Below are 243,793 nucleotides of genomic sequence, written 5' to 3'. Positions count from 1 at the left end.
CATAGAGATAATCTCTCACACACATCAGCACACATCCATGGATGGTAGGCAGGTCTAAGATATTTTTTTCCTTGTTTATTGCATGGATTTGGATTTATATACTAATCATAATTTAATCTTTTTGCAATGGTAGGTGAGACACTTGATGGTGATGTTCTGTCTATACTCTCTCTAGATTCATGGGAGCAACCCATTTTCCATCACGATGTTGCCGACACTTTCTTCTCTACAAGGAAGAATAAAGAAAGATACAGATGGTAAATACAGCACGGCATACAGATGGTCAGATTTGGAGGGAAGCCTAACTGCAATAATTCGGGTTCATGTAGAGCTGTATCAGTATGACTAAATCAGCAAGTCAGAAACTAAGCTGCTTGGGAGAAAATTTTAAATACGAGTACTTTCCTTGTCTTCTTTAGCGGTTATGAAAGAGAGCTGGCCAAAAAATTGACAAAAAGGACATGACAATTGATCCTAAAATCAAATTTTATGCTGATGCTTTCCCAACTTCCCAAGCAGGACATGTTTTTCTACAAATGAATGAATTAACTCTTATAAAGTTAAAAAATAGATTTAAAATATTTTCTAAGAAATTCATATACATAGAAAGTTTATATCAAAATCGCACCGTTTAGGAGCCCACGCAGCACGCCACTGAATGGAATGGTTCCATTTCTTAGAAAATAAGGCAGATCCCATTGTCTTTTCCTATTTGCTTGCTCCTGTTATGCTCCATTTTACTGAAGATTTGAGAGTCAATATAATGGATGGTCATGGTCTCATGGAAGAAAAGAGATCCCAGTAGGTATTTTATCCGTCCATTGTCAGTACTGATGAGTAGAGTACAGCAAGTGGACTGAAGGAGCAATTGGTACAGCTCAATTGCTCAAATACTATCTTTTTTTTTTCTTCTACCACTACTATCTTCATTTGATCATTTCCTTGTCACAGCCATTACTGCTGCTGCAAGTGGTCTCCTATTTTTTATATATTCTTGTGAACTTTCTTAAGGAATATATTCCAGGTTTCCAGCAAAAGAAAAAGGTCAATTGGGACGAAGAAAAGGCAGAAAAAAAATGCCATGATCCTTTTTGCACGTAGCTTGCATGGGACGCCATCGTTGAAGATGATATCTTTGCTTGCAATGGCAAGCTCGGACCACTATAAACGATCAGGGTCCCATGCATCATACCTCCTCCAATCCCCCAAACTCAGACGAAGATGACGATGACGAGGCCATTTTTGCGAAAGAATCAGTCGAATTGGCTAAAATACAAATGCCAGGAGACAAATTAGTCCAAATCCAAATTCAAAATGATGGGGGTTTGTGTCTGGTTGTTAGAATTTGTCTTGTGTTCTTGATTCTTCAGCACAAAAGGTTGTGTGATTCTGTGAATGGGACACATCATTTTCATGAGGTGCAAGGTAGGTGTGATCTGGTTCAGGCGGCTCCTGGTTCTTTTGGTGCCTTATCTTTTTCAGGCCATTGGAGAGCACAAAATTTCCCATGGTTGTGACTTGAGTGTGACCAGTTGTGTGAAGGTATGTAGTGAGACTCTGAGAGTATGCATGGATTGTACTCTAGTGGAACATGTCCCATCTGGTGGCCACATGCTACTAGCCTAGTATGCTACACAAGTGTCAAATTAAGCAGGATTTCAATCAAATAATTGGTTTCCAGCTTTCTTTCGGCTTAAAATCTGGCAAGAGTTGTAGTATAGACAGATACGTAGACATGTTAATCAAGTGAAGAGCAAGCAAGCAATTTGAGTCACCTGCATATGGACATGGCCTAATGTTTATCAAGTCGAGAGTACATCATAACGTCATGTGACTAATAGCAGGTCAACATCAAGTATGAGTATAGCTATAGTTGATTCAACAAGGCGTGAAATATACGAACATCCAAAATTCAACACACTTAACTCAGTCTGGGCTATAATAATTCAATAATGCATCGCTACTTCAGTTAGATTCAGAAGGTTCTACCCCCACAAACCTATTACATCTTAAAGTACAATAAAAATGGAGAAAGAGTTTCCACCTTGTGCTAGGGAAAGATTCTATTCAAGTGTGGTGTTCAGTACTGCTCTTCATCCCATCATAAACTTAACTTAAACCATGCAGTATCCCCGTGTAGTATGTCTAGCTGTTTGCTCTTGCTAATAGGCCAGAGAAGGATGGAACAGGGGAGTTCCTCATTTGTTCTTGAGCTTGCTTTATCTCCTCGGGATCTTCAAGTGTAAAACAGAGACAGTCAGGTAGAATACATACATAATATCAACAAGTATTATAAGGTAACATTTATTAAAAATATATACATCATTCATATCACCAAATAACATAAGCTCTTTCAGCCCTTTCATGTCAGCAGTACATAAATATTTTGTAAAATGCGAAGCTGATTAAAGAAACAAACAGCTAACCCACAAATGTTTTGCTCAAGGAGCTCAAGAAAGGAACCACTGTAAAAACATATCATAGAATGAAGCAACGAACTGTAAATAAAAAACTGAGAAGGTACATAACAGGAGTAGACAATGGCAACTAAAAATATACACAAATACAAGCTAATTTAAAAACAAAAAGGCACTTTTACCAAATATATGCTTTTTACCATTATCTTGCATCCTAACTACAGTGATGGTGTGGGTATTAATTATATCGCCTTGCTACTTTGTCTTTGCATGGCTGATTTGTTCTTGATTAGATACAGAAAAGCAACGTAATTAGGTAACTATAATATGTCATGCTTGTATGCTGCATGCGGTGGAGCCCCGGCACCAGACTAGGTTCGCTGGGCCTTGGCTCCACAGCTGCGTGGAGCAAATAATATGCGACAATAATCTGATGAGTAAGCAGAAAAGAACGGGGCCTAAATTTACAACCAATGGAACAGAATGAGAGATGTGGAATGAACAACACAATTAAATGTAATATCTTTCTGCAAAAGTATGATACGAGCTACATGGTGCAAAATGTCTATTGGGCTTGAATCCTGTTCTGCATAGCTGCTACTTGTGGGCACAAAATATAGTGTAATAACTATTACATTATAACTCAAATTTGGACATAAAAGGCTAAAAGTGTGCAGCATACCTATGTTCTCCATCATTTTGGGCATAACGAAGACCATTATGACCATAAAACCAAGCATCATACCCATAGGGCTCTTCAAAAGTGACATAATGGAGAAAGGCTCCCTTTTCTAGGAAAAAGAAGGGGGGAAATTGACTGCTTATTAAATATTATACAATAGAAAGTACTGAAGAAATAAGAAACATGAGGTTAGTATTAGTCACCTCGTAGTATTGCTCTTCTCTGAGAGGTTCCAACACAAGCTCATTTAGAACTCTTCTGTTTTCAGTCAATGCTGCTTGAATGTGCCCAGGATTCCTGGCACTGATGTCTACCCGAACCTATCACCCAGCATAATAGAGAATGAATCTTGATGCCCATTTAACCCATGTTACAGAAAAAAAAATGACTAATGAACACTTACTGGTGAAAATAAGTAGCCCAATGAGGAGACCTCAATTAAATGAGTACCAGCTGGCACATTGTGGCTTAAGCATATCATGTCAAGGAGGAACAAAAAGCAACATAGTATGCTCTTCTAACATTGTGGCATTGCTGCCCACAAGGAAACATTGGAAAAAAAATAACAAACAAGAATACTACAACAACAGAGCTAGATTTATTTCTATTAGCAACCCAGAGGCTATATCTAATTTTCAGGAATAAGGCTACCCATAACAGATAGGAAATGTAAGATATGAGACATCCAACAATAGAGCAGGCTAATTAAATTTAATGAAAAATGACTAATTTCCCTAATCCGGGAACTCAAAATGGAGCTGAAAGGTTGTAAACATATGGTTTTGCAGATTTTGCAGGATACAATGCAAAGTAGCCATCTGGCCTGGCAAATGTAACCCTCTGACCACCGTTAAGTATCACTTTTGTGTTTGATGTCTTGGCTGGAAGACCAAAGCCCTTTGCAATTGCACTTGCAGCTATAAGCACATAAAACAGAAAAAAAAAACGACATCAACTGGTTATCATTATAATAATTAGTACAATTTGGCTTCACGGGTATGGAAACTTAATTCCAGATAAGGAGCAAATGCAAGATCCCTGAGTGCAAAGAAAACTAAGACTTGCCTTGACAATCTGAGTTCACATGAAATATCCAGCACTGAAAAACCCATGGTTCTATCCACAAGCTAACAATGTTTTCAGCAAGAGAAAATGTAAAAGTTAAAAGCGGTCTGAAACACTATACAGCAGCCATTTATTATTGTGGTCTGAATTATTTCAATAAGCATGGTTGGGAAACGTGGGCTTCAATGCTCATGCCAAGTTGCCAACATATCTATCGAACATGTTGTAACGCAGGTAGAGACTCGTCCTAGAAACAAAAAGTGCCGGATAAACTATGATGGCAATCACAACAGTACAACACACGGTTTTTGCAATTCAAAATTCCACGAAAGCTCACTTTCAAACTCTTGTAAAACATAGCTAAAATCATCAGATATTCATAATCAAATACCCCCTGACCAATGAAAGCTCAGCTAAAATCAGTCAATACGAATACCAACTGTCATCTAAGCAAACCCCATGAGACTAAGTAACCAAAACCAGGGGCTCATCGAACTGTATCAGTGCATGATCTGAAAAACAGCTTGCACAAATGCAATGAATTCCACGAGTGCCTGAAAAATCACTAACTAAATTAACAAACCCTCAAAGCTGCTAAGTAGTCGATAGCTAACAAAGTTGGCTAGCGCTGGCTTGCGCTAAGACGGAACTAGATGAGCTCGATAAATAGTGTATCAAATCTCGTTAGTCACTACCTTAAGTACAAAGTTAGGGACACTTTAATCGGCAGATCTCGAAAATAATTCCAGCAAATTGACCATAGCCAACTATGAAATCGAATGTTAAAAAAGGCTTTTATCCCCAAACAACCCTGACACACAAAGATATCTGATGCACCTAAGCTACACGAGTACGATCCCCAACGATCCGAGCACAACAACAACCTCAATGCACGCATCTGGCACAAAAGCTCCACGGAATTCACTCGAGCCATAGGGTGAGAATAGCCGGAGACTAACCATCGATCTTGATGCGGCCCGCGATCGTGTGCCCCTCAGCAGATCTGGAGAACCACCAAAGCGAGAGCCGTGGTCAACTCGCGGTCGATTTGGATTGGATCACGGAGCAAAACGAGATTGGGGGTGGCGCGGCGAGGGGGGGACATACCCGGGCTGATAGGCCGCCGCTGCGCCTACGCGCGCTGCCACGACGGCGAAAAGTACGAGGAGGAGGAGGCGCGCGGCCATCGTCGCGGCGGAGGTCGTCGTCGCCGCCGTGCTCGTCGCGGCTGCTCAACTAGACGAGGCGAGGCGAGGCGAGGCGAGAGAGAGATCCCCTTGGACTTGGTGGATTTGGTTTGGTATTCTCGTCGCGGGCTTTCCTGCGGCTTGTGGGCTTCGCGAGCTTCCATTTTGTGGGGTTTATTACTTGGAATAAGTCCACCTAGACTCCCCGATATATAGGTTAAATCTAATTCACGCCCCTCAACCGTAATACGGATATCTTGATCCTTAACTGTTAAAACCAATGTAATTGACTCACAAGATAGTATTTATAATGGTATTTGCTAACGCAGCTCGTATTCACATCAATACCACTATGAATACTATCTTTAGAGTCAAATTATAACGGTTTTAATAATTGAGATGTCAAGATATATATGTAGCATATCTTAATACTAGCAAAGTCCTACTACTTAAAAAATAATTAGCCATGAAAGTCTAAGATTTGAGTTCAAGTAAATAAGTCTCATTACGAAGAATCTAGCTAGATAAGTTACGCTGACTTTAGAAAATCAAAGTTGTTTATTGCCGAACGAAAATTAGATTTTACGCCGTTTTCTCCTTAGATTGTTAAAAGAACAGCTCCATATGATAAAAGGATAAATAAATCGATTTTGATGGAGGCATATGAAGCTGGCCTGATTTCCACCCATGCCGATGACGGTAGGGGAGCGGTATGGCAGTGACTTCAAAGTTTGTTAGGTTTAACGGACAAAATATATTGCATCATCTTGCCATGTCATAAGCTACTTTCTCAAATATAAAAATACTAAATCTATTTGGTTGGACGTGACTACACAGCTAATGGTAGCTGGTTTGTTTAAATCAGCTACCACTCCATCTATGAGAGATCATATTCCACCTATACTTCAAATAAAATTTTCTCTTAAACTACTCATCCAATCTACGATCCGATTACACCGTTATGTTCGTAACAATTAAATCTTTATAACAAGAGCTCACATGATTATATTTTGATGAAAAATTATAAATTACTTTTATAATATATCTAAATTACTTTTAGATTTCACTAAATTACTTCTTCGACATATAAAAGTAAATTCAATAAAGCTTAAGTAATTTACATATATTATAAAAGTAACTTATAACAAAAATAAAGTAACTTTAATGCATTCATTTTTTTTTCATTGGACGTGACTACACAACTAGTGGTAGCTGGTTTGTACTCCATCTAGTGTTTCCTTTCAACTTGAAAAAAATGCAATAGTATGTTTCCATTTTGTTTTAAGATACTTTTATAATATATGTAAATTACTTTTAGACTTTATTGAATTTACTTTTATATGTCTAAGAAGTAACTTAGTCAAATCTAAAAGTAACTTATATATATGATAAAAGTAACTTATGTATATAACAAAAGTAATTTACAAATATAAATATTTTTTCATCGTAATATAATCATGTAAGATCTTGTTGTGAAGATTTAATTGTAACGAATACAATGGTGTAATCGGATTGTAGATCGGATAAGTAATTTGAGAGAAAACTTTATAAGAAGGAAGGAAAAGACATGCATGTCTAAGAGGAAAAACAAGCATGCACGCCAGCACATGTAGCAGTTCTTCTCACAAATTGGTTTGTCGCTGGTTAACGCTAAACCGATAGGCTTCTCGGTTTAGATTTTGCCTATTTGGTTTATCTTTTTAAATCTAGATTCCATGATTGGCTCAAACAAGTGCGATGTGATTGGCCTTTGGTAGCCAAAACATAACCTCAATATGCCAATCAATGAATCAAACAATCCTCCAGATTTGGTATCGTGGTGTGTCGAGATCCATATACTTCCAATACTTAGTAGGAGTAACTAATAACCATAAATTTTGTTAAAATATATTGAAAGCCTTGTTTATTCAAAGTTAATACACATCTTGTGAGCTGTTCGCACGAGAAAGCATTCGTGTGGTTTTATCATGATACTAACAACACATCGAGGCTGATGCACATGCCATCGATATAAACAATACTAGGTGAAACCCCGCGCATTGCTGCGGGAATTTAGTATGATAAAAAAAATAACGTGCAAGATAACTAGATAACATCAGATTAAGTAAATTAATGTGGTTTATGATAATTTAAACTTAAATAGTAGAATGGTGATTCAAACGTAAAAAGTAAGGTGGTATGACTTTATGGAAGAAGAAAAGTAGGGAGATAGTTTGGACCGTAGATTAATCATCTAAAGGCTAAAAACAATTAATGTGATACGACTTAATTAGAGGAAAAAGGAGAAAGATAATTTGGACCATAGATTAATCATTTAAGCACTAACTAAATGAGGACTTATATAGGATATCATAAAACATAATAAAGATATACATTGAAACATTATGTGAATTATGTTGTATGATAATTTAACATGTTTGTATTTGAAAAGCTCCTAAATTATAAAAACTATAAAGATATAGCATGTTTGCACGATGTTTAAACATGATGATTGTTAGTGGATGATGATGTGGCGTCTTGTTAATTAGTGAATGATGATGTGGCATCTTGTTAGTGGATGATGATGTGGCATCTTTGCATGTTAAGCTTAAGGAGTTAGTGGGGAATAACTTTATAGTAAAATAGGATATGTGACAAATAATTTGACAATAGAAAATTTTAAACTGTAATTAATTATATGTTAGGCAATTCTTGAATTGATTACTTTTAAAATTATATCATTAATTGCTACCAAATACTCCATCCATCCCAAAAAGACTCAATTCTTGGGTTTCCGTGTCCAACGTTTAACCGTCCGTCTTATATAATTTTTTTTTATGATTGGTGTTATTATTATTGTTAAATGATAAAACATGAATAATATTTTATGCATGACTTATGTTTTTAATTTTTTTCAAATAAGATGGACGGTCAAACATTAGACGCGGAAACCTAAGTTTTTTTTTTTTTTGGATGGAGAGGGTATTTCAGTAAAAAAAACCATCAACAACCACAAAAGCAAACCGTCCATCCAACCTGTATTGCAAACGGAGGAAAACTGGAGGAGCAGGCTGAAAAAAGGAAAGGAAAAATACTCCACAATACCCTACCATCACTTGAAAGGAGCGGTATGGCGGTGACTTAAGGTTTGTTAGGTTGAAGCAAATTCCATCATCTTGCCATATCATAAGTATAACTAGAGCGGTAGCACAATTCATCCTATAGATTCCAATTCCATCATGACTCAAACAAGCGCGTGTGTGATTGCCTTTTGCTAGCCAAATTGTGGTTTTATTTCATTGGCCAAAACTGTAGATAAGTTAAGGCATACAATTATTATAAATATTGACAACCTCAGTATACCAACCAAACAACAGTAACTAATGCCTGCCATAATTTTATAAATATCTATTGAAATCTTAAGTTAATACACTGCTACAAGTTGATTACATAGGAAAACTATTCGAGTGATTTCGTAAAGAAATTAGTAATACATCAAAGCTTTAAAGATAAGAGATTGACACACAACCGATAAAATAATATGATTATAGAAATTTAATTCTAAAATTATAAATTAGACATCTTTTGAGCTAAATGATTTTAAAACGATCATTAATTGCTACTACTTCCATGGACGGAAGTAGTAACAGATATTTAGATATTTCAGTGTGTCCGGTACAAAACCATCAACAACCACGGAAACAAAACCATCCATCCAACCCATCTCGCAAACGAGGAAAACTAGCAACTCGAACTGAAAAATGAAGATACTACCAATCACACTACTATGTTATTTATTTTCCAACCCATCTCTCTTCTTTCTGCGCACACGTTTTTCAAACTGTTAAGCGATATATTTTTTAAAAAATATATAAGAAAGTTGTTTCATAAAATTTATATTAATCTATTTTTTCTAAAAAATAACTAATATTTAATTAATTATGCGCTAAGTAGGAAAGGTCCCAACTAACAGCCGTCTCGTAACACCAAACATGATCCTCTCTCTCTGTCTCCGTCCCCAACCCAGCGCGAGACGATCCCCTCCCCTGCACGGTAAGCGAATCCTCCCACCCTTTTTCCAGCTTCGCTTCGAATCATCCTCCTCCTCGTCTCGACTTCGAATCAGTAGATCCTCTGCGATCCTACGCTTTCTCCTCCATTTTCTCGCCACCACCGTAGTAGACGAGCCGTGCGGTATACTTGTACTACAGAGTTTGCTTCCGTGAGGTGTCAGCTTTGCTACGCCGCCTTCACTCCTCGCCTCCGCTGGTGGGTGGTGGGCTTCTCTCCCGCTCGCCATCCTCTCCGTCGTCTTCGCCGGCGAGGCGGCGCGGCGGCGCGGCCCCCATTCCACCGGCGCGTCCGTCTCGGGAGGTTCGAATCAGGTATTCGTTTCTTCCTCCTCCGCGCTTCGCTTGGTGAGCGGGCGCGAGGCGTGGATTGAAGATCCATCCGAACTTGGGGTGTGCTTGGATTGGGTGCCCTCTGGTAGTACAGCGCCATAGCTGTTCGTGTTTATTCTGTACGAATCTCTGCTGGTTGTACCAGGGAGGTCCAGGACGACACACCATAGCCATGTGGCTGATTCATGTGCACAATTTTTTTATTTTTTTAAAAAAACGTTTAATCCCTCATTTCGAGTATTTTCTGTGGTCATACTCGTATGAATCTCAATATCTCATAGGTGTTTGTTTTGGTCTCAATTGAACATGTAACAGGTTCAAAACGGGGATCGGTAGTGTTCTGCATCAGTGATGGGCTGGAGATTTGCGTTGTTACTGTTACATGTTCTTCTGTGCCTTGTCAATGGCGTCTCCTGTGGCCGCACGAGCTCTTACGTGCGTACGGAGTACCCATCGACTGATATACCTCTAGAAAGCGAATGGTTTGCGGTTCCAAACGGCTACAATGCGCCACAGCAGGTATCTAAACTCTTCTGCCAGATCAGTTCATTGCAATGAATCGACGGTGTTTTAATTGATTGGTCTGCTGCCAGGTTCATATCACTCAAGGTGACTATAATGGAAAAGCTGTTATAGTATCATGGGTTACTGTAGCAGAACCTGGGACAAGTGAGGTGCTCTATGGTAAAAATGAGCACCAGTATGATCAGAGAGTGGAAGGAACAGTAACAAATTATACCTTTTACGACTATAAATCTGGATATATTCACCATTGCCTTGTTGATGGTCTTGAGGTACTAGACTTCATTTTCTTCATATCGTTTAGGCTTTGCATTTTATACTTGCATACAATTGTAGAAATATTTGTCCAACATTATGTTTACCCATGCAAAATACTAAAATAGAATAACCTACAACATCATGTTTCCTTTGTAAACAGCTTAGACATATTCTAAGTAACTATCACACAACCTTCTCACTTATAATTCCATAATGATCTACTTTAGCTGTAAACTTAGAGTTATTATGCACAAATTTGATTTGACAGAGAACTTTTCTTCGTCAAATTTCAATTGAGTAAGGTTATCATGTTGAAACACGATGCTCACCTGCACAAATTATTTTCACACACTTTCTTAGTTCTGTGGAATAGTTCTACTATTCTAGTATGATGCATTAACAAAATACTCTGTGTGCACATTATTTTGTTGTTAGTTCCAATTTAAAATTGTAAATATATAAAATTACTATATTGTTTTGCAGTATAACACCAAATATTATTATAAGATTGGAAGTGGAGATTCAGCTCGAGAATTTTGGTTTGAAACTCCTCCAGCAATTGATCCAGATGCATCATACACATTTGGCATAATTGGTTCGTCTTTTGTTTTCTCAAGTATTTTTTTGTTAACAGCATGTGTCATCGAATTACTTTGGATCTCTGCAACATCTCTTCTAGGATTTTACCTAGGTTGCATGAGTCATATAAGATAGATCTCAACAAGATTATACTATCAGAAGGACTGGAAACACATCCTCTGTTCTTGTCAAACATCCTAGCTTTAGGATAAGGGAATACATGAACGGAAAAAATGGGGATCAATGACTTCATGGAAAGAACCACTATGTCAAGATATGGTTATAGTGTCCGAGCTTGTTGATACTAAAGTCTTCTGGCTGTGCTTTGCTAGGTGATCTGGGGCAGACATTTAATTCCCTCTCAACCCTTCAACATTATGAGAAAAGCGAAGGTCAAACTGTTTTATTTGTTGGGGATTTGTCATATGCTGATAGATATCAACATAATGATGGTGTTCGTTGGGATTCTTGGGGGCGGCTTGTGGAACGTAGTACCGCTTATCAACCATGGATTTGGAGCGCTGGTAACCATGAAATTGAATACAGGCCTGATCTGGTATGTTAACATTCTTCTCATCTATACACCAGTTGTTTTTTTTTACCACATATTCCTCTGATTGGAAGTAGTGATTTCTCGACATTTTGTAAACTCCCAACTTTTTTGGATTTTTCCTTGCTTTAGCATGTTCAGAAGAGGACAATTACAGGCAAATAATACTGAAGAAAATAGATATGTGATCTATAGATCTTTGTATTAGTTTATTTTTTCTTATAGCTGGCTGTACGTGGATTTACACACTGACAAGGATCTGTGCTTATAAGCTACTCCGTCCGTCTCATTTTAAGTGCAGCCATGGTTTTCCGCGCCAACTTTGATCGTCCGTCTTATTTGAAAATTTTTTGAAAAAATTAAAAACCATAAGTCACAAGTAAAATATTATTCATGTTTTATCATCTCATAACAACAAAAATACTAATTATAAAAAAAATTCAAATAAGGCGGACGATCAAAGTTGGACGAGGAAACTCATGATTGCACTTAAAATGGGACTGAGGGAGTAATAACTTATCCATTGTTCAGAATAACACTGCAGTTCCACCTGAGCATTTTAACTAGCTGACATAGTTGTCTTTCTTTAACCCTGACCGCATTCGTATTTATGTTTTCAGGGAGAAACTTCTACATTTAAGCCATATCTGCATAGATGTCACACTCCATATTTGGCATCAAAGAGCAGTTCTCCTATGTGGTATGCAGTCAGACGTGCATCTGCTCATATCATTGTGCTTTCTAGCTATTCTCCATTCGGTAAGATAAAGATCCTTTCTCTGACTTGCTTTGTTTTGTATATGCCATTAAGTCTGTACAAACCACCAGATTTAGTGGTGGCGGCTGTGGTGGTGATAGTGACTTGGGAGTTCCAAGTGCTTCACGTAGTTCAAAATTCCAAGTCAAGGAGGGGCAAAAGTAGCACTTCTTAGACAAAAGAAATTATCGTGTTACTGTCTTCTTGTCTTCTTACTGATCCAAATGTGAGTATGACGATATTCTTTATCTCTGATGCGGATGGATAGAAACATAAAGTCTTCTCTGGTTTGATTGAAAGTTTGAAACTACTAATAATGCAAGGTTCCGCGTTCCAGCTGTTTGAAACCTGTAACATTGTGTGGGGACAGGCATGGATGCTCCCTTGAATGAGTGCAGATCTACTAGTATCTTTTTTTCATTGGCGTAATATCCTGACCATCATCTACTATATTTAGAAGTGATTATGTGATGCATGTATGATTTGATAGTTGGATGATTCTTTTCATTGAATATTTTGTTGTATGCCTTATAAGCTTATCTCTGATGTTTACCAGTAAAATACACTCCTCAATGGACCTGGTTGAAGTATGAATTGAAGCATGTGGATAGAGAGAAGACTCCTTGGCTTATTGTTCTCATGCATTCTCCCATGTACAACAGCAATGAAGCACATTACATGGAGGGTGAGAGTATGAGGGCTGCTTTTGAGAAATGGTTTGTGAAGTACAAGGTTGACTTGGTATTTGCAGGGCATGTGCATGCTTATGAGAGATCGGTAAATATTTACTTAATTCTTTGGCACAAGCTTCTTTGATATTAAAAAAAAAGAGCTGAATTTGGTCTGAATCTCGTAAAGTTATATTTTGAGAATTGACCAGAAGAAATTATGCTAGCCTGTTATTTCATTTCTAGTCGAAGAGCTCTGAACTTTGATTTTTGTTTCCTCGTAAGTACCTTTCTATATGTCTATGTTTGCAGTATCGTATCTCTAACATCAACTACAACATAACATCGGGTAATCGATATCCAGTGCCAGACAAATCTGCTCCTGTGTACATAACAGTTGGTGATGGAGGCAACCAGGAAGGGCTTGCTTCAAGGTAAAGGCAAATGAATTTATAGCGGAAAACATACTATTTGTAATATTGTTGTTTACGCACTCCTACGGTTCACTCATTGTTCAAAATCACGGTGTTGCAGGTTCAGTGATCCACAGCCAGACTACTCTGCATTCAGGGAGGCTAGTTATGGTCATTCGATCTTGCAACTGAAAAACAGGACTCATGCTATCTACCAGTGGAATAGAAACGATGATGGGAAGCATGTACCTGCGGACAATGTGGTGTTTCACAACCAGTATTGGTGAGTGCAGTGATCGATAACGCTTCAATTGTTCACAACGCTCATTGGTTGCCCCTGTTCGTAATGCTCACTGAAGCTAGTGATTTTTTTTTTTGAACTAGAGCCTGTAAAGGCCCCCATTTCTTTTACTAGAAATGATCACATTACAAAGTCTGACTGAAGCTAGTGATATGCAGACCTTCACTCTTATTTCTAGTTTTTGTTGCCTAGATAGCTGATTAAAAAGGACATTGTTTGGCAGGGCAAGCAACACTCGCCGCAGGAGGCTGAAGAAGAAGCATTTTCACTTGGATCAAATTGAGGACTTGATATCCGTGTTCTAGGAGTTGATCTTTCAGAACACTGCATCGCAGACTTTCTGAAACGGTGGCGGAATAGCTCTGTTGCCCTTTGGTCTTGAGCCTCGACCGAGTGAGGCAGAGGCTCTCGGCTCTCATGTAAAGGAACCATGCACAGGTTTGTGGGATTACTATTATTGAGCACTGTATTGTATGATGAAGACAATCCGATCAGCAGATGATTAGTGCTGTACACATGTAGCATTTCACAGCCAGCGACAGTTTCGCAATGTGACAGTATCTTCAATAAAGTTTCAAAGGGTTGTGAACCGAGATTGCAGCATTAGCTGCCCTCTGTTCGTAAAAGATCTTATTTCTAACTATGTATCTCGACATTAAATAAGGTCTTACAGGGACTGAAGGGCGCATATAGCTAGAATTTTCCATCTAAACGTCACACTATCTGTTAAACCATGGCAGCTTAACCCAGAAACGAACACAAGTTAACAAATCTCAAAAGTTAAATGGGGCGCATTTTTTTCAATTTGTGACATCATGCTATTTTCCAAGTATAGGTGATTAAGACAAGGACGGGTGACGAAAAAAAAAAAAAGAAAATTCCGTTCTCTCCTCTGAACCTGATCCTGACATGGACGTGTCCTGTGGCGATAAGAATCGTTAGGTCAACTGAACCATTCGGAGGCGCCGAGCTGGCCCAATCCCGCGAAGGCATAACCTCATCGTTGCCGTTGCCTTTATTACGAGGAATCGATAATATTTGCATGATCCTATTCCTAATCGACCTGTAGCTTTCAATTACTAAGTTTCAACGTCTCTAATTAATTCGCGATTTGCAGCTGAGCAAAAAAACATTTCTCCGTTAGTCATCTGACGGGTTGACCATCTTCCATTTCCATCGACTTGTCCAAATCATCAGGCGTTAAAAAGGACAAATCAAAATATGCCTGGCACGGTTTTGGCTTAAAATCCGAAGCTGGTTTAAATTTTAACTTTGGTCTGAGGATTATTAATGTTGGGTGTTCCTTCGCCACTTCCATTGCCTGCCTGGCTCTCTTTTGAATTATTTTTAGGAAAAATATATTCAAAATTAGCTTCAACTTTTAATCCAAAGACCTATGCCAAACCGTTGGATCGAATCTTCCCCACACTTCAAAAAAATAATTCAAAAGCACCTGACCTACTTCGTGTTTTACAAGCAATGCCACGAACAGTACGTACCACACGTTAGGAGAATCCCATCGCGAACACCCATTGGCAGAAACAAAAATTAAAGAAAGTTCTACTAAAAAAAAGAAAGTTCTACTCAAGAGCTAGCCAAAGCTCCAACTGCCGCGCACACACTTAACTAACAAATTAAGCTCGAGACGTACTAGATCACATATCTACCATCTTCCGTTCAAAAAAAACATATCTACCATCCCAAGATTAACCAACCAATCTACTATATAAGTAATCTACAAGCCCTTCCTAAGCCTAACGACTGCTGTAATATTCGGTTTAGGGGATAAGATCAGCAGTAGATTACCCATAATTAAACTAATCTGCCGCTGATGCTGTCGCTGCTGCACATGGCTAGGTCAGCGGCAAATGATACTAATTAGAGGTGGGGGGTTAGCAGATTAGCGCTAATCAACAAGCTGGCCAAACCAGCAAAACCAACCAACCAATGACGCGTCGCTTGGCACACAGGAAAAGGCGAGGAGAGAAGGGAAGGGTCGGAGACGGTGGGTGACACCGGATGGAGACCGAGCTATAGCGCTACTGGCTTTTGCAACTCCAAGTTGGCTGGTAAACAATGGCAAATTGGGGGAATATCTAAAGAGGAGGAGGAGTGGCGACGCGACGGCGACGGCGACGGCGACGGCTGGCTGTGCCTTTCCCTTTGTGTGTTGTGTCCACTGGTGTGTGGGGCTCTTGGGTTTGCCGTTTCTCTCCGCCACTTCCTTGGCGCCAAATTTTTGTTTCTTTCTCTAGAAGTTTTGTTCTCTGGGTCTCTAGGAATTGTATATTTGTTATGGTCTTATGGAAGCAGATTTGAAGTGCCTTTCTTTCTTTCCTTTCCTTTTTTTTTTGGTTCATGGTGATGATAAACTTTATTGTAAGGAAATATATATGGTTCTGGACCATATTTAGACATGTTGGTTTATTGGACCATATTCTAGAGCCTACATGGAAACATACTTTATCCGGTTCAAATAATTTTTTAAAGTCAAATTTCTTTAAATTTTAACAAATTCATATAAACATGTAGTAATATGCCAATTTTAGTTCCATTGAATCTATTTTTATGCTAGAAATATTTATTGAAGCACGTAACAATATTTGTTTCGTGTTGAAAATGCTATATTTTTCTTAAAATTTGTTCACTTCAAATAATATTAACTCATGGCAAAAATCTTACTATGTGCAACAAAAACAAATAATACAACTGACATAATTAAAAACCATCGCTATAGCATACCCACTCCACTGTGACGAGCCAGTGAGCTTACAAGGTTATCCCCTTTTATCACCAAGCCCCGTTGAGAATACACATACGGGAAACCCGCGACGAACTACGGTTGCCATTATATGTCCCACAGCTTATAAGCCGTTGCTAAAGTTTAAATTAAAAGTTAATTTTAAGATTTTTTTCATCGTAGTTTATTTTTCATCGTTATTGGCTTTTAAATCACTAAGGGTGTGTTTAGTTCACGCTAAAATTGAAAGTTTGGTTGAAATTGGAACGATGTGACGGAAAATTTGAAAGTTTATGTGTGTAGGAAAGTTTTGATGTGATGGAAAAGTTGGAAGTTTGAAGAAAAACTTTGGATCTAAACTCGGGCTAAGAAAATATGTATGAAAGTTTCGTCCTCAAAATATTTTTTTTGTGTGACTTATCATAATCAGCATTAGGCCGAACGCATTGCCCTTAGTTCAAAAATGGTGGGTGATGTGTGCAATGTTACTTTAACATCCGAAAACATTTGCTTAAAGACGTAGCTTTAAGACATTCTTAGCATCTAGACCGAATAGAATTGTGTTCTTTGAAGCCATGAAAGACCAAACTTATCGCTATCAAGCTAACAACCTCGCATTATTCCATATACTATGATATGGGAGTACTAATCCATAGTTGACCAAGACTCTTGAACAATAATATTATCTGGTCTACAAATTAGACTCTTATTTGAGCTCTTTCCCTTTTCTTAATTCAAGGCAGGGTTGCCCTAAAGGTCAAATTCAATTGCCATGGAGAAGGAAAAAATGGAACAGGTGAGAAAGTAAAAGATGCTGCTCCAACAGTCCTATAGAACAGGTGAAAAAAATGTATTATTATGTCTTACCTGGAAATCTGGAACTGGAAACTTTCCAAATCTGTCCACATAAGCTAGGAGAAAGATTCCAGTGCCATGTGGTTATAGAACTTTTAGAGCATCAGGTGAGTGAGAAGGTGGATCATGGTTAGTGTTAATTAAACACACACATATCTAGAACAAAATTAATGGTATCAAAGCAAATGCCATGGCCTATAAAGCAGGCAATAGACCATGAGGCTGTACATATAAATGAATGCTCACCTAGTCAATCAAACAAGCTGTCCAAATAACACATCATTTTTTTAGGAGAAATGATTTCAATAATTAATGCATGGCATATTATAATTGTTTTGAAATAAATGCAATGCAAAAGTTGAAAAACCAGTCAAAAACCGGACAAACACTCGCTTGTAACCATCGTGGCTAATAACATACCATATTATACTCTGACAAACGACAAAAGTTATACTAAAAACCTTTCTAATTTTATTACAATATCGTAAAAGCCATGAACTCCTACACGAGTTTTCTTTAAGGTTTTTGGATTCACTTTAAATTAGTCTGAATTTAAACAAAACATTCTCAAGGTTTTGGATCCAACCCTCACATGTAAGCAAGGAGAAAAAGACACACGAGACAGGTTCCTGACCGTTAGATCAAAATCCAACGGTTAACATCGGACAAAAACCCAAGTGGCCAACTGCGGTTGGGGGGCAATAACCACGTCCGATTTATTATTTCCATTTTCGATTCCATTTTTCGCTATTTATTTCGCATCGCCACCTGTTCCCTTTTCTTTTTTTATTTATTTATTTGCCACCACTTTGCCCCACACACACGCCCACGCCCACCCCTCGTCGCCTCGCCTCCTCTCGATTTCGCCGGCGGCGGCGGCAGCGGCAGCAACCGCCTCCGCCTCGCCGCCGGCGGGGGGGCCCCCGCGCGCGCGGGCGGGCGCGATGTACGGCAACGACAACTGGATCAACAGCTACCTGGATGCCATCCTCGACGCCGGCAAGGGCGCCGCCGCCTCGGCCTCGGCCTCGGCGGTGGGTGGGGGAGGCGGAGCGGGGGACCGCCCCTCGCTCCTCCTCCGCGAGCGCGGCCACTTCTCCCCCGCGCGGTACTTCGTCGAGGAGGTCATCACCGGCTACGACGAGACCGACCTCTACAAGACATGGCTCCGCGTACGTCCGCGCCGCGGTCCTGCCTCTCCTCTCCCTCCGCTCACGCGCGCCGCGAGCGAATCTCCCGGCTCGCCGCGCGTGAATTTGCGGATGTTTTTTTTTTGTTTTTTTTGTTTTTACCCCCGATCTGTGTGTTGAACGGGAGGCGTGGTGTCGGCGCAGGCGAACGCGATGCGGAGCCCGCAGGAGAAGAACACGAGGCTGGAGAACATGACGTGGAGGATCTGGAACCTCGCCAGGAAGAAGAAGGAGGTGTGTGTATGTGCCCTTCTTTTTTTTTTGTTTTTGTTTTTGGTTCGTTGCGTCTTCTCCGTAGCACAAGTTCTTCGGTTTTGTGATTGGGTGGGGGGAGCGTTGGTAAAATCCTGTCTGCCGTTTCCATTTGGGTTCCGGGCTTGTTCTGGTTTAGTGGAGATGTGGTTTGATTTAGTGTGATATTCCGCGTAGGAAGGACTAAGGGCTGGATTGATCTTGGTATGCGTTGCATTTGAGAGAGCACATGGATCTGTTCGAGGGAATGCGTTAACGGAATGCTTATTGATCTCTTTCCCGTCTCCTCTACGAATTTGCTGAGGAAATGGCATGAGAGTTCTGACATAAATGTAGTAGCATTACTGCGTACCTGCAATGCTAGGTAGATTCTCGGCCCCTATCAGTTTCGAATTGTGCTGGGACAACATGGCACGGCTATATATAATTGCGTGTGCTGTTGGATAATATGCTAAATTCGCTGTCACCATTCACCATTATATGGACTCCAGCTCTTTCCATCTCTCTCTGTCTGGTTACTCTCTTAGTTTGTTGGATGCTGGTACCCTGCAGAAGAAGCTAGCAGGGATTGCGACAAATAGTCATTACATATTGGTTGCATAGACACCACAGTCAAATAGGCTGCACTGAAGCTTTCTACTGGGCAATCTTTCAAATGCAGTTTAGTTTTGTTTGCTTTCTACGCGTGAAATAGATGACAAAATGCAGTGAGAGAGAAGGTTGAAGACCAGTGTTGGAGTGCCATAGATCTAGTTGGATCAATGGAGCCAAAGTATATGTTCTCCATTGTTGGAGTAGACTGTATAAGTTTCGCTGATAAGGGAACTATCTGCTTTTTTAGTGAAATCTGTAGTAATTGTGTAATGCGCACTCAAGCCAGTTACTACCTACTACAGACTGCAGAGTAGATCACGTGGTGTTCACCAATACAACTTTTTATACAAATGCTTCCTGATACTTTCATGAAAGTACCTTTGTTCCAAGCAGAGAATGACACAGAGAATCGTGTACTGAACCTCAGGGTTTGAGAGGAGTGCGATGTGAGTCATCAAAAATATCCAGAACCATGCATTTTATCAGAAGAGAAGATTTTACCATAGGTCCCCTGTTTTTTCCCTTCATTTTGCACAGCAAACACACACATTCTGATTTCTTTGCTCAGGTATGACATTTTTACTTCCATATTTAGTTCTACCACTTTGTTCCATCCTTTGAATCTTTAGAAAGCTTGAGGTAGTGTCTTATTTTGTTGAAGGTGACATAGACAAAGCCAGTCTTGATCAAAACGGTCTGCATTCAGAAACCCTCCCATTATCCTCTGCTTCTGGTCATCATTGCTATCCACATTCAAGCAAGCAAAACTGCACAGTTCTATTGACACCTCCTGCAAACCCATTATTTGGCTTCTCTTATTTTTCCTCTAATTTGCATTTTGATTGCACTGAGGCTTGGCAAAGAAAGAACACATACAAATGATAATGTTGATGACTTTATTGGATGCGTTTGTGGCAACACTGGGGCATGGGTGATCACTCAGTGTGCATGTACCTTACAACTTATGTTGATTTCTCATCCACCTCATCCATGACAGTAATCAAGTGAGCTGTTGACTCTTGCAAGTGTGGGTCTTTGATTGAATAAATTGGAATATGTAGCCAAGTAAGATTCACATTAGAACTAGAGCGGCAATAAGGTGCGTACAGTACAGTTGATCGAAACAATACCAGATTGTTTCTTATGTCAATATTTAGATGCTCAAAGGTCATACCAACGGGAGGAAAATGTGATGTGTTTCAAAAAATAAAAATAAAAATGTGATACATCACTAAAAGTCGTATGCTCACTTGTTGATCATTTACTTGTCTTTTGGTTTTCAATTTGTTTCATTCATCTAACATGCTGGATAACTTCTAACTTCGGTGGAACTATTTTTCTTACAGAAGAGCCTTCTATATCAACCATTGTACATAATGAACTAGTGACATATATCAGTAGTCTTATTGCTATTGTCTAGTCCATATGTTGTTTGCACATGGCATGCTCTCACACCACCTATTTCTTGTACTAATCAGTTGATTGATGCATTGTCCTGAGGTTTGAATTGTTCCATCATTTAAAGAAAATAAAATTGCCATTTTTAATTGTGCCATCTCAAGTTGTCAGATTTTTACATTTATTCCCAAAACTTTCACCTTTTGACACCTTTGAGGTACATTAGATATATTACATTTTATATAGGAATATTTGCACTGAGCGCTGATGTTTCTTTCACTTCTAATATGTAATCCATGTTGGTCCTCAAAAAGCAAAGTTTCCCTTTCCAATTTCAGTTCCTAAGTTTTGTACCTCTTCCGTTTTTGTGCATTTGTTTATTTCTGAATTATTTTCATGCTCAGTTGGAGAAGGAGGAAGCCAATCGCTTGTTGAAACGCCGTCTAGAGACAGAGAGGCCACGGGTTGAGACTACTTCAGATATGTCGGAAGATCTCTTTGAAGGTGAGAAGGGAGAGGATGCTGGTGATCCTTCTGTTGCCTATGGTGACAGCACAACTGGGAACACACCTAGGATCAGTTCAGTTGACAAGCTGTACATAGTGTTGATCAGGTACACAGTAGTTTCTTTAATATCATCATATTGTATCCTTTTAAGTCAATGTGCAGTGTAGGTTCTTGGTACACGTAAAACCCTGTTTGCAATCAATTCATATGCACTGAGCTGCTATTTACATAAAATGCAAACATGACATAGCTAAAAAATGACCTAGAGGAAATCAACATTGCAAATTTAGTGTACAACTGATAATCAATCCCTTAGACTCAGAATTAGTGATAATACCTCTTTCTCCTATTTTGCACTTTGATATATGATGAAATTTGCAGGTTTGTTGGTATGTATGTTCACATGTATTGGCCTTATAATTCCTTTATGATGTATTAATACTGCAGCCTTCATGGCCTGGTCCGTGGTGAGAACATGGAGCTTGGCCGTGATTCAGATACTGGCGGACAGGTATTGTTTGTTGCATGTGCTTATATGAGATATGCATTCCGTTATCCAACTTGAACAGCTATACAATCTAGCTTTATCCTGTAGTCAAGTGGTTGTTAGCTATTATCTTTATTCTGTCTTACATAAGGTCCACCAACACGAAGAATCTGTATGGAAATAATTCTTTATGCATCTGTTGTGTCATTGCATAGGTCAAGTATGTTGTGGAACTTGCTAAAGCATTGAGCTCATGTCCTGGAGTTTACCGGGTTGATCTTTTTACAAGACAGATCTTAGCGCCAAATTTTGATCGTAGCTATGGTGAACCAGTGGAACCTTTGGCATCAACAAGCTTCAAGAATTTTAAGCAGGAAAGAGGAGAGAATAGTGGTGCATATATCATCCGAATACCATTTGGACCAAAAGACAAATATCTAGCTAAGGAACATCTCTGGCCTTTCATTCAAGAATTTGTTGATGGCGCCCTCAGTCATATAGTGAAGATGTCAAGGGCCATAGGTGAAGAAATCAGCTGTGGGCATCCGGCGTGGCCTGCTGTGATTCATGGTCATTATGCTAGTGCAGGAGTTGCTGCTGCTCTACTGTCAGGAGCACTTAATGTTCCCATGGTCTTTACAGGGCATTTTCTTGGGAAAGATAAGTTGGAAGAGCTTCTCAAGCAAGGGAGACAGACAAGGGAGCAAATAAACATGACATACAAAATAATGTGTAGAATTGAGGCAGAGGAGTTGGCTCTTGATGCATCTGAAATAGTTATAGCAAGCACTAGGCAAGAGATAGAAGAGCAATGGAATTTGTATGACGGTTTTGAGGTCATACTTGCAAGGAAACTCCGTGCAAGAGTCAAGCGTGGTGCTAACTGCTATGGTCGCTATATGCCTCGTATGGTTGTGAGTATACTTATGCATCATAATCTTTTCTTTTTTCACTCCGAAAATAGTCAATGGTAACTACTGCACAATTATTTTCATAATTGGGTAATTTGCTGTTATAATCTGCTGTAGAGGTTTAATGTGCATTAGTTCCCTGTTCCTTGTTCTGCAGATCATTCCCCCAGGTGTTGAATTTGGCCATATGATTCATGACTTCGATATGGATGGTGAGGAAGACGGTCCATCCCCAGCCTCTGAAGATCCATCTATTTGGTCCGAGGTCATTTTTTCTTTTCTTTTTTAGATTCATACATGCAAGATCCCACCTACTAGTTCACCTAATATTTTCTTTAGAATAAAACTTAGTAGTTTGCACATTTAATATTTGAGAACATTTATTTGCTTATTCATGTTTATCCTGCAGTTTTAACTTTATGCACTAATAATTTGTATGGGTGGCAGATAATGCGGTTCTTTACAAACCCTAGGAAACCTATGATTCTGGCAGTTGCTCGCCCTTATCCTGAAAAGAATATTACTACTCTTGTGAAGGCGTTTGGTGAGTGCCGACCACTGAGGGAGCTTGCTAATCTAGTAAGACAAAACTGCATTTTGATGTCTTAATTTCAATATCATACTTATTATGCATTAAGTTTGATTGCTGCTATTAATCTGAAACGTCCTTATATTTAATTAGTACTAACTTATGATGTTGCGTTGCAGACATTGATAATGGGAAACCGTGAGGCTATTTCCAAGATGCATAATATGAGTGCAGCTGTTTTGACATCAGTACTTACATTGATTGATGAATATGATTTGTATGGTCAAGTGGCATACCCAAAGCGTCACAAACACTCGGAAGTTCCTGATATTTACCGTTTAGCAGTGAGAACAAAGGTGTGTTATGTCTGAACAAAAGATATTCATTGGTGATGGCATTCTTATCTTTGCTTTGAATGTCTAGCACTTGAAGTAGAAAACTTGTGACCAATAAATTAAGTTGTTCAAATGGCTGAAGGATTCAGTATCTGTTTCTTTGAAGTCAAAATCTTATAGCAAAGATTTGTAATGTTTGTAGGATTTACAGTACTTCTTTAGCAATTTCCTGTACCGGTTATATTGACGCTGATCATCCATTGAACATCTGCAGGGTGCTTTTGTAAATGTGCCTTACTTTGAACAGTTCGGTGTCACCTTGATAGAGGTCATTATCATTGTATCTAAATTCAGCTTGCTTCCATTACTGAATTTTGTATCTAATTAACACCAATCTGCTATTTTCGTGAGCAGGCTGCCATGCATGGTTTGCCTGTAATTGCAACAAAAAATGGAGCTCCTGTTGAAATTCACCAGGTATCTGAGCATATTTATTGTGCCTTTGTTAAACTTAGATATTTTTTACCTAGGAAAGTATTATCAACTACTAGCTGGGATGAAGATCACCATGTCTTTTCCATGGATGTATGCAGGTGCTGGACAATGGTCTCCTTGTTGATCCCCATGATCAGCATGCAATTGCAGATGCACTCTATAAACTCCTTTCTGAAAAACAACTTTGGTCAAAATGCCGAGAGAATGGGCTGAAAAATATACATCAGTTTTCTTGGCCTGAACATTGCAAGAATTACTTGTCAAGGATATCAACTCTTGGCCCAAGGCATCCTGCTTTTGCAAGCAATGAAGACCGGATTAAGGCACCTATTAAGGGAAGGAAGCATGTCACTGTTATTGCTGTAGATTCTGTCAGTAAGGAAGATCTGATTCGCATTGTCAGAAATTCTATCGAGGCTGCACGTAAAGAAAATTTGTCAGGATCGACAGGTTTTGTGTTGTCAACTTCCCTGACAATAGGGGAGATACATTCTCTATTAATGTCTGCTGGCATGCTTCCTACTGATTTCGATGCTTTCATATGCAATAGTGGAAGTGATTTGTATTATCCTTCATGTACTGGTGATACACCAAGCAACTCCCGTGTTACATTTGCATTAGATCGTAGTTACCAATCACATATAGAGTATCATTGGGGAGGAGAAGGTTTAAGGAAATATCTAGTGAAGTGGGCTTCTTCCGTGGTAGAAAGAAGAGGGAGGATTGAAAAACAAGTTATCTTCGAAGATCCAGAGCACTCTTCAACATACTGTCTTGCATTTAAAGTGGTCAATCCAAATCATGTAAGCCTTTTCCTTCCAGAGTTCATGATATTTGGTTGGAATTGTATTTCTTTATATATTCTATGAACTGCTCAAGTGCATCCTTTTCTAAAAAGGGTTTAGGTATATTGTTTTATAGCTTGTTAGATGCAAGGTTTTTCTTAATTGTTGTTTGTTTATGAATTGTAGTTACCTCCTTTAAAGGAGCTGCAAAAGTTGATGAGAATTCAGTCACTCCGTTGTCACGCTCTGTATAACCATGGTGCTACCAGACTATCTGTAATTCCAATCCACGCATCACGGTCTAAGGCTCTAAGGTTTGTTTGATTTTCTTATTTTCCTCATTCATTTATCTCTTCTGTTCTTAACATGTTCTGATGTACCAGTATTGTTGTGGTTAACATTTTTTCTGAACTTGGCTCAAAATGTGGGGCAGTTTTGCCTGTCTGATCTTTTTTGTGTGGGTTACGATCAATACTTTTCCATAGAAGATTAGGTATATTTCTTGGCCTCTTGGGTGAGGAAAGACTATATTCCAAGTCTTTGTTTGAGAACTCCAATTTTACAGACCACTGAAATTCAAGTTTCCATGGCTTCCTACTCCCTCCTTCCCAAAATATAAGGTATTTTGACTGGATGGGACACATTCTAGTCTGTCTATATTCATATTACTAGGATATGTTCCATCTAAGCAAAGTACCTTATATTTTGGGACGGAGGGAGTATCTTTTAGGAAAAAGGAATGTGTATGAGATGCTGTTAGACCAAATTAGCAAGCAACAGTAGTAACTTTTTGCTCATGGGCTTGTTAAATAGTTTTTTATATTCAATTCCCATTTGCACCTAGCCTAGCAGCATATATGTGTGCTCTCCATGTTGACAAAATTCTGTTCTAGGTACTTATCTGTTCGCTGGGGCATAGAGTTGCAAAATGTGGTGGTTCTTGTTGGTGAAACTGGTGATTCAGATTACGAAGAATTGTTTGGAGGTCTTCATAAGACGGTCATCCTTAAGGGTGAATTCAACACATCTGCAAATAGAATCCATTCTGTTAGGCGGTATCCTTTACAAGATGTTGTTGCACTTGATAGCCCAAACATCATTGGAATTGAGGGTTATGGCACTGATGACATGAGGTCTGCTCTGAAACAACTGGATATACGGGCACAGTGACACCAAGCCCCCATCTGTTTATCATTAATATATGAAGAAAACCAGTGGACGATACAAAGACAGCAAACAAACACTAGCATTTCCATACTTGATGGAGATGCCGATTTTGCCATGTAAGTCATGTAGTTTATGTGTGTGGTCCTTGAGCTGTGAATAGCATTCCGAAATCTCATCCCATTGAGATTTTGGTATGTGGCAATTTTGGAGTAAAAATCGATTCCATCCAGGAATACGGACAAAAGAAATTGGTTACAATGTTGATAATGAAAAACATGTTAAGGAAGCATTAATTCAGCAAGAAAAGCTTCCAAAATCACTACAATTCTTGGCCAAGCTTGCAATTTCCCTTTTTTTGAAGTGGAAGCTTATGTTGTGTGTTTACTGCTGGGTGGACCATATGGCCCTGGCAGCCCTTCTTTACTATGTTTACTCCAGGAGGGCTGCCTAGCTTTCGTGTAAGTATTGTTTGACACGATGGTTCATTCTATATATCCAAAGTTTTGTTGAGATCAATGCATTTTTGTTGTTTGTCCTTGGATGGGCAAAGATTAGTACTACCATCTAGTTGATGTTTATCTGCCATAACAGTTTCTAACTTCTTTTTTACTGAGAAACAGCGTGTCTTGTGTTTATAGCATTGATTTCCATGTCCATATGTTGCTGGTGGTTATGTAGTTATTGTGGCAACTATAACGCAGATGCCAACTCCGACTTCGTATAAAATGCCTATATTTATCCTGATTAATATCATTGGTCAATGTGAGTTGTACTCAACGCAGCTGTAGTTTGGTGTAGTAGCTGCAACAATTAAGCCATGTTTTCTTCAACTTCTTTTCACACTATCTTCCATCTTTAGTTTAAAGTCTGATCGTTTCGCATACAACTGATAAACCGTAAAATGCTTATCAGTAATTAAAGAATAATTTATGAGTAAAACTTTTATATTTGTGCTAAAATAAATTATAATAAAAACCCTTAAAATCAACTATAAAATTAAATTTTAGCCACAGTTGATAAGCCAAAAGGCGAAGATTGAAGATTTGATCTTTATGTGAACTAACCAATTAATTGAAGATTTGATCTTTATGTGAACTAACCAATTTTTAATGCTCTTAATTTTGTTTTGATTTTGCTAAAAGAAGAGTTTGTTATTGTTGATGCTAACTTATACTTGTTGCCAGAAAACTTTAGGACAGTTGGGGCGATTGGTTTTGGGTATTGGTTATCGGTTTATGGTTGGCCATCCGTATCAGCTTATCAGAAAGGCTAGTAATACAGTCGACCTGTTAGCTATAAGGTTCTGTGTAGTCTTCTCTTAGCTTACCCATATAATAGTTAGCTCTTTACAGTTAATACAGGGCAAACTTATCTCTCTCACAGAGTTTCTTGGTTCTTGTGTCAAGTCGGCTGTAAGTTTACAGCCCGCTCTCCTCTCTTCTCTCCTCCACCTCAGCATTTAGCCGGCTTGTAGCCTACTATTATACTTGCTCTCAGGGGATTGTGATACGTCTGCTCATCTTGAACAATATCTAGTCAAAGTCACATCTTTTTTGCGTAATGTCGCATCTTTTTTGCGTAATGGCTAATTTAATTTAAATCTGCGAAAAAGGTTCCTGTTCGGTCGGCGAGAGGTCAGACTTCAAAAAATTAAAATGGGGGTTGCCCCAATTGCCTTTTTCTTTTCTGGTCAGACTGCAGATTTCTGTCCAATTAATACATGGAGAACTTATAGTTTCAAAATAACTGCTATGTTTTTGCTGACACCTTCATATCAACTAGCTGACATTTACACAACATTTAGAAGAAATACTCCTTCCAGTTAAAAAATTCCATAAAAATTTTAAATGCTTGTGCTTTTTTAAAAAAAATTGGTATACTTAGATTTTCCTTGAAAAAGACTATTATAATTGTTAGAAATATAAAAAAATATTGCCCCTAAACATAAAATATTTATTATAAGAGAGAATAATTGTTTTTTAGGAAGACAAATTTTGCCACAAGACACTCAGAATTTGTGTAATTGTTTGGTGGACATCGTAAAAAAATGTCAAGGTTAGAGGACACTCCGAAAAGCTGGTAATTTGTTAGGGGATACTTTCAACCGAATTGAAGAGACAAAAATTTCAAAAAGATGATAAAGCCCTTAGAGCCAAAAGTTTCTAACTTGACGTTGGAGCAATGATGGAATATACTTCAGCTGACGCTGGAGTGATGATGGAACATACTTCGGTTTGATGGAAGATTTATGGTTGCATAATTTCCAAATTATCTTCCAACACCATGGAAGCTTGTTGCTGCGGGGGCATTCTCATCTGTTTTATGAATCTCTCTTCATTTGGATCAAAAATGTTGCGAACTACCAAATTTAGGAATATTCTTCAGCCGTGGCACATGTTTTACTATATCTATCAACAAATTATACAAACTTTAGATGTCTTATAGCAAAATTTGCGTTCAAGGAATATTTTGAAGCTATAACGCAAATCATTCAAGTATGCAACTAGGCAAGATGGGCTAGAAGAAGAAGAGATGTGCTTGCAAACCAAAGCCAGCGAACTACACCGACTGAAAAATATATTTAAGAAAATAAAACGAGAGCAATTCTCTTGCGTCAGCTTTGGTAACCCCTCCTGTTCAGTGCCACATTCATGGCTAACTCACCAATCATTCCATGCAAACCTGCACGTTTCCTCATAAGGCGCAAAAAACGGTGAAGTACTACGACGAATCGGCCAATCAGACAAGTCATCTCTCTCGGACTGCAGACTGAAAGTCTGAAACTCAGCCATTCTATACCAGTACGAGTACAGTACAAGATTGGGTTAGCTCAGGTTGGTTGTGAGCTTCCCAACTAATCTGAATCTGAACCTCCCTGAAGTTGAATTCAGAAAGCTTTCATTATCTCTAATGAAGCAATCAGAGCCTCAATTTTCAACGGTTGCCTGCACGCCACAGAGAGAAAATTAACCTGCAGCTTCTTGCTGGACTGCGAGAGTGCCCATTGCTGAAGAATTTATTGTGACAGGTGGGAAGACGGAGGGATGGATGGCCAGCTGACACCTACAACATAGACGGGTCAAAACTTCAGAAATGGACCCGGAGCAAACAACAGCTACCTAATTCTATTTCAAAGCACTTTCTTTATGCTGTCAATTTGAAGAAAAAAAAAACCCTCTACTACTCCCTCCGTCCCAAAGAAACCAACCTATAGTACTAATATTGACACATTTTAGTATGTCCATTGGTTTTATATGAGATGGAGGAAGGATATAACAACGGAAGGGAGCGTAAATATACTTTTATAATGAGAGTGTTATATCCTTGGTCTCTTTACACCGTGAATGTACACAATTATATATTCATGTAAGTGCAAATACGTGGTGTGGTTAAAGTGATAATGAGCTTGCTATACTATTTGGTGAAAGAAAATATACCGCCTCCTATCATTAATATTTGACGTCATATAATATCGACATAAGTTTGTGTGTAGCGTCAAATATAATGTTAGGGGGGGGGCATATTTTTGTAATGAAAAGGTTTTATATCTTTATTCTCTCTACATCGTAGATGCACATAGTCATACATGCATGTAAGCGTAAATATGTTGTGTGGTGAAAGTGATAATGAACTTGCTAGACTTTTTTTGACACCTAGTTATGCTCCCTTTTTATGCACTGCCGCACCATCTCTTTTCTCCTCTTCTCTGTTATCATCGTATATACTACATATTTTACATTGAACCTATTGTTGGCTACGCCATTATGGCATCCACCACTGCTGTCAAACTGTGTAAAAGATGACATACCACTATTAAGAGTGTTAACTATAAACCAATACCCTCAGGCTATATAAAAAATGATTTCAACAATATTGATGCTGAGCAATAATGCAGACACATCGAAATTCTTGAGTTAGGTGTCCAAAGGCATTTAATCAATATTTCACTGGTATTTGACATGGACTTTTATAGAAGAAAAATACATCACTGTAGTAGTAGTATCTTTTTCCAAGCCCTGTTAGCAACAGTATTGATGTGGTTGTCCTCCTACTCTACCTGTATTTGTCCTCTTCCACCTCATACCAAATAAAACCCCCCCTCTCCATTGTTCTCGCAGCGTATAATCTCACCCAAAATACACGCAATCTCACGCCATTTGCACCTACAAATCTCATCATCTCATCAATATCCATTTCTACAAAAAAAAAATCCATTTCAGTATTTCATTGCTGTAGCATCAAATTTATTGGCATTATTTGCTGATATTGCATGCTGCATTGAGAAGAAAATTAAAGAAACTGACTTGGATAGCACTGCACTCTAGCTACCATTTTCTTGGCTTGTTTGCGAAAGCTGCTCCATCTCCTGTGTCCTAGGCTCTTTCCCTTTTTAACCCCGTGCCACAGCTAGCCAGCCAAGCACTGCACAAACCTTTCCCCTGAAGAGGCCAAGAAGTTATGGGAGAGGAGGCAGCCATGGCCACCATGGAGAGCGCCTACCATGATGAGCTTGCTCCGGCGGCGGCGCCGGCGCCGGCGAAGGGAGGAGGGAGCAAGAAGAAGAGGAAGCAGCAGAAGAGGGAGGAGAAGAGGAAGGAGTGCAGGCTGGTGAGCTACCACGAGCTGCCGGACTACATGAAGGAGAACGAGTTCATCCTCGACTACTACCGCTCCGAGTGGCCCATCCTCAATGCCCTCCTCAGCCTCTTCTCCTGGCACAACGAGACCATCAACATCTGGACGTATGGATTTCAACCTGAATTTTTCTGAATTTGATTCTGGTTCAGCTTTGTGTGCTGTGTTCTTGCTGCTCATCGTGTGGGCGTTCTTGGTGTTTGTTCAGGCATCTTCTTGGGTTCGTGCTGTTCTTCGGCCTCACCGTCCTGCATCTTGGCCAGTACTTCCCCCAGGTTGCTGATCTCATCGGACACCTCTCCTGGTGAGTTTGTGAAAGCCTCAGTGGAATTTGTTTGGTTAAAATCTTGGCTAATGTGTCCTGGAATTAGTAGCACGAAATAGTTTAGTTTTTCAGTAGCTGTGAGATGAATATTTTAACGTTTTAAGGCACTGAATAGGATTCTACATCCTACTTGTTTCTTGTTAATCAAATTATGCTGAGTGATAGCATGAGAGTTTCGATAAATCTAGCTGCTTGTGTATCGACAAATTAAATCTCACCAACAAATTCACTCCAATTCCATACAACCTGGAAAATGACAAGTTGCAGTTTTTATTTCAGATGTCTATGTGCTTTGCATGCTTAATATTCTGTTCACTGTCTGTCCCTTTTTTTTTTTCTGAGAATTGTACTTCTATTTGACTGCAGGCCAATCTCAAAGGTTGCTGAAAATGTCTCCAGTAACATTGGAGATGTCCTCTCTGTGAGTAAAGCTTCTATTTCCTGAAATCATTCATTCCTGTGATAGAAGTAGAAGTTACTGATAAGAAAAAAAAATACTGGATTGCAGTAATATTATTGGGCTGGTTAGATCCACATGCTTAGGAGATTCATTGTGCAGCTTTGAGTGGCTCCACTTTTCAGTACTGTCCTGTTTCCTTCTGTTTGTTCAGATGTGCATGATTTGGACTTTTTGGATGGCAGCTGGGCCAAAGTGTTGGGTGGGGCTTCTGATTGCTTTCACCTTTACCTGATGAACCTTGCCCAATTAGGTCCCCTTTTACTGGTGCCCATTCATGACAAATCCTAGATTAAGTGTTGGCCACTTCACTTCACCACAAGATGTTAAGCTTTGGTGATGTGTTCATAGGACTTGGTTGTGACTTGGTGATTGTGATGATCAAGTCTACCCGCTACGACACGACTCCAGTGTCGCCGCGGGTTATCTTTTCTTCTTGAAATCCTTGTGCCTTGGATGTCTAGATTGACAAGATACATCATGCAACCACCAAAGGGAAGATTTTGAGACTTGAGGGGAAGATTTTGGGAGGTTAAGAGGTTAGGGGTCACTAAAATTGGCAAACATTGGGGACACATATACAAGGCGATATTTGCATGAACGTGGTAGCAGTTTATCGCGTGTGATCCTTCCCTTTGTGTTTTCATACCAAACCTTCTTCCATCCTCACATGGTAACAGTTGTCCTCTCTTTTTGTGATTGAGACTAGTTGGTAGACAATTTTGGGCAACCATAGTAAACCTTCATTTTTTTGCATAATTAATTACTTGCTAGCTAAATTCATTGCTTGTCATGGCTTCCCAACTGTTCTTGACCAAAGAACAGTGTTTGGTAACCAAATAGAAATTCTTAGATAAGGAAGATGAATTTGTTCGGAGTTCGGACACCAATATGGTTAGATGTTCTATTCAAGCGTTGAAACGAATGTCGTCGCAATAATTCGGTGTTCCCAGTCTTCTAAATTCTAATGCATATGCTTTAATTTGGAGAGTATATTGCTTTCAGATGTTTAATGACATATTATACTTCGATGTGATATGCTACAATGATGATCGGTGTCCGATCAGCTGTCCTGTCACGTCAATGGTTTGATCGAGTTTGGCGTGTGTGTCCATGCATTGGCCAGGGCGCGGCGTCGTTCATGCAGGCGAGCCCGGCGTCGAGCGCCGGCGCCATGGCGGCGGCGTGGCCGGTGACGGCGGCGGCGGCGGCGACGACGCGGTGGCCGTTCTTCGTGTTCCTCGCGGGCGCCATGTTCTGCCTGCTGAGCAGCGCGGCGTGCCACCTCCTGTCGTGCCACTCGCACCGCCTCAACCTGTTCCTCATCCGCCTCGACTACACCGGCATCGCCGTCATGATCGTCGTCTCCTTCTTCCCGCCCATCTACTACATCTTCCAGTGCGAGCCGCGGTGGCAGGTGGTGTACCTGTCGGCGATCACCGCCGCCGGGGTGGCCACCGTGTACGCGCTCATGTCGCCCAGGCTGAGCGCGGCGAGGTACCGCGCCCACCGCGCGCTGCTGTTCGTCGCCATGGGCCTCTCCGGCGTCGTCCCCGCCGCCCACGCCGTCGCCGTCAACTGGCACGAGCCCCGCCGGAACGTGACGCTGGCGTACGAGGGCGCCATGGCGGCGTCCTACCTCGCCGGCACCGCGTTCTACCTCACCCGCGTCCCGGAGCGGTGGCGCCCCGGCATGTTCGACCTGTGCGGCCACAGCCACCAGATCTTCCACGCGCTCGTCATCGCCGGCGCGCTCGCGCACTACGCCGCCGCCATCGTCTTCATCCAGGCACGCGACGAGATGGGCTGCCCGGCGCCATAGCTAAGCTAGCGATCGAACACACAAGAAAACATTTCTCTCCATGGATCGATGAACCAAATGATAATTCGATACAGCAGAGTACACAAGAAGCATATATATACAGCGGTAGACGATCGAATTAATTGATTTGAGTGGTTTTGTTTTTGTGAGGTTTTTTTTTAAAATTTTTAAGTTTGTTTAGCTTGCAGGAGTCGGTCATCAAGTGTGAGATATTACCGTGTCGTCCGGTTAATGACAAGGATTTATTGATTGTTATGATGTCGAAACTTGTACATACAAGAAGCAACTGTTGCTTATTCGTTCGTTGTAAGATGCAACAAATTAAGAAGAGAGAGAGAGATAAGGCAACAAAAGTATACATGTGTTGATTGCCATTCCTCCATCAAAAACTAATCCCGTTAAGACGTCCATGGCGTGATGACAATCAATGCTATCAGGCGGCCTCTGCGTATTAAAGAGTGTATACATGGTTTAACTGTTGGCCCTTAACTGTTAGATTCCTTATAACGGAACTAGCCCACTCGAATTTAGTTTCTAGATTTTACATGGGTACTCATATATTTACGGTTATTCTTTTTAAGTGATAGACGACGTATACGTAAATAGCGAGACACATATAATGACCTCGTTAATTTTAAGATATGCCGGCTCAGTCTCTTCTGAAGGTGTTCATAAGATATGAGTATGTGCGTTCAAGGAGTACGTGTTATAGCGTCTGTATTTATATTGCCTTTAAAAAGAGTGTATACAACTAGACACGCATATTTAATGTACGTCATACTCCCATCATCAAACATTTAGGGTGTTTTGGAGGGGTTCTCTCCGACACGCAAAATGAAGTATACATTAACGCATTATTAATTCAATATATTAGTTATTTTTAAAAAAACTAATATGATTTTTTATAAACAATTTTTTATAGAATTTTCTTAAAAAATAAATTGTTCATAGAAGTTTGGAAAGTATACGTGCGGATAAACAAGGAAGGAGAAGTTGTGAACATAGGCCCTGTTTAATTTCTAAAAATTGTCGCAAAAACATCACATCGAATCTTTGGACACATGTGTGGAGCATTAAATATAGATAAGAAGAAAAACTAATTGTACAGTTTGCATGTAAATCGCGAGATAAATCTTTTGAGCCTAATTAGTCCATGATTAACCATAAGTGCTACAGTAACCCACATGTGCTAATGACGACATGATTAGGCTCAAAAGATTCGTCTCGTTGTTTCCAGGCGAGTAATGAAATTAGTTTTTTCATTCGTGTCCGAAAACCCCTTCCGACATCTGGTCAAACGTCCTATATGACAACCAAAAATTTTTATTTCACCAATTAAACAGGCCCATAAGAACCCAACATAATGCAATTAGACACACGTATTTAATACACGTCGCCACACGTGTTTGTTCAGCGTTAGTAGTATTATTCTGATTTGAGGATATCATTTTTGAATAGTCGAATCGAATAGGGTACGGGCCGTGGGGGTTCATAAATGGCCGACCTGTGATGTGAGTCGTCCACACCCCACACCCCACCCAACCCGAGCCTCAGCCGACCGACTCGACGACGTCTCGCGCTAATCGCAACGCCGACGCCCATTTATGACCAGCCTTCGCTTGGCTGCACGTCTCCGTCCCGTATCATATTGCCGTCTCAGCGACCCAGCCGCCGCGCCCCCTACCACTGCCAACCCAATCCATCTCTCTCTCTCTCTACTGCTCTCCCCGAACGCGCTACCGTTGTTGGACCCGACGACGACACACGCGGTGGGTGCGTGCAGTGCAGCCAAGAAGCCAGGTGGTACGCGAGAGAACCAGACGAGGCCCGTGAATCTCCGCGATTTCCATCGCGCGCACCGGCCCGCGCGCGGGCAAAATCCCAGCGGCGGCCACGCGGAGGCGAACTACACCGTGCGCGCGCGCGGCGCCTCTTCCGCTTGGGCCGCGCGAAATTTACGTGCGCTCACGTACGCGAACGGGACGAAACGAAACGAGGCAAAAACAAAAAAAAGGCCACAACACTGCGGCGGGCGCTGCTTCTGCTGCCGCTTGGGTTGGGCCACGCGAGCGGCTCAGCCTAGTACACGCGGCTCAGCAAAGGGGATAAGTTTTTTGACCTCCCTTAACTCTTGCTGTTGATTGAATTGCATCCCTCAACCATAATAGCAGAGAACAGGTGAGAGAGAGGGAGAGGAGAAATAGGTGAGAAAAAAAGAGATGAGATTAGGATGATTGGCATGTGAGCTGATATTTTTATCTTTTTCCTGGCTAATATGTGAGTCCTATGAGCGTCACGTAGGATGAAACCGCTATCAAAATAGCTGAGGTACTTTTATTTACTCCGGTTTTTGAAAATGGAGAGGCCTTATACCTGGTATTATAGTTAAGGGTCAAAGATTCAATATATAGCAAGAGTTGAGGGAGGCCAAATAGACTTACTGCACAAATCAATGGTAGTGGTGGTGAACTTGAGGGGGCAGGGGAGGAGGTAGGTTTGGTTTGGGGTTTGGGGGAGGGGGAGGGGGAGGGGATGCCGGAGCTGCCGGAGGTGGAGGCGGCGAGGAGGGCGCTGGAGGCGCACTGCGTGGGGAGGAGGATCGCGCGCTGCGCGGTGGCGGATGACCCCAAGGTGGTGGTCGCCGCCGCCGGGGGGCGCGTGGCGTTCGAGCGCGCCATGGTCGGCCGGACCATCGTCGCCGCGCGGCGGAGGGGCAAGAACCTCTGGCTCCGCCTCGACGCCCCTCCATTCCCCTCCTTCCAGTTCGGTCAGTACCTGCCTCCTCCTCCTGCAGTTCGATCGATTGCTTTTTGCTACTAGTAAATTGGAGTGACAAATTGCTGTGTGTGTTGCAGGGATGGCAGGTGCGATCTACATTAAGGGAGTTCCTGTGACCAAGTACAAGAGGCATGTGTAATTTGTATGCTGGGGAATTTGTTATACAGTAATGGACTACATGCTGATTCAGAAAATTATTGCAGATCAGTTGTCAGTTCTACAGACGAGTGGCCCTCCAAGTACTCCAAATTTTTTGTTCAAGTAAGATCTCCTAGCTGTCACAGCATCTTTTTTCAGTACATTGCTGCTATGTGAGATCAAAATTAACAGTTTATAAGCAAAAGGGGATATGGAATTGTTGTTCATCAGTACTGTACTGTACTACTTTGGTTGGGTCTTATAAAGAGAGAGATGGATAGGTAGTAACTGTCATCGTTTAGCTTGGACACAAGATCGATTTGTTAGGCTATATAGCTCAGAAAACATGTTTTGGCTGAGCCTCTAGCGGACTAGCTAATCCAAAATGCGGAAGAACAAATCGCCACAAACAGTAGTGCTTTTGTGATCTCCAGAAAGCCAGAAAGGAAGACGTGCCATGTCTCAGGGTTAACATGCTATCATATAAACACGTCAATATTACTTCTGCTATATAAGGTTTATTGAATAGTAATAGAACACGCAATGCATGCCTAGGCATTGTTGTTTAGTCAAAATTTGATCTCCTCTTATTGTTTATGTCCTTTTATGATATCATAGGTTGGCTCTTTTAATGTTGGTTGTTTCTAATGCATTTAACTTGTTCCAGCTTGATGATGGCTTAGAGTTTTCCTTCACTGATAAGAGGCGGTTTGCAAGAGTTCGGTTGTTTGAAGATGTATGTGCTTTGACTAGTTGAATCTAAATCTTCAGAGTCTTCCTTTCATGTTATTTTCTAATGATGTCCCTAATCAAATAACGATTTGCAGCCCGAAACTGTACCCCCGATTTCTGAGTTAGGACCAGATGCTCTCTTTGAGCCGATGTCTTCTGACAGTTTTGCGGACTCGCTGAGCAGAAAGAAGATTGGAATAAAAGCTCTTCTACTCGATCAGGTGATTTTATTACCATAAAACCAATATGAGTTTTTAGCTCCACAAAATTGTTTCTACAATATACGGGATTAGGTCCTTGTATCTCCTATACAAACAGAAGACTTGATTTTTTTTTTATTGAACAGAGCTTCATATCAGGAATTGGTAATTGGATTGCAGATGAGGTGCTTTACCAGGTATTAATACAAATATTATTAGAGCTTGAATGAAATGCATAAATTTTAATTATGAATTCATGTTGTTTTTTCAGTCGAGAACCCATCCATTACAGATTGCTTCAAGTCTATCCAGGGAGAGTTGTGAAGCACTACACCAAAGCATCCAAGAGGTTGTGTAATTTGACATTATTTTAAATAATTTTAGTGTATTCTACTGATGTACAATCACGGAGAACTTATGCCTGAAATAAAGCATATTTCAGGTTGTGAAATATGCTGTTGAAGTTGATGCTGATTGTGACTGCTTTCCTGTGGAATGGTTATTCCATCACCGATGGGGCAAGAAGCCTGGTAAAGTCAATGGTGAGATTGTCCTCAAGTTTTATCATGAACTCGTTATTGTCTTGAATAAAATTGAGCAAAGCGTTCGCTTGTAGTTTTGCTGATATATGATGGTGTATAATCGAACATGTTAATTATTACCCACTACTTTAAATGTCTTGCAGGACAGAAAATTGAGTTCATAACAGCTGGTGGCAGGGTAAGCTCTTATCTGCTTCAGTACTACTACACTTTCTAGTGCTACGAACATTCATGCATCTACCCTCTGATTTGTACTCTCACTATTTAGACTACAGCATACGTGCCACAACTGCAGAAGCTGACTGGAATGCAATCTAGCAAAGTAGTCATTGCTAACCCAGAACAAGTGGCAGAGAACGATGATGCGAAGGAAATAGACACAGATCCAGAAGATGCTGATAATTTGAATACAAAGAAGCGAGGAGCAACTTCTAGGGTTGCCAGGGGAAAGCAAAAGAGAGATGCCATAGGTGCCCTTTCCAGAAAGACAAGGAAAAATGGTGGTGGCAAGGAGAAACCAGGTAGTGACTATAGTGAAGATGATGGTGAGACTGCTGAACCAAACAAAGTTAGCACCAGTAGCAAGGGCGAGAAGGCAGATCCGGTGAGAAGATCATCAAGGACCGCATCGAAACCCCGCCAGGTAAATAAATTAAAAGAAAGATAGCAAGAGATGAAGAGACTCGCTGATGTTCGCAAAGATCATTTTGGTGTGTGTATAGCTTTAGCTTTAGATGCTCTCCGATGGCCATATTGGTGAAATCCTTGTAGCCTTGATTAGTGAGTTCTTTTCTCTGTGTCTTGTGCGCTACTGTACCAGATTATTCAAAGATGCCCTCTTGGAAATTGGAAGGTGTAATCGTTCCATACTGGGCAAAACATATGCTTCTCCTGTGCAACATGAACAATGACATATCTAGGCTATGTTGCTCGTGTCAAACCACCACCTAGGTTATCTTTTTTTATTTTTTTTTAAGACGGAAGAAGTAAGGATGAATGTATACACACATGCTTGTCTATCATTCTTAAGATTTGAGTCTCTTGGGGACAGAGAGTAATCCATAGATTTAACTCAATTAGTCACTTGTGTCATGTCTGCACTCATAACTGTGCAGTTCCATCCTTGCCTTTCTGCAAGCAGCACACTAGTGAGTACTAGTGATCATGTGAGAAGAACCAAGTACCATTTTATATGGAAATTTAGTTGCAAAATATTTCAAGCCACTTGTATTTACACAGTTGGCTATCTTTATATATTGGCCAGTACACTCACGAGCAGCCTTTTCAAAGTCTGTTCAGTATAAAATCCAAGGTAAGATCACATATGGCCATTGCCCATTTGCCGTGTTTCATGCACAGCCCAGAGCTACTACAAACAGAAGACAACAAATGACACGGGGTTACATGTCCATCACATCAACTCAGTTACTGCTCAGTATTCGCTCACGGGCGGCATACTGCCAACGGAGTCTGCACATGCTTTGCCCTCACTTTTGCACCAATCATGCCTCTCGGTTACCCTCCAGAGAATGCAGAATATCGATCGAGCATTCCGGCTCCTATGCAGTCGTCAAAGTATTCTCTACAGTATAGTTTTCTCTCGCTATCCGACCGTACTTGACTATACTAGATCTCCTTGCTAGTAATATGTCACAGCTCACAATGTCATGCATGTGAGATTTTTTCGATCCAAGGGCTAGCTAGCTCTCCTAGCTACTCCTTCCGTTCCAAAGAAAAAAAAAACCCCAATTTTAAATTTAAAACTGGACACAACCTAATCTTGAGTTTAAACCTGAACCCAACTCATTGTGTTCAGGTTTAAACTCATGATTGTTTTTTTTACGGAGGGAGTAGCTCCGACAACTATTCTATGAGTGATACTCGTCCGTTTCATTTTAAACACAACCGTAAGTTTTCGAGTTCAATTTTGATCGTCCATCTTATTTAAAATTTTTTTTATAATTAGTATTTTTTGTTGTTATTAGATGATAAAACATGAATAGTACTCTATAAGTGACTTATGTTTTTTTTAATTTTTTTAAAGATTTTAGATTTTCTCAAATAAGACCGACGATTAAAGTTAGATACGGAAATCTATAGTTACGTTTAAAATGGGACGGAGGGAGTACGTGTGTTCTCTCCCAATATCAGTGCCAAAATCAACCACAAATAAATCTGTCTGAAGAAAACAGGTTAATTAAATTAATCTCAGACATATTATGCTTAGATCCGACACATTATTACATCAGATTGCATGCACTGTCCGCACATGGAAGTATGTAGGATTACACGCTTAAGTCAGGCTGCAGGCATTATTAATTAATTTCTTGATAGGATACGATCTTGACGGAAACAATTTCTGAACAGTTGCTGTCTTATTGATCACACCACACAATCAAGAAGAGGAAGCATGCAATTAAGCTGAAACATTGAAACAAATTAAAAAAAAAACACAGCAATACGAACATCAATCTATCGTTAGCAGATTGATCCGTTCCTCTAGCTAGCTAGCAGACGACATCCTCTCATGTTTCCACACACTAACAAATTAAAACCAACAATAAATTAATACACCTCGTACTCATCATTAACACATCAATAAGCCGAGATCGAGTAGCCAACCTGCATATTCCATCAAAAAAACACACTATATCAGTATCAAATCAAAGACAACATATATACCTCCTCTCTCAAAAAAAAAAACTTTTACACACGAATCTAGACATACCCTTTGCCATTTCAAGATTCACGTATAAAAGTTATCTGTTTTTTTTCGAGAGAGAGTAATTATTTCTGACGTTTTTTATTAAATAATGGATAGAAATCCTGCCTCTAAATCCACAAGTAGATACACATAGCAAAATTATTTCTGACGCTTATTTGCGATGGGAGAAGAGAGTAACACACTTACAAACAAGAGCTTGAGCTTGGGCGCCATCCATGGCGAGGCAGGGGAATGGCGGCTGAACTAGATGGAGCAGGTGTAGCCGGGGGGAGGGTTCTTGCCGCAGGTGAGGAGGAGCTGGAGCGCGAGGGGCAGGTAGATGTTGATGTTGAGGAGCTTGAGCCTGATGGTGGTGCAGAGGCACACGGCGGCCTCCAGCTCCACGAGCCCCTCCAGCAGCGGGCAGCACTTGTTCACCACCGGGTCGCCGATCCCCACGTGCACCAGCCCCCCCAGCAGGTCCACGCACGCCCCGATCTTCAGCGAGTCCACCGGGCACCTCTGCGTCGCCGGCGGCGGCGGCGGGCACGGCGTCGTCGTCGGCGGCGTCGGGTACGTCACCGGCGGCGTCGGGTATGTCACCGGCGGCGTCGGGTAGGTGACCGGAGGGCCGACGACGACCGGAGGGGTGGTGACCGGAGGTGTGGGGTAGGTGACCGGCGGGCCGACGACGACCGGGGGGGTGGTGACCGGAGGTGTGGGGTAGGTGACCGGCGGCGGACGGGTGACGGGGCCCTTCGGCGGGTGGGTGACGGGGACCTTGGGAGGGGCGACGAGCGGCGGCGGGCGGGTGACCGGAGACGGGTAGGTGGGGCCCTTGGGGGGGCGAGGGGTAGGGTTCTTGGGGCCCTTGGGGTGGCCGGGAGAGGGAGAAGGGTGCGAGGGCTTGGGGTGCTTGGGCTTGTCGCAGTCGCATTCCGGGTCGTACTCCGCGAGGATGGAAGCCACGGTGGTGGAGAGGAGGAGGAGCAGCGTCAGGAGGAATGGCCGCAGCTTGGTGCTGCCCGCCATGGCTGCTGCTAGCTCTGAGCTTGCTAGCAGGTTGTGGTGAGAAGGGGGGGGGGGGGGGGGGGGGAGAAGAAGAGGAGCTAGAAGTGTTTGTGCGATCGATCTAGGGTTTATGGCGGTGTGGTTATATAGAGTGGCGAGCTCGCCGTTGTGGCCCGTGAACTCTAGGGTTTGCAGCTGCTAGAGTGCTAGTAGCTCGGAAATTATGCATGTGTGTGTGGCAACGTGAGTGACCGTCACTCACAGTGCAGGATCTTCATTTGAGCCTTGGAGTACTGTACGTCTGTACCACGAAGTCTAGCTAGGGTCATAAGTCTAAAATTATTCTTTTTATAATGTAAGTGGCTCTAGGAATGGCATTGTTTTTTTTATTTCAGACCTTGCTACTATCTATTCTAGCTCTCATATTTATTTCAATTTGTGTGGAAGTACACAATTTAACAATGAATACCAGAATCTAGAAAAAAAATAAAATCCCCTCTTTCCCCTCTTCCGTCACTCTCTCGATTCTCTCCTCGACTCCTCCCACGGCAGTGACCGCATCTCAGCTCTTATCTCGTCCTCCCATGGCCCACGACTGTTCGGTGGCTCTCCTACTCTAATCGGCGCGTCGACGAGCTCGGTGATGTGGGAAGGGTGGACTACTATGAGCTCAGCGGCAGAGAGTGGGAGGTATAGTCGCTTTTTCCTTTCCTAAAATTGCTGTTGATGTCCCTCCCCCATCTCCAACAACGAGCTCCCTAGTGCCATCGCCTTGAACCGGGTGAACATCGAGGAGATTGACACGACGACGAAAAGAAGCGACGAGGAGGTCAAGGCAGCTCCGACGGAGCGGCTACGGACAGGTCGAGGCGGTCGTCGTCGAGCTGCTTCTTCATAGGTCGATCACGACGATAACATCGGTTGGTTCGAGGGGCAACAACGAGCTTGACAGTACGGAATGGGGACAACAATGAGGTCCTAAACGCTAGATCCGCCGCCTCCTCTTCGTCCACCATTTCCATCTTCCCTTCTCCTCACCCGCGCACGTCTCTCACTAGGCTATCGTCGCTGCCTCGTCGAGCTCGCTAGATCAGGCATTGGGCTTGCCTCGATCAGTGACAACCACGAGTGGAGCAACTCGGGACGACCGCCACCACCTCGAATCAGCTCATCGTCGCTGGCTCCAACGGGTTATGAGGGCATCGCATGGGGCAACACTTCTCCCAACGTACAACGCTCGCTGTTCCTCTCCCCCTCCCTGAAAAATCCCTCATGAATATTAATAAGGAACTCGTGTCTCATTTGGGATTTCCATTCTTCACTTGGTAATGGGAGAAGCAGATGTGATGTGAAATCTTTTATGTGGCAAGTTGATGTTGAATGACGTGAAATCTTTTATGTGGCAAGTTGATGTTGAATGACATCTATATGCATTGTAAAAGCCCTTACTACCATTCCTTTTGTTCCAAAGTAAATGAATTTTAATTTAGAATTTAAAATTTATACAAATATTGATTTTAATGCACGAAAATCTATATATTTTTCAGTTGTTTACGGATTGATATCTAATAATCAAAATTTCACCATTGAGACAACGGGAAAGGAATCTCTCTCTTAATCTTAATGTTTTTAGTAAACAACCTAAAAATGATTGTATTGTAAAAACAGATTGAGTACGTAGTTACTGGTTTTGTATGATTTGCCTAAAGAACATCATGATCACACTCAATTGGGACGTAGCAACTCGATCAACATGCTAATTGGGTTTTTGGGTGGAATCCTATATACTTATATAGTTATCCCCACTAAGTATAGTTAATGCTATTTCTCTCTTCTCTTATTAAGCCATATCACCTCAATTATTTCTAGCCTTTGGATGATAGATCTATGGTCCAAATTGTCTCTTTTTTCTTCTCTCTTACAAACATGCAATCTCAATTATTTTTAGGCTCAAAATTATATAAAATTGTTTAGTTTTGATAATCAAATTACATCTTATTTGTACATATTATGCAACCTAATTTTCCGCAGCAACGCGACGGGTTATTTATCTAGTAAAAAACTATTTTTCTGTACAAGGACCTCTTTAGATTGCAGACGAACCGTAACTGGTCGTGTTTATAAAAATTATCCTCCTATTTTCGCGTGCAGACCCTTAAAAGGACCACACACAAAAATCGATTTTCGCATGCGGACCTCTTAATGGTCCGCACTAAAAAAATAAGTCTATTTTTGTAGGCGGACCTCTTAAGGGGCCGTGATTTTCGCATACGGGTCTCTTAAGGATCCGCATAAAGCCTAGGTTCCCTTATCTTTCCTTCTCAACACTTCAAATATTTTCATCCATATCCTCTCATCTCCTCTCTGTCACTTTCTCACCTCTTCTTCGCACAATCTCACTATGCGTTGCTCTCCTCTCTCACTCTCCTCTCGCGGTAGGCAGTGGGCCCGGACGACGGCAGGCGGAGGGCTCGGCCGGCGGCGGAGGGCTCGGTGGCGGTCAGATCCGCCTTTGGCGGCCATGCGACGGGCGGCAGGTGGCGCGGTCAACGGCGAAGGCGGCGGCTCCCTTGGCCCTCCCGCGCGGATCTGGCGGCGGGCTTGAGTGGGAGGCCAGCGGCGGCTCTCCCCTGCCATCCCACGCGCTCATCTGGTGACGGGCTCGAGCGGAAGGCCAGCGGCAGCTCTCCCCCGCCCGTATCCGGCGGCAGGCGCGGGATCCGGCCTCCACATGCGCGGATCCGCTGGCAGCGACGACGGGAGGTGCGGATCCACCGGCGACGATGGTGGCAGCGACCGGCTAGGGTTAGGGTTAGGTTTTTGTGTTTTGGAATTTTTTTTTTCGATTTTCCATTTTCGTGAGAAAAACTTAAGCGCCCGCACTCGAAAATTCGATTTTCGTGTGCGGATGCACGTAAAATTGCGATTTTCGTAGACCCTTTAGTATGTGCAGCAGTGCGGGTAGCCAGCCATGTCGCACGCGAAAACCCCTTATGGGTCATCTGAAAAAAAATCATTTCTTACTAGTGGAAGCCAGAAGACAAATACGTATATAGGACGATACTATTACTAGTACGTCTAGGTGATCTGCATGTATCGCGTGATGAACTGACGATGGTGATGGTGATGCATGCACCATCGATCGTCGGTGTTGTTTCTTCGGCCGTTCTTGTGCGCATGCTTCACTGCATCCGGCGCACGACGATGCAGGGCGAAAGTACAGTACGTGTACTATCATGGAGTACTATACCTCGCAAGAACCGATCGACAATGGGTCGCCCGCTGCGTCAGTCGGCGTGCGCCGCAGCGCCCACAGACTAGCTAGCAGTCACGAGCCGGCGATCGATCGATCGAGCATCGCAACGGAGTGCAATGCATTATGCATGCATGTGGCAGATGTACTGTTCGACCATACCGACAGGTCTCTGTACTCAACAGCCAGCAAGTCTGCCAAGTCCCAACGTACTATACGTACTGTTCGACCACCAAAAATGGTTGTAATTTTCTTTAAAAAAATGTCATTGTAGAGTATAATGGCATCGTCTATCACTCCACCAAAAAAGAACATCCTTCGCCTCTAGCTCGCCTACCTCCGCCATAAACCTTCGCCTCATATATGAATGTCGTCATATTTTAAGAATTTTTCATAACCATTTAACGGACGAGGAGACATAGGGCTTGTTCATATTGATGTCATTTTCAACCATACCATTTTTTTTATAAAGTTGCCAAAATAATATACGTTTAGTTTGTTGCCAAAAATTTGGTAAATATGGAAGAAATCCTAGCAAAATTTTGGTATTGGCTACAATCTGAACATGCCCATATTCTTAAGAAATCAAAACATTTCTTTTCCTATATGGATGTAACACCATACACTATCACTCAACTCAATATATTCTTTTTCAATAATCAACTTTCAGTCCTCAAAGAAATAACAATCAAAATTCTCAACGTGAGATGCGTGTGGAGAGATCTGTCCAAGTCTACCATCCAGTCTCTCGCCCGCCACCGCGCGACACCATCTTACCATCATATCCAAACAACGTGCTACCCTTGTCGATCGATCAGTGATCGATGTTGAGACCGACAGATATTATCGCAGGTACATGCACGACATCGAGCACGTACGCACCCGCGCTCGCACCGCATCGGACGTACGTCGGCGCACGCGTCCGTGATGGCGTGTGGGGGCATGTACGTACGTTCAGGGTAAGTTTTATAGTGGAGGTGGATGTCAGATCTAATTTGGACCATGTCATCGTCTTCTTATTAATTAAAAGGCAACGCATACAACATATCACATCTAATACACAAACCAAAATATTAGTTTACTCTCACATCATTTTTCACTTTTCTTGGAGATTGTGTAGAGCTTGCCCCTTGTATAAGAGCAAGTTTAATAGTATAGCATACTACTAGCTTCAATTCATCCGTAGCCAATCTAATAGCTAATTCATACAATAGTTGCTTATTATACTTTTAATATATGGTCCCACATGTCATATACATATTGTGTCTTGGAGTCCGTGCTGCAGCTGGCTACAGATCTGTAGCCCGTTGTTCTTCTCTATCATCTTTTATCTTATTAAAATATGTTTATAGCTAGCTAATAGTATACTATTGTACCTGCTATGAGGGATGGCTTATTCTCTCTCTTCTTCACCTCATTATCTACCGGCAGCAGAGCCGCGCCGCGGCGGCCTATCCTCCTGCCAATTTTTGCTTCTCCAAAAAAAAAAAAAAAAAGCCTCTCTGCAAACCGCGCGGTATTGTCGCCTTGTTCAGGCTACCCCATGCTAGCTTAGCTCTACTAACTGCACATATCGCCAATCTATGGGCGCAGTTTTCCGTGAAGGCGCCGTGGGCGTGCTCTCGCGCTGATTGGGTACATGTGGTTCTCTCAAGGTAACTCTTTTTTTTAGAGGGAACTCTTGTTCAGTTTTAACTTCAGTTTACAACATTTTTTAAACAGTATTTCACCACTTTGTTTGGAGACCACATAGTTCATCACGTGGATTATTTACCTGTGGTACAGTCTGGCTGCCCGCTGTGTGTACATGCATGTGAAATTTAACATCCCCCAATTTATTTCTTGAGGTTAATTACTCCTTTTATTCTTTTTGCGAGCATTTTTTTTAAATAAAAACGAAGCCAGACTTGCTGCTGTTATATTAAATAGGAATTGAGTATATTTACATATTCACTAACGGCGCAAAGAAGAAAGGAATAAAAACAACAAAAATACATTTATATCTTTGCATAGGCACTAGATATGAACTAAGGTATAATATTCTTGCGATATCTTTGGCGCCATACATATATATATATACCTCACACCTAGATTAATTTTATCTATGATTTTAACCATTAGCTGTTGCATTGGAGTTTCTTTATTTCTGAAAGCACTTTTGTTTCTTTCACACCAAATCTTCCACACAATGCAATCAGCATAGGTAGTGACTTCATTGTCTTAGTCTTGTGTTTGCGAGGAATTAATCTTATGAATCACTCTAGCTACTCCTAGCTTGCTAGTCTTGCATTTAATTTACCATCTCTAATTGAGGGATTGGATAAGCATCCAAGATATGTCTTAGTAGCTAGAAATTAAACTAGCTAAAAAAATATTGTATATATTTATGGTCCCTAAATTAATCCATATCCTGCTACTGAGCTGTAATGTATTTGGATGTTTGCTTAGAAGTCTATGCTTGCATGAGTTGCTCTAAAAAAAAAATATCAGCTCTCTTCCTGATAATAGATTTTGGGCATGTGCTGCAGTCCATGTGCTCTCCTCTGTCTTGGCTAGGCCGCAGAAATCGTTCAGAGATGGAGTAGGTGTGAGGTGTTCTTTTGTCATGACCCAGCTGCCTGGCATTTGCCCATCACAGTAATTTGTGCGGTACACGATGCTATATAGCTCTAGTTGACAAGGACAAACTTTATTCATTGCATAGGCAGGCGTGTCATGTCACCTTGTGCCACTTGCTCGCCAACGACATACGCTCTCAAATCTTTGTGTATATATATATTCTGTTTGTTTTTGTACACGTATTTTGTCTTCACTAATTAATCTATGTTTGGTGAGGCACAAGAACACATGTTTGATTAATTACAGTGTAATAAGTCATATGGACACAGGAGCCGAGAGGCCCGAGAGTAGACTATGTCAAAACGATTGAGCAGAATTACAACCACAACTTTAATTCTACATGGGAACAAAGATGGTGCACGTATGATTTGGTTAACATATATGGTCGATTTTGCTGCAAAGCTTGAGGATAAAATACTAGCTAACAAGTCTTTTCTTTAAAAGAAAACTGAAAGGGGATGTGCTCTATGTAAAGACTAAGATATCAACACTGTAAGCAGTAAAGGTTGCACAATCCTCGCAATGTCTAACAAAATTTCTGTTTGTGTAGAATCCACAGTGTATAGACAAAGCTAGCGCGAGACAACTGATCTATTTCTGAATTCATTCTCAGTATCTGTTAGTTTAATTACAAACCAGTTTACATACTATTGCGTTTAACAATTTTTTTCTTCGATGGAGAATGGGAAAAAAAATGTGCCAAATATGGTCTTTATCAATGCGGACCATGCATGATTCATCCGAATTTTCCCAGCGTAGAGGACTTATCTGGCTAGGGAGGGTACTTCTGTTCACTATATAAACTGGGCTGGAATGTTGCTACACCATCTTTCATACCAAACCTAGCCATTGGGCCCGAGAGCACTTTTCAAATAGAAAACACAAAAAGCCACTGTGCACGCGGGGATCTCCCGTTCCACCTCATTTAGTCCCACCTCGGAAAACTAGCTCCACACATCGCAGCATAAATAGCCGGATTGCGCCCCTTGCTGTCGCCGAGCTCAGCAGCGCGAGCTTGTAACCCGAGCGGGGGCATTAAGGTGGTGTGGACGTTGCGGTACGGCTGCGGGCCTGGGTCGGCATTGCTACAGATGGCTCGCCCGTTCCAAGTTGAGTAGTGGGCCGGCGGGGCTTGTGCGAAAGCTCTGGGGCCCCACGGTTCCTAGAGTGGCAGGCATGGCGTGAGGCTGGTTTCACAGAGCAGCGAATACTGCCCGCTTCCAACGGTGGAAGGATAACGGGCCGCCGCACTGCTGGCCCGCTTGGGTCTCGCATCCTACTCCAACGGACCACCACTTTTTTATTTTTCTTAGAAAAATAAAAACTTCGTTCTGTTTTTCCAGCTAGCTAGTCCGTGCACAAAATCTTTTTTTTTTTGGTTAAAAAAGAAAAACTTCTTTCTGTTTTTGCGGATAGCAGGAGAAGTGTCCAGTTCGTGACTTGAGGTCTCTTTGGACTTGGAAGTACAAGATTCTCATAGAAAAAAGAAAATAGAGGATTGCAATTCCTTGGAATTTTTTTTATACATGCCATTTGAAAAAGGGATTTGAGCTCACCAAATTCCTATACATATGCTAATAGTATTACAAGTAGAAAGCAAATGAATTTTGTATGAAATGTTGTTTGGAACACATGGTTGTCCTGAACACAAAATTTAGATTCTATCCTACGCCAGCTAGTGAAAAAATAATGTTGAATGTTCAGAAATCCTTCCGAATTTATATGTTTTTATGGAAATCAACCAAATTCCTATGTATGATTCTCATATTCTTGTGGGATTCGGTAGCATATGACATTCTAAGGATTCCTTTGGAACAAAGAAAAAAAATAGAGGAAATCTAAAGTGTTAAAATCTTATGGAAAATAATCATACTTGATCCTCTGTAACAAAGGATAAGCATACGCAAAATCCTTTGAAACTCCCATTGAATGACTCATTTCATTCATGGGAAATTTGGAGGAAAGCTTGTAAGAAGTATAGCTTCATGTTTTCCCTTGTGTCTTAGATTCCTCTAAGTTTCAACAGAGCAAGATATTCTGTTAGTAGTTTTTTTTTTCCAAATCCTGTGTTTGAAAGGAGCTAATCCTACGTTGTTTTCTATTCCCTTGAAAGAAAGGGAAAACAGAGGAATTTCAAAGAATTTGAATTCAATGAAAAAATTTCCTATGATACCCTTTGGAATAGAGGATTAGATCTTTAAAATTTCTTTGAAATTCGTATGGAATTGCTGCTTGTAAATTTTAGAGGATTTATATCCTATGGAATAGCATGTTTCATGTGAATTTTAGAGGATTTATAGTATGGGCTCCAAAACCTCCTGGAATTTTTCCTTTGTCCACCTCTTCCAAATCCTGTGTTTGTCATGTGCTCCATCCAAACAGCTTCCTCTGTAGTTTTCCTATGTTCCTCGTTCCTTGGGATTTAATAACAGTTGTTACATGGCTAAAAGGATTGTGATTGTGATGTTTTAGTGCACTTGTTTTTTCTGTCCCAACAATCCAACATGCATGCCTGATGCCTGGTTAGCATGCATCATCAAAGCCCCATGCAGTCCAGATTTAAAACGAGGTGATCACCAACTGCGTTGGAGACTTGGAGTCTTTAAAGTGAAGAGAAAAAGCACAAAGGCCATCACAGGACACTGGTTAGCAGATACCAGCAGCCATCAGGCAAGGCAAAGTTCCTCACAAATAATGGGGCGGCTACCGAATTTGTTCATGGCATTAAAGCAAGGAAAACATCCCGTGAAAAGATGGACAACTTCAACATTTCTGTTCAAACGGGCAGGCTTAGGATACAGCGACACAGAGACGTTCTCAAGCTCACATATTATGGATTTGTATCACACAGCAAGGTTTTAATGAAGTCCACAGATCCCATATGGGATATCAACACACGCATTTTAGCATAACAGTATTTACGAATCTAACAAATATGAGTAGCCTTTGACGTGACAATGGCTCATAGCAGCTTGAGAATCATATCTGCAAAATGAGATACGGTGGAAGTTAGTTAACGGGGAAAAAGGTTTAATGAATCAATGCATATAGGCATAGGCCATTTCCCATATATGGAAAGTGCAGTGAATATGTAATATGCATGCATTAAAGAATGCATTTAGTGAACTCAAATTTGTGGCGTGCATTTACGCTTTAAGTTAGCAAGCATGTGAAAATGCGATACAGTAAAGTTTGAAGACATTTGTATACCCTTCTATGATTTTGCATGAAAATACAAATTGGCCTTGAAAGACTGCATCGCATAGAGAAAAGGTATGCGTGCAAGTCACTCTATACACACTGTCTCGATAAATGCAACAAAGTTCACTATGTCCTGATAAATGCAACAAAGTTTTAGTAACGTTCGTCCAAGTGTTAGGGCTTGTAGCCATTGTTAACCTCCTTGTCAAAATTTTGGTAAGATGGTTTGATGCCAAATTTTTTTTGGCAAAGATACTTTAACCTTTTGTCTAGCCTTCCCAAAGTATTGGCATTGTGAATTTTTGCAACAGACCAAATGAGCCTATAAAAGCTTTGCCATTACCAATATTTTGGTGTGGTTGGGTTGAGCCTTATATGGTGTTTGGAAGTAAAATCACCAGAAAATGCAGTCACTCCAAGATGTAGCACTAAGGGGGTGGTGTTTCACATAAAGGGAAGGTCGACACAACTACAAAGGGCACCACAGCAGGATGTTATGAAAGCCAGCCCTTTCAACACAAACAAGGGTAACAATAGTAATCAAATTACAAATAAATGGAGATGAGATTTCATCACTGAGGAACTCAACATAAAAAATACATCATGAAAAATGTTACTTTATATATTCGGTGAAGAGCTTGTGCTACTTACATTAACAAATGAACATTCTGTGAGTAGGATTAAATAAACAAACTGATAGTAGGATTAAATAAACATTTTGTACTACCAATATTCTGTGAGTGGCTTCCTGGCATGTAAGGTGCAGAAAACTGCTTGCGTACTGATTTAACTGTCAAATATACAATTGAGAAGGCAACATAAAAACACCAAAAACCTTTTAATCTAATAGCTAGCCCAGAGAGTTTAAACATAATTTTACATCCAAAACATGCTGAACATTCAAGAGTAAAAAGACAACTTTTATGTTTCAGCAGGTAAAACAATACAATTTACACAAAATGAATAGGTGTTATCATGATATCATCTGAGCACACCAATGATCACTGGTCTCACTTCATACATGCTGTTAAGGGTGCTCCTAAGTTAAAGCAGAATAATATTATCCTTGTTATTTGCTATCCTCCTCACTTTTTAGGTAGTACAAGAAGAGTAAATCATTATCAAAATATCAATTCCGTAGTAAGTCATAATATAGGACTACCGCATGTTAGCTGTTAAAAATCCTGAAAGTCATTTTATGTCCTATCACAATTCACAACACTACATACCTCCCAAGTAATCAGCCAACAGAAGAGATGATTTGCCGCATGTATGATGCTATTTGATATTGGAATACACAGAAATTTCCATTGGTGAAATTAAGGCTGTTTGGCTGCCTGGGCTGCATCTGCGCCACAGACAACAGCAACAGTGCTGCAAGCAGCAAGGAAACAGCGGGCAGCAGCAGCCGCAGCCACAGCCCAGGTAGCCGAATGGCCTGATTGTTAGGTCAGTGATAACAGCATGACTCATTGTTTTATTGGCATCCATGTTATGCAATGACGATGTCTTCAGCACAGGGAGCATGACATGAATATGCAACACCTCAGTAACCCTCGCCATTTGACAGGTAAGATGTGAGGTATGGTTAGTCTTATGTTTCCACAAATCTTAAACCATAGCAGCATAGCCATTATTTTTCGGTGCGCAGCTGCATTCAGAAAGGCCAAAGTAGGAGTATAACTCAAGGAAACAGCGTGGTCTTGTAGATACTAGATACACACCACATAACCACCTTCACATTCTCCATCAAATTGATAAAAACTAAAACAATATTTCACAAGTGCAACAGAAGGTAAGTATTCATGTATGATGCTAGGGGTGGCTATGTTTATCACCTGAAGTGAAATCCCTCAGCCGCGGGCCTTAAGCTCAGCCAGGCGGCGGGAGAGGTCGTCTTCATCAACAGCCTTCTCCTTCTCCTTGGCAGCTGGTATGGCGTGAGCGGCGGCCTGCGGCAACCCAACGGAGACCTCAAGGCCGTAGTCGTCGGCGACTTGCTGCATGAGGCTGTTGACCTCGGTCTCGGGCGTGGAGAGCGAGGTGGAGCCGGCCATGGCGCCCTCCATGAACTCGGCCTGGACCTCCATGTTGACGAACTGGCGCTCGAAGTTGTCCATGGTCTCGGACATCTTCTGCAGGTTCCCCGTGGCGAGCGCGGAGTCGAGCGACTTGACGATGTTGGCCATGGACTTGCCGATGACCTGCATCTTCGCCTGGGTGTCGAGGCGCGCGACGACGGCGTCGAGGCGGGAGGCGAGGCGGAGGTAGTTCATGTGCTCGGTGCGCTTGCGGATGGCGTTCTCGGCGTAGATCCGCGCGCCGTCCATGTTCCCCTTCTCGATCGCCTTCTTCACCTTGAGCTTCTGCTCCTTCTCCTCCTTCTCGCACTTGCGCGCCTGCCGCTGCAGCGACTTGGAGGTGAACTTGAGGTCGAAGATCTGGGTCATCAGCTTCTCCGGGTTCCCCATCGCCGCCGCCGACGAGCTAGCCCCGATCGTGGATTTGGCTAGGGTTTGACGAGGAGGAAGAGGAAAGGCAGATCGGATTGGGGGATTTGGGAACGCGTCGTATTTGCGAGGAGACGAGACGCGAATTGGGGATTTTTATTATTGGGGAGATGGGATTCGGTTCCGTTTGATTTGATTCGAGGAGGAGACGACCAGTCGACCACGCGGTTTGGTTTAGTGTACGCCTTAACGGCGAAGTAATCCCCGCCGTTTGTGTGTCGCTGCGTGTGGGGTCGGCGTGTCCAACTCCAACCAGTGTCGTTGGCGTCACCGACGCCGTTTGGATAAAGCGTTTTATTGTATCTCTAATTTTGGAATAATTAATTACTAGAAAATAGATGCGGCCTTGCCGCACAATGCACCAGCCAATATGAAATATTCCATCCGTTATATATTGATCATCAATTGACTAAAATCAAAAATTTCAAGTTGATTATTATGTAATGTTGGTGTAGTTACTACATCTAAGCATGAAAATTGGGTTTGCATGCATGCATATAGGTATTTGAGGTAGTAAAGCTCTCTTTTCTTGTTGGGGGGGGGGGAGTTAAAAGTGTGCATGTTTCCTTATTCTTCACCACCACTTACTTAAGTTTTTTTTTGTGAAAAAACTAATCAATATGAAATGGGAGGAATAAATAATATCTATCTACTACTACTTAAAAAATAAGAGGTGCTTCCATCGTCCGTCAAAAAAACCGGGTGAAAAAAAACCGGAACGAATCCGATTCATCAACGCGGTAAAAGAAAAATCGGGAAAAAAAAAGAATATGTCCGATTCCATAAAAATAGGAAACAAACTTCCATCTGTTATACCAAGTCCTATTCGGTTAGCATCACCAGGAGAACCGACACCATTCACAGAGAGAGAGAAAGAGACGATGCCGCCACCTCTCCCGCCCCCGTCGGACCGCAGCCGCCTCCATGCCGCCGAATCTGGCGGAGGCGAGGTCCGGCCCGCCGCCCCTCCCACCCCCGCCGGGCTGCAGCTGCCTCCACACCGCCGGATCTGGCGGAGGCGAGGCCCGACCGGCGTTCCATGACGTCCGCCACCACCACCACTGCCGCACCTCCCCACCATGCACAGAGAGAGAGAAAGAGACGACGCCGCCGCCTCTCCTGCCCTCGCCGGACCACAGCCGCTTCCATGCCGCCAGATCTGGCGGAGGCGAGGTCCGGCCTGCCGCCCCTCCCACTCCCGCCGGGCCGCAGCCGCCTCCACACCGCCGTTGTTCGGGGAGAGGGCGCCGCGCCGTTGGTTGTGGGGGAGGGCGCCGCCGCCGCCGCTCGCGGGAAGAGAGGCGCCGTCGCCGCCGCTCGGGGGCGCGGAGGGGAGGGCGGCGATGTGAGATGGGAGGGAGGGAAATGGGCTAGGGTTTCGGCGGCTGAGGAGAAGGAGGGGTTTTGTTTCCCCGATATCGACGCTCGGCCGTCCGATCAAAACCCTAAAGATCGGACGATCGGTGTCGTCCAGGCCGAAATCAGCCCAAGAGGGATCGAGAGTGAGGCCACTTTTCTGGCCCAAGCCCAGGTTGTGGCCTGGGGAGGGGAAGTGCACTTGCGCGTGCACAAAAGGCCGTGGACCGACCGGCAAGGGCCGGAAATAAGTCTATTTTAGGTCCCTCAGGCCCAAAAAAAGAGAATAAGTTCATTTTTAGTGCTCATTTTTTCAGAAGCATTACAATTATAAGTTATTGAATGTGTTTATTTCGAAGCAAACCTAAAAGGAAGGATTTTCTTTCTTTTTCCAAGTAAATAATTGTTAAATGACGTTTGTATTAATAAAATTAACAATTAAGCTCTGAAAAATTCAAATATAATTTCAAAGAGCGTAACTAATCATGGAGAATTTAAAAAAAATTAAATTTAACCATGTCATTTTATTTCTCACACTTGCTTTACTTGTAAATTTATTTAATTATACACATACCTACTTAAAAATACCAAATATTTCAACGAATTTGTATTTTAATTAATTGCATATTTTTCTAATCTGTACGCTTCACATTGTAACACACAGGCACTTTTGCTAGACCAAACAACACTTTTGGTCAATATACACACTCCGTAATCACCCGGTGCAACGCACGGGCACTTTTGCTAGTGGTCTTATAAGTACATCTATTTTCTCTATCTATTTAATGCTTGAAATTATGGAAATTTACCCTTTTATTCATATATTAATTGAAAGCAGCAAGACATTGAGATGATGGACATAAGTTGGAAGACGAATATGTGCGTACAAATTCTAAATTCCAACCAACCAATGTAATGAAACTACTTATTTTCCCTCCACATGTTCCACATGTGTATAAGAATCGAGGAAATCCTTTTTTCAAAAAAAATAATTTTATCTTCTTATTCCTTAAATATAACGTTCTAAGTGCATAACATTAAAAAGTTCAAGTTACACAGTAAAGGAAACTAATGAATTGATTATTTGTTTGAAAATTTGGTACTCAAGGAGCATAACGTTTGCATCAAGCGGGAGCAAAAGATGTCGGTAGCATTCTTTTCCCAAAATTTTACCTTAATTTTCGTTAGTACACTTTTCAAACATCGGTGTGTTTCATGTAATAAAAAATCTATGTGGAAGTTGCTTTAAAATATCAAATATATCAATTTTTCAAGTTTGTAATAATTAAAACTTAATTAATTATATGCTAATAGTTATCTCGTTTTGCATGTCCGCATTTAATCTAAATCTTCGTCAGATTCGAACACAGTAATCTCATTTGCTAGTTCATTCTATCCTGAATAAAAGATTGCAAAGAGGCCTGGCTTTTTTTTATTATTGTCCTTCCCAGTCCGCAGTCCCCACTCTTGAGTCTCGACTCCTCCGCTGCTCTCCACTCATCAATCTGCTCCTCGCTCGACCTCGGTGTCTCCGTCTTCACCGCGGTGCCGCCGTGTCGCTACTACAACGGCCTTCAGTCTATAGCCTTCTTTGCATGAAGCTCGAAGGCGCCTGTGTTTGTAAGATTGAAGTTGCGCCGGCAACATCAGTAAAGAGAAGTCTGTGATGCGCTCCCTGTCCCCCACCTCCTGCAATCCCTCCTGCTTCTCGGGCCAGCGGCCGGATCCGCAGCCCACGATACCTTCGCCCTCCGCATCCGGAAGACAACTCCCATATTCCCAAGCCGATGTGATTATCGGCGCAAAAATCTAGTAGTGAGCTTTGGTGCTGGACAAAGCACCAGTGAGTGTGAGTTGTGCGATACAGCTAGCGTTGCTTGCGTCCATTCACTTACTCTCTGCCTCTTTTGCTCATTTGCATCACCATCCAGTATCCCTTAGTATAGGCTCGGTGATTTTGGTACTCGCCTGCAGGCATGCATGCATGCATCCTACTTGGGTATTTTCCTCTCTACAAGTTCAACGAAAGATCTAAAGAGAACCAATGATCCTAGGGAAGACACTGCTTGATTTTCTTTGCTGAAAATATCTCAACACGTGCCTTAATTTAGCACCAATTGCAGGTAATTTTAACCAGTTCTTTGGTGTTCTAAATGGAAGGAGTATAAATAAAGGACACGAGAGGGTGGTTCGCCGCGGCGTCATCGGCCGTGACGCGCAGGTGGCGGAGGATCCGGCAGGCCACCACTCACTCGCACACGCCGCCTCCTCTCCTCCTCCGCTAGTTAGCGCCCCTCCCTTCTCCTGATCCGGGCCGATGGCCAGTGCCGTCCCTCTTCTTTCTCCCCGGGTTCAATGGATCTGGCAAGTCTGTATTGGCACGGGCGTTCTCGAGGGTGACTCCTGTCGGTGAGATAGAAGCGTTGAGGAAGGGCGGCAGCATGGCGGCGGGAAGCACAGGGGAGGGCGAGGTGGCCAGGCGAATGTGAAGAAGACGAGCCCAACGCCGTTGAGGGAGAACATGAAGCGGGTGGTCGGCCGCAACGCGCGGGTGGCGGAGGAGCCAGTGGATTAGGGTCGAGCAATTCTGCAAATAAAAAATACAGTAACTCCGTAGTTTTACGATGAGGTCCACCGCAACGAACTTTAGCCGTCGATACTTAATCAAACGGTGCAAAAGGAGTGCCAAGGAGACACGTGGCCAGGTGTTACTGGTTTCGGGCCCTACAATCGGTATATAAGATTTGTCACTCTTAGGAGTGATGATAAATGATTTGCCACTGGACCCATATGTCATAGATACGTGAGGGCTCACATGTTATAGACAGCGAGTGGCAGATAATTAATTGCCACATCTTAAAAGTGACGAAAAGTTAAATATCCCTCTAATTTCACAATCATATAAACTTTTTTCCAAAAAAAAAATATTACAGTTCCTTACAAGTGGTTGTTGGTTTGGACACTTTTCCAAGCTTCTACCGCTATATAAACGGTGTGTTTTCTTAAAATAAATATATAAAATTTGTTTTAAGGGTGTGTTTAGTTATTTGGGTGTAAAGTTTTTAAGTATACGGACACATGTTTGAAGTATTAAACGTAGACTAATAATAAAACAAATTATAGATTCCGCCTGTAAACTGCGAGGCGAATTTATTAAACCTAATTAATCCGTCATTAGCAAATGTTTACAGTAGCATCACATTGTCAGATCATGGCGTAATTAGGCTCAAAAGATTCGTCTCGCAATTTACATGCAAACTGCGCAATTAGTTTTTCCCCACATTTTGTCAGGGTTATGGATACCACATACCTAATACATACCTAATAGTAGTTGACTAAATCTCGGCAGGATCCACCACATACCATGTCTTATACGGAAACTGACCTCGAAGGAGTTCCAGATAAGGAAAGACAACCAGAGTTCTACATGGAAACGACAAGTACTACTCGAATTATATCCATATTGGTTTCCCTAGTTCTACTTGGACAAGGGGACACCTATGGGTATAAATACAAGCCCCCCTAGGAGGACAGGGGGACAGACATCCACCATGAAGGGATCAACACCCAACACAATCGACATAGAAGCCACAACATAGAAGCCTACATATGCCAAGACACGCCGCCGGATATCGACTTCAGGGATAAGCACGGTCTGACGCTGTCTGTTATACAATATCAATTTTTATACAATATCAATTATGCGAGTGTTTCCGATGTTAAATCGACTACGGTCTGACGCTGTCTGTTATCTTCTGTATAAATCATGCTTGTTTACGGTTTACATAATGCCTGATATTTACATCTGCTCATTATATCCTGATAATTCTAGAAGATCCATGCAGTTTTTCGAATACATACTCGATATTCTCTGCTATATATCCTGCCTTCTAGAAAATATTTTTCAGGAATAATTGAGCACTCGAGTAGGTCGTGGTCGAGTACACCGCATTATCGAGAACGATCTCGACAAATGCAGAATCGTCGCGCCCAACCTACCAACGAAGACCGACAACCTATCTCATAGCACCGGCCATCGCTGGATTACTCGAGAAAAGGTTGTTAACGGATAATTCCTCGCGAACGCCGTCGGCTTGATCACCCGACATGATTGCGAACGGACATCCGGATATGCTACAAGTTGTGTGTGAGAGTCATGCTGGCCACATGATATGCACATGTAATAAACCAACTTTAGCGCCCCTATAGGTGATTAAGAGACTCCTACTCCTGGTTCTCGAACCAGTAAGACGCAGTGATCTCTCTCGCCTCACTTTAAGTGGTCGAGTTACGACTACTGCCTGGTCCTCGACCAACGATGTAGCGTTTCTCCCACTACTTCCACGTTAAGTGGTCGAGTTACGACTACTGCCTGGTCCTCGACCAGCGATGTAGCGTTTCTCCCACTACTTCCACCTTAAGTGGTTGAGTTACGACTACTGCCTGGTCCTCGACCAGCGATGTAGCGTGTCTCCCACTACTTCCACCTTAAGTGGTCGAGTTACGACTACTGCCTGGTCCTCGACCAGCGATGTAGCGTCTCTCCCACTACTTCCACTTTAAGTGGTCGAGTTACGACTACTGCCTGGTCCTCGACCAGCGATGTAGCGTCTCTCCCACTACTTCCACTTTAAGTGGTCGAGTTACGACTACTGCCTGGTCCTCGACCAGCGGTGTAGCGAATCTCCTATTACCTCTATTTCAACAAAGTTGATAGCAGGTATACAATATCGCCAAGTGTTTTACCCAGAGATCCCTTACCACGACGACACCTAGCGTTGAAACCTATCCTATTGTCCTTTTACGCCGTCTTGACAAGGCCTCCGAGGAACCTAAGGGAACTTCGGCTGGGGACACCCAGAGCCGATAAGGCCTTGTCGGATCCTGTAGAGACAAAAGACCATGTAAGACCTGGTCGTGTAAGAGTTCTCGCCGTGCGTATTAACCAAGCCGTGTGATCGGAAATTGAGTTTTCCAACTTCACAGCTGGGGGCTAGGATCAGTGCTTGTTCAACCAAGGCAGGTGTCACACCCCGAAGTTTTCCTCCCAAGTCAAAATGGTAATTTGCAAATGACCCTAAGAAAATGCAGGTGAAATCAGGAGAAAACCCTAAAGAAAGTAATGCAAATAATAATCAGACTTGACATGCGGAATTTTTCTTGAGTTCTACATGTCAAAATTCATTAACAGGATTTTTAGTGGAATTTTCAGAGCTCTCTAGAAATAATTTTAACCAATTAAAATTGAGCAAGCAATATTTTATTCCAGGGAAAAATCCTTTTTCCTTTTCTTTTTCTTTTTTCCTTTCTTTTTCCTCCTTTTTGTCAAATGGGCCGTCGGCCCATTTCCCTTTTTCCTTCCCTCCTCCTTGCTGGGCCGGCCGCAGGCCGAGGCCCAGTCCGGCAGCCCAGGCCGCCCCGCTGCCTCCTCTCTCGGGGTCGCCGACAGGTGGGGCCCACCTGTCGGACCCGTCTCCCTCCTCCCGCCGATTCCGGCGCGCCGCCGCGCCCGCAACCGTCGCCGCGCCCACGCCTCCGCCTTCTCCGGGCCACGTCGACCACGCCCGCGCGTGCGCCGCGCTCTCCGCGCCCTTTCCCCTCTCTCTCCCGCTCGCGCCCGCGCCCGAGATGGCCGGGATTCGAAAACCGAATCCCGCCTCTCTCTCCTCCCCACTCCCCCGCGTCGGCCGGCGATTCCCGCCTCTCCCGGCCACGTCCGGTTCCCTCTTCCCCTATTTAAGCATCGCCGGCACCCCCTCTCGCTTTTTCCCCATTTCGCCGACCTCTCCCGAGCTCCCCATCGCTCCCGCGCCGTGCAACCACCCACCGCTGCTTCTTCCCGCACTCCGGCCGCCGCTAGGCTCGCCGCCGTCTTGCGCCGTCGCCGCCGTTAGATTCGCGCGGCCGAGGTCCACCTCGTCCACCCCTCCTCCGTTGAGGTTCGCCGCCGGAGACCCATCCCCGTCGTGTGCCGGTGAGTGACGCCATGGCCGCCGCCTTCGGCCGGCGCCCTCGCCCTCTCGCACTCTTCTCTCTCTCTCTAACCCCTCTCCTTTTGTTCGTTAGGAGGCTCCGGAGCTCGTTCCGCCGTCGCCATCGTCCTCCGTCGCCCGCCGTCGTCGACCGTTGTCGGTGAGGCTCTCCTCCTCGTTTTCTCTCTCCCGCACCGTTTAGCCGCCGCGCCACCGCCTAGCTGCGTAGCCGCCGCTCCTCCTCTAGCCGCCGCTCTCCGCCGCCGGTCGGTCGCCGTCGGCCGTCGCCTTGCGCCGCTGCCGCCTGCGCGCCGCCGCCGCGTGAGCGCCGCGCCGCCGGTGCCATGGTCGCCGGTTCGGCTTGCGCCGTGCCCGCGCATCCCGGCCGCGAGCTCCCGCCGCCGTCCGATTTACCCTTGGGTAGATCGGGGCCGTCGGTCCGGCCGCCACGTGGCGCCGCCGCCCCATCCTTTTCCCCGGGTCGCTGACCTGTAGGTCCCGCGTGTCGGCGCCCTCTCTCCTCCCCGTGCCGCTGACCGGTGGGCCCCGCTTGTCGGCGCCGCACTCCCCCGTGCTGACGTCAGCCCTGGTTAATATTGCGCAATAAATTGTTTAAGGTTTTTCTTTTATAGTAATAAACACAGTGAATCTTCTAAAATTCATAACTAATTCATCCGAGCTCCGTTTAATCCCATTCAAGTCTCAGTAAATCAAGAAAAATGTGTAGAATCCATTAAAAATGGTTTTGTTCCCTGTTTCAGTAGTCTTATAGCCTGTTTGCAATGTTTGCTTTGTATGTCGCTAGATTCCGATTCCTCTGACGCTCCGGTGTACTTCGAGATAGTCGCCGAGGTTCCTCCAGCAGCAGAGCAAGGCAAGTCATGCTTGTCACTTGATCATATTGATCCTATATTGCAAATGTCCTAATGTTTTCTTTCAAATACCGCATTGGTTTTGCAATATTACTATGGGATGGTTACCTATTGTTACAGCCATACTATTTTGATACCATGCTCCTTTGTTAGCTTGGGGTTATAACATGATTAGAGTTTGGACTAGGAATTGCTTAGCCATGCTTAGTTCAACTAGTTCACAATGGGGAAAATCATATTAATGTTTAGACTGTTAATTCTAATGGTAATGTTGGATTAGTACCACCGCTCTGGTGTTGGTTAATTAAAATGAATCACATGGTGGGCTGTGGGTGCATGGTTTTGCTGGTCGCACTCATGGCAGTTAAGGACCGGTTCGCGGGATGCCCTGGAAGAACTTATCGTACTTACCACAAGCCAGCGTGGGCAACGGCTGGGCTTGTAGTGTAGCTTTCCTCTAGTCGACGCATCCAGGCAAGGGTGGGCGTGATGGAGCGGGGCGGGCCCTGCGACGGCCTCTGTCGCTTCCGGATTCACCTAGGCACGAGAGGGGACTGCCCGTTGCCCGCTGGGGACGGGGGTGAAACCTGAGGTGTGGTGTGCTTGGCTAGAGGGGGTTATGCGAAGGGTCCTGTCACGGCCTCTTTCCGGTATGTCGTGGTGGCATGCCGGCGCACGGAAACGTGTCGTGGGGCTGTGTCTTGTGGGTACAGTTGTACACCTCTGATCAGAGTAAAACTATTCGAATAGCCGTGCCCGCGGTTATGGGCGGTCAACCAGATTCACCGTGATTAGTCTCACCCTAGTGTAATCTGTTGAACTTGGATAGTTTAGGTGGATGGTTGGGCCTGTCGCAACGTGGGTTAGCGTTGGACAGCGGATGTTTAATACTGCTTAATTATTACAACTGTTTTCGCATTCAATTCCTGTTTATAAATGCTAGTATTTATGCAAATGAACCACTCTAGCTCTTCTTTGTTAATTCCCTGCATCATACCCCTATTCCGGTATGACTTGCTGAGTACAGTGGGTAGTAATCAGTCTTGCTCTACTTTTCCCAACCCCAGAGGACGGGTATGTGTCAGATGAAGGTTTCCCCGAGGAGTAGGCTTCGTCCGTGCCGTCGAGGATGCCTGTGGAGTGGTGTTCCCGCTGTACCGCTGTAGTTTAGTCAAGGCTTAGCTCCAGTTTCTTTTGTTTTCCGCTGCATTTTTGTAAGACTTTTATGATGTTTGTAAGACGTGGATCTGAATGTCAACATTGTCGTTTGTGTACCCCGGCTGGTCCTGGACGGGGATTTTAATGCACATTCTGCTTGGAATTCTATTCGGGAATTTCTGGGCGTGACAGCAGGTCAAGGGTCCAAGAGCCTTATCCTCCAAGAACGATTCTCCGACGACAAGGCTGGGGGCTAGGGAGAGTGTATGACTCTACAAACTGACTGATCGAAGTCGGTAAGAGAGAAGACGCTCATACTCAAAATATTGGTCGGTAAATTTAATTCATTTTCAATTTACCATACATATTATAACATGTCACCCTTAGAGCGTTCGCTCGGGGGCTATTTCTGTCTAATATTCTTTTCTGAGTATTGATTTCAGGAAAATTCTATTTGACATTATCGAAGATCGCATGTCTCTATGGTTCTACACCAAGATCGACTAAGGCGAGTATGACAAATATTGACAAAGTTCCGTCGCAGACTCTACGCCTTCTCGATCGCTCGAGAACGGTTGCTGGATCTCGACAAGGAATACGGAATGAAGAGATGGTGTACCCGCCGAGATAAAATTTCTTGACTTCAATCCAAATTCTCGATTACAGCAAGACGGGAAACTTAGTCGTATGCTCTGTACTTTCTCGGTCGACATCAGAGATTGACTTAGACAAACCCTTTCGGTGCCCGCACAAGGCTGACAAAGGAAGTCCAACGTTATCTCTAAACTCACCGAGAAATGTCACATGAGCTCGATAACAGTTACTCCAATGTCTGCGCGCGGTTGAGAATATGAATTCGTTCATTTGCATCGAAGTCGGGGGCTACTGTCAGGGTTATGGATACCACATACCTAATAGTAGTTGACTAAATCTCGGCAGGATCCACCACATACCATGTCTTATACGGAAACTGACCTCGAGAGAGTTATGGATAAGGAAAGACAACCAGAGTTCTCCATGGAAACGATAAGGATTACTCGGATTGTATCCATATTGGTTTCCCTAGTTCTACTTGGACAAGGGGACACCTATGGGTATAAATACAAGCCCCCCTAGGAGGACAGGGGGACAGACATCCACCATGAAGGGATCAACATCCAACACAATCGACATAGAAGCCACAACATAGAAGCCTACATACGCCAAGACAAGCCGCCGGATATCGACTTCAGGGATAAGCACGGCTAATACCCTGCGGTGTCTCCGGATACTGTCAGGAGAGACAAAAGCGCTATCTCTGATCTCGCCGGGCACGGATTCGAGGTGGGAGGCTACCTTGTTGTTGACTACGAGTCAGATCGTCAGACCGCCATGTCAACAACAGTTAGATAGGCTACCCCAAACATTGTACTGGTGTGATTATCATGAATAAGAGCAATACCGGCTTCGGCCAACAGGATGTAGAGTTATTACCTGACAATTCAGGGGCCCGAACCTGTATAAAAATCCCTGTCTCCATCTCTTTTACCTCAGTCTCGCATATACCCTAGCACCGACGATCCCCATACCATGCAAATACCAGAACCACGACATCAAACATCGACACATTTAATGCCTCATGCATGCCGGTGACGACGACGACGATCTGGACCCGACGATGACGACAGTGCAGGCACCGAGAGCTGCGTCGGCGGGAGGCGGCGGCGCCTGCGGCCAGCGGGAGGAGGCGAGCTCGGCATTGAGAGAGGAGGCGAGCCGGCGACGAGAGAGGAGGCGAGCCGGCGACGACCGGATCTGGTGGGCGCCGGCGAGAGAGGGTGAGCGGCGGCGGCCGGGGAGAGAGGAGGCAAGGCGGTGGCGGGAGAGATAGGAAGTGCGGCGGTGGGGTTGCCGGCGAGAGAGGAGGCGAGGGGCTGCCGACGAAGACCTTTGGCGAGGGGCGGCCGGCGATTTCGAGAAGAATTTTTTTTCCTTTTTCTCCTTTCCCTTTTATTTATTTCTGTTTTTTTATTTCTATCTAGATTTTTTTAGTAGATTGATATTTGAATAAATTGCACCTACGGTACAATAACTTGGCAGGTGGGTGCGATATAGTATAAGAACTTGAGAATTGAACGTCCGAATGCAACAACTTGACATGTGAGTGTGTTCTAGTACAAGAACTTAACAATTTAATATTTTGATGTATCAACTTGGCTAAACATATGCTAGGTGAGCTTTTTTTTACGATGTCAGTATGTTATTGCATAGTAATCATATGGATATTACCTTATAATATTAAATTTAATCTTTAAGAATTATTATACTACACATAGTAGTACAATTTACATCCAATTACCTTTAAGATTTTTTTTGTGGTCTTCACCTTCTCAAATATCAACTGAAATATAAAAATTTCTACATCCAGTTTAGTTGACCTTCAGTTATTAGTTATTAGGATAAAAATATAAATATACTTATACAAATATGCGCTAGTATATTTTCAAAATAAGTACTTAAAAATTGAATTTATTGAAAAAATACTCCAAATAATTAAGTTGTCACATAACTTTTTAATTTATTGTATCAAAATCGTACCTATCTTGCAAGTTGTTGTATTTATACAATCACTTATAAAGTTTTTATACTAAATTGCACCTACCTGCCAAGTTATTGTGCTAGAATGCTAATTTCTTAAGTTATTATACCAAATTGCACCCACCTGCCAAGTTGATGCACCATGGATGCAATTTACTCTTGATATTTTTTGGGTGAGAATGTGGAGGGGTATACTCACCACCTCTAATGAAAGGGTGATTGCAACCACTCATCCATCCCACTCCCCCAACCAAACAAAAAAAATGGATTACCATATCCACTTTCATCCCTACAACCAAGGGTGTGTTTAGTTCACACCAAAATTGAAAGTTTGGTTGAAATTGGAACAATGTGACGGAAAAGTTAAAAATTTATGTGTGTAGGAAAGTTTTGATGTGATGAAAAAGTTAGAAGTTTGAAGAAAAAGTTTGGAACTAAACAAGGCCCAAACAAAAAACTGGATCGCCATATTCACTCAAAAAAAAAACTGGATCGCCATATCCAGCAAAATATGGACCGCCATATCCCATCCAACCTTGACCGGGAGCCAAACACACCGTCAGGATGGAAGAGGCTCCAACCTTCTCAAATAAATGCTGCCTTAGGAGTTAGGTCTGATTTATGGTTTAGTTCCCAACTTTTTCTTCAAACTTTCAACTTTTCTGTCACATCGTTTCAATTTCAATCAAATTTTCAATTTTGGCGTGAACTAAACACACCATTACAGGTCTCGAAACCACGTACAAACTGGTTAAGTGTTTAAAAAATATATTTAAAAATCGAATTCTAACAAATTTTATTGAATTTCGTGGTTAGAGTTGTATTCAACGACCAGTGGCGTCCCTGTGCCGGACCTTCTTGCTCAGCAAGAAGCCCAAGTTGGGCCTCAAAAGCCCACTGCGTGAGCTCCTCCTCCTCCGATTCTCCTCCTCGACTTCGAACCTCGACGCCTGCATCCGCATCCGCCTCCGCCTCCGCCTCCGCCTCCGCCGCGAACTCGCCGCCGCGCCGGCCATGTCGGTGAGTGCCCCCCGCCGCCCCGCTCCCTGGCCGGCCGGGCCGCCCGCCCCACGGATCTTAATTCTCCCATGCCTCGCAGATCTTCGAGTACAATGGTTCCGCCGTGGTGGCGATGGTGGGGAAGAACTGCTTCGCGATCGCCAGCGACCGGCGGCTCGGGGTGCAGCTGCAGACCGTCGCGACGGACTTCCAGAGGGTGTTCAAGATCCACGACAAGCTCTACATCGGCCTCTCCGGCCTCGCCACCGACGCGCAGACGCTGTGAGTCGCCGCGCCAGATTTGTCCCCTCCTCTTTGTGCTTTTTTGGTTTAGCATCCGGTTTGGGAGAATTAGGGTTTCGGTCGGTCGGTGGTGCAGGTACCAGCGCCTGGTGTTCAGGCACAAGCTGTATCAACTGCGGGAGGAGAGGGACATGAAGCCCCAGACCTTCGCCAGCCTCGTCTCCGCTCTCCTCTACGAGAAGAGGTAATGAACTAAAGGATGTTGCTAGCGCAGCGCGAGTTGAATTGAGTAGTATATGAAGCAGAGTTAAATTCAAATGCCAATTGGAGTATTCAATTTCGCGGAAAGATGCAGAATTTTGTAGATATGCTGACTGTTTATAGTGTTACAAAGCGCCTGTCAAGTAGTTAGATTTGTTCTTGTTGCACAATAACTTGACTATGTGAAGGTACAATTGTTAAAGGCAGCAGGTTTATGTTTCAAAGGATATGTGTGCTCTACTTGTGACAGACAGAAAACACATTACAACCACCCAAGTTATGCTTAGACATTTAAGTCTTGTATAACCATATTGCACGATGAGCATACTAAGAAGCTAAAGCCATAATGTTGTGGTTGTAGCCATGGCTGCCGCCGTTGGTTTGATAATTGTTTGTAGGCAGGGTTGCTAGCTTGCTGATTGCTCAAATGGCACATAAAGAGTAAACTCTCGATTTAGTTGATGTAGTAAGCTCTACATGGATTGATGGATATGCTTTGAACCTTTTAGATTTTCCCCTGTTTGCACCAAAAGAGTAACTCATATGCACTTAACAGACTCATATGAGTAGTGTTCCGCTTGACAACCACCAAGCCGAAATAGGTGCTCTGTGTTATAGCTGTTCACCTAGGCTGCCACTTAGGCGCTTAACCCACTTGGTTAGGCACTTGGCACCAGCCTGTTGCCAGAGCCTAGCACCAAGGGCAGCACCAGAATCGAGATTTATGTCGGTTATTGGTTTACCCTGATAAATATTTATAGGCAAATGCTTGATTTTTTTTTATGATGATGTGGAAGCTAGAAATTAGCTCAACATCAATCAGGTTGACAGATAACTTCTGGGCAGTTGGGAAATATGAGCTGAAATTCCTGATTGATAATCATTAGCCTCTCAACATTTTAACAATACAATAGCCTTTTTATGATTGGCATAGTAGTAAGTAAAGTTTGCATGCTAAGACTTGTGATTTCTCTGTGCTATTAGTAAACAGCTTTCTTCATTTTGTATTATACAATTATTGGGTTAGGGGTAAGTTTATCTAACTTTTTTCGATACATGGAAAATTCAGATTTGGACCATACTTCTGCCAGCCTGTTATCGCTGGACTTGGAGAGGACAATGAGCCATTTATTTGTACCATGGACTGCATTGGTGCAAAGTATGTATCAGTTCAATTGTGTTTTTGTTTTTATTCAAATTAATTTCTTTTGGATCTATTCATACACATCTGGATGGTTATCCATTGCTCATGTTCTGCAATTTACTGCATTGATTAATATGCCCGCCTTAGTCTTATTCCACATTTAGATGGTTAGGTGGGGAGTTATCTACATCTTTAATTTATAAATATGTTTGTCATATCTAACAAAGGTTACCTCCCAAATTTCTAAATCATCATTAACAAAAGACCCCATGTGAATGAACAACGTGATTTATGGGTTCACCATTCTTGTTTCTATCCTGAATTCCATGACACCCAAACACGATTGGCTCCGTCTCTGTCCCAGAGAAATGTGTGCATGCTTGACATTGGTAACTTGCTCTATCAGAGATTTGCTTGATTCCTTTTTTGTTCCTTTCTGAATTTGATATATTTTTTCTATCTGCTTCATCATGTACTGAAACAACTTTGATACTATTATTCCAATAGCATGCCACCTGTTTAAGTTTTTGGTCTAAGTCCGTGTGCCTGATATGTCTGATTAGGCGTTTGAACGCTTGTTTCTCATATTCTTGTGAGCTGATTGAGGATGTTTATTTCTGTGCAGGGAACTAGCTAAGGATTTCGTTGTATCGGGGACAGCATCGGAGTCTCTATATGGTGCTTGTGAGTCCATGTACAAACCAAACATGGTATGCATTTGTTTGTTTGTATGATCACATTTAGCCCGTGTAACATTCTTTATGGGATAACATCATGGGCTATAGCAATTTCGCATTTCTGTTTGGATCTGTATAATATATTATAATTCTGTTGCATTGTACTGTTTAGATTTCTACCACTATTTTGAATGATAGATGTTACATGACAACATATTATTTTTCTTGACAAAGGAACCTGAAGAACTCTTTGAGACTATCTCACAAGCTCTGCAGTCATCAGTTGATCGTGATTGCCTCAGTGGTTGGGGAGGCTTTGTTCTGCTTGTGTAAGTTCACTTCACTAATTCAAGATTGGATGAGTGGCTTCATTTTTCTTCTGTTAAACAGCTTTTGAATTAAAATACGTTATGCACCATTATTTTATCTACCGTTCTGCAATAAATTGGTAGAAGTTCATCAGTAATGATTTTTTTCCCAATCAAATATAATTGGAGCTCAAAGTCCTACCGCATTCCGCATTTTAGTTGTTTCAGCACTTCATTTGAGCATCAATACGTTTCTTTTACATAATCTTCTTTTGGGTTTTCAGGACACCAACCGAAGTAAAAGAGTGTGTGATCAAGGGCAGGATGGACTAAATTTATCATTGCGAAGAGTTCTTGGAACCATTTCTGATGCCTGCTGTTCCTGGTCTCTCAGCATTACTATCCGTGTTGTATGTGGATTCCGAGGGAACCTTGTAATATCAAAGATGTTCATTCACCCGTAGAAGAAACTGTTGTTTTCTTACTTTTCTACGCTTCCTATGAATGAAAGGACTTCTATTTGTTGCATGAGATGTGCACTTCTTGGCAGTCCTTGGCCTTGATGATGACGATTATACTGATCAGTAAGCCGGCTACTGGTTAATTAGCTAAGAATACGCGTATCGTGGTGCAATGAGCTACTCATACTCACCCTTCTCAGGCATTTGTTCGTTCACCGTTTCTATATCTTGGCAACACTTTTTCTGAAATGGATGTTAGTGCTTTGTCGAGTATGGAGCCGACGATGTGAAGTCTATTCTGAGTGCGAGTCGTTGCGACTCAGATTTTAAGTTACAGTACTAACTACAGTTCATAGCTTGTAGTGCTCAGAGTTCAATGGTCTTGGCTGCTTTACAAAAATTGGTAAAAACCGAGGACGACTTTTGGTCAATTCTATACAACTAACTAAAACTGCTTGTTTTTCACAAATTGGTCTCCAATGATTTCATGGAAATGGAGCGATTTTCGTTCAGTACTGTAAACCCTAGTATTGCAAACCCTGTTAGTGCTTCCTTCGTTATTTTTTACTCAAACTACAAAAAATACCCATGCGTTGCATTGCAACGGGTAAGTGCTATTTTAATAATAATAATAATAATATTATATATGGTTTGTGGGAACTCGCTTGGATCCGTATTTCATCTCAAGTTAGTATGCGAGTTTTTTTAAAGAGATTTCTTATACGACTCCTTTTGTATTTTCAAAATCAAACGAGCTTAAAATCCAACTCAAACACAACGAACTTAAAACCGACTCAAAACGTACCAAAATTTTTGCAAAAACAACTCTAATTTTTATAATAGTAGAGAAGAGATAGAGATATACATGTTTTTTTTGTTATTGTTTCGAGCATCAATACAATCTCAAATATGTGTTTGGTCATTGTTTCCTCCAACTATAGATGTATTGAACCCCATAATTTTTTCTACTTAGATATTGTTTAGATTCTAACTTTTTTCTTCAAACTTCGTGTGTGTTTAGTTCACGTTAAAATTAAAAGTTTGGTTGAAATTGGAACAATGTGACGGAAAAGTTGGAAGTTTATATGTGTAGAAAAAATTAGAAGTTTATATGTGTAGAAAAAATTGATGTGATGGAAAAGTTGAAAGTTTGAAGAAAAAATTTGGAACTAAACTCGGCCTTCTAACTTTTCCGTCACATTGAACTTTCGTACACACATAAACTTCTAACTCTTCCGTCACATCGTTTCAATTTCTTTGAACTTTCAATTTTAGTGTGGAACTAAACACAGCCTAGTAGTATGTACTGAACCAGTTCGTCACTAAGAAGTGCATACCATTATCTGTCGGCAGCCATGGCCACATCCAACAATTACACTTGTGTGGGCTTGCGAAAAACCCACACAACTCCCCGCCGGCCCACCACCAACTCCACCACCCCACACGGCGGTGGAAAAGCCTAGACCCGGACCGGACCGGACCGACGCCCTCGCTTGGCTGCCACCGCCGCGCGTTGACGGTTAGACGCCACCGCGGGAGGAGAGCCCCTCCCTCCCCGTCCGCGTCCGCGTCCGCCTCATCTCCGCCGCCCTCTTACTCCCCCTCCCCTTCCTCCACTCCGTCCACCTCGGAATCGTCGGCGCGACGCCTCCAAACCCCCGCATCGATTCCTCCCTCCCACCTCACCCCACCCTTCCGCCCGCTCGATCCACCGCCGAAGCGGGCGGCGATGGCGACGCCGTCGTCGTTTTCGTCGGCGAGGAAGAAGGCGCCGAGCCCGCCGAAGCACCGCCACGACGGCACCTCCGGGCTGCCGTTCGGCATGGACTGGAGCCCGCCCCCGAAGAGATGGGTAAGCGCGATCCCCCCCCCCCCTCCCCCCCGCTAATTTCGATCCGGGCTCGATTGATCGGGGGTTCGGTTGGGTTGGCTCCCTGCTTTGATCTGTGAGGGACGTGCGGTTCGGGAGTTGGAGTTGGGAGCTTGCGATCCTGTGGCGTTGCTGCTGCGTGCGTCAGATTCGGCGTTAGTTGCGAGGTGTCGGGGATTTTCTTTCTTTCTTTCTTTCTTTTAATGCTTGTCCTCTCGATCGTAACGATATCGCGAGCTGGATTTGCCCGCGGCTATGTGGTGTGTAATAGTAGTGGAATGTAAGGCTAGGAATTCATGTGTGGGTTGGGATCTGCATTGGGATTTGTTGGTTTGGAGTGCCTGCGTTGCTACTGATTCAGAGTTGTTTTAGAGCTTTCCCCTGGATAGGGTTTTGAATTCCTGTTTCTTTTGCAAGGAGTCGAGTATGGGTTTCAGGTAGGACTACTTCTGCGGGGATGGGTTTAGACAAACCGAGTGCAGTTCAGCTTCATGATATGCGGATTGATTTGGTTGTATATGTGCTGCTTATTTCAAAGACTCTGGTTTTGTCTGAGTCCATCGGACATAAGGGCTTTGGATTTCTATATTAGGCAATTAGGCATGTTCATACTGTTACGCATAAGGCCATAAGTACAATAATTGATTTCGTATACATATTTGAGCAGGCTGATGGTGATTTTATTATTCATCATTGTTCCCATTGTGAAGATTAGCTCTTTTGTTTGACCTGCCTGCCTTGTGCTAGCCTCATTCTTTGCACTTGGTGTGTTTCCCAACATCTTTACCACATTTAACATGAAATGATCCTAGAACGCAAATGAAGATTAACCTACTAGTCCTAGTCAATTCTTTTTCACCGTCAAGTAAATCACATGCCTCGTTAACAAAATTCAGTAATTTTCAAACAACTGGGAAAGTTCCTTGAAGATGTTTCCTTGTATTAAAGAAAATGTACTTCCATGAAGACCACATAACTTCTCAATCTAGGTTTCGCTGGAAAGATGATGCCATATCAATAGGATACCATGAAAAGTTCCATTGCTTGATGCTTCTTACGGCTTATGCTTATTGATCTGCAGGAGGGAAGGAACACCATATGGCCACATAACCCTCAAACCGGATGGAGTTACTGTGTGATGATTCCTTCTTGGATCGCTCAGACACCTGAAGCTAGTGCGACTGCTGACAACTTCTTGAAATCCATAGTTGTGAGTACTGCTTATATTATCATCACGTTATTTTTGTCAGTCAATTTGGATTGACGTACAGATTGGAAATGTTGTGTCTCTGGTATTACCGCTATGCTACAACATAAATGTGCTTGGAGTGGATTACAAGTGAGAAAACCTTGTTAGACCAATAAAAAGGACAAAAGAAGTTCAGCACTTATCAACGAAGAACTGAGCTTCTTTCAAAACTATCTCATATTGGGTAGTGGATGCCAACTTTCTAATGTATTACCTTTTTATTGTTCTTTCATTTTGAGTAAATCGTGTCACTTTCCAATATTCCACCATACTTATCAAACTAGTTTATTAGGCTGCTGGACTCACAAAACTGTACTTTTCTTTAGATCACTAAAGGGTCACTTTTGGTTGTTAGCACACTGTCCTGACTCTTAATGACAACATGGCGTGTTGAGGCATACCCCTGTATGGGGTGCAAATTTTGTTGTGATAACCAATCGCTGACGTGCAGTACACTAGAGGTGATTCTCCCTCTCCGCACAACTGCCTCACTTGTCTCAGTACACAGGGGGTTTGAGTTGGGGGTGAGAGAGAACTATGTAAGGCCAAAACTCATGGGGGACAAGTGCAAATCACAATAGCCATGGCTGAAGTCATTAACTCACGTGCAGCCCATGCCACAATGGTGTATGCCAACATGACATGCCATAGGAAGTATTGTGCTAATGATTCAGGGTGACCTACTGGCAGAAATATACTTTTTGGTGTTTTGGTAACTGTGGTGCATCTTACCTCTCTTTTGGCTCACTAGTTTAGTCGTGATCGACGGGCAAGAGACACTTATGTAATTCTGTTGCATATATCATGCAATTCCTGTTTGTTGTGAACTTTGATACTGTTCTGTTTATGATCTCATTTTAATGCCCATAAAGGACAGTTTTACAGGATACATGTTGGTATACAATCTCCAGAAGGCATCAGCTCTAGCCACGGAGTTCTTCGAAGGTTTAGTGACTTTCTAAAGTTATCTTCTGATGTAAGTTGAGACACCTCTTTGCTATTTTCTTCTTTCACATGCCAAGTGTCTTTAAATTGTACCGACCTTCTTTCCTGAGCTAGAAGCCCACTAACATTTTCAGTTGGAACATACCTTTCAAGAACAACCTCCAGTGATTTTTAAATAAGAATAATCCCCTATCGTATCCTGAGTGGTCTGCCAGATTAATTTATCTGGCATTAAATTTGAAAATGTAATCAAACCTTTGAATTGGACTTACATTTGCTAGTGCATTGAATGCACAATTGCTTGCTTCTCCAGTGACTTCCGTTGCAACTTAGGATTTTTGGTGCATTGCATCACACAGGTAGTCAGACTTCAGATACTTTAAAACATACTGTTATTATAAATCTTGACTTAGTGTATACGGTATGCTTACCTGGGCCAAATTAGTTTTTACAGATTTTTGCATCTTCCGCTGGTGACTTCATAATGAGGACTTCACCTTTTGCAATTTTATGGTTTCTATAATGAATGTGGACATTTTGGAAGTCTCATCTTGGATATGATTCTGAGAAAAAAAGATTATTACTTTCCATTCGACCTCTAATCCAATATCATTTCTTCATTCTAAGATTCTCCCGTACTGCAGCTTAAGCAGGAATTTCCCAGAAAAGGAATCCCCCCTGCTCCACCGAAGCATGCCTTTTCAAGAATAAATTCAAGCAGGGTGCTTCTAGAAGAGGTTAGCCGTTATGTATATTGATTAATTTTTGCTTTGTTCGATGTCAAATACTACATTCAGTTGTGCTTAGCCTTTTTGACCGGTGGTTCTTGAAATGTTTTGTTTGCAGAGAAGGAACGCTTTGGAGGAGTGGATGCAAAAGCTACTTTCTGACATTGAGTTGTCGAGAAGTGCACCTGTTGCTGCTTTTCTTGAGCTGGAAGCTGCTGCACGCTCATGTATGTTCCGCTTGACATATTCTATTGAAGACACTTTTTCCTGATTGTGCATTGATCCATTTATTAACTAAAATTTCTTAACATTTTTAGCAAATGTTTAATTACGCTATTTTTCTGAATGAAAGATTACCAAGATTGGAATCAGCGCCCTTCTGAAGTGGGTTCTTCAGCAAAAAGTAGTGCAGATTCTTCTCCGCGTCCTGATGAACATGGTTCAGGTGTTCTCTCTGAGTCCAGTCAAATGAATTCAGCCTTTGCTCATGGTAACGGTCCGACAGGAGCAACTGGTAATGGTATGCTGGGAGAGTCTATCTTAGATCAGCCCAATGAGCGGGCTAGTAGCATGTCAAATCACAGGAAAAAGAACCATGTCTTTTTGGAACATGGTGTTAGGAATGGTTCCATAGATACTTATAAGGGAGTGGTTTCCGAAGAGGATCACGATTCTAACCCTGGCCATGCCAGGAAGGACTCTGCTGAAAGTATAGGAAGTGATTTGAGTTCTTTGAGGGGCAGTGAATTATCGGTTCCTGGAGTTAGTAGTTCCCTTTGGGATGGTCCTGTGGATCTTCCAAGTGGAATTGATGGACATAGCCAAACAGAACAATTTACAGGTTTAGATATGCAGCTTTTATATGATATGGATGCACAAATCATCCTTCCTGCTGATCAAAGGCCGAAGTTGACTAGACTTTTGATCAGCATGGACAGAAGACAGGTGACAGCAAAAACTGATATGGAGGATCTCATAGCACGACTAAATCAGGAAGTGGCTGTCAAAGAATATCTTGCGACAAAGGTTACGTTTTCTACCTGACATTCATTTGTGATGCCTATGGATTATGCTTAAACACATGATATGCTTTGTTTTATATGTCACGAGTTTAAAATAAATTGATTTGTGTTTTTTTGTTCATACTTTATTGATGTACGTTGTTCTTGTGCTTCTCTGCTATTCTGTGCAGGTCAAAGATTTGGAGGTTGAGTTGGAAGCTACGAAGAAAAAAGACAAAGAGATTCTACATCAGGCTGTTTTGACCGAAAGAGAGAAAATTACCCAACTTCAATGGGATAAGGATGAGCTCTACAGGAAGTACTCTGAAATGGAGTCAAACCTGAAGATTGAACAAGTTGGTTTTCCTCTTTGTCTCCTCTTTGTCATCATGGCTTGGTTTCTTACTATCCATCTTACAAGTATTTTCTTACATTTCTTTCTACTTAATTGCAGAATGAGAAAACTCGTGTGCAGTCAGAGAAAACAACTGCTAGCGGTGAAAAAGAAATGTTACTGGAAGAGCTAGAAACTAAACGAAAAGAAGTTGAGAGTTTGCAGCAACATATTGGAGAATTCGAGGCAAAGTCTAAAGCAGATATAAAAGTTCTTGTTAAAGAGGTGAAATCTCTTCGGAACTCCCAAAAAGAGATGAAGAAAGTGCTGAATCAGTATCATGAGGAGAAGACTGAATTAGAGGTATAAATGTAAATTTAAAGCTTTTCTTTCTCGCAGAACTATGATAGTATCTATAAATTGTGTGAAATTGTTGCTATGGCTGGCCTCTCATTGCTCAAAGCCAGGAGAGCATAACCCTTTACAAGTTGCAAACTAGATTTTGGTTGTAGCTAAGAGAAAGTGGCTTGTCAAAGTCATTAGACAAGTCCCCACAAAAAAAAAAGTCATTAGACAAGAGTAAGCCTTTGAAAGCATGCAAGCCATCTTGAGTGTTTGCTTTTCCACTTCTAACTTATTACCCTGATTTCTGCATCTCCACCACCCATGCAACATGTTGTCCATTTTTGGAATATTATCATGAATTGTTGTACTTGCCTACTTGGTATCTGACAAGATGAGCTTAACAGTCTTCTTTTGATCAACAAACATATGGACCTTTTCCCTTTTTTATTATATAACCAGCACAGCCATCTATTCTTTATGTGATTCCTTTTGTCAAGGCCGGCTGAATAAAGATTTCTATCTACACAAGCTAGATTCAACAGCGATTTCTTTATCTATATATAATCACTCTTGGAGGACAATTGAATTAATTTAATGCTACCTGTTTGTACACCACTTAACTAAAGAAATTGAGAGAGAGAATGAAGGGGTGAGGTGTTCTTTTGTTGTTTTGCTTTGCACACTAATGATATGGTTGATCATAAGACCAAGGATAGTGCGATCTTCTCAGGTCGTGTGGGCTTGTCCTGGCACGGCTAGAGGCTTTGATTAGCTAGGGTTTGGGCAGAAACCTTACCTTTTATAGGGATAACTCAAGACTGCTGCTATACACACCCGTGGGTATTTTTCATGTAAATAGTAGTTTGACCCTCAAGAAGGTCATTACTCTTCCGTTCAGGAATATAAGGTGTATTTTGACTGTCCAATTTTGAAGAGCTTTGACGAACTATTAATCCAATAATATTTAGGTTTTACCATAAGAAAAGGATATTATTGGATTCATGTTTGAAATTACTTTCTTATGACTCTGATTTTGACAGTGTAAAAGTACCTTAAAAAACATCTTTAATTTTCCAGCTAAATCAGATCCTTCCTAAGTCCTAACTGATAGATAGGGTACAAAATAACCAATCCCATGCTTTGAAACTAATAATTATTTAGGCAATAGATATTCTTGGAAGGTATGTAAACCCTTCCCATATTCTGTTCTACAATATGCATTACTGTCCGTGCTTCAAGCATCAACGCTCATAACAGCTGATTTATCAACAACTTTGATCCAATCTATCCCTATTACCATTTTTTGTTTTCTTAAATTCAAGCTTCTGGTAGTTATACTTCTTGCAATCGGCATTCTCTCTAGCTACTAATTGTATTTATTATATATTACAGAGGATTGTTAACAGGGAGAAACAGCGGTCAACACGTGCAAGGTTCTCCCGTGAAAAAATTCTTCACGAATGCAGACTGCTCCGTGAGCGTCTACAGGAATGTACTGCCAAGTTTGTTGCAGATGAGCAAGACACTATGACTATTGATTTATCATCTTTGCCTGATGCTTTAGATCTTGTGACGACATCAGACAATAGAATACGTTTGCTTGTTGCTGAGGTAATGTTTTAAATATCTTTTGATTAGTTATTGTCATTCAAACTCCTTCTAGCTTCTCACGGGAAAGGCACACTTAGAAAGTTGAGCTCAAACTCCGACGGAAACATCAGACACTACCTGACACTAGATTCTTCAAAGGATCTGGAGTCAGATTTGGAACAACTCCTGGCCTAAATTGATTTGTAGTTTCCTCAGCCTCTGCTTATGTTTGAAGTTTGAGCCACCTAGTTGGGCCTTCAAAGCTGCATTCTTGATTCTATTGGAACAAGGTTTAGGTGTTAGTTTTGGTTAGCTCTGGGGAACAGTTTTCATCTTCCCAGCTGAAGAGTGATATCATTTCAGAGTCAGTAAAACTATATTTAACAAAATGAGTAAAATGATCTATATTTTCACAAACTTTTTTTCCTATTTTACAGTCATAGATGCATTTACTTTAGATTACATACTGGCGCCACTATACCTAAAAAAGAAGTCTTGCCAATGACCAATGTAATGGTCATCTTGGTACAGAAGACATTGTTTTCAGTGTTATGTACCTGTCCATTTAGAAATTGATTTTGAATATTCAAAGTTACGCTTCTGTTTTCATGAAGTTCTCACTTCCTTGTGCCCATGAAAGCGGATCTGTTAGTTACATTTACATTCACAATCTGTGTTCTATAATGATCCTCTCTCAATCTCTCAGGCTCAACTTCTGTCACGAGATGATGAACAGGGCTCTTCTGATGATGGTGATAATTCTGATGGTAAATCCTCAGTTACCATGAGCAGTGAAGATGCATATGTTACTGATGAAGAGACAACAAAAATGTTATCTGATCTGCTTATTGACAATGCACAACTGAGGTTGCGCTTGAATTCTCTCATCCGTAATGCTGTAAATACTGCTGTGAAGACGGAGAAAGAAGGTAGTGATGGAACCGTGCCAAAAAAGACGGTGCTTAATTGGTTATTGGACAGATAGAAAAACCAGTATATATTCTTGTGAATTAGCTCTTCTAGTTATGCGGCCTTCTCAAAGTTATATGATGAGTATTGTTATAATGTGGGAGTAACAGGAGTGGAGAAAAAAAAATCAAAATCTTCCTTACATGCAGATCAAGCATGTGGTGGTGTTGTATCTCTTATTTACAAAGATTGATCAAGGATAATATATTTAGGAGGCTTCTGAGCCTGGCCTCCTAGCGGGAGAACGGTAGGGCTCATATGGTTTTGGGGAGGCTTGCAACTGGAGTGGTAGAGAACATGGGTCCCCCTTTTTTGCACCATACTTCAATTTGTAATTGCCGAGCTGATGGATAGCTGCATGGTTGTATCTTTGTACAGATGTTTCAGATGGTGAGTTCCCAGCAGGAAAGCATTGTACACTATAGTTAAACTCTGGATTAATCTTCTTCACCCATAGAGTGCTCAACTGTTAAATCAGTACTTCTTACTCATGCAGTTGCACCTCTTCCAGACTGAAAACTTCTCAAAGTTCTCATGTTGCATACAGCTGGTAATAAGAGCGTAATTTACTCAGGCATGGACACCTGACCCTGCCTGATGTTTAGATCATTACGTGCGTACCTTTATACAGATGGTAGCCGCCACCTGTGTAATATTTTCCATGTCACTTTCAGTCTTTCGTTAGAGTTTTCAAGTCGCTTTCTATTTTACTTTATTAAATGTTCTTGACAAGATTAAAAGGCGTATCCTGAAATTTTTTATCCAGATGTTCTTTTTTAGATAATAGAATCTCTACTATTATAAAAATTAAAAATGTTTTTGCCGGTACTTTGGTACGTCATCCATGTGATCGTTCGCTTTTAGAAATATAGATAAGTATTTGACTCGGATTTTAAGTTCGTTTGTTTTAGGAAATATAAAACTAAGTCGTATAAAAAAATCTTTTAAAAAAACTCACATACTAACTTGAGATAAAAGTTGGACTCCTGACTGCATCTCATGATTTGTTGCAACGCACCGGTATTTTTTTTTCTAGTAAAAGAAAAATACGGATGTACTCCGTAGTATGGGTTTGTTCGGTAGCCCAAATTTTACAGCCGTCTTGCTGCATTGGACAACCAATTCGTTCGGCTGCACACAAACTATTGCTCCCTACACTTGCTAGCTTCAACATCTATAGGTTGTAGCTACTATTGGCTAGCTGCAGCCGCTGGTTGTTTGCGCTGTAGTAGGTCTTCCGAGTTCCGAATAAGAGCATCTCCAACGGTCTCTCTAAATTTGACTCTCTAAATGTCTATTTAGCCAACTCTCCATTTAATTTAGCAAATCAAACTGTATTTTACTCCAACAGCCTCTCTATTCATCCTCTCTATTCTGAGTCTATGATAATTGGGCCCACATGTCAGCTTCGACACCTCCTTCTCCCTCATTTTTCTCCCCTTCTCTCCAAACCCCACTTCCCTCTCCCATCCGCCGCCGCCGCCCCATCCCCATCCCCACCGCCGCTCGGGCTGCGTCGCCATCCGCCGCCGCTGCTCGGGCTCCGCCCGCCGGTGCCGCTCTCTTCGCCGGCGGTGGTGCGGCGACGCGAGGAGGCGGGCGGCCGCGCGCGATGGTGTGGCGATGCGGGGAGGCAGTAGGCAAGACGCCGGCGGCTCGCGACGACGACCTCGATGTCGCTCGGGGTGGAGCTCGGCGGCGGCGGCTCGCGACGACCTCGACGGCGGATCTAGAGGGGGGCAGCAGCGGAGCTCAGGGCGGAGCTCGGCGGTGGCGGTGGCGGTGCTGGCCGCGCGACGACGGGGCGGCGGTGGCCAGCCGTGGCGACGACGGGGCGGCGGGGCTGGCCGCGGCGACGACGGGGAGGCGGGGGCCGGCCGCGCGACGACGGGGCGACGGTGGCCGGCCGCGGCGACGACGAGGTGACGACGCCCTCGTCACATGTGCATGCCGCACTGCTGCATGGAGAGAGAGAGAGGGGGAAACAGGCGTGGGTCCCACATATGGCTAGCCGGTTTTGGCTGGCCAACTTTAGCTAGTCTGGTGGGGAATTTAGACAGCCGGATGGCTTGGAGAGGCATTTGGCTAGTCTGTTGGAGTAGATTTTTTTTGTGTAAGTTAGCCAAATTTTAACTTAGAGAGCCATTTGGCTAGGCTCTTGGAGATGCTCTAAGGCCTATAACTACAAGATCATTCAGAACGATTTGATCTCCATTGTTTGCACTTAAGTTTACCAGTACGTCGTTAGAAATTGAATTTTTAAGTTGCTCAAAGTATATGTATATAAAATTTACACATTATTTTTTCGCTATTAAGCGTTGCTGCTTATCCAAACATTAGCATTGTTTAGATAGGTGTTGTATTCGCTCGGTCTTATCTCTATTCTAGGTTTCGGCAATAAACCTACTAAATATACTTTAATTAAACGTATAGAGAAAACACCTCTAGAACTATGTATTTACGGTTAAAGACTTTTGTCCTACTTGCTAGCGACTCAATTACATTTATAACCTTCCTAGCCACTTTCCTCATTTTCCCCTTTTTCAACATTTCCTCTTCCTCTCCCCTGAGGGTGCGCCACCCTAACCCGATCTTCCCTATCTCCAGCGTCACCTCCATCTCCCTACCCTACGATGCCACTCAAGCTATCCTGTTAACATAGAACCATCTCGAAATTGCTTCGTAGTCATCACGCGACGTGTGATTCGTTAGAATCGCTCTTTGCAGATCTACCTCTCAGTGTCCAAATCCGATCTGTTTATTGGTGTCAAATTTTATTGTCCACTGCAACATGCAGCCTTGACTGGCCGGTGGTGGGGGCGGTTGACATCGTTCGGCCACATCGTCGTCATACCGAGCAATCTTCGCTGACCATACCACCGTTTTTCTCGTGATGTCATATCTTCAGGTTCCACTTACCTATTCTCATCTTCTCTTTTAAGACTATCCTATTGTGCTTGTCTCTTGGACCTCCTAGTCTCTTCCCGAGACAACGTTTTCTCTGTAGGACATGCTGATACCGAGACACCTCATCCCTTTCACCGCGGTATCAAACCCATGTAAAAATAAAAAGCCTATATAGGAGTTATATTGCCGGGGAAACTTTTTTTCTTAAAGAACTACACGAGTTGTGAATGTAATTATTATAGGGTCACATTGCTGGAGATGCGAGTTTTTTTTTTTTTACTTTTAGAACTTTATTACGAGTTGTGAATGTAATTTAGTTCAAGTCACATGGTCTTTTCACCATTGACACGGCACCCACATCGAACCGGAGCGCGTGGAAGATGGGAATCGCCCCTCCGCGGCACGAGTCCACGACGGCAAGAAAAAGCGCCCACCCGGCCCACGCAAAAAAAAAAACAAAAAAGGTAGCACTCCATCTGGGCCCACCTGTCGGCACCGGGCGCGTAGCGCGTTCACGCCTCATCACAGTAGTATCAGTAGAGAGAAAGAAAGAAAAGAAAGAAAAAAAAAAAGGAAAAAAGCCGACGTAATCAATGGGGGACAGCGCGATCGGTCCAAGTTACCGTCGTTAAACGATCGCGAGCTCCGCCTCCGCCTCCGCCTCCGCGATCCGCCTCCGCCTCGAGCCCAAACCCACCCACCAACCCAACCCAATCCCATCGAGAGGAGGGGACGCGGCGGCGGCGGCGGATCGGCGGCGGGGGAAGGAAGGGGATGGGCGGCGGAGGCGGGGAGTAGGACGGCGTCGGCGGCGAGCGGCAGCGCGAGGAGGACGAGGAGGAGGAGGAGGCGAGGGGCACCATGTCTGCGGTAGTCTGTGGCAAGAGGTCCTCCGCCATCTTCGCCGACGACCTCCTCCCGCCGTCCCCTCCCTCTCCTCACTCCCACCACCATCCGGCCAAGAGGTCCTGCCGCTCCCCTCACCGCCGCCGGGAGGCCCACCTCCACCACCTCTCCTCCTTGTTCCCGGGCATGGATCCCCAGGTCCGTCCTTTTCTTTTCTCCTCTTGTCGAATTTTGAAGGAGGATGTGGTAGATGGATACTGGTATCATTTTTTGAGGCGGAAACTGAGCAGTTTGTTATTGGGATCCCGTGTTTGGGGGAGGTGAGGTGAGGTGGGTGCGTGCATGTTGAGGTGTGGCGACGATGATTCATGGGTAAATTTTCCTGGTCTGCGTGTGATCACCGGTGACTAATTTGGGCGGGCTAAGATGAGGAAAAAAAATGCGTGTTCTTTATGGCTTAGATTTGTGATCCCATTTGGTCTTCACGGGTTGTTTTGTGGGGGTCGAACTTGTTGTTCTGGTGTATGGATTGCTGCAAGCTGGATCCTTTTCATCAGAAAGTGGGCATTTTCACTTCCTTTGTGGAGGTGTAAGGACGAAGGGCATGCCAATCAGAATTAGGGCTCTTGTGGCGTTTTGGTTGGATGATCTTGTGACGCTTGTGCTGCCCTGCGGTCTGGGGAGGAAAAAGGAGCGAACTTGGAGGCTTTGGGAGATGCTTTTTGCATTGGTGTTTTCTTTGATAGCATTGAATCTACTGCTTTCCTGTATGTGTTTGTTTACCACCCTTTACCTATGGATTTAGTGTTCAGATCCTTTTAGATAAGGAAAACATACCAGTTCCACCTATAGGTATCATCAAATCAATTGATGGCACAATTTATACATGCTTATCATTTCCAGTACTGGATGATGGGCACCACTATGCCGATGACTATGAGTACACCTTAGAGATTACATCTCTACATGTAATGTTTCTTGGAGTTTTGCAAAGCTACACTCTCTCATTCGAGAAAGTTGTGGTTTCCTGCCTGCAGAGACTAGGCAAGGTTGATGAGCACTGAACAGCTGTGTTTATATTCTTCTACACTATATCAAATGATTGTTGCATGGGCAAATTCATGCGTGTATCCTTTGTTAGTTCTGCGTAATGTTTATCCTTTGTAGTAATGCCAGGTATTTGTGCACAGTATTATCTCTATGCCATATAACTAACTGATCATGGTTTCTGAAAATTCATTTTAGTTGCTCGAAGGAGCTCTTGATGCTTCTGGAGATGATTTGGATTCAGCAATAAAGAGTTTAAACAATCTGCGCTTGGAGTCTACAGAGGCTATCTTATCAGCTACTGGTTGCAAATCTGAAAATGGGCTCCCCACAGCAGTTTATCCGTCTGTTGAAGGTTCAGCTTTTAACCAAAAGCTTTTTATTTCTAGGATCTGTGCATATAATTCTCATGCACTAGTACTTCTTGCTTTTGTCACACTTAAATTTTAGACACCGCAGTACCAATCTATCATAATGATCCATGTGGGTCATGATATACTCTTTCAAATTGTCTATCAATATTATTCAGAGATCTCTAGCCTTGCTGGTTTCTTTGATGTCTGTTCTTATGTTTATATTCTGCAACAGTTTCTTTGATGTCTGTCTTATGTTTATATTCTGCAACGTAATGCGCTGTTCAATTAAAGACACTGCACACGATTCAGTCAATTATGTTATATGGAGTGTGCATGATTAACTAGACATAAATTCTGATGACTGCATCCACATATCTTCTATCTTCCATTCTTTTGTATTCACCATATTTAGAATAGTTGTGTATTCCTTCTCAGTGTGTCCCCAAGCTGTCAAGTTCTCGCGTTGCATTTTCTGGCTATATACTACCCAAGTTCTTTGTATTTTTTCTACCAAAATACTGCCAGGCTTTGTCCAGCAATGTTAAACTATATTATTAAAAGAATAAAATATTTACAGAACGATTACAAGGAAAGAGAAAGGAAAACCCAAGCCAATTCTAAACTATCGTTTCCTCTCACAACACATGAATCGGTTGCATCTCACTCCCTTGTGCAAATGTAGCATACTGTATATATGACAACAGCAACTATTTTGCATATCTTGGCAGGTATTGTTAATAATGGTGGTGTGAGTACAGCTAATGAACACCCAGCTGCTGCAGATAGTTGCCAGACAGGTAATAATGGTTCTGAATGGGTTGAGCTATTTGTCAGAGAGATGACAAATGCATCTGACATGGGCGATGCGCGTGCTCGCGCCTCAAGAGCTTTAGAAGTTTTGGAGAAGTCAATCGTGGAGCGTACAGGAGCTGATGCAGCACAAAACTTGCAAAAGGTACACGTGTGTCTATCTTCTCTAGGGTGTAAAAAACATCGTAGTGTTTGGTCAGCAATTCGGCATGTAGAAAACATGCATCAATGCATGATTTAGGAGTAACAATAACATTGAATACTTTCATATTTTTCTTTCTGTACAGGAAAATATGATGCTTAAGGAGCAATTGACCGTCGTGCTGCGAGAGAACGCTGTCCTCAAGCGAGCGGTCGCCATTCAACATGAGCGCCAAAAGGAGTTCGACGAGAGGAGCCAGGAGGTTCAGAGTTTGAAGCAACTTGTTGTGCAGTACCAGGAGCAACTGAGGACCCTAGAGGTGGCAACCACAATCCTATCTCCTTTTGCAAGTTTCTTTCTTTTTCTGCCTAACATACATACTGATGAAGAATCTACTGGGGTAAAAAATGCTGCAGATAAACAACTATGCGCTGACGATGCATCTGAAGCAGGCTCAGCAGAACAACTCCATCCCCGGGCACTTCAATCCTGACGTCTTCTAACTTTTGCCGCAAGACGGTCTGTCCAGAATAATAATCTCTGAAGATGTCATGTGTTGTTGGTGGGAAATGAATAATAATCTCTGAAGATGTCATGTGTTGTGTTGTTGGTGGGAAATTGCCTACTGCCTCTGCGATAGGAGATCAAAATTGTCGTGTTATTACACCGTTGAATTTACCATCAAACTTGTTTAGACTAAATCACCAGGGGGGAGAGCTTCCCCACCTGAATTTTGTCATTGCATAGAGGATGAAAAGTTCATTACAACATATTTAGAGTTTGTAGTGGGGAGGAGAAAATTTCTTTCCAAACGGAGACTACATGTCGGTCTTCAATCTTAAGATTCTCTGCCCAGAGAGCTGCCTCGCGGATGCAACGTTGCAGGCAGGATCCAATCGAGGGGGTTTATTTCTTGAAAATGACATCATGACGATGATTCCAGATCGCCCACATACAGAGCAGATAAAATACTCCCTCCATTCCAAATTGATCTACATATAGTTTTTTTTGAGGTTATTTCTAAATGATCTACATATTTATGTTCATTCATTAAGTCTATTCGTTATTTGTGCATTGGAGTAAATGGACATTGATGTATGCATCTATGCACACAAATATTTATAACCCATATGCAATATCTTGATTTGCTATTGGCTAGAAAATAGTGGGGATGGTGCATGCATTGAGTTTGTTGCTAGAGTAAATATAGTATGAGAGAGTTATTAGTTTTTCTTGGTCTTGATGTACCTATGAAATATATGTAGATTAATTTAGAATATAGGGATTACTTGATAGTGAAGCGCTGGCACTGTGTGAGCTGGTTTCAGTTGGTGGAGGAGCTGCACATCTTGAATTTGCGGTTGTACTCTAATCTTCCCCCTGTGCAAAATCGACGTTTGCACTATCTTTTTCTTCAGCAGGTTTCCTTTTGTGGAAAGGCGATCCCCAAGCGAACATCTTTACTTTCAACGGCGCTCTGCACTGCTAGATTAAACCCCAGTTTGGTGACGATATGCCAGGGGATAACCTTGCATCATAGTATATTTTCTTCGTCGTTAGCTTGCCCAATTTTCCACTTCGTCGAATGTCCGGCTCATCTCGCAGGGAGAAGTTCGATCTGTAGCAAAACTTGCAGACACTGCATTTCCGCTCTAGCTGTTTTCAGATAGTCTTGGAACAAAATCTTCTGTTATTCCTCGTTGAAAGGCATCTTTGACCGAAACTTGACGACTAGTTGCATGGGTGTAAAGGGGCCCGAATTAAATCGCTAAAGTCTCGTTGGTTATCCATCGATCATGCAAGAAGGAAGTTCGCAACCCATCTCCAACGTCGACTTCAGTTAGGGCTTGTAGATCAGGCAGCAGTTTCTACATTGAGGTCCAGTGAGGCCCAAGTCGAAAAGATGTTAGAAGCGGAGTATCTCAGGCCCTATTTGGGGGAGCTTGTCCCAGCTGCAGCTTTTCCCAAAAGCTGCCCCAAACAGTCCACAGCTTCTGAGAATCTGTAGTTACATATTCTGAAAAATGAACTAAGAAGCCAGAAGCTGGAGAGCTGGGTTTCAGAGCTTTTCCAGATTCTTAGAAGTTGGCTACCAAACAGCTGCTTCTCAGAATCTAAAGCTCCCCAAACAGGCCCTGAGTGTTCTTTCCAGATCCATTTTGTCCATGAGATCTTTGAGTTGTACATAGGGATGAAAACGGAGCGGATAGTTTCCGTCCGCTCCGGATAAAAATGAATATGGATACCTTTCGGATCGGATACGGATACCTTTCGGATCGTATTTATAAATTATACTACATTTTATATAAAATGAGCTAATTATATATGTTGATATTTGTTTCTATTAGAAGTTGAATTGGTTTTCGTGTTCCGAGAAAAATTTGTTTCCGTATTCGTGTCCGATCATATTCGGTTCTTATTCGTATTCGAGATAGTCCGTATTCGTTTCCGTATCCGGCAAAAAAATATGAAAACGAATATAGTATGAGCATTATCCGTCCGTATCCGCTCCGTTTTCATCCCTAGTTGTACATACTGAATAGGCGTTTAAGAAGGAGCGCTTCATTCTGAATTTTTAGGTTTTTGATTTCGAGCCCTCCCTGTGCCTTTGGCTTGCATACTGAATCCTAGGCAACCAGGCATTGTGCTCCCGAGCAGACATCGTCTCCAGTCTAGAGAAAAGCCCATCTTCGTTTGTCAATTTCCTCTATGGTTTCTGGGGGTAATCTGAATGCAGACATCGCGTAGACTGGGAGACTGCTAAGAATCGCGTTTATCAGTACTAGATGTTCTGCCTGCGACAAAAGAGAGGCTTCCCATCCAGATAAGAAACCATCTAACTTGGAAACCAGAGGTTGCAGGTCAGCTGAAGATAGCTTATGGACATAAAGAGGAAGCCCGAGATAGGCTATCGACAGTTTTTCCAGTTTGCACTGTAGCAGTCCTGACAAGATCAACTCCTTGTTCTGATCGACATTCAGGGTAATCACTGTGCTTTTAACCCAGTGGCATTAGAGAACTTTAGAAGGGTATCCTTAAGGCCTTGTTTAGTTTGCGAAAAGAAAATTTCTGGGTGTCACATCGGATGTTTGACCGGATGTCGGAAGAGGTTTTCGGGCACGAATAAAAAAACTAATTTCATAACTCGCCTGGAAACCGTGGGACGAATCTTTTGAGCCTAATTAATCCGTCATTAGCACACGTGGGTTACTGTAGCACTTATGACTAATCATGGAATAATTAGACTCAAAAGATTCGTCTCACGATTTCCATCATAGCCGTGCAATTAGTTATTTTATCTATATTTAATGCTCCATGCATGTTTTCAAAGATTCGATGTGATGTTTTTAGAAAATTTTTGGGAACTAAACAAGGCCTAAGTGCTGTCAGCAAAACGGAAAGAGCAAACTCTGAAATCGCTCACACTCGCTCACTCTGAAAATTGCCGGACAACGATAGTAACCTCAAGAAGTTCGGGAAACGTCAAGAACTGAAGAACAAAGTAGAATTTTTGTGCAGCGCAACCTCTGCTGCTTTTCTGTTTTCACTCTATATTCTCCTCCACCAAAACGGAGTTTGTTACATGCACAACTGAACGGAACGAGCAACCCGGATCGGCTACTGACCGCGCCATCCCACGATCTGAAACCAGGTCATTCGGCAGCTAAACAAAACTGACAACATGCAGAAGGAAATAGCTATTCTACCGACCGGCCAAAACAACCTTCAGCCAGCCACTACGTTCATGCAAAACAGAAATATAAAATGCTCAAGATTACAAAATATCCAACAATTTCTCCCCCTAATCTTGACGCATCACACTGGAGACAAACCCAGCTTTCCCCTCAGCTCCAGAAATCGGACCTTGCCAAGAGGCTTTGTCAGTATGTCTGCAAGTTGTTCTGCTGAACTTGTGTACTCCACTTCGACCTCCTTTCTTTCAACCCTCTCACGGATGAAATGATATCTTGTATCAATGTGTTTGCTTCTATCATGAAGTACAGGATTCTTGCAGAGATTGATTGCAGATTTGTTGTCAACTTTTAACATGGCACAACAGGGCTTCTTCATTTGCAGTTCTCCCAGCAAACGTGCTAACCAAATCCCCTGACAGGCAGCAGTTGTAGCAGCAATATACTCAGCTTCACAAGATGATAATGCAACTATTTTTTGCTTCTGAGACTGCCATGTGATTAAGTTTTCTCCCAGCTTAAACAACACCCCTGTTGTACTCTTTCTATCATCCACATCCCCAGCCATATCACTATCACTATAGCCAACTAGCCGAGGAAATTTCTCTTCTCCCTTTCTGAACTTGAGACCAATATTCAGACTTCCTGCCACATAGCGCAAAATATGTTTCATGGCAGCCCAATGTTCAGCACCTGGATTCTCCATGTATCTACTAACATATCCAACAGAGTAGGATAGATCAGGCCTTGTATTAACCAAATACCTCAGGCTTCCTATAATGCTTCTAAACTGTGTTGCATCAATGCAATCTTCTACTCCTTTTTTCAGCTTCAGTCTAGCATCCATAGGAACCTGACAAGGATTGCAACCTTGCATCCCAGCCTTCTCTAAAATTCTTCCTGCATACCCAGCTTGGGACATTGTAATGCCTTCTTCAGTCTGTTTAACCTCCATTCCCAGGTAATAGGACAGTAATCCAAGATCACTCATACTAAACATACTTCTCATCTGCTCCTTGAATTTTGCTATTTCTGTCCCCAAAGCTCCTGTAATGATAAGATCATCAACATATACCCCCACCATGAGTCTGGCATTACCTTCCCCTCTAGTGTACACTGCATTCTCTGTTGCACTTCTTACAAAATCCAGATTTGCAAGTGTAGAATCCAGCTTTGCATACCAAGCTCTTGGCGCCTGCTTTAAACCATATAGGGCCTTTTTTAACTTCAGTACTTTGTTCTCCTTGTGCTCAACAACAAAACCAGGTGGTTGGACTACATACACCTCTTCCTCCAATTCACCATTGAGGAAAGCTGACTTCACATCCATGTGATGTATTTGCCAACCCTCATGTGCTGCCAAAGCAACCAGCAACCTCACAGTTTCCATCCTTGCTACTGGAGCAAATACTTCTTCATAATCTATGCCTTGTTGCTGAACATACCCCTTTGCCACCAATCTTGCTTTGTACTTCAATATCTCACCTTCGGCACTTCTCTTGATCTTGTAAACCCATTTGAGACCAATTGCCCTATGGTCAGATGGTAAGTCACAGAGGAACCAAGTATTGTTACCTTCAATGGAGCTCATCTCCTCTTCCATCGCCTTCATCCAGCACTGCTCCTTCTCAGCTTCCTTGAAACTGAAAGGCTCCTGCTCCGCTATGAGACACTCGTCGTCGTAGTCGAAATCGAGCACCGGAGTTGTGGTGGCCAGCACATTGTTCACCGTCCGAAAACGGGGAGGAGCTCCATCGCTTTCAATACTGGCATCAGATGGTGGTGTACAGAACTCAACACCGGCAGGTGAGCTTGATGTCACTGGAGACCACACGGGCGCCGCGTCGGGCGTGGCCAGCGGACTTGGTGCGGTTTCAGTTTCCCGTGCGCCTCCATGTTCCACAACCACGTCAGGAACACGATTTCCACCTAGCGGAGTGGAAAAAAACTCCACAGTGAAATCCTCCTCGCCTCCAGTTTGAGTGACCTCCGGATCACGCCATGGCCACATTGCCGCCTCATCAAAGACGACGTCGCGTGACACATAAACTCGCCGTGACACCGGATCATACATCCGATAGGCTTTTGAGCCCTGCTCATAACCAATGAACACCATTCGTGTGCCACGATCATCAAGTTTCCTCAAATTTGGCTTCACTGTCTTGACGTAGCCGACACAGCCAAACACCTTCAGGTGTTCGACCGAGGGACGTCGCCCGTGCCACGCTTCATATGGCGTCACACCATCCAGGCTCTTTGTGGGCGACCGATTCAATAGATACACAGCCGCCACGACTGCCTCTCCCCAGAAATGTGCCGGCATCCCCGCCGCCTTGAGCATAGAGCGAGCAGCAGCGACGATAGTCAGGTTTCGCCTCTTGACGACCCCATTTTGTTGCGGCGAGTATGGAGCCGTGAGCTGGCGACTCACACCCCGATCGGCACAGAACTCAGTGAACTCGACAGAGGTAAATTCTCCTCCCCGGTCGGTGCGCAGCGCCCGCAGTTTTCGGCCGCTTTCCATCTCGACGCCGGCCTTGAACTGCTTGATCGCAGCCGCTGCCTCGTGCTTGCCGGAGAGGAGCCGTATCCACATGAAACGGCTCATGTCATCAACAAGGAGCAGGAAATATTTCCTGCCGCCTGGCGTTGCCGGCGCAATCGGCCCGCACAGGTCGCCATGAACCAACTCGAGCGCATCCTGCGCCCTGAACCTGGCTTTGTCTGGGAACGGCACTCGTCGCTGCTTGCCGGCGAGGCACCCATCACACAGTTGATCGACGTGGTCAATCACGGGGAGTCCACGGACCATCTCCGCTTGCGCCAATCTCCGGAGGGCCTGGAAATTGAGGTGGCCGAAACGGGCGTGCCAACGCCACGCCGTCTCGGTGCCATTCGCCGCCAAACAGATGGGCCTCGCCATGTTCAACTTCAGAATGTACAGGAAGCTTGGGGAGCGCTTTACCTTGGCAAGCAGTAGACCATCAGGATCACGCAGCGTGCAGACACCATGGTATATGTGAGCATCGTAGTCACGCGCGTCAAGCCGGCCTCCTCCTCTTCTGCAACCTCATGATCCAGAATCACCTTTTTCTCAGTGAGATGCACCTCATGCACACCAGGTGTTCGCCCGAGTGTCTCCTCACCGGCGAGAGACACCCCCATGACGTGAGCCATGAGCAAGGTCGGCTCCTCCTCCCCCTGCGTCAGGTTTACTTCCCCTCGACGTTGGCGCCGCGGCTTGCGGCACTGCCTTGCAAAATGCCCAAACTCATCACAATTGAAACATTTTACCTTGGAGTAGTCACGGCTGGTGTTCCCACTGTTGATCGTCTCCTTCCCCTTCGGTGACCCACCGGCCTTGCCCCGACGGTTGTTCTGGGTGCCAGAGCTGCCCCTGCTCTTGCTGCTGCCGCCGGAGCCTTCCTGCTCCTGTTTCCTTGCGCGTGCCTGCCACTGTTCCTCCGTGAGGTAGAGCTTGTCGCCGCCACCTTCCTCCTCATCATCACTGTATGAGTTGACCATCGACAGCCGCCCAACGAGCTCCTCAAGGGCCATCGTTTTCACGTCGAGAAGCTGCTCGAGGGAAATCGCCACCGGCTTGTACTTCTTGGGCACAACGCGCAGCAGTTTCTTGTTGATGTGTTCGTCTTCCATGACTCCACCCATGTCGCGAATGTCCGCGACGACGGCAGTGAGTCGCATCGCGAACTCCTCCGGTGTCTCTCCATCCTTGAAGCGCATCGCCTCGAATTGGCGACGGAAGCCCTACTCCTTCGCCTCACGCACACGGTCGACGCCGACCCGCATTGTCTTGATGGCGTCCCACGCCGCCTTCGCCGTGTCATGCTTCGCCAGCCCGCGCAACATCTCGCGCGGCACCGCCTGAAGGATTGCCGAGAGAGCCGCCCGATCGTCGCGGTACTCCGCGTATCCGGGTTCAATCGCCGTCCACAACCCCTGCGCCTGTAGGTTTACACGCATCAACAATGCCCAATCCGGATAATTGGTCCTCGACAGCACCGGGAGGCGAGCAGTGTGCCCAGCATCTCTCCCCTGTGGCACGAGAGGAAGGTTCGCGCCGTCTGCGCCATCCCCCGCGCCGCTGCCACTTGCGCCTCCGCGCCCGCTGCCGCTTCCGCCGCCGCCACCGCCACCACGGCGTCCGGGCGGTGTGTATCGCCCGCCATCATCAGACATCGTCTCAGGACCGTCGTGGTACCGCTCTGATACCAATTGTCAGCAAAACGGAAAGAGCAAACTCTGAAATCGCTCACACTCGCTCACTCTGAAAATTGCCGGACAACGATAGTAACCTCAAGAAGTTCGGGAAACGTCAAGAACTGAAGAACAAAGTAGAATTTTTGTGCAGCGCAACCTCTGCTGCTTTTCTGTTTTCACTCTATATTCTCCTCCACCAAAACGGAGTTTGTTACATGCACAACTGAACGGAACGAGCAACCCGGATCGGCTACTGACCGCGCCATCCCACGATCTGAAACCAGGTCATTCGGCAGCTAAACAAAACTGACAACATGCAGAAGGAAACAGCTATTCTACCGACCGGCCAAAACAACCTTCAGCCAGCCACTACGTTCATGCAAAACAGAAATATAAAATGCTCAAGATTACAAAATATCCAACAAGTGCTTGTACATCCTCCTCTTCCACTCGGTACACAGATGATTAAGTATCATCCGTGTACCGTATAGTGGCGCAAGGGCGATCCTGGTAGACGGCGTGTCTGATTGCCTGGTTATGCTCGAGCATTCTTTGTAGCACATCGGCAACCAAAAAACAGGTATGGCGACAAAGGATCTCCTTACCGGAGCCCCTTTTTACATGAGATCCATCTCCCAGGCACTCCATTGATCAAGACAAGATTTTGAGGAGCAGAGTAAACTCTGAATCCATTGAATCCAGATTTCTGGGAATCCTGTGACAGCAAGTATTTGGAAGAGACTTGACCAAGTCAAATGCCTTTGCAAAATCAAGCTTTATAATTACAGTTGGGCACTTCCTTTTATAGCAAGCTTGAATCAATTCAGTCGTATAGATTAGATTTTCCGAGATGCATCTTCCATGGAGGAAACCAGTTTGGTCCAAGTGAATCATCTTCATTAGAGCTTTTTGGAGCCTAGTCGCAAGAACTTTGGAGATAAACTTTAGTGAGAAATTTTGCAGGGAGATAGGTCTGTAGCAATCGACAGTGTTTTCTTTTCCCGGCTTTCGTGTTAGAACAATGAAGGCTCTATAATCCTCTCAAGGTTAGCCCCAAAGTTGTAAAGATCCTAGCCAACCTCATTACATCCTCTTTGATCCAGCTCCAAGCAGCACGGTAGAAACTAGGTCCAAATCCATCTGGTCCTGGCGCACTAGTTGAATTCATACCTTTAATTGAGGTTAGGATCTCTTCTTGAGTGATCTGCAGTCCTTGTCCAGCTAGAAGGTTCGAATCACTTTCTTCGTCTGTATATAGTTGTTGTAGATCAAATTCCCAAGAAGGCTGGCCCAGAAGTTGATTGTAATAGGAGTACATAAGTTGGAATTTTCCATTATGGTCAGCTACCTCTACCCCATTATGCTTGATCGATCTTATTCTTGATTTTCTAAAATTTTTAGAGGCATATGCTTTGAAGAAAGCAATATTGTCTTGTCCCAGCTTCAGGTGTTTCACTCACTACGCCTCAGTGGCGGATCCAGAAAGAAATAGCAGTGGGGTCTAAGTAAACTAGATAGAGTTATAGTCCCTCTCCTATCTACATATGGTAAAAATTTTTAGTGTGATCTTTGTGGGGGCTCTCATAGTCTTCACGCCAGTAGTGGGGGCTCGAGACCCCACCGCCCCCATGCTGGATCCGCCCCTGACTACGCCAGATCCTCACACCTCTGACGGGATATCTATGACGAGCAAACGATTTGGTCACTGATGACCGTCACTTTTTTTTTGACCGGAATTACTGCCAGGACTTTGCCCAGCAGTGTAATTTTATAAAACTCGAAAAATATTTACAAAGTTACAGAAGAAGAAACTGAATAAAACTATAAAGCTTGTAACCAATTAAAAACAATTTGCTTTAAGGGATCCTTCATTCTGCACATATGCAAAAGAACTTCTTTCACAAAAAGAGATCTCTAGGCTTGGAAGGAGGGCTGAATGCTCTTAAAGATTAAACCATTCCTCTTCTTCTAAATGTGCCAGGCTGCCAAAAAGAAAACCTCCAGGAAGCCCCTTTGAGCAAACTTGAGTCTTGCTAGAGCAATCATCTGAAAGAACTCCAAATTATGATTCCACTCAATTCCTAGGTGTTGACCGTCACCTTTGACGGGTCATACGGGATGTCGTCATCGGTGAGGCATCTGGCTGCGGTCTGTCACAGGTATCACCTTATCTGTGATGGGCCAAAAGACAAAGCTGTCATAGGTGAGGCAGTGACGGGTTTTCCCTCCAACCCATCACTGGTATCACCTCACCTGTGACGGGCCGCGTAATTATAAGCCGTCACAGGTGATGGGCCGCCACCTGTGACGGATTTGTTTTCTGGCCAGTCACAGGTAGGTCGATACTTGTGACGGGCAACTCAATTTAAGCCCGTTTGAGGTATGAACAACACCTTTCACGGGCTTTGTGTACCTAACCCGTTTGAGGTGTGTTGGGCCTATAAATACTCCCCAAACTGCCAACTGCTTTCCATCTCGACCAGTTTACTGTGCACAAATCGGTTGGGAGGGTAGGGGGGGCGAATTTTTGCTAAATTGAAGGTAAAAAACATATTATTCTCCCTTCATTCTCAGTCGATCATCATATATTTTTCTTCCTATGTTGTTGATTTCAGATGGACCGTAGTACTTGAACATCACTACAATGAAACTCAACGACACGCATACTCGTTCTGCTGGGAGAACTTTCTGCACTGGGCTGCATAAACCATGTATGAGACCCGCATATGGGAGCGACACAACAACCACGCTCCTCGCCGTTCTCCCCCTTCTCTATGCCGCTGCTGTCTGTGGCATGTTGGATGGAGAGGTCAAGAGCCATGGCGGAGGCAGTGTAACACGCTTCAGTGGACAGAGGAGGAAGAAGATTATTGGGGGAACGATTGTGAGCCGCTAGATGAGATTGGACGGTGGATGTGCAGGAACCAATGTTTTAAATAGCGGGCTAAGCCATTTAGCGGTTAGCTTCTTAAACAGCTATAGCGGGCTAAATGGAGCTATAGCTGTTAAATTGTACATGAGAGCGAATAGTTAGAACCCTTTTCAAACAACTATAGCGGGAGATAGCGGCAGCTATAGCGGGAGATTTAAAACCCTGCGAGGAACTGCACGCCTCTGACGTTGCTCTTGCACGTCACAGGATCCGAATCCATCTCCTACTATCCACATCTCTTCCATCGTTTCTCCTTCTCTCATCTCTCCTTCATGCAGGCCTCATCGGATCGTCCTCAAAACGAGAGCGACGATGTCCTTGGTGAATAGCAGGTGTGATGGCCTCGGCATGGACGACCAGTGGGAGCGGCAGTGTCATTGGCAAGCAGCAGGAGTGGCGTCGTCGTCGGCGAGCAGCGGGTGCGGCGTCTTCGACGTCGACGAGGCATTGGAGCAGCGGGAGCGGTGGCGTTTTCGACGTCGATGTGCAACGAGCAGCGGAGCGGCGATGGCCACGGACTTAGGCCCGGCGGCAGCAGCGACCCCGACGAGCAGTGGCCTCGACCTCCGACAAGCAACAGCGGCATCGCCGCAATCTCAACATTCTGTTAGTATTGGCGATGATTTTATTGATCTCATCGATCTTTGATTTTGATCTGAGTCTTTTTTTTGGCTCATCAATTTTTTTTCATTGATGGAACCGAGTTGGACACAACGAACTATGCACACGGTTCACACAACTTGCTCGGGACATGGAAACAGACGGACGAACGGAAATTTGTTCTTTGCCTCGGCAGCCAGATTGGATGCTCGTCCTTTGAAAATTTGTGACTTTTTTTTTTGGAACCTTTAGTGCTTACCCGATTGGCTCTCCATGGCTATTATGAAGATCTTTGGGCTGATTCGATCACAACCGGATTTGCCACATCGTGAGGTGTTGCAAATTAAGGTGAAAGATTAGTTTTTTTTATGGATTTGGTATTTATTTATGTGTTTTGGCTTGCACCTTTATAATTTTTGTAGCATCAACCTTGTGTTTGCATTGTGTTATTCAACGGATTCGATTATGTTTTTTTTTTTAAAACAAAACAATGGAAAACTAATTATGGTAAGTGTTTATGTAAGATTGGATGCTTGGGATTTTTGTCCGTGTATAATAATTATAATTAATGATTGTTTGAATGGATTTAGATTGATACTTTAATTTTGTGTCTTGTAATTCGTACATAACGAAGGCTATCACCAGGGTCCTGTTTGGATCTCCTGGTAAAAATTTTCGCCCTGTCACATCGAATATTTGGATACATGCATGAAGTATTAAATATAAACGAAAAAATAACTAATTAGGCATATTGCATGTAAATTGCGAGACGAATCTTTTACGCCTAATTGCTCCATGATCTGACAATGTGGTGCTACAGTAAACATTTGCTAATGACGGATTAATTAGGCTTAATAAATTCGTCTCGCGGTTTACATGCGGATTCTGTAATTTGTTTTGTTATTAGTCTACATTTAATACTTTAAATGTGTGTCCATACATCAGATGTGACACGCCAAAACTTTACACAGCCTAGATCGGACGGACGAAAAGTGGATGTGACAGAAAAATTACTACAGGCCTGTTTAGATTCCCTGGCAAAATTTTACACCCCATCACATCGAATGTTTGGACACATGTATGGAGTATTAAATATAAACAAAAAAAACTAATTACACAGATTACATGTAAATTGCGAGACGAATCTTTTAAGCCTAATTGCGCCATGATTTGATAATGTGGTGCTACAGTAAATATTTACTAATGACGAATTAATTAGGCTTAATAAACATATGCTAATGATGGATTCATTAGGCTTAATAAATTTGTCTCGTGGTTTATAAGCGGATTATGTCATTTGTTTTGTTATTAGACTATGTTTAATATTTTAAATATATGTCCGTATATTCGATGTGATACGCCGAAGCTTTACACCCATGTCGTAAACACAACCACGTTGATTTGGCAATGCCTCTTCGGATTCTAGCGGCCTGCGCTTCGGAATCGGACTCGCACGCTCTCCGATCTCGAGTTCTGCTTCTTCTCGAGTTCCCAAGGCTTTTTCGCCTATAAAACCAAGCCATCCGTGAGGCCTCAACGCGGCAACCCCATCCAAATCACTCTCTGCCTCCGCTGCTTTGATCCGAGGAGTTCGCCGCGAGGCTCGCCGAAACCCTAGACCGGTAGACCTTTCCCCTCCGATCGCCGGTATCAATGGCAGCCACGGTCGCTGCCGCCAGCAGCCGGAAGCGTGGGTTCATGGACATCCTTGACGACCCGTGCCCCTACCGTTGCGCCACCTGGCGAAGCGCGGCCGGAGCTCGTCGTCGGCCGCCTCCGCGGCTGATTAGATCACAACCGGATTTGCCACATCGTGAGGTGCTGCAAATTAAGGTGAAAGATTAGTTTTTTTTATAGATTTGGTACTTGTTTATGTGTTTCCGCTTCCACCTTTATAATTTTTGTAGCGTCAACCTTGTGTTTGCATTGTGTTATTCAACGGATTCGATTATGTTTCCTTGTGAAGTAAAACAATGGAAAACTGATTATGTTAAGTGTTTATGTAAGATTGGATGCTTGGGATTTTTGTCCGTGTATAATACTTATAATTAATGTGTATAATACTTATAAATTTTACACACCAACACATCGAATGTTTGGACATATACATGTAGTATTAAATATAAACGAAAAAAATAACTAATTACACATATTACGTGTAAATTATGAGACGAATCTTGTAAGCCTAATTGCGCTATGATCTGACAATGTGGTGCTACAGTAAACATTTGCTAATGACATATTAGTTAGGCTTAATAAATTCATGATGGATTAATTAGGCTTAATAAATTCATCTCGTGGTTTACAGGTGGATTCTGTAATTTATTTTGTTATTAGACTACGTTTAATATTTTAAATATGTCTCCGTATATTCGATGTGACATGCCAAAGTTTTACACTTGATGTAAACACAATCACGTCACGATTTCGCGATGCCTCTTCGGATTCCGAGCCGCAGTGGCGGACGTAGGATTTTATAAATGGGGTATGATAAACTAATCTACTTATAAAACAATAAATTATGTAATTGTTGTACAATATTTTCTCTAAAGAAATATAAAAAACCCAATATATCATAAAAATTAGACTAGAAATAAACTAAATCTTATTTTTATCTCTAGATCGCATTGTAATGCATTGACATGTAACTAGTAAATATATATATAACATTATAATAATTGGATTTATAACAAGTGTCAATCTCTAATTCATCCATAAAATTTTTTATATAATTATATATTGTTCAATATTATAAATCTTTATAGCATTCTAGATTATGTTTAATAAAAATATCTTTCCACTTATTAAAAAACTAGTCAGGTACCTTATATAAATATAATAATATTAATAAAGATAATAATTATTGTTTACACATGTAAAAACATAGATAATTGTTAACGACCAAATTTGGTAAGGCCATGGGCTGGGTTCAAAGCTAGAGTCAAAGCCAGATTTGGAGGAATTCTGTTTAAGGAAGGGAGAGTGCGTATCGGCTATGAGCATCATCGGCTGCCGTATGAATCGGCTACAGGCGGCATCGCCTGTCGTATGTATCGGCTGACGCTAAATCCGATGAAGACAAGCCGATGACGCTTTTCTTTAGAGATATTTTTGGTAAGAGTCCGCCTAAGGGACTTGTTCATATTTTAAATTGTAATAGAGATAAGAGTCGTGTCCAGCAAGGACATGTTATGTACCTCGGGTATAAATATGACCCGACACCTTGTAATCATGGGACGACAGTTCAATAATACTTCGGCGCATCGCCACCTTTTTTCTATTGTTTCGACGAGTTCTTTGCTTTCGAGTTGGGCTGCATCAAGTTCGATCTCCGACGAAGAGGTAAAGCTTGTTATGGCGGTTTGCATTATCGGGATTAGTGCTTACATCTCTATAACACTCTAATCCTGTCTATGTAAATCGCCAAGTTATCATATATGCTGTATAGCCTAGATCGATCCCGTCATCTAACTTCATCGGCCAGCCTCTATCATCGAAAAGAACCGATAGATTTAGATATCGGTATTGAGCTAGATTATACAGCGTATCTACCATCTTGAATGAGTCTTCATCGATTTGTTTAGATTTTATGTTTCTTTTCACGCATAATGCTGCATCGGTTAGGTTCGATCTGTTAAGTGATGTCTTGAATCGTTTTATCTAGCTTTTCCTATGATTTCTAATAGAGATAGCATCGGGGTTTCAGCTGATCTTATCTGGTTTAGTTGTCTTGTGCCTTTTATGGTTCTCGATCTTCTAAATCTGCCCTTTATATTAAGATCTCGTTTATTTGAAGCATATCTTGCTCTTTATCAGTCTGCCAGTCCATCTTACTTGCTAGATTGATCTGCGTTTTATATATTTCATTTACCCTGTTATCTTAGTATAGAGTCGTACTGGAGTACTAGCCGATACATGCTAGGTTTGCTGTATCGGCTATGCTGCGAGCATACACAATCTTTACTTTGAGGCACATTTAGATATTAAGTGATTTATATTATCTCGGCACATCGTCCGATCTATTCCAATCACTTGGTTTAAATGTATTTCATTAGATAGACTGTGTATCGTTGACATCTTCAACCGATCGAGTAGATCTAATAATCTCTACGCTTTATCTTCCCTTGCCGATCTGATGCAAGTTACATCGACTTGGCTCCAAACGATATGTCATTGTCAATCCAGCCGATCGGCTATCGTTGACGGATTTAACTTTGTCCCTTTTTATTTCTTGTTGGTTGCAGGATCAAACCAACTGGCACACTCAGAACCCGAAGGTAATCGCTTTGGACCTGCACTAGAGTTAAGCAGATCTCTCAGGCCAGTGCGTGTTTTTCGCGTCAACAATAATATATATTACGGAGCGCACACACATGAGTTAGCTACTAATATTCATGTGCAAATAATAGTGTTGGTTGTGGCAATATTATTATAAAAGAATAAGAATGAGAAAACAAGAAGAAGATGGAACAACATAAGAATATAAGGTTAAAGTTTTAGTTTCACACCGTATTACGACGAAGAACAATTTTAATAATATTAGTATATTATCGATTAATGTGAGCATATACCATACCATGGATGTGAGTAACTTTTCCCCACGTGTGTTTGAGCTAGTGACTAACCTCCTCTTTTTCTTACCTTCTTTTGAAGTTCTCCTAACGTGTTTGATAAAAAAAATGTTTTGTTTTGAATGAGATAAACAAACAATTTGACTAGATTGTTTTTTAGAGAGAATCCATTGTGTGCCGTTGACTTTGTCCCTGTTCTATAATATGCCACTGAGTTTGTCAAGTTATACAATATGCCATTGTACTTTGCTTATCCTCTATAATATACCGTCGCCGTCCATTTAGACTCCGTTAGTTCGGTATAATTTTGTCATAATGACCGAAATATCCATGGGACGGAAATTCTAAAATTTGGCAAAAAATCCGAAATGTCATTATAAACAAGGCAGAGAATTGCGCATCTCAAACTTTGTTACAATCTGATATTTGTAATTTTTCGTCCTAGGGGTATTTCGGTCATTATGTCAAAATTGTACAATTCTAACGGAAGCTAGACGACGATGGTATGTTATAGAAGTTAAGCATAGTGCGATGGCATACTAGAACTTGGCAAACCTAGTGACATATTGTAGAACAAGGACAAAATCAGTAACACACAATGGATTCTCTATATATTTTTTTATGGTTGTTCAGTTCATTACCTATCTACTATTGTGCAAAATTTTTAGAAAAAGTTAAATAGTCCATATCTTACACATTAAATTACATGCATATAATATAATTTTCGCATTATACAATGCCCTATTCACATTTTATAGGAGAAATATAAAAAATGATTTATTATCTATTTAATTATGAGAAAAATATTAGTCCAAATTAATGTATATGTAGAAAAAAATTTAATATGATAGAATTATGGAAATGCCTACTGATATAATCATTGTATATCACGTAGTGAGAAAAGGAGACCAGAGTCGAATGCTTTATTGTTGAGCGTAATTGATGGCATTAATTTTATCTTTTTTAGCTTAATCTATCTAACCATAATTAATTAACCCGTGTTAGTAGAAGTCCATATCTTGATGCATCAACATATCATGAGATTATTAGTAATAGCTAAGTACACCGACCCAACCACACTTAGTATATCACAAGACTGTCGGGTAATGGACAACTCATCTTTAATTATGCTAAAGACTTAGTATATCACAGTAGTATCGGGCAATGGACAACTCATCTTTAATAATTGTGCTAAAGAAAAAAAGTAAATTATAGTTCGTACTATGTATTCTTAAAAGTTTTCATACTATGTCATCTTTAACCATTCTTTTCATTTACAAAAGAGCTAACTTTACATTTCAATTTGGACCACCCTATTCCATCCATATCCAAGTCCGGTGTGACGACGCTCTCTCTCGTGGCCCGATCTTCTGATGAGGGGGATAACTCTCACTTTGATCGAGTGCGACGTTTGCGATGTGGCTACCAACCAGAACAAGTCTAGGACGCTGTGCAATCGCTACACCATAAACGATGTCGTACCAACCGTGGCACACGGTTGATGATCCCTACAATGCAAACGAGAGAACACTACAAGAACAAGATAAGATGCAATCTAAATATTGCGAATAGGTAATTAAGTACAAAGGAATAGTTGCGATTGAAGTGGTAGATCTAATCGACCCGGCAAATCAACACACCAACTATTGGGGGCTCTAAATTTATAGTCACCGACTAATCGAGCGAGGACTAGAGACAAGGTGAATGGCACTTGGCAAAATTCAACTAAACAAAACCCAATTTTTCTAAAGGGTGTGCATAGACATTTATAGAGGAAAATAGATCTAGGGTTATGTTCTAATTCGTGGAGGTGGACGGAGACACTTCCGAGATGGGCCTAGTCTATTACAAGGCTGAAAGCCCAAGTTCGGTTTCAGCAACAACACTGCCTTGTTTTGATGATTCCCGTTGACTCGGAATGAATTTGGATATGAGACTGGATGCATTTGAAAGGTAATGAGATAAGCTTTCCATCAAGTCGAAGATCACCCAAATCGGAGTTGGCATGAAGATGCTAGGTCTGTTTAAAGTTAGTGTTGTCTCCGGAGACCGAACTATATTCCACAACTCATTGGACTTGAATATCTTGTAGATCCTCTATTCATCCGATACATTCTTTGACAATGTTTTATATTTCTTATGCTTGGTTACATATACTTGATGGTCACATCACAGTGACTCAGGAACCACTCCGCACACTAACTCTCTCTCTCTCTCCATTTTCTTTTTCCCTCCAACAATTGGGGAACCGCTATATTCAGCAAGAAGGAGCCCAAATCTAGTGTCTTCGCTCTTCATCGGGTCGACTCCTGCCTCCTCCTTGACTCCCTGTGTCTCTGTAAGACCGACACCACCGACCTTAATGGCGACCATAATGATAGTGTGCATGACGAGAGGGGACGAGAAAAAAGGGTGACCCATGGAGGATAACTTGAGGGTGCGATTGCACATGCAAAGGCGGAGATGAGCAACGATGGTGGCTCATGGAGAAAGAGCGGTGGTGGCGATGCGTGGAGTGATAGTTGTTGGTGGTACGAGGAGTTTGTTGTCGATACGATCGCTAATCGAGTTTGTTAATTTTTGATACGTGGGCAACTAGTCATTATAAAGAAATAGCTAATTTTAAAGTAGTAAAAATATTGAGATAAATGTGAGAGTACTCGTATTAACTTTTTGCCACTTTTAAGATATGGTAATTAAAAATTTATCACTCACAGTTTATGACACGTAGGGCCTGTTTGGTACAGCTCCAACTCCTCAATTTAACTCCAGGAGTTGGGTCTGGGTCTGTTCATTTTGTGAGAGAGCTCCACCCAGCTCCACTCCCAGTTTTGGTGGAGCTGAAACTGTTTGGCTGAGCTCCAACTTCAGGAGGGGTGGAGCCGGAGCTGGAGCTGTGCCAAACAGGCCCGTAGGTTTAATGACAAATTCTTAATTACCAGTAGTAAGGATGACAAATAATTAAATATTCTCCGAGTAGAATATCTTCCTTGGCAGCGTAAAAGAAAGAAAATCTCCCGTCTCTTTGTCTCCGCTCCCTGCGCTGCCAAGACGAGTGCCGGCTGAACAGAACAAGGGACAGGGGCGGCGATCTCCATCTGGCGAGCAGAGCAGAGCAGATTCATCTCTCTCTCTCCCATCGTGACTACTTTTGTCTGGATATTGTTTGCGTTCGTTCGTTAACCCTAGCTTCTCTTCGAGAGCTGGAAGAGGCTCTTCTTTTAATTTCAGAGCCTTAGGCCTTGTTTAGTTTGCGAAAATAAAATTTTTAGTTGTCACATTGGATATTTGACCGAATATCGGAAGATGTTTTTATACGAATGAAAAAACTAATTTTATAACTCATCTGAAAACCGCGAGACGAATTTAAGGCCTGTTCACTTTGATGCTATTTTCAACCATACCATTTTTTAATAAAGTTGTCAAAAAATATCCATGTCTAGTTTGTTGCCAAATTTAATCAATACATAAGAAATCCTGCTAAAATTTTGACAATATTGCCATCTGGTAAGGTTTATTTTGACTACAATCTGAGCAGACCCTTATTAAGTCTAATTAATCTGTCATTAGCTTATGTGGGTTACTATAGTACTTATGGCTAATCATGGACTAATTAGGCTTAAAAGATTTGCCTCGTGATTTCCATGCAAACTGTGTAGTTAGTTTTTTATTTTATCCATATTTAATGCTCTATATATTTGTCTAAAGATTTAATGTGACGTTTTTAGGAAAAAACAATTTGGGTACTAAATAAAGCCTTAACCTTAATACAAGTAACAGTTTGTTTTTTCCCCCCGAAAAGTTTGGGGCTCAACTGAACCCCCATGTCCCAAGTTGGATCTGCCCCTACCGAGCCGCTTCGGAATCGGACTCGGCTCTCCGATCTCGAATTCCCCTGGCTTTCTCGCCTATAAAAGCAAGCCACGCGGGCCGCGAGGCCGCAACGCCGGTCCATCCGAATCACTCTCCGCCTTTGATCCGAGGAGTTCGCCGCCGGTACACCCTCTCCCCTCCGATCGCCCGCACCAATGGCGGCCACGGTCGCTGCCGCCAGCAGCCGGAAGCGCGGGTTCTCAGTCGCAGACATCCTCGACGACCCGTTCCCCCTCCCGTCGCACCACCTGGCGAAGCGCGGCCGGTGCTCGTCGTCGGCCGCCTCCGCGGCTGACCTCGGGGTGAGTTTGGAGTTCGACCCGATCGAAGTGCTGCAGCTCATCTTCCCCCATGAAGATCCGCAGGTATTGCAGGATTCATCCATCGATCTTTGTTTACCTTCTGTTCTGTTTTTTCTGGTTGCTCTGTTTTTTTTAAGCTTCTTCACCATAGGATAGGAGCGCTATTCGATCACGATGTAGATGAAAGGATTGTGATTTATGAATGAATCATCAGCCGCAGAAATTAGCACGCATCTATTATTTTTGTGGGATTCATGTTTGCACTTGCACAGGCACTTAATTAGTAAGTAGAGGGTTAAGACTTAAGAATCCTGATTTTACTGATGAGACTTTAGATGTTACATCATATTGGTATTGAATACGATTCAGCATTGATCATTGTGTTTGATGTTGAATATGATTCATCATTGTTCATTGTGTTTGTATCTAATTTGATCTCTGTGCCAGTTTGTCTGATACTGTATTTTTTTTATCTCTTTTTGAATTTGTAGCTCCTGAAGAGCTTTTTTGAAGCGTCCGGTAATGTGTTGGACGCTGCAATTAGGGGATTCAAGCATCGTTTGCAATCTCATACTGATACTGAGATCACAGAGGCGGCTTCCGGTGATACAGGAAACGAGGTGGTCTCTCCTAAAGGTATGGTAACATTTGTTTTCCTTTCATTCATGATTACCCTTCCAGACCAATTAGTTAATTTTGCGGAAATCTGAAACTCTCTTTTACTGATGGTTGTTGCAGTTGAATCTGATTTGTCAGCGATGAACATCCCATCCAATGGGTCTGAATGGGCTGAGCTAGTTGTCAAGGAGATGTCCTCTGCTCTAGATTTGGTTGATGCCAAGAACCGAGCCTTTAGGTTACTTGACCTATTCGAGAAATCCACTGCAGCATGTATCAGTCCAGTTGAAATGCGGAAGATGCGCGAGGTAACAAATACTACTCCATCCAGTTATAATAATGTCGTCTTGAATTATCAATATCTTCCAGTTATGAAAGTTATGGAAGCTTGACTGATCAACTTGACTGATACTTCCAGGAACACAAGATACTGAAGCTGATGTTAGGAGGCCTTCTCGAACAGAACGGTGTCCTGAAGCGCGCATTTCTTAAACAGCACAATCGGCTCAATGATTATGAAAAGAAAATGTCGCAGGAGCGGTCGCAGATTATCGACACGTACGAAAAGGAGATAAAGGCGCTACAGGTTTGTGCGTTTATCACAACATTCATTAATTTTCAGTTCTTTTATGTTATTTCTAATGCTTGTTCTAACAAGAATCTTGGTTGTTCATCTCTTATCTTGCAGCATAGGAATTATGTCCTGTCATTACATCTTGCCCAAGCGACGCAACACGGCATTATCTCCGGCCATTGCAATCCAGACGTCTTCTAGGTGATAGTGCTGCTACAACTGCTAACTTGTCATCTACACCGCACTGAAGATACTGAGCTTGGAAGATAGCAAGATACTGAAGCTGCAAGCTGAGAAAGATCCTATTGTAATCAGATTATGGCGCATTTTGATCTTCCGAAAACTGTACTTAGACCTCGTCTATGTGAACCGAAATCGAGTGAACAAAGGACATTTTTTATCTTCTGAATTCTGCTAGCAACCTCGTGCCATGCACAGAGTCCTGTTTGTTATGGAATAAGCATGGCACAACTGTAGTGGAGAATTGTTTAATGCTGTGTAAAATGACAGAATAATATATGTATGCCCTTTGTTTTAGCTGCCACAATGCTTCTTGATCTGAATACTAATCTTCTATAGCATGATATACTATAGTCCAATCGCAATTCACATGCTCATCTTTAAATACGATATCGTCCGTAAACAATTAACAATCTGTTCCGAGCATGTACTGCATGTTTAAATACAATATCGTCCGTAAACAATTAATAATCTGTTCAAAGCATCTACTGCATGTTATAAGGTTTATGCACAAGCGAAATTGCATCCCTTTGTACAGTTTCTCCCTCTCTTATTATAAAACCAGCAAAAGCTGGCTTAGGTTTCAAAATAATTGCATCCCTAAGTAAACATGGCCTTTGCTGCAGGGCTTGACTACTTGTCTCCATATGGAGTAATATACTAATCACTCGCCATTCTCCTGCTCGTTTAATATGGCTGGTCGTGTATCCAGCTAGCTTGTGACATGGCTAGCTATTCCTGAACGAATAATGCCCAATCTCAAAGCAAATCTAGTTTGACATCCTCACATATTTTTGGATAGAGCATCCCAAGCTGGAACAGCAGTAGAGATTTATTGGATTGAAGGACACATGAGACAAGCCACCCGAAGGGGAAAAAAAAGGGCCTTAAATCAGCCTTTTTCTCATTGACTGGAAAATGGGGAAAGAAAGGAATAATGCGAGAATGTTTAGAGAAAAGGAAGCTACAAATCATCAAATAATTATTCGTTTCCAAGATGATGAGCTATGATGCTGGGGTTTGGCCAGTGCAAAACACATGGGAAAATTGTTGTCACGAGGAGTAAGGAGGATTGACGTGCAAGCATGTTACAGTTACACATGTACAGTTTTTTCCTTACTTTTAGCGTTTGGATGTATAACTAAACTTCCCTCTATTAATATAACGCCGTCAATCTGATTAGCCGTTTGAAAAAAAAACTCAATTCCTGAACAAAATATCTGAAAGTTCTGAGTTTACCGGTCGATACCCTTAATCAGCTGGAAATTTGAATTTAGAAATACAAAAACATTTGAATTGGGCGTCATTCTGATTTCAATTTTTCTTTTGGCATCTTCTCAAGCTTGCTTTCTCATTGCAAAATTATAAAGCTTGCTTTCTCATTGCAAAGTTTGCAACCACTGCAAAGCTGAAACAGAGAAACATGGAGCAGTATCTCTTCTTGGCCACTCTACTGATACTATCTCTCGCCTTCGTCAAGCTCAGGCCACGCAACAATGGCGAGAACCCGCCTCCGGGGCCATGGCAGCTGCCGGTCATCGGCAGCCTGCACCACCTCGCCGGCGCGCTTCCTCACCGCGCGCTGCGTGACCTTGCCACCCGCCACGGCGAGCTCATGCTGCTCCGGCTCGGCGAGCTCCCCGTCGTCGTGGCGTCGTCGCCCGCCGCGGCGAGGGAGGTGATGAGGACCCACGACGCCGCCTTCGCCACGCGGCCGCAGACAGCGACGCTCCGCGCGCTCACCCGCGACGGCCTCGGCGTCGCGTTCGCGCCGCAGGGGGAGCACTGGCGCTGCCTCCGCAAGCTCTGCGTCACGGAGCTCCTCGGCGCCCGCCGCGTCCGCTGCCTCCGCCGCGCCCGCGAGGCCGAGGCCGCCGCCCTCGTCGCGTCGCTGTCGACGACGACGCCCGAGCCGGTGAACGTCAGCTCCCTCGTCGCCAGGTACGTGACCGACGCCGTGGTGCGGGCGGTGGTGGGTGACCGGATCAGTGACCGCGACGCGTTCTTGGAGAGGCTGGAGGAGGGCGTCAAGGTGGCCGCCGGGTTCACCCTCGCCGACGTGTTCCCGTCGTCGCGCCTCGCCCGCGCGCTCAGCGGGACGGCGCGGCGGGCCGAGGCGCACAGCCGCGAGATGACCCGTCTCATGGACGGCGTCATCGAGGAGCACCGCCAGAGGAGGGCCGCCACCGGGTGGCGCGACGAGGAAGACGAGGACCTCCTCGACGTGCTCCTCCGGATCCAGAAGGATGGCGGCCTCCAGATCCCTCTCGACATGGGCACCATCCGTGCCATAATCATCGTAAGCTCTCCCACCCTCTCTCCCCACAAGTGTTCGACCAAATTCTTCTCCCTCCAAGGTGTTCGACGAAATTGACAAGCCGTCGCCGTCCACCATGTAGGATCTCTTCAGCGCGGGGAGCGAGACGACGGGGACGACGCTGCAATGGGCGATGGCGGAGCTGATGCGGAACCCGGCGGCGCTCCGCAAGGCGCAGGCGGAGGTGCGCGGCGTCCTCGCCGGGCACTCCCACGTCACGGAGGACGCCCTCCCGGACCTCCACTACCTCCACCTCGTCATCAAGGAGACGCTCCGCCTCCACGTCGCGGTGCCACTCCTCCTCCCGCGGGAGTGCCAGGAGCCACGCCTCCGCGTGCTCGGCTACGACGTGCCGGAGCGTGCCATGGTGCTCGTCAACGCGTGGGCGATCTGCCGCGACACCGCGGTCTGGGGCCCCGACGCCGAGGAGTTCAGGCCGGAGAGGTTCGACGGCGGCGCGGTGGACTTCAAGGGGACGGACTTCGAGTTCGTGCCGTTCGGGGCCGGCCGGAGGATGTGCCCCGGCGTGGCATTCGCCGTCGCCATCATGGAGCTCGGGCTCGCGAGCCTCCTCTTCCACTTCGACTGGGAGCTCGCCGGAGGCACCGCCGCCGGCGAGCTGGACATGGCGGAGGGGCTCGGGATCACGGCGAGGAGGAAGAGCGATCTGTGGCTGCATGCTACTGTTAGTGTTCCTGTTCCTAACACGGAGACGAGCTAGATGAGACGGTTGATTTCTTTGTCGAAATTCAATCAAATTTCTTGGCTTCGGATGTACGAACTAAGTTGAAATTTGTCCTTATTTTGACTTTCAAAAGAGCACTAGTTTTTTTTAGAAGATAAGAACACTAGCTTTTGATGATTTCATTACTTAGACCCTTGTAATTGTGTTTTCTGAGTTGTATACTCCATGAGCCTGTAAACCTGTACTATGCTACTTCTGCATCTGCATTTACTTCAAAACAGAGATTGGTTTTAGATAAAAAACAATGGGTGATTGATAGAAAATAATTAACAGAGTCAGCAGTCAGAAAAAAACAGAGTCAGCTTTTTAAGTCAACTTAGAATTTCGTTTCAAATTTTCTTCAAAATAAAAGAATCATTTTGACTCCTAAGCGGCTATTTCATCGGTGCTTAATTACGTATGCATGCACTTAACACACGAGTTTGTCTTTATTACCCAAATTTCCGTTCTTCTTGGATTGAGTATTACTTCACACAATATATAGTATAGTTCGGTGATTCACTATCAAATCACCTTTTTTTAAGTCTAAGAGTTGACCTTAATGTAGGAGATCAGCTGTTCTCATCGATCCACATGGCATTTTCTTCACGCGGTACTAGCTTGAGGCACAAATTAATTCAGGTATAAAAGACAAATTATATTGCAATGTACGTTGAGATGCAGTACTCATGTTTCAATTTTTCAAAAGGTGCATATATCTTGCAAACTTTTGTTACATTACAACTGGAAACGTACAGTACTTTTATCTTTAAAAAACACAGCTCTTGTACATGACAGCAACGCCTTATATATATTGTGTTCGTGCATGAATTTCTATACTAATGCACTCGGAGCTCTGGAATATCTGAATATCTCAGGAGTTCCTACCTCCCAAACATCTTGTAAGTATAGGTACTATAATTTGCAGAAAGTATTTTTTTTCTACTAGGTACATACACCATTCGGCTATTATCAACATTTTCCATGACAACACGCGTGTATTCATCATATTGTTTCAAGTCCCATATGGAGTGTCGGTCGTAGATAAAGATCCCTTTTCCTTGAAACGCTCATGCCGAATTCCTCCTCCATGTCCAACCCATCCGGTGTTACACCTGGAGGGAGATGCCAATCGAAGTGGTATAGAAGAGCAGTGAGGGCCATTTCGATTGTTGCATTTGCAAATGTTATTCCTGGGCACATCCTCCGTCCTGCTCCAAATGGTTTGAACTCAAAGTTTGTGCCTCTGAAATCAACTGCAACTTTCTCAAAACGCTCTGGCATAAACACTTCTGCATCGTTCCAATATCTAGGGTCTCTGCCGATAGCCCATGCATTTACGAACATGATTGTTCCCTTAGGAACATCATAGCCGAGGATTTTACACGACTCCTGACACTCTTTTGGGACAAGTAGAGGTGCTACAGGGTGTAACCGTAGTGTTTCCTTGATTATGTTCTTTGGGTACTTTAAATTAATTAAATCATCTTCAGTTACCCTAGTCCTGCCTTGCAAAGCATGTCGTATCTCTGCTTGTGCCTTTTGCATCACATGAGGGTTCCTCACAAGCTCTGACAGGGCCCATTCAAGTGTTGTTGATGTTGATTCACTTCCACCTGCAAACATGTCCTGGCCAATGCATGTCATGCATATGTTAGTGCATGTTAAAAGGAAACATGCATATTTACAGTGCTACATAAAATTTATACATTCTGTTGATGGAGGATAGGAAGGAAAGCACAAGGCGGGAAGCCATATATACATAAATATATACTCCCTCTGATAAAAGATACTTGACATTGGAGTTTTTTCCACGGTATTTAAAGTGTGACTTTGACCATAATTTTATATATTGGATAATTTTATGAAATCTAATAAATCTTTGGAGATTATGAAATTCTTTTCAAGACACAAATCTATACTTGCCACTTTATGTTGTCAATAATTTTGTCAAATTGCAAGTATATTTAGTGTACCAATAGATTCATATTGCAAACGACTCTTAGAAATTAAATAGAGATTTGCTAGATTTTAGATGCCTAAAAATTTGTATATTTTCGGTAACCTAAAATTTCATATTACTAAGCCTTATTCAATATGGAATTTAAGTTCATCTTAACTACAATTTTGGAGTTACACATGATTAATTTTACTTTATTTGCGTCTTTTTCTGAATTTTTTTGCATGCAATTTTGTAAATTTTAATGAGTTATAAGTTGGTTTGATGTAATATTGTAAAGTTTTTGTTAGAATAATTTATTAACCAACCATGGGAGAATTATAAGTAATAAATACTCCCTCCATCCTATACCATAGTAACCTAGCTAGTACTGCATGAGATATTTTAGGACTACAAATTTAGACATGAGTTATTCAGATTCGTGGTACCGGAATATGTCTTATCATATGGTACTATTTACTATATTATGGGATGGAAGTAGTGATAGATAAGTGATGAGAACCATTGGATTGTTTATCTTAGGGATGAAAAAGTAACAATTTTTTAAGAAATTTTAGGCGCCTGAAATATAGGCACTACATACAAAATAATATAGCTTCACGTCTATTAATAAAAGTATCGATGATTTTTTCAAAATAAAGCAAGTCCTATAAAAATTGATGGAGGTAGTAGCTAGTGTAGTGTAGATACTTACAAGAATGACAGCTTTGACGGTTGCCATGGTGAGTGTCATCAAGATCATCACCTTCCTTCTGAATTCTCATCAGAGTATTCAGGAAGCACTCCTTGTCGCCATGGCCATGCGCGTCGTCGTCGTCGCCGCCGTTGTCGTGAGCCGCTCTAATCTGCTCCCGATGCTGCTCGATGGCGCACTCCACCAGCTCGAACAGCTTGGCGTTCAGCAGCTTCACGTCGCGCACCGTGCTCCCGACGGCGCGGAGGAGCCGCGACGACGGGAACATGTCGGCGACGCCGAGCCCGGTCGTCTTCTTGAGCGCCTCCGCCAGCGTCTCCAGGAACTCCTCCCGCCACCGGAAGCACTCCCCCATGATTGCGCGCAGCGCCAGGTCCGTCATCGGCCCGGTGATCTGCCTGCTGATGTTCACCGCCGCCGCCTCCGCCGTGGACGACGCCGCGGCGGCGGCGATGGCGTCGACGAGGCGGGCGACCTGCTCCTCCCGGATGGGGCGGAACGAGCGCACCCGCTTCACGCTGAGCAGCTCGAGGGTGCAGATGCCGCGGAGCTGGCGCCACTTCTTGCCGTAGGGGGAGAAGAGGATGCCGACCTTGTCGCCGATGGACTCCCTCACCGTGACGCTCATGGCGCGGGTGGCGAACGCCGCGTCGTGCGTCTTGAGGACCTCGCGCGCGGCCTCCGGCGACGACGCCACCACGACGGGGAGCTCGCCGAGGCGGAGGTACATGACGGGGGCGTCGTGCCGCCGCGCCAGCTCGGCCAGCGCGCGGTGCACCACCACCCCGCGCGGCCTCATCACCGCGAGGTGGTGCAGGCTGCCGACGAACGGCAGCCGCCATGGCCCCGGAGGCAGCCTCGTGGCGCCACCATTCTCGTCGCCACGACGACGACGACGACGACGACATAGCTCGCCGCAGATCATGGCGGCGACAATGATCAATACCAGCAAGTTCAACAAGCTCCATGGGCTCCCCTGAAGCGGATTACTCTTCATCAAATCCATGGCGTTTAACAAAGCTTACAGTCACTTAATTTACCCTAATTTGACCGCCTGCAAAAACGATTTTTTGCAGTATTGAGTTGATTAACACAATCTAAGCTTGATTACGTAGGATTACTATGTGTATCAAACTCGTGATGAGTTAGCGTTGTGTGTTTTTGATGCATACGAATAACCCTTCCGGCTGAGGGTATTTATAGGAGGCAAGTAAGATAGCTAATGGTGAATTGGTGATGATATCACCTGCACAAGGCAATATGTAGTGTTAATTGCAGGCTTCGCCGCCGCAATCGTCATTGAGTGTGATAGAAATAATTGGCATGAATTTTCAACATGAGAACATGGAAGAAGCATGGCATCTGTGCCTAGGTTTCATGCTGACATCTCGCTGACGTTGGCATGATATCTACCAGAAGAAGGGGCCACCGCCGCTGCAATGAGAAGGGGACCTCCACCACTGCCTCCTTGCGGCCGCCGCCGCTGTCTCCTTGCAGCCGCCACCGCTACCGGGAGAAGGTACCGCTGCAAGGAGAAGGGGGTAGCCGCCGCTGGAGAAGGGGCCACTGCCGCTGCCTCCTTGCGATCGCTGCCGCTGTCAGCGCATCGCTGCCAGGAGAAGGAGGAGGAGGCGGGAGAGGGCGAGAGGGGAGGGGGATGCGAGTGGATGGAGTGAGGAGTGAGAGGAGCGAGTGGATGAGGTAGAGCGACCGATCAAGAGATGCGAGTGGATAAGGACGTCGACCGGTCGGTTTTTTCTAAGTAGAACCGGCACCTATATTTATATTATAGGTGTCGGTTCTTTTAAAAAAACCGGCACCTATAATATTTGTACCGGTTTTTGTGCTAGAACTGGCACTCATATTATTGTTATCGGTTTTTCTTGAGAACTGGTACTTATAATGCTTAAAGGTGTCGATTCTTTATTTTATTCATAGTGCGAAGCTAGGTTGGAAAAGGCCTATAGGTGTCGGTTTTAAATGAACCGGCACCTATAAGACCGGTCCCTATATGGGTTTTTTTTAGTAGTGGAAATAAACCATCTAAATTCCTAATCACAGAAGGACAAAAGATCTAACCACCAAAAGACCACCCCACCCTGAGCGGCTGCGCTTGCTTCGCTTCTTTCCCTTCCGATCTCTTTTTTTCTTGTTGGTTTCTATAAAATAAACAAACAATTTAAATTTCTAATTAAAAAAGGACAGTGATCTATAATAAAAAAAGACGAAAACATGTCTCACCACATCGTTCATATTTTCTTTCATCATGATCTCATTTTTTCTTTATCTTTATCTTTACATATTTAAAATATTTGTAGTGTTTAGAGATGGCAACGGGGAATTCACCGTCAGGGGTCACATCCACGTCCCCGTCCCCATGGTGATAAAATTTCACCATCCCCGCCCCGTCAACCATAACGGGGCTACATTTCTCCAGTCCCGATCACCACGTGGTGAATTTATCCCCGTGGTTACAGCGGACGACGTGGCAGCGGACGGCGTGCTGGCGAGTGGCGATGGAGGGCGTTGGTGGCTCCCGGCGGCGCGACGACAGCCGCAGGCGCTGCGCGGCGCGACACCGGCGCTCTCGGCGGTGCTCTCGGCAGCGAGTCGACGGAGGGACGGGACAACACCCGTGCCTGTGCCACGCAAGAGGAGGCGGCGGCGTGCGCGTTTCGAGCAGTGGTGCTCCTGGTGGCTAGGGAGTGGCAGTGCACGGCGGTGTGCCTGGTGGCTGGCAGAGTGGCGAACTGGCGATGCACGCAGGTGCAGCGCCGCAACCGAGAGCAGGAGGACTGGAGGAGAGACTGGATCTGAGGATTTGGATTATGGAGTTTGACCGGTTGACTTAGGGTTAGGTTTTATATATATACCTATTAAATGGGCTTCAGTATTATGGGCCAAAATGTATAAAAAGTCTAGAATTAGTCCTCTATATAGTAAAGTCGGGTCACCGCGGGGGCGGGGACAGGGAATCGTGCACCGTCCCTGCCCCCGTCATCCTCGATGGTAATAAGTTTGTAACCATTTCATCCCCCATAGTGGATACATATTAACCATCACCGTCACCTAATAGATGAATTCACCGTAGGGAAACGGTGAACGGGACCCCACTGCCATCTCTAGTAGTGTTTCTATTATTCGTGGTTGTATGGCGTACATTAACGATTTTCGTGTTTCTGCACTGGCGCCCTAGCAACACGTGCGAGTCTGATTGCTCCCAAACCAAAATTCACCGCTTCCACGTCGATGATGAAGCATCCCACGTGTCAGAATCCAATAGGATCCACACTCAGCACATCCCATTTGCCTTCCCACGCCAGGCGCACAACCATAAATCATATCCTATTTTGGTTCTGCTCCATCGGTAAGTTTACAATTTAAATGACGTCAAAGGATCGCCAACTCGTGAATTAGGAAATAACCGAGTCATTAATATAACAAAGTGTATAATAGTAACAAGCATCATAATCCATATGACATGTGGACCCATGATAACTAGAAAATATAAATTAATATTTAATTAAAGTAGGTTCACTCTTTTTAATATACACATGGATTCGATCTACATGAAGTCATGAACGAACAAACACCCAATTTAAGAAATAATACATCTGATAATTTGAATAATATATTCTTGAGGAAGCGCCTGGTGCCTGGAAGCTTGAAGTGGCCGCTGACGGTGACCCATACGCCGACAGAGGCCATGTTGGTGGTGTCGGGTAGGCCTACGCGACATTTAAGGCAGCGATGTAGAGTGTGGAGATACTCGTAATGGGAGGCAAAGTGGTCGGTGTCGCTAGGCATTAGTAAGGCCCAACAGTGGAAGCAGTTTGATGAAGATGAGGAAACAGTGTAGTTGAGGATACGATGGGAGTAGAACAGGAGCCCACGCTTTGATCGCACAAGCATGACCATTATATGTTGAATGGATTTCTCAATTATTGTGTTGTACCGCCACCACAAGGGATCAGCGTATGGTGTCCAAGCTTTTCACTCCAAGTAATTCCTATAATGCAGGAAGGGCAAAAGCAGAGTTTTGTCAATCCGTCTACTAAAAAAAAAGTTTCTGAAAAACCGGTGAACGTACACAAAAATAGAGAAAACAACCATAGAAAAAAAAGTTGAAACACACTAAGAAAAACTGAAAACATACTACTCCCTCCGTCCCATAATATAAGAGATTTTGACTTTTTGCTTGTATTGTATGACCACTCGTCTTATTAAAAAAATTTGTGCAAATATAAAAAATGAAAAGTTGTGGTTAAAATACTTTGGATAATAAAGTAAGTCACAAATAAAATAAATAATAATTCTAAAATTTTTTAAATAAGACGAATGGTCAAACAGTGCAAGCAAAAAATCAAAATCCCTTATATCATGTGACGGAGGGAGTATAATAGAGTGGAACGGAACATTTAACCCCTCTTACTAGATCCCATGCAACACACGCGCATATTTGCTAGTAGATACAATATATAAAGTACTTGAAAACAAATCTATGCCATATATACCATTTTCCCTTTTTCAATTAAACACTTGACAAACCATTGGTGGCCACTCTGTACAATTTAATAAAAATATTATCCTAAATGTTAAATATTTACAAACGAAGGGAGTATTTACTATATCATATTTAATCTGTTGTAACGGTGGTGATAGTGCCATATCATCTCATCAGCACAAAAATCGCTTTGCAGATTTTTTTTAATGATAATATGTCATCTGTGCATGTGGCTTCTATAAGATTGCATGTTACAAATTGTATATATGTAGAATAAGAAATTTGTAGTAGTAGCAGCTGGCATTTATTTTTTTCAGATAAGATCAGACTAACTACTGTAGCTGGATCTCTAATTTAATTAATGTAATAAATTAGTATTAGATTATCTATACCACTAGAGCATGGTAAAACTGTATGTTAACATAATGTATATAGCGATCTGTTCGGTCCTGGCTAAGCTGCATATGCCACTACTTGTTCAAATCAGTTGACCCAAAAATGCACATATTAATTAGTCAAAGCCCGCAAAAGCTGCAAACAAACGTGATGTGAGCTCGATCGGAAGAAATCTAGTAGAAGTCCAAGGTTCCAAACTTACGGCATGCATAAAAGAGCGACATATATACACAATAATGTTAAACAAATTCCGTCAAAGCTCACTACTTTGTCAAAAGATCACAAATTTATCGACGGGCTAGCCGGCTACTCGATCGACTGTTAAACTATATATAAGGCACTCCTGGCCGGCCGTCGTTGCTTATAGACTTAGCACTCTCATTTTCTAGGTTTAGATTTATTGGTTTAAGCTTTTAAGTCGGTCTTTTGACTTTCATGATTTATGAATTGGCGGATCTAATATCATAAGTTTAATGGTGAAATCATATTGTCATCTCACATAAGGATAAAAAGTTTTTTCAATCTAGTTTTTCTTAATCGTGTAAGAATAGCTTATGGTTTTAAAAACGCCAAATGAAAAAGCTACCTGGGCTTAAATTTTTCAGTTCACAAGTTAGCTTAGAAGCCTAAAAAAAAGGACCTTATTCACGCTGGTGCCTCTTGTTTAACAAAAGGATAAGTGAAAAGGAATAAAATAAACTAAGGGCTTCATATTTTCAACCTCTAATTCTTAGAATACAATCGCAAGATGCGAGCACGTTTGGATTCTAGGCTAGTAACTTCCTCTCCTTACAGGCTAGATTGGGCATTTGGTAAACTACTTTAAAAACTAACTTTCCTTAGCAAATTAGTCTACCTAGCCTAGAAAATCCTTGCCCCTCAGAGAGAGCAAAAATGGCTCCCCTTTGAGCAAAAGCTATCTAGACATCTAGACATGTCCGCAATTTCCAAAAAAAATTGATACCTAAATATAAAAAATCGTCAATATGTACGTTTCATGGGTGATAGTTATTGATATTATAAATATTAAGTTCTAATCATATTTTAAATATATTGATTAATATTTTTATTTATAAGTTGCTTAAATTAATAGGGAATTCACTAGTAAAAGACGATTTTTGCATATGGCCAAAAACCGATTTCCGTAGTCAGCTGGGTGGCTCGATGCACCTTGGTGTCTGCGAAAATCAAAATTTATATATGAGCAAAACAACCGCATGCAAAAATAAGATTTTCATGCGAAAATAATTTTAGCCAAAAAACAAAAATTCCAAAAATCAAATTTGAAACCCCTAGCTCCTCGATTCATCCCTGAGCCCTAGCCTGCCACCGGCAGAAACCATAGCCCGCCGCTAGCCCAATCCCTAGCTCTTTGTCGCCGCCACCAATGCTGTCGTCGTGCTCACAAGCCGTAGTCTGTCGTCGCTATAGCAGTCAACGAGCTTCGCCTCGCCACCCTACCACCAATGTCACCCTCTGTCACCGGATCCGCGCCAGGGAGGACGGTGGAGGGCCGGATCCTTGTGGGGGAGGGCGGCCGCCGTCGGATCGGTGCGGGGGAGCGCAGCCGCCGCTAGATCCGCGTGGAGGAGGGCCGCCGCTGGATCTGCCACAAACGTGCAGTTATCGCTGCCGACGTAGTAGTTCTATATGGCTCCTTAATTTTCGCATGGGCGCACCGCACGGTGGTCTCGTTGGTCCATGGAGACCAAGATTTACAGCCCAAAGTTTTTGGGCCTGCACAGGATTGGGCCAACGGGGCAGCACTGCGGCAGATTTTAGTCTCGGGGATGTAGTGAGTGATTTGAGGCATCAGAATTCAGAGACTGGGCATGACATGTCTGATCGAATTCATGTTTCAGTTCTGAAACTATGGAAGACGCCCAGATCTGTTTTTGGAGTATCTTCCAGCTTGCATCCGTAATTGGTGCATATACGCTTTCACCCAGTATTCTCGGAGAATTGTTCTGCATAGCAGAACACTTAAAAACGTGACCGTTTTTATTGCAGAATTTTGCAGGCTGCAGATTTAGATGTGACTAGTGACAGATCCAAGAAAAAATAGTGAGCTAGGGATTTGAATAAGCTAGACAATGTTAAATTTTTGGCACACTTTGGCGTTCTCAAATTTTGACTATATATGATGGATGTGTTCTTACTAAACTAGTGTTTGTATGAGAAGAAGTTTTAGGAAATGCCAAATTTTAGTAAAGTGATGATGGCAAGAGTTTGTTTAGTTTGTTACCTTACCAAATTTTAGTAACAAAAGAAATGGTAGGGCTGAAAGTGATGGTGGCAAAGTGAACAGACCCTATGATAAAAAAAAATTAGTGAGGGTTTTATGGGAGCTCTCATGGTTTTATTGCCAGTAGGAGTCTCGAGCCCCCACCGTCCCACGCTAGATCCGCTCTTGACTGATTGAAATTTGCAAATCTACCATCGATGTGGTGACTTTATTTACCAAGTTGAAATCCTACCGAAATATGGCTGTGTGTATTCTTGGTTGATGCATAGACCGAAAGTTATACTTCCATTTGTAATAATAATAATAATAATAATGATAATAATAATAATAATAATAATAATAATAATAATAATAATAATAATAATAATAATGAAAACCGTTGTTTGGGTTCTCAGTCCATTTGACTGTGGATGTATGCATGATCAATTACATTCTACCATTAAAATATGCAAACCTGAACGCTTCAAGTAATTTCTTGATGCTCCATCTACCATCCACTAGCAATCCCTCCATTTCTGCCATTCCATTCACTAACCAAAGTTTAGGGGACTCCAGAGTTCAGAGTTCCTTCAAACTTCGCGACAAAGTTTAGCGGACTTATGTCTTTTTTTTACGCGTTAAGATACAAATTTTATCTTGATTTTTTATCACTCTTTTTAAACTGATAAAACAATATATTTCATACAAAAACTTTCTATATAAATTTTTTTTTAAAATATCAGATAAATCTATTTTTAGGTTTTAAATAAAAAGCTCAATTAATCATGAGCTAATGCATTTATCGTTTTGTATGCTCGTACTTAATGTTCATTCATCGCAAGTTCGAACGGAACGTTTAGACAGATCTAAGATCTGTGGTTAGCAGCTCAACCGAACTACATGATCCCCTGCATGTATCAGCTAGCTATTTGGGCTCCGCAAATTACACACAAGGCGATAGAAACTACCACATTAATTAGAAGGAAGTATAATTATGAATTGCATATGTAGATTGATTTGTTGTATGTATTAGATAGTTTTTCGAAACATTACAACCGTATGAAAAATATAAGTGCACTCGAAAAGAGTCCCAAACCATTAGAACCGTATGGAAAAGAGACGATAATAAAACTATATATAAACAAATGATAAGGATGAATAGCAAATAGAACTATATATTCAAATACATAATGGGGCCTACACATGTAAGTTGCACAGCCAATTGAACTGGTTCCAAAAATAATTAATTGTTTGGGTTCAAACTCTTATTATATGAACAGTAGTGCCCAAAGATGTTGGGGTGCTTCACTAGGGGGAATATCCAAATATGTAGCGCAAACTCTATATACAGTGCAAACCTGAAAATTACCGTACAATAGAAAAAATGGATGTTTGGGATTTATCCATATACATCACCATGAGTAAAACTTTTACTCATGGTTAAAATTTGGAGTGAAAATTTTACTCCGTGTGATGTAGACAAATCTTAGACGTCTATTTTTGGATCCTATGCTAGTTTTTAGGTTTGCACTATATATTTTCCCCTTCAATAACTCGTAGATAGCAGCTACGTGCGTCTACACTGGTAATGGCACTCGGATGATAGGAACAAGCATAAGGTCGTGTACTCGCCGTGTTGTGACCCCACTTTGCTCCTTCATGTCAATCTCTACCCCGTCGGGTAGCTTCCAGTCAAAATGGTACAAGAGACTCGCAAGTGCGAGCTCTAACGTTGCTAGACCAAACGCCATCCCAGGACACATGCGTCGCCCTGCTCCAAATGGCATATACTCAAAGTTTGTTCCTTTGAAATTAATACCAGCATTCTCAAATCTCTCTGGAATAAACTCTTCTGCTTGGCTCCAATATTTAGGGTCCCTGTTTATAGCCCACATATTTACCAGCACCATTGTTCCTTTAGGAACGTCAAATCCTAACACTTGGCAAGTGGTTCGGCACACTCGCAATAGTAGTCGTGGTCCTGGAGGGTGCAACCGTAGCGTCTCCTTGATGACTAAGTTCATGTAACCCAGTTTGCTTAGGCTTTCCTCTGTGACTCTGTGCTGTCCAACAAGCAATTGTCGAACCTCATCTTGTACCTTTTGCATCACTTCTGGGTTTCTGATGAGTTCAGCCATAATCCATTGCAGTGTTATGGCCGGTGGCTCACTGCCCCCAATGAACATGTCCTACACGATACAAAGCCAAAATTTCATTACTTGTAAGCATATATTCATGGAAAATGCAATGGCAACAATTTTTTCAATCTATTATATTATTAAAACAGTTTTGAAGTGAGGCATCACGTCTGTTGTAAATGCTAGAAACTTCCTCATTAATAAAAAAAATGATCTTAACTACCCGATTTTGTTGGTTTCAGATTAATTATAATGGTATAGTTTGACTGATATAGTTGTATACAAAATATAATTACATCTATAGAAATATAAGTTAAGGGTTGTATATGAAATTTAAGCCTATAGAAATAGAATGTAAGAGTTGTATGGTACGCCATCCGTGTATGAGTCTGTTTTTAACTTTGTTTGCTTTTGAAAATACATATCCGCATTTGAGTCATTTTTAAGATCATTCACTTTTGATAATACAGAAGGAATCATATAAGAAATCTGTTTAAAAAAACTCACATGCTAACCTGAGACGATCGGACTCCTAACCAGGGGTGGATCCAGGAACAAAAAGTTGGGGGACTCAACATACCGTGTACACCGATATAAACACATAATCTCAGTATTAAACTATGCTAAAATGTTATTAAGAGACCTTTAGCACCTCCTATCTTATCAACCACGACGAAAAAATTTTAGGAGGAACTCAGGGGGGTATCCATGGGTCTGGTGGGTGTTGGGGGACTCAAGTCCCCCTGCACCCATGTTGGATCCTCCCCTGCTCCTACCTGCAGCTCATGATTTTCTATATATATATATATATATATATATATATATATATATATATATATATATATATATATATATATATATATATATATATATATATATATATATATATATATATATATATATATATATATATATATATATATCCAAGCAAACTCTCATAACGAATTTTATCTTAACTAAACCATATAACAATAATAAGATTAAAATAGACTTCACCCGTTACAACGCACGGGTATTTTTTCTAGTATATATAGAAATAAAATTTCAGAGCTATATATTATATCTAACTCTACGTGAATTATCTAGATTCGTGCAAACTGCAGAGCAATACCCTAGTTTAATTAATTGACATCACTGTTAAAAAAAACACATGAAGTCGCGAAATTCCATTATTTGTGTCTATTTGCAACACTTGAAATTTATATATGTTTGCAACACTTGAAATTTTCTTAAACGCTTTATTTATGGATTCAGGGTACTTACTCCGATCGTTGATCTGATGCTTTCTCTGGATACCTCCAGGTCACCTTCTCTCTGGATCCTGAGAAGCACGTCGAGCAAGTCCTCGTCGTCTTCCCGGGACGCTCTGCTCTCTTGGTGCTCCTCGATGATGGCGTCCAGGTAGGCCGTCATTCTCTCGCGGTGCCGTTTCATCCGGCGAGGCATTGTGCTGAGGAGCACGGCGAGGCGCGATGACGGGTACAGGTTCGGCAAGCTCTGCTCGCCGAACAGCTTGATCCCGCGCTCCACCATCGCCAAGAACGTGTCCCTGTCCTTGAGCCGCCGCCCGATCATGGCGCGCGCCGACGAGTCGGCGGCGTAGGCCGACATCAGCTCGCTGAGGTTCACCGTCGTCTGCGCCGCCGCCGACGCCACCGCCCGGAGCATCCGGCCAGCCTCCTCCTCGCGGACGGACCGGAAGGAATGGACGCGCCTGGCGCTGAGAAGCTCGGCGGTGCAGATCTTGCGGAGCTGCCTCCACGTCTCGCCGTAGGGCGCGAAGATGACCCCCTCGGATCCCTCCGGGAAGACCACCCGGATCATCCGGTTGACGGGGCGCGCCGCGAAGGCGACGTCGCTCGTCCTCATGACCTCGCGCGCGGCGTCCGCGGAGGAGGCGACGACGACGGGGAGCCTGCCGAGCCGGAGCAGCACGAGCGGGCCGTGGCGCCGCGCGATGTCGCGCATGGCGCGGTGCTGGAGCGCGCCCGCCAGGTGGTGGAGGTGACCGACCACCGGGAGCGCCCACGGCGACGGCGGGAGCCTGCAGCTGCCGCGGCCACGGCGGCGCCGCGGCGAACAGACGAGGAAGAGGAGGGGGACGATGAAGAACAGCATGGGTACCGAGAACAGATAGCGGAGGAGGTGAACGAGCTCCGCCGCCATGGTGTTCGATCGTGAGGAGAGAAAGAACAGAGAAGCTTTGTGTTGTTTTTATTTGCTTTGCTGCTGAACTGAAGTGTTGCACGTTACAGTGGTTGCTACAGTAGATAGCTGCAAGCTCGTCTTGTCCGTGGTTGCCTATTTATAAGCTGCTATCGACATGCGATGCTATCGACATGCAATGCAATGTCAAGACTTCCTGAACGCATCTGGTACTCTCCGTCTGAAAATATACGAAACTCCTCTGTACTAAAATATAAGTATTTTAGACTTCGATATAGTCTTAGAGATACTATTTTGATCAATATATAATATCTATAAAAATAAGATGTTTTAAATAAAAAGAGTTACATATTATGATAATTCGTTTAATGATAAATCTAGTAACATCGATTTTACATGATTAATCTTTTTTATTAATTATTAAAAGTTAAAAATGTTTGACTTAATACTATCCTACAAATGCTTATATTTTAGGACGGAGAGAGAGTATAAATTAGACATATGTTAGTAATATGAATTTGAATGGAGTAAATTACGAGGGAGAACTTGTATAATAATAGTCTCTGTTAGGGCTGTCAAAAAAGGTCGAAGCTTGCAAGTAGCTCGAGCTTGGCTAATTCTAGGCTCGATTCGAGCTCCAAACGAGCCAAACCCGAGCTTGAGCAAAAACTTGCGAGCTTTATCGAGCCGAGCTTGAGCTTCTACTGAGTTTACCGAGCTTATACATAGCGTATAGTTTATATTGTTTGTTTACCTTATTGATTTAATAAACTAATGGATATATATATATATATATATATATATATATATATATATATATATATATATATATATATATATATATATATATATATATATATATTAATTAGTATCTATTTACACAATAAATTAGCATGTGTTAGCACAATATATTTATTTTAATCATTTTTTACTCTTTTATTAATTAATTAGAAAATAATTATACTTATCAATGGATTATCACTAAAATATATCTTACACTACTTATTACTGAGCTCGGTAGCTTAGCTCGAGCTCGAACGAGCTCGAGCCGAGCTTGCCTAAAAGCTCGAAGGTGCAATAGGCTTGACTCGAGCTTGTGCTTAGGAGCCGAGCTCGCTCGTTGACAGCCCTAGTCTTTGTTGTAACAGCAGAAAGACACTATTACAACAGTGTCTTGAGTCTTTAGCCATACTAGTCTGCAGTAGATCTATACTTTCTATATAATTGGTACCCACTAACAATTATTAGAAGCTAAAGCTCAACATGCAAGCATGCCACATCATCACCCACTAGTACTATTCTAGCCCATTTAAAATTCCATGCACGCATGACACATCTTCACTCACTAGCAATTACTATTCCAGCTTATTTTAATTCCCATGCAAACATGACACGTCATATATAATATTATATCATAGAGATCAACAAGTATGTGTCAAATCATCTTCCTCGCACTATTTTCTCAACATTTCAACTTTCATCATTTCGACAATATTTAACATATACTCATCTATGAATCCGCAGCAAAGCGCGGGGTACCACCTAATTACCGTAGAAACAGTAACCCTCAGTATGACAGGTCAGATGGTGTACTGTAGCGTATTTTACTGTAGAACCTGATCTGGACCATTGGACTTTCACGGAGTTTCATCTAATGGTGTAGAGATGGGCCTAATGCAACTTCACTGTGGCTCCTCTGCAGTTTATGCCCTAATCCAAACGCATAAGAATACTAGAAGTCACACATAATAAGACTATTGTTTGACTAATTTCCACATGTTTCACAGCAGCATAGTACCACCACAGAGGCACAGCCTCTTATTAACTTTTGTTTCTAGAATAGTCGAGAATATATATTTGAATTTTCAGAGTAGGAGGAAGCACTGGTGGAGAAATGCTTTTTAGTCACGGTTCGCAACCCCATGTAGTCCCGGTTTTCAAACTGGGACTACCAATCCGGGACTAAAGATCGCTATCTTTAGTCCCAGTTCAAATACCCGGGACTAAAAATAGATCTTTAGTCCCTGTTAGTAACACCAACCGGGACTAAAGAGAGGGTTACGGCAGTGAGATGATCCCCTTTTTCTTTTTTTTTCTTTTTTATTTTCTCCCAAATCACGTGGGATACATATTCCAAATCAAACCCCCAATCCACAAATCGAAGTAACATCTCAAATCTACATCACAAATCAAAGTTACTTATACACACAAATAAATACATCACAATATCCTAAGAAATTACTCAAATACATCACAGATCCAAACAATGAATCACAAATTTGTAACTTCTCAGTCAAATACATCTCAGTGAATCATCACAAATTAAAAAAAAAGAGAATGCCACTGCCGCCGCCGGTCGCCACGAATGACGGGCGCGGCCCCACCGGCCGCCGGCCGCGGCCCTGCCGCCCGCCGCCGCACGCGGCCCCGCCGCCCGCCACGCCGGCCGCCGGGCGCAGCCTCGCCGCCCGCCACGCCTGCCGCCGCACGCGGCCCCGCCGCCCACCGCCGCGCGCGGCGCCGCCGCCCGCCGCCCTCCGCCGGGCGCGACCCCGCCGGGCGCCGCCCCGCCGCCCGCCGCCCGCCGCCGCAGCGCTCGGCCCCGCCGCCGGCCGGCCCGCCGGATGGGAAGGGGAGGCCGGCCGGGAAGGGGAGGAGGAAGGGGAGAGAAGGGGGAGGAGAGAAGGAAGGGGAGGAGTTGGAGAAGAGAGTTAGAGATGATAGATCTGAGGAGAGGGGGTGAGATTCGATCTGTTAAGTTGTAACTGTGGAGGAGAGGATAAGGGATAGGGATTATATACTACGTGTTTAATTTTAGTCCCGGTTGGTACTATCAACCTGGACTAAAGATCATCTTGATCTTTAGTCCTGGTTGGTAGTACCAACCGTGATTAAAGTGGTGAGTTACCGATCGGGACTAAAGATCCTTGGCCCCCGACATACATCTGACAGGGGATGAACCGGGAGTAAAGAACCAACCGGGACTAAAGATCATAATTTTTATAACCGGGACTAAAAACAATCTTTACTCCCGGTTCTTTTTGGATCCGGGACTATTGTGGATTTTGCCGGATCGATTAAAGATGGTTTCTCCACCAGTGAAGGGGAGGATGAACAGCAGGAGAAGCAAGATTCAAAATTCATGCATCTCAGAATATTCATGGCTGGAGGGCTAGCTTGGATCAAATCAAAGCTTCACATGCATGTATCTCAGAAATGGAGTTTAAATTAATGCTTTCATTTGGTTTGCTGTTGCAGCTCAATAGCTGGCTGATTCTTGTCAGCTCTGCGCCTCTGCACGAGCGAGTCTTTTTGAATGAGAATTAATGGCCCTAAATCCATGTGTATTCTAACCAGGTTTTATAAAACCGTTTGCCCACCGAAATCCGCTCCCTAGCGTTTTCGTGTTGGTTATCATAAACTTAGAAAAAAATTATAGAAATTTCGCACTTAAATTTGTTTTTCTTAATTTGGCAGGCTTACTAAGTGGTTTATCGATGCAAACTGGCTCAAGACAGGTGATAGTCATAGTAACTAGGTGATTGTCGATTTTTTAATATAATAAGAATAATTTCATTAAAAATATAACTACGCCCGGTCTCTACATCAACCCGAAATGCACACACAGCTAGAAAAGAAAAGGAAAACAATCTAAGCAACTATGAACGTATCATATTGTTTACATCAACTCATACAAAACACAATAATCTAGACAAGAATATAAAGTGATACACATCTACTCTGAAACAATGATTTCAAGAAGGACCTAATGCTTGTCTATCACAGCCATAAAAAAACAGGACTAGATTTTTTTTATTGGGAGCTTGAGATAACACCTTCAATAAAGAAAATAATAAACAAGCATCGACGCTGTCGAATCTAGATAAACCATATTAGGGTTTTCACCCAGAGTACTAATGACGACTCTGGGTGAGCACGATCTGCTCACAATTGATCGTAGCTGTTGAACTGATTTTAGCAACCACGAATCTTCCTTATCAAAATAGAAGTCGCTACCTGCGTACGTAGTAGCAACCAATGCCTGATCACCAACAACACAGACCAAGCAGTGATGATTTGTAGCACGTTGGGACAAAGCGCTACTAGGTAAATGGAAGAAGCCATCATTGTAATGAACTCCCGAAAATAGGAATAAAATTATCAACGAACATATCCAAGTGTCTCGCCTGGTATCATCATCGATTAGACTAGCACCACTTTATGGGAGGGCACCATCGTGGCCTTCATTAGGTAGGCATATCTCCCTTATTGGATCTTGTTCAAATCAATGCGATGACCTTCGCGGCGCTTGTTTGTTAAACTAAATAAAGCGATCTGCTGGTTGAAATAGAGGACCAACGGTGAAGGCCTGAACTATCGGTCGATCTCCCTACTAGTCCACACCATGGTTTTATCTTTCCGATCTACATCCGCCGCCCACCACTGCTGATGGCTATAGTAGAGGCGGAGCAGATCGGATGAGGAGGCGGGCTAGGGTTGGGGAGCCTCCCCACGCAAGGCAACCCAAGAGGCCGTCTTTTCTATTTTTTTTTTCTTAAATGATTCTAACTACTTGATCGCCCATTGGATCGTAGTGTTTGGGGAATCAAACAATATAATAATGGATATATCTTTCCTGAGATTATTTCATGAATTAGGCATGGTGACTTTTATACATAGCTTGTACTGGACGAGATTGGTTGACCAACCTGTTGGTAATTAAACGAATTGTAAGAACAAGTGATCAATTAACTAAGACTGTAGTTAGCCTCGATTAATGGTCAGATCTGCATCAACTAATGGATTATTTTTTGAATACTAATGTAGTCTTTGTGCATAGAACATCGTGATCACGAGTACTAAGCATCTAAGCCGCCAAAGTTAATATAAGAAGTAAGCTGCTAATATTCTCGCATCCCCCGCCAGGTGTTAACTGCCAATACCCTCATTTATACAAATCCATCTAAGCAACGTACTACACGTGACTAGCACTAGGTGCGACAAACGGTAGCAACGTTTTTCTAGTTTAAGAAAATCCGAGGAACGCTTAGGGGTTCTATAGCTAGCTCCGCAAGGTGATAGATTAGCAGGTCTAGTTTTGAAGTCTAACCCCTTTTATTTATTTGATAACTAGAAAAAATGCCTATGCGTTGCAACATGTGAAGACTATTTTAATCTTATTATTATTATATGGTTTAGTTAAGGTAAAATTCACTAAAATTCGATTGGATATATATATTTTTTTAAAATCATGAGCTATAATTAGGAATCCGATCTTCTCAAGTTAGCATGCAATTCTTTTTAAATAGATTTCTTATACAACTCCTTCTATATTTTCAAAAGCGAACAAACTTAAAAACTAACTCAAATATGAATATGTATTTCCAAAAGCGAACGAATTTAAAAACCGACTCATATACGGATGACGTACCTATCATGATTACGGATAATACATACTTCCTATCCTATGACCTATGAAATATACGGATACAACATACCTTTGTATGTACGATATACTTCTATATACAATAAGGAAATTGATAAGAGATTATGAAAATTATCCTCCGGAGCTTCGATTCTCTTATCCTTCTGGTCACTTGGAATAGCTTTGGAGGTAGCACAACGCGCGCTTATGTCTTTGACAACATCTTTTCCCCAGTCTAGGTGATTGACGATATTCCAAGAGCGGTCGAATATTGCTCTCCACTGGCAACCTTCACATAGGGGTGTATACATGGATCCACACTCCGTCCATTCTATAATATATGGTATCCTACTTTTTTTTTATATTAAGGAGAAAGGAAAAGAAACTACGTACGGTCCTTATTTGTCACACCAGTTTGAGATTTGCCATGAAAGTGTCTTTTCCACAGTCTAGGTGATTGACGATATTCCAAGAGCAGTCGAATATTGCTCTCCACTGGCAACACATAGGGGTGTATATATGGATCCACACGCTCCGTCCATTCTATAATATATGGGATCCTACTTTTTTTATATATTAAGGAGAAAGGAAAAGAAACTACGTACGGTCCTTGTTTGTCACACCAGTTTAAGATTTGCCATGAAAGTGGATCCAGAGGAAGTAGGGAAGTTGCATGTAGCTGCATGCTTCTTTTTCTTCCTATCCAGAGAAGCCGCCGGACATATGTGGTGTGTTGTATTCTACTTCTTTTCGTCTAATAAATATGACACATAAATCTGCAAATATAACAATAACAAAAGATGAATAGCACAGAGAAACTGTATATTAAAATACATATCGGAATGTACAAATGTAATTAATTGCACAGTGAGTTGAAGTAGTTTTGTAATAATTTAATTGTTAAGGTTTGAACATAGGTAAACATTAGTGAACCAATATATTTGGTCGCTTTATCAAGAAATAAAAAATCACAAGCTACTTATCTAGCACCTAGCTAGCTGCGCGAGTCTAACGGTAACGGCACTCGAATCACAGGGACAAGCAAAAGATCATGGAGTCGCCGTGTGGTGGCCCCCCTCTCCTGCGTCATGTCTAGGTCACCGACTTATTTTGTCAGATAACTTCCAGTCAAAGTGATATAAGAGACTCGCTAGTACGAGCTCTAAATTCACTAGACCAAATGCCATCCCAGGGCACATCCGTCGTCCCGCTCCAAACGGCATATACTCAAAGTTCATCCCTTTGAAATTGATATCAACATGCTCAAATCTCTCTAGTATAAACTCTTCTGATTGGTCCCAGTACTTAGGATCCCTATTTATAGCCCACATATTCACGAGCACTATTGTTCCTTTAGGCACATCGAACCCTAGCACTTGGCAAGTAGTTCGACACTCTCGTGGCAGCAGTGGTGGTCTTGGCGGGTGCAGCCGGAGCGCCTCTTTGATGACCAAGTACATGTAACTCAAATTGCTTAGGTTTTCTTCTGTGACTTTGTGCTGACCAATGAATACTCGTTGGACCTCATCTTGTGCTTTTTGCATAACTCTTGGGTTTCTCATGAGTTTAGCCATAATCCATTGTAGCGTCGTCGCTGTCGTCTCACTGCCCCCATTGAACAAGTCCTGTGTACCATGAAGCCAAATTTTCAGGTAACTACATTTTGTGGAAAAGCCATGGTAACTTTTTGCTAATTTGCTTGGTAACCCTGTAAAAAAATTATGGTGCTGAAAAATATCATTGTATCAAAAAACAAAATTATAGTATATATGTGTCATTGACGTGTAGGTTCAGTCCTCACGCGTTATTCTTACTAGCATAACACTACTAAGTTACAACGGATTTCTTTTAATAAAAATAGCTCATTGTATATATTTTTTGAAGCCCATAACAAATTATTTTTATTATCTAATATATTATATATGATTATGTTAATTTTGCTGTTACTTTTTAGGTGCCTATTGAGCTAGAGCTCTTAGGATTTGTGGGGGTTAGGAAATAAGCAAAATCTCTCGTTTGTGTGTCCTACAAAGTGGCAGGTTATTACTAGAAAAAAAATGCTCGTACGTTGCAACGGATAAAGATTATTTTTATCTTATTATTATTATATGGTTTAGTTAAGGTGAAATTCACTGTGAGAATTCGTTTCGATATATATTTTTCTAGAAAATCATAAGCTGCAATTAGAAATCTGGTCATCTCAAATTAGCATGCGAGCTTTTTAAAAAGACTTCTTATACGACTCTTTCTGTATTTCCAAAAGTGAACTAACTTAAAACCCGACTCAAATACGGATCTGTATTTTTAAAAGCGAACGAACTTGAAAACCAACTCATACACAGATGACGGACCAAAATACCGACAAAAATATCTTTAATTTTTTGTAATAGTAGAGATAGAGATTACAGAGTATAACTATAGATGGCGATGATATTTGCTATTCGCGTGAAATTACGATTGTACTTTTTTTTGAGTTATTTGTGTGTTCATGGGAGTACTTCCTCCAATTGTTGTCCTGATGGATTCGGTGGATAACAGTGGACTCCATGCAACCTTCTCTCTGGATCCTCAGGAGCACGTCGAGCAAGTCCTCCTCATCTTCCCCGGAGGCTCTGTTTTCTTGGTGCTCCGCGATAATGGCGTCCAAGAACGCGAACACCTCCTCGCGGTGCCGCCTCATCCGGCGAGGCATCCTGCTGACGACCATGGCGAGGCGCGACGACGGGTACAGGTCCGGCAAGCTCGGCGTCACGAACAGCTTGATCCCTCGCTCGAGCATCGCCAAGAACTTGTCCCGGTCCTTGCACCGCCTCCCGATCATGGCGCGCACAGACGAGTCGGCGGCGTAGGCCGACATCAGCTCGCTGAGGTTCACCGTCTTCGCCGGCGAGGTTGCCGACGCCGCGGCCGCCGCCACCGCCCGGAGCAGCCGGTTGACCTCCTCCTCGCGGACGGACCGGAAGGAATTGACGCGCCTGGCGCTGAGCAGCTCGACGGTGCAGATCTTGCGGAGCTGCCTCCACGTCTCGCCGTAGGGCGAGAAGATGATCCCCTCGGAGCCCTCGGGGAAGACGAGGCGCATCATGCGGGTGATGGGGCGCGTCGCGAAGGCGAGGTCGTGCGTCTTCATGACGTCGCGCGCGGCGTCCGCGGAGGAGGCGACGACGACGGGGAGCTCGCCGAGCCGGAGCAGCACGAGTGGGCCGTGGCGCCGCGCAATGTCGCGCATGGCGCGGTGCGGGAGCGCCCCGGCTAGGTGGTGGAGGTGGCCGATCACCGGGAGTGCCCATGGCGACGGTGGTAGCCGGCCGCAGGCGCCACGCCGGCGGCGCGACGAACGGAGGAGGAGGAAGGGGAGGATGAACAGCGGCAGAAGCAAGATGAGGTGGTGGAGCTGTACAACCTCCGCCATGGCTGGTGGGTTAGCTTGGATCAAATCAAAGCTCAAACGATTTTGTATCTAAGCAATGGAGTTTAAATGTTTGCATTTTGCTTGCTGTTGCTGCTCAATAGCTGGCTGATTGTTGGGCCCTGTTTAGGGGAGCCGCAGATTTCATATTTTACTGGTTGGTAACCAACTTTAGAAAATCGAAACTGCTAAATGACTGTCGACAAATTTTTAGGCCGTCGATTTCGCTTTAAGATTTGTGCTGAGATATTTTGCTACCGGATCTAAACCCTCTTTTCATAAGCTAGCCACATCATCACATGTATATGGTAAATTTGTTCATGTTACATCTAAATTGCATTTCAGTTATATGCTAGTTACATTGTAGTTACACTATAATTACATTGTAATTATATTGTAACTATAGTGTAACTACACTATAACTATATTGTTATCTCTATATAAATTAGATATAAAGTTGTATATATTATTTTAATACATATATGTACCAGTTATTATTATAGTATAGTTCTAGTGAAATTATATACTATAGTTAGATTTAAAAGTTTTCCCCTCAAAAAACACTCGACAGTTTTTTAAGCTAGTCCCTTAGAAAATTTAGAGATGCTGGGTTTTTCAGCTTTTGGATTCTTCATTTTCTGAATTCTAAAAAAAAAATTTGAGTAATAATATGGACTGTTTGAGGAACTGAAGATTCTGGGTGTATTTAGATCTCAAAATATTTGGCCAAAAATATTACATCAAATATTTAAACACATGCATGGAGCATTAAATGTCCGATCTACATCCGCCGCCCACCAGTGCCGATGGCTATGGTGGAGGCGGAGCAGATCGGATGAGGAGGCGGGCTAGGGCTAGGGAGCCTCCCCACGCAAGGCAACCCAAGAGGCCATCTTTTCTATTTTTTTCTTAAATGATTCTAACTACTTGATCGCCCATTGGATCGTAATGTTTGGAGAATCGAACGATATATCTTTCCCGAGATTATTTCATGAATTCAGTAGGGTGACTTTTATACCTTGTACTGGACGAGATTAGTTGACCAACTTGTTGGTAATTAAACGAATTATAAGAACAAGTGATCAATTAACTAAGACTGTAGCTAGCCTCGATTAATGGTCAGATCGATCTGCATCAACTAATGGATTATTTTTTGAATACTCCATCCAATCTGCATCAACAATCTTAGCCTCAATTAACTAAGACTGTAGCTAGTCTTTGTGCATAGAACATCGTGATCACTAAGCATCTAAGCCCCCAAAGTTAATATAAGAAGTACGCTGCTAATATTCTCGCATCCCCCGCCAGGTGTTAACTGCCAATACCCTCATTTATACAAATCCAGCTAAGCAACGTACTACACGTGACTAGCACTAGGTGCGACAACAGTACGTAGCAACGTTTTTCTAGTTTGAGAAAATCCGCGGAACGGTCAGGGGTTTTATAGCTAGCTCCATAAGATGATAGGCTAGCCGGTCTAGTTTCAAAGTCTAACTCCTTTTATTTATTTGATAACTAGAAAAAAATATTTGTGCGTTGCAACGGGTGAAGATTATTTTAATAATAATATTATTATACGGTTTAGTTAAGGTGAAATTCGCCATAGGAATTCGATTGGACATATTTTTTTTAGAAAATCATGAGCTGCAATTAGGAATCCGATCGTCTCAAGCTAGCATGTAATTTTTTTAAATAGATTTCTTATACGACTCCTTCTATATTTTAAAAAATAAACGAACTTTAAAAACTGACTCAAATACGGATATGTATTTTCAAAAGAGAACGAACTTAAAACCGACTCATATACGGATGACGTACCTGTCATAGTTACGAATAAGGCATACTTACTATCCTATGACATATGAAATATACAGATACGACATACCTTCGTATGTACGATATACTTCCATATACAACAAGGAAAATGACAAGAGACTATGAAAATTATCCTCATGGACAAGTGAATAGTAGAGCCCTACCTTGAGGATTGGGTTTATATTATATCGTGCAGGGTCCGTAGTCTCCGAGTTCTACTTGGAGACTAAGGTGATTCACGGTATAAAAGATACATCCCCTGAGGGATCCAGATCATCGAATCATAGCGCCAATACCACCACCATAGCCTACAATCCGGAGGACGTGAAGCCTACTCACCGGGAGATCTCGTCGAAATCATCTCGACGAGGGGTCTCGCCGCCAATCTTGGGATTGATTGTTCTCTATTCTAATATGTAGTTTTCCATATCAATCTCATATAAACTGGACTAGAGCTATTACCTTATGAGGGGCCTGAGCCAGTATAATACTTGTCTTCTTGTTTTCTTGATGTCGTATCGTGTAAATTCTCATACCAACTTACCACAATACCCTATTCATCCGGTTTATGAGATTTCTCGTTGACAGTGCTAAAGTACTGGCAAAAAGATATTCAATTTTTATAATAGTAGAGATAAGTTCTTTCTCTAATTTTCGCCTTTTTTAAAAAAAAATCGTTGTGTACCTCCTTTTAGGTCCTTGATATTTTTTTTGTACGTTGCCAATCCCTTTACTTTAGGTTAGGATCAAGAAGACATTATTTTAGGTTAAGAATCAAGAAGACATAAGCTTCGCTGCAAATCCTGTAACGCCCCAATTTCCGTATACCCTTAAAAACTATTTAATAAAATTCTATGTTCAAAAGTTTGGTTATTTGAGTGTATCTAGGTTTGAGTACCAAAGATCTCAATTAATTCATTCCTTTGTGAACTCAAAATCTTGACCAAAATATTCTATCCTAAATTAAATTTCTAAGATTCAAATTTCGAGGTTCGAGTCCCCTCCTAAACCATTCAAAAATTCATACAAGAACTCATATAAAGTCGTAGAATCATTAGAGTTCCAAGGTCCTAAGCAAAGTCCCTCGAAATTTCATTTCCTAAAATTCCTGGAAATTGGAAAATATTACTATTCCGGCACAACTAACGGAGGAGGAGGAGGAAGGGGAGGATGAAGAGCGGCAGAAGCAAGATGAGGTGGTAGAGCTGTACAACCTCCGCCATGGCTGGTGGGTTAGCTTGGATCAAATCAAAGCATAAAGGATTTTGTATCTAAGCAATGGAGTTTAAATGCTTGCATTTTGCTTGCTGTTTTTGCTCAATAGGTGGCTGATTGTTGGGCCTTGTTTAGGGGAGCCGCAGATTTGATATTCTTCTGCTTGGTAACCAACTTCTGAAAATTTAGAGACGCTGGGTTTTTCAGCTTTTAGATTTTTCATTTTCTGGATTCTACAACTATGGATTTTTAGAAAAATTTGGGTAACAATATGGACCGTTTGAGGAGCTGAAGATTCCGGGTGTGTTTAGATCCTAAAATATTTTGGCTAAAAATATCACATCAAATGTTTGGACACATGCATGGAGCATTAAATGTGGACGAAAAAAACCAATTGCACAGTTTGCATGTAAATTGTGAGATAAATCTTTTGAGCCTAATTACGCCATGATTTGACAATGTGATGCTACAGTAAACATTTGCTAATGATGGATTAATTAGGCTTAATAAATTTGTCTCACAGTTTACAGACGAAATCTATAATTTGTTTTGTTATTAGTCTATGTTTAATACTTCAAATGTGTGTCCGTATACTTTAAAAAAATTTGGCCAAAGAACTAAACACGGCCTCTGTGAGAAGCTATAGCTGCTAAAAGCTCTTCCAAACAATCCCTTGTTCTTAGTCAGCTCTGCATTCTGCACCCAGCTAGTTTTTTGAATTAGAAATTATTGCCAAAAGGAATTATGAAAATTAATGGAATCTTTGTGTATTCTATCCAGTGTTTCATAAAAAAAACAATTTGTTGCTAGCGTTTCGTTGGTTATCAGAAATTTAGAAACAATTTAATGAAATTTCGAATTTAATTTGTTTTAATTTATCCAGATTACTCAGCGGTTTCTTGATAGGAACCGGCTAAGATAACTGATGGCCACAGTAACCAGGTGATATTTTAACTACTTGATCATTGGATCGTTATTTTGAGGAATCTAATTATTTACTATGATAGATGGATGATACTCATTAATTCGGTATATGGTGACTTTTATATCCCTCATTGCACTAACGAGATGGTTGACTAACCTATATCGGTTCCTGATTTCCTACAATTAAACGAATTGTAAGAACAAGTGATCAATTAACTAAGGCTATAGCTATAGCCTCGATTATTGGTCAGATCTGCATCAACCTAATGAATTACTTTCAAAGAAAACTAATGTCATCTCTGTGTATAATAACAGCCTGATCACTAAGCATCTAAGCCGCCAAAGTAAATAGAAAAGGCATGCTGCTAACATTCGCATCCCACGCCATACTCGCATCCCGCTAAGCTACGAGCTCATATATGATATATACAACTAGCCAGGCAACTGCACGTACATGATAAGGATTTTCTATACATGGATGTCATGAAACCCATCATTTACGCGCGACTTAGATAGTTATAGGAAAAAGTAACATTAATTGTGATGTTATAAATCGATACACAAACGTACAAGATTAGATTGATATACAACTAGAGAAATAACACTACTACACGAATGATTTTTCATGGACGCCGGGCCCTTTTGGGCGGGCCATGAGTGGAACCGCACGGGATAATCGAGCGACCGGCATCGGGCGGACGCCCACACGGGAAAATCAATTATCCCGTGCTGGCATCTTAATCCAACCGCACGGGATAATCCTCATTATCCCGTGCGGTCAACTTAAGTGGACCACATAGAAAAATCGATTTTCGCGTGCGGGCTTTTTAAGTGGACCGCACAGGAAAATAAAATATCCCTTCCTATTTTCTCTCTCACCCACTTCAATTTTTTTTGACACCCTCTCTTCCTTTTTCCCTATTATATTCCTCTCCTCCCCTCCCCTCTCTCTCGTCTCTCTCTGCCTCTTTCCTCTCCTCCCCTCCTCTCCTCACCGAGTGCGCACGGGACGGGTGCCACCGCCGATGGCGTGGGAGGCGACGCGGAGAGCGATGGAGCCGCGGCCGCGCCCCCTCAACGACGATGACGACTGACCTTGACGATGATGACGATGGTGGCGAGCTCGCGCCAACGATGGCGGCCTCGGGGAGACATATCCATCGTCGGTGGGCTCGGGGGAGGCGGATCCATTGCCGGTGGGCTCAGGGGTGCGGCGGAGGCTGCCGACGACGATGACGACGACGAGGCAACGCGGCGGCCGTTGCCGCCGACGACGACGAGGAGGCGGTGGCCGGGAGCAGCACCGCCGCTGCCTCCACTTGACCACTCTTCCCCTCCTCCCAACGCTCGCGCAAGGCGTCCGGGAGCGGCGCCGCCCTCCCCACTCCCGGATCCGGTGGCGGCGGCTACCCCACGCCGGATCCAGTGGCGGTGGGAGCCGGCGCGGCAGTGGCGGCAGGGTGCCCCGATCTATGGTTAGGATTTCAATTTTTTGAAATTTTATTTTTTTTTCAGATTTTTATTTTTCCGTGCGGGTGACATAAGCACCCGCACGAGAAAATCACGATTTTCCCAGACAGCCCGCTCCAAACGGGCGAATCTACCGCACGCAAAAATCAAAACAACCACACGCAAAAATATCTATTGTAGTAGTGTAAAAATAATAGAAACTGATAGTAAATAGAACCTGTATAACGCAGATAAAATTTATTATTTTTTCTTCATGTGTAGATCAAATTTAGACTTCATATTTATATAGAGTCTTATATCGTCATAGTTTATCTTATCAAATTTTATGAATTTTTTATATAACTATTTGAACTACATGCATACACTTAAATGTTATGGCACCTGGGTGTAGAAAATACTTGCCCACGTAGACTAGCATCATGTGCAAACACAGTAGCAACAGTTCTTTAGCTAGCTTGAGAAAATTCATTGCAATGGCAACCTCTGGCTACACAACTGCCTCCCTAGGCTCCCATCGGATGGCCTAATAAGAAAAAAAACCAAATTTTAAATTTTCAAACTTAATTTTGAGAATGACTTTGAGATATTTTCAACGTAGATTTTTTTAGCATTGGCTTTTAAATCACAAAGAACACATATATAAAAGTTTTACCTACAAATTCAATTTTTATTTTCTAATAAGCCGTTTTGGCTTATTAGAAAAAAAGCGAAACGATGGCGCCCCTAAAGTCCCTATGGTGGAGCTTTAGCTCGTGCTTGTCGCAGGGTGACTGTGAGGCAGAGAGAAGTTGGGGAAAGAAAGAGAGTGGTGCTAACAGGTGGCACTCATATTTTGGTGGTGTTTGTATCTCCTGAAGATTAAGATAAAGATAAAGTGTTTCAGGTAAAATAAGGTGATAATAACGTATGATTAATTGAGTTTTAATTATTATAAACTTAAAAAAATAGATTAATCTATTATTTTAGAACAACTTTCGCATAGAAAGTTTTCGCACGAAACACATCGTTTAACAGTTTGAAAAGCGTGCCACGAATATTCAAAACTTTATCCACTCTTTGTGGTGGAAACGAGACCTTTATTTTATTTTACTGACAGATGGGCAGTGCAGATGTTTTCTATAATTCAGCATGAAACCAGCAGGGGCGGATCGAAATAGTGCTAAACTGAAGTTGCTGTAAAGTTTTCGTACGAAACACACCGTTTAACAGTAATATAGACAAAATAATGTAGATGAACTTGCATAATAATTCAAATATCCAGTAATTAAACATCCAGTGATCGCATAGTGCTAAACTGAAGTTACTATCCTGAAAAAACACAAACTATATACTTTATACTAGATACATATGAGCAAAATAAATAGCACCACAAGTATTTTTCTTTGCACAAACATGATATTATAAATGAATATTAAAAAGCTTAGACCAGGTGGCCGTGCAGTATCCAACCGGCTATACAGTACCAAAGAACAACACTTAACGGCTCAGAGCCTTAGAGCCCCAAAAATCTCTAGAAATAAAATACCTAAACCAAAGAAATCAATAGAAGTTTTAAACATTATTTAGGTGACATGTTATGTAAATGTAAGTGGAAAAGAAATTAGTTTGCAAACTGAATGGGAAGTTGGAGAAATTCATTGAGACATTGGGATGTGCGTAGTTGATTAGACACAATACGTTTGGCTGCTCACTGCCCAGCAGGCAATAGCTAGTCGGCTGGATAGTATTAGCTAATTTTAGCTGAAGCAATTTAAGCAAATGTGATGGGTTTTCGTGGCTGCTTCCATGGACGATTAAATTTGACAAATTGACCCTCTCATTAAACTTATTATAAGAATAGACTGTGTCAAAAACTAATTTTAAAATTGAGTCGTGATCTCAGCGCCATCGGGATTGACGCTGAGGTATAACCTCTCAGCGCCAATGTTTTTGGCGCTAAGATCACTGGTGCACAACCCATCTTTAACACCGGTTCGCAACCCCTTTAGTTCCGGTTTTACAACCAGGACACCAAATCCGGAAATAAAGATGGATATCTTTAATTCTGATTAAAATAATCGGGACTCCATCTTTAGTCCCGGTTGGTGTTATCAACCGGGACTAAATTTTTAGCCAGTTCTTTTTTTTTCTGCTCACATGATTTGGGCACAAATCATTTATAAAATCATTCATAAAATCATCCTTAAATCATTTGAGCACCACGAATCATTCCTCCATAAATCATTCGAGCACCACAAAACATTCAAAAAATGCCCAAAGCTGCATTTTCTCCATATCCCATTCACAAAATTCCCAAATACATCACAAATCATTCACAAGATAACAAAAACATCTACAAATTCTAAACCAAAATTATCCACAATTTCATCCACACATCGCACAGATCGGAAAATTCATCACACATATCGGGAAAGGAATCGCATAGATCGAGAGGAGGGCGCCGGCCATCGCCGGCCTTGCTGGCCTCGCTGGCCGCCCGTGGGAGCGGGCTCGGCCTCCTCGCCGGCCGCCCACCTGCCGCTCCGCCGCCCGCCCGTGGGAGCAAGCTCGGCCGCCTCGCTGGCCGGCCGGCCGCCGCTCCGCTGCCCGCCCGTGGGAACGGGCTTGAAGCCCTCGTCGGCCCGCCGCTCGCCCGCTAGTAGGAGAAGGAGAGGGGGAGGGGGAGGAGGAGGAGAGGGCCGGAAGGAAGATAAGAAGAGGAGAGGAGGAGAGGAGAGAAGAAGAAGATAAAAAGATTCCTCCTGTACCTCTATCCTCTCTGTTACCGTGCCTTGCGCGTCCTCCCGCGCGCATTTTTTTCAGATTCCACTCGCGTGCCTTTTTTTCATCTTTTCTACCGGTTGATATAAACAACCAAGATTAAATATATGATTTTTAGTCCTGGTTGTTGATATCAACCAGTACTAAAGATAATAGGGTCCTGACACGTCGTGATTTTCAATGAACTGGGACTAAAGATGATTTTTAGTTCTGGTTGGTGTTACCAACCGGGATTAAAAATCATTGGAATTCTAAACCAGGATAAAAAATAATTTTTAGTCCCGGTTCCTATTCAAACCGGGACTAATGTGTTTTTGGCCAATCCGGCAAAGATTACTTCACCAGCAGTGGATGTTGTCTAACGTGGCACAAAATAGCCACGTCGAGGTATCTCAGCGCCAGCTACTGACCCTTTTTCCGTATAAAAAGTGTCAGCTCGGTGGTGTAGTTCATGTAATCCGATAGCGAGGTGCAAGATTCGAATCCCCCTAGCCCATTGTTTTTCCAATTTTTTTCTTCTCCCTTGACTTGCTCTAATTGTTCTGTTATTTTCATTTTAAAATATCGTGTGTGTTTTGTTTTAACTTGAACTTTAAACGAAATAACACAAGTTTTATTTAAATTAATTTTATTTAAAAGAAATATCACATTTTAAAAATAAATTAAAAGAAATAACACGTTTAGTACATATTTTAAAAATAGAAGAATGGACTTAAAAAAATACTTGAGCTTTGAAAAAGAAAATTAAAACAGCAAGCTTGAACCCTAGTTGCTATAACGGCACGAGAAGAACCTACCACTGAGGTAACCCAAACTTACTGATTGCTTTAGCTTTCACAGCTATTTACCCAGTAGATATGTCAGCGCCAATGAAGTTGACGCTGAAGTCTCCTGACGTGGCGATTTTGTGCCACCTTGGACAATATCTTAACACCAAAAACCTTGGCGCTGAGACGTTATATCTCAGCGCCAAACGCCAAACCCGGTGGCGCTGAGGTCGCGGCTTATTTTTGGAATAGTTTTTGACACGGTCTATTCTTATAATAAGTTTGTTAAAAGGGTCAATTTGTCAAATTTTTGGTCCAGGACGTGGTGGTGTCAAAGGATAAATCTCACTGGTGTCATCCATTAAAGAACATCATAGATACTTGGGTTAAACAAGAATCCATTGGTGCCAGGTGACACCACACCTAACACGAAGAATATTATTTAAATTATATTGACAATTGTCGGTGAATAGGAACGGGGTACCTATTTATCCAGCAAAAGGATTATTATTAAATAAACAACATGCTCAGAATGTCTTTGAAAATAAAAATAAAACCCTAGGGTGGCGTCGCTAGGGGCCCTTTCCAGAGGGCCTCAGGCCCACGTAAGATTTCATATACAGCGTTCCTCCTGGATGGGGGAGAACGTTGCGTATATGGCTCAAAACTCTAAGTATTGAAGTAGCTTGCGGCCTGGTTTGGGTCACAAATAAACCGCAAACGTGCCTTAAGAATATAGCTTAGGGTCAGCCTCGGGCATGGCCATGTTCTGGGCCTCGGGCTTGCCCTAACCCTTGCAGTTTTTATGGTCCTCGGCAAGAGGGGCATGGCAACATGCAAGTCCTATATCTTAAGAAGATGAGCTAAGATCTGCCTCGGATGCGGTCTAACTCTAGGCCCTGGGCTCACCTTAGCCCATACAGGTCGCACGTTGCTCGAGGAAGAAAAGCAACGAGGCTTGCCAAACATAAATGCGTGATCCCATGTGTGCTTTGGGCCTGGCCTTGCCTCGGGCCCTAGGCTCCCCCGAGATCTTGTATAGCTCACGTCCCCTGCTTAGAGGGGCGTGAGAAGGTACAAGACGCACAATCTCAAAATATTCTTCCATCGACGACGTCTTCAAGAAGCTCATCAAGAAATAATAAACATTCTTTAAGCGCGGCAGGGCGCGACCTCAAAAACTCTCAGGAAGTGGGGCATGCTCCCCACCATAAATAAAACAGGTTTACAGGGGGATCCCCGGCCAGTCTGAATTGAAAGGACGTGGACAAGACGTTAGCGTTGAGTCACTTTGGATGGTGGCGCCTGGGACACGTGTCCCGCATGACTCGCGCCACTTGAGTTAGCCAAATGGGCGTTGTTTCAGGCAGGTCGGGCCTCGTCGGGCCCACCATGCACCACATGGTGAGCGTATTGGTGGAGGCCCAACTGTCTCGAATGGAGCTCGGGAGCCCGGGGCTGTGAACCGTATAGACTTGAAAGGTTCCTTGATGGTTGCGTTAGAAATCTGGCCGGCAGCGACAAGACGGCTCATAAGACAAGACTAAGAGTAGATTTGTAATAATGTGAGCCCCTCCTAGACTGGAAGGGGATTATATATGGATGAAGGGTTGCTTTCTGTTAGGTTAGTACTTCCGCTTTGTAGCCTGAAAAAAAGGCCTCTCTTATACTGAGCTGATCTAGAGAAGATAACGAACATCAATACAGGAGTAAAGTATTACACCTCCGGGTGGCCTGAATCCGTATAACCTCATGCCTCCTTCTCCTTGCGGGGTGGCCGGGCCCACGAAACCACCGTGATCGCAGATACCTCGCACCGCACGCGGACTAACCCCCTGGTCGAATCTCCACTCTCGGGGAGGGATCTCCACTCCCCACTGTCTGAGGGACCGCCCCCTCGACAACAATAACTGAAGGATACTTCGTACTTGGTTTTATTATTGAGGGAGGAAAAATCGGAGCGTGCCAATCCATAGTTAAGGGAGGTAGTATATATATAGGCATTTTCCTTAGGAATATGTGAATTGACAATGTGCCTATTTTTTTTTAAGAAATCGTGCGTTCTACTTATCGTAGAGAGTCAAAATACATATTGCACGAGTGATATATTTGTAGCTTCAGAGCTACGACAAGGCTATTGAGAACAGCATGATTTGCGGATGGTCCCGTCAAAGAAGTCTAAATTACATCTAGATCCAACAAATAAGAAAATAAGGACTCCGAAAGAAAATAAAAAAGCAATCCAGTCCTTGAGCTCGCTGCTTCTTCTTCTTCCAGAGTTCCAGTGTGTTCAACTCGATGCATATGGCAATGGATACAGTAGCGAGGCTAGCTACAGGAGAAGATGACAAGCCACAAACCCGATAGGGGCCTCCCAAAGTTGGATGTTAAAGCAAGCAAGGCAAGAAAAAGAAAACTCAGCTAAACCTTAGAACTTAACTTCGTTGCTGCAGACAAAGGCCCTATTCATTTCTCCAACAAATGTTAGATAAATTTTTCGATACTCGTGGCATACTTTTTAAACGGCTAAACGGTGTGTTTCGTGTGAAAACTTTATATATGAAACTTGTTCTAAAATATCAGATTAATCTATTTTTCAAGTTGTAATAATTAAAACTTAATTAATCACACGTTATTATCGTCTCGTTTTGTATGAATCACTTAATATTTATCTTTATCTTCATCTTAAGAGATACAAACACCACCAAAGAAACACTAGAGGAATAGCAGGAACCTCATCGAAGAAAGTTTGATTGGCCAGTGCAACCTCTTCGAATCCTACTTTCGCAGCAGATATGTTGCTTGCCCTTCAACAATTGTAGGTGTGAGAGCTTAACCCTACAACCGTTGGCCAGACAACGAAGCTAGTGCAAACACCAGCTATTTCGTCGATGAGCCATGGTTGCCACGATGAGGAAGACAGACACCCGCATCTTCAAACTATGCAAGAGGGAGAGGGAAGGAACAACAACAACAACAACGGAACGAGCCGAACTATGAGATAAACCCAACTGCTCACCGGCCAGACTCCCCCCACCCCGGCCACCAACCTGATAGCCAACGGCCACCAGAGACGTAGATGGAGGGGAAAGGGAGTCTCATGGGAGGAAAAGCTGGTCGCGTTTGGGATCGCCTCTCAATCTCTCATGTTAGAATAGGTGTCGAATATACTAGTCCTATATATGATCATAGTTGGACTTGGAGTTGTAATAGGTGGTAGGGGTGGAGATAAAGTTGGACTCTGTAACCCGGCAACTCTCTTAAATAGAGAGGGGGCACCACAATATAGCGTAGATACGCAGGGAGATGATGGCAGCGTAGCCATGGACTTATAGCGGCTAGGAGCTATGTTGGTTGAGGAGAAGCGTCCATAATCAGAGCCCCGGAGATGTAGCCTTCGGCTGAATTTCGTTAACAAATATAGCATATCTCGTATGATCAATGATTGAATCGATCGAGAAGGTTAGTCGTCGTTACGCTATATCGACTAACTTTTATAACATCTCATAGCCTTAGGATGGATCGAGAGAGGAGCTTAGTTTGTTTTTCTTGTGTGACATATGGTGACATAGGCTGTTACTTCACAGTTATTTTTGTTGGGTGGGGACGTGGGGTGGGGTTCATGGAGTGGTTGAACATTAGCAAACATCTTCCGAAAACGTTCGAGATCGAACATGTGATTAAAAAAGGTGATTCCGGTCATACTCAAATGCCGGCCGCCAGTTCTAAAGTAATGTCGTCGTTCTCATCAGCCATTAGCGCCTAGAATAATCCAAGGTCAACCACCCATTCATTTATCATGATGCATGCATGCTTAATACTGACACTGGATGCGTGTCAAATTGGAGTTCCAATATAATGGGCACTATGATTTGCTCTAAATATTGGTCATTACAGACTAATAATCCAAAGACTCGACACATTTTCACCATGGCTGGATTTCCAGTCTACCTGCTCTTCCTCGCTGCCCTGATCATCCTTCCCATGGCCAACCTCATCCGTTCTGCACGCCACCGGCGTCTTGCCGGCGCACGGCGGCCGCCGCCGGGGCCGTGGGCGCTCCCGGTGATCGGCCACCTCCACCACCTCCTCGCCGGAAAGCTCCCGCACCACCACAAGCTGCGTGACCTCGCCGCGCGCCACGGCCCGCTCATGCTGCTCCGCTTCGGCGAGCTCCCCGTCGTGGTGGCCTCGTCGGCGGACGCGGCGCGCGAGATCGCGAAGGCGCACGACCTCGCCTTCGCGACGCGCCCCGTCACCCGGACGGCGCGGCTGACCCTGCCGGAGGGAGGCGAGGGCGTCATCTTCGCGCCCTACGGCGACGGGTGGAGGCAGCTCCGGAAGATCTGCACCCTCGAGCTCCTCAGCGCCCGCCGCGTGCTGTCCTTCCGAGCCGTCCGCGAGCAGGAGGTCCGGTGCCTCCTCCTCGCCGTGGCGTCGCCGTCGCCGGAAGGGACGACGGCGACGGCGAGTGTCGTCAACCTGAGCAGGATGATATCGTCGTGCGTCGCCGACTCGTCGGTGCGCGCCATCATCGGAAGCGGCCGGTTCAAGGACAGGGAGACGTTCCTCCGGCTGATGGAGCGAGGGATCAAGCTGTTCTCCTGCCCGAGCTTGCCGGACCTCTTCCCGTCGTCGCGGCTGGCCATGCTCGTCAGCCGAGTTCCTGGCCGCATGAGGCGGCAGAGGAAGGAGATGATGGAGTTCATGGAGACCATCATCGAGGAGCATCAGGCGGCGCGCCAGGCCTCCATGGAGCTCGAGAAAGAGGACCTGGTAGACGTACTCCTAAGAGTTCAGAGAGATGGTAGCCTTCAGTTTTCCCTCACCACGGACAACATCAAAGCTGCCATTGCTGTGAGTTACAATCTAAAACTTACATGGATGCTTTTATTTTTTTTCCGGGTTTTCTAATTAACATTCAATACTCCATCCGTTTTATATTACAAGACTTTTTAGCATTGCCCACATTCATATAGATGTTATATGTATAGATTCATTAACATCAATCTATATAAATGTGGACAATGCTAGAAAGTCTTATAATATGAAATGGAGGAAGTAGTAAATAGGAGGAGAAATATTACATATTTTGATAAATCCGATTCACTAGAAGATTCATGCGCCACGCCTCCTCTAATTTTACTGACTCCAGCAACTCCAACGGTGAAAATTGGTGGTGGCCTGACCTGTTAGGGTTCGGGTATGTGGTCGAGGTAGGGGAGAGGGGAGAGTGGAGATAGGGGCATTCCCCACCTTAGATGGATGCTGGGGGAAGGGGGGAGGGAGGGCAGCGATAGCGAGGCGGTGGCGGCATCACCAAAGCCGTGGGGTCGACAATGGGCAATGAGCAGGGTAGGCGACAGGGCAAATTAAGGCTGTGTTTAGTTCACACTGAAGTTTGGAAGTTTGGTTGAAATTGTAACGATGTGACTGAAAAATTGTATATGTATAAAAGGTTTGATGTGATGGAAAGTTGGAAGTTTAGAAAAAAAAACTTTAGAATTAAACAGGGCCTAAAAAAATAGCTGGATCATAAGATGGTGAGCGACCATAGCTTATCCGCCTGCGATAACCACTGGAGATAGGGAGAAGGCAGAGCAGGGCAAGGGAGACGACAAAGATGTTAGGTGGTTGTCGGTGACATGGGACCGGGAGTATCATGACTTAGAGACTTGAGGCAGACACGATCACCCACGTGGCACCGGGAGTATCATGACTTAGAGACTTGAGGCAGACACGATCACCCACGTGGCCTAACCCCCTCGGGGGGGGGGGGGGTCGGGCCCGAGGGTGATACGGCCGCCCTTCTCTTTGTCTCCCCGAGGGGTCGGACCGCTCCCGTCTCGGCCCCGAGGGCCGAGGCGCCCCGACCCCTTGTGGGTTTTGCGCCGTGTATATGGGGTAGGTGAGCATAGCGGGGCTCACCTAACCACATTTATTGCGGTTTGGACGAGCGCGTCACGCCGCATGTAACGCAGTGCAGCGCGCTCGTTTATCCGGTCTGTGACCAGTCACAGACATATCAGATCGTGGGTTAGGTGGCGATAGGCGGTCTGACGCACGCCTCGCCCCATCCCGTCAGGATGAGAGCCTCCAAGCACTCGTCCCTAGCCGGAGCCGGCGTGTTAGCTCCTGGAGATGGCACGTTGGTCCCGGTCAGATATATACCAGGCTTCATCCTAACCATTACAAGCAAGACATTGTATGAAGAGGGGCGAACATGCAGATTGATAAACTGACGCGTGGTGGACAAGAATGACCGATTTGTGACCGGTCTGACACTGATCATGTCGTCAGCAGACAGCCATGTTCCCACGTCGCGCCTGCTTCCGGCGGAAGTGGAGGTAGGTATGGGCTGTCCCATCAGAAGGTCATTCAGACGGCAACCATACAAGTCTCCGTCTGTTTATGAAAAGATAGGATAAGTCCCCACAAAAAAGAGAGAGATGGTGCATGTGGTATCCCCTTGAGGTATAAAAGGAGGACCTTGCCCACTTAGAAGGGGGATGGATTTTCGGATCCAGAACGATCAGAGAGGGAGAGAGTAAGGGCTCTCTGGTTCTCCAGCTCTTTTGTAGCTTCTTCATACATAGATCCACAAAAACACAGGAGTAGGGTATTACGCTTCTCAGCGGCCCGAACCTGTATATATCGCCCGTGTCTTGTGTGTTTCCATTCTCGCGAACCTTCCACACACAGACTAGGAGCTTAGAATCTCACCCAGGGCCCCCGGCCGAACCGGCAAAGGGGGGCCTGCGCGGTCTCCCGGTGAGGAGCCCCACGCTCCGTCATCTGGCGCGCCAGGTAGGGGGCTTTGCGTGTGTTTTTCTAAGCTCTCGCATTCTTTCGTGTGCGCCAAGCTTTTCCTGTTCAGCCCAATGGCCGAACAAGCAAAGGCGCACAACCTCTCTCCGAGTGTTAGCGGTGACGACGGGGAGCCGAACCCACGCCGTCGAGCTCGTACTCCACCGCCCCCTCCACGCCAAAGTCCTAGGCGGGAGGAGACGCTCGAGAGGGTCGAAGGATCCGCGACTTCGACATCCACGGGTGATGGGGAAGGGCGGCGAGATGGGGAGCGTCGCCTCCTCGTCTACGGCGACGGCAGCACGCCCCAGGGCGCGCTCCAAGCTACGGGCGCGCTCCTACGTCACCCGCCCATTGTCCCTGACCCGGAGTCTCCAGCCCAACGTTGGCTGGACGACGTGGCCAACTTGGTCATGACGGCACGGCAGCGCCTAGGTGCTGGTGGGCGGTCCTCCGCCACCAAGACCTCTGGCGCTGCTACCACCGGCTTCGTGTCGTCAAGGCGGAGGGCGCGGCGAGCGGCGGCTGTTGCTCGCCATTCAGCCGCCACTCCTTCGTCAGCGCCTCCGACCCAGGAAGAACTGCGTGGGGGGCCGGATGCCCGCATCAGTATCGAGCGCCGGCGTAATGGCCGGCGTGCTGCCCACGCAACGGAGGGCGCCTCCTCGTCCGGAGTGTCACATCAACACGGACGCGGGGATCAGCCCTCCGTGCCCCCGGTTGGTGGTGTCGGCTGTAGAGCCTTTGTGGCAAGCCTTCGAAACGTCCGTTGGCCCCCAAGGTTCCGGCCCACCATCGCCGAAAAATATGATAGGAGTGTCAACCCCGCCGAGTTTCTCCAGGTCTACACGACCGGGATCGAGGCCGCCGGGGGTGACGACAGGGTCATGGCGAATTTCTTTCCCATGGCCCTGAAGGGACAGGCACGGGGTTGGCTAATGAACTTGCCACCCGCGTCCGTCCACTCTTGGGAGGATTTGTGCCAACAGTTCACCATGAACTTTCAAGGCACATATCCGCGCCCAGGTGAAGAAGCGGACTTACATGCAGTCCAGCGAAGGGATGATGAGTCACTTCGCTCATACATTCAGCGGTTCTGTCAAGTCCGCAACACCATACCATGCATCCCTGCACACGCGGTGATCTACGCGTTCAGGGGGGGTGTGCGGCACAACCGCATGCTTGAAAAGATCGCCTCCAAAGAGCCCCAGACTACCGCGGAGCTTTTTCAGCTCGCGGACCGAGTGGCTCGTAAGGAAGAGGCATGGACCTGGAACCCCTCCGGTTCCGGTGTGGCAGCTTCGGCCGCCCCCGGATCCGCTGCTCGGACAGGGCGGCGTGACAGGAGGAGGAAGAAGAGGTCAGCCCATTCCGACGACGAGGGTCATGTCCTCGCCGTCGAGGGCGCTTCGCGGGCCACCCGAAAGGGGAGGCCTGCGAGCAACAAAAAGAAGGAGGCCGGCGCTCCCAGTAGGGAGCGCCCAACCGGCAAGTGGTTCATCGTCCACAACACCTCCCTTCACGACCTCGCGGACTGCCGCGCAGTCAAAAGTTTGGCTGAGCGGACGAGGAAGTGGGAGGAGGAGAGGAGGCAGGAGCGCCGAGAGGGCAAGTCCTCGGCGGTTCCTTCCGGCAATCGGCGAAGTGAGGCCAAGCAGAAGGCCCCCGCCGAGGACATCGATGACGGCGATGATGACCTAGGTTTCCAAGAGCCTGGGGCCACCATTTCCACTGTCGATGGGGGAGCGTGTGCTCACGTTTCTCGCCGGAGCCTCAAGGCCATGAAGCGAGAGCTTCTGGCCGCGGCCCCTACTCATGAGGCGACGCGCCGGGCGCGGTGGTCGGAGGTTGCCCTCACCTTCGACCAGACCGACCACCCACCGTGCGTTGCCCAGGGAGGACAGATCGCAATGGTGGTTTCCCCCACTGTTTGCAACGTGAAGCTGGGGCGTGTCCTCATTGATGGGGGAGCAGCCCTCAACATCCTTTCCCCCGCAGCCTTTGACGCTATCAAGGCCCCGGGAATGGTGCTCCGGCCGTTCCAGCCGATTATCGGTGTGACGCCGGGTCACACTTGGCCGCTAGGTCATATCGACCTCCCGGTCACCTTCGGTGGATCCGCCAACTTCCGCACGGAGCGGGTGAACTTTGATGTGGCGGACCTCAGTCTGCCCTACAACGCGGTCCTAGGGAGGCCCGCGTTGGTGAAGTTCATGGCGGCAGTCCACTACGCCTACCTCCAGATGAAGATGCCGGGCCCCGGTGGCCCCATCTCTGTCCATGGCGACCTCAAAGTCGCGCTTGCTTGTATGGAGCAGCGCGCGGACCACCTCACCGCCGCGTCCAAGCCCGAGGGAGGCGATGAGAGGCTTGGCACCTCCGCCCCCGCCGCCCCGAGGCAGCGGATAGTCACATGCGACGAGGTCCCGGTCAAGGAGGTTGCCCTGGGCGACGGCCCGTCCAAGACCACACGGATCGGTGGTCTTCTGGACGGCAAATAGGAAGACGCGCTCGTCTCTTTCTTGCGGGCAAACGCTGACGTCTTCGCATGGAGACCGGCGGATATGCCCGGGGTCCCCAGGGAGGTGATTGAGCACCGTCTCGCCGTGCGGTCGGGCGCAAGGCCGGTCCGGCAGAAAGTACGGCGGCAGGCCCCGGAACGTCAAGCCTTCATCCGCGAGGAGGTGGCGCGACTTCTGGAGGCCGGATTCATCCGCGAGGTCATCCATCCGGAGTGGCTGGCGAACCCGGTGGTCGTTCCCAAGGCGAACGGCAAGCTTCGGATGTGCATCGACTACACCGACCTTAACAAGGCATGTCCTAAGGACCCTTACCCCCTGCCTCGCATAGATCAGATTGTCGACTCCACAGCAGGGTGCGATCTTTTGTGTTTTCTAGATGCATACTCTGGTTACCATCAGATTCGCATGGCTAGGGAGGATGAGGAAAAAACTGCATTCATTACCCCCATAGGAACTTATTGTTATACGACAATGCCCTTCGGGTTAAAGAATGCAGGTCCTACTTTTCAACGTACTACTCGAATTTCTTTGGGTAGCCAAATAGGACGTAATGTTGAGGCTTATGTCGATGACTTGGTTGTAAAGACGCGCAACCAAGAGACCTTACTCTCGGATCTAGCGGAAACTTTTGAGAGTCTCCGCTCCGCCCGCATAAAACTGAACCCCGATAAGTGCGTGTTCGGTGTACCTGCGGGCAAGCTTCTCGGGTTTTTGGTCTCTGCCCGAGGCATCGAGGCCAACCCCGAGAAGATACGAGCTATAGAGCGGATGCGCCCCCCCAGCAAGCTTAGGGATGTGCAATGCGTCACCGGTTGCATGGCCGCCCTAAGTCGGTTCATATCGAGGCTGGGAGAGAAGGCGCTACCCTTATTTAAGCTCCTCAAACGCTCCGGGCCGTTTACTTGGACGGAGGAAGCTGAACGTGCCCTCACTCAGTTGAAGGCGTATCTCAGCTCTCCCCCAGTTCTGGTCGCCCCGGAGCCAAATGAACCCTTGTTACTCTACTTAGCGGCGACCCCGCAAGTGGTTAGTGCGGCGTTGGTTGTGGAGCGCGATGAGGACAATCCTCATTCCGCGCACCCCCACCCTGTGCTGGCTTGGCCCGGGAGAGAGCAGGGAGGAGAGGCCCCCGAGCCGAACGGTGGCCCAAGGCCCCCGACGACCGGAGCAGGCACTCTGCCCGCTTGTCAGACGGTGCCAGGTGCCCCCGACCCCCAGTATGGCCCGAGGGCCACTGCGGGAAGGCCGCACCTATCGCCCTCTGACCCCGAGGCTAACTCTGTGACGACTCGACCCGGGAGAGAGCAGGGAGAAGAGGCCCCCGAGCCGAACGGTGGCCTAAGGCCCCTGACGACCGGAGTTGGCCCTTTGCCCGCTTGTCCAACGACGCCAGGAGCCCCCGACCCCCAGGACGGCCCCGAGGCCACTGTGGGAAGGCCGCCCCTGTCGTCCTCCGACCCCGAGGTCGTCGGCACAGAAGACGAGTGCACCCCGCGAGGCCGCTTGGACAAAGAGCACCCCAGGGATGTGGCCCCTAGCGAAGAGGATCGGCCCCACCGAAAGGTGCAGCGGCCCGTCTACTTTGTTAGTGAGGCCCTCCGGGACGCCAAGACCCGATACCCTCAGGCCCAGAAGATGCTTTACGCTATTCTGATGGCTTCGAGGAAACTGTGCCATTATTTCCAGGCGCATCGGGTCACGGTGATTACGTCTTACCCCCTCGGCCAAATCTTGCATAATCGAGAGGGTACTGGACGGGTGGTGAAATGGGCAATCGAACTTTCTGAGTTTGATTTGCACTTTGAACCACGCCACGCTATCAAGAGCCAGGCCCTCGTCGATTTTGTGGCAGAGTGGACCCCAGCTCCCGAGCCCGTCTCAGTCCCCGAGGCCAGCTCGGGCCCCTCACAGCTGCCTCACACCGCCCACTGGGTGATGCAGTTCGACGGCTCCCTGTCTCTTCAGGGCGCCGGTGCGGGGGTCACGTTGACCTCGCCGAGCGGAGACGTCCTCAGATATTTGGTTCGCCTTGACTTTCGGGCGACCAATAATATGGCAGAGTACGAGGGACTCCTTGCGGGACTCAGGGTGGCAGCTGGACTGGGGATCCGCCGCCTCCTAGTGTTAGGCGACTCCCAGCTGGTCGTTAACCAGGTCTGTAAGGAGTACCGGTGCTCTGACCCGCAGATGGACGCTTACGTGCGCCAAGTACGGCGTATGGAGCGCCATTTTGACGGGATAGAGCTTCGGCACGTGCCCAGACAGGATAACACGGTTGCCGACGAACTCTCACGGCTCGCTTCCTCGCGAGCCCAGACCCCACCGGGCGCCTTTGAAGAAAGGCTTGCCCAGCCGTCGGCGTGACCCAACCCCTTAGGGGAGACGGACGCGCCTGACAGGCCCTCGATGCCCGTCGGAGTCCAGGCCTCGGGACCCGAGGGGAGCGCTCCCAGCTCCCTTAGATTGATTGCTTGGATCGCTGAGATCCAAGCATACCTCACAGATAAGACTCTACCCGAGGACCGCGAAGGGAGTGAACGCGTCCAACGCATCTCCAAATGCTACGTGCTGGTAGAAGGGACCCTCTATCGGCGCGCGGCTAACGGAATTCTCCTGAAGTGCATTCCTCGGGAACAAGGCGTCGAACTTCTTGCCGATATCCATGAAGGCGAATGCGGATCCCACTCCGCCTCGCGCACCTTGGTTGGCAAAGCCTTTCGACAAGGTTTCTATTGGCCGACAGCTCTCAATGATGCGGTCGACCTGGTCCGGCGATGCAGAGCGTGTCAATTCCACGCCAAGCAAATCCATCAGCCGGCCCAGGCCCTGCAGATCATACCACTTTCATGGCCATTTGCTGTCTGGGGGCTCGATATCCTGGGACCGTTTAGGCGGGCCCCGGGCGGGTTTGAGTATCTGTATGTCGCGATCGACAAGTTCACTAAGTGGCCCGAGGCTTATCCGGTCGTCAAGATCGATAAGCACTCCGCACTTAAATTCATTAAGGGCATCACAGCCCGGTTTGGAGTGCCTAACCGTATTATTACGGATAACGGCACCCAATTCACTAGTGAACTTTTCGGCGACTACTGCGAAGACATGGGCATCAAGCTCTGCTTTGCCTCACCTGCCCACCCCAGAAGCAACGGCCAAGTGGAGCGCGCCAATGCGGAAATCCTCAGAGGCCTTAAAACCAAGACCTTCAACATCCTCAAGAAGCACGGCGATTCGTGGATCGAGGAGTTGCCAGCGGTGCTCTGGGCGAACCGAACCACGCCAAGCCGAGCAACCGGGGAAACGCCTTTCTTCCTCGTCTACGGCGCGGAAGCGGTTCTCCCATCCGAGCTCACCCTGAGCTCCCCTCGGGCCACCATGTACTGCGAGGCTGATGAAGATCAGCTTCGCAGAGATGACCTCGACTACTTGGAAGAGCGAAGGCGGCGCGCGGCCCTCCGAGCCGCGCGCTACCAGCAGAGCCTGCGGCGCTACCATCAGCGCCACGTCCGGGCCCGATCACTCTGCGTCGACGACCTCGTCCTACGCCGCGTCCAAACGCGTGCTGGATTGAGCAAGCTCTCACCAATGTGGGAGGGTCCGTATCGAGTGATCGGCGTCCCCCGGCCGGGCTCTGTTCGGCTGGCCACGGGCGACGGCACAGAGTTGCCTAACCCGTGGAACATCGAACACCTTCGTCGCTTCTACCCCTAAAGGGGGATCGGGTGTCAGGTTTCGGGCTCGGGCCAACCCCGCACCCCCCTCGGGCGTGCAGGGTTGGCCGGGAGCTACCACATATGCATATTCTTATTTCTCTTATATCTGTATTTCAATAAAAGTATTTTCGATTTCCTAAAGGCTGTATCTGTGCTGTTGTTTCCTTTTGAAGGATCTTGACTTGAAATAGGTCACTCGTGTTCAATCCTGCCCTCGGGGGCTCGGGTCGGCTAAAATCGCCAAACGGGGCCCAGAACCGAGCCGTGCCCCGGGGCGTGGTGAACTCCGGGGGGGAATCGGCAAAAACCCACAATCGGGTCACCCATAACCCTCGGTCATCACGCTCCCGGCCTGGCCAGTCTCGACATGTGGATCTCCCCAGGCACTAGCCCCGACCCGAGCCATTTGAGGACTAGGACCTGGGCACGAGCCCTTGTTCAAGCCAAGACACAAAAGGACCGCGGCACAGACCATCCTCGTCTCATACACACAACAAATAGAATTGACACAAAAAATTTTCCTCTTTATTTGATTGCAGATTAAATTAGTCTATACAAGAAGGGGGCCCGAAGGCCTCGGAAGAAGAAAAGAAGAAACTATTTAAAGATTGGCGGGGGCCTGGGGGCTCACTCCGATGCACCCGGGTCGCCAGCCTCGTCGCCATTGTCGCCCACTCCGCCGTCATCGTCCTCCTCGTCGGAGTTGAGGGCGAACGCGAGCCGAGGGGCCGAACCCTCGAAGTTGTGGACGATATGGTCGGCGGCGTCCCGGACCTGCGCGCGCGCGCCGTCCTCGGTCCAGGGAGGGAACTCGTCCAGCGCCGTCCATGGGGAGAAGTCGGGATCCCTGGCTTGGTAACTCGCCAGTACGAGCTCCACCGCTCCTCGGGCGAGGTCCCTCGAGGATGACTTAATCGTCCTCTCGAGCTCCTCGGGAAGCCGTTGGAGAGTCCCGGCTATCTCCGAGAGGCGCTGGGCGAGGCCCCCCTGGTTGGCGGCGTACTTCGCAGTCCGCCCGCCCCAGAGGCCCGCCTGCCGGCCGGCGCGGTCTAGACGGGAGACGGCGTCCCGAAGCATGCCGGGCCCTACCTCGCCTGCCAAGCGGAGGGCCTCGACCTCCCCGGCGGACGAGTCTAGCGCGCCCTGCAGATCGGCGATGGTGTGTTCAGTAGCTGCGAGGCGGGCGGTTAAGTCGCTTTCACCCGCGGCCGCCCCGCCACTGCGCGCCCTCGCGTCCATCTCCCTCTCCCGCGCCTCGAGCTCAGCGGCCCGCTGATTCAGCGCGGCCCTCTCGGCGCGGGCACCTTCTAGATTACGGCGCGCCTGCTCCTCCCGCACTGCCTCGCGGAGGGATAGGCTGTCCGCCAGCCGTTGCGCCGCGGCCTCGGCCTCCTTGAGAGCTCGCTCCCGCTCGGTGAGCGCGTCCTCGCGGAGGCGGAGCGCGGACTCCTCTTCGGCGCAGGCGGCCTCGTGCGCAGTCAGCGTTGCCTCCCGGATGGCAACGGCAGCCTCGCGATCCGCTAGGTCCCTCTCCACGGCACAGGCACGCTCTTCCAGCGCCATGGCACGGGCCTCAAGGGCTTCTTCGCGCCGCCGGGATGCCACCTCGGTCTCCGCCGCCCGCCGTTCTCGGGCAGCGGCAGCGTCAAGGACCCCCTGGGCGGCGTCGAGCTTCTTCCCTAGCTCCACCTCCCAGCTCCCGTATTGAAGGCGGAGGGTGTCCTGCGCCTCGTTCATCACGGTGGTGGCGATGAGGGCAGCCCCCCGCTCCTCCTCCACCTCCTTGGCGATCTCCCCCAGCACCTTCCGACGGGCTTCGAGCTCTGAGACGTGCCGGCGGTGTGCCTTGCGGCCCACCTCCACCATGGCCTCCACCGAGCGTCGCCCCTCTTCGACACGTGCCCATGCGGCGTCGAGCTCCGCCCGCTCTGCTTGCAGGGCCTCCACCTGGGCATTTAACCCGTCCAACACCGTGGTGTTTGCGACGGCCAAGGCCTGCAGAAGGGGTTCTGCGCTCAGTGGAGCAACGGAAGGTGTGGGGAAGAGCCGCCTCGAAGAGGATGCCGCGCGGCTTGGCCCGCCGATGGACGTGCCGGACTCGGGGATGTTCCCCGGACCTGGTTTGTCCTGAGCGTCGCACGAGGGAGTGGGCCCAAGCGATGCACCCGCGGCCTCGCCGCGAGTTGCCTCGGAAGTCGTTGTCGCCTCGGCCTGGCGAAGTCTAGCCTCCTCCCGAGCGGCTTCTTCAGCTTGGCGAGCTCGGACGGCCACCTGGGCAGCTTCCTCGGCTTCTCGAAGGCGATCCACGGCCTCTTGCCGGTCAGTTTCACGGGTCGCCTCGGAGGATGTCGTCGCCTCGGCCTGGCAGAGTCCGGCCTCCTCCCGAGCGGCTTCCTCGGTCTGGCGAGCCCGGGCGGCCTCCCGAGCGGCCTCCTCGGCTTCCCGAAGGCGATCCGCGGCTTCTCGCCGGTCAGATTTCCGCCTCCGGGCCTCTGTGGTCGCCGGGTCCTCGGCCTCAGACTGGCCGGACTTGGAATGGCGGGAGGGACGCGACGGGATCTCGCTGAAGCAGAAGAAAAGCCAGAAGACAAACAAGATGGGTGAATGAAAACTTGTGTTGGAAGAATGAATACAGCCACAATGGGCGTGGGACGAACCTGCGAGGGGGTCGGTTAAACGACCACCTTGGAGGGGAAATGAGGTTTCCCCGGGATGGTTCTGTCCCCCCCATCTTGCGGAGCCGTTTCTTCTTCCGCTCCCTCTCGAGCTGCGGCGTCGGCGCGGCCCCCTCCGGGCGCCTGCTGCTGACACGCGCCGCCCCGCCCCCTCGGGGAGGAGATGGGGAGGAAGTACCCTCTTGCTTTCTCTTCCCTCGGGCGTCGGCAGGGCGGCTGCCCCCCGAGCCCCCATCACGGGGCCCAGAAGCACGACCCCCTCCCGGGGTAGATTGTTCCCCCCTGCGGCTCCCGCCCGAGCCATCGTGGCCTCGAGGAGCCCGCTCCTCCGACGCCCCGACCGCCTGCATGATGGTCAGGATGTTGGCGCGATATGGATCGCTGCAGAGGGGGAGGACTCCTTGGGGGATGAGGGATGCCTCCGCGGAGCTGAGATTCAGCATCCGTTGGATCATTACCTTGAAGTCTTCGGGGACCCAGTCCCATTTGACCCCCCGGTGGGTCCTCATACAGTCCTCGGACCCGGTGTACTCCCAGGCACCCCGGGCGCGCCGCTGGAGTGGCGCGATCCGGCGACGAAGGTAGTCGCCATACACCATGGCCCCTGTGAGCCCCAGGGATCGCAGGCCCGCCAGGCGGTCGAGGACGGCGTCATAGCCATCTCCCAGATCTACCGGCGCCCGCCAGCTGGAGGCCTGCGCCGGGGGCTGGCTCGGAAGTCGGAGGCGCGCTTCGTCGGCGAGGGGGGTGTAGAACCAGTCGCTCTTCCAGTCATCCCACTTCTTGCGGAGGACGCAGGGAATATAGCGGTTCAACACCGGCCCCCGCGGCTGGAAGTAGCAGCCACCAACCACCGACGGCGGCGACACCGACTGTACGGTGAAGAACCACCGAAACAGCCGAAGGGATGGGCGCACCCCGATGAACATCTCGCACAGGTGCGCGAAGATGGCCAATGTCATTACCGCGTTGGGGGTGAGGTGCGCCATCTGGAGATCGTAAAACTCCAGAACATCCATGAAGAAAGAAGAAAATGGCGGAACCAGCCCTGCCATTGCAAAAGGGAGGAAGAAGACGGACCGCCCCGGGTAGCATGGCACCGGGCGTCCCTCGCCCAGCGTAACTATCTCCCGGCCGGTGGCAGATTCCGGCATGAAGCGGCGCGGCAGCCCGGCCTGCCTCTCGCTCACGATGCGGGAAGGCGGCAGCACGCTACCATCAAGCAAAGCGGAGCCCCGTGCCATGACGCCGGAGGAAGAGATGTTTAAGAGCGAGCGCGTGTGGCGAAGGTAGGGCACAGGAAACAAGGAGTTAGGGCGCAAGCGGCGAAGACAAGGGAAATAATGGCGAGAGGAAGGAAGCAAATCTCTTCCTCGGCGACTTTATACCCTTGCCAACGCTGTGCCCGGCTCCTCGTTTCTCGCGCCCACTATCTTGCCCCCTCGTTTCTCGCGCCCACGCTTCCACTAATCCCATTCGCCCGTTTGCGGTGCATGAGGTGGATATGCGGCTGTGGCAGTCGAGATGGAACATCTCGTGCGCGCGTTAATTACGCTCGCCGACCAAAGCGCCATCACCATATCTCCAGGAAAAACGAACCGGCTTGTCCCGATTTTTAGACCGGCCCCACCATGTCACCAGGCCTTAGGAAGTGGCGTCACGCCCGACCGCTTCCCTCGAGGAGGGCGATCGCCCTGGCATAACGCCGGGGGCTACTGTCGGTGACATGGGACCGGGAGTATCATGACTTAGAGACTTGAGGCAGACACGATCACCCACGTGGCCTAACCCCCTCGGGGGGGGTCGGGCCCGAGGGTGATACGGCCGCCCTTCTCTTTGTCTCCCCGAGGGGTCGGACCGCTCCCGTCTCGGCCCCGAGGGCCGAGGCGCCCCGACCCCTTGTGGGTTTTGCGCCGCGTATATGGGGTAGGTGAGCATAGCGGGGCTCACCTAACCACATTTATTGCGGTTTGGACGAGCGCGTCACGCCGCATGTAACGCAGTGCAGCGCGCTCCCGATCAGATCGTGGGTTAGGTGGCGACAGGCGGTCTGACGCACGCCTCGCCCCATCCCGTCAGGATGAGAGCCTCCAAGCACTCGTCCCTAGCCGGAGCCGGCGTGTTAGCTCCTGGAGATGGCACGTTGGTCCCGGTCAGATATATATACCAGGCTTCATCCTAACCATTACAAGCAAGACATTGTATGAAGAGGGGCGAACATGCAGATTGATAAACTGACGCGTGGTGGACAAGAATGACCGATTTGTGACCGGTCTGACACTGATCATGTCGTCAACAGACAGCCATGTTCCCACGTCGCGCCTGCTTCCGGCGGAAGTGGAGGTAGGTATGGGCTGTCCCATCAGAAGGTCATTCGGACGGCAACCATACAAGTCTCCGTCTGTTTATGAAAAGATAGGATAAGTCCCCACAAAAAAGAGAGAGATGGTGCATGTGGTATCCCCTTGAGGTATAAAAGGAGGACCTTGCCCACTTAGAAGGGGGATGGATTTTCGGATCCAGAACGATCAGAGAGGGAGAGAGTAAGGGCTCTCTGGTTCTCCAGCTCTTTTGTAGCTTCTTCATACATAGATCCACAAAAACACAGGAGTAGGGTATTACGCTTCTCAGCGGCCCGAACCTGTATACATCGCCCGTGTCTTGTGTGTTTCCATTCTCGCGAACCTTCCACACACAGACTAGGAGCTTAGAATCTCACCCAGGGCCCCCGGCCGAACCGGCAAAGGGGGGCCTGCGCGGTCTCCCGGTGAGGAGCCCCACGCTCCGTCAGTGGTGGTGGACAAAGAAGCCGATGGAGGATGGTAGTATAGAGGGTTCGTCGGCGAGCCTCGCTGGTGTTGGAGGTGACGTTAGCGATGTGAATAGGCAGCAGTGAGAGGGTTGGGGGGGGAGGATGGCAGCGCCGGCAACTAGGCCATTAAGGGCAATATATATATATGAGACCATGGATGTAATCTAGGTTTTTAGGTTGTGATCCAATGGTTTAATATTTGCAATATTTGTCTGCAAATTTTTCTGTCAAATTATATACTTTTTTGCAAGATTCATTTTTCTTTAGAAAATTCAGTTGAATATTTGTTTTTCTTCCGATTCATGTAGGATCTGTTTATAGGTGGCAGCGAGACGGCGGCGACGACGCTGCAATGGGCAATGTCAGAGCTGTTGAACAATCCAAAGGTGATGCAGAAGGCACAAGACGAGATACGACAAGTGCTTTATGGACAAGAAAGAATAACCGAGGAGACCATAAGTAGTCTGCATTACTTACACTTAGTCATCAAGGAGACGCTTCGGCTACACCCTCCAACGCCACTACTTCTACCAAGGGAATGTCGTGAACCATGCCAAATATTAGGATTCGACGTGTCTAAAGGGGCTATGGTACTCATCAATGCATGGTCTATTGGTAGGGACCCAAGCAACTGGCATGCACCCGAAAAATTCATGCCAGAGAGGTTCGAGCAAAACAACATTGACTTTAAGGAAACAAGCTTTGAGTACATACCTTTTGGAGCAGGACGAAGAATCTGCCCAGGCATGACGTTTAGGCTAGCAAACATCGAGCTTTTACTCGCAAGCCTTCTGTATCACTTTGACTGGGAGCTTCCATATGGGATGCAGGCAGGCGACCTCGATATGACTGAAACTCTGGCGGTTACCGCACGGCGAAAAGCCGACCTGTTGGTAGTTCCAGTTGTGCGTGTCCCCATCGTGGGTTAATTAGCCATCCACATTTCAGTTGACCGTTATTCATATCGATCAGTGTCTCGCTGTCCTTTGTCCAAATGTCAAATTAATCAGCCCCAATAATGATCATATATATGTTTTGTTTGACTTTTAGTTTGTTCGAGCAGCAGTAAGTAGATAGGCTAAGCTTTGAACAAACATTCAATGTCGTTCATGAAATGTATCTGCGAGTGATCTCCAATGGTATCTTGACAGTGATGTTTTCCAACCTGTTCAGACAATATTTTTCAACATGTTCAGACAATTTTTGTCCCTGCTTAGAAACTTATCAAGATCAGAATTCAGATTATTAGAACCAACTTACAACAATGAACAAACTGCAAATGATCTGAAGTCCAAAAAAACAACTATGCCTATGCTGAATTAGCAACGACTGAATGAGAACATGCAAAGCGAGAGCTCATCTGCTCACCTTCCTGGATACTCACACGTCGTATGCATCCATTCTCCTCCCGTTTCATCCCCCCCTCAAAAACTTCTTGTCAACATTTGGCAGAGCAGCGGTGATTTCACCGTGCCATGTTTTGGAATTTCGACATCCTGTCTCAGTGTCTCCACACAAAATGTTTTTATTTTTGTTTTTGTTTTGTTTTGCAGAGGCCAAATGAGTATCAGCTCCACAACCTCAGGGCAGTAGGACACTCTGTTTGGCTGGGCTATAACTTTTCAGATAAACAGATAATTAGTTAAGATAATATAGATGCTTAGATTTGATTTGGTCACCACATGACTAACACTAGTACATGCCGATAAAAATGCTGCTTTGCAATATGAGAACGATAAGTATCTTGATATGAAATTAAATACTCCTACTAAAATAACAAGTAATATGAAGAATAAAAAAGAAAAGTATTTTTTATGATAACGAAAAGAAATCCGGTCTCTATGTTCACACACGGCCCTTTCAGTGTAGTATGCTAAAACCTTGTCAACGGCCCAGAATTAACGTCGTCTGAATGTCAACATGAAAGAACTCATTTGCTCATGGGCTTCACCTTCCTGCACACTCACGGGTCAGATATATCCATTCTCCTCCCATTTCTTTCCACCCTCGAAAATTTTGTCAACATTTGGCACAGCTGCAGTGATTTCACTGTGCCATGTTCTGGAATGTTGGCATCCTATCTCACTGTTGTGTCTGGCTGCTTGGCTGGCCAATGAATTGTCAGATATAATAGACTAGTATTAGACAAAATAATATAGATAGTTAGATTTAATCCATTATCTAAAAGAGCTTAGATTTGATCAGGTCATCACATGGCTACCACTAGTAGATGTCAGTATCACTTTGGACATTTGGACAAACACTTTCTTATCGGCACAGCTTCTGAGCTCCTTCAGTTCAATCCACCCATTCGATAGTCCAAAGGAGCAAAAGCCATAGCCATGGCGGCGGCGGCGTCGTCTGTTCTGGCCTACCTGCTCGTCGTTGCTCTCCTTGCCATCGTGCCTCTCGTCTACTTCGGCTGGGTGGCGCGCCGGCGCGGCGAGGGCGGGCGGCTGCCGCCGTCGCCGTGGGGGCTGCCGGTGATCGGGCACCTGCACCACCTGGCGGGCGCGCTCCCGCACCACGCCATGCGCGACCTGGCGCGGCGCCACGGCCCGCTCATGCTGCTCCGCCTCGGCGAGCTCCCCGTCGTGGTGGCGTCCTCCGCGGAGGCGGCGCGCGAGGTGATGAGGACGCGCGACATCGAGTTCGCCACGCGACCCATGAGCCGGATGACGCGGCTCGTCTTCCCCGCGGGCACCGAGGGGATCATCTTCGCGCCCTACGGCGACGAGTGGCGGGAGCTCCGCAAGGTCTGCACCGTCGAGCTGCTCAGCGCGCGACGCGTCCAGTCCTTCCGCGCCGTCCGCGAGGAGGAGGTCGGCCGCCTGCTCCGCGCCGTGGCGGCGACGTCGTCGTCGCCGTCGCCGGCGCAGGCCGCCGTGAACCTGAGCGCGCTGCTGTCGGCGTACGCCGCCGACTCGGCGGTGCACGCCATCATCGGGAGCCGGTTCAAGGACAGGGACAAGTACCTGATGCTCCTGGAGCGAGGGCTCAAGCTGTTCGCCAGGCACACCTTGCCGGACCTCTACCCGTCGTCGCGCCTCGCCATGTGGCTCAGCCGCATGCCGCGGCGGATGATGCAGCACCGGCGGGAGGCGTACGCGTTCACGGACGCCATCATCCGGGAACACCAAGAGAACCGAGCCGCCGGCGCCGGCGACGGCGACGGCGACGACAAGGAGGACTTGCTCGACGTGCTCCTGAGGATCCAGAGGGAAGGTGACCTGCAGTTCCCTCTGTCCACTGAAAGAATCAAGACAACGGTTGGAGTAAGCACTTTAATTAGGCCGTGTTTTAGTGTTCTTTCTAGCTTATTTACCAAATCATACTCCATATTTTTTACAAAATATTTTATCTTGAAAAAACATTTTTTTCACTACAATAAAAACTTGTTTTAAATTATTGGTTAAGCTAATTTATTAAAATATTTAATTCATTCATATAATTAACTAGATAATCCGCGTTAACAATATGCTCAATAATCTAAGTCAAACGAGGCACCCTAAGAATTATGATATTACTTTGTCACATGTAACACTAATTAATCTAGATAGATTTATATGTTTAAATTTATTAACATCAATATGAATATGGAAAATGCTAGAACGACTTACATTGTGAAACGGAGGAAGTATGATATTACTTTGTCACATTTAACACTAATGAATTTTACTTCCTATTATTTGTACAGGACATGTTTGCGGGAGGCAGCGAGACTGCGGGGACGGCGTTGCAATGGATCATGGCCGAGCTCATAAGAAACCCAAGAGTGATGCACAAGGTACAAGATGAGGTACGACAAACACTTGCCGGTCGTGACAGAGTAACTGAAGATGCAATAAGCAACTTGAACTACATGCACCTTGTCATCAAGGAGGCGTTGCGGCTGCATCCTCCTGTGCCTCTACTACTGCCACGGGAGTGTAGAAACACCTGCCAAGTCTTAGGATTCGATGTGCCCAAAGGAGCAATGGTGCTTGTGAACGCGTGGGCGATTAGCAGGGACCCTCAGTATTGGGATGAACCCGAGGAATTTATCCCTGAGAGGTTTGAGGATAGCAACATTGATTTCAAGGGGACAAACTTTGAGTACACACCATTCGGGGCAGGACGAAGAATGTGCCCTGGCATCGCATTTGGTCTGGCAAATGTAGAGCTTATGCTCGCAAGCCTCCTATACCATTTCAACTGGCAATTGCCAGATGGGATGGATACTGCGGATCTAGACATGACGGAGGAGATGGTGGTTAGTGCCCGACGGCTCCATGACCTTTTACTTGTTCCTGTGGTCCATGTTCCATTGCCAGTAGCCTCATCATAGTGGTGTATACAACTACTAGTTGGGATAGCTCCTGTACTTGTATGGCTCGATTTAATTAAAAGTTTAAAGTCCAACGGCGAACTTCTTTGAAAAAAAGATTTGAAGTCGAAAAATAGAGTTATTTTGTGTGTGTGAGAGAGAGGGGGGATCTAGTAATATGAAAGAGAAGGCTCAACACATGGGATAGGCCAACATACCAGTACAAGAAAGTAAGAAAGTATGGGTATAGCAACCAATGAATATAAAACATTAAAAATACTTGGACTGCCTTAATTGAAAAGGTCAAACAACCAAAGTTTCATACAAGGACATCCACACATTGTCCTTAATTAGCAACTTGAGGGGATACCTCCCTGAAAAAGAAAGATGATTTTAGCAGCTTATTATGGGGTTGTGGTATTAAAAAATTTGAACAATTATTGGTATCTTGTGCCACTCTGAGACAAGATAAATGTTGGTCATCAGTTCATCACCACATGCAACTGTTCACAAATAAACGAAGGCCCATACAAGGTATATTATTGAGATAGTGTTAGCAAGTCTTTATATAACCGAACACTTTAGACTCATCATCGGACCGGACAGAAAATTAGGGGCCTGAAGTGTTCGGTTATACTGCGCCAGACCAACTTTTACTTGTTCCTGTGGTCCATGTCCCAACACTTAGCATTATTTTTCCCAACCTTGCCTCCTATTTGCACGAATCTCAAAGCAAATCCAACGATCCAAAATTTGAATGTTTTGCCCTCAAGAAAACTTCCAACAGATGAATAACGATCTATTCGTGTATAATACGACTAGTTGGATAGCTCGTGTATCTGTATGGTTCGGTTTATTTAAAAGTTTAAAGTCTAGCAGTAAACTTCTTTGAAAAGGAGATTAAAATAAAAAATAAACTTGTCTTTTTCTAAAAGAAAAGGAAAATCTAGGAATATGAAGAGAATAGAGATAAGGAAGAGAATAGAGATAGGACATTGAGCATCACCAAGAGTTTCCATATCATTCCCTATGAGAGAATTTGAGAATCCTTTTTTTTCAAAAACCAATTCCAATAGACTCCCTACCTGCACTCCCAACCGATCAAACTCCCAAATCCGGATGATTCGTTTTCCACTTCTTATAGGGAAGAGATTTTGCTCCCAATCCACCACACACCGCTTTTCTGTGAGTGCTTGGTGAAATATTCCCGTGCGGCTCATCTTCGGTAACATCGGCGTGGCGGCGCACGGCCACCGCGGCGAGTCGGGAGCCAAGCTCTTGGACGTGCAAGCAGAGGGTTTTTCTCGTGAAGGAGATCGTCACACTGCTCCCAGTCGAGAGGGGCATCGCCACGACAAGGTTCATGCGTGCTTGGACTTCGCCGCACCGACATGATCCTGCACGCTGGTGTGGCGTGGCGTGGCGCGTGCTGAGACGACGCTTGAGGACCTCCTGATCCCCAACATCGATCGGCAACTTTGTGGAGATGCTCAACAACGTGGACTGCATACATGGAGCAGATGCTGGAGCAGTTCATCGATCGACGCCGAACATGTTGGTGACTGTTCGCCGCCTCGCCGGACGCCGGAGATAAACGTCGACGAAGCCCAGCTGGTCGACGCATGCATCAAGCGAGCTCATGCAGTTAGAACAGTGGCCAAGCTCATCGACGGATACCTCTCAACCTCTAGGTTCTAAACCATCTTTGGTCGGTCTGGCAAAATCAACAATAGTCCCGGTTCCAAAAAGAAACAGAACAAAAGGTTGCTTTTAGTCCTGGTTATAAAAATTTTGATCTTTAGTCCCGGTTGGTAACACCAACCGGGAGTAAAGATGGTTCATAGCCTGTCAGAGGCATATCAGGGGGTCGAGGATCTTTAGGCCTTGTTTGTTTCAGCTTAAGATTACTGTAATCTATATTATTGAGACAAATTACTATAAGCTGAATTATAATAAGCCGACATAGAATAAGTTGTTAGCTTTTTGTTTCTCTGGATCATTAGCTGGTTGTTAGGTGTTAGCAACCCAATAATCTAAAAAAAGCACAATTAGAGTGGATTACTAGATTATAGTAATTTGGCTTATAGATTGTAATAATCTATCATAATAAGCTATATGTTTATTTCAATTTACTCCTAATAATCCAGATTATAATAATCCTAAGCTGAAACAAACAGGGCCTTAGTCCCGGTTGGTGTCACCAACCGGGACTAAAGATCACCACTTTAGTCCCACTTTACACCAACGGGAAGTAAAGATCAAAAAAATATTTACTCCCGTTTGAAAACTCCAACCGGGAGTAAATATTTCTCTCCCACATCTGATCGGTTAAGTCCCAGACCATTACTTCCTCCTCATCAGATCCTCCTCCTCCTCCTCCTCCTCCTCCTCCTCCTCAGATCTAGCTCCTTCCTCTCCTTCCCTTCCTCCTCCTCCCCCTCCTCCTCCTCCCCTCTCCTCCTCGCATCCGACGGCCGAAGAACTGGCGAGCAGCGCGGGCGGCGGGCGACGCTGCCGGCGGGGAAGCGCGCGCGGCCATGGCAAGCGGCGGCACCGGTTCTCTCCATTTTTTTAATAATTTGTGATTTGAGAGATGTATAATTTCTTTTATTACAAATTTGTGATTCATTGCATGGATCTGAGATGTATAATCGATCTGTGATGCATTTGGTTTGTGTGTAATTTGTTTAAGATTTGTGATGGTTTGTAAGATTTAGGATTTGTATTTGTGATGTGAATGATTTGGTATATTACATTGATTTGGGGATTTGGGTATATGCATGGCACTCAGATTTGGGGATTTGGTTTTTGATTTGTGTATATATATCCAACTCGATTTGGGAGAAAATAAAAAGAAAACGGACCAACCGGGACTACCTCTATCGTCTCTTTAGTCTCCAACCAGGACTAAACACCAACCGGGACTAAAGATCGATCTTTACTCCCGTTATTTCACCCGGGACTAAAGATAGCGATTTTTAGTCCTGGATTTACAAGGGGTTATAAACCAGGAGTAAAGATGATTTCTCCACCAGTGCAGGTTTCAGAGCATCGCCGAGCTCATCCCAGACTAAGCCAAGGCCACCGACGATGGCATCTACCACAGCACCATTGACATCTAACACCCACCTTAAATTTCTGTTGATACACTCTTAGATAATTTTTGTTGATAGTTTTCTAGGGGGCACCTTTTAGTTTTAGAAAGCCAATTTTAACCAATCTTTTGGAGGGATGAAAATTTTAAGACCCTAAATTCTAGTTAGGATTCCCATAACTCTTGGTTATACAGTATTACCAATGCAAGAAAGAATGGTAACAAAGGAGTAAAAAACACATTAATTGAAGGTCAAACAACCAAAGTTTCATACAAGGACATTCACACATGGTCCTTACCAACTTGAGGGGATATACCTTCATGAAAAGGAAAGGTGGCTTTAGCAGTTTCTTGAGTTTTGATAATAAAAACCTTTAACAATTATTGGGTTCTTCTAACACTCTTGCACAGTATACACGATGGTCATCATCAGTTCATGATTCATCACCACATGCAATTATTGCTCATCACCGGACTGAAAAACGAAAAAGTCTATTTTGACCCTCTCAACTATTTTCGGAATCTTATGTGTATCGTTCAACCACAACATTGGGTATATCAGACCCCAAGTATTAAAACCAATACAAAATGACTCCCTTGGTTATTTTCAGGGTGGTTTTGTCTGGCGTGACGCACTAACCTTGGTTAGACTGGCTGGTTTTAGGGCTAGTACTTGAGGAAAAAAGAGAGAGTAAAAATATAACGGGATCCACATGTCAGTGAAGTACCCCTCCTTTCTTCCTCTTATTTAGCTGCCCTCTTCCTCCTTGGCAAGCGGCAAGCGGCAAGTTGAACTTCAGGTAGAGAGAGGAAAGGCTAGGGAGAGAGAGAAAACGCGCGCAGGTGGGGGATGCTTTGGGGCTTGAGAAAGCCGTGGCTGCTCGTCATCGTCGTGGTGGATGACTGCGGAAAAGAAGCAGCAACAATAGCTCGCAATCTTTTGCCCCTACTGCCAGCTCCCCTTCTAGGATCTAGAGACTGTTGTGCCTCCATTTAGGCTCCGCCCAAAGCGCTGATAACTAACGGGCGTGGTGGGGTGCAGCATGACGACATGGGAGATCTTCATGTTGGTGGAGTCGTCGATGACGACAAAACTGTACAGAGGGGACACTGAGGTGAGCAAGACAGGCTACGCATCTGCTATAGAGGATGCTGGCATGACCGATGGACACCTCATCCGTCGCCACCGCGGAAGAGATGATAGAGGGAAGAAAGAAGATGAGATGCGGGATTTACATGTGGGTTTCATTGCTTTTTTTGCTTTCATGATACCCACGTAGGATAAAGACTAGTTCAACGTGCCACTTAAGCACCACGTGACATGATCGATGTCCAAACTGCTTGGGGAGACAAATTAAACTGGTATTAATAGTGGAGAGATGCAATTTACCTGTTTACAGTTGAGGGATACAAAACAGATTCAGCTTATAGTTGATGGAATCAAAATGGACTTCTCCTAAGAAACTATGAGTCGAAAGGCCCATACTAAGCCTTGTAATAAATGACGCAAAATGAGCCCATAAATGGCCCACCAGGGGCCCACCTATTTCCAACGTGTGCAAACGAATCCAAGCCCCATAAATGGCCTACACGACACAAGGCCGTAAACTGCGAACGCGATTACTCGACAGGATAAAGCAGAGCAACGGGAGCCATGGTTCTGCACCAACCGAACTAAAAGAGCCGTTCGTTGCTCCACTTATGATTTCGCAGATTAGTGATGAACTGATGATATTCTAATTTTTGGTTTAGGCGTGCTTTAGCCACAGAAATTAGAAGGCATGGATAAATGCTACCGGAGTATATACTCCATTTATCTCGAAATACATCTTATATCAATATTTGTGGTGATAGCTAGGTTGTGTCTAATCCAGTAGTAAGGTACTACATCCGTTTTGCTGCTGACTTTTGGGCACACGTTTGACCATTAGTTTTATTTAAAAATTTTATGTAATTACAATTTATTTTGTTGTGTTGTTTTATCACTAATAATAGTTTAAGTATGATTTATATCTTATGCATTTACATAATTTTTTTAATAAGACGAATGGTCAAACATGTGTTCAAAAGTTAATAGCGTCATCAATTAAAAAATGGAGGGAGTACTATATTTTGGGATGAAGGGTATGTTACTTTAGAATGATGTCTAATTCGCATATCTGAATTCTTTCTTTTTAAGATATTGATTTCTTAATTGTTATATGACATTGTACATTGAAGCTTTATTAATAAGGTTTTGCCTCATGGAGTGGTTTATTATTCGTTGAGCTGATGAAATAGTAAACGTCTTCTCCAAAACAAATGACAATACTGAAACTTACGTACTTGATGGCCACGTCATTCATGTCGAACTCGAACTTATAGATAATCATCAGTCATCAGATCTGCGCAAATTTACTCCAAGGTCAATATCACATTTGTAGTTCAATAGGCCTAATGTCAACTTGAAGTTACCAATAGGCGTGTCAACTAAAAAAAAAGATGGGCTCTAGAAACACAAATAGATTAAAGTAGAACACAGAAGGTTCTCAACATCACTAAACGCAAGGGTAAAAGCATCATCGGTTTCTTTTCTTACTCAGAAACTGATAAAAACCAGAGTTCAGTGGAGGGAAAATTAATTCTGATTTGGAGAAAATTAACTGCAAAGATCTGAGGTCCAAAAACACCCTAGTTAATATTCGGAGTAAAACCTGAAAACATTGGGAGTCAGCATCTCAGTGTACGATGTTCAGTTGTTTCGTGGCTTCGTGCTAAAACCCTGCGTCTGATCTTCTGAAGCAGAACAAGCGAAGTGAGAGCTCATGGCTTATTGGCTTTTAAATCTCGCACTATTTGATTCTTTTCTTGATAGTAGTTTTTATCAACATTTGGGACAACTGCAGTGATCTCACATTCCTATATATGTTAGCACATTTTCATTTGGATTGTAACTTAGGCGTCAGCTTCTAAGTATAAAAAAAAAGCTAGAAAATCCAGATTCTTAGCTTCTAGTTTATTTTCTAAATTCTATGACGATGGATTCTCCGAATATTCCAAACTATAGCGGCTACAATCTCTCTCTGTGATCCCTTCTGCAAGAAACGGCCTTGTTTTTTCAAAGGTGAAGTCAGTGCCAGTATCTCATAGCCCACAGATTCATGGTAGGTCAACGACTTGTCAGTTGTCATTTCCTAATTCTCCTAGATAATTACTCGTAGTAGATACGATGTCATCACATGATTACCACTAGTATATATCAGTATTACCTTGGAAAATTTGACACATACCAGCAGACAGGCTGCAGCTCCTTCAGTTTAAGCCATGGCGGCGTTTCTGGTCTACGTGCTCGTCCTTGTCCCTCTAGCCGTCGTGCCTTTCGTCTACTTCAACCGCGTCGCGCGCCGGCGCGGCGGCGACGTCCGGCTGCCTCCGTCGCCGTGGGGGTTGCCGGTGATCGGCCACCTCCACCACCTGGTGGGCGCGCTCCCGCACGTCGCCATGCGCGACCTGGCGCGGCGCCACGGCCCGCTCATGCTGCTCCGGCTCGGCGAGCTCCCCGTCGTCGTCGCGTCCTCCGCGGAGGCGGCGCGCGAAGTGATGAAGACGCGCGACCTCGACTTCGCCACGCGGCCCATGAGCCGGATGGCGCGGCTCGTCTTCCCGGAGGGCGGCGAGGGCATCATCTTCGCGCCGTACGGCGACCGGTGGAGGGAGCTCCGCAAGATCTGCACCGTCGAGCTGCTCAGCGGGCGGCGCGTCCAGTCCTTCCGACCAGTCCGCGAGGAGGAGGCCGGCCGCCTACTCCGGGCGGTGGCGGCGGCGTCGCCGGGGCAGGCCGTCAACCTGAGCGAGCTGCTGTCGGCGCACGCCGCCGACTCGTCGGTGCGCGCCATCATGGGCGATCGGTTCAGGGACCGCGACGCGTTCTTGGCGATGCTGGAGCGCGGCCTCAAGCTGTTCGCCAAGCCTGCACTGCCGGATCTCTACCCGTCGTCGCGCCTCGCCATGCTCCTCAGTCGAATGCCGCGTCGGATGAAGCAGCATCACCGGGACATGGTCGCGTTCCTGGACGCCATCATCCAGGAGCACCAAGAGAACAGATCAGCCGCCGCCGACGACGACAACGACTTGCTCGACGTGCTCTTGAGGATCCAGAGGGAAGGCGACCTGCAGTTTCCCCTGTCCAGTGAAAGCATCAAGGCAACAATTGGAGTAAGGACCTTTTAACTACGAAATACCACGTCACTTTCTAGGAAATGTAATACTACTTGCCTCAATATATAGCAATCTAGAACCGAATATGATACATCCTAATGTTATAAATCTGAATAGGCCTATGGTTTGAAACGGAGGTAGTAACGCTAATGAATTTGGCTTCGTGTTATGTGTGTACAGGACATGTTGGTTGGGGGCAGCGAGACCGCAGCAACGACGCTGCATTGGATCATGGCGGAGCTCGTGAGGAATCCGAAAGTGATGCAGAAGGCACAAGATGAAGTACGACGAGAGCTCATCGGGCATCGTAAAGTGACAGAAGATACCCTATGTAGACTGAATTACATGCATATGGTCATCAAGGAGGCACTCCGGCTACACCCACCGGGATCATTGCTGCTACCACGGGAATGCCGACGCACGTGCCAAGTCCTAGGATACGATATACCCAAGGGAGCAACGGTGTTTGTTAACGTATCGGCTATTGGTAGGGATCCCAAGTACTGGGACGAAGCTGAAGAGTTTATTCCAGAGAGGTTTGAGCATAGTGATGTTGACTTTAAAGGCACACATTTTGAGTACACACCATTTGGAGCAGGTCGGAGGATGTGCCCTGGCATGGCGTTTGGTCTAGCCAATGTGGAGCTCACATTAGCGAGCCTCCTGTACCATTTCAACTGGGAACTGCCGAGCGGGATACACGCTGAGAACCTAGACATGACAGAGGAGATGCGATTCACCACGCGGCGGCTCCATGACCTTGTCCTTATTCCTGTAGTCCACGTACCCTTGCCTACAATATAAGCTCATCATAGCACACTGATTTTTGTACAACACTTAAGCAATCTTTTTGACTGGCAACTCAAAGGTGCAACCACCTATGGTGAAGCTTGAGGCTATATGTGAAAAATAAATTTTCATAAGCGGCTTCTTATAAGATTTCCACCTACACTAATCGTACTTTGATATGCACCTTATCATGAAATGTATTTGGAAGCTTTGCTTGTTTGATGTGATTGTTATGTTAAACTTTTTCTTGTAATTTCTTTGTGGAAATTTTGTGACACATTTGGAATTCCTAAGAGCTCTCATGTTTTTCCTATGATATACATATATCTCAATGTCTCATGTGTAATTTCTTATGCAAACCTAATCTAATGAGAAGATACAACCTTCAAGACTATCTCTTTTGTGAAACCCATTTAGGGCTATCAACGAATCGAGCTCAAACGAGCTTGATTACCTAGGCTCAAGCTTGACAAATGCTCAAGTCAAGCCTACGTAGTTCATGCATCTTTGTACAAGTGTGCCGGAAAGATCAAACCAATAGAACTGCTCATATCACAGTAGTCATAGTATCTATTGAAGACCTCAAATAGGAAGGCCTATAAATTCCCCCATGCAGCCCAATTCCTTGGGGAGAGCCCACATATGCCTGATGCATCTGGAAAAGCTCTTGAGCACGTTGGCGTGTGAGCCCAGCTAGCTGCACGAACAGGCTCCTTTCTATTTTTGGCTATCTTTCGGATTTAGCTCGTTCCCTTCTTTGCCCACCCCCGACTTCTGTCAATTGTTTAAAGAGCATAGCCCATGAATGAACCATATGAGCACCGGCTCTATGAAGTTCGAATCAAATCTTTGGGTTCCCGTGAATAAGAATTGTTGGGTGCACAAAGCAAGTGCTTCTAGCTGTTTCACTTGCTTCTTTCTTATCGTGGCCCCAGGTTTGCCACAATTGTAGCAACCTCCTTTCTTTTTCTTCTAAGGTTATTTCTGAGTAATCTATTCAACTAGGAGCCTGCGCTATAAAATAGAGATAAAAGGATTACCATATGCTCATTCATCAAAAACTATAGAGACATGAAAAGAAAAATGATATTTTTATCAAATCAACAGAAGGAAAGATCCTTTACCAGGTTTGAATTCCACCGTCCTACTGGCTTGCTTCTCTCGTCTATCCTCCCATCGATTCTTCCTCATGTTGTGTCATGCACCACCTCTACCAATCTATGGATGCTTCTCAAAAGCTCTTACTCCTCTCAATCGAGGAACTAAATTAGAAGAACCAGAGAAGAGAAGTAAAAAGCATGCAAGTGACTACAAGCTAGGTCTACTATTGATACGCCTTGAGGAAGGAAGTGGTGAGACCCAATGACAGATCAAAGTCGAAGTAAGTGAAAAGAAAAGGGACCCTCTGCTGACCGGAGGAAGCATTTTGGAAAATAAAAACTCGATCTATACCTCTATAGGTAGCAGAGCAGAGGGAATGTCGCCCTCGTTCCCGAGGAATAATTCTCTTAATGAACTACTTCCGAATATAGAAGTGAATACCAATTCTACTAGTTGTTAGGAAGAGCTAGGGTTGTTTTGCTAGAGCTCACGTGTACGGGGGTACGCATGGAGAAAAAGGTCTAGAAGGACAATTTTCAACACAAACCCATAATCTTTTACAAATTTGAGCCCCCCCCCCCCACCTAATGTAAAATAAGCATGGAAGAATATCTTTGGTGACAATTCTTCGAGGGAAGAACAACTTGTCGAAAGATCTCAATACCTAGAGGAAAGGATGGTACAATTAGCCAAGAGAGTGAAATTTTCCGTAACCATCCTGAAATCGGTTGACCATTCTGGTTCTAATTTGAAATCGTAGTGAGAATATCTAGCATACATCTGCATAAGACAACCAGTCAATCCGGAGTTTAGTAAAACACGTTGTCTCATGGCCTATTAGTAGAATAATATATATGCTAAAGATAATCCCCTACTAAGAAAATTAGATTATAGTTAACCACATTAATGAAAGAGAAGAAAAAGAAAACGTTTAGAGTAACTCGAGACGATGCCACGTTGCTACATGTAGTTTTTTTAACCTATCGCTATATATTGGCACTTCCGTGTGATGTGGCAAGATTCATCCATTTAATGACATGTTCATTTGCTACCGCTCATAAGCTCAATACACGATTAATGACTTGTTCGGTTTGGAGCAAATTCCCTCCCTTTTGGGATTTAACCAAACAGGATCTAATGGTTCCACTACAATATATAATAGCAACTACTCCCTTTATTTTTCAATAGATGACACTGTTAACTTTTAAACACATAACAATTCATCTTATTTAAAATTTTTATGCAAATATATAATATATAAATCATGCTTAAAATACTGTGTGATAAAACAACTCACAAAATAAATTATATTTACATAATTTTCTTTAATAATACGAACCATCAAACATTTAAAAAAAATCAATGGTTTCATTTACTTTAAAAAAACGGAGGTAATATATTATAGAGAGAGTACTAACGAAAGCAAGTTGGTTGGACGTATGTCCGCTAGACGCCTGGCACAGACACAAGGAGGCATGGGCGGAGATGGAGATCGGCCTTCCGCCGTGCAGTGATGCCGAACGCTTCTGTCATGTCGAGCTTGGCCGGGTCGGCCAAGCCGGGCACCTCCCAATCAAAGTGGAAAAGCAAGCTGGCGAGAGGGAGCTCCACGTTGGCGAGCCCGAACGCCATCCCTGGGCACATTCGCCGCCCAGCACCAAACGGCAGGAACTCGAAGTCGGTTCCCCTGAAGTCCACCGCCGCCGTCGCCTCACCGTCCTCGAACCGCTCCGGCCGGAACTCCTCCGGCGAGCCGCCGGGCCAGTACCGCTCGTCGAGGCCGATCGCCCAGGCGTTGACCAGCACCTGCGTGCCGCGCGTCACGTCGTAGCCGAGCACCCGGCACGGCTCCCGGCACTCGCGTGGCAGCAGCAGCGGCAGCGGAGGGTGTAGCCGGAGCGTCTCACGGATGACGAGTTGCAGGTACCGGAGCTCGCCGAGCGCGTCCTCTGACACGGCGCCGGCCGCGGCGAAGGCACGGCGAACCTCAGCCATCACCTTGTGCATGGCCGTCGGGTTCCGGATCAGCTCCGCCATCGCCCACGCCAATGTCGTCGCCGACGTCTCGCTGCCGGCGCTGAAGATGTCCTGCGTGCACGCGACATCATCGTCAAAAATACTCTCGAGGAATACAATGATCACACCACATCACTTACAAAGATGATGGATTTGATGTCGTCCATGGCGAGCGGGAACTGGAGCCCACCCTCCTTCTGTATCCTTAGCAGAACATCGACGAGGTCCTCGCCGCCGGCGCTAGTTCTCTCTTGGTGTTCCTGGATGATGCCGTCGAGGATTTTGTACACCGAGTTGCGGCACTCCTCGGCGCGGCGTACGACACTGCTCAGCCGACCGGCGAGACGCGACGACTGTTGGAAATAAACACGTCATGGTGTATTCCTGGCGTGGTTGAGTCAGTGTGTGTGTGTCGTGCTGCTGCATGTGTGCGTCGTATGCGTTCTGTTAGTTTGGTTGAGTCGTGATCACGAGTGCATGGCTGCTGCATGGTTGTTTGCATGGCCGTTGCAGTGTTGATCGAGTCGTGGGTGTGCATGGTGTGCGTGGCGTCAGTTCTTGCGGAGGAAGCCGCGTCGTCCGGGCGAGCGTGTGGCTCACGGCGACGTCGAGCGGGTTCTGCGGAACGTGGCGCAATGGCCGGCATGGAGGCTAGCTCCCGGTGTGTCACCGGTCTATAAGAGGCCCCTGTACTCCTTCGTTGTTTCTTTGCAAGGTTCAGTGAGTAATAAAGCCAAGATACAGGAGCGATCGGCTCCGCGGCGTTCGTCGCTGTAAAATCCATTGTTCATCGTCTCCCTCACCGGCGTTTGTGTTCGTGAGTGTGAGAGTGTTCCTGGGCTGAGCCAACAACGACGGCCACAGGTCGGCCGGGTTAAACCCTCCCGCGAACTCGATGGTGCGCTCGAGCAGGACGAGAAACTCCCCGCGGTCCTTGCACCGGTTGTCGAACACGGTGCGCGCCGTGATGTCACTCACGAGCGCGGAGAGCGCGGCGCGCATCTCCACGGTGCCCGCGGCCACGGCGACCGCGCGCAGCAGGGCGGCGACCTCCTCCTCGCGGATGGAGCGGAAGGAGTGGACGCGGCGCGCGGTGAGGAGCTCGGTGACGGCGATCTTCCGGACCTGGCGCCAGTAGTCCCCGTACGGCGCGAAGACGAGGTCCCGGCCGCCGTTGGTGAGCACGCGCAGGGTGGCGCTCAGCGGCCGCATCGCGAACGCCGTGTCGTGGGTCTTCGTCACCTCGCGCGCCGCGTCCCTGGACGACACGACGAGCGTGGGCACCTCGCCGATCCGGAGCAGCATGACGGGCCCGTGGCGACGAGCCAGGTCACGCATCGCGCGGTGCGGGATCTGCCCCACGAGGTGGTGCAGGCTACCTATGATCGGCAGCGTCCATGGCCCCGGCGGCAGCCGTAGCCCGCCGTCGCCATGCGCTGCCGGCGGCGGCGAGCGCCTGCGCCTGGCGAGCAGCACGACGAACAGCGACACGAGAGCCAAGCCGACGTAGACGTAGCCATGAGACGCGTCTTCCATTTCCCTTTCCTTTCGCAAAGGATTTATGTGGCAGTGTGGGTGTACATATCGAGACGACATTTATATACTACCTCATTACTAGTAGTACTATCTAATCTTGGATAAAACAAGATTATCAAGAACAAAAACAAGATTATCTTGTATGCACGAAGGCGTCCATGGCGAGAGCTGTTCCAAGACGATTGGGTTCATTACATAGATTAGTATGGTATACTAAGTTATTGACATGCATGAAGCGCGCACGCAAGCATATATGCGACATAAAAATGCCCATTGAGGAAATCAAGTTGACTTTGTTAAATTAAATTAATAAGGATAAAATTCAGTAGGGAAAATTAAATAGGGTAAGGTTTATCGTCTTCCGTTAAGAATGAACGAATACACAATTCGATGTCGGTCCCTCGACCTCAACAGCATGCTCGTGCACCTCATGGCAACAATTAATAACAACCTTCCCGCTGACTTATCTCAGGCTACCATTAGCTCCTTCAAAGCTACTCCCCCGTCTCAAAATAACTTAATCTAAAAGAGGATATGACCAGACCACTCTAAAGACAACGAATCTCATTCCCTCTTAGGTTGAGTTTTTTTGAGACGAAGGGAGTAAGTTTCAGTTTCCCCCTAGTGAACAAGGTATCGACAAGGCTGACACATTGGCAAGGAAAGCTTCTGAATCAAGCCGGTAGATCCGCCCTTGTAAGGCCCTGTTTAGTTCATGAAATGAGAATTTTTGGATGCCACATCAAATGTTTGACCGGATGTCAAAAGAGGTTTTTGGATACGAATAAAAAAAACTAATTTCATAACTCGGCTGGAAACCGCGAGACAAATCTTTCGAACCTAATTAAGCCGTCATTAGCACATGTGGATTACTGTAGCACTTATGGCTAATCATAGACTAATTAGGCTAAAAAGATTCGTTTCACGATTTCCATGCAAACTATGCACTATTTTTGTTTTTATCTATATTTAATGCTCCATGTGTGTGTCAAAAATTCGATGTGACGTTGTTGAGAAAAAATTTTGGAAACTAAACCAGGCCTAAAGGTGGTGCTAATCTCGCAACCCATCTACCATCTCACCTCCATCAGGTTTCCAAAGCGGTGTTAGAGGCGCTAGACAAGCTCAGGAGAAAATTCCTTTGGGCTAGGGGAGAGAACTTATCAGGAGGAAAATGTGAAGTGAATTAGGAATGGCTTTATCGCTCGAAATAGCTTGGGGGACTCGGGGTCCTCGATCTATAATGCTTCGCAAACATATAAATTTAAATTCAACTTATACAGGTAGAAATAAAAATAACAAATTTAACTATGAAAAGAACATGTAATTCACTGCCAAATTTGTTTTTTTAATTATATAAATCAAATTTTAACTCGCATATTTATAAAAAGATATACCGTATATTAACCTATCTTATAAAGTATTTAAAATTTTTTGATAACATTTTGATTGTCAAGCATAAAACAAGAGAATGTACCCTTAAGGAAAAAGGAAACACTTCCATATACCTCCATAAATGTTTGACGGTGGTCAGTTGAATTTTGAGCTATCCAAACGTATGGAGAGAGTACTCTAGACTAGATGTGTGTCGTGGCAACATAGAGAAGGCCGTCGTCGTCCAGCGAAGCCAGCTAGACGCCGGGCACAGACACGCGGAGGAGTGGCCGGAGATGGAGATTCTCCTTCCGGCGTGAAGTGATACCGAACGCCTCAGTCATGTCGAGCTTGGTCGGGTCGGCCATGCCAGGCACCTCCCAGTCGAAGTGGAAGAGCAGGCTGGAGAGAGGGAGCTCCACGTTGGCAAGCCCGAACGCCATCCCGGGGCACATCCGCCGGCCGCCGCCGAACGGCAGGAGCTCGAAGTCGGCGCCCCTGAAGTCCACCGCGGCGGTCGCCTCACCGTCGTCGAACCGCTCCGGCCGGAACTCCTCCGGCGAGCCGCCGGGCCAGTACCGCTCGTCGCGACCGATCGTGCACTCGCGTGGCAGCAGCAGCGGCAGCGGAGGGTGTAGCCGGAGCGTCTCACGGATGACGAGTTGCAGGTACCGGAGCTCGCCGAGCGCGTCCTCTGACACGGCGCCGGCCGCGGCCTAAGCATGCATGAGACGGACTCGAAAAACGAAGAATCTGTATCGTTTGGCACAGTTTCAGTTCTAGATAAATTGGAGTTGGAAGCTAAAGTTGTGCTGACCGGGGCCTAAGCATGCATGAGACGGGACTCGAACCCCTGATCCTTAACGCGGAAGCAGCGACCACGCAAGCCAACACAACCACAAATCACCTTTTTTTTTCTAAATGTACTTGTTACATGTAAGTTATGTGCATTACATTATAATTACACTCTATCTATAGTATAACTTTATTTCAATTTTTTTCAAAAAAAAATTATCGAATGTTTTATAATCTCAACATACGGGCAAAAGAACACATCACAACTTTTTATTAAGAAAAAAGCCTCAACCAAATCTGTCGAGAAAGGCCACGAATTCTGACCCCCACACACGGGCTCACCCCTATAGCTATAGATTGGTCCTTGACTTGTGTTTTAAGGCCTCCACCCCTACACGAGAATAGGTCCTTCGTATATCGATTCTTAACATGTAATTTTACAAGGGACTAGCTTGTAAAATTTTAATTAGATATGAAATTCGTTCCTATAAGAAATCGAACCCATGACCAGAAGGTAGTGTAACTATTACATGCACTTTGGCTCGAAGCTATATTTATATACCTCATAACTGTCTAATCTTAGATAAAACAAGATTATCTAGAACAAAACAATATTATCTTGGATGCACGAAGGCGTCCATATCATGATCAGAGCTGTTCCAAGACGATTGGGTAGACTAATATAAATTAGTATGGATGAATCACACATGCAAGTATACGTGCCACATGAAAATGCCCTTTGATGAAATCAAATTGACTTTGTTACATTAAATCATTAAATTAATAAATGTAAAATTCAGTACGGAAAAATAAATAGGATAAAATGGAGCTTTATGATAAGAATGGACGAATATTCAACATTATTGATGGCGGCAATATATATTAAAACTGGGTCTAAAAGTATGTATTACTCCATCCAGTCATTTATATTTGAAATATGGGATTTACTAGATTTCAGGCTCATAAAAATTTATAAATTTTCAGTCATCTAAAATTACACACATTGCTAAAACTAAAATCATAGTGCTATGCAATGTGAAATTTCAACTCTAAATATTTTGTTATATGTGATTTTACTTTATTTTTATCTAAATTTGAATTTCTCTGCGATGTATTTTTTTTAAAAAAAATTGTTCAACCTTCTAAAGAAGGGACTATAATTTGTTAAATAAATAACAAAAGAGTAATGGGAACCATTATATTATAATACAATGGGTGACAAAAGTAACTAAAATTTTCGAAAAATTCTATGTGCCTCAAATCTATACACTCCCTTGAATATACATGACTTATGGGAGTAGCATACCGACCTCATCTGATGTACTATCTCATTGATTTTATATGTCCTCATCGATTTATATGTCGTATTTCGATTTTAAATTCCTCCAATTGACCTGACAAGTGAAGTAGGTTGAAGAAATAGAAAACGGCCATGATCGGTTATTGAAAGTCGCTCTATAGCTTGCACCTATATATTTTGGATGCCCGCAGCCACAGCCGCTGAAGCAAGAACAGCTGCGGAACATGCCCAAGGTCATCACCTTCAAAATATATGGGATTTTTGCAACAGTTTGTTGCAAGTTTTTGGGACAAATATTTTCAAGTGTTTCATAGCTCATTTGGAACCTTACAAATTTAACTAATCATTGCTCTCACGGATTTATAGGATGTTGAATCCTCTTGTTGTGTTAAATGATGCTCACATTATTTTGGATTCTGCAATAAAACTTTCAAATTAACATGTTGTTAATCCCTTCTGTTGCAACTCTATTTATTTTGTTTCAATACAATCTAGTACTATGGATTAGTAGTGATGTTTCACCCTCAACCTTTGCTTGATTTCTTTTTTGTGTGTTTGTGGTTTGATGTTTTTCCACTGCAGGGGTAGACAGGTCAAACGCGCTCACTATTGAATTCTCATCATTAGAATATTGTTTGAATTCTTGATATTGTTAAATTCAATTTTGGTAATTTGTTGTGAGGGTGAGGTCACAATAGTAGTGCCACCTCTATTGATTCCCATTGAGTTCCGTGCACCGCCATTGATGCCTATGGAGTTCCACGTGGCAGTGAGTCTATAGAGAAGAGACATGCAGCGCCATGACCCGCATACCCTCTCCTTATCTCTGCTTGCATCACGTATCCGCTCGAGGGTGCGAGTATTTGGTAGGAGTGCAACCCAGAAGGATTCGGGAGCGGGGACTGATTTTACCCCATTGTTCACTGGTGCCAAGGCCGAGTGAACTCGTAGGGGAGCAGGGGCAGGGTTTTTCCTGTCCAACTTGCCCCTGCCCCACCCCAGTGCCAATCTATGCTTGTTTATACTATCTTCTAATCTTTATATCTCTAGTTTGCTTACTATTGTTGAGAAACTTTGGTTTATGTCATGATGATTTATGTTAATGTCGTCATTGTTTACGCTCTTTTTTTATTAAATATTATGGTGAATTGTCAATATTTCTAACAAATATTTAAAAGTTACGATTTGTTTGGAAATCCGCAAAAGAGTTGCTACGTGTTTAATGCAAGGAGTCAAGTGCTATAACTAATTAAAGCCAAAATGGAATTGGTTTTGTGTATCTTGGTTATGCAGAGGTCGAGAGTATTCTCAGTCGGTGGTATCACTTTTATATAATTAGCTAAGTTTAATAAAGCTTCCATTATATGTTAAAGAAATTGGAATATGTCAATGACTACAGAAAAAACCACTTAGTTTAAAAATCCGAGCAATAGTCGTGTACTATTAATAGCCACAAACAGCACATTCTACTATATTAATTAGCTGAGACTATCTAGTCAGAATTCTTGTCACGCAATTGCTTGGATAACTCTCCTTAATAGTTTTAGTTTTATTGGTATCAATCCTTTCTGCTGCATAATTTGGAGAAGAATATCAGGTTCATCTGCTACTGTTCGCAAGTTCATTTGTACTGGTTCATCTCCTAAGTAACCAACTTTGTTTGATTTGTACTAGGTATGGCTCATTCGAAGTCGGATGGCACGAGCTTTTGGTGGCACGCAAAATGCCAGTAATATATGAATAATTAACTGTTATAAACTTACAAATGAATTTGTTTAATTTTAGAAAAGAAAAACTTTATATATAAAGCTATTACAAGACGTATCGTGTAATAGTTTGGGATACGCGCTAGGGAGAAGAGGAGAGTAGAGCCAAGCTCATATAAAGGACTAGATCTGTATGGTGGCAAGCATACATAATATTAATCACCGCTCCGAGCCGGCCGGCAACATCAGCTAGACGCCAGACACGAGCACGGGCACACGAAGTGTGGGGCGGAGCGGGAGGTCGGCCTTCCGGCGGGCGGTGATACCAAATCCCTCAGTCATGTCAAACTCAGCGGGGTCGGCCACGTCGGGCGCCTCCCAGTCGAAGTGGAATAGCAGGCTAGCGAGCGCGAGCTCCACGTTGGCGAGCCCGAACGCCAACCCAGGGCACATCCGCCGGCCAGCGCCAAACGGCAGGAGCTCGAAGTCGGCGCCCCTGAAATCCACCGCCGCGGCCGCCTCTCCGTCTTCGAACCGCTCTGGCCGGAACTCCTCGGGCGAGCCGCCGGGCCAGTACCGCTCGTCGCGGCCGATTGCCCAGACGTTGACCAGCACCTGCGTGCCGCGCGGCACGTCGTAGCCGAGCACCCGGCACGGCTCCCGGCACTCACGCGGCAGCAGCAGCGGCAACGGCGTGTGTAGCCGGAACGTCTCTCGGATGACGAGGTGCATGTAGTGGAGCTTGCCGAGCGCGCTCTCCAACACCACCCCGTCCGCAGCGAAGGCACGCCGCACCTCGGCCGTTGCCTTCCGCATGGCCTTCGGGTTCCGGATCAGCTCCGCCATCACCCACTCAAGTGTCGTCGCCGATGTTTCGCTGCCGGCGCCGAAGATGTCCTGCATATGGTACATTTTTGCGCGTAGGTGTGTGAAATGATTAGCACGAGACAAAAAAAATCCGACCAAAATAATTTATGGTAAAACTTTTTTTATCCACATTATTTAGTGGTAAAAGGTCAACATTGTAAAACAGGTGAAATAACTTAAAAGGAAAATGTATGAATTACCCGCTGAACTATCGTAGTTGACCGAATTATCCCTCTGAACCCAAAAATCAGACATTGCTTATCCTAAACTTTCAAACTGGACGAATTACCCCGTCGATCCAATCCAAAGTGGTTTTGTCCTACGTGGCGTATGCGCGGCAATCCAGTCAGCTCTATATTTATATAGAAAAATGTGGGACCCACCTGTCATACCGCCTCTATCTCTTTCTCTCGGGCACAAGGGCACATGGCGGCGCAGGGATGGGCAGTGGGCGGCGGCGCGCTGGGGTGCGTCATCGGTCGGCATGCACAGCAACGCGCGAAGGCGGGCGGGCGGTGCGCACATACAGTGGCGCGCGCGGGATGTGGAGGGGAGAGGGGGATTGGAGGTGGATGGGGAAGAGGAGGAGATGGAGTTGGCAGGGGGAGGTCGGCGCGCACGGCGGTGGCCATGGCGGGCGAGGCTGGAGCGTGGCGGAGAGGCGGACGGCGAGCGGAGGCGTCATCAAGGCGGGGTCATGGCAAAGAGGCATGTGACGGCCAGAGGCGTAGGCGCAGCAGGGGCCACCTTGTCTTCCCCTTAGATCTCCCTCCCATTCTCCTTCCTCCCTCGTCTTCCCATCTCCATCTCCTCCCCCTTTTGTGGCGCTGGCAGCCGCCGTCCGCGACGGCGCATCTTGTGCTTGAGAGAGAGAGGACAGGTGGGTCTCTTTTTTTTTATAAATAAAATGCTTAGGTTGAGCAATACCTGGTTTTTAGGTGCAGGGGATAATTCGGTCGACTGCGATAGTTCCGGGGAGTAATTCGTACTATTTTCTAACTTAAAATATAAACTCTGTTTTAACATTTGTATTTTGAGAAAAAAATATTTTACTCTCCTGAACTATTTCACCAGAGCACATGAAGGCCTACATTTTTTTTAGCTCATTTTATAGCCCGGATTCTGGAAACGGTTCACTTTCTTATCCCTATGTTTTTCTCTCTCTATAAGTGTCATATTTTCAAGTGAAATTTTTGGTATGATGGATACATTAAAATTTACTGTACGTCCCAATATGTTTTTTATTTTTTTTTCACTTTTCACATAGTTAGGTTGAAAACACTTCAAACTAATGATGTCAATTATTATCAAGTTTGATAGAATATATCCAATCCAATAATTTATAGTACGGAGGGAATAGCCAAATTAAAGCCATATGCAAGCGGCAATGCAAAGATCGGATCGGGTTTTTTTTATTACTTCTGGAAGCCGAAGGTACGACTCCCGTTCTCAAAAAAAAATTAAAGAAGGTACGACTCTTATTCCCTTATTGGTAACCAATCATGCATGCATGTTCCTAATTAAACTTTGCACTGTGTAGCAGCTGATGTGCACGATGCTATTTTTAGAAACCAGTCGTCCAGGGTATACACTAATACATCACTAAATGTATGAAAAGTGTCAAGTCAAAAAAAATGAAAAGTGCACATTATATAAATAGATCTAGAAGTAGAGAGGAGAATCGTACGCTTGAAGAAGAGAATGAAGGAGAAAGGTTGCCCCTCCACATATGTTGTATCTATATTTCTTTTCTTTGTAAACATTATATAACCCTTCTGACCTATACATGTAGCAAAGTAATTGTATAATACTAATATCTAGTTATTTGTACTTGCTTGTACGGTTAGAGGTGTTATTTGTCCAGATAACTCGAAGGCACCTCTATTAGGACATCATAAATTCATAATCCAAAAAAAATCTTAACTATAAAACTAAAGGGGCATTAATTTTGCAATCTTCAATATCAAAACCAGTTCAAACATCTCTCCAAGATAAATCATCCAGGTTTTATTTGTAGTCTCATGCTTTTGATATTCTAACAACACGATTTTTACTAACATTGCAAATGCTTTTAATTTTTGATATACCATTTTTTCTAACTGGGTTCTGTACTTCTGTGCAAGTATATAAAAATTGTGAACTAAAAAATAACAGTTTTCAAAAATGATTGGGTTGCCTTGGAGTGATATTTGACCGTTTCTTAGGTTAGTATATTCTAACCAGTTTTAGTAGTTCAAGGTAAAAAATGTGTCCACGTTGATCAGTTATTAGTATATTACTGATAGTTGGTGGACGATTTGCCGTTGATAAAGATTCCATTTGAAAATGAGTTCCATGATGTACCATATCTCCTATATGTAGAATTTTGTTCCCTTTTTATTATCCGCACTTGCTATTTGTCCTCGCAAACAATAAAATATTGTCCGCATTGCTATTTTTTCTATAATGCCGAAAATACTTCCAAACGTGTCTTTGTTTGCTCCAGGATAGCTCTATTAACATTTATATTAACATTTAGTAATATTACGACATTTGTGCCCCTGTTTTCTCTCCATGTCTGTCCGACTACAACTAGTTGTTGAGTTCTCTAAGCTCTAAGTGAAAAAAAAAAGTCTCAGGAGAACGGGTCGCTTTATGAAAGTAAAATGACACTCTATAGTTCTTAATACTAGCTCCATCCAAAATTCTAAGTACTATTTCTTTTTTCACCAAGACTAAGAAGTCATTAACTCATTCACCATGTGACAAAACCAATGAATATGCAACCAATTAATAAGTACTAAAATAGCTTCTTGGATTCTCATCAATAATTTAATTTAGCACATAATGACTACAAATAAGACTTAGATTTTTTGGAAAACCCAAAGAATGAAAATAGAATGAAAATAGGTCTTAAACTTTTGGAAGGAGGGAGTATATAACATTGTTGACTTTTTAGAATATATTTACCGTTCGTCTTAATTATTTAGAAATTTACGTAATTATCATTTATTTTACTGTGATTTAATTTATCATTAAAGATTTTTAAACATACTAACTTATAATTTTTTGTGTTTCCAAATTACTGTGAATAATACGAATGATATCAACTTTAAATATATCAAATTTTGAATAAGAGGCTATAGATGAATATTACTGCTGATAGTTACTTACAAAGATGACTTGTTTGATGGCGAGCATGTCGACCGGGAACTCCAGCCCGCCCTCCTTCTGTATCCTCAGCAGCACGTCCAGAAGGTCCTCGCCGTCGCCGTCGCCGTCACCGGCGCCGCAGCTGCCGCTACTCGTCCTCTCCATGTGCTCCTGGATGATGCCGTCGAGGATGCCGTACACGGTGTCGTGGCACTCCTCGGCCTCCCGCACGGCGCCGCCGAGGCGGCCGGCGAGGCGCGACGACGGCCACAGGTCCGCCGGGTTGAACCCGGCCGACAGCTCGATGGTGCGCTGCAGCTTGCGGAGGAACACGTCGCGGTCCTTGCACCGGTCGCCAATCACGGCGCGCACCGTGGTCTCGGCCACGAGCGCGGACAGCGCCGCCCGCAGCTCCACGGCGCGCCCGGCCGCGGCCGCCGCGGCCACCGCCCGCAGCATGGCGGCCACCTCCTCCTCACGGATGGCGCGGAAGGAGGCGACGCGGCGCGCGGTGAGGAGCTCCGTGACGGCGATCTTCCGGAGCTGGCGCCAGCTGCCCCCGTACGGCGCGAAGATGATGCCGCGGCCGCCGCTGGTGAGCACGCGCACGGTGGCGCTCAGCGGCCGCGACGCGAACGCCGCGTCGTGCGCCCGCATCACCTCCCGCGCCGCGTCCCGCGACGACACCACCAGCGTGGGCACCTCGCCGAGCCGGAGCATCATGACCGGCCCGTGGCGGCGCGCCAGGTCGCGCATCGCGCGGTGCGGGAGCTTGCCGGCGAGGTGGTGCAGGCTGCCGATGACCGGCAGCTGCCACGGCCCTGGCGGCAGCCGCAGCCCGCCGTCGCCATGCGCCGCCGAGCGCCTGCGCCTGGCGAACAGCACGACGAGCAACGACGCGAGAGCCAAGCCGAGGTAGAAGTAATCATCTGCCATTGCTGTGTCGCGCAGGATGCTTGGGCTGCTATTGTTTGCAACTGTAGGTGTGTACAAAATATATAATGGAGGCGACGGCTCGTGCAAAGACCCCGCGGGTTGGATGACGTCGTTTCAGTGTGGAGCTCCAAGTAATCTGGATGGCGAAGATGCGGTTTTGCAACTGGACAATCGGGTGTTTTATATCTTTGTGTTTAAGTTGGCCTTAAAACAAAAATAAGAAAAATCAAATTTAGTGTAATTGCATACTGATATTATGATTCAACTTATCAGTCTAAAAATTAATGTACTAATTGTACACCGAGCAAATTCCTACCTGAATAAAACGGAGAGAATATGTTTATTCTTTTGTTTCAAAGACACTGAATTAGAACTTTTATTATCTTCTAAACCTTTTTAATTTTTAATATATAAAATGAAATCTCTCAAATTTTATTTTTAAATCTGAAACTTTTGTCCACACCATCATGTCTGACGTGGCGAAACTCTTGCCACACCAGCTTAAGGTTTACTTTTAGAAATAACTTTGGAGATTTTATTTTTAAATTAAAACTTCAAAAGGTTCAAAACTAAAAAAAAGTAACCGAATCATAACTATAACGATTTAAAACGAAGAATCTTTTTTAGGTGTTGTTATTTGAAATAGTTTGCACTGTTAGTTAATTACATTATTTATTTATTTATATTCTATAGAGGGACATGTAGCTGTTTAATTGTAGGAAAAAGTACGAATTGCACTCGTGAACAATTGCGGTTGTCCGATTTACCACCCTAAACTTCAATACCAGTTATTTTTGACCCTAAACTTTGTAAACCGGATGAATTAGTTCCCTAGATCGATTCAGGGCGGTTTTGGTCCTACGTGGACGCATACGTGGCAGTCTAGTCAGCCAAAATAGATAAAATAAAATATGGGACCCACTTGTCAGCCCAATCCCTTTTCTTCTCCCCTTCTCTTCACCCCTTCCCCTCTCTCTCTCGCTCCTTGGCGCACTGAGGCAGGCGACAGAATAGGCGGCGGTGGCGGCGGAAGAGGCGGCGGCGGCGAGCCCACTTGTCGTGTCGGTGCGGCGGCCGAACCAAATCAAGAACGTCGTGTCGGCGCGGCGGCGCGGGGTCGGGGCGGCGCGGGGTCGGGGGCGGGGGCAGGGGGGAGCGGTGGCGAGCGCGTGCTGCTGGCCGCGCCGCGGTTGGCTTCCCGACTCGCCGGCGTGCTGTCGCGCTCGTCGTCAGGGCCCAGGCCGAGGCGACGTCGTCGTCGTTCGATCGATCTGCAGCGGACATGGAGCCGACGAAGGAGGAGACGGCCACGGCGTCGACCCCGACGGGCGGCGGTGCGGGCGGTCGGCTCGCGAGGGCCGGCGACAGACGGCGGCGCGGGCGGTCGGCTCGCGAGGTCCGGCGACGGGCGGCAGCGCGGGCGGTCGGCACGCGAGGGCCGGCAACGGGCGGCCGAGGAGGCGAGGCGAGGCGGCGGTCAGTCGCGCGCCTCGCCTCGTGCCGCCAGTCGCCACCCAGCCGCACCGCTGCCGCCGCTCAAGCCCGCCCCTGTGCCGCCCTGTCCCGCCGCCGCGCTCGCCTCTGCCTCGCCGCCGCTCTCGCCTCCAGCCCGACCCCGACCGCCGCATCACCATACCGGAGATCATGGAGCTGTACGACTCCGACACCGACACGATCTAGTCCTCGTCGTCGTCGGAATCTCCCACCCCGGTGGCCGGAACGCCTCGCGTGAGCTCACCTCTCCGCCGCCGCCGCCTCGCCTCTCCGCCGCGCTCGCCTCCGCCGCCGCCGCGCTCGCCTCTCTGCCGCCGCCGCTCTCGCCTCTCCTCCGCCGCCGCCTCGCCTCTCCGCCGCTTTCGCCTCTCCTCCGCCGCCGCCTCCTCACCTCTCCGCCGCTTTCGCCTCTCCGCCGCGCTCACCTCTGCCTCGCCGCCGCGCTCGCCTCTCCGCCGCTCTCGCCTCTCCGCCGCGCTCGCCGCTGCCTCGCCGCCGCGCTCGCCTCTCCGCATCCGCCGTCGCCTGGAGAAGTGAGAGAGAGAGAGTATTGAGAAGAGAGAGTAGTGTATGACAGGTGGGTCCCATAATTTTTTATAAAGAGAATGATGACTGGAGTAATTCGTCCGGTATTTATAGTTGGGAGTGAAGAATGTCCGATTTTATAGTTCGGGGTAATTCGGACGACCGTGATAGTTGGAGGGTAATTCGTACTTGTCCCTTAATTGTAACGCTAATAAGTACTAATAATTGAATTAATTGTTTATCAGATCCCTTCAGATCTCATGCACGTTCAGCGTGTACTATCTGGTGGTACACCTCTCGCATGGCCTGCTGTCTGTCTTGTCAGTTATCAGCCACAAGCATATATTTTAATATTAAATTTTGATTCTAGAATTGATTTTATATTTTTTTAACTTTACTTTTTAGCATTTTCTTTTAAACCACAACTATTATCCCATAAATATTTGTACGGTTTATTCTCATAGCAGTTTGTATGCTGCACAGTTTTATGGATAATTGGATATACAGTAGGACTTTCATCGTCTCATAATAAGTTTATTTTTAGTTCTTTTCATTTGTTTTAAAATAAGTTTATTTGAGCTATTGAAGTTTGTGAACTTATGATATATAAATGTACTTAGAGTAGATGAAATTTAGGAAAACAGGAGTATTATAGTCTTTTTTTTATTGGTATGTGTGGAATTATTTTAGAATTGAGAAAGTACAATGCAGTACCGCATCATCTATAGTACGAGCAACTAACAAATGAGGCCGGGCACGTATATCAATCCCTATTTCGATCCATCAGCTCCTACAAGTGTAGAGGCAATATTGTAAAGAACCATGCCTATATAAATCTGTGTTTTTTCTTTTTGTCACCATGTAATGACGCATGCAACAAGATCCTGAGGTATTCTTGTGTTCATGAGACTATCAAGGTGTCAATCGAAGTTGCCTGTCTCCTTTTGGTGAAGAACATTAAGGCTATGTTTAGATTCAAACTTTGAATTCAAACTTCAGTCCTTTTTCATCACATCAACCTATCATACACATAACTTTTCAGTCACATCATCTCCAACTTCAACTAAAATCCAAACTTTGCCATCTAACTAAACACAGCCTAATTGGAATCCTCCTCCAAAGTGATTTGGGGTCTGGACCAATCAGGTATTCAGGTGGAGTACTACATATTTTCGCTGCAAGGTTGTTGAGCTTTGTGCTTAGTGATGTGACTGACCTTGGCCGGCCGGCGGAAGCCGGCTTAAGAATTTCTTCTCGTTTTCTTTTTAGGGCATGTTGAGGTTCCAAATAAAATTTTTCACGCTGTCACATCGAATATTTAGACACATATATAGAGTATTAAATGTAGACGAAAATAAATTACACGGTTCGCTAGGAAATTACGAGACGAATCTTTTAAGCATAATTACGCCATGATTTAACAATATAATGCTACAGTAAACATTTGCTAATAACGAATTAATTAGGCTTAATAAATTTGTCTCGCAGTTTTCCGGTGGATTCTGTAATTTATTTTGTTATTAGATTACGTTTAATACTTTAAATGTGTATCAATATATCCGATGTGACATGTAGGGGAAAATTTTTTTGCCAATTAAACAAGCCCTTAGAAAGGGAAGACTCTATTACCAGAAATGATTGTGACATTACAAGCCAAAAAAATATTAATAAGTATATCAAATAACAGACTATTCTTTCTTTAGATAAGTATAACAGACTATTCTGAAGTCTACCAGGGACGGCAACTGGTAGTCTGGACAAAGCGATAGGAAACAGAAGCCGAATCTGAACGAAAGCAAGAAACGATTCCGCTGTTGCTGCTTCACACACAATCGAACGAATGGGACGTGCTATTTCACGCTGCAAATCGGACGCGGGCGGGCGAGAGGACGGGGTTCGAAGCTCTGGAAATCGGAAGTACTCTCTCCTTCACGAAAAAGGCAAACCCTAGATTTCCTTACTAACGTTTGACTGTCCGTCTTATATGAAATTTTTTTATAATTAGTATTTTTATTATTGTTAGATGATAAAACATGATTAATACTTTATGCGCGACTTATTTTTTAAATTTTTTTTATAATTTTTTTAAATAAGACGGACGGTCAAACATTGAACACGGAAACCAGGGTTTGTCTTTTTTTGAACGGAGGGAGTAGTAGGTAACTGGAGGGAGGTACCACTCGTTTGCTTTACTATACGAGTACCTGAGTTTCGATTGACGCGTGTACGTACGGTAAAAATAAATGAAGTACCAGGCAAACCCCCCCCCCCCCCCCCGCCCCTCTCCTATGTAGCTTCGCCCTTGGTAGGCAGATGACGTACCAAACGAACCGACGGAAACATTTCATATGCGCATGTACTCTCGAATGTGTCTGTCGCTTTACCGTACGATACGGCCATCTTATCTAGCAACTGACTTTTAGAACCGGTGGTGGAATTGGCTAATGGCCGGAGCTGAATGGGAGTTGGTCTTCTAGTTTTTGGTGATGTTTGTTTGAAGGGTAGGGTGAATGAGGCAGCTAAAAAGATGAAATATTCTCTCAATATTCACGATAGAGGGATTAGGCTTATTTTACCGGATTAAGACATCCACCATGTGGATGGCTAAATGGACTGTCCAGCCGGGGCATGACCAGACCCGAGCCTGAGATCAGTTGGGTCAGCACGACTTGACCTGCATGTCGGGCCGGGCCATGCCCACCCATGGGCTGCACCAACAACCCAAACACAGTCCAATAAGATTCGGGTCGTGCCGAGCTGGCTCGAAGGTACGAAAGCCCACCGTGCTCCTCCTTGGAATAAGTCTATTTTATGTCCCTCATATCTTTGGGCCGTGTCTTATATGGCTGGAATAAGTCTATTTTGCATTCTTTATCTCTTTGGGCTGTGCCTTATATGGCTAAAATAAGTCTATTTCTCTCCCTCATCTATTTTGCCTCCCTAATCATTGGAACATGTCGTATCGGGATGGTCCACCATGCTGAGGCAGAGGCCCAAGCACAGCCCAAAGGTTGGGCCAGGCCATGCCATGCCTGGGCCAGGTTGTCTAGCCTCAGGCCTTTTGGCAATCTATAATCCACCTTGTCTAGAATACTAATTAGTGTATGATTACTAAGTAGGTTAAATTATGATTAATGATATTAAACATGTTTGATATTGATTAGTAATTAGCACGATAAAACTAGTGTAAACAAGTGCTAATTTGTATTATTAATTGTATGACTTACTATTATTATAGCACTTCTATATCTGTACCTAACTAAAATATTCGTATTTTTCCTTTAGTCACACTTTTTTCGTCCGTCCGATTCCCTCCATCTCAGCACGTGCATGCGCAGATTTGAAGAGAAACAGACTCGAACTATAAAGCTAGGGTTTCTCTTCCAACATCTATACGACGTGGTTTTGTTTTGATTCTTGGGAAAACAGAAAGGGGAGAAGATAAGGATCAAAACCCCTCACTCAATTTCTAATTATCTCCATGGATGTGGACTGATTTCACGGAGGAGGCGGATTCAGGCGTCATCGGGCAGATGCGGCAATACGGACGGAGGTAGGAGACGACCCGGTAGCACTGGCCCACATGACAGTAAAAGAAGGAGCGAGGGAGGCTGATTAGACTTGTAGTGCTTTGCTGGGCCGGATGCGTACTTGCGGGCCGAGGAAGAGGGGAGGAGAAGGGAGAAAAGTGGGCCGGCTAGGCTGCAGGCCGAGGAAGGAAACGGGATGAAATTGGCGTAGAGAGAATGGAGAGTTTTTATTTAGATTTTTTTAAAATAAATTCTTAAATGATGTTTGTATTATTAAAGTTAGCAATTGAGATCTGAAAATTTCAAGAAAATTCCAGAGAGTGTAATTAATCATGGAGAACTTCATTAAAAATTAAATTTAGCTATATCATTTTATTTCCACACTTACTTTACTTTTAAATTAATTTAAACACCTACCTACTTAAAAAATCAAGTATTCCAGGAAATGTGTATTTAATTTAATTACATAATGTAAATCTTTCTCAAATTCTCCTCAATTTTCTCATCTTTTCTTCCCGTTGCAACACACGGGCATTTTTTCGAGGAAGATATTATAATTAAGTTTATTGCTTTCATCCAATCCATCCTCATCCTACCAATCAAATAAGCTTATCCCATCCTAAAAAAAACTTAGCTTCATCCTCTAAAATATAGATGGCTATATTACATCCAACCATAACCTTGAACCAAACATACCCTATCCGATTGATGAAACACTAGTGACCAAAGGCCAACTCAAGAGACTAGACCACTTGCACGACAACCTAGGACCCAGGTTGGTCGGGGGCTATCACTAACCAACCTGGAGAACATTGTCACCTGCCCTCACGTCCAACTCGCATACGGCCACACCTTACCTCATCATGAGTTCATGACTAAGATTATTTAAGTTGTGGTCTTATGATCTTCTCATCTTCTGATTTTTGCATCAATTTAGCCTAAAACTTAGGCTAGGATTTTGTTTCACTCTTATTTAATTTACTTCACAATTTTAGATGTTTATCATGTTAGTAATTGTTGGTATTTCTCAATGTCACAGCTAGAATCCGCAAGCGCACGGATATACTGATGTAGCACTTCCCCTACGGAGTATTCCAAAGGTATCAAATCCAAGAGAACGTGTATGATTATCTCCTCGTTAGGTTCATCCAAGGACACAAAGCTAATGTGGGCAGAGGGTAGAGAGGATTTCCTAATGAGAAACAGTGTTTAAGGAAAGCTTAACTTTAATCCTAACGCAATACTTCAGGCACTGGCAACCCGCTGTTACCAGATGTCGCTCTACTACGTAACCGGACAGGGAGTACTTAAGTGCTCTTGAGGGCTGTCACCACCTCTACACCTACCTCAAACGTACTATGGGATACGCAGCAACAACTGCAGATTAATTATCTAGACACCGCATCTACGCAATTAATAACTACTCTAGTGCCGATCAAACACTAAAGCAATCACTATAAATAAATAGACTATAGTAAACAATGATCCCGTATGCTAATTAGGAACTAACCAAGAAGTAATTCTCACTAAGCAAATCTTAATTACTCAGAATGATATTTCTATTAAAGCAGAGTAAATAACAAGATACAAAAGTAGGAGGAGATTATCGACAACTCCGGGATTCCTCCGATTCCTTCCACCTTACCCTCTCCCTATTCTAATATACAATAAAGTATACTAGAGCCTCTTATAATTCAGCTTATGATTTGGTGTGTGTTTACAAGTGAGGATGAGAGGGGTATTTATAGGTGAAGTGCCTTGGGAGTGTGGAGATGCTCCAAGCATCCAAAGAGCATCATCTCTCTTGTGTTGCCAAGCGTTCAAGCTAATGACGGTTTCTACCGGTGAAAACGGCCATAACTGTCATTGGGAGGCGGATTGCTACCGAACTGAACTTGGGCTGGGGCGAACGGCCTCTGCTAGGGTTCAGCCGAACTCAGGGGTTCGGCCGAACCCGGGACGGCTCCGTTCGCTCCGGTTTTCGTCCTGGACACTCATTTTGGGGCCCTCAATTCATTGGTATGAATGTTTGGCCCATATGGAGGTGTTTAATTTATGGGTCCAAAACTCCTTAAGTTCGGATACGAGTTTGATTCTCATCCTCCTTCATGTATATTTCCTCTCAACCTTGGTAGTTTGTCACCTGCATATAAATATACACCAACACTTGTGGAAATTATTATAAATAAGCCCTACCACTATGTTGGATGTTTACAATTATGGTCTTATGCTGGTATTAACGGTGTTAATTCGATACTTAACAGCCATCAACAGTAATGTTTATTTGTGTTACTTTAACTGATACATGATTTATCTCTTCTCTGTCCCTACTATTATATATTATAAAAATTGAAGATGTTTCCGCGGTCCGTCATCCGTGTTTGAGTCGATTATAAAAATTGAAGATGTTTCCGCAGTTCGTCATTCGTGTTTGAGTCAACTTTAATTTTATGTTTTAGTTTTAGTCTATATCTCTTCTCTATCTCTATCTCTATCTCTACTATTATAAAAATTAAAAATGTTTTTGCCGGTATTTTGGTACGTCATCCGTGTATGAGTCGGTTTTTAAGTTCGTTTGCTTTTAGAAATACATATTCGTATTTCAGTCGGTTTTTAAGATGGTAATATAGAAGGAATTATATGAGAAATATGTTTAAAAAAACTCGCATGCTAACTGAGACGATCGGATTCCTTAGTGCAGCTAATGATTTCCTAAAAATATATATATCCAAGTGAACTCCCACAGTGAATTTTATCCTTGTAAATATAGCGCCGGCTGGGCCGGCGACGTCGATGACCTAGACGCCCGGCACGGGCACTCTAAGGATTGGACGGAGCAGGAGGTTGGCCTTGCGGCGCGCCGTGATGCCGAACGCCTCTGTCATGTCGAACTCGGTCGGGTCAGCCACACCGGAGGCCTCCCAGTCGATGTGGAAGAGCAGGCTGGCGAGTGGGAGCTCCACGTTTGCGAACCCGAACGCCATCCCGGGGCACATCCGCCGGCCGCCGCCGAACGGCAGGAGCTCGAAGTCGGCGCCCTTGAAGTCCACCGCGGCGGCCGCCTCGCCGTCGCCGAACCGCTCCGGCCGGAACTCCTCCGGCGAGCCGCCGGGCCAGTACCGCTCGTCGCGGCCGATCGCCCAGGCGTTCACCAGCACCTGCGCGCCGCGCGGCACGTCGTAGCCGAGCACCCGGCACGGCTCCCGGCACTCGCGCGGGAGCAGCAGCGGCAGCGGCGGGTGCAGCCGGAGCGTCTCCCTGACGACGAGGCGAAGGTACGGGAGCTCGCCGACGGCGAGCGCGCTCTCTGACACGGCGCCGGCCGCCTCGAAGTCACGGCGAACCTCGGCCGTCGCCTTCTTCATCGCCGCCGGGTTCCGGATTAGCTCCGCGAACGCCCACCCCAGCGTCGTCGCCGACGTCTCGCAGCCTCCGCTGATGACATCCTGCGTGTGTTTCATCGTTTTTTTTTATGATATGAAGCTGCGTGATCGAGCATTCGAGCTGGCCATCATGGCAGAGAAAAAAGAACAGCTTGGAAAGACACCATGAAACCATTGTTCATAAGAAATGCTGCTAGTCACTCACAACGACGACGCATTTGACGGCGTCCATGTCGAGAGGGAACTCCAGCCCGCCCTCCTTATGTATCCTCAGTAGCACGTCTAGAATGTCTTCGCCGGCGCCGCCAGTCTTCTCCAGGTGCGCCTGGATGATGCCGTCGAGGACGCCGAACATCGTGTCACGACACCTCTCGGCCTGGCGCACGGCGCCGCTGAGACGGCCGGCGAGACGCGACGACGGCCACAGGTCCGCCACGTTGAGCCCAGCAGCGAGCTCGATGGCGCGGTCGAGCTGGCGGAGGAACACGTCGAGGCCCGCGCACCGCTCGCCCACCACGGCGCGCACGGTGGAGTCGGCCACGAGCGCGCACAGCGCCGCCCGCAGCTCCACGGTCCGCCCGTCCGCCGCGGCCGCGGCGACCGCGCGCAGCGTGGCGGCGACCTCCTCCTCGCGGATGGGGCGGAAGGACAGGACGCGTCGCGCCGAGAGGAGCTCCGTGACGGCGATCTTCCTCAGCTGGCGCCAGTAGTCCCCGTACGGCGCGAAGGCTATGTCCCTGCCTCCTTTGGTGGCCGCGCGCACGCTGGCGCTCAGCGGCCGCGACGCGAACGCCGCGTCGTGCGTCCGCATCACCTCCCGCGCCGCGTCCCGCGACGACACCACCAGCGTGGGCACCTCTCCGAGCCGTAGCATCATGACCGGCCCGTGGCGGCGCGCCAGGTCGCGCATCGCGCGGTGCGGGAGCTTGCCGGCGAGGTGGTGCAGGCTGCCGATGACCGGCAGCTGCCATGGCCCCGGCGGCAACCGCAGCCCGGCGTCGCCATGTGCCGCCGCCGCCGATCGCCTGCGCCTGGCGAACAGCACGACGAGCAACGACACGAGAGCTAAGCCGAGGTAGAAGTAACCATCTGCCATTGCTGTGTCGCGCAGGCAGGATGCTGGGGCGCTCGGCTAGTGTTTGCCAGTGTTGGTGCGTACAAAATGTAGTGGAGGAGACGGCTCGTGGATGAAGGGGATTTGGTTCTTAATCTGTAGTGATGTCGTTTTCAGTATGGAGCTCCATAATCCGGATGCGACGAAAATGCAGTTAATCTTCGTGAGGACAAATGAATGTTATCTTGTTTATTTCTGGTCATTTATAACGTTAATCGTAAAATGAGTATAAATTAACCGGCTAGGTTTCTGGAATCTATTTATCCGGATTTAAATTCTTAAGTGGGCATAAGCACTTGTCTTTATGACTAATTATTATTTCATTAATAGACAATGTGCCTCTCGATAGCAAGCCGTCATATCACAACTTCCTGAATATTAAGATGTGTCGGCCCACCTAATTTGAAAATCAAATTTAATGAAGAGAGTACTAAATATTAAAGTTTAATTGCATACCTAATGCCATTTATAGTGCGCGTGCTTGACGTTCGGCCCCGACCATCCACATCGGGGATTCCATGCCACGCACACATCTGCGCTCCCAACCTGAAGACCGTGGAACCAAACAAAGCCACCGGTTCTTCATCAAAATTTGGATAGACATTTGTCAAGGCGGAATGAGGCACAGGGCGAGCAGCGTGTTGGGTGAGGTGTGGCCCCGTGCGACGCCTCCACACCTCGTGCAAGGCGGCGGAGGTCGCCAGCGAGGCCACCATCACGAGCTGCGTCGTCGCCAAAGCGGTGCTCGCTAAATCCTGTGAACCCGAGGTCGGATCTGCTTAGTGGGGTGGTGGTCGAGTGAGGAGAAGGGAGGATGGTGGCGACAGAGGAAAAGGAGGTGGCAAACTAACCTTGTTTTCGTTCCCGTTCAGCGCCGCCAAGCTCGTCGTCGTCCCCGCTCCGAACCACCTCGGTCTGCAGCAGCAGCAGCTTGACGGAGAGGGAGAGGAGCTCGTCAGTATCCGGCCAAGGGAGGAAAGCCACCAGTTGGAGTAGGACATGAGTGGGGGTCTTTGAAGAGCTCCCGCCGTCCCTTGCTCCCACGCTGCCGATCTCGCCGTCTCCCGCAGTCCACGCCGCCCAAGGGAATAGGGCCGCCAGTTGGGGAAGGAGGATATATAGGAGGGGTGGTGTGCCGGTGGCGACTGTATGGTGAGGAGCGTGGGTCGCCGTTGGGGGATGGGAACGGGAGAGGCGTCGGTGGCACTGGAAGGGCAACGGGGAAAGTGAGGAAGGAGGGATTTTATATATGTTTCCGATTTTGAGGGTGTTTTGTGTAAAATTTGAAGTATTCTCTAAATTGACAAACTACGAGAACTTTAATGTAAAATGTTAGGGGCTGATATGAAAAGTTAAAGCCACAGGTATAACTCCTTTGCATTGTGGGATAAAGAGAGAGTTGAGACCCGTTGCCCCATGCTACACGAGGTTTCTCGTAACAAAGTGATGCACTGTGGAATAAAGAGAGAGTTGAGACCCATTACCCCATCCTACATGATGCTTCTCATAATAAAGTGGTTCTCTGTGAATGGCTCGATAGAATTACTGCCAACATGCCTTAGGTTTCACGATGTTTCTAGCTCCATCATAAGATCCATATAAGCAGTGAGATATATATTATGTGGGGATTCTTCGCAATCATTACTATACTACAAAAATTAGCGTGTCTATTGACGCGTTGTCCCTTTAGCATATATAGATCATTTCTTTATTTTCCATTTACCCTTCTGCGAAGATCGCACATTTAAAAGGATAATTTAGTGGGAGTATCGCGTGTTAATGACCTGTAGGTTTTTAACAGAGTGAAACAATTGAGGCTAAAGTTAGAACAAACCGATAAATTTTGATAAAAACAACTACACTTTTCATTTCAATTATATTTATTTGTGCTGCTAAAATTCTAGTATGTGTCTGAACCTGAAATTGATTATCTTTTTCTTTCTTCCTTCCTGTTTGTGCTGTCTCCTAGGCCAATTGGATCGTTTAGCACTTCAAAGTGCCACCAGGCCCATGCAGACCCAGCTGCCCAAGCTGCTGCTCGTGCGGTCGTGCCCAAGCAAGCCGTAGGTCACGCAGTGTGTGTGTGGGTGCGGCTTCCCTGTTCCTACTTCCGTATTCCCGTCCCTTTTCCTGCTACGTGGCCTACTCCTATTCGCTTCTTGTTTGCCTGGTGGCCCCACCCTTCTTCTTCCCCAAATCAAAACAGAAACGTATAATTTTTTCAGCCTTCATTACTCCATTGTTATATTGGATTAGTTCCGCTTGGACACTTCCACCTCCAATGATGCCCCGTAGCCGCAGGTGATTTCCTCTTGGCAGCTTTCTTCGCTAATCGGATGTGTGGCGCATCTCAATAGCTTTGATTATGTCTGCAAGTTTCAAGATGTGCTCAGGTAACACCAAAAACTGTTACTCGGGTGCTTCCTATCATCCATGGATGAACATGGAGACAAAGGTTTTTGGAAGTTTTGTCCTTTTATGAATGTGTAGCAGTTAATCTGCTAGGAGTTCATTTCAATTTTCATCGGTGGAAGCCTGTAAGAGAGTACATACTCACAGAGTCGCAGACTTGCACGGTTGCACCAGAATGTATGAAAAAAATAAGAAACAAAGAAAAGGATGGAAAGAGGCATCGCCCTAGTTGAAATTGTTATCAATTAATGATCTTCTATAACAGTATTGATTTTGTTCTTGCCTCAAGCTAGCTAAGGTTTCCGTTTTGTCCCTTTGATACCACACATGCCATTGATGCAAAAGCACAGTAATTTGTTCAGGATGGTTTAGGGCAGGCAACACTAGCAAGGAAGAATCCAAGAGGACCTCTCCAGGTGATGAGCATGCACCCGATAACCAGCAAATCAGCAAAAGTTGTTCAGACCTGAACGATGTGAGGATCAGTCTGGACCCTGTAGGGAGAGTGTTGGAGACTCGATTTTTGTTTTTCCGATGGATGGGAAGGAAGTAGGGCCACCGGTGAAACAAAAGCAAATGGATGTACGCCATGTAGCGGAAACAGGGACGGGAATACGGAAGTAGGAAGTACAGGGAAGCCGCATCTGGGGGAGGGGGGTGCCACCTATGTTTCCGGATACGGTTTTGGACTTTTTCTTTTCCTGGTAACTTGAATTTATCTTAGAAATCCAGCCTATTTTCATACTGGCGGACTTGAAAGCTTCTAAGGAATCCCTTGAAGTCTTGGACAAACAGAGAAGAGAAGATAGTTCTTGTGGGCGGGAAACGAAACCATCACAGGAGGGAAGTGCAAGGTGAATTGGACGTGGACTTTCCTCTCTACTGCCTCGGGAGGTCTTGGCATCCTGAGTCTCGAAAAATTCGCAAGGGCCCTTCGATTGCGATGGCTCTGGCATGAATGGAAGTCACCGGAAAAGGCTTGGGCGTGGGGTCAGAAACACCTTGTGATAAAACTGACAAGCTATTGTTTGAAACAGCAACTACAAAACAAATTGGAGATGGAGCGAAAGTGAAGTTCTGGGAGTTGGCTTGGCTCCGGGCAAAGATTGAAGGATGTCACACCACTAGTCCACGCGGCCTCTAGGAAAAAGAGCAGGACCCTCAAACATGCTGCTTTGGTAGATCAATGGCTGCACGACCTTGCTCTTCCAACAAACGAAGGATGGACAACGGATCTGATTGACCAGCTCATCACCATTTGGAGCGCCGTTCAGAATGTACACTTCACGGAACATGAAGACCAGATCACCTGGAAGCTAAACAACCATGGCGAATACACGGCCACCACAGCTTATAAGGTGCAGCTCCTGGGTACAACATCGTCAAATTTCGACACCCTAATATGGAGGCCTTGGATGCCGCACAAGTGCAAGTCCTTTGCCTAGCTGATACTCCAATACAGAGAGTGGACATCAGACAGACTAGCCACCAGAGGCTGGCCCAACGGATCCACATGCCCTTTATGTCGCCAGACTCAAGAGACGGCTTTGCACCTGCTAGCGGAATATAGATACATAAGGAGAATCTGGAATGAAATCGCGCAGTGGACAGGCAACGACCATCTAAGACCTTCTAGTTGGCAAGTAACTTTGACAGTATGAGTGGTGGGAGGCCACCGTAAGCATACGGGAAGCACACGCTAACCTTGCTTGTGAACCGGGAGATATGGAATGAAAGGAACCGAAGGACTTTCCAGCACAAGGAGTTGCCAGCGCCAACTCTGCTAGCCAAGATAAAGGAGGAAGCAAAAACGTAGGGGCTGGCGGGCGCAAAAAATCTCATCGCCTGGTTGACAATGTAATTGCCAGTAGTTAGGACCGTGGCCCTGGTTTGTTTCCTGTACATTCTCCCTTTTTATACAGTTTCTTCTCTATTCAATAAAATTGGTGGCCTAGTCGATTCGTTCAAAAAAAAAATTATCTTACAAATCGAGGTGCCACATGAACCAATCAGATGTTGACATAACAGCATTAGAAGTATTGGTTGATGGATTGATTGGTTGATTAATAAGCCCTGGGACGTTGTACGTATTTATCTTTTGTTTCAGGACGCACATGTCAGTTTCTACAGCCATTACAGAAGCAGTATTGGTATACTACTTTCTTCAATGCAGTTGTGTGTTTCTGTGTACAACGTTTAACCACTGTCTTATTTGAAAAATATATAAAAAAATAAAAAATAGTCACACATAAAGTATTATTCATGTTTTATCATCTAATAACAATAAAAATACTAATCGTAAATTTTTTTCAAATAAATCAGATGGTCAATTGTTGGATATAAACAGTGCAAAACTATGATATTTCTGGAACGGAGTTAGGACAAAGGATCATGAGGTCACAAGTCACAAGACTCACAAAAAGCACGCACATTTACTCCACTCTTACTGATACTGCTACTTTATCTCTGTCGTAAAATATAAAGAAATTTATACAAATAACAATATAGACATAATTTCTTATATTTTAATTAGAGTTAGTAGTCACTTAGTTTACAACACACAGCTCCGTACTAGTAGTATTATGGAAGAGGTCGGTGGCGCTGTCTGGCGGAGGACGACGGACACGGCGCAACGATGCGCCCGTCTGAGGTTGGTAGCGGCCGTGCGATGCAACAGCTGGAGCAGCGCTTCAGTCAGCCATGCAGCTGCGCGGCCCTGTGGCTGCAAGGCATGGACAGGGCCGGCGGCCGTGCGACGGCGGGGCGGTGCGGCAAGCAACCACGGCTACTCGTTTGTTGGTGCTTCTTTCTTTTTTTTTTCTCCATGGCTCGGTGCAATGTCTGTGGCCGATGCGGCATGGTGAAACGCTCATTGGCGGGCAACCGTTCCCAAAAAATCCCCAATCGGCATTCACCGGCGACTCCACGTCGGCGTTGGAGGATTTCTCCGAGAGCAGTATAAAGGAACAAGAATAGAGAGAGGAATCTGTTTTCGTGATTATATTAGTGAGATGCAAAATGGATTTGCGAGTTGTTACCCTTCTTCTTCCTTGATTTCTAGTAGAACGTTATGCTATCACTGGTGGAGAAACCATCTTTGGTCGGTCAGCCAAATTTCACAACAGTCCCGGTTCTAATAAAAACCGGGACTAAAAAACATCTTTAGTCCTGGTTTAAAAGTTGAGGAGTACTTTTTGATCTTTAGTCCCGGGACTAAAGATCATTTTTACTCCCGATTCAAGAAATTGTCGGGTTCAAGACATACCTCAACTATTTTTACTCCCCGTTGGTATAAACAACTGGGACTAAAGATCTATTTTTAGTCCCGGTTGTTTATACCAACCGGGAGGAAAGAGCACCTCGAGCCGTGCGCGCCATCTTTATCCGCTCTCCTCTCGATCTCCTCTCCCCTCTCATTAATATTTCCTCTCCATCCCTTCCTCTCCCCTTCATCCCCTTCCTCTCCCCTTCATTCCCTATCTGATCCTTCCTCTCCCCTTTCCCTTCCTTTCCCGTTCGCCCCTTTCCCCTCTTCGGAGCACCGGCCGGGCGGGAGCGGCGGCGGCCGAGCGGCTGGCCGGCCAGGCGAGCGCGGCGAGCGGCCAGGCGAGCGGGAGCGGCACGGCCGGGCGGGCGAGCGCCCAGGCGGGAGCGGCGGGAGGCCGGGCGGGAGCGGCGACGGCCGGGCGGCCAGGCAGCCAGGCGGCTGGGCGCGGCGGGCCGTGCTGGCGCGGAGGCGAGAGGACGGGAGGCCGGCGGCGCCCTCCCCTCTGCTGCCGGATTTTTTTTAATATGTGATTCATTGGATTTAATCTGTGATGTATGTGATATTGGATTGGATTTGATCTGTGATGTATGTGATATTGGATTTGATCTGGGATGTATTTGAGTTGTGGTGTATTTCTTTTAGGATTTGTGATGTATTTTTTGTTTGAGAATCTGTGATGCATTTCTTTCCAGATCTGTGATGTTAGTTTGGTTTGTGGATAATTTGAGGATATGATTGAGGATATTTAGGGAGCAGATCAATTTGAGAAAAAAAAAAGAATTAACCGGGACTGCTCCTACCATCTTTAGTCCCGGTTATTTTACCCGGGACTAAAGATGGGCATCTTTAGTCCCGGATTCGTAGTCCCGGTTATACAACCGGGAGTATAGGGGGGTTCCCACCCGCGAGTAAAGCCCCTTTCTCCACCAGTGTATTATGCAACCCCTGTGCTACATGTATAGTACAGAGGGGATGCATAATGTATAAAAAAGTGGAGACATAAAATATAGGGGTAGGACATACTCTTATTCATTCATCCATTGCTCAAGTGTACAATAGTGAGTTTCCAACCCTCTATTTATAAGCATAATGCATATATAAAAAGTAAGGTGAAGGGTCTTATAAGTATGTTGGGCTGGGTCTTCATGGTCCAAGCCCAAATGTTTCCTAATAAGTGAGACTTATTGCTTGGATGAGCATATATAATGGTGGTTGCGTTGGATAAGCTTATGTACTGCGCGACATATGGCTGAGGAGTTGTGACACCTGTAGTGCGCAACGAGATAATATTTAAATGTTCGACGAAACGTCGGCGACCTCGGCTAGACGCCGGGCACGGGCACGCGGAGTATGGGGCGAATGATGAGGTCAGCCTTCCGGCGAACACCGATGCCGAACGCCTCAGTCATGTCGAGCTTGGTCGGGTCGGCCATTCCGGGCACCTCCCAGTCAAAGTGGAAGAGCAAGCTGGCGAGAGGGAGCTCCACGTTGGCGAGCCCGAACGCCAACCCGGGGCACATCCGCCGGCCGGCGCCGAACGGCAGAAGCTCGTAGTCGGTGCCCTTGAAATCCAACGCGGCGGCTGGCTCGCCGTCGCCGAACCGCTCCGGCCGGAACTCCTCGGGCGAGCCGCCAGGCCAGTACCGCGGGTCGCGGCCGATCGCCCAGACGTTGACCAGCACCTGTGTGCCGCGCGGCACGTCGTAGCCGAGCACCTTGCACTGCTCCCGGCACTCGCGCGGCAGCAGCAGTGGCCCCGGTGGGTGGAGACGGAGCGTCTCCTTGATGACGAGGTGCAGGTATCGGAGCTCACTGAGCGCGGCCTCTGACACAACGCCGGCCGCTGCGAAGGCTTGCCTCACCTCGGCCGTCGCCTTCTTCATCGCCATCGGGTTCCGGATTAGCTCAGCGATCGCCCACCCCAGCGTCGTCGCCGACGTCTCGCTGCCGGCGCCAAAGACATTCTGCATGCATGTGATCCATATTTTTAGCACGTGGATTTTCATCCCTCGAGGAACATCCCCTCTTTTTTTTTTTGCATGTTATATTAAAAATTTTTTAAAAAAATTGACAATATAGATTAATACGAAATATATGACTCCACAAACATGCAAGACCAAATTCAACTACTATAAGTTGCAACAAAAATAACAAATTAAACTGAAAATAGTTATCGTACATTCGTAGCTATATTTGTTATTTTTGTTACAACTTGTAGAAGTTGAATTTAAACTTGCATGTTTGTGGAGTGATATATTTCATAATAATCTATGTTGTCAATTTTTTTCATATTTTTTATGACTATTTAGGTGATATGCACGAAACGAGGGGATATCTCCTCGATGGATGATTTTACTTTCCCATATTTTTATTGAAGCTGCGTAGCTGACCATCACGAAAGAACGAACAGATTGGACTTCATGGCTTTCAATGGCGATCAAATTCGTACCGTAGGCTCACTCTAATAAACCCGAGATACAAGATACAAAAAAATCAGACAATTAGAGGCATAGATGAGGGAGAAGCGCTGAAAAGAAGCAGAGGAATGAGATCAGATAGTAGGAATTTCCGGAAGAGGGGGACTGGGGGAGGTCTCTATTAGTTTCTACAGGTGATGTTTTTATATATATACTACCTTCGTTCTTCGTTTTCTTCAAATAGATGATGTGATTAAATTTTAAAATAACATTTAGAATAACAGTTAGATACAAGCCCTACTTAAATTTATATAATAATAAAATAAGTTAGAACAAAATAAATAATATTAATATTTTTCTTTTGAAAATAAGACAAATGGACATATGTCATATCAAAAGTTAACATCATCTATTAAAAAACGGTGCAGTGTTATCTAAAAAGTTAATTACAAATTTGATAAGATAGAACAATATATTGTATATCAGCCCACAAATATGTAAGTTCAAATTTAACGTATGTGGTATATCACTTAATAAACATGTAAGTTTAAATTTGACACCTATATAAATATATTTTTTTAGCATGTTTGTGGGGTGATGTACCATAGATCTATCTTTTATTTTTTTTAAGAAAAAAGTTTGTGACTTTATATACGATATGCACAAACCGAGAGGATGTCCACTCCATTCTACCTTGAAGACGCAGCAATGAACACGAAGAGAGCCAACTGGCCCAACTCTAAGGTTTTGTAGTGTTCTTATGATGTTCATCATGTCTTCACTCTGTACACTCCCATCGTTTAACCTTCAGCTTATAAGCTATAGCCGAAATTTGATATGAGTTACATTTCACTCTTTGTGGTTTTTTTAATTAAAGTTTAACTTTCAATATTTGATTTTAATTTACTAACAAACTCATGTATAAAAGTTTTATCATAATTATCTTTTGTTGTTCTAAGCAGTAACAGCTTATACACACTACTATAGAACTTCTTCTAATAGGGCTCGGCTCATAGTAGCCGATTCAATTGGAACCGGTACTTATTACCATTTCCCACCTCCATGGGCCAAAAAAGTATACAACCGATACCTTTGAACAACTATAAGTACTGGTTTTAGAGAAAAACTAGCAGCAATACTATTGATATTGATTTTTTAAAAGAACCAGCACCTATAATGTATTATAGTTGCTGGCTAATTAAAACACAGGTATCCGTAAAAACCAAGCTAAGTTGAGCCTCTCATTCTTATCCATTCACGCTGAGTCCTCTAACCCACTGTTCTCTCATTTTCCCCTCGCCACCAGCGAGCACTGGTGGCACCCTCTCCCTCGCGAGTAGTGGCAACATCCTCTCCTTTGCGAGCGGCAGCAACACCCTCTCCCTCGAGAGAAACGACGACATCCTCTCCCTCGCGAGTGGCAACGGTGACGGCGGTGGAACCGATGCCAAGTCCAGCAGGCCTGAGTTCGGGGTCCATCGGATTTGGCCCCCGCGCTGGTCCCCGAGCAGCATCTGTCTTCTCCTTCCTTCGACGTCAACAAGGGTGAGCGGCGGCGCCCGTTCTAGTGCTCTAGTGCTTGTTCTGGGATGTTGGATGATGAATGCTTGTTTGATTCTATTATGAGCATTCTTGTGTTATTGTGCCTTTCAATTCATTTTTTTTGTTGGATTTGGAGCATCGGTTCAACTCACTTGAGCTGAGTCTTTTCTTTTCGCAAATCGTACAATTTATAGGTGCCGGTCTATCGATAGCGCTCCTCATTAGTGCGTCTGTTAGATGCCGAGTGAAAAATCCGGCAGCTATATGGCTTTCCCATCCGACACAATTTACTTTTGTGAAGTAGTGACGTAAGCAAAGCGATGACCGTGCTTACCAGCTAAAAAGCTATGTACTGCTTTCTGGTTAAAAACCATATGTGACCAGATGCCATAGTGTCAAGCTGGAGGACAAGTTGACAGTTGGAACATGACACGGAAAATGATCTAAGGGTCTGTTTAAGAGCAGGTACTGCAAACATATTTTATGAAGATAAATAAGAAGAGAGAAAGGCAGTGAGCTACAGATTTATAGCCAGCTGTAGCACGGATCCCAAGATACAGTGTGCGTATGACATGTGGGACCAGGTATTAATAGTGTAGTATGTAACTATTGTATGAATTAGCTATTAGATTGGCTATAGATGAATTGGAGTTAGTAGTTAGTTATACTATTGAACTTGCTCTGATAGAGCTTCAATTTTTCCATTTAATGTAGGAGTTAGGTATAAAGTGGAGTTGTGGAACAGTTTAAATCCAGCTCCACCTATCGAGTTAAGAACACTCTACCTAGCTGTGCTCCTATTTTAAGATGGAGCTGAAACTATTTGGCTGCGCTCCAACTTCAGGAGAGATGAAGCTGGAGCTATGCTAAACAGTGCCCTAAGATAACTCGTGGGGGGCGTAGTCACTTACATGGATGACAGACTTGATGACGTCCATGTCAAACGGGAACTGGAGCCCACCCTCCTTCTGTATCCTTAGCAAAACATCGATGAGGTCCTCGTCGGTGGCTCCAGCGCCGCCGCCGCTGCTGCCATTCTTCTGGAGGTGCTCCTGGATGGTGCTTTCGAGGACGCTGGACATCGTGTCCCAGCATTTCTTGGCCTGGCGTATGGTGCCGGTGAGACAGCCGGCGAGGCGCGACGATGGCCACAAGTCCGCCGGGTTGAACCCGGCCGTGAGCTCGATGGAGCGGTCGAGCTCGCGGAGGAACACGTCGCGGTGGGGGAACCGGTCGCCCATCACGGCGCGCACGGTGGAGTCGGACACGAGCGCCGCCAACAGCGGCCGTATCTCGACGGCGCACCCGGCCGCCGCGTAGCCGCCCACGGCGCGCAGCATGGCGGCGACCTCCTCCTCGCGGATGGCGCGGAAGGAGGCGACGCGGCGCGCGCTGAGGAGCTCCGTCACGGTGATCTTCCGGAGCTGGCGCCAGTAGTCCCCGTACGGGGCGAACACGATGTCCCTGCCGCCGTTGCTGAACACGCGCGTGGTGGAGCTCAGCGGCCGCGTCGCGAACGACACGTCGTGGGTCTTGGTCACCTCGCGCGCCGCCTCCGGCGACGACACCACCAGCGTGGGCACCTCGCCCAGGCGGAGCATCATGACCGGCCCGTGGCGACGCGCCAGGTCGCGCATCGCTTGGTGCGGGAGCTTGCCGACGAGGTGGTGCAGGCTGCCTATGACCGGTAGCTGCCATGGCCCCGGCGGCAGCCGCAGCGCGCCAGAGCCATGCGCCGCCGACGAGCGCCTACGCCTGGCGAGTTGCACGGCGAGCAGGGAAACGAGCGCCAGGCCAAGGTACAGATAGGTGTGAAGATCTGCCATTTTTTGTGTGTGGTGTACGACGATGCTTCTGCAGCTGTGTTGGGAAGTGAGAGGCTCTATGTACTCGTATATATACGCAATTCTTGGGTGTTGGTTTTAATGGCGTCTATATGGAGCACCAAGACACAAGAGTCTTTCATAATCAGATGTGTTCTGTTTTTCACAAAGAATTAAATGTACATTGGTACAACTAAAATTAATGAGTACAAAACAGGAGGTTTGATTATGGTAACAAAAATGAAAGTACAAGTACGTATTACGAAGTACCGCTAAAGGACGAGTTACACTACTTACATGCTTTTATAATATATCACCCTAGCTCCTTCCTCCCTCTCGAGACGTTTGTAAAAAAAAAACTACTCCCCCGGACCAATAATATAAGAGATTTTAAGTTTTTGCTTGCACAGTTTAACCACTCGTCTTATTCAAAAAAATTTGAAATTATTATTTATTTTTTTACTTACTTTATTATTTAAAGTAATTTAAGCACAACTTTTCGTTTTTTATATTTGCACAAATTTTTTGAATAAGACAAGTGATCAAACAGTACAAGCAAAAACTTAAAATTCATTATATCGTGAGACGGAGGGAGTAATTGTTCATGCTAAGCCATCGGTGACTCTCTTGCCTTGGTAAATAAAATTTACCACAGTACACGTTCTAACTAAGACCTCCAGAAAAATTTAAATAGATTCCATGTAGTCATTTTTAATTTTTTTTCCATCATGATAGTATGACGATAAATTATCTCTTTATCACAAGTATTACTACAGTGAATCACCATTTTGTTTTTCAAAAAAAAACTACTTACTGAAATTCTAGAAATAAATTAAAAAAATTCTACATTGTCAATTTTCCCACTTTATTTTACACAAAAAATCAACATATAGGTTGGGCAAAGGAGAAAGGAACTCTCATCTTAGATTAAGTTTCCTATAAATAACAAATTATGGAAAATGAATCTTGATATTTTAATTTGTCAAAATTTCCTTGGAAAACCAATAGGATTTAGAGGTTGGTGGACGGGAGCGTCCATACCCTCATTTCAAATTAGGTTTCTTATAAATTGAAATAAATTAGCGGAAATGAATCATGATATTTCTAAAATTTAGCAGAAAATCAAAAAATTTTGAAGAGGGATGGGAGGAGAGAAGAAAAATACTATGAGATATGGATGCTCAGTGCCAAACCAACTGGCATAAGGGTTGGGTATTGGTATTGAGACATTTAACTTCAGTGCCAATAGCCTTAGGCGCGAGCTATGGGTCCACTTTCATAGTAAAGTTTAGAAAGGGGCCATTGTAAAATAAGTTTTTAGAAATAACCAAATTGTAAAAAAAAATCTGGTTATTTGACACTTTTTGATATGGTGTGTAGGCTCGTATTTACCACGAACAAAATAGTGTTGGAATTAATAGATGGGCTAAGGCTCATCCGAAAATTAATTCTTTAGAAAATCACAAAGGCCCACCTCATGGGATGGCATGCATGTGGAGTTTAGTACCACCTTGCTTATTCTAGGAGAGGGGGACCTTCTTAAAAGGGAGGATGCCCTCCTAGCCACTTGAAGCATGTGTGGTGGAGAGAAGAGGGGAAAAACGCGCGCACGCTCGCTCGCCTAGCCTGGGCAGGTGGCCCGCGTGCACGACGTACACGTCGAATGGTCTGCGGGAAATTTGGATTTGTTTTGTTTCTGTTTCAAAAAAATCCGGTGCGTGGAGTCCGGATAGGTTTACGCGCTTTGTTTCTTTTTCCAAAAAATGCCCGCCTAATTCGAAATTTGGATTTGTTTTGTTTCTGTTTCAAAAAAATCCGGTGCGTGGAGTCCGGATAGGTTTACGCGCTTTGTTTCTTTTTCCAAAAAATGCCCGCCTAATTCGAATGGATTTGTTTTGTTTCTGTTTCAAAAAAATCCGGTGCGTGGAGTCCGGATAGGTTTACGCGCTTTGTTTCTTTTTCCAAAAAATGCCCGCCTAATTCGAATTTGTTTTGTTTCTATTTCCAAAAAATCCGGTGCGTGAAAACGGCGTGGAGTCCGGATAGGTTACGCGCGACTTATCCGGTTCGGTTTACACGAGTGCAAAAATCCGGTGCGTGAAAACGGTGTGGAGTCCGGATAGGTTAGGCGCGACTTATCCGGTTCGGTTTACGCGAGTGCCCTGATCAGGCGACCTATCTCTATATAAACTGAGCCGCCGGTTTACACGAGTGCAAAAATCCGGTGTGTGAAAATGGCGTGGAGTCCGGATAGGTTATGCGCGACTTATCCGGTTCGGTTTACGCGAGTGCCCTGATCAGGCGACCTATCTCTATATAAACCAAGCCGCCGCCTTCACGCAACACACGCGAAATCTGTCAGGGTTACGGGTTAGGCATACCCTTTACCCTTCGATATACGTTACATATCGGTATGGTATACCCGCGCGCATACAGATACTTTCTGTATATTCTATGGAAATCCTTCACGGAATCTACGGATGGGAAGAATCCTACTCGGACAAGACTGGGTCATTGACGTATCGAATAGGGTCTGATATCTCCGAGTTCTACTTGGAGACCTCCAGATCTGTGATATAAAAAGGAACCCCCGGTGAGGGCTTAAGGCATCGAATCTCAGAGCCAACACAACCCACATAGCCTATGAAGCCGGAGCCTGCAAGGAGCCAAGCCATCGAGATCTAGTCGAACCAACTCGACTACGATCTCGCCGGATCCGACAAGTTCCATTGTTCCCTTTGTAACCTGTGTTTTCCACCATATAATCCCATATCAACTGGATTAGGGCTATTACCTACCAAGGGGCCTGAACCAGTATAATCCTCGTCTTTTGTTGCTTGATGTCGTATTACGTAGATCCTTGTACCAACGTACCCCAATACCCTCTATATCCGGTCTATGGGTACCACCCGTCGACAGTGGCGCGCCAGGTAGGGGGACTTGGTACTCAAGGTTCTACTACTATGTCATCCAGCTTCGTCGACAACGGCGTCAACACCAACCTCTGCCAAGTACACCCTGCTTCAACGATGCTGGTGTGGACTCAAGTCGGCGAAATCGTCTTCCCGGTTTACACCACAATGCTGATCTCAACCGGTCCCCCAATGACCGGAAACGAGAACGTAGTGGCTACAAACCAAGACGACTTCATGTCGAAAAATCCTCCCGCTGAGACGGAGAACAGAGCATCGACGACATCCGAGCTCGAGAAGGATTCTGATGCGGCCAAACCTTGTTCTTCCGACATGAACCGCGAGCCGACAAAGATGACTTCCGAAGCCACAAGGTCCTGGTGTTCTATCCACAAAACCAGAAAACACACTTTGCAAGCCTGCTGGGTTTTCCTCAACGTCCGCGCTGAAATTCACGCCTGCAAAGAGCGTGGAATTCAGCGTGTTTCTCCAACTCGTGATGTCTATTGTCCTATTCACAAGACAAAGAATCACGGCCTCTCAAGCTGCAAGGTCTTTCTTGGCGCCATGAAAGATCCGTCTCCTAAGTCATACGTCCCCATCAGGGATAACGACAAGGAACAAGGAGCGACTTCAATTTCAGATCGATTTGTTGGGGTAATCGATATCGATCCTCACGAACCATCAGTCTTACACCTTCTCGAAGACTATGGGTCATCGAAAACGAGTGTGTCGTGGGAGGTATTGGCTATCGATGACGTTGGCACGTCAGCGCACGCCAACGCAGAAGCAGGAGGACAATTGACTACTCCAGCCCAGCACCATAAGGGCCATTCAAGCTATACTGAGGGAAACTCCATACGATCCCATTCTGAACGATGACCTCGAGCGTTTGATAGAACGACTACGGGAATCAGTGACCAACCTCAGCAACACGTTCGAAGAAGCCGCTATCGCAGCACACCCGGAGCAGCCACCAACTGACGATGTCAATGGTGAAGACCTGGAACGGAGGGAATCACCCCAACGAGCTACCCCTCCACCTCGCGGCACCGGCGATCTCCGAGATCACATCAACGGCCGCCGAGAGGCACGACGCACACGAGACAATGTGAATCGTTCTCGGCGTCATGTCTCTTCACGGCGCCATGATAACGGAAATCAAAGAGACCGCTCAAACGAGGACCGAGACCAGGACAACCACCACGATCACAACGATCGCGAACGACGGGTGCGAGACAATACAGGTCGAGGCCGTCGCCATAACGACGATGATGACGGAGATCGGCGCCGAGACAATAGTGGGAGACGACGACAGGATTCCCGAGATCCAGGCCGACATCCTCGTAATCGTACGCTGGAAGCAAGCGACCTGTCGTCATCGTCATCATCCTCGTCCTCCTCATCGTCAGACAGACATCCACGAAGGACACACAACCGCCGACAACCCACCGCCCCCAACGCTGGGTGTAGGGCTTTCGGTCGTTCCCTACGTGATGTCCGATGGCCTGAGAGATTCCGACCTAGAGTAATAGAAAAGTATGATGGGAGCACCGACCCAGAGGAGTTCCTTCAAGTCTACTCCACAGTACTCTACGCTGCCGGAGCAGACGACAACGCGTTGGCGAATTATTTACCAACTGCGTTGAAAGGTTCTGCACGTTCATGGCTGATGCATCTTCCTCCCTACTCAATCTCTTCGTGGGCAGACCTGTGGCAACAGTTCGTCGCCAATTTCCAAGGAACATACAAGCGCCACGCGATAGAAGACGACCTACACGCGTTGACTCAGAACTCGGGTGAATCATTGAGGGAATATCTTCGGCGCTTCAATGAGTGCAGAAATACAATCCCCGAAATCACCGATGCTTCTGTAATTCGCGCCTTCAAATCCGGTGTCAGAGATCGCTACACTACACAGGAGTTGGCGACAAGACGCATCACAACCACTCGGAGATTGTTCGAGATTGTTGAGCGATGCGCCCACGCAGATGATGCGCTAAGACGCAAGAACGATAAGCCGAAGACCGGGGGAGAGAAGAAACCAGCCACGGACGGATTTGAGTCAAGCAAAAAGAAAAATCGCAAAAATGGGAAAAGGAAAGCTCAAGTGGAAGTTCTCGCAGCAGAATATGTGAACCCTCCCAAGCGCCCAGACCCACAAAGTAGCGACACAAAGAAAGCATGGTGCCCCATACACAAGACGGACAGACATTCCCTGGAAGATTGCCTTGTTTTCAAAAATTCGCTCGAGAAGCACATCGCATTTGAAAAAGCAAGCGAGTACGCGTGGTCGAGAAGAACGAGGAGGAGGTTCCTCACGAATCGGATCCAGCGTATCCAGACTCCGACCTCCACGTTTCACACATCTTTGGCGCTTCCACAACGTACTCCTCAAAGCGAGAATACAAGAAAGTGGAACGTGACGTTTGTTCGACATGGCAGGGGGCTGCACCCAAGATGAAGTGGTCTGAGCAGAAGATAGAGTTCTCGGAAGAAGACCACCCCAAGACCGCCATCATCCCAGGACGATATCCGATCGTGGTCGAACCCACTATTCGGAACATCAAGGTAGCGCGAGTCCTCATCGACGGTGGCAGCTCAATCAATCTTCTTTTCGCCAGCACTTTGGAAGCGATAGGAATTCCGCAAAGCGAATTGACACCAACCGATCAACCCTTCCACGGAATTACTCCCCAATCATCGTCCAAACCATTGGGCAAGATTACGTTACCCGTGATTTTCGGCCAAGCCAACAACTTCTGAACAGAGCAGATCACCTTTGATGTCGCTGAATTCGACACAGCTTACAATGCCATCATCGGGAGAACTGCACTTGCGAAGTTCATGGCCGCATCTCACTACGCGTATCAAGTGCTCAAGATGCCGGGACTGAATGGAACAATCACTATTCAAGGGAACGCAAAGCTAGCGGTGCAGTGCGACAAGCGGAGCCTCAACATGGTCGAGCAAACGCCCAGCCCACTCGCCACGACTACGCCACCCAAGAAAGTGAGTAAGACAAACAAGACGCCGAAACCAGACGGCACCATCAAGATCGTTCCACTCTCCAGTGCCAACCCCGACAAGACCGTCAAGATCGGGGCGACACTAAACGAGAAATAGGAACTCACGCTCATCACCTTCCTCCGCGATAATGCTGACGTGTTCGCTTGGCAGCCGTCCGACATGCCGGGGGTCCCCAGGGAGGTGATTGAGCACAAACTCATGGTGCAACCCGATGCCAAGCCAGTAAAGCAAAGACTGCGGAGATTTGCACCAGACCGAAAACAAGCCATACGAGAAGAGCTCGACAAACTTCTCAAAGTTGGCTTTATCAGAGAAGTACTTCATCCAGAGTGGCTAGCCAATCCAGTCATGGTGCGGAAGGCCAATGGAAAATGGAGAATGTGTGTTGACTTCACCGACCTCAATAAGGCATGCCCCAAGGATCACTTCCCTCTCCCTCGAATAGATCAACTGGTGGATTCAACAACCGGTTGCGAGTTGTTGAGCTTCCTCGACGCTTACTCTAGCTACCACCAAATCAACATGGCAAAAGAGGACGAAGAGAAGACAGCATTCATCATGCCGTTTGGGGTATTTTGCTACGTTAAGATGCCGTTCGGACTGATAACCGTAGGGAATACCTTCCAGCGTACGGTCCAGGGCGCACTTAGCGACCAGCTTGGCAACAATGTCGAGGCATACGTCGACGACATCGTTGTCAAAACCAAGACATGCGACTCATTGATTGCCAATCTGCGGCAAACGTTCGACAACCTCCGACGATATCGCCTCATGCTCAATCCAGAGAAGTGCACGTTCGGAGTACCGTCGGGCAAGCTACTCGGATTCCTCGTTTCTGGCAGAGGAATAGAAGCAAACCCCAAGAAGATCAAGGCAATCGAGAACATGAAGTCGCCCACAAGACTCAAGTAGGTACAAAAGCTAACCGGATGCATGGCGGCACTGAGCAGGTTCGTTGCTAGGATGGGAGAACGAGGACAACCTTTCTTCGCTCTGCTGAAGAAACAAGACAAATTTGTATGGACACAGGAAGCCGACGAGGCATTTGTTGCACTCAAGCGCTACCTATCAAACCCCCTGTACTTGTTGCTCCCCAACCTAATGAAGAATTATTCCTCTATATTGCCGCCACACCGTATTCCGTTAGCACCGTCATTGTTGTCGAGAGAGAGAAAGTACAACGACCAGTCTATTACGTTAGCGAAGCTCTCCACGACGCAAAGACAAGATACCCACAGATCCAAAAGCTGCTTTACACGGTCATCATGACATCAAGGAAGCTACGCCACTACTTTCAAGCCCACAGAGTCACAGTTGTCTCCTTTTTCCCTCTTGGCAAAGTTGTGAGAAACAAAGATGTTGTCGGCCGCATTGCGAAATGGGTAGTCGAGCTGAGCCAGTTTGATGTCCACTTTGTGCCACGAACAGCCATCAAGTCCCAGATACTCGCCGATTTCGTTGCCAATTGGACTATGCCGGATAACAAGTTAGACAACCAAGTCGATAACGAAACATGGACAATGGCGTTCGATGGCGCACTCAACAGCCAAGGAGCAGGGGCAGGATTTATCTTGACGTCTCCTTCTGAAGATCAATTCAAGCATGCAATCCACCTCAACTTCAGGGCGACCAATAACACAGCAGAATACGAAGGACTACTCGCTGGGATAAGAGCTGCAGCTGCACTTGGAGTCAAGCGACTAATCGTCAAAGGGGACTCCGAGCTAGTCGCGAACCAGGTGCACAAAGATTATAAATGCTCTAACCCCGAGTTATCCAAGTATCTTGCAGAAGTCAGGAAGCTAGAGAAAAGGTTCGATGCGATCGAGGTCCGACACGTCTACCGCAAGGACAACATTGAGCCAGACGACCTAGCACAACGTGCGTTCAGACGAGAATCGCTCGAGCCTGGCACTTTTCTCGACATCCTGACGAAGCCATCAGTGAAAGAGGTTAGCGGCGAAGTTAGCCCGGACACCCCCGACATCGAGACCACAGACGACTGGCGCATCCCACTAATCAAATTCATCAACATCGAGGAGTTGCCCGAGGACGATACAGAGGCCGAGAAAATAACCCGTAAAGCAAAGATCTACTGTATGGTCGGCAACGATCTATACAAGAAAGCGCCAAACGGGGTACTTCTCAAATGCGTCTCGTCCGACGACGGCAGACACCTCCTCCTCGGTATACATGAAGGCATATGTGGGTCACACGCCGCCGGTCGGACATTGGTTGGGAAAGCTTTTCGACAAGGCTTTTTCTGGCCAACCGCTCTTAAAGATGCATGCGACATGGTCCAGCGATGCGAAGCCTGTCAATTCCACAGTAAACACACAAAGCTACCCGCGCAAGCGCTCCAGACTATCCCTCTAACTTGGTCGTTCTCGTGCTGGGGGCTAGATATACTTGGGCCATTCCCACGAGGGCAGGGCGGCTACAGATTCCTATTCGTGGCGATCGACAAGTTCACCAAATGGATCGAAGCAGTACCCACGGGGGAAATCAAGGCCGACAACGCCATCAAATTCATCAAAGGGATATTTTGCAGATACGGACTACCGCACCGCATCATAACTGACAACGGCTCCCAGTTCATCAGCGCCGATTTCCAGGATTACTGCATCGGGCTGGGGGTCAAAATATGCTTCGCCTCGGTCTCTCACCCTCAAAGCAACAGACAAGTCGAGAGGGCAAACGGCATAGTACTACAAGGGATAAAAACCCACGTCTACGACAGACTCATGTCACACGACAAAAAATGGGTTGAAGAAATCCCATCAGTACTATGGGCCATACGCACCACACCGACAACGTCTAACAAGGAAACACCCTTCTTCCTCGTGTACGGCTCTGAGGCTATGCTCCCCGGCGAGCTACGACATCAGAGTACATGAGTACAGAAGCACTCCGACGAGGACCAGGGGGAACAGCGGGACATCGATGTAAATCTTCTCGAGGAGCATCGTGAACGGGTTGCCGTCCGAGCAGCCAGCTATCAACAGGCCCTCCGCCGTTACCACGAGAAGCACATCCGAGCACGCATACTTTCGATCGGCGACTACGTCCTCCGACGAGTTCAAAGCCAAGCAGGGCGAAACAAACCCTCACCAAAATGGGAAGGACCTTACACGATCACACAAGTCTTGCGGCTAGGCGCATTCAAAATCGCAGACGGCGACGGTCGCGAGTTAGCAAATTCTTGGAACATTGACCAACTACGTAAATTCTACGTATGAGTCAATACCATCCATACCTGTAAGACATCTTACAGTATCAATGAAGCCTATTTTTAGGCCCATATTACAACCAAAGTGTTTTCGCCCGATGATCCCTTACCCTGATGACACCTAGCGTTGAAACCTGTCCTTATGTCCCTTTACGCCGTCTTGGCAAGGCCTCCGAGGAACCTAAGGGATCTTCGGCTGGGGACGCCCAGAGCCGATAAGGTCTTGTCAGATCCTGTAGAGACGAAAGACCATGTAAGATCTGGTCGTGTAAGAGTTCTCGCCGTGCGTATTAACCAAGCCGTGAAATCGGAAATCAACTTTCCAACTTCACGGCTGGGGGCTAGGATCAGAGCTTATTTAACCAAGGCGGGTCAAAGGTCCAAGAGCCTTATCCTCCGAGAAAATTCCTTCGACGACAAGGCTGGGGGCTAGGGAGAGTGTGCGACTCAAACGGCTGACTAAAGTCGTTAACTGAGAACGCACTCTTACACACGACATCCAGAGTAAGAGACATTTGTTAAAGATAGATTTCTTTACTATTTCACACAATACTTCTTACAGTTTTTACACAAATCTTTTCTACATTACATCTTTTTCCTAAGATATTTGTCACAGGGTACGAAAACTACCAAGAAGGCCAACGCCAGTCCATAGACTGGAAGATCTTCTCGGCCAACGGCGACATCGACCTCGCCAGATGGTCTATCTCCGTCGGAGTCCTCCGAGAACGAGCAAAACCCTCATGGAGAAATTCGAGGTCCAAGCGCGGGCGATGATCTCGTAGGCAAGCCAACACGTGCCCTCCGGCGTATCGGCTTGATCGACGACACTCCTGCTTCAAGGCCTCGTCGATACGCTTGCCGATGCCATCGAGTTGGGCACAGGCCCCGTTCTGCCACGAGATGTACCCGGCCGCCGACTCCTCAGGATCTCCGCGGACCACTCGAAGTTCTGTACAGACTCTGGCCATGGATGTGCAGCAACTCTTCAAGTACGAGTTAAACCACACCTCATGACCTCGGAGCGTTTCCACAGCCTGCTCTTTCTTCATGGCCAGCATGGTTCTCTCGAGTTCCGCCACTTCAAACTTCATCTTCCAGTATTGGATACGACGATCTTGGCTAGCAAGGGCACCCTCTAGGTCGGCATAATTTGATAACCACTAAGTCAAGCTGTACGCCTCTTTCGAGAACATGGCTGATCTAGTCGGGAGGGCATCAAGGGGTGAAGGGACTACTAACCTAAGGAAGTCGTCGTTATCCCTGTCTCCGTATCAAGGGTCTGATCCACATTGTCGGGCGACACGTGTGGTTCAAACTCGAGTACCGGAATTATCGCCAGTGACTCGGGCTGCCCGCGCTGCTGGACATCCTCGTCATCAGCATCTCTACAAAGGACAAGAGTTCCCGAGGTCAACATACAAAAGTAAACTAGGATGATAATTGCCCGCACGAAGGTGGTCAGAATTCAGGTTTTACAAATTGTGCCTTGGAAGTACAAGAAGTCCTACTCTTCAAATAGGGGGAGAACAGACTCCCCCAAATCACCGACTTCTTCCATCACCTCCCTCCGCGTGTCACTAGCCGCCCCATGATCCAAGATCTCGCGCAGATCGAGTTCAGGACGCGACAGCTTTACACACGCGAGGACATGACACGCCCCGGTGTAGATCCCGTTCGACGTCTCCTCCATGATCCTGGCTGCATGCTTGGAGGGGATCTCCCCCATCGCCGTCGCCAGTTCCGCAAGGGAGGAGGTCAGCGAGAACTCGTCGGGATTCACCGGGATCGTAAACTTGATGCCGCACTCCCCGGCGAGCTGGTGCAGGCCAGTGTAGGTGACCCGCAACGAGCCCCGGATCTCCGACAGGTTGTTCCCGAGATCCGACATGCGGTCCTCGAGCCCCTTCCGTTGTCGCTCGTTGCCGGCCACCAATTCCCTCATCTTCGTGAGGTCTTCACGAGCTTCAGCCAACTCGCGCACCAGCCGATCAGCACGCGCGTTCGCCAGCGCTGCTTCCGACCTCGCCTCCACAATCTCGCAGCCGATGCCGCGAGCACCCGCTTCGAGGAGGCGCCCATCTTGACTTGGAGCTCCTCCCAGGTGAGGATGGCAGCTGGTGGATCATGACCTGCCGCGGGATCGCTGACTGGACCGCTAGGCGTCGCCTCTCGGCTCCCGGCTGCGGGCACGACATCCGTCGAGGCCGCGGCAGGCGACGCGCTGGAAGTCCCTCCGGACTTAGCTTGCGCAGCCTTTGCCCGCGCCTCCCTACGGGACGACCACGGGTCACACAACGCTTGTATAGAATCACGGAAATCTAAAAATTCATCTACTTACTTCTCGCCGATCGTCACAATATGTTGTCGTCGTGCTGGTGGGGGTGACGTGTCCGAGGCCTGAAAGACATTCAATGCAAAGTAAGGCAAAATCCTTCTGGCTGCACAATCTGACGATAGGATAAATTACCGAGGGGGTCGGCGCCTTGCGACGATGTCCGCTTACAGAGGAGAACTTCCTCCCCTTTGTCGGAACATTGCCACCACTAGTGGTGGCAGCAGCAGCATCAGACGCCTCCTTGGCGACCTTCTCTTTCAGAGACGCCGCCACCTGATGGTCCATGAGTGGCTCGATGATGTCAGTCAGAGGAAGAGCATACGCTTAATCAAGTCATAAGGTGATCTCGAAGGAAAAATCCGCGATGCTTATCGGATGCACTTATGTTGATAGCATCATCACGCTCAGCCGCCCCCTTTTCACAGAGGGGCGTGGGGATGTTGCTCGCCGTTGTCGGACCGCTGATCATCACCTGGCCGACACGGCACTCCACGGCCTCGATGTTTAGACCTGTGAATCGAGAACCAAATTTCGATGAGTCGATAGGAACGCGAACATAAGCATGTCAGGATAAATGTGAGAAAGATACCCCGAGGAGAAACCCTGGTCGCGTCCTCCGGTCCGGAATAGTTATAAGCTGGATAGGCCCGAGCCTGGAGCGACTGGATCCGCTTATTAACGAAGTCTGCAACGACTTCATACCCCGACAAGCCCCGTACTCGGAGATCATCGATGATGTCGATAAACGACTGAAGAGAGGGGGTCAAGGGGGGCTTTGCGGTCCAAGAAGAAATCTTGTCCGGTTGTTCTTTGGGAACAACAAAGACGGGGTTCGAATCTTTGATCTCAAGGTAGAACCACCTATTCCGCCATTTGCTGCGAGAAGAAGGGCACTGGAAGGGGATATAACGCGACTTCAGGCCTTCCCGAAGTCGGAACCCGACGCAACCAGATACCCTGTTGGATTCCATCCAACGCAGTTCATAGTAAGAGCGAAAGAGATCAAGAAAAGGCTCTACCCCAATGTAGGCCTCGCAAAGATGGGCAAAGATGCTAAGAAAGGCAATGGAATTGGGGTTCAAATGGAGAAGAGAAAGACCATAGAAATTCAAAACCAGGAGAAGAAACTCGGAAGGTGGAGTGAGAAGACTGCAGAGAACATAATCTTCGATCGCAACCATGCGACCCAAGATGGGCTGGGGATTAGTACCTCCTGTTTCCCTCTCCATGGTTCCATGGCCAGGAAGGGCGCCGTATTCCTGAAGCTTCTTCAGCGACGCACTGGTGGAAGATGACTTGCCGAGGTTGATTGCTGATTCAAGATCGCCGGAGAAAGGGCCTAGGTTGATGAACGCTTACAGGTGGAATGTTTTCAGGTGGAATGTTTTCAACACGGTTGGCAGACTTCAAAATGGATCTCCAAAATTCCTTTAAATAGGCGCACTACCGACGGTGCGAATTCCAAGGACAGAGAGAGATGCCCGCCGGAAATTTCTGGGTCCGTTATGCGCGGCGGTTTTTTGGACTTCAATTTAAAATTCGCTCATGACCGTTGGGCTTTGAATGGCATGCTCGGCTACGGCCTGTCTCCGCGGTCCTCGCTCCAGGAATGACAACAGTCTCGACACCCGAAGTCGTGAATGGTTACACGAGCCCATTTTTAAGCAGAAGTCGGGGGCTACTGTCAGGGTTACGGGTTAGGCATACCCTTTACCCTTCGATATATGTAACATATCGGTATGGTATACCCGCGCGCATACAGATACTTCCTGTATATTCTATGGAAATCCTTCACGGAATCTACGGATGGGAAGAATCCTACTCGGACAAGACTGGGTCATTAACGTATCGAATAGGGTCTGATATCTCCTAGTTCTACTTGGAGACCTCCAGATCTGTGATATAAAAGGGACCCCCCGGTGAGGGCTTAAGGCATCGAATCTCAGAGCCAACACAACCCACACAGCCTACGAAGCCGGAGCCTGCAAGGAGCCAAGCCATCGAGATCTAGTCGAACCAACTTGACTACGATCTCGCCGGATCCGACAAGTTCCATTGTTCCCTTTGTAACCTGTGTTTTCCACCATATAATCCCATATCAACTGGATTAGGGCTATTACCTACCAAGGGGCCTGAACCAGTATAATCCTCGTCTTTTGTTGCTTGATATCGTATTACGTAGATCCTTGTACCAACGTACCCCAATACCCTCTATATCCGGTCTACGGGTACCACCCGTCGACAAAATCAATCTAGGGTTTGCCTCCTACTTTGTGCTGCGCCGTCGCTCGTAGATTACTCTATCCCGCTCACATGCGAAATCAATCTAGGGTTTGCCTCCTACTCTGTGCTGCGCCGTCACTCGTAGACTACTCCATCCCGCTCGCCGGCGTGCACCGGCGATCGGGAGAGTAGGTCTCCGGAACCTCTGCCTTCGACGTACTGCACCGGGAGAAGGCGGCAATAAGGTTTTTGGGAAGCACTTCGCGCGACTGCTCCCTGTTCGTCCGCGTTGGCTCGCCTTCCTCTCCGCCCCCTAATTGTTCTGAAGTGGTTTTCGTCCCACGTGGTGTACATGTGGTAGTCTGATCGGTATTTTTTAAAAAAAATAATCGGTGGGACCCACATGTCAGCTTCTCTCCCCCTCACCCCCTTTCTCTCTCTCTCTCTCTCTTCCATGATTCATCCTTCTCTCTCTCTCTCATCTCTCTCGCATTTTGTGCGGCGACGACGGTGGTGGACGGCGGTGTCACGGGGAGGGCACGGCAGCCGGTGGGCCGAGCCGAGGAGAACGGTGGAGGCGACGGGCGGCACCGAGGAGGACACTGGAGGCGGCGAGCGGCAGCGCTCGTGGGGAGGGCGCGGCGGCCGATGGGCCATGCCGAGGAGGATGATGGGGGCAACGTCGGCGACAACTGGCTGGAGGAGGTGGGGTTCGAGGTAAGGGCGGCGGCCAGTGATGAGGCTTTGAATGGGGAAAGTGGCCAGTGGCGGTGGTGGAGGATTTCTAGGCCTCCTCCCGCTTCCGCCTCTCTTCCTCCTCCTCCTCCTCCTCCTCCTCCTCCCCTCTCCTTCCAGCACCGCTCTAGCCACAGCGGCCATGTCGGGCTCAGGATGGGGCAAGAAAGATGAAGAAGGGGGCGGCCGTGGGAGTGGGAACTAGTTACGTGACTGGGCGGGCTCAAGTGAGGCTGTCTTAGGCGAGGCGGGCGTCATCCACTGCCGTCCCTCTTCCTCTCCTCCCCCGGAGGTATATGGACACCGGCGAGGCGAGCCTCACCGCTCCTCATCCCTTCCTCCCGCCTCCACCCACTCCTCCTCTTTCTCCGCCTCCTCCTCGGCCGTGGCTATGGCAGCCGACGTCCAGCCTTCATGTCCTGCGCCGCAGACCACCGCCTGCCCCTGCGCCACTCACCTGCGCTCGTGCTCGCCTCCTTCTCCACCACGCTCACCTCGCCGTAGCCTCGCCTTGCAATGCCTCCCCCGCCACCGCGCTCGTGTTGCCTCGCCGCTGCCTCCGCCGTCGCCCTAAAGAAGAGAGAGAGGGAGTGAGAGATTGGGAAAGAGATAGAGGAGAGACAAACTGACAGGTGGGGCCACCTATTTTTTTATAAATGAATTGCTGACTAGACTGCCATGTAGGATCAAAACCACCGCGGATTGAGCCGGAGGGGTTATTTGTCCGGTTTACAAGATGAAGAATGTCCGATTTTGTGGATTGGGGGGTAATTCGGTAGAGCGCGATAGTTCGGGGGAGGGGTAATTCATACTTTTCCCCCACATATATGAAACATTGAGTACCAACAAGCGAAACTAGAGAAGTAATACGAGAGATACAATATACTTGAAAAAGCACAATATTGTTGAAATATTTTTTTTACATGAATATTAAGTTGTAGCTATTGAAACCCTACAAAATGCTTACCAAAACATTGCAAGAACACGGCATGCAACATTTGCAAATTAACTAGTGAAACATCATACGTATACTAGTTGAAACATTCACATAAAACATGTGCAACATTTAAAAAATACATTAACAAGCTAAATATTATTTTTATTGAAATACTACAATATGTGGTATTGTTCTAAAGATTTAATTGCAAAAAATTTAGCGGTGTAATTATATTATAGATTGAACAAGTAATTTAAGAGAAAAAATAATTTAAGGATTGCTAAAAATAGGTATACCAACCCAACTAACCATGGTTATTTTTACTAGTAGTGAATTTAGCATACATGTATCTAGTAGTGACTAATTACATATGGAGCTCCGTAGGATGTAGCTCCGCCAGGTCTCCATAACCGTTTGCTGGTTGAGCGACGGAGGCTGAGGAGTGAGGCAGGTCGCGTCATCATAATTGGTAGTGCTAACTATATATCGGACAACGGTCAGTCAAAATAGCTAGGTCCGCTTATTCAGTCCAACTATTTGTGGTAGCACCAATAGTACCCATTATTATGCCGTGTTTAGTTTCCGTCCTATTCCCAACTTTCGATCACATAATATCACATCAAAAACTTTCCTATACACATAAACTTTCAACTTGTTTTTCAAACTCCTAACTTTCTTCAAACTTTCAACTTTTTTCAGGAACTAAACACACCCTTACACTGGTAGAGAAAGTGTCTTTTCTCCCCCCTTATACTCCTGGTTTTGCAACCGGAAGTATGAATCCGGGACTAAAGATGAGTATCTTTAATCCCAGATCAAATAACCGGGTCAAAATCAATTTTTAGTCCCGGTTAGTGTTCCCAACCAGGACTAAAAATGCTAGAGCTAGAACTGGCGACGCGCAGTTTTTTTAATTGTTTTTTTTCTCATATTGATTTCACTAATCACTACATCACCTAATCATCCCCAAATAGAGAAATCCCCAAGTCATCCCCACATCACATCTCCAAAATCACAGATCAAATTCATCATAAATTCTAAAAAAATTACATCACAAATTCTGGAAAAACAATCACAAATATATCACATATTCACAACACAGATCACATCACAAATTCTCAAAAAAATACTACAAATCCTAAAAAAAAGAAAACAAATTCCGAAGAGCTCTGTGCCTCCCCAGCCACCGTTGCTCCACCGCCGCCGCCGGATCTAGTGGAAGGGAGCGCGAGGCGCCGCCGCCGACCCCGCCCGCCCGGCCAGCCGCCGCCGCTCCCGCCCGATCCAGCGCCCGCTCCCGCTCCTGCTCACCCGGCCGGCCGCCGCTGCTCCCGCCCACCGGCCTGCCGCCGCCGCTCCTGCCCGATCCAGCGCAGCAGCGCTCGCCCGCCGCCGCTCTCGACTTGCCGCCGCCGCCGACCCCAACCGGCCGCTGCTGACCATAGAGGTCGTGGTAGGAGGAGGAGGCGGGGAGGGGGAGGAGAGGGGAACGGGGAGGAAGGAGAGAGGAGAGAGGGATCAGAGAGAGACGATTGAGATGGGATCGAGGCTGGATAGTGGAGATGGTTTTAATGAGAGAGGAAGTGGAGATGGTTTTTATCGGTCTTATTGATAAGACCGAGAGAGAGAGGACTCGGCGCGCGCTCGGGAGGATTTTTGTCCTAGTTGGTATAAAGAACCGGGACTAAAGATCTATTTTTAGTCCCGGTTGTTTATACCAACCGGGACTAAAGATAATTGGGGTCCAACTCGACCTGATAACTTCTTTAAATCGGGACTAAAAATGATCTTTAGTCCCGGTTCCTATTCGAACTGGGACTATTGTGATTTTTAGGCGACCGATCAAAGATGGTTTCTCCAGTAGTGTTAATCTTCTAGCTACAACTTCCACTATTGCTGCAGAGAAGCTGCAAAGCCAGCAATCTCTCCTGAATACATCCACAAAAATACAAATACACAATTTTATGATTTGTATAATGATATTTATTGATAATTATTTAGAGCCAATAACATGACAATTAGAGTTTAGTCTACTAACCCTACACCCGCTAGAGATACATATACATTTATATGACCACACTTGATTAGGTTTATTATGGTGAAAATACATGATTTTCACATGCCTTAAACTGGTGTCCAATAAATGAAGATTAAGTAAGGACACAAAATGGAAAAAAAGTAATTAGCACAAGATTAATTGAGTTTTAATTATTATAAACTTGAAAAATAGATTTATTTAGTATTTTAGATCAACTTTTACAAGAAAAAAATCATACGAAACACACCATTCAGTAGAGCAGTTTGAAAATCGTGCCGATGAAAATCGAGAAAAAATTTGCATGTCAATGAAAAAAGAACGGGGCTTAGAGGTCGTGTAGTGTGGTTGACCCCATGCAAAAACATGCTTTGACCAACTATATAAGAATAGTTTCTACAGTAGTGCAGTACGAACTAACACATTGTACCCCATACGTGTACAAAACAATTTAGTCTCACCACACACTTATACCTTATACGTACTAAACAATTTAGTCTCATCACACATTGTACCGTACCCCATACATACTAACGTGTACAAACCCAATAGGACAGGGCTATTATTGCCTGAACCTGTATAATTTTTTTCTCATGCACATATAAGCTGGTCAATGCAGTGCAGTATCAATTGTCTTTACATAAATATGATCATATACAAACTTAAAAGCACTAGTAGTTACAAAAATAATCATCCACGGACAGGACTATGGTCCCGTTATTTTCTCCCACAAAAGTTGAATGAAGATTAAGATTTTCGTGGAACGCTTTTCAAACTTCTAAACGATGTGTTTTGTGTGAAAATTTTCTATATGAAAGTTGCTCTAAAATATCATATTAATCTATTTTTTAAGTTTGTAATAATTAAAACTCAATCAATCATACGCTAAGACCACCTCGTTTTGTGTAAAAAACTTAATCTTCATCTTCATCTTCATTTTCATTATGTAATTTAGCCCCATCTATGATGAGATCTGCTTTCGTCACAAATATTAAAAAAATTGTCACACACAAGATCATTAATTAGTGAGTAAATTTTATAAAACTGCATATATTTTGACCAAACTATCGCAAAACTACACATATTCAAGGCATTGCATCAAAAAACTACATATATTAACAGCAAGTTTATCGTAAAATTACATATTTAAGGCCTACTATCACAAGACTGCATATTTAATATTGAAGTTATCAAAAAAAATAAAGTATAGGGTTTAAATCCCTTGCAATTCCATTACCTTGGACTACAAACATTATAGCTTTGTGTTCACATCAGCACTACACCTATAGTACTCAATCTATTTATTTTTTATAACATTTTGCTAATTAATATTTATTTTTATAATACTCAATCTTAAATAAGTTGTTCTGAGAGAACTTCTGCACTAAATCTATATTTTTGTGATACAACGCCTTAAATTCGTAGTTTTGTCATAGTTTGCTCGAAGTAAATATGCTTTCGTAAAATTTACTCTTAATTGGCTGAAGTATACATATCAATGTACACAAGCCTTCCCATGTACACATCATGCACATCAACTAATAAATGTCACCGAAAAATCTAGAAAACATATACTTTCAATAGCATTATATCTATGTATAAAGTTTCATCTTTAAATTTATTTTACATAGTGCAATAAAAAGACAAAATTCTAATAATAGACTTGTAGTCTTAGAACTGCCAAATTTTTTATGGCTAAAATAAAATGAATTTAAGCTTAAGATTTTATATGTAGGTGTAATACTATTGAAAATGTATACATAATTTGTTCTAGTTTTTTTATGATATTTGTTAGTTGGTGTCCATAAAGTATGCACGTGAAGCTTGTTTACACAAAATATGTTCTCGTAATGCATATACGCAAATAACGATATAGCTAACTATGGTAGTAGATTTTTTTTATTAGTGGGATATACGTTTTCTATTTTGCACATTATTTGGTGAGTATTTGTCACATCCGGATAAATTTATCCCAAGTTAAAAACCACCTTTCTAAAAAGAATAATAGAAATAACTAAAAAATCTAAAAGAAATATCAAACACTAAAATACATCCAAGACAAATTTGAAAGTGGCTTGGAATATTTTTATTTAATTCTCCATGCTCTAAATTGGTCCCTCAATTTTTATTTGAATTTTCATAGCACAAGAAATAATTTTAAATCAACCAAAAACCAAATTCACAGTTAATTAAAATGGAAAACCAAAAATTAAATCTCTCCTTCTAAGCGCGCCCCCGCCGATAACCAGTGGCGCCGCCGCCGCCCGCCGCACCACCTCCAACCGTCTTCGGCCACGCCGCCCGTGCGCCAGCCGACTACACCGTCGTCACCCCCTAGCACCGCGTGACGTTGTTCTCCGCTCCGGCCAAGCCTCGTCTTCGCCGGCCCCATCGCAGCGCCGTCGGCCGCGCCGTCTCATCCTCGGTTCCATCGGCTGGCTATACAATTTCGAGGGCTCTACACAAACTCGGTATCATAGGCTCTTAAGACTATTCTTATTCTTGTAATATTTACACTATAACTACTTATATCCTTTACAGAGAAAGAAGTAACATTTCTAACATGATATACAATAAATCATACATAATAAATAATATCGATAGTATAATTGATAACTAAAAAACGTTGCATAAATAAAGTAGTATGAATACCTCTTAATAGGAGATCACAAATATCACTTGTCTCTTATAAAAAAACTTTTTCAGGTATTTCTTAAAGCAAAATCACTAACGACAGTTTTGAGATCAATATTGTCCAAGAAATTCTTATCAATGTTGCACATAACCAAGCCATTCATGCTTTCCTGCCTATGCGAATCAATAAACTGTTCGTCTCGTCTCCTTTTCTTTTGTATTTTTTGTGAGCACCTGACAAATGCTTTTTAGGTAGAGTATTTTTACCATCCTTGAGTAGGTACCATGAGGTTCTAGTACTGGGAGGCACCAACTCCATCCATCCGTCCGTTCACAAAGGATACGATCGGAATAGCGCGTCTGCGCGTGTGGTACCCCTCCGCTCCTACACCTAACATCGTCTCTTCTCCGTCTTCTTCTTCGTCCTCTTCCCCTCCGCTCCGCATCCTTGTCTTCACTTGCTTTGGCGCCGGCGCACATCCCTGGATGGTGCGGCCTCTCCTTTCCTCCAGGACGCCGTCGGCCGCCCATCTATAGCGCCGCCTCCACCCATCTATCTCGCCGCCGACGATCGATCCACGGCGTCGCTGCTTCATAAAGCCAGCCTCCCCGCTTCTTCTGCTAGCGTCTCTGTCCTCCCCGCGGTAGGGTGCCACTTCTCCCTCCCCTGGCCGTCTCCGATTCTTTGTCCTTTCTGCTGCAGCCACAGTGCGCCGTTGCCTTCATCTGTCGGCTATCTCCCCCTTTGCTCTTGGTCATCGTGCCCTGCCCAACTCCGCACAGCACTAGAGCTCCACACTTAGACAGTCATGTCGTGTCCATAGCATGCATAGTGGTTTGTCTTGTGCTAGTATATATGCCGTGCTTCAAAGCTCGCATGAAGTACGAGTGTTCAGTATTGTGAAAATGCCAAGTTCAGTTCCTGGAACTCTGAACCAGTGAACCTTGTGAAACTCAAATGAAGTGGAAGTGTGGAACTCTGAACCTTCTTTAGTGTTGTACGCAGTGGTTATTCAGATCTTGTCTGTGGAATATAGGATTTGTTAGGAATTTATGTCAGACATGTATTCAGAACTTTCTGATGATGACTGTTCTTCAAGCTCCTTGTTCCGTTTTAGTTGGAGTATTGTTCTTGAAAAGGCTCTTTTGTAAACCTTTCTGTAATTAGTTGTGGTTCAGCGCATAACGATGCAATTAGCTTGCAAACAAATGTCTGGTTTGCAGGACTTCTAACTTCTTGCCATGAGGCCTCTGAAATTCGTGGATTTATATTGGCTTCTCTAGATGAGCTTCTCGAGTGAAAAGCTTTGTCTGCTTCAAGTTTCCTGGTGGCCTCACCGTAGCCCTAGCTGCCAATCGCCCTGGCGCTATTTGACCTTGCAGCTGCCGGCGCCCTTGCGATGCCCGTCCTCGCTCTGGTGGAATGGGTAGGAGGGACTAGAATTAATGCGGCGCCGTCAGGATCGAACCGGGAGGAGGGAGGAAGCGGGAGCACTGACGGGAGGGAACCACGAAGTCGCCGGCGTTCCCCATCGGCCCACCTCCCCCGAGGTCACTGCCGCCCGGAAGACCACCACATTGGTTGTCTCAGGCTCGTCGCCGTGTTCGCCTATACGGTTTCTGTTCGATTTGATAGTCGATGAGTAGACGACTGCATCGGACAGATGGTGCTCCGCTCCAACTTGATTCCTGCATGCGAAAGTACAAAATTGCCCTCCCACCATCAACAACATTCCGTACCTGCTTTTGCGGGAGATGTGGTACCGCTAGGTACCAAGCCTTCCTAGGCCGTTAGATTGAGTGGAATGGATGGCTAGGATATGGTACCTCCTCCAATCAAGGACAGTAAAAAGCCTCTTTTAGGTAACATTGTAACACCTAAATTAAATTAAATAGCAAGAAAAAATCATACAAACAAGAAAAATCCTACGTTCCTAATCTTTCTTAGAACTAATCAAGGAGGAAGTAAGAAGGCTGCCTGCTATGTTGTGCCTCTGGTCCTGCACTGCTGTGCTTGCTTTGATTGCTGCGAGATGGGATCACTGGATAAACAAAGGAAAGAAGTACTCCCTTCGTACTCATAACGAAAGTCGTTTTGGACAGCGACACGGTCTCTACAACACAATTTTGACTTCTCGTTTCTATAAAAATATTTGTTGAAAAGTGATATATGTATACTTTTATGAAAGTATTTTTCAAAACAAATCTATTCCTATAACTTTTACATTTTCAAATTCAACAATTTAAAAGTTATTCAAGATTTATATTTCCAAGGTTTGACTTAAACATTATCCTGAACGACTTCCTTAACGGGTATAGAGGGAGTATTGTTATTAGTAAGGTGAGCCATTTTAATAATTTGGAATAGAAAATGAGCCGGAAAATTATTTTGGGGCTAAGTGCTCTGAAAAAATAGTTCAGAAAGTAAAATGAAATTCTTTTTTTAGAACCGTAATACTTGACACAGATTAGAGCGGCATAATTCCGCAGCTTTTTCCTTCAATTATTTCTCCACTTATTTAACAGAGAAGCTACAACATGGCTTGTTGTGTTTGACATATATAATTACGATATTAGCATTACTAGTGACTTGTATAACGGTGATTAGGAGATGTAACACAAGAAAGAAGGCTGAGCAGGTGGCTGAAATTCTGGCAACGGGCGTCGACTAGACGCCGGGCACGGGCATGCGCAGGACGGGGCGTAGCAGGAGGTCGCCCTTGCGGCGCGCTGTGATGCCTAACGCCTCGGCCATGTCCAACTTGGCAGGGTCGGCCATGCCGGGCACCTCCCAGTCGAAGTGGAAGAGCAGGCTGGCGAGCGTGAGCTCGATGTTGGCGAGCGCGAACGCCACCCCGGGGCACATCCGGCGGCCGGCGCCGAATGGCAAGAGCTCGAAGTTGTTGCCCCTCAAGTCGACCGCCTCGGCGCCATCCTCGAACCGCTCCGGCCAGAACTCCTCTGGTGAGCCGCCGCCGGCGGCGGCCGGCCAGCACCGCTCATCACGGCCTATCGCCCAGACGTTGACCAGCACCTGCGTGCCGCGCGGCACGTCGTAGCCGAGCACCTGGCACGGCTCCGAGCACTCGCGCGGGAGCAGTAGTGGCCCCGGCGGGTGCAACCGAAACGTCTCCCTGATGACGAGGTGCAGGTATCGGAGCTCGCCGAGCGCGCCCTCGCCCTCCGACACAACGCCGGGCAGTGCGAAGGCACGTCGCACCTCCGCTGTTGCCTTCTGCATGGCCATCGGGTTCCGGATCAGCTCTGCCATTGCCCATACCAGCAGCGTCGCCACCGTTTCGCCGCCGCCGCTGAAGAGGTCCTGCATATGAAGAGATGGGGGGTCATTGAATAGACTATAGGAATATGTGGAAGAAACAATAGTGAGGAAGAGTGCACAAGCATGAGCATTCTGTAGTTGCATGCTCGTGGTGTCTTAGTATCTTCACCATGCAACTTTTAGAAACAATTATGTAATTAGAATATAATGATAGTACATGTAACTATAATGTAATTTATTTGTAACTTTCACGTAATTTTGAACTGTTGGATTTTTTTCAAGATTTATGTAAGTGGGAAAGAAAAAAAGGCACAACGCACACACGTGTGAGAATATAATGATAGTACTCTCTCTATTCCATAATATAAAGCACATCTATTTTTTTTAATGTTCCATAATATAAAGCATGCATGCATGCATACAATTAACTAGGACCTATTCTCCATTAAATTATTAATTTTTTAAATCATCCACCCTCAAGATCTCTAATTCTATTGGATACATGCATTATATTTATTAGGGTGATCTAAACTAGGAGATGATAATAATGGTTTCTTGGTCTTTGGGTTGAGGGTGGTTGTGTCTTATATTTTGAAATGGAGGGAGTATCATGTTATGGAGGGCTTTTTCTAAAGTTACATACAAGTTTAATGTAGTTGTAGTTATAGTTTAATTACATTATGATTGTATATTATAATTACAACTGTCCAATTTTTGAAAAAAAAAATTGTAGACAAAAGTATAGGTGATTTCTTGTACTCCATCCATTCCATACTATAAGACATAACTACTTTTTTTTTATAATATAAGACATGCATGCATACAATTAACTTAGTATATTCCCTCCACCAAATTATTATTATTTAACTCTTTCATATTCAAGATTTCTAATTCTATTGGATCGTTGTGCCTTATATTTTAAAATGAATGGGGTAACTTTTTGCATGACATAAGGTTGGACATCTACTTAAGTGATTAATTAGAGTTCCCGTATCTTCAACCGGGCACAAAAGCGAAAAGGCTGGTGAGTGAATGTTCTACGCTTTACTTCTCTTGGCACCAAATAAACCATCGGTAGATAGCAGTGATTTACACTTTCGCTTTCATTGAAAATTTCGGTATTTCAGCGGCAACCGAAATTTCTGAAAATGGGGTTTTTTGCCGAAATTATTGGAAAATATAATATTTTTTCATAAATTTGAATAAATTTTGACCAAGTTCACAAAATATTGAAAAAAAAATCGGCAATATATGTGCTTGTCGGTGGGGGGCAAAATTACTGAAATTTTGAAAATTTCGTTCTGAAATTGCAAGCCCTCTGTCCATATGTCATAGTGTCATGCTCCGTGGCAAGTTGCAGGTTCCTGTTCTTCATAAGAAATCACATGAAGGCAGTTGATGAATAAAATTTAAAAATATACCTTTTTTTTCATAATTTGCGTTTTTATATATTGGGAGGAGGATTTACGCAAATATACCTCTCCTGCGTGCTAGGAAGGCAGGAGCGAAACGAATATGCGCCGTGGTGAGCCGGTCCCGCGCCACCGTTGCGCGCAACCGCTGCGCCTTTCGGTCACGCACTACCACGCCACGCATTCGTTTCGCTCCCGCGTTACTAACAAGCGGGAGAGGTATATTTGCGCAAATCCTCCTCCCCGTGTATATAAACGTAAATTATGAAAAAACATGGGTATATTTTCAAATTTTATTCGGCAGTTGATCACTTACAGTGATGACTAATGTGATGTCGTCCATGTCGAGCGGGACCTGGAGGCCGCCGGCACCGCCATCCTTGTGTATCCTCAGCAGCACGTCCAGAATGTCCTCGCTGGCGGCGGCGGCGCCGGCGCCGCCAATCTTCTCCTGCAGGCGCTTCTGGATGATGCGGTCGAGGATGCCCAACACCGTGTGGAGGCTCGCCTCGATCTTGCGCACGGCGCCGCTGAGACGGCCGGCGAGACGCGACGACGGCCACAGGTCCTCCGGGTTGAACCCGCTCACGAGCTCCATGGAACGATCGATCTCACGGAGGAACGCGTCGCGCTCCTGGCAACTCTCCCCCACCATGGCGCGCGCGGTGGAGTCGGCCACGACCACGCACAGCGCCGCTCGCATCTCCACGGCGCGCCCGTCCGCCGCGGCCGCGGCCACCGCGCGCAGCATGGTGGCGACCTCCTCCTCGCGGATGGCGCGGAAGGAGGCGACGCGGCGCGCGGAGAGGAGCTGCGTGGCGGCGATCTTCCGGAGCTGGCGCCAGCGGTCCCCGTACGGCGCGAACGCGATGTCCCTGCCTCCCATGGTGGCCGCTCGCACGGTGGCGCTCAGCGCACGCGTGGCGAACACCGCGTCGTGCGTCCTCATCACCTCTTGCGCCGCCTCCGGCGACGACACCACCAGCGTGGGCACCTCGCCGAGCCGGAGCATCATGACCGGCCCGTGGCGGCGCGCAAGATCGCGCATCGCGTGGTGCGGGAGCTTGCCGGCGAGGTGGTGAAGACTGCCAATGACCGGCAGCTGCCATGGCCCGGGAGGCAGCCGCTGTGCCGTCGCCTTGCGGCTGCGCTTGGTGAGCAGCACGCCGAGCAGCGCCACGACAGCCATGGCGAGGTAGACGTAACCGTGAGATGCATCCTCCATTTTTGCGTCGTGCGCCATGCTTGCTTGAGCAGCTAGCTTTCCGTTTTTTGCAGCGTGGGGATGTGTACCATATCGTTATATATGGATCGATCGAGATAGCTAGTTCACCATCAAGGGACCGGGTTGTACTTAATGGTATAACGGATAAGAATATTCATTCATTATGATAGTTATGTTTTATCTTCGCCAGTTTTACTTAAAAAAAAGCACAACTTAAGAGCATCACTAAGAGAGTACGTATTATCTCCCCTTGTTTTTTTTCCTAAATTAAAAATAGAGCTGTCTATACATCTATTAACAGAAAATCCCACCTTTCATCTTTCAAATTTTGGACCATTGGATGTGCTTTATGATTCGTGCAAATGCATTAACCCTGCCTCTCCTCCTCTCGTTCCCCTCCCATCGCGTTCGCGAGCGGCTCTGCCCAATCCCCCGCTGCCACCGCCCCACCGCACCGCCGCCAGCCTCACCGGCTGGCAGAGGGCGTCAACGGCGAAGGCGAGCCCACGCCCCCCTTCCCCCGACCAGCCTCCTCCCCCTACCCCCTCCTCCCCTCCTTTCTTCTCGAGCCGTCGACGGCGAGGTGCCCCTGTCACCGATGCTGGCCCACCACCCTCCTCCAACGCTGCGGCTCCGGTGCCGCCGAAGCCGCCTCGTCGCCCGCCTGATCCGCCTCCCACCGCCGGGCTACCGCCTCCCCCAGCCATCCCTCTAGAGCCGGCGAACTCCTCCCCTCCCCCCTCCCCCTTCCACTCCCACCCCACCCCACCCCGGGACCCTAACCCGTAGGGTCCTCGCCGGCGCCAGAGAAGAAGAGGTTTGCCGGAGTTGGAGGAGATGACATGGAGCACGAATCTCAAAGTCCATCCGATGTCCTAAAATCTGTAAGATTTGGAGATGCAAAATCTGTCCAAAAAAGTTAGCAATTCCGTTTTGTTAAACAAAAAATAAAATTCTCTTCTTTTTTTCCATCTAACGTGGTGAATCAAACCAAAATTGAAAAATAGGAAGTAAAAAAAAACTCTCCAAAAGAAAGTCTAAATTTTATTAAAAACTAAAAGTGAGCCGCTCGATTAAACTACCAACAAAATTCTCCTGTTTTTTCCATCTAACGTGCCGAATGGGATCGTGAGATCCTCCATCTAACACACGGGAAGGAGAGGAGTGACGTGGGACAGCTGGTGATGCTGTAAGACGTTGGGGCCACCAACTTGCGCGCAATTGCAAACAAAGCACTAAAAAAAATAAAAAAAACTAAGGGTGAGTTTGAGGAGAAGGTGATCGAGGAGATTGGGAAAACGCAAAACGAGATGAGCCATTAGCTCATGATTAATTGAGTATTAATTATTTTAAATTTCAAAGATAGATTAATATGATTTTTTAAAGCAACTTTTCTATAAATTTTTTTTTTGCAAAAAACACACCGTTTAGTTGTTTAGGAAGCGTGCGCGTGGAAAACGAGGTGTTATCTCCTCGATGTTACCCGAACGAACGCAGCCTAAGATTATTACCCACATTGGGCCAAAAAGTAAACACACCCAACAAACAGCAGAACTAGACATTTTCAAGACACTACTACATTGTTGTCGCAAAAACGGCACATAAGCCACTGCTATTCCACTTCCTCCTCGCCTTGAGCTAGCTTCTTCTTCACCGTCCTGACCGCCTTCATCTTGGTTCGTCCTCTCTTTCCAAGCCCCTGATTCTGGCAAGCAGCAAGTTCTTGAAAAAGTCTACCTCTCCATTGATCTTCATCGATCCAGCGGCCTCCACTGTTGCATCAAATTCACCACCTTGTCAGCAATGCTACAAATGTTCATAATGTATTTAGAGATTTACTCCGGTCCAGTAAAAAGTACCTCGAGGTACTTAGAATTTCACAGTATCCAATCTTTTTCGATGGTTGAATATAACAATACCTATCCTGCACAGTTAGATCCAACGATCGGAAACAATTTAGTACCGTGAAGTACCGGTACCTCGAGATACTTTTTATTGGACCGGAGCAAGTCTCATATATTTATCATTGAAAACTAAATCATTTCTCATAAGCCAAATGGCCCAACAAGCTGCAGAAACAAGGCAAATACAGCTAGGTTGCTCTTCTCTCCAGGGTCCTTCAAATTTCTGAGCAAGTCAGCTCTGCCCTTTGCTTCGAGGTACAGAGCTCTAGTTTAATACTCCATCCGTTTCACAATGTAAGTCATTTTAGCATTTTTCATATTCATATTAATGTTAATAAATCTAGATAGATATATATGTCTAAATTTATTAACATAAATATGAATATGGAAAATGTTAGAATAACTTACATTGTAAAACGGAGGAAGTATATCTCTCGCACAGCACCATATAAATCTTGCTGGAGCACATCTAAACATCACATGGTCTACTTCAATTTCTCCACAAAGTGTACAGAGTTGGTTTCCCAGCCAATTCATTTTCTTGAGTTGCTTAGCAGCTTGAAATCTCCCTATCAGCATTAGCCATATAAAAATTTTGATTTTCAGGGCTATTGGAGTTTTTCATATTTCTCAACCCCCCCCCCCCCCCCAAAAAAAAGTCTATTCCTTATACGTACAAGGATTTGACTGAGAATTTGCCCCATTTTTTTAGTTTCCATTTCATCTCATCTCTGTTAGTACTATAATTGAGTTGCACTTCCTGTAGCAATTCCGGGCCTTCCATTCCTCTAGTTTCTCAGCTGATATTGTTAGCACCGGTAGCAATTTTGGTCTCGGTCTGTTCTCTTGTCAGTTAGCATGATCAATGGAAAATTTTCCTAAATGTTCCTATCAATCGAGAGGAAGATCATGGGCTTATTTTTGATAATATATAATTCCTGCTGTGTTGTCTTAGAAGACATTCTTCAATAATGATCTTTCTCTCCTTTACCGAGTAAATTTAGATGAGAGAGATCTCTTCTTTCCTCTTGTTAAATATGTAGTAACTCTTTTTTAATAGTCTATTTTAATATAATTTTTTATTTACTGTGCGGCTTCCCCTACAGTATTTTTTTTAAAAAAAGTTGATCTTAACTGGTACATTAATGCGGTTCAGAAAAAGAAAACAAGTGCTTCATTAAAACACGTATGCTGGCCCATACGGTTTAGAAAAAGACATATATAATCATGTTTGCCTAGTGATTCTTGATGGAGAAGAAAGAGAAAGAATAGGACGGATGGATATGTGGCCCTCACAGTTGTCTAACTAGACCCTCTCGTTATTGAATCTCTTTTGTGGATTTAATTTTTTAGAACGTGCCAATTTCATCCAATTTTATATAGCATGAAAGTTATATGCATTTGAAATAGTTGTACAAAAATTAAAAGAAAACTAAGGTAAGAATTGTGAGAGTCGTTTTATCCCCGGTAGGTCTCAGGTTTTGGTCTCTCATTTACCTTTGCTGCGAATCAATAAATTGTTTGTCTCCTTTTCTTTTTTCTTTTGTCTTTTTTTCTGAGTACCTGACAAATGCTTTTTAGTAGCATCGTATAACATCTAAAGTAAATTAAATAGCAAGAAAAAAAATCATGCAAACAAGAAAAATCCTAAGTTAATTTCGGGCCTATTTGGCACAGCTCCAGCTCCACCCCTCCTGGAGCTGGAGCTCAGCCAAACAGTTTCAACTCCACCAAAACTGGGAGTGGAATTGGGTAGAGCTCTCTCACAAAATGTACTAGAGTTGTAGAGCTGGGTTTTGCCAGCTCCACAACTCCACTCCAGACTCAACTCCTGGAGTTATTTTTAGAGTTGGAGCTGTACCTTAGGGCCTGTTTGGTACAGCTCCAACTCCTAAATAAAACTCCAGGAGTTGAGTCTGGAGTAGAGTTGTGGAGCTGCCTAAACCCAGCTCCACAACTCTAGTATGTTTTGTGAGATAGCTCCATCCAACTCCATTCCCAGTTTTGGTGGAGCTGAAACTATTTGGCTGAGCTCCAGCTTCAGGAGGGGTGGAGTAAACGCAAGTACTATAAGCATCTTATCACTAATTACAAGATGCCATGTAGACTCAAATGATGATGTGGAGGAGAAAAAAGAAGAGAGAGAGAGGAGCAGCCACCCCTCATGTAAGGAGCAACCTCCACACAAGTTTCAAGAAATATGAGAGACAGAGAGTTGGACAAAATTAGATGTGACCACCTCCTCTGTTATAAAACTTGACCTAAGAAGGCTACCTGCTGCTGTGCTTGCTTTGATTATTGCGAGATGGGATCACTCGATCAGGGCCGGCTGGCTGCACTCAATCAGACGATCAACAGCCCTCGTCGGCTTCTTCGCTTCGAGGTCAGGAGAGAAGGCGCAGAGACGATGGGAGAGAACGGCGCGGCGCAGCAGTAGATCGATGGGATCGAAGACGAAGCGACGTGCGGTGGCCTGGGCTGAATCCTGAATGGCCGCGCGCCCACGCGCCCGGTGAGACTCGGCCTCTACTGGAGTACTGGGCCTGTACGTCGGCTGCCACGGGTGGGGGCCTGGGGGATGGAGAGTTGGTGGGTGGGGCCGTCCGCTCTAGCTCTTAGGCGATCGCACAACCGGCCTAGGCCAGAGCCATCCAAGAATGCTGCATGCATGCAGCGTTACCGGCCTAGTCTGCTTTTCTTTGTCTATAAAAGAAACATTTAATTAGTCTCCAGCAAAGAGTAATGCATTGTGAAGTAAATAAGTGAAGTTCAGACAATTGTGCTTTCCAGCTTTTCGTTGCTCTGTTCCTACAAGTCCTCTCAGTAGTGTGTATTTGTGTGATGTGAATCCACTACAAGAAGAAGTATTTTTGCAAGCTGTCAAAATATATTTTTGCAGGCGGACCCTTTCTCCGTCTAAGAAAATAAATTTCGCAGACGACCTCTCCATCTTCGCAGGAGCTAAATCCACCCGACTATGAAAATATTTTCAACAAACAAAAAAAAAATCCTCCGCCACCACCCTTACCCGTCGCCGCCCTCCTCCTCCAGCCGGATCTAGGGTTAGGATTTTGGGAGGGAGAGGGAGGGGAGGGGAGAGCCACGCCGCCGCCCCTCCCCCTCTGGCCAGACTTGAGAGGGGATGGGAGGGCCGCCATCGGCCAGATCTGGTAGGTGGAAGCTAGGAGAGGGGAGTGCCGCCACGAGCCCTCCGTGTCGCCGCCACCCTCCACCCCTCCCCCCCCACCGGCCGGATGGGAGGGAAGGGGAGGGCCACCATCGGCCGGATCTAGGATGTGGGAGCTAGGGGATTGGAGCGCCGCCATGAGCCCTCCGCACCGCCTCTGCGGCCCTCCCTCCTCCGACCGGATCTGGGAGGGGACGGGAGGGGAGGGCCGCTGTCGGCCGGACTGGGAGGTGGGAGCTAGGGAGGGGAGCGCCACCACGAGCCCTCCGTGTTGCCACCACTGTGGCATGTGGTGGTTGCTGCCGCCACACTCCCATCCTTCTGTCGAATCTAGGAGGGAGGGAGGGAGGGGAGGGGAGCCACGCCACCTGCTTTGAGAAGGGTGGAGGGTGAGGTGAAGGAGAGGGAAAGAGAGGTGGGAGAGGGAACGAATTGGTGGGAGAGCCATTTTGATAATTAGGAGTGTGAAATAAGCGGAAAATTATTTTGGGGGCTAAGTGCTCTGGAAAAATAGTTCAGAAAGTAAAATGGACTTCTTTTTTTTACACCCGTAGTCGGACAAAACATGAGAGATTTGTGCGGCATAATTCCACGGCTTTTCTCCTTCAATTCTTTCTCCACTTATTTAACAGCGAGGCTACAACATGGCTTGTTGTGTTTGACATATATAATTGCGATATTAGTGTTACTGGTGACTTGTATAACGGTGATTAGGAGATGTAACACAAGAAAGAAGGCTGAGCAGATGGCTGAAATTCTGGCAACGGCGTCTAGTAGACGCCGGGCACGGGCATGCGGAGGACGGGGCGTAGCAGGAGGTCGCCCTTGCGGCGCGCCGTGATGCCCAACGTCTCGGTCATGTCCAGCTTGGCAGGGTCGGCCATGTCGGGCACCTCCCAGTCGAAGTGGAAAAGCAGACTGGCGAGCGTGAGCTCAATGTTGGCGAGCGCAAACGCCATCCCGGGGCACATCCGCCGCCCGGCGCCGAACGGAAGGAGCTCGAAGTTGTTGCCCCTCAAGTCGACCGCCTCGGCGCCATCCTCGAACCGCTCCGGCCGGAACTCCTCCGGCGAGCTGCCGTCGCCGCTGCCGCCGGTCCAGCACCGCTCGTCGCGGCCGATCGCCCAGGCGTTGACCAGCACCTGCGTGCCGCGCGGCACGTCGTAGCCGAGCACCTGGCACGGCTCCGAGCACTCGCGCGGCAGCAGCAGCGGCGCTGGCGGGTGCAGCCGAGACGCCTCCTTGATGACAAGGTGCAGGTACCGGAGCTCGCCGAGCGCGCCCTTGCCCTCTGACACGGCGCCAGCCAGTGCGAAGGCTCGTCGCACCTCCGTTGTCGCCTTCTGCATGGCCATTGGGTTCCGGATCAGTTCTGCCATTGCCCAGACCAGCAGCGTCGCCACCGTTTCGCCGCCGCCGCTGAAGAGGTCCTGCATACGAAGAGATTGGGGTCATTGATTGAATAGATTATAGGAATATGTAGGAAGTGGATTTTTGCATCACTCAAATGATTATGAAAAAATTTGAAAAAAAAAATTAAGAAGATGTATTAACACGTGATATATCACTCCACAAACATGCAAGTAAAAATTCAACTTCTACATCTCACAACGAAAAAAACAAATTTGACTCTGAATATACATTAACTAGTTGCGGTTTAATTTGTTTTTTTCGCTGCAAGATGTAGAAATTGAATTTAAACTTGCATGTTTGTACATTATTATATGACATGTTAATACACCTCAATTTTTTTATTACCATTTGAGTGACATGCAAATAACGAGGGGATATCCCCTCAAGGGATTAAAATAGTTTTCCGAATATGTATGTGCTGTAGTCGCCCATGGTGTCTTTATCTTCCCCATGCAACTTGTTAAAATAAAAACTCAAGTTTATGGCGTGATGATATAATATTACGTGCTAGTCTTTCTTACTAATTTTAATTAATTTTTAAAATTGAAAATTTTTGCATGATATATAAGGTTGGAGTTCCACTCCACTTAAGTGTGAATGCCCCATGCTTTCCTTTTGTTGGCACCCACCAAATAAACCATAGTATATCGGTACGTAAAATCTAAACCGAGTTTAGAATAGGCAGCTACAGATCGGACGTCCGATGAAACCTATGGCATCAGACGCCCGCCTGTGATGACTCCATTCGCAGCTGCACATACAGGTTTTGTGGGCCCATGCGCTACTACCATACTACACACTACACCTCTAGAAGTATTAATTAGTGCAGCAAGCAAGGTGACATGCTACATCTATTCAACATCTTCTCTAAAACAACCTTTAACAAACCTTTAAGCATCCTTTACTTGTAAACAAATTATCTTATGTAATATTCAATTGCATCATCATATATATTATAGTTAAGTCTTTAAATCAAGATCTCACATGATTATATTTCTAATATATAAAATTATTTTTCTAATTGACACATTAGTATATAATACATGAAAGTGAAACATCACATGGTACTTATTAAAACATCCAAATTACATAACATGCAACATTTGCAATAAAATAGTGAAACATCACAAAATACTGGTGAAACATCTAAATAACATTGCATGCAACATTTTATAAATGAACTAGTGAAATATCACAAAATACATGTTGAAACATCCGAACAACACTATGTGCAACAATTAAAAAATCAATTGCAACATAACAGTTTGAAATATGCAACAATGTCGAATTCGGACTGAAACATACACTTCTCACATGTGAAACATCGAAATTTTATGGTTGAAACATATATTTATTTTAGATTAAAATACAATCATGTGTGATCTTGTTTGATAGATTTAATTGTAATGAATATAACGGTATAATCGGATTGTGGATTGGGTAAATGAAGTGAAAAAAATGTTTGAAGTTTGAAAATATAGTGTCATAGATGAAATGAATATAAATGATGTATCGATGCAAGTGTAGGTGATATAACAAAATAAAGGGTGCTGCATGCACATGCCTTTCTACGTATAAGAGAAAGGGCTCATTAGATGTTGTCTGTGTTCGATATTTTGATCTCCATCAGACGACCGAAAGTAAGCATTCTCGGCTTAACCAGTGAGGGAAGTACTACACATGCATGCCTTTTTTCTATTAGACATGCATGTCTTTTTTCCTCTTTTTATAAAGTTTTCTCTTAAATTACTTATCCGATCTACAATCCGATTACACCATTGTGTTCATTGCAATTAAATCTTCACACCAAGATCTTAGATGATTATATTACGATGAAAAAATATTTATACTTTTAAATTACTTTTATTATATGCGTAAGTTACTTTTATCATATATATAAATTACTTTTAGATTTGACTGAATTACTTCTTATACATTCATAATGCTCTAAGTTGATTATTTTGTTATTTTTTTAATCAATTTTATAATTTATGGACTTTAAATTTAATTTTAGATAGACCATATTTTTTCTCCCTACAACGAATTTACTTTTAATGTTGTAACAACTTACTTCAATTTTGTGCTTAAGTTACTTTTAGGATTGATATAAATTACTTTTAGACTTTATTAAATTTACATTCATAGATACATTTTGTCGACGAGTGATACTCGTAGACCAGATGATTAGGGTATTGGGGTACGTTGGAACGATGAACTACGTAATATGACATCAAGCAAATAGAAGACAAGGATTATACTGGTTCAGGCCCCTTATCAGGTAATAGCCCTACTTCGGTTTATATGGGATTGATGATGAAAAACCACATAATACAATGGAAGTAGACCAAATCGATGATACCGACGAGATCGTGATCGATGTATTCGACGAGATCTCCTGGCGACTTGGCTTCGCACACTCCGGCTTCGTAGGCTGTGATGGGTGTGTTGGTGATGAGATTCGATGCCTTGCACCCCTACCTGCGGGTCCCTTTTTATACCGTGTACCATCTTGATCTCCAAGTAAGACTCGGAAACATCGGATCTTGTACAACATACTAGAAACTCTATACCTTCCAAGTAGGACTTTAGAAATCACTTGACTCGTAGAGATATTTTCCATATTTTGTAATGGATTCCTACAACGTATACGGGAACAACCCGTGTACATGAAGGTATACCATATCCGTATATTCCATAAGTCGTAGAATAGGAGGTATTTCTTATTCGTAATCATGACAAATATAGTTCTATATGGAAACTATAAGGACTACTCGGATTGTATCCATATTGGTCTCCCTAGTTCTACTTGGACAAAGGGACACCTATGGGTATAAATAGACTCCTTAGGAGGAGAGTGGGACAATCAAGATAGACACAGACCAACAAGACACAACAGATCAACACACAAGACAAGACATGCCAGATATCAACATCAGAGATTAGTCTAGACATACCCCATCCGGTGCCTACAGAGGCCGGCAAGAGGGATCTAGCGTCATCTCTGATCTCGACGAGTTCATACTTGAGGAGGAAGACTACCTTGTCGTCGACTACGTGTCGGTTATCCATGCCGCCAAGTCGACGACAGCTAGATATGTTATCCCAATTATTGTACTTGCGTAATTCAGATAAATGAAGAGCAACACCGACTTTGGCCAACAGGAGTAGGGCTATTACCTATCAGATAAGGGGCCCGAACCTATATAAAAATCTTTGTCTCCATACTTCAATCTCGTATATACCCTGATACCAACGATCCCCATACTATGCAAAATACCGTAGTCAAGATCTCAAATGTTGACAAGTACAATGATGCAAATAGATCTTGAAAACAATATGTGATTTAAAAGATATAAGTTATTAAAGAGGTTAAATCTAAAAGTAATTTATATATATGATAAAAATAACTTACATATATAATAAAAGTAATTTACAAGATAAATAATTTTTTTATTAGAATATAAT

The 243,793-nt window shown here is 45.2% G+C and overlaps 24 protein-coding genes and 2 pseudogenes across 28 annotated transcripts in view; 12 read left to right on the top strand and 14 right to left on the bottom strand.

The window, feature by feature from the left end:
- Positions 1 to 1,873: 1,873 nt before the first annotated feature.
- LOC4341644 (ER membrane protein complex subunit 7 homolog) lies at positions 1,874 to 5,489 on the bottom strand. The gene is made up of 7 exons (XM_015788610.3): positions 5,272 to 5,489; positions 5,124 to 5,167; positions 3,902 to 4,016; positions 3,503 to 3,566; positions 3,303 to 3,419; positions 3,100 to 3,208; positions 1,874 to 2,234 (listed from the first exon to the last, which is right to left on the bottom strand). Exons 1-7 carry the CDS (start codon positions 5,349 to 5,351, stop codon positions 2,146 to 2,148), a joined length of 618 nt encoding a protein of 205 aa, XP_015644096.1. The 5' UTR covers positions 5,352 to 5,489; the 3' UTR covers positions 1,874 to 2,145.
- Positions 5,490 to 9,338: 3,849 nt separating this feature from the next.
- LOC4341643 (phosphoenolpyruvate phosphatase) lies at positions 9,339 to 14,374 on the top strand. Of its 2 annotated transcripts, none has more exons than XM_015788504.3 (10): positions 9,339 to 9,383; positions 10,049 to 10,252; positions 10,327 to 10,527; positions 10,997 to 11,108; positions 11,425 to 11,648; positions 12,263 to 12,401; positions 12,956 to 13,176; positions 13,380 to 13,501; positions 13,602 to 13,763; positions 14,005 to 14,374. In XM_015788504.3, the coding sequence occupies exons 2-10, from the start codon at positions 10,085 to 10,087 to the stop codon at positions 14,084 to 14,086; spliced, it is 1,431 nt and encodes a 476-aa protein (XP_015643990.1). In that variant the 5' UTR covers positions 9,339 to 9,383; positions 10,049 to 10,084; the 3' UTR covers positions 14,087 to 14,374. The 2 variants fall into 2 exon arrangements, with proteins under 2 accessions (XP_015643990.1, XP_015643989.1); XM_015788503.3 differs by having other exon boundaries at positions 9,339 to 9,715.
- A 3,807-nt stretch (positions 14,375 to 18,181) lies between these two features.
- On the top strand, positions 18,182 to 26,643 carry LOC4341642 (probable sucrose-phosphate synthase 3). Of its 3 annotated transcripts, XM_015787891.3 has the most exons (14): positions 18,195 to 18,548; positions 18,711 to 18,800; positions 19,840 to 19,980; positions 21,215 to 21,423; positions 21,765 to 21,828; positions 22,020 to 22,718; positions 22,873 to 22,980; positions 23,163 to 23,294; positions 23,424 to 23,600; positions 23,854 to 23,907; positions 23,994 to 24,056; positions 24,173 to 24,877; positions 25,046 to 25,173; positions 25,753 to 26,542. In XM_015787891.3, exons 1-14 carry the CDS (start codon positions 18,321 to 18,323, stop codon positions 26,027 to 26,029), a joined length of 3,075 nt encoding a protein of 1,024 aa, XP_015643377.1. In that variant the 5' UTR covers positions 18,195 to 18,320; the 3' UTR covers positions 26,030 to 26,542. The 3 variants fall into 3 exon arrangements, with proteins under 3 accessions (NP_001408592.1, XP_015643377.1, XP_015643380.1); NM_001421663.1 differs by lacking the exon at positions 19,840 to 19,980 and having other exon boundaries at positions 18,182 to 18,548; positions 18,711 to 18,806; positions 25,753 to 26,643; XM_015787894.2 differs by lacking the exon at positions 19,840 to 19,980.
- A 3,753-nt stretch (positions 26,644 to 30,396) lies between these two features.
- Positions 30,397 to 33,618, top strand: LOC4341641 (heptahelical transmembrane protein ADIPOR1-like). The gene is made up of 4 exons (NM_001421661.1): positions 30,397 to 30,768; positions 30,870 to 30,965; positions 31,353 to 31,407; positions 32,570 to 33,618. Exons 1-4 carry the CDS (start codon positions 30,485 to 30,487, stop codon positions 33,263 to 33,265), a joined length of 1,131 nt encoding a protein of 376 aa, NP_001408590.1. The 5' UTR covers positions 30,397 to 30,484; the 3' UTR covers positions 33,266 to 33,618.
- A 2,080-nt stretch (positions 33,619 to 35,698) lies between these two features.
- LOC4341640 (formamidopyrimidine-DNA glycosylase) lies at positions 35,699 to 38,684 on the top strand. Its single transcript, XM_015785903.3, has 10 exons — positions 35,699 to 36,032; positions 36,121 to 36,172; positions 36,247 to 36,304; positions 36,849 to 36,917; positions 37,009 to 37,134; positions 37,260 to 37,310; positions 37,385 to 37,462; positions 37,556 to 37,655; positions 37,799 to 37,833; positions 37,924 to 38,684. The coding sequence occupies exons 1-10, from the start codon at positions 35,798 to 35,800 to the stop codon at positions 38,320 to 38,322; spliced, it is 1,203 nt and encodes a 400-aa protein (XP_015641389.1). The 5' UTR covers positions 35,699 to 35,797; the 3' UTR covers positions 38,323 to 38,684.
- Positions 38,685 to 39,998: 1,314 nt separating this feature from the next.
- LOC4341639 (36.4 kDa proline-rich protein) lies at positions 39,999 to 41,602 on the bottom strand. Its single transcript, XM_015785820.3, has 2 exons — positions 40,567 to 41,602; positions 39,999 to 40,277 (listed from the first exon to the last, which is right to left on the bottom strand). The coding sequence occupies exon 1, from the start codon at positions 41,389 to 41,391 to the stop codon at positions 40,624 to 40,626; it is 768 nt and encodes a 255-aa protein (XP_015641306.1). The 5' UTR covers positions 41,392 to 41,602; the 3' UTR covers positions 39,999 to 40,277; positions 40,567 to 40,623.
- An 8,332-nt stretch (positions 41,603 to 49,934) lies between these two features.
- LOC4341638 (ESCRT-related protein CHMP1-like) lies at positions 49,935 to 53,092 on the bottom strand. 2 transcript variants are annotated; one of them, NM_001402896.1, is made up of 2 exons: positions 52,282 to 53,092; positions 49,935 to 50,227 (listed from the first exon to the last, which is right to left on the bottom strand). In NM_001402896.1, the coding sequence occupies exon 1, from the start codon at positions 52,912 to 52,914 to the stop codon at positions 52,297 to 52,299; it is 618 nt and encodes a 205-aa protein (NP_001389825.1). In that variant the 5' UTR covers positions 52,915 to 53,092; the 3' UTR covers positions 49,935 to 50,227; positions 52,282 to 52,296. The 2 variants fall into 2 exon arrangements, with proteins under 2 accessions (NP_001389825.1, NP_001389826.1); NM_001402897.1 differs by lacking the exon at positions 49,935 to 50,227 and having other exon boundaries at positions 52,022 to 53,092.
- A 12,660-nt stretch (positions 53,093 to 65,752) lies between these two features.
- On the top strand, positions 65,753 to 69,270 carry LOC4341637 (proteasome subunit beta type-3-like). The gene is made up of 7 exons (NM_001421659.1): positions 65,753 to 65,908; positions 65,988 to 66,169; positions 66,267 to 66,374; positions 67,461 to 67,550; positions 68,161 to 68,245; positions 68,447 to 68,541; positions 68,805 to 69,270. Exons 1-7 carry the CDS (start codon positions 65,903 to 65,905, stop codon positions 68,851 to 68,853), a joined length of 615 nt encoding a protein of 204 aa, NP_001408588.1. The 5' UTR covers positions 65,753 to 65,902; the 3' UTR covers positions 68,854 to 69,270.
- A 1,202-nt stretch (positions 69,271 to 70,472) lies between these two features.
- Positions 70,473 to 78,501, top strand: LOC4341636 (PX domain-containing protein EREL1). Its single transcript, XM_015788550.2, has 10 exons — positions 70,473 to 70,833; positions 71,933 to 72,061; positions 72,978 to 73,076; positions 73,690 to 73,782; positions 73,892 to 74,000; positions 74,126 to 74,799; positions 74,966 to 75,130; positions 75,229 to 75,471; positions 76,846 to 77,064; positions 77,750 to 78,501. Exons 1-10 carry the CDS (start codon positions 70,711 to 70,713, stop codon positions 78,026 to 78,028), a joined length of 2,133 nt encoding a protein of 710 aa, XP_015644036.1. The 5' UTR covers positions 70,473 to 70,710; the 3' UTR covers positions 78,029 to 78,501.
- Positions 78,502 to 81,535: 3,034 nt separating this feature from the next.
- LOC4341635 (uncharacterized) lies at positions 81,536 to 84,890 on the top strand. The gene is made up of 5 exons (XM_015788444.3): positions 81,536 to 81,963; positions 83,011 to 83,167; positions 83,897 to 84,123; positions 84,266 to 84,439; positions 84,537 to 84,890. Exons 1-5 carry the CDS (start codon positions 81,781 to 81,783, stop codon positions 84,621 to 84,623), a joined length of 828 nt encoding a protein of 275 aa, XP_015643930.1. The 5' UTR covers positions 81,536 to 81,780; the 3' UTR covers positions 84,624 to 84,890.
- Positions 84,891 to 84,979: 89 nt separating this feature from the next.
- On the bottom strand, positions 84,980 to 86,686 carry LOC136357044 (uncharacterized; annotated as a pseudogene).
- A 17,390-nt stretch (positions 86,687 to 104,076) lies between these two features.
- Positions 104,077 to 106,040, top strand: LOC4341634 (uncharacterized). Its single transcript, XM_015788443.3, has 5 exons — positions 104,077 to 104,374; positions 104,803 to 104,947; positions 105,050 to 105,237; positions 105,348 to 105,515; positions 105,618 to 106,040. Exons 1-5 carry the CDS (start codon positions 104,165 to 104,167, stop codon positions 105,702 to 105,704), a joined length of 798 nt encoding a protein of 265 aa, XP_015643929.1. The 5' UTR covers positions 104,077 to 104,164; the 3' UTR covers positions 105,705 to 106,040.
- Positions 106,041 to 107,142: 1,102 nt separating this feature from the next.
- LOC107276522 (desmethyl-deoxy-podophyllotoxin synthase) lies at positions 107,143 to 108,927 on the top strand. The gene is made up of 2 exons (XM_015788442.3): positions 107,143 to 108,042; positions 108,143 to 108,927. Exons 1-2 carry the CDS (start codon positions 107,167 to 107,169, stop codon positions 108,779 to 108,781), a joined length of 1,515 nt encoding a protein of 504 aa, XP_015643928.1. The 5' UTR covers positions 107,143 to 107,166; the 3' UTR covers positions 108,782 to 108,927.
- A 544-nt stretch (positions 108,928 to 109,471) lies between these two features.
- On the bottom strand, positions 109,472 to 113,029 carry LOC4341633 (ent-isokaurene C2/C3-hydroxylase-like; annotated as a pseudogene).
- Positions 113,030 to 120,139: 7,110 nt separating this feature from the next.
- Positions 120,140 to 122,866, bottom strand: LOC107276532 (desmethyl-deoxy-podophyllotoxin synthase). The gene is made up of 2 exons (XM_015786486.1): positions 121,964 to 122,866; positions 120,140 to 120,751 (listed from the first exon to the last, which is right to left on the bottom strand). Exons 1-2 carry the CDS (start codon positions 122,864 to 122,866, stop codon positions 120,140 to 120,142), a joined length of 1,515 nt encoding a protein of 504 aa, XP_015641972.1.
- Positions 122,867 to 130,647: 7,781 nt separating this feature from the next.
- Positions 130,648 to 131,703, bottom strand: LOC107275594 (desmethyl-deoxy-podophyllotoxin synthase). The gene has a single exon (XM_026026554.2). The coding sequence runs from the start codon at positions 131,701 to 131,703 to the stop codon at positions 130,729 to 130,731; it is 975 nt and encodes a 324-aa protein (XP_025882339.1). The 3' UTR covers positions 130,648 to 130,728.
- A 12,875-nt stretch (positions 131,704 to 144,578) lies between these two features.
- On the top strand, positions 144,579 to 160,106 carry LOC9270282 (desmethyl-deoxy-podophyllotoxin synthase). The gene is made up of 3 exons (XM_066311770.1): positions 144,579 to 145,508; positions 159,486 to 159,596; positions 160,008 to 160,106. The coding sequence occupies exons 1-3, from the start codon at positions 144,582 to 144,584 to the stop codon at positions 160,104 to 160,106; spliced, it is 1,137 nt and encodes a 378-aa protein (XP_066167867.1). The 5' UTR covers positions 144,579 to 144,581.
- A 1,242-nt stretch (positions 160,107 to 161,348) lies between these two features.
- Positions 161,349 to 163,578, top strand: LOC4341631 (zealexin A1 synthase). The gene is made up of 2 exons (XM_015785995.3): positions 161,349 to 162,452; positions 162,875 to 163,578. Exons 1-2 carry the CDS (start codon positions 161,520 to 161,522, stop codon positions 163,502 to 163,504), a joined length of 1,563 nt encoding a protein of 520 aa, XP_015641481.1. The 5' UTR covers positions 161,349 to 161,519; the 3' UTR covers positions 163,505 to 163,578.
- Positions 163,579 to 169,880: 6,302 nt separating this feature from the next.
- Positions 169,881 to 171,870, top strand: LOC107276560 (desmethyl-deoxy-podophyllotoxin synthase). The gene is made up of 2 exons (XM_015786914.3): positions 169,881 to 170,771; positions 170,955 to 171,870. Exons 1-2 carry the CDS (start codon positions 169,881 to 169,883, stop codon positions 171,576 to 171,578), a joined length of 1,515 nt encoding a protein of 504 aa, XP_015642400.1. The 3' UTR covers positions 171,579 to 171,870.
- Positions 171,871 to 173,945: 2,075 nt separating this feature from the next.
- On the bottom strand, positions 173,946 to 176,776 carry LOC4341630 (desmethyl-deoxy-podophyllotoxin synthase). Its single transcript, XM_015785747.3, has 3 exons — positions 175,527 to 176,776; positions 174,821 to 175,033; positions 173,946 to 174,752 (listed from the first exon to the last, which is right to left on the bottom strand). The coding sequence occupies exons 1-3, from the start codon at positions 176,274 to 176,276 to the stop codon at positions 174,111 to 174,113; spliced, it is 1,605 nt and encodes a 534-aa protein (XP_015641233.1). The 5' UTR covers positions 176,277 to 176,776; the 3' UTR covers positions 173,946 to 174,110.
- Positions 176,777 to 177,847: 1,071 nt separating this feature from the next.
- On the bottom strand, positions 177,848 to 180,487 carry LOC107281311 (tabersonine 16-hydroxylase 2). Its single transcript, XM_015786913.3, has 2 exons — positions 180,476 to 180,487; positions 177,848 to 178,306 (listed from the first exon to the last, which is right to left on the bottom strand). Exons 1-2 carry the CDS (start codon positions 180,485 to 180,487, stop codon positions 177,848 to 177,850), a joined length of 471 nt encoding a protein of 156 aa, XP_015642399.1.
- A 904-nt stretch (positions 180,488 to 181,391) lies between these two features.
- LOC4341627 (dolabradiene monooxygenase) lies at positions 181,392 to 186,466 on the bottom strand. The gene is made up of 2 exons (XM_015786284.3): positions 185,412 to 186,466; positions 181,392 to 182,288 (listed from the first exon to the last, which is right to left on the bottom strand). Exons 1-2 carry the CDS (start codon positions 186,324 to 186,326, stop codon positions 181,641 to 181,643), a joined length of 1,563 nt encoding a protein of 520 aa, XP_015641770.1. The 5' UTR covers positions 186,327 to 186,466; the 3' UTR covers positions 181,392 to 181,640.
- An 8,061-nt stretch (positions 186,467 to 194,527) lies between these two features.
- On the bottom strand, positions 194,528 to 196,435 carry LOC4341626 (zealexin A1 synthase). Its single transcript, XM_015787082.3, has 2 exons — positions 195,464 to 196,435; positions 194,528 to 195,321 (listed from the first exon to the last, which is right to left on the bottom strand). The coding sequence occupies exons 1-2, from the start codon at positions 196,352 to 196,354 to the stop codon at positions 194,674 to 194,676; spliced, it is 1,539 nt and encodes a 512-aa protein (XP_015642568.1). The 5' UTR covers positions 196,355 to 196,435; the 3' UTR covers positions 194,528 to 194,673.
- Positions 196,436 to 203,059: 6,624 nt separating this feature from the next.
- LOC4341625 (zealexin A1 synthase) lies at positions 203,060 to 207,905 on the bottom strand. The gene is made up of 2 exons (XM_015786249.3): positions 206,923 to 207,905; positions 203,060 to 204,016 (listed from the first exon to the last, which is right to left on the bottom strand). The coding sequence occupies exons 1-2, from the start codon at positions 207,835 to 207,837 to the stop codon at positions 203,375 to 203,377; spliced, it is 1,557 nt and encodes a 518-aa protein (XP_015641735.1). The 5' UTR covers positions 207,838 to 207,905; the 3' UTR covers positions 203,060 to 203,374.
- A 22,470-nt stretch (positions 207,906 to 230,375) lies between these two features.
- Positions 230,376 to 233,872, bottom strand: LOC4341624 (zealexin A1 synthase). Its single transcript, XM_015787288.3, has 2 exons — positions 232,916 to 233,872; positions 230,376 to 231,229 (listed from the first exon to the last, which is right to left on the bottom strand). Exons 1-2 carry the CDS (start codon positions 233,840 to 233,842, stop codon positions 230,576 to 230,578), a joined length of 1,581 nt encoding a protein of 526 aa, XP_015642774.1. The 5' UTR covers positions 233,843 to 233,872; the 3' UTR covers positions 230,376 to 230,575.
- Positions 233,873 to 239,488: 5,616 nt separating this feature from the next.
- LOC4341623 (dolabradiene monooxygenase) overlaps positions 239,489 to 243,793 on the bottom strand; it is a 7,163-nt gene continuing 2,858 nt past the window's right edge. The window contains exon 2 of the mRNA XM_015787244.3: positions 239,489 to 240,345. Coding sequence (XP_015642730.1) covers positions 239,686 to 240,345 — 660 coding nt within the window. The 3' untranslated portion in view covers positions 239,489 to 239,685. The remainder of the gene's footprint in view (positions 240,346 to 243,793) is intronic.

The sequence above is a fragment of the Oryza sativa genome, chromosome 6, assembly GCF_034140825.1.
Source record: "Oryza sativa Japonica Group chromosome 6, ASM3414082v1".
Classification (NCBI taxonomy): Eukaryota; Viridiplantae; Streptophyta; class Magnoliopsida; order Poales; family Poaceae; genus Oryza; species Oryza sativa.
This window is presented reverse-complemented; position numbering and strand designations above follow the sequence as displayed.

Bases quoted from the DNA above. Each gene is read 5' to 3' on its own strand.
- LOC107276560 (XM_015786914.3), top strand. From the start codon at position 169,881: ATGGCGGCGTTTCTGGTCTACGTGCTCGTCCTTGTCCCTCTAGCCGTC. The intron at 170,772-170,954 runs GTAAGGACCTTT...ATGTGTGTACAG, and splicing joins GCATCAAGGCAACAATTGGA to GACATGTTGGTTGGGGGCAG.
- LOC107276522 (XM_015788442.3), top strand. From the start codon at position 107,167: ATGGAGCAGTATCTCTTCTTGGCCACTCTACTGATACTATCTCTCGCC. The intron at 108,043-108,142 runs GTAAGCTCTCCC...TCCACCATGTAG, and splicing joins CCATCCGTGCCATAATCATC to GATCTCTTCAGCGCGGGGAG.
- LOC4341644 (XM_015788610.3), bottom strand. From the start codon at position 5,351: ATGGCCGCGCGCCTCCTCCTCCTCGTACTTTTCGCCGTCGTGGCAGCG. The intron at 3,567-3,901 runs GTATCCTGCAAA...GATATGCTTAAG, and splicing joins CCAGATGGCTACTTTGCATT to CCACAATGTGCCAGCTGGTA. The intron at 3,209-3,302 runs GTGACTAATACT...TCTTTTTCCTAG, and splicing joins GAGAAGAGCAATACTACGAG to AAAAGGGAGCCTTTCTCCAT.
- LOC107276532 (XM_015786486.1), bottom strand. From the start codon at position 122,866: ATGGCGGCGGAGCTCGTTCACCTCCTCCGCTATCTGTTCTCGGTACCC. The intron at 120,752-121,963 runs GTAAGTACCCTG...TGTATCGTGTAG, and splicing joins GCATCAGATCAACGATCGGA to GACATGTTCATTGGGGGCAG.
- LOC4341636 (XM_015788550.2), top strand. From the start codon at position 70,711: ATGGCGACGCCGTCGTCGTTTTCGTCGGCGAGGAAGAAGGCGCCGAGC. The intron at 73,783-73,891 runs GTTAGCCGTTAT...TTTTGTTTGCAG, and splicing joins GCAGGGTGCTTCTAGAAGAG to AGAAGGAACGCTTTGGAGGA. The intron at 75,472-76,845 runs GTATAAATGTAA...TATATATTACAG, and splicing joins AGGAGAAGACTGAATTAGAG to AGGATTGTTAACAGGGAGAA.
- LOC4341639 (XM_015785820.3), bottom strand. From the start codon at position 41,391: ATGGCGGGCAGCACCAAGCTGCGGCCATTCCTCCTGACGCTGCTCCTC.
- LOC4341625 (XM_015786249.3), bottom strand. From the start codon at position 207,837: ATGGCAGATCTTCACACCTATCTGTACCTTGGCCTGGCGCTCGTTTCC. The intron at 204,017-206,922 runs GTAAGTGACTAC...ACATGCATGCAG, and splicing joins TCATCAAGTCTGTCATCCAT to AATGTCTTTGGCGCCGGCAG.
- LOC9270282 (XM_066311770.1), top strand. From the start codon at position 144,582: ATGGCTGGATTTCCAGTCTACCTGCTCTTCCTCGCTGCCCTGATCATC. The intron at 145,509-159,485 runs GTGAGTTACAAT...CGATTCATGTAG, and splicing joins ACATCAAAGCTGCCATTGCT to GATCTGTTTATAGGTGGCAG. The intron at 159,597-160,007 runs GTGCTTTATGGA...TATGGGATGCAG, and splicing joins CACAAGACGAGATACGACAA to GCAGGCGACCTCGATATGAC.
- LOC4341627 (XM_015786284.3), bottom strand. From the start codon at position 186,326: ATGGCAGATGATTACTTCTACCTCGGCTTGGCTCTCGCGTCGTTGCTC. The intron at 182,289-185,411 runs GTAAGTAACTAT...TACCATATGCAG, and splicing joins CCATCAAACAAGTCATCTTT to GACATCTTCGGCGCCGGCAG.
- LOC4341638 (NM_001402896.1), bottom strand. From the start codon at position 52,914: ATGGGGAACCCGGAGAAGCTGATGACCCAGATCTTCGACCTCAAGTTC.
- LOC4341631 (XM_015785995.3), top strand. From the start codon at position 161,520: ATGGCGGCGGCGGCGTCGTCTGTTCTGGCCTACCTGCTCGTCGTTGCT. The intron at 162,453-162,874 runs GTAAGCACTTTA...TTATTTGTACAG, and splicing joins GAATCAAGACAACGGTTGGA to GACATGTTTGCGGGAGGCAG.
- LOC4341635 (XM_015788444.3), top strand. From the start codon at position 81,781: ATGTCTGCGGTAGTCTGTGGCAAGAGGTCCTCCGCCATCTTCGCCGAC. The intron at 83,168-83,896 runs GTTCAGCTTTTA...ATATCTTGGCAG, and splicing joins AGTTTATCCGTCTGTTGAAG to GTATTGTTAATAATGGTGGT. The intron at 84,124-84,265 runs GTACACGTGTGT...CTTTCTGTACAG, and splicing joins CAGCACAAAACTTGCAAAAG to GAAAATATGATGCTTAAGGA.
- LOC4341634 (XM_015788443.3), top strand. From the start codon at position 104,165: ATGGCGGCCACGGTCGCTGCCGCCAGCAGCCGGAAGCGCGGGTTCTCA. The intron at 104,948-105,049 runs GTATGGTAACAT...TGGTTGTTGCAG, and splicing joins CGAGGTGGTCTCTCCTAAAG to TTGAATCTGATTTGTCAGCG. The intron at 105,516-105,617 runs GTTTGTGCGTTT...CTTATCTTGCAG, and splicing joins AGGAGATAAAGGCGCTACAG to CATAGGAATTATGTCCTGTC.
- LOC4341643 (XM_015788504.3), top strand. From the start codon at position 10,085: ATGGGCTGGAGATTTGCGTTGTTACTGTTACATGTTCTTCTGTGCCTT. The intron at 10,528-10,996 runs GTACTAGACTTC...ATTGTTTTGCAG, and splicing joins GCCTTGTTGATGGTCTTGAG to TATAACACCAAATATTATTA. The intron at 12,402-12,955 runs GTAAGATAAAGA...GATGTTTACCAG, and splicing joins TTCTAGCTATTCTCCATTCG to TAAAATACACTCCTCAATGG.
- LOC4341642 (XM_015787891.3), top strand. From the start codon at position 18,321: ATGTACGGCAACGACAACTGGATCAACAGCTACCTGGATGCCATCCTC. The intron at 18,549-18,710 runs GTACGTCCGCGC...GTGTCGGCGCAG, and splicing joins TCTACAAGACATGGCTCCGC to GCGAACGCGATGCGGAGCCC. The intron at 24,878-25,045 runs GTAAGCCTTTTC...TATGAATTGTAG, and splicing joins AAGTGGTCAATCCAAATCAT to TTACCTCCTTTAAAGGAGCT.
- LOC107275594 (XM_026026554.2), bottom strand. From the start codon at position 131,703: ATGGCGGAGGTTGTACAGCTCCACCACCTCATCTTGCTTCTGCCGCTG.
- LOC4341641 (NM_001421661.1), top strand. From the start codon at position 30,485: ATGGGAGAGGAGGCAGCCATGGCCACCATGGAGAGCGCCTACCATGAT. The intron at 30,769-30,869 runs GTATGGATTTCA...GTGTTTGTTCAG, and splicing joins GAGACCATCAACATCTGGAC to GCATCTTCTTGGGTTCGTGC. The intron at 30,966-31,352 runs GTGAGTTTGTGA...ATTTGACTGCAG, and splicing joins CTCATCGGACACCTCTCCTG to GCCAATCTCAAAGGTTGCTG.
- LOC4341637 (NM_001421659.1), top strand. The intron at 66,170-66,266 runs GTGAGTCGCCGC...TCGGTGGTGCAG, and splicing joins GCCACCGACGCGCAGACGCT to GTACCAGCGCCTGGTGTTCA. The intron at 68,246-68,446 runs GTATGCATTTGT...TTCTTGACAAAG, and splicing joins CCATGTACAAACCAAACATG to GAACCTGAAGAACTCTTTGA.
- LOC4341626 (XM_015787082.3), bottom strand. From the start codon at position 196,354: ATGGCAGATGGTTACTTCTACCTCGGCTTAGCTCTCGTGTCGTTGCTC. The intron at 195,322-195,463 runs GTGAGTGACTAG...AAACACACGCAG, and splicing joins CCGTCAAATGCGTCGTCGTT to GATGTCATCAGCGGAGGCTG.
- LOC4341624 (XM_015787288.3), bottom strand. From the start codon at position 233,842: ATGGCGCACGACGCAAAAATGGAGGATGCATCTCACGGTTACGTCTAC. The intron at 231,230-232,915 runs GTAAGTGATCAA...CTTCATATGCAG, and splicing joins ACATCACATTAGTCATCACT to GACCTCTTCAGCGGCGGCGG.
- LOC4341640 (XM_015785903.3), top strand. From the start codon at position 35,798: ATGCCGGAGCTGCCGGAGGTGGAGGCGGCGAGGAGGGCGCTGGAGGCG. The intron at 36,918-37,008 runs GTATGTGCTTTG...AACGATTTGCAG, and splicing joins GAGTTCGGTTGTTTGAAGAT to CCCGAAACTGTACCCCCGAT. The intron at 37,463-37,555 runs GTTGTGTAATTT...AGCATATTTCAG, and splicing joins TACACCAAAGCATCCAAGAG to GTTGTGAAATATGCTGTTGA.
- LOC4341630 (XM_015785747.3), bottom strand. From the start codon at position 176,276: ATGTCGTCTCGATATGTACACCCACACTGCCACATAAATCCTTTGCGA. The intron at 175,034-175,526 runs GCTCAGCCCAGG...TATTTCCAACAG, and splicing joins ACCTGTGGCCGTCGTTGTTG to TCGTCGCGTCTCGCCGGTCG. The intron at 174,753-174,820 runs GTAAGTGATGTG...GCGTGCACGCAG, and splicing joins ACATCAAATCCATCATCTTT to GACATCTTCAGCGCCGGCAG.